General features: G+C 39.5%; 2 protein-coding genes across 4 annotated transcripts; one reads left to right on the forward strand and one right to left on the reverse strand.

Annotated features, from left to right (window-relative positions):
* Nucleotides 1–22226: 22226 nt before the first annotated feature.
* Nucleotides 22227–152188, forward strand: NEK6 (NIMA related kinase 6). 3 transcript variants are annotated; one of them, XM_072631882.1, is made up of 10 exons: nt 22227–22353; nt 67556–67680; nt 86661–86801; nt 90138–90200; nt 96314–96424; nt 112440–112548; nt 113542–113649; nt 129096–129190; nt 147078–147191; nt 150606–152188. In XM_072631882.1, the coding sequence occupies exons 2-10, from the start codon at nt 67588–67590 to the stop codon at nt 150714–150716; spliced, it is 945 nt and encodes a 314-aa protein (XP_072487983.1). In that variant the 5' UTR covers nt 22227–22353; nt 67556–67587; the 3' UTR covers nt 150717–152188. The 3 variants fall into 3 exon arrangements, with proteins under 3 accessions (XP_072487983.1, XP_072487981.1, XP_072487982.1); XM_072631880.1 differs by lacking the exon at nt 22227–22353 and adding an exon at nt 22695–23100; XM_072631881.1 differs by lacking the exon at nt 22227–22353 and adding an exon at nt 53776–53800.
* A 921-nt stretch (nt 152189–153109) lies between these two features.
* On the reverse strand, nt 153110–242208 carry PSMB7 (proteasome 20S subunit beta 7). Its single transcript, XM_072631883.1, has 8 exons — nt 241289–242208; nt 238037–238130; nt 237046–237143; nt 234091–234231; nt 223462–223577; nt 198421–198479; nt 156883–157034; nt 153110–153323 (listed from the first exon to the last, which is right to left on the reverse strand). Exons 1-8 carry the CDS (start codon nt 241348–241350, stop codon nt 153212–153214), a joined length of 834 nt encoding a protein of 277 aa, XP_072487984.1. The 5' UTR covers nt 241351–242208; the 3' UTR covers nt 153110–153211.
* Between the last annotated feature and the right edge of the window lie 22455 nt (nt 242209–264663).

The following is a 264663-nucleotide window of genomic DNA, read 5'->3' on the forward strand; positions in this document are numbered from 1 at the left end:
GAGAGGACCCTGTACAATTGTTCAGTTCAGACTCTTTGTGACTCCATTTGGAATTTTCTTGGCAAAGATACTGGAATGTTTTTGCCATTTCCTTCTCCAGCTCATTTTACAGATGAGGAAACTGAGGCAAACAGGCTTAAGTGACTTATCCAGAGTCACCCAGCTAGTAAGTGTCTGAGGCCAGATTTGAACTCATGAAGATGAATCTTCTTGACTCCAAACCCAGAGCTCTATCCACTGAGCCATCTAGCTGTCCCTTTTTGTATATAGTCTTTTTCAAAAGCAAAGATTTCTTGCTCTACCTTGCCATGTGACCTTAGTTAAATTATATTAATGTCTCTAGACCTCAGTTTCTCCATATGTAAAATGAGGATTTTGTACTAGATGATCTCTGTGGTCCTTCTCAGCTCTAATATTCTTTTCTCTAAGCTCCTCGGCTTTGACATTCTGTTTTAATAGTCTGTGTTTCTAGGTTCTTTCCTTCTCTAACCTATATTCTAAGATAAGTAATTCTATAATTTTTCACAAGGGTAAAGGGAATTATCTAGACTGAGGCTAGGGGAAAACTACCTCCCACACGGTCTTTGAGGGGAAGATCTCTGGGCATTGGGTAAGGGGAAGGAAGCTGGGCTTTTCTCCAACCCACAGTCTTTAAATGTCAAAACAAAATATTTCAGCTGCCACAAATAGGTCATTTTTTTTTTAATCTTAGGGAATTTTTCTTTGGTTTTACTGAGGAAATTATAATGGACAAGAGAAGATATGCTTTGGTGTATGCTGAAAAAGGGCTCCTTGCCTTATGAAAAACAATCCTGAACTGGAGTTTGGGGGCTTATTTTAAATGCCACCATCTTCCATGAAACTTTTGTGATTCCCCATAGCCACATGTTGTATTTCCTCATCTGTAAAATGGGTGGAATTAAACTAGATGCTCTCTAAAGTCTCTTCCAGCTCTAACATTGTATTTCTAAACTAATTTCTGACATTCAGTGTTCCCTGATTTCATGCCTCACCCCGGACCCCCGTGCCCTTTGTCAAAGTACTTTGGCTATACCTCTGTTGTGGGTATGTCTAAGCTTTGTCCTGGGTCTTTGTTCCCCATTAATTTGGACATGTGTTCCTGAAATGATTATGTCTCCTTCACAAGGTAAAATTTCTAGTATTGGTGTGTTCTAGCATTGATATCATATGAATTTTCTACTTTTTTCTGGATCATCGTAACTCCATAGACACCATATAGATGGTGATTAATTGATTATTGATGAATGAAAGCAGCTCTTTACATCTCAGGTATACCCTTGGGAGCCTGAAGAGATAATGAACAATGAAATGAAGAAGAGGGGGATAGTCACAGAGACATAGACTCATTTCACCCTCCAAGGAATCCTGAATCCCTCAGAAGAGGAAGAAGTGTGCCTCCCTTGGGATGGCAGGAGATGAGGTAGCTATCAAGACTCCAGCAGTTCCTAGATCAAGCTGGGAGCTATGAAGTTACAGTGAAAGAGCAACAGAGGAATTCTGGGACAGAAACAGCAGAAGAATTCCAGTTTCTTGGACCCAGCGGAAGAGTTCTTGGACCAAATGGAGAAGTTACTGCACTAAGTGCGAGCCAAAGAGTGGCAAGGGACAGAACCATGATGTGGAAGAGAAAACCTGGACCTTCTACTTCAGTGGTATTGTGAATCACATGGGCTGTACCAGTGTCAAAAAGAGAGTGGACTCTCTAGCACACCCAAGGGCTCTCCGATGTTGACGACATCTAACCCAGGTTAAGGATATGAAAATATAAGACTTTAGCAGTCACTGGAAGATAGGTCTTATAAGAGGAGTGAGTTGCATAAACTTCTAGCAAGTCTGTGGGTTTTTTCTTCCTAGTTGGGGGTAGAAGGGGGCAAGAAAGGACTCATCCAAGAGTAGTACAGTAAGTCTGGAGGACTCTATGAGTCTGTAGGGAGGTTGCACTCAGTGGAGAGGGAAGGAGAGTTATCTTGACTGTTAATGGCCTTGGGTACAAGAATTTTTTGTTTTTTTCTTTTACATAGTCAATGGTTTGTTAGTCTGAATGCTTGCATGAGAACCAGGGTCCCTTTTCCCTTTTTTTTCTTTTTTCATTTAGGTATAGAAACTTAGATGTGAATCAAATTTTGATGCTCCCAAGGGAAACCCTGGGTGGGGGTCAAATCTCTTTGAAAGAAGGAAGGAAACAAGTTTTATTAAGTGCCTATTACATACCCAGCATTGTGCTAAGTATTTCAAGAATATTATCTCATTTGATCCTCACAACAGCCCTGGGAAGTAGGTGCTACCATTGTCCCCATTTTTCAGAGGAAGAGACTTGTTTGGGGTCACATAACTCACAAGTGTTTGAAGCTGAATTTGAACTCAGGTCTTCCTGACTCCAGGCCCAGCATTCTATCCACTGTGCAACCTAACTGCTTTTAGAAGAATCTTTAGGTTTGAACCCAGACCACATAACTGAAAGCGTCAACTTTTGGATCACAGGTTACACTTACATTATGTATTTATCTTAAGAGGGCAAGTGGGCAAAAGGGAAAGGAACACTGAGTTTCCAATTAGAAGACCAAGGCTGAAATCAATTCCATTCTCTGGGCCTTAAATATTTCCAGTAACTTCACATAATTTTTTTATAGGTGTTTTGTAAAATGAAACTAAATATAAATGTGAACTATAATCACATTCCAATTTATATTCTAGTTATTTCTGTATGTATCTGCTGCTGTTATTAGACTACAAGTTTTTTGAAGACAACAACTGCGCCTTGTAAACTTCGGGATTTCTTTCAGGGCCTAACTTGATGACTTATATATGTTGTTCAGTCTTTTTATTCAGTTGTGTCTGGCCCTTTGTGACCCCATTTGGGGTTTTCTTGGCAGAGATACTGGAGTGGGTTGTAATTTCCTTCTCCAGTTCATTTTACAGATGAGGAAGCTGAGGCAAGCAGAGGTAAGTGACTTGCCCAGTTAGTATCTGAGGCCAGATTCTAACTCAGGAAGAAGAATTTTCCTAATTCCAAGTCCAGTACACTATCTGGGCCCATAGACACAAGATCTGAATTTAAGTCCCAACTCTGATGTATTTACCAGCTATGAGAATTTGGGAAAATCAATTCCTTATAAGTTATAGATTATAGGAAAAAAATTTTCAATATTGTAATTATTGCTAATAATTGCCGACATTTTGTAGCACTTTAAGAGTACTTCCTACATCATACTTTAATGGATCAGTAATCTAACTGATGTGGAAATTCCCTCCAACAGTGCCTTGCCTCCTTTTAATGTGTGATTCTTCATCTGTTCCTGTACCTCCTCCAGAATGAGTCTCCTCAGCCTACTGAAAGGCTTCATTTAGGTCTTCTGACTGTTGTCACAGGAAAATTATTATAGCACATGGCTTGTATCTCACTGTTATCCCACTCTTACTATGTGACTGGCCCACCTCATTTTCGGCTCATTCATATCTTTGATGATATCTCATACAAGTCTTTTCACATGCAACTTATCATTGGCAATATCCTGAAAGCCATTTACATACACATTTGTCTCCATTGTCTTTTGAGTGAACCATAATTTTGACTTCTTCATGATTGTGGTTTTCCATGAATTATAGTAATGCATCATTGGAAGAACACTGATATTTCATACAGGTTTTTGTTTCAGGGGAAGTTTGGTGGTAATCTGAAGGACTCTGTAATTCACTTAACTTCAAAGTGCCCTAAGTAACTCCATAAGATGCAAATTATGACTGAGGGGCCAAATATGGCCTGCCTCCTGTTTTTGTACTGCCTGGAGCTAAAAATTATTAAACATGTAAAAATCATTCTTAGCTCTCAGGTTATGTAAAAATGGGCTTTGGGACTGGGTTTGGCCCTCAGGTCATAGTTTGCTGACCCCTGCTCTAAGACCATAAATTACAGAGAGGGCACTTATCTGCATTGGAAAGGGAATTTTCTCATCTGGATTCCTGTGCCAGTAAAATTACTGCCCCTATCCTTATTCCTAATTCATGTAAGCCATCCTGATCTTCCTTCTATTCAATTATGGATCTAGTTCATTATATATCTGCAGTGGCTTTCCAAGTTATATGCACTAATGGACCATGTCTATGGATACCTCCAAGTTTATCTCAGTCTGGATGATAGGCATTCTTCAGTTTGGCTTTTCTTGTATAGTTAGGCTGAACTTTTTTTTTTTTTTTGAGTGACAATGAATCTCATTTAGGAGGTTAAGCAATGTTTTTGAGGCTTGAGGCAATCAGTACAAAGTCATATGCAAACAGGAGCATTTATTGGGACTTTTGCTGGACATACTCTGTCAGAGTGGGGAACACGTCTGGTGTATTTGTCTCTATATTTTATACTTTGTTTCGTAGTATTATTCACAAGCTCACTGAATAAAGCTGTCTCTTTCCAATGCAGGAATTTGCTTTATTTGATTATACATAGTGCAAGAGTTTTGATTTCCTGCCTTTCTGAGTGGGGATTGAGGGTGGGAAGGAGAGAAAGTGCTTTTGTTGTTTTTGTTCTTAGCGGAGAAAATAAAATAAAATTAAATAATTAAGTTGTTTCTGTTTTCTGAAAAGAACCCTCTATGATCCTAACAAATTCATGGGAGATACCATGTTTTGAATTGAACCTTTAAGGCAACATTTTGCTCAACTGAAACAATTTTTGAAAAAAAAAAGAAACAAGCAATAAACATAATGGTATTTTGCATTCTTTGTACTTTACAATCAAGTGTGCTACTTCAAAGATGTGGTCTGCCATAAAATATCTTTGCAAAAACCAGCTTGTTTTTTTCTCATATTTTTATCAAGGTTGACTTTGATATATATGTAAATTATCATAAAAATTTTATAGAGTTGGGAAAGTAGGCATCTGGGTTGATAGTTTTTGACATCCTTTCATTTGCCTTTTTGGGGTAGCAATACCTTAAGTTGTTCATTTTGTTCTCCTCTTTTAAGATAACTTGAGAATACATCTCTCAATTCCCTCCAGATCATTTTATCTCCAGCATGAACCTTCTCTCTATACCCTTGAACTGATTCAGCTGCGCTCCCCATCTTTTTTTTTAATTTACTGTTATTTTTACTATTCTTTGTAACACTTTTGGAACTGTGATGTTAATATCCAGATGTGATATCTCTACTGTCACTGATGGAGAACATAGTTTATTATAGAAATTTTGACAAATATTTGCCATTCTATGTTCATTGTCCTCCAGCCGTTTCATCCTTAAAAATTATGTGATGGTCTTATTTAATTGGTTCTCACACAAAACTTTTCAAACTTATTTTTCCCTACACCACTTCCAATGAGGAAATATTCCTTATAAACTTATACCATACTTCTTCGTGAGGTTTTGGAAATAAATTTGAATTCTGAACTATCCTTGTTCTTCACTGTCACGACTTTTCTTTCAAGTATCATATAACATGACCATTTCTATATTCAATAGAACAGAAAAAGAAAGTTGTACCTGAAACCACAAATCTCTATTACAGACTATTTGCTTTTCTTTTTAAGTATATAATTGCCTCCACATAACTTTCAAAACTGCCCTGTTTGTTTGTGTTTCCTTTTGGCTTTCCTTCTATTCATGTGTATGCATTTTAAAAAATGTTTCAATAACCCTCTTTTTTCCTTTTTGCTTCTTCTTTTTTCGGCCATCCTATGGTTCCTCTTCCTTCCCCTTAACTCCTACCCCATTGAAACGAAAGAAGGAAAACAAGACAAAACTCTTGTAACAAACATGCATAGTAAAATGAAAGAAACTTTCACATTGGTGACATCTGAAAATGTATATACCATTCTGTACCTTCAGGCCATTACCCTTCTCTCCAAAATGGATAGCAAGCTTTATCAGCAGTTATTTAGAATCATGGTTGGTCTTTGCATTGATCAGAGTTTTTACATCTTTCACAGTTGTTTTACTTTATAATGTTGTCATTGTATAAGTTATTTTTTGGGTTCTGCTCACTTCACTCTGCACCAATTCACAGAAATCTTTCCAGGTTTATTGAAATCATTCCATTTACCCTTTCTTACAATACATCAATATTTCATTACATTCAGATAACAAAACTTGTTCAGCTATTCCCCAATTGATGGGCACCCACAAAGTTTCCAGTTCTTTGCCATAATAAAAAGACTTGCTATTAACATTCTTCTACATATTTTCCTTTCTCTTTTATCTCTTGAGGGTCCAGGTCTAATGAAATTGATGGACCAAAAGCAATGCACAGTTTAGTAACTTTGGGGTTATAGCTCTGTATTGTTTTCCAGAAGGACTAAATGACAGACTAGACATATCTCTACCAACTAAGCATTAGGGTGCCTATTTTCCCACAGTCCCTTTAACAATTGTATTTTTCTTTTTTTTTTTATTAGTTTGGCAATTTGAGATGGAACTTCAAGGTTGTTTTAATTTGTATTTCCCTAATTATTTATTTAATGAATTTTTCTCTCTTTTTAAAAATTTTTTAATTAATTTATTTAAGTTTTCAACATTCATTTCCACAAAATTTTGAGTTTCAAATTTTCTCCCCATTTCTCCCCTTCTCCCACCCCGATACATCGAGCATTCTAATTACCCCTATCATCAATTTGCCCTCCCTTCTAACATCCCTCCCTTCCCTTGTCCCCATCTTCTCTTTTGTCCTATAGGGCAAGATAAATTTCTATACCCCATACCTGTATTTTTCATTTCCTAGTTGTATGTAAGAACAATACTCAATAGTTGTTCCTAAAACTTTGGGTTCCAACTTCTCTTCCTCCCTCCCTCCCCACCCATACAGATTGGGAAGGCAAGCAATTCAATATAGGCCATATCTGTGTAGTTTTGCAAATGACTTCCATAATAGTCATGTTGTGTAAGACTAACTATACTTCCCTCCATCCTATCCTTTCCTTCATTTCTTCTATTCTCTCTTTTGACCTTGTCCTTCCCCAAGACTGTTGACTTCTAATTGCTCCCTCCTCTCCTTGCCCTCCCTTTCACCATCCCCCCCACCCTGCTTATCCTCTTCTCCCCCACTTTCCTGTATTATAAGATAGGTTTTCTACCAAAATGAGTGTGCATTTTATTCCTTCTTTGAGTCGAATGTAATGAGAGTAAGCTTCATGTTTTTCTCTCATCTCCCTTCTTTTTCCCTCCACTAAAAAGTCTTTTATTTGCCTCTTTTATGAGAGATAATTTGCCCCATTCCATTTCTCCCTTTCTTCTACCAATATATTCCTCTCTCACCCCTTAATTTCATTTTTTAAGATATGATCCCATCCTATTCAACTCACCCTGTGCTCTCTGTCTCTCTCTCTATGTACATGTGTGTGTGTGTGTGTGTGTGTGTGTGTGTGTGTAATCCCACCAGCAACTCAGATACCAAAAAAAGTTTCAAGAGTTACAAATATTGTCTTTCCATGTAGGAATGTAAACAGTTCAACTTTAGTAAGTCCCTTATGAATTCTCTTTCCTGTTTACCTTTTCATGCTTCTCTTCATTCTTGTGTTTGAAAGTCAAATTTTCTTTTCAGCTCTGATCTTTTCATCAAGAATGCTTGTAAGTCCTCTATTTCATTTAAAGCCCATTTTTTTCCCCTGAAGTATTATACTCACTTTTGCTGGGTAGGTGATACTTGGTTTTAGTCCTAGTTCCTTTGACTTCTGGAATATCATATTCCATGCCCTTCTATCCCTTAATGTAGAAGTTGCTAGATCTTGTGTTATCTTGATTGTATTTCTACAATACTCAAATTGTTTCTTTCTAGCTGCTTGCAATATTTTCTCCTTGACCTGGGAACTCTGGAATTTGGTTACAATGTTCCTAGGAGTTTCTTTTTTTTGGGTCTCTTTCAGGTGGTGATAGGGAGATTCTTTTAATATTTATTTTGCCCCCTGATTCTAGAATGTCAGGGCAGTTTTTCTTGATAATTTCATGAAAGATGATGTCTAGGCTCTTTTTTTGATCATGACTTTCAGTAGTCCCATAATTTTTAAATTGTCTCTTCTGGATCTATTTCCCAGGTCAGTTGTTTTTCCAATGAGATGTTTCACATTCTCTTTCATTTTTTCATTCTTTTGGTTTTGTTTTGTGATTTCTTGGTTTCTCATAAAGTCATTAGCTTCCATCTGTTCCATTCTAATTTTGAAAGAACTGTTTTCTTCAGTGAGCTTTTGAACCTTATTTTCCATTTGGATAATTCTGCTTTTGAAAGCATTCTTCTCCTCATTGGCTTTTTGAACCCCTTTTGCCAATTGAGTTGGCCTATTTTTAAAGGTGTTATTTTCTTCAGCTTTTTTGGGGTCTCCTTTAGCAAGCTGTTGACTCACTTTTCATGCTTTTCTTGCATCTCTCTCATTTCTCTTCCCAATTTTTCCTCCATCTCTCTTATTTGATTTTCAAAATCCTTTTTGAGCTCTTCCATGGCCTGAGACCATTGAATATTTATTTTGGATGTTTGGGAATACAGAAACCTTGACGTTTATGTCTTTCCCTGATGGTAAGCATTGTTCTTCCTCATCTGAAAGGATGGGAGAAGATATCTGTTTACCAAGAAAGTAACCTTCTATAGTCCTATTTTCCCCCCTTTTTTGGGCATTTTCCCAACCAGTTACTTGACTTTTGGGTCCTTTGTCAAGAGTAGGGTATACTCTGAGGATCTGTAAGATCTCAGTTCCTCCAAGGTGGTACAATCAAGCGTGTGCACTGTTCTGGGGGAAAGCAGAAATTTTTGTCCCCAGAATCTGAGGAATAGAGTTTCATCTTCACAACCACCTCGCCTCCAGTTTCGCCAAGCCAGAACAGGGAGCTGAGATTCAGATAAGCTGCAGGGGCAGGGCCACCATTCAGTGTGAGATAAAGATCAGCTGCTCAAATCCCTCAGGAGTATGGGGGAGGGGGAGCAGGGTCTCTATACAGGGCTGAGGTAAGAATTAGCTGCTCAGTGCCCCCAGGGGTTTTATGATCGAACAATGCATGCAGGCTGCTATAGGGGCTACTGTAGAAGCTGCTGCCACCTGCCTGATGCAGCTTCTGGCCGGAGCTATGGGAAGGCCCTTCTCCCTTCTCAGCCAGCTGAAAAAAACCCTCTTACTGACCTTTGGCTACTGTGGGTTGAGGGATCTGCCAACCCAGCTGCTACTGCGTCTGGGGATTCCACCCCCAGACCTGCTCCTATCCTCCCCAAGCCCGCCATGCAGGCAAGGCTGGGCTGGGCTCTGCTCCATGTGAGGTGTGACAGACATTTCCCATTGGCCTTTCAGGTCACCTTGGGCTGGAAATCTCCTCCACTCTGTTGTTCTGTGGCTTTCACGGCTCTAGAATTTGTTGAGAGTCTTTCTTTACAGGTATTTTATGGGCTGTGAGGGAAGAGCTAGCAGTATGTGCATCTTTCTACTCCACCATCTTGGCTCTACTCCCATTTAATGAATTTTTTTTATGATGATTGGTATCTTAGATTTGTTCCTTTGAGAATTACCTGCTCATATCCTTTAACCCTGTCATATCTTTTCATGTGGCAAAGTTATCAAATATTTCCCATATTGTATATGAGAAAACCGAGAGAAAGGAAGTATCTTACCTAAGGTGTTTTGAAAGTGCTATAAAAAATGTGAGTTATTATTGTTGGTGTTTTTGTTGAAGGTATACAAGAAATGCTATGAAATAAATAAAGTAAGGACAATTTGGTTAATGAATTTCCCTAGGAGAAATTTTAAGGAAATTCTAAGAGGAATATTTGGGTAGAGGAAAAATTAACCAAGAAAAATGCTTGAATACAAAAATTTCTCTCAGTCACTTACTGATATGAAACTTGGATGGAGTCATTGTGGGGGAATACATAACATACTTCTCTCTTTTTTATCCTTCACAGAAAGTTCCCACTTCTTATACAGAACTGCTTTCTAGACTTTTTTCTTGAGTTTAAACAACAATAGACATGGCAACAATAAAAATCCAATACTAGATATACTCTCCATCTAATTTTCCATCTCTCAAAGTCGGTTGTAGATGCCACAGTGGATGACACTTGCCACTGAATCATTGGATTTTAAAGTTTGAAGAGACCTTAGGACATGTTATAGAGTATTAGAGTAAGAGATATTAGAGGTCTGCTGACCCAAACTTCCTACTGAAATAGGAACCTCCTCTGTAGCTTCCTGATGAGTATCCTCCAGCCTCTATTTGTATACCTCCAATGACAGAGAATTCCCTGGCCCTCTATCTGACTTTTGACTGGTAGCCATTAGCAAGTGTCCAGGGGTTTTGACTATATCCCACAAATGGATACTCACCTTTCAACTCAGAAATAGAAGGAACATAACTTTCTTTTCTCTTTCCACCAATGTAAATGACTGGCTAAATTTTCAATCAGTAGTTGAACTGTTAGTTATAGTTTAGATTGTTGATGGGCCTGCTTAATGCTTATTGACAATTCAGTCAACCAGAGATAGTGGGTACTAAATGCTAATTCATGTATTTTTCTTGTTAATGATATATATTGTTGGATTCTGCTTCCTAGTCTATTCTGCTGTCATCTGTTTTATGGGTGAGTTAGTCCCATTCACACTCATAGTGATGATTATTAGTTGTACATTTTTTCTGTCCTACACTTTTACTTTTTCCTATATTTGTGCCCCACCTTTTCTTTACAAAGAAGAAGAGGTTCATAGGACACAATTGAGCTCAGCATTTGTGCTCTATGCTTGATGCAATTAGTGTCAATCTTCTGCTCCCCTGCCCTTCACCTCTTCTCACTCAGACCCCAAACACAGATTCTTATCCTTTATTCCTTTTCAATCTTCCCTTCATGATTCCCATTCTAACTTAGGATTCACTCTCCTTATCCCTCCCTGAACCTACCTTTTCTTTTATTCTCCCCTTTCCCCTCTTCCCATTTCCTCCTATTTACCTATAGAGTTGAATGTATTTTTTAATTTTTCAAATAATATTTAATTTTTTTCTCCAGTTACATTTAAAACCAATTTTAACATTCTTTTTTTTCTCTAAGTTTTGAGTTCTGGTAGCAGTGGATAGAGCACCAGCCCTGGAGTCAGGAGGACTGGAGTTCAAATCCAGCCTCAGACACTTGACACTTAGTAGTTGTGTGACCCTGGACAAGTCACTTAACTCCGATTGTTTTGCAAAAAACGTTTCCTGTTCTAAATTCTTTCCTTCCTTCCCTCCCCTTCCCCAAGGTAGTAAACAATCTGATATAGGTCATACATATGTGATCATGTAAAACATTTCTATAGCAGTCATTTTGTGTAAGAAAACTTGAACAAAAACAAAAAGAAAGAAAGTGAAAAATGATATTCTTTGATCTGTATTTAGATGACATCAGTTCTTTTTCTGGAGGCAGATAGCATTTTCCATCATGAGTCCTTTGATATTGTCTTGGATTATTGTATTGCTGAGACTAGTTAAGTCATTCACAGTTGTTCATAGTACAATATTGCTGTTACCATGTACAATGTTCTCCTGGTTTTGCTCACTTCGCTTTGCATCAGCTCGTGTCAATCTTACCAGGTTTTTCTGAAAGAATTCTGCTTATCATTTCTTGTAACACAATAATATTCCATTATAATTATATACGATAACTTGTTCAATCATTCCCTAATTGATGGGCATCCTCTCAATTTCCAATTCTTAGCCACTGCAAAAAGAGCTGCTATAAATATTTTTGTACAAATAGGTTCTTTTTCCTTTTTTTTTTTTTTTTTAAATCTCTTTGGGATACATACAGACCTAGTAGTGGTACTGCTGGATCAAAGAGTATGTACAGTTTTATAGCTCTTTGGGCACAATTCCAAATTACTTTCCAAAATGTTTGGATCAGTTCACAACTCTACTAATGGTGCATTACTGTCCCAATTTTTCCACTATCCCTCCACCATTTATTATTTTCCTTTTCCATCATATTAGCCACCCTGATGCATATGAAATGGTAGTTCAGAGTTGTTTTAATTTGCATTTTTCTAAATGATAGTGATTTAGAATATTTTTACATGAAAACAGGTAGCTTTTATTTCTTTGTCTGAAAATTGCCCTTTCATATCCTTTGACCATTTATCAGTTGATGAATGACTTGTGTTCTTACAAATTTTATTATTTTGTATATATTTGAGAAATGAGGCCTTTATCAAAGATACTTGTAGTAAAATTCCACCACCCCATATAGTTTTCTGTTTTCATTCTAATCTTGGTTGCACTGGTTTTCATTTGTGCAAAAACTTTAATTTTATATAATCAAAATTACCCACTTTACATTTCATAATGTGTTCATATCTTGACTATTCCTAAATTCTTCTTTTCTTCATAGATCTGACAGGTAAACTATTCCATGCTCTTCAAATTTGCTGATGGTATCACACTTATGTCTAAGTCATGTATCCATTTTGACCTTATCTTGGTACACAGTGTGTGATGTTGGTCTATACCTAATTTCTACCATACTGTTTTCTATTTTTCTTAGCAGTTTTCAGCAAGTAATGAGTTTTTATACCAAAAGCTTGGATCTTTGGGTTTATCAAACATTAAATTACAATGGTCATTTACTACAATGTATTGTATACCTAATCTATTCCACTGATGTGCTACTCTATTTCTTAGCCAATACCAGATTGTTTTGATAATTACCACGTTAATAATATAGTTTGAAATCTGGTGGTACCATTAGGTCACCTTCCTTCACATTTTTTTCATTGATCAGTTGAATGTATTCTTACACCAAGCTCTTTATGTATATGTTCTACCCTTCTTTAACCAGTTTATATGAAAGTTAGGTTCAAGTAATACTTGCTCCCCTCTATTCCTTCCTCACTTGTATAGAATTCTATTTATATACCCCAATTATGTGAGATAAGTACCCCAACTCTTCCTCTCCTTTTCTTCTCTACTGTATGTTTCCTCTTCCTTTACTTTCTTCTTCTAAGATAATCAGAACCCAATACTTCTATGCTCTTTGTCTTATTTGACTTCCTCTGTGACCTCTCATAACATTAGGGTTCTAAGGGGACACTTGTATCACTTCTCCCATCAGAACATAAATATTTTATCCTTAAAAAGTCCCTTCAGATTACTCATGTATATTTACTTTTTTATATTTCTCTTAACTTCCATGTTTGTATTTCAATTTTTGTACTCATTTCCAGTTTTTTCTTCATTAGAAATATTTGAACATCCTCTATTTTTTGTAAATTCACTTTTTTCCTCTCTAGGATGATACCTGGTTTCACTGGGCAAGTTATTCTTGGTTTGCCTTTTGGAATATTGTATTCCATACTCTCTGCTTCCTCTTAGTAGTAGTTGCTAAATCTTGTGTGATTTCCACCGTGGTTCTTAAGAATTTGAACTCATTCTTTCTGTCTATTTACAATGTTTTTTCCTTTGACCTGAAAACTCTGAACTTCAACTATGATGTTGCCAAGCATTTTCATGTTAGGGTTTCTTTTAGGAGGTGATTAGTAGATTCCATTTTCATTTTGCCCTTTTGTTCCAATATGTTTGGGCAGTTTTCCTTTATGATTACTTGATATAGCTACCCAGGATCCTTTTTTTGCGCATGGTTATCTGGTAATCCGATAATTCTTAAATTATCTTACCATGATCTGTTTTCTAAGTCGGTTATTTTTTATATGAGATATATTTTCCTCTATTCTGGCTTTGTTTTAATATTTCTTTTTGTCTTATGGAGTCATTAACTTATATTTAGTCTGTTCTGATTTTCAAGAAGTCTATTACTTGGATAAGGATTTGTATTTCTTGTGCTAAGCAAATTAATGAAGCTAAGAGAATTAATAAATTATCTTTCTAAATATTTCTTCCAAAGCTCTCATTTCTTTTCCTTTTTTCCTCTAGCATTATAATTTAATTTAGAATATAATTTTAAACTTTTTTTTTTAAAAAAAGACTTTTATTTCTTCTAGTATTTCTTATTGCTCTTGTGACCAACCTAGGTTGCTTTGCTTATAGGTGGTTTGTAATTACTCTCCTTTTCTGGGTTTGTGTTTTGGGCATTCTTAGCATCATAATGGTTCTTTATCTTTTCTTTTCTTTTTTTTAAATTTATTCTTCCAGTCTTACTTCCTGGATTTGGATTTTGTATTTGAGTCATACTCTGTGTATTTCTGGTGGAACTCTCATGATCTTGTAGGTCCTTGTATGTCTTATCTAGAGTCCTGCTGCTATGTTCTTTGCTCTCAGTCTCGCCCTGAGCTGGTGATCCCCTCTCTGGTTCAGAGGGATAGCACTGAGGTCCTTTTTGATCTGGATGATGAATATGTGATCCCCTCTCCAGGTCAGAATAACAATGCAATGGTTTTGTTCTTATCCACAGGGATGAATCCATAACTTCTCCTCTAGGATCAGAACAATAGTATAGGGGTCTTTTTTTAATTCCATGGCCTGGGTCCATGATGCCAACCCACATTTCCTGCCCTTATCACTTGCTTATGGGTCATATGTGTGAATATGGGTTGGGAAGACTACCTTCTATAGTTTCTCCTTAGATTTCTCTTCTCAGATCTTTGTCAGATTAGATGTTGGAGGATCTAGGTTGGACTGATTTTTCCTACTTGGCCATCTTGGCCGGTCTTCCCATTAAATCATCATAACAAGGTTCTAGGATGCAAGAGCCTGCTCCTATTTGAGAAACATTTAGCATCACAGAATCCTTAATCACTTGTTAAGGTTTTTTCTCACCATCTCACAAATAATTGAGAAGGCTGGGTCCTTAGATAAGGCTAAGGTACATTAGGTGTTTGTTTGAATTGAGTTGTGAATTTATAGAATGTTAGAGTTAAGAGGTTATTTCCTCCTCCATTATTTCTTCCTCTGTTGTTCTGCGATTTGGGACTAACGGATTTTGTTCTTCTGATTCTTCATTTCCTCATCTACAAAAGAGGGGCAGTGAGCCTGAAAGGTACTACTCTAAGAAAGTTACCAGTGAAAATCTTGGCTTACTAGAAAGACCAGAAATCAGGTCCCAGGATTCAGGTCCTCTCTTTGTCACTAATTTGCATAAGCCACTTAGCCTTTTTGAGTCTTGGTCATCTGAAAAATAGGGGGACTGGTTTAGATGATCTCCAAGTCCCCATAAGGAACCGTCTAAGGTCCCTTCCAGGTATGACATACAAAGACTAGACAATCTTTCCCCCCTTTGTACCTCTTCTATATCATTGCCATGTTCGATTTTGCACTGTAATTATTAGCCTATGTCATCTCTCCCTATGGCATCTGCAAATATTTGAACATAGAGACCTTTTTATTAATCTTTTCTCATCACCCTACACTGAACAACAATTTTTTGTACATAGTGGGTCTTCAATATATCTTTCCTTAGAGTTGCACATAGTAGGCAGTTAATAAATATTTAATGAATTAAATTGAATCTATACATGATAGGCTCTCTATAAATGTATATTGAGTTGAATTTAATCTACACAGCATATAAACTCAAAGGTTCAGTGAACCTAAATCAGTCTCCATATAGTGAAGCCACCTGGTTGGCTGCTAAATGGCACTTAGCATTTATTAATCATAAAATCATATTTTAGAGGTAGAAGAGACCTTTGAGGTTATATAGTCTAGCTTTTCATTTCACAGATGAGGAAACCGAGGTCAAGAGAAATTAAGTGACTTGGCCAAGGTCCCACAGATCATATTTGGTGGAGGGAGGATTTGAACCTACACCTTCTGTGTCCAAATCTAATAGGCTTTTCCATTGCAGCAACTGAATGTGCACATAACATACTCTTAACAACTTTTTAATTGGACTGACTTTTCATTTAGTAGGCACTACTTAAACTTATTTTGGATTAAATGGAATTTCTTTTTGTAATGGGGTAAAGATGGGGGAGGGGGCTGGGGACCATTCCACAGAGACTTTTTCCGCCCAGCTTTTGAGACAAGTCACATAGTGGTATGCATTCCTGCAGCATTAATGCCTCCTCGGGGAATCCGACCTTTCAGAAATATGAGAAGGTTGCATGCACACAGCCTATCCTGCTAGGATTGGATTCAGCCTTCACTGGAAACAGCTAACCACAGGCCGGCTGCTTCTGACAAACACATCAGTGCTCAGCTTTCTCCACTACTCCAGCTTAGGGAATAAAGGGCCTGGGTTTTTGCTAAAGGTATTTGGGAGGGCAGGGAGGGCAGCAGAGAGGAAATAAGTCCTTGCCAGTGGGGTTGGGCAAACCCCACCTTTCACCTGATGTACCCACTTTAGGCTATTGTTAACATCATGTCCAAGAAAAATGTAAAGAGATGGACTGGGGTACAAATTTGGAATTGAATTCTGGCTCCACCATTTATTGCCTGTTTGATCTTAGTAGGCAAGTCTGGTCTAAGCCTCAGTTTCCACATCTGGGAAAGAAGGAACTGAATCATGATCTCAAGGATCCACTGCAGCTCTAAAAATGTGATCCTGTGATCAACAAATATTAAATGAAGGCTCTAGGTAGACATTCATTTAGGTTCATTGAACTTTTAAGCTTGTATGATATGCAGATTAAATTCAGTTCAATAAACATTAATCAAGAGCCTAATGTGTACATATTCAATTTATTAAACATTTATTAAATACCTAATTTGTGTAGATCCAAGGCAAGACATATTATAGGACCAGATATGTCCAATGGTATTCTTAAAATCTAGCCCTTAGATCCACTGTGCACAAAGGGCACTGTGCTTGGTGCTAGTTGAAAAGAAAAGATTAATAATGTCTGCCTTCAGGAGCTATTGTTATTCATGTATTATGTATCCATGTATCTATGGGGCATATCGAGTATTCAAGGAGGACTAGCAACTCTGATGTGGGGGCTTTCTGAGACCTTTGCAGGGCTGCTCATCCACTTTTAGTGTCCACCTGGCACTCAATTGTCACCTGTGGCTCCAAGAAAATGTAGTAGGTACAGCAGCTACACCCTGGTGAAACCATCTCGGCAGACAGGCTTAACCAGGTTGAGGGTAACCGACAGACTTCAAACCCATTGGTGAGTTAACGGGGTGTCTACCCCAAGCATGTGAAGACTTCCCCTGGCAGAATGGGTGGATGAGAACAATTTGTTCCAACAGCTATGAAAAGTTAGCTGAAGCAGGCACCATGAAGCTCTAGAGTTTGGTCAGACATTGAAGACACCAAGGTCATTCACTATACCCTGGGTCATCGCCAGTTGTCTTGGCTTTGGTCTTGCCACTGGACTCTGATGACTCTGGAAGAGAGAGTGAGGCTGACAACTTTATACATTTCTGCCTCAGGAAGTCATTGGTCCTCTTTGAAAACAATGTACAAAAAAATGATCCATGTATTCATTCATTCATTCAACAATGTACCAAACTAGGGATTAAGGGATGTGAATTAGGAGATCTGAGTTTGACCCTTATTCCTCAGTTCACTGTGTGTGACTGTGGACAAGTCACCTGTCTTCTAGCATTCTTGAGAAGATCAAGGGATTCCGACCGTACAAACTTTTTGTAACCATGAAGAACGAAAGAAATGCAAGCTATTATTAAGAATAAATACCTAATAATACATGGTTTCATAAATGATGACGCCTGTAGTCTCTGCCACTGTGGAGGCTGAGGCTGGTGGATCAACTGAGTTTGAGAGTTCTGAACTGAAGTGGGGTTAAAGTCTGGCACCAAATAGGGTGAGCATCTGCTAGTGACCTGTAGTACAAGGATGCCAAGGTTGGAAACGGAGCAGATCAAAGTTCCTTTGTGCGTCAGCAGTGGAGTTGGGTCTGTGAGTGCCAATTCACTTCTAGTCTAGAGGAGATAGGAAGATCCAGTCTCAAAAACAAATGATGAAAGTACATTAAGCTATTTGGGGTATTCTCCAATTTGGGGATACCAAAGTCTTATTTGAGCTAGAAGTAATTAAGGTCTAGCATGTAATAAATGTTTATTGAATTGGAAATCATTTTGGTATTATACCCCATTTTTAGATGAGTAAACTGAGGTTCAGAGGTAGTAAATGACTGATCAGTGTTCACACAGGCAGTAAGTGGTAGAACCAGGACTAGAATCCTGGGCCCCTGATTCTTAGATCAGTGCTTTTCCCAACGCCCTCCCCTCTACTGCTAGAAGCTATTTGGGATCTCCTTCTAGAATACTCCCCTGAGTATTCTATGAGGCTGAGGAATGTTTTGTCCTCATGTTAATGGTTCATTTCCAGGCCCCTTCAGCTGTAGAACATGTAGAATTTACCATTTGGAATGAATAAAAAAGAATAGGAGGAAGGCACAAACACTGGGTAAAAAAATCTTAGACTCTAGTCATGTAAGAGCACTCAAATGGTTTCACATCTAGGTTCAAGTTCTAATTGCTTGTAGCACTAACATTATGGATTCTAATATTCTGTGATTCAAGGCCCTTCTGGTTCTATCTAACATTCTGTGTTCTAAAGTCTCTTCCATTTCTAAAATTCCATATTAGGTAAGGATGTTCCTTTTAGCCTTAACATTTTATGTTCTAAGATCTTTTCCAGTTCTAATATTCTATATTTGAAAATCTTTTCTAACTCTAACGTTCTATATTCTAATACTCTATCTTCTAGGGTTCCTGCCAGTCCCCTCAATTTATGTTCAATATCGTAAAATTTTATGTTCTAAAAGTATCTTCCAATTCTAACATTCTATGTTTTAAGGTTCTTGCCAGTTCTAACCTTCAATATTTTAAGATTCTTTCTAGTTTTAACTTTCTATATTTGAACATGCAATATTCTAAGGTCCCTTCTAAGCCTATGGTCTAAGTAAGTTCCTTACCTCATCAGCCATCTATGACTATCTTCTTGGGTATAGTCACTGATTATCCCAACAACTAATCATTCAGATATGGTGGACTGTGGACTTCTTGCTCAATGAGCTTCTCCCAAGGCTCATTTTAACTTTGGGTTTGGAGGAGAGGGAATTGCCTAATGGTGAAATTGACTCCAAACAGGAATTGACTAAAAATCATTTCCCAAAAAAATGTCATCTGATCTGTAAGAAATTTGATTTTCTTTCCAGCTGTGCTCTCTGGGCATTAATCAGCTTCACTCTGATTTGTTCAGAGACAGAGGGGAAGTCCCATGTGTTCACGAGAATCACACCCACCTGTAAAAGCAGTGCCTAGCAGTAGCTGGGACAAAGGAGCCTCCTCTCTTAGGCCCAGAAGTTGTTCGATCTTTGCACTTCCATTATCCGGGTTTCAGAGTCAGCAAGGAAACACTGCAGGTAGAAAGGGGAAAGGAAAGGTAGCATTTCTTACTGATTGACTTAAGACAAGTGACTTCAACTCTAAATCTCATTTTCCTCATCCATTAAATGTTAGGGGGTTGGATTAAATGTTTTCTTTGGCCTCTTCCAACTCTAATATTCTGTATCCTGTGTTTCAACATTTTATGTTCCAGGGTGTCTCTTGACTCTTATATTCTAACATTCTAAGCTCCTTTCTCGTTCTAACATTCTGTGTTCTGTTTTAAAGCCTCTTCCAACTTTAACTTCTAGGTTCTATTGTCCTAACATTCTATGTGCTTCAGTGGTTCCTGTGAGCCCTAACATTCTAACAATAGGCAGCTAGGTAACACAGTGGATAGAGCGATAGACTTGGCATCAGGAAGACCTGATTTCAAATCCAGTTCAGACACTTACTAGCTATGTGAATGTGGGCAAGTCAGCCTTAGTTTCCTTATCGATAAAATGGGGATAATAATCATATCTATCTCTCAGGGTTCTTGTGAGGCTAGAATAAGGTAATATTTGTTAAAGCACTTTGTAAACCTTAAAGCTTAAGTAGAGCTTAAAGCTCTATATAAACGCTAACTATGATGAATAATTATTCTGTAAGATCTGGTGACATTGTTTTTACTATGCTACTACTATGTAGTACAAAGAAAGGTTGCTATACTAATAGCTATGGAATTGTAGGTCTGGTGTCGAAGTCGACAAATCCTCAAGAAGGTCTAGATCTCGGGTTTGGGAAGAAAGAGCCAAACATGCCACTTTGCCAGTGAAAAATCCTCCTGATTCTCTGACAAACCAGAGGAGGGAGGGGAAAAAGGATAAATGGGATTCGCATCGTTTTGTCCTAAGCACTTCCCTTATGTTTTAGATTTTGTATTGATGGACTGATGATATAATTTGCTTTAAAACCAGGTGGCCTCTTAGTTTCCATCTGTTCTGTCGATCACTGTCTCTAGTGAGCTGCCTGGCACAGTCAATGCTGTGCAGGCAACAAGGCCCAAAAGAGAACCCTCTTTAAGCCCTCAGAGACTGAGTGTGGTATGACAGAAATTGCCCCGGGCTTGGAGTCAAAAGGCATGGGTTTGAGTCTTGGCTCTGACCTTTGCTACTCTGTGCCCTTGGACAAGCGACTTTATCTCTCTGATCCTCTGGTCTCTCGTTTGCAACATGGAAATAATAACTCCTCAGAGGGCTGCTGTGGACAAGCAGGCTGGTCCTGATGATGATGATGATGATGATGATGATGATGACGACTGTATCCAATGACTTCTTGTCAACAAGAAGTGACATTCATGCAAATGTTTGTCTTTGGAGGTAAAGAGATGTCGACACCCTACATTTCATTTGAAATTTCTCAAAGACTCATTTTGTGGGTTGACCTGGCCCAAGTACAAAATATGATGCCAAACCCCAAACCTCAAAAGAAAGGACAGAGACCAACTAGGTTTTTCCCCTAAAGACATTTGTTTCTTCTTTTGTCCTCCTTTCTTAGCAGCCCTTTTCTGCAGGGAGCAAGTCAAATGGCCTGATCCCTTGAGCACCTGAAGATTACAAGAGCTGCAGAGAATTGACATCAGGAGACGGGTTCAAGGGCTTACTCCAATGCTTGCTAGCTATAAGATCCCAGACAAGGGGTACAAAAGTATTATTCTCACTTTGCAGATGTGAGGACATTGATGCCCAGAAAGGAGAAAAAACTTACTCGAAGCCACACAACTGGCAAGTAGCAAGGCTGGGATTCAAACCCAAGTCCTTTGATATCAGCCAGATCCTTCCACCACACCATACTACCTACCTAAGCCAATCAATTAATCAATAATTAATCGATCGACATCATTAAGCACCTAGTGTGTGTCAGGCACTGTGGTAAGCACAGGAGCCCTTAATGAGATCCTAGGAATTTTATTAACATATATGATCTTAAGTAAAATCCTATTACCCTGGAGCTTATAGGAAAGACCTCCATCTATTCTTTCAAAGCACGAAATAATAAAATCATAAGAATCCTTCTTTAATCCTTAAACCCTCAGGGGAGGAGAATGTTAGCTCTTTCTCCCTGATACATTCAAACACTTAACACAGAGACTTTCCCGAGCCTCCTATGGTAGTGAGACTGCAGTTCTAATTCTGAGCACCACGTTGCAAAGAGAAGCTCCACCGTTGACTCATCTCATAACTTGGGGGAAAAAACCCACTGAGTTAAAAACAAGAGTAAGAAAGGCCCAAGTTGATCTTTCCTGGTTTCCTCCTAGACGGAGGGGAAGGACAGCCAGAAATCTGAAAATGTATCGTTAGGATTTATTTTTTCTTTTTCTTTTTAGGGAAAATGACACCCTCGTGCAAGTTACTAGCTGACTCACTTCAGAGAATTGCTGGTGCGTGGGGAGGTTCCGAGGGGGTTATGGAAACCCCCTTGCTCACAGCATCATAGAACTTTATCGACCTTTCCTCCCGAAGGACCATAAAGAGTACGAAGGGAGGCCAGAGGACTGGGAGGGATGTTAGCACGTGGAGGGCTGCAGCGGGAAGGGCCCTTCAGTACGGTCCAAATGGCTCCTCTTTACCCTGGACTTAAAACTTCACCTTCCTCACGATCACCCCTGAGCTCATTACCCCCCTTTTAGAGGTCGAGAAGGGGGCTCCACGGAGGCTGGGGGACCTGGGAGCCCAGCTATTCGCAGAGTCGCATTTCCACAGTTCCCAGATCAGGTCACCGGGGCCCCTCCGGGACAACGGAAGGGACCGGCTCAAGGTCGCTGACCTCCCCGGCCGGACAGGCGGACAGGCTCTCGGCCAGAAAAGGATGCAAGGTGGGGCCCCGCTGGAGGCGGAAGGCGGAGCGGAGGGGACAAAGGGCGGCCCGGGGGACCGCCCGGGGAGGGCGGGGCTCGCTTCCCGCCCCCTCGCAGTCCCCGTGGGCCCCGGGACCGCGCTCCCGGGAGGCCTGCGTGGCAGACAGCGCGCGGAGGGGCAGGCGCGGCCCCGGAGGGGAGGCGGGGGCGCGCGTGCGCGGCCCCGGCGGCGGCGGCGGAGTTGGTGGTGGCGGCCGCGCGGAGAAGTTGCGTCCGGGACTCGGGGGCTCCGGCTGCGCCGCGCTTCGCCCCGAGGAGCCGGTAAGGCCCCGGGGGGCTGGGGGAGACTGGCCGGGGCAGAGTGGGGAGGGGCGGTCCTTGGGGTCCTTGGGGGCCGGGCCGGGAGCTGGGGCGGAGGAGGGGAAGCCTCAGGCTTGGGGCAACCGGAGAGCCCCGCGCCCCCTCCCCCCCGGGCTCAGCGCCTGGGACCCCCTCCCCCAAGGGCCCCTCCTCTGAGCTCCCCCTTCCCCATAGCACCCCGAGCCTGGGCGGTCAGCGCCCCCGGGGGCAGAGGGGGGGCTGAACTTGAACTTGGCTGGAGCCTGGGTGTTGTGCGTGTCCGGGTCGGTTGGTGCACGGTCGTGGCGGTGCGTTGGTGGGTCTGTCTGTCTGTCAGTATGTGTCCGTCGGTTGGCGTGCCGTCCCTCTGGGTGTCCGTGTCTCAGTGTGCCTGTCCCTGTCCGGGTCTCCGCGTCCGTGTGTCGCCCCCTCCCTCCGTCCAGGCGGGAAGGGGCTTGGCCCGTGGCCAGCCTCCCTCGGTGCCTGCAGCTCCCAGCTGCTCCGGGCCGAGCAGAGTCCAAGATTCCTCTTCCTGTGCACAGCCCCATTGCTGCGTGCTGGATGGGGGGAGGCTCCCAGAAACAGAAGTCGGGGCTGGGCTTTTGTTTTCCTCCGCAAAGGAGAGGGTAACAGTGAAAAGTCAACTTTGGAGGGGACTGTGGGTCGTGGAGGGAGGGACACGCAGCCCAACGCTACTTACAGACCCATACTACGTTCGGATTCACGCAGGTAGATGTTTGTAATAGGTGGGTCTGTTTTCTCTGGGGCTTTAATGCAATGTGCCTTCCTCACCACAAGTCTGTGAGGTGGGTAGGGCCGGCGTTATTATTCCCATTTTACGGATGTGGAACATTTGATTCAGAGAATTGAAGTATTTTATTCGTTGTCACAACACATCTAGTAGGTGTCAGAGCTAGGATTTGAACCCATGGCTCTTGTCTCCAAGTATATGTCATGATGGTGAATGGGAAGAGACACATTGAGACAGACACAAATAAAGGCACTGGGACATAGAGACGTAGATCAGTTTATGTATGCTCGTGTACCTACCTGTTTCCCTCCCATCTCAATTGACAGTCATCACGTGGGGCCTAGTAGATCTCTTTTCCTTGCCCCTTTGTTGGACACCTCAGGTTCCGGGAAAGGAGACCGTCTCTCCCTGGGTCTTCTTTATTTGGATGGGACTTCAGTCTGACATGTACATAAGCTTCTCTGATCTGCATTTGTATGGTCTGTAAAATAGGTACACACTGCCTGCTAACAGAGCTGTTAGGAAAGTGATTTGTAAACTGCTTTGCTATAGAAATGTGAATTGCCTTAGAATATAGAATATCAGAATTGGAAGGAAATTCAGTAGTCATCTAGTCCAACCAGCTCCCTCTTTTAACAAGATCATACAGTTGGTAAGTGGCTGAGCCAGGACTTGAACCCAGATCTTCTGGCTCCAATCTAGGGCTCTTTTCATTACACAAGAATGCATTACTTGTAGATAGAGCCAGAAAAACTATAACACTTTTCTGTAAGTTAATTGTCCCAACTTTTGGGAAGCTGCACCCATAGTATTGCTTAGGGTTCAAGTCCTAACGCTGTCACTTAACTGACTTTGTTACCTTGGGCAAGTCACTTTGGACACCCGAGTCTTCATCTGTAAAATGGGGAATTAGAATCCTTCTACTAGGTCCCTCATAGCGATGTGAGGATCAAATGAGATAACAGATTAGAAACTCTTCAGAGTGCTGTAGAATTGTCCCCTTCGTTTGGTGGTGGAACCTCCAGAAGGTTGGCCAGCAGGTGATGATGTATTTTGATTCCAACAAGTTTTGAAGTCTATTTCTGAGGGGTAGAAATGTTGGAACTCTATTAGCTGAGGAAGTGCCCACACTGATGAAATCATGGGGCCTCAAATTGTTGAAGTTATATCGTTATTACTCACAGATCTCTTGGTGATTTTGAGATGACCTGTTGTCTGGTTTGCCTGTGTTTTTGTATAGTGGAATGTTTCAGCTTCCTTTAAAAATGAAAAACAACAAAATTGACCTCTTCCAGAATTGGGAATAGGGTCAGAAGGAATGAGAGGCAGAGGGCTTGGTGTGAGAGGGAGGAATGTTTTACGTATGCAAATGTGATACTTGAATTAAAAAACAAATGGGATTGTCTTATAGGGCCACAGTATGCTGAGATGGATGACTGTGGCTTCTTTAAAAAATATTTTCCCAAATGGAAGAATTGTTGTTATAGAGCAACTGTAGTTAGGAAAAGAGGATGAGTGAGGAGTTCTAACTCTGGCTTTGTAACTGTCTGTGTGACCTTGGGTGAGTCAATTCCCCTTTCCAAGGCCTGACTTATCTTTTCTGAAGAATGGGATAATAGGTAGCTTCTAAGGTACCAGCTCTCAGTTCTGGGATCCTCAGGTGGGGAAGAACACATGTGGTCCTGGCTAATTAAGGAAACTGAGGATATGCAGTTCATCCCCTGGTACAACTGGCTATAAGCATGGGGAGAAAGAGACTTGGATTTGTAGTCAGTGTGCTTGGGTTTGCTACTTAATACTGTTGTGACCTTGAACGCAATATAGTATTGTATACCACTTCTCAACCGTCTTGGTCTCAGGACCCCTTTGCACTCTTAAGAATTACTGATGACCACACCTACCTCCACAGAGCTTTTGTGTGGTTTATAGCTATAGATATTTACCATATTAGAAATTGAAACATTTTGGTATTATGAAAATAATTTTGATCTTGTGGACCCCCTGAAAGAGTCTCAGAGGCTCCCAGAGGACAAACCACTGGACTGTAGTAGATAGGGCACTGGAATGAGTCAGGATGAGTTGGATTCAATTGTTACCTCAGGTACTTACTAGCTGTGTGATTCTGGGCATATCACTTAACTTTTCTGTGACTTCGTTTCTTCATCTCTAAAACAAATGACCAGAAGTTTATGATCTCTGAGGTCCCTTCCTGACCTATATCTATGATCCTATGATCAAATTATTTCCCCTTTCTGGTCTTCAGTTGCCCCATGAATCATTTTGAACCAGATGAACCTTAAAGTTCTTCCATCTCTCATATACCATGATCATAGGTCCTGAAAAAGAAAAAAAACTAAACAAAAAGCTCTAACATTCTGTATTCTAAGGGCCCTTCTACTCTAACTTTCTTTGATTCTCTAAATCACAAATGATTGATTCTAAAGAATGTGAAGCAAGTGTTTCATGTCATCTTAAAAAAAAAAATAGCCCAATTCCCTTAAAAAAAAAAAACTACCCTCCACTGCCCTCCCACCCCTTACACACAGCACTTCTGTGTTTGTTGGAAACTCCACCTCCCCCATCATGGCACAGTCTGTCTTCATTCCCCCCAAATAAAATACAACTCTGGAGAGGGGTAGAATGAGTCACTCCCTGGCAAAGATCCTCACTGGCAAAGGTTTGGGAAGGTTCTTGCCCAACTTCCCAGAAGAAAAGGCACAGGAGGTTGGAATGCTCTCTGTGGTTTGTGAAGCTCTGTGGTCCCGTCAGCTTTGGAAATGACTGAAAATGAGAGTTTAAAAAAACAATCCCCAAGGAGCAACCAGGAACAAGGCTGCCCCAAGCCCTTCTCCTCTGCCCCACTCCATTTCTTTATATCTCTCTGAGCTGGGAAATGACTTGAGGATAATACAACAATGCCAGTTTTTAGACCTGGAGCTCTTAGAATTGCCGGCTGATTTGCTTACTAGTTTTGTGGGAGATATAAGATAGATTTCTGGAGAAAGTCTTAGCCAAGACCTGATTGGTAGAGCAGAACAATTAAAGTTTGATCAGGAATCATATTGAGTTAACTACATCTGCTTGGGAAAGTTTCAGATAGATATTTTGAAGATTAGACCAGTGAAGTTATTTGCCTGTAAGAAGACATGAAACATTCTATATTCTTTGCCACCAATCACTTATGATTTTTAGAGTCTAACAATATAGTGGAAGTAACCTTGGAATGCATTCAGTGTTAGAAAGGCACTTTAGAATGTAGGATAAATAAACAGTATACTAGCCATGTCACTCTTTACTCAGCTAACTCCAGTGTCTCCCTGTTACCTCCAGGATAAAATAGACTTTCTTCCATTGGATATTTAAGACTCATTACATCTCACATCTTGGTCTCACCCTACCTTTCCAGACTTCTTAAATATTATCCCCTACCCACCTCTCCACATTCCCCTGTACACTCTGCAATTCAGCCGTACTGGCCTCCTTGCTTATCCTCTCACATGACCCTGGATCTCCTGTTTCCGTTTCTTTGCACTGGCTGTCTTCCTGTAATACTTTCCCTTATTACCTCGGGCTCCTAGAATCCAATGTTGCCTTCAAGCCCCAGCTCTAAGTTCTGCAGGAGGTCTTTCTGTCCTGCCAGTGGCAGCTGCTTTTTCCCTCCGAGGTTATCTTGTATCTACTTTACATGTATTTTGTATGCATCTGTGTAGCAACATGTTGTTTTCCTATTTAAAATGTAAACTTCTTGAGAACAGGGTCCTTCACTTTTGTCTTTGTATCCTAGAAGTTAGAGAGATGCTTAACAAATACTTCGGGCAGCTAGGTGGCCCAGTGGATTGAGTGCTGGGCCTGTAGTCAGGAAGACTCATCTTCTTGAGTTTAAATCCAGCCTCAGACACATTAGCTGTTGTGTGACCCTGGGCAAGTCACGTAACCCTGTTTGCCGGAAATAGCAAGCCACTCCATTGTCTTTGCCAAGAAAATCTCAAATGGGATTACAAAGAGTCAGACACAACCGAACAATAAATTTATAGTTTCAAACTTGATTGATAATATAGTGGAAAGAGACTTGGACTGAGACTCAGAAGGACTAGGTTCAAATTTTCCTGTGCAAATTACTTTCTTCAGCTTCAGTTTGAATGTATGATGAAGCCAGACCAAATAATCTCTTAAGAGTCATTTTGTTCCTAACAGTCTATGTTCTAAGGTCCCTTTAAGTTCTAATATTCTGTATTTCAAAGTTCAAACATTTTGAGTTCTACGTTCATACTTTCAGTATTTTAAGACCTCTTCAAGCATTGACATCTCATATTCCACATCCCAACATTTTATATTTTAAAATTCCTTCTAGCTTAGAAATTGTCTGATTCTATAACATTGTCCCTATATATAAAACCTTTTAGAGGGGATGGAACTGTTAGGGTATCAGTATGTAGTGACAGTGTACTGCGTTTGGGGTCACTCCCTCAGATCAAAGACAACCTCTGCTACATAATACTTAGGTAACCTCAGGCAAGTCACAATCTCTCAGGGCCTCAGGACCCATTTCTCAGCTAAACTTTCTATCTTCTTTTTCTTACCAGAGAGAGAACACTTAAAAAATACTTGTGTCATATCTCTAAGATGAGGTGATTGGAAGAGATGATTTAAGCCCCTTTCCAGTACTAAATGTTATGATCCTATGAGCTAGTATCAGAGCTGGGTTGAGATTCTAGGTCTCTTGAGCACCAGTCCTGGGCTCTTTCCACTATCTCGATATATCTCCTTGTTTGTTCATATCTTAATTCATTACTCTTGTAAGAAGTATGTTTTGCAATTTGTTCTTGAGCCTCTCTTAAATTTTCTTTTGCTGTTAAGTGGAAAAGGTATTTGTCTCCCTCATAAGTATATTCTGCAAATTGACGAACATTTGCAAATTGCTTTGAGATACACTAATTTAAGGTGTGAAATAATAGATCTTGCAGGAAGGCACAGCCACATTTCTGGCATTGATTGATTCTTTCCCGTCTGGCCTGTGATTTGGGGAGGTAAAAATAGTCCTTATTTTCATCTTTTATCTTTTATCCTGATGCCATCCTTTAAAAAGATGCACACACATGCCACAGAACTCTCTTGGGCCATTATCACTGGTGATGTTAAAGGTTCCTTTCAAACCTGATCACATTCTGTGTTTTAAAGGTCCTTCTAACTTTGACATTCTGTGTCCTGAAGAAAACTAGAATGGAGTTGAGACCTGGGTTCTAGTCTGTCTCTGCTGTTCAAATGTCCTCTCTCTGTCACTTTGTTATTTCCCTTCTCTCTGGGCTTCAGTTTCCTTAGCTATAAGTTGAGGAGTTTGGACCATATTTTCTCTAAGACCCTTTTATGTGTGGCATGTTATATCCTCACATTCTGTATTCCAAGGTACCTTTCTGTGATATGTTCCATGTTTTCCGTTCCAGTGTTCTATGTTGTCAGGACCCTTGTGACTTTGAGATTCTGTGACTTCGTGGACTGAAAGCATTTCTGGAATGACTACTGGCCTGCCAGGAGTCATCTGGGCACCGTGTATGCATCTGTGAGTGTCTTAACTGATGAGAAAACTAAACTAGAGGAAACTCACCTATACTGTTAGCATCTGGCTGCCTCCCTTCACTCTGTCATCTTAGAGAACAGTGAGATTTGTACATGGGAAAAAATGTTAGTTTAGAGAAAAGAAAAGAAAACTAAAGGTAGATGACTTCAGCCTTTCCTGGCTGAATTTAGTGACGTAAACACAATCCTATGATTTGGCTGGGTCTGAATTAAGCAGCATTCTTGTGCCTGGCTGCCAGACACAGATTAGCAGGATTTACATGCTACAGTCAGTCATTAGGGTAATTTCCTGTGACATTAAATTTGGAAAAATGAACTTGGGGCATGATCTAGCAATTCGACATCTGTCTCTCTAATGGGGATTCTGGTGTGAAAACAAACACACACACCCACCTCATTCCAGGCTCTGCAGAAGTTGTCATGAGCTTTGCCTTCTTTTTCCACAGATTCTGAGGTATAGCAGAAAACCCTGGACTAGGTCAAGAGATTTGGTTTTTAAGTCTAGCTCTACCAGTTGTGAACTGTGAAGCCTTTTGCACGTTTTTAAACTATCTTCATCATAGTAATAGTAAAATAGGGATAATCAGCAAATGCTTATTAAGCACCTGCCAGACATTATTCTAGGTGCAGGGGATAAAAGGACAAAAACGAAACCAACTCTGCTCTCAAAGAACTCACATTCTGTTGAATTGCCATATTGTCCTACAGGATTGCTATAATAATAATAATTCATGTTACATTTATGTTGTGTTTTACATATATCATCTCATTTAGTCTTTACAGCAACCTTATGAGGATGAAATGAGACAGTAGAATGTAAATTTCTTGAAGGCAGAGGGACTGTTTAGTTTTAGCAGTGCCTGGCACATGATAGAGCATCATTAAATGCCTCTTGTGGCTTTCAGCTTTGAGAGGTTAGGCTAGAAGAAGGGTTTTTAACCTAGGGTCTGTGAATTTGTTTTTGAAATGTTTTGATAACCACATTTCAGCATTACTTTCCTTGGTAATCCTTTGTGCTTTATTGTATGCTTTTAAAGGCATTATTCCCAGAAGTCTTCACCATAGGCTTCATCATACTGCCAGAGGGGTCCATGACACAACAGAAGGTGAAGACTTCTTGGAATAAAGGATGTGTGTTGTCCGGGAGGTCCAGCAAGGAAGGTGTAATACCTAAAGGCAGTTCAAAATAAAAAGGAAAGAGAGATCTGACTTTAGAACCAAAATGCTTGGCTTTGACTTTGAATCTCTTCTCTGCTTTATACTACTTGGGTGACTCTGGAAATGTGACAGAACCTCTATGGGTCTCAGATTCCTTATTATTGAGCCAGGGCCCAGACTGTGTTTGGAAATGAGATGGGTTTCTGAATCCATTGAGTGCTCGATTCCCTGTAACAGCAGAGGTGATGCGCAGCTCCCTGTGGTGTTCCTAAGAGAAGAGCCGGAGGGCCTCTGAGTTGTCCCCTATCATCACTGCCTACAGCCGGCTTATCAGAAATGAATCGTGGGACACTGGGGAGTAGCCTCGTCTGTTCACATCACACCAACGTGGAAATTGGCAGACGTGGCAGACTTCAGTTTGTGTATTTCCAATGCTGAGCCCACATCTAGTCATTCCCTGTACGTCTCTGCAGGGCTTCTTGTGGTTGTTTTCTTCCCAGTGAATCATAATATAGTAAATAACCCTGTCCAGCTCTAAAATTTTTTGGCTAACATTTCATGGTCTAAGGTCCTTTCCAGATAACATTTTGTTAAAATTTTTGGATATTCTATGTTGTAAGGTTCTTTCCAGGTCTGACATTCTATTTTCTAAATTCTTTTGAGCTCTTAACATTCTATGCATTTATTAGAGCTGTAGAGGAACATTAGTTTTGTGCCCTAATATTGTTATGTTCCTTCCATCCTTAACATTCTCCATCCTAAATTCCTTTAAATTCAGTGTATGAATATATTGGGATTATGATGTCAAACCCAAATGGAAATGAGGGCCACTGAGCTGTACAGACTCAGTTTTAAAATGTAATGCTAACTATGTTTTATTGATTTTTGTTTGTTCTGTTAAATATTTCCCAATTACATTTTAATCTGTTTGAGTCTGTACTCAGGAGGCCTTGTATTTGACACATCAGGTATAAGGGGCTTTAGAGCTTATTTTGTACAATCCCTTAGTTTTACAGATTAGGAAATTGAGGCTTAGGGACTTAATTGACTTTCCTAAGGTCACAAAACTAGAGAAGGGCAGAGTCTGAACTTAAATCAAGATCTCCTGATTCCCAGTCCTGTAGACTTTCTGAGCATGGGCTTCATCTTTAAAACTTAAACGAGGCTCTGTCTTACTTGAGGTGTGTGACGGGTGACCAAGGGCATCTGCGCTGAGGCCCCAAACTGGATCCAGATGCCACTAATTCTTCCTAAATTGCCTTCCCCAAAATAGAGAGGAGCAAGACAGCAGCTGCTCAGTAAGAAGCCGAATGTAAATGTCTAGACACTCTCAAAGTCCCCACAGTGTCCTGGGTGGGGGAAAGTATAGAAAAGAACTACTTTGTCTTTGTCCCCTTCACTTCCTTTAAAAAAAAAAGCGGGACTTTAAAATTTGAAGATGAGTGTTCTCAGAGAGAGTGGAGTCCCTGGGTAAACAACTAACCTTAGTAACAGTACTTAATTCAGGAGGCAGATGTTTTGTTAATTATTTACACAGTGTTTGCTGTAGTTCACTGCTCCTTGAAGAGTCTGGCATAATCAGAGGTTGGGACCTGTGAGCAGCTGTCTGTCACAGATGGGGGGGTGTAGGGGAAGTAGGGGGAGCACAACTAGGTGAGAAGTCCTCTCGTCTCCTTTCCAAAGCTTCCTCTGGCTCAGAACTGGCAGAAATAATCTCAAAGACTTTCTCTCACAGAAATACTATATTCACAATGGGCATGAAGAGTGCAGCTGGAATAATTCATTTCTGTTCAGTCATTTAGGAAGTATCTATTATGTGTAGACCTCTCTGCTAGATGATGAATCCCTGGTCCCTGTCCTCATGGAGTTTACAAGTAGGGGGATGTTGACACAAACTCAGATTATGGAAATGCGTGCTCTCTGCATTAGAGAGAGCTACAGAAAAGGAGTGCTCTTTGAGATCTGAGGGAGAATGTTCTTTTTGACTGGGGGATGGGAAATCAGGGAAGACTTCATGGTGACACTTGAGAGTTAATGGGGACACACAAATATCAGAGGTGAAGAGGAGAAAAGTTGTCAGAGCAGGAAGCTACTTTAGAACATGGAATATTAGAACACAGGACATCCTTAAGTACCCAGGAACAACCATACATCCATGTACAAATATTCATATAAAGGACATTCACTTATTCATAGAATTTTAGTTTCTTAAGGGCACATGCTGTTTTGTTTTTATATTACCAATGCCTAGCACATCACTGGCACTTAATAAATTTCATTGATTCATACTATATATACACACAAGACTTTCAATTTTATCATTGTAGGGAATTCTACTTGTGTATTTGGTCAGCTTTGTAATCTATGGATACACCAAGGGAAACACAGAATGTATCAGAAACCTAAATTTGAATTTAGGTTTTCCTGAATCAAGGCTAGCCCTCTATCCACTAAGTCACGTCATCCCATCTGAGTGTGTATGTTTGTATGTACATAGTTACAGTGTATATCTATTTATGTGTATAATTGCAGTTTGTGTGTGTGTACTTCTTTATCTGTAAGCTCATGCTCAGAGGAAACAAATCTTGGGTGAGGGAAGGGGAAACAGAGAGAGCTCAGCAGCTCTTATTGAGTAAATTCTCTTTACCAGTGGTGTAAAAATGAAAAAGAAATGGGAGCAACTAATCAGTATATACGGATCCCTGTGGACTGCATATTGACTTAATTTTAAGAAGTTATCCTATCTCTGTTTCATTGTATTTTTTGCATTGTGTTTCCCCAGTTACATTTTAATCTGGTTCAGAGGCTAGGGGAGTGTGGGGGGCCCCATAAGGCTGTGTGTTTGATACCTTGGCATTTCACCATTCCACTAGATTCTTTGATTTAGAAATGTCCTGCTTCAGGCTGTCACAAAAGATTACAGTTTGTTTGAAGTTTCTGTGAAATATATCCTGGTCTTAGGCCCATGAAGAGTCATTGCCAATCACTGTGTCATGTTGTTTTTAAGCTTGGTGGGACATTGACTTTATCAGATGGAATAGAAGCCACATGGGAGAGTAGAAAGTTCACTACTAGATTTTGGGGATCCAGATCCTAATTCTGGCTCTGCTTCTTAACTTACTTTGTGCTGTTGGCAAGTCACTTAACCTTTCCTTCTCCATCTATAAAATGAGACTGTTGAACTAGATAGTCTCTAGGGTCCCTTAAGAACTAATATTGTATGTTCTCATATTAGCACCTATTTAGCAAGAAGTTGGGTAGCTACATGGCTCAGTGGATAGAGTACTGGGCCTGGAGTAAGGAAGACTTATCTTCCTAAGTTAAAATCTGGCCTCAGACACTTAATAGCTGTGAGACCCTGGGCAAGTCACTTAATCCTGCTTGCCTCTGTTTCCTCATCTGCGAAATGAGCTGGAGAAGGAAATGGCAAACCAGGATAACCCCGACAGAGAGTAGGACACAAAACCGACTAACCAACAACAAAAGCACGAATAGGAGACAATAGAGATCAGACTTGTGATTTCTTTGATACAGGGTACTTGCAGATAAGGAAATTCCGGGTACCAATGCTGGTTGGATAGTCTGACAATGAGAAGTTAAATGACTTGTTCAGCTTCACCTAGGCAGTATATGTTAGAGGTGAAACTTGAACCCAGGTCCTCTTGGCTCCAAGGCTAGTTCTCTATCCATTTTACTATGATGCCTCTTAGCATGAGTAACGTTCTTAGCAAGAGTGATGAACCAGAATGCTTCTTAGCAAGAGGAGTCAGTGAAAATAGAAAGCTACCAGATAGTAATTGATTTTCCAGTACCTCAATCCCCTCGCCTTAAGCTCCAAGAAAGAAAATTTCTTTCTGTTCTTTCCCTACAGTGACAGCCTCCCCAGAGATGATTTCCATAAGGTTGATTGGAGGACGCCTTTGGTACCCCTTGCTTCTACCCTACATTGCTAGATACAGGTCTGCTTATAGTCTGTATTCTGAGGTTCTGTTCTTCTCTCATCTTCTATGATCAGAGATACCTTTCCTTTAATGTCCTGTATTCTAAGGTCCCTCCCAGTTCTAACATGCTGTTTTCCCTTTAGAATCTTCTAGTTCCTTTCCTACTATCACATAAAAGAAAGTTGACTAGAACAGGGAACTGAATCTGGGAATCTGTACAAGGAAAGCTTCACTTTCATGCTTTGGGGGAGATCAGACCAGCCCTTTGCCCTACAGCGGGTCAGCATTTTGCAACAGAATGTGAGACCATTAAACGAAAAAGAAGCTGATGTGTAGAAGCGCTATAATGATATGTTCTAACATCAGATGACATCTGGCTGAAATATTTATGAACTAATGTTACGTGACAATGGGGGAAGAGAAATCTATGAAAGTCATTATGAAAGGTGCTCAGAAGTGAATGAATATGTCAGATTCTGTCTGATAACAGGATTCCTAATCTAAGATTAAAATCAGTAATCACCCTCACACAACCATCTTCTCCACAGCAACATAGTTGTGTGTGAAGACATTGTCCAGAGCAGTTGGGTCAAACTCAGCTGGAAAGATATTTCTTCCTACAGGCTGCAGAAAAAATACAAGTTAATGTTATCTATGTTTTACTGTGTTTTTCTTTATTTTGCTCAATATTTCCCAGTTACTTTTTAATCTGGCCCTGCCGTTTGACCCTCTAGTCTAGAGGATCTCAGAATGATAACCTGCGCCATGAATTAGGAAACCATATCAAATCTCTCCTTCCTCCTCATTTCCCCTTCCTCTTTTTCTTTCTAATAAATGAGTTCTCCCCTGAGTGGTGTCTTGAGAATGTAATATAAGGAGAGCCTCAGTTTCTTCATCTTTAGAATAGAAATAGTAATGCTTATATTTTTCACACTTTACTCACTCTCCTTCACACACACTCACACACACACACATGCTCTCTCTCTCTGTCTCTCTCTCTCTGTCTCTGTCTCTCTTTCTTTCTCTCTCTGTCTCTCTCTCCCTCCCCCCTCTCCCTCCATCCTCTCCCTCCCTCGCTTCCCTTCCTCTTCTCTCCCTCCCCCCTCACATCCTCTCCCTCCCCCCTTCTCTCCCTCTCTTTCCCTCTCTCTCTCTCTCTGTCTTTCTCCCTCCCCGCTCTGTCTCTCTCTCTCTGTCTCTGCCTCTCTCTGTCTCTCTCTCCCTCCCCCCCTCTCTCTCCCTCTCTCTCTGTCTCTTTCTTTCTCTCTCTCTGTCTCTGTCTCTGTGTCTCTCTCTGTCTCTCTGTCTCTGTCTGTCTGTCTCTCTCTCATTTAGCCTCATTGACTTATCCACTGTTCCTGAGCCTTTGTACTGGCCTGTCCCCTAGGCCTGGAAGACTGAGCTTCCTTACCTCTGCCTCTTAGTTTCCCTACTATGAAATCATTGAGGGTAGGAACCCTGTTTTTATTTTTTTAATTAATTAATTTGCTTTCAATCACTTCCATAAGTCTTAAATTTTCCCCCCTTCCCCCTCCCTTCCTGAGATAGCATGCAATCTTACATAGGTTCTACACATAAATTCTTATTAAACACATTTTCAAATTAGTCATGTTGCATGGAAGAATTACAATGAATGGGAGAAACCATGAGAAAAAGTAAACCAAAACAAAACATAACACAAGCAAAAATAGTCTGCTTCATTCTGTGTTCTGATTCCACAGTTTTTTCTCTGGATATGTAAGGCATTTTGCCTTAAGGGTCCTTTGGGAATGTTTTAGGTCCTTACATTGCTGTGAAGGGCTAAGTCTACCAGAAACAGTCCTCACGCACTGTGGTTGTTGTTGTGTACAAAGTTCTCCTGGTTCTGCCCCTTTCACTCAGCATCGGTTCATATAAATCCTTCCAGGCCTCTCTGGAGTCTTCCTGTTCATCGTTTCTTATAGCATAATAGTATTCCATTACATTATATACCACAACTTGTTCAGCCATTCCCCAACTGATGGGCATTCCCTCAATTTCCAGTTCTTGGCCACCACAAAGAGAGCTACTGTAAATATTTGTATACATGTGGGACCCTTTCTCATTTTTGTGAACTCTTTGGGATACAGTCCTAGAAGCAATATCGTTGGATCAAAGGGTATGCACATTTTTGTAGCCCTTTGGGCATAGTTCCAATTGCTCTCCACAATGATTGGATCAGCTCACAGCTCCACCAGCAATGAATTAGTGTTCCAACTCTCCCACATCTTCTCCAGCATTTATCATCTTCCTGTTCTGTCATGTTACCAATCTGATAGGTGTGATGTGGTATCTCAGAGTTGTTTTGATTTGCATTTCTCTAATCAATAGTGATTTAGAGCCTTTTTCCATATGACTACAGATAGTTTTAATTTCTTCCTCTGAAAACTGCCTGCTCATTTCCTTTGACCATTTATCAATTGGGGAATGACTTGTATTCTTGTACATTTGACTCAGTTCTCTATATATTTTAGAAATGAAGCCTTTATCACAGATACTGGTTGCAAAAATTCTTTCCCAGTTTTCTGCTTCCCTCCTAATCTTGGTTGCATTGGATTTATTTGTGCAAAAACTTATCAATTTAATGTAATCAAAATTATCTGTTTTGTGCTTCATAATGTTCTCTATCTCTTGTTTCATCATAAATTTCTCCATTCTCCGTAGATCTTATAGGCACCCTATTTTTAACTTTCTCTGCATTCCCATCAGGGCAGCATACTGGATACAGTGCTGGGCCCAAAGTCAGGAAGACTTAAATTCAAATCCAGCCTTAGATTCTTTCTAGTTTTGTGACCCTGAGCAAGTCACTTAACCCTGCTTGCCTCAGTTTTCTCACATGCAAAATGAGCTATAGAAGAAAATTGCAAACCACTTCAGTATCTTTGCCAAGAAAACCCCAAATGGGGTCGTGGAGAGTTGGACACAACCGAAACATCTCAGTAAGAAGCCTTCCCATTACTGTGTCTAGTAAACACTTAATAGATGTTTGTTAACTGACTGCTTACTTCCCAAAGGTATTGTGAAGAAAGTGCTTTGTAAACTATAAACCTCTGTTGCTATTATAGCATTGTTATCATTATTATTCCAAGTTTCAGAAGCATTTTGTTCTTCTTGATCTCCTTTTGAGAAAATACAGATTATCTTCCATCTATTTAGTATATATCTTGCAGGTAGCTTCTTATTTATATGATATCTCCCACACTCACTGACAGCAGGGACTGGGTTTTTTTGTGTGTGTGTATGTGTATCTTCATACCCCAGTGCTTAGCACCAGCAAATAGTGAGCACTTAATAAATGCTTGTTAACCAATATGCAGAGCAAAGGTTCATGATAACTGGCTAGGAAATGAATGAAAAATTGTCTATAATTGTCCATTTGCGGGTGCCCAGTTGGCTATTGATGTAGGTCTCGGGGTAGCTGTGATGAGGAGAGAAAAGTCTGGGACATGGTGGGCAGGTGAGTGATGCCAGACAACTGGCTTCTCACTCTCTTGCCAGTCAGCAGTAGGAGTTCCTGACTCTGGGCAGATTATGGACGTGTGGTAGTAGTTTTCTTTTCTCTTCCCAATTCTCACAGTCCTGGCCTCAAAGAATGCTGTCCTCGATTTGATTCCCTTAACTCTTTAGCAAAAAGAGACTGCATTGGAAATCATATCTGTTTGGCTCCATACTTTCATAAATTATAAGGGTCAAAGACCAAATAATCAGGTCAGTGACCCTCTCAGGATGAGTGCTGAACAGGTGGCAGGGGAACTTTGGACTTCACCAGCATATTGATACTTTCTGACTCCTCAAGCCTGAAACTTGGAGAGATCATGGAGAATCACCAGAGAACAGGAGTTTGGTGGTCTGGGAAAGCCTCAGAATAATGTTGAAGGAAATGCTAAATTTCAGCTAAAGGTTAGTGAAAATAATGATAAATTTTTTTCCCATCCAGTTGCATATATATTCTAAAATCTATCCACAGACCACTTGGGGTTCTACAGATTAAGAACCCCTACCATAGAATATTAAAGCTGGGAGGGGCCTTAGGATAGAGAATGTCAAAACACGCAGTATTAGAACTGGAAGGGATGTCAGAAATCATCTAGTTAAATCCCCTCATTTATAAGCAGAGAAAATGAGGCCCAAAGAGGAGAAATGATTTGCCCAAGATTACTCAGGGGGCCAGTGGCTAGAACATGGGGTCTCCTCATTCTTAGGCAAGCCTTGCTTCAACTATATGCATCTCTAGGGGACAACTTGCACTGTTACAGGGTCTAGGACGTCTGTCACACATGTCTCATTTGTGAAATGGAGCCTTTCAATCGATGACAAGAAAAACGGATGTAGGATAGTTGGGATAATTCTGTCTGGCTGCCTGACCCGTCTGCTTGCTCATCTCTGCTGGGAGGGGACACGTCAGGGACGGGAACAGAAGCTGCCTTGTTCCTGGCAAAGGCTCCAGTGTTTTCCCCTCTCCAGCTACTGAGCTCAGCCAAGTGTCTTCTTAGGTCTGAGAGAGAGAGACTGAGAAAAGACGAGTAAGAGAAAAATTGAATGAAAGAGACAAGAGACAGCAAAATGGAGATGGAGAGAGAGAGATAGAGACAGAGAGAGAAAGAGTGGGAGAAAGAAGAGAAGAGAAAGGCACTTCCTTAGTCACTTGGAACTTAGATAAAAGTCTATGTTCTGGAGGACTTGGAGCCTGCTGCATATGTGCAGGATCCCAGCTGCACCTATCAGTTGTGCTGCTTGCTCGTCAAATAAAAGTGAACCCCAGGCTAGAGACCAGCTATTGACATAAGGATAGCAAAATAAAAATGACTCACATTTTTGTAATTCATCAATGTTGACACAGTCCTTTAGGTAGAATATTTTGTGAGGTGGGTAGTTCCATTTTATATTTGATAGTAAAACTGAGACTCAGAGAGGTTAAGCTCAGAGAGTATGGCCCAGGGTTTGCATACAGGTCTTCTGATTTCATATTCTTTGGTAGATGATTCCAAGGACCTCTTAGCAGCATGAATCAATGGGGTCCAGAGTGCAGAACACAAGCTTATACACTTTGATGTTACAATTCAAGAGTACATATTAATTGAGCAAATATTTATTAAACTACTACTATGTAAAAAGTCCTGCAGAGATTTCTGGGCTAAGAATAAAAAGATCTGAGACCCAGCCCTGACATTTCTTCATTTTGTGATCTTGTACAAGTCACTTGACTTCTGAGCAATGCTTTCTTCCTCTGTAAAATGAGATGGTCATACTGGCTTGTACTGGGTGAGATCTCTTACAGCTCTTATGCATCATATTCTAATGTTTTAAAGAATAGGGTTTGAACTCTGGTTCTAATATTTAATAGCTGCATGACATCAAGCGAATCACCTCACTTTTCTCAGCCTCTGTTTCACAAAATCCTTCTAGTTGGTCTCCGTGCCTCAAATCTCACCCCACTCCAATCCATTCTCAGCTACCAAAGTAATTTTTCTAGAGCACAGGTCTGACCATGTGGCTTCCCCATTTAATAAATTCCAGTGGCTCCCTATTACCTCCAAAATCAAACATGAGATCCTCTGTTTGGTTCTTAAAACTTGTGATAACCTACTCTCTTCCTCCCGTTCAGTCTTTTTTATATTTTATTCCCCTCTATGCACTATACAGTCCAGATACGTTGGCTTACTTGCTCTTCCTGAAATGTGAAGAATGCCTTTGCCCTGGTTGTCTCCCGTGCCCAGAATGTTCTCCCTCCTTATCACTGCCTCCTGGCTTCCCTGGCTCCTTTCAGGATGGCTAGCTGATGCCTTCAGAGATCATCTTCTGTCTCTCCTGTTTATGTACTAATGTGTACCTAGTTTTTTACATGTTACCTTTCAGTAGACTAAGCTTCTCCAAGGCAGGACCTTTCTGTGTATCCTCAGTACTTAGTATAGTGCCTATAATATAGTAGGTGCTTAATAAATGTTTGTTGAGTCATTAAAATAAAGATATTAATATTTGTGCCACTTCTCTCACAGGTTTCTTGTGGAGTGGTATGTGAAAAATAAAGCGCTATAGAAATGTGAGTAGCTGCTATTATTAGACCCAGTTCTAGCCATTAGATGTATGTAATCCAATAGAGGAGGCAGAACACGTATAATACAAATTAGAATGTGATTAAGGTCACAAGAGAGAGAAATAGAACTCTTTGGATTGGTCAGAGTAGGAAAGAGAGAACTCCTTTAAGAGTAATATTTAGGGAAGGCTTCATGGTGGAGATTGGGTCTGAGCTGGGCCTTGAATGAAGGAAAGAATAAGATTGGGCAAGAGCGAATTTTGTGTGTTGGCGGCAGGGCACAGTACAAGCAAAGGCCAAGACTTGATGTTTCTGGATTCCCATTCCAACAATGTACTATTTGAGTACCTATCATGAGTCTCCTCATCTTTATGGTATTTAGAGGGTAATTTTTAACTTTGACTAAGCTCTTCTCTTCCTTCAAACATCAATCATTCAGTTTATAACATCCTGTTAGTTGTGTAAGGGCTTGGCTGCAGTGAAGGAGCATGGATTCTTAATGAAATCAAGAGAATTATTTCTAACCAAAACCACTGGGGAATTTCTCTTAGTATCTGTTTGAGATTTACTGAGGGACTTTTTGGTATTCCCTGTAATAAGAAAGTAAATTTTTAAAGTCATGTAGTTTATAGAATTCTTACCTCAGAAGCATCATTTCAAGCAAGAAATTAGGACTGCTGTTGGCTCTTGGATTCAGACCCAGGGATTTTGGCATCCAAGTACAGGGCCATCTAGCCTGTTCTAGGCACACATTGTTAGGGCATATAATACCATAGCTGGGAGGACCTCAGAACATAGAATGCTAGAATATAGGGCACACCCAGGGGGAGGGACCTTGGAGCATAGATTGTTAGGACTGGAAGGAATCTTAGAGCATTGGAACTGAATGTTGGTGTCTAGGCCAGTACTCCATATTTGATAGATGAAGAAACTAAGGCCCAGAGAAGATGAGTTAACTTGCTTTAGGCCACAATATAGTCCCAATTAGTGACTGACTTGAAGTCTAGTTCTCTTTTTACTACATCATGTTTGAGCTGTGCAGTGGATTTTCTGAGAAATGTTGTTAATATTTGGTACCTGAATTTTAGGGCAGAGAAAAAAGTAGTTTTCAGATGTCTTAGAGATACTTTTCCTTTTTAAATTAATGATCTGTATTTGGTGTTTGTCTTTGTGATTGAGGCAGGAGAAACTGAGTCAGAAAAGGTTATTTTTAAAAGTCCCCAAGAGGCCTCGTGGCCATCTGTGAGAACGATAATATTTTTTATCATGTCTGGAAAAGGCTTTTTTTTTTAAAGCACTCTCCTGTCCAGCAGCTGGCAAACAATACTTAAAAAAAAAATAAAGAAGGAAGGGTTCTGTATTCACAAATGGTTATAAAGTGCTTAAATACATCTATTAAAATCAGGAGTCATGAAGGCTAAATGCTGCAGCACAGAGCTGTGTTTCTGTCGCTCTTTGCAATGGGGAAACCTAATCTTTGGGGCTTTCTCACCCTTTTATGCTTTTCCTGTTGTATATTTGTAAAATGAAGCTTCTGCTGGCAAAAGCAGGTTTTAGCAACTGCGACGGCTCTTTGAGGATCTAATAAGGCCCCCAAGGAGCCTGTGTTCTAGTTATGCTTTTCTTCCCCCCCAGAGGGAAACTGTGATATTCCTTCTTCTGTAGAAAAGCCGCTTTCCTAACACTTTGGGCTGAGCGCACCATAGATCTTGCGTCCTATTAACGGAATTACAGCCATAACTTCTGGAAGACAAAATTAGCCCTTTGGAATTGGCGGTGGGAGGGGAGTAGAAGAAGCTGTCGTGCCATTTTGTCTCTGGAAGGGAAAACTTTTTTTTTTTTTAAATTGATTACTTAAACCTTAAGGAGTGCAGGCTCACAGATCAAAGAAGAAAAAAAGCAGAGTTGAAGGCTGAGCAGACAGCTTGGATTACCCTGCTCTGACCTCCAAGATATTGGCATCTGGACACCTTTTCAGCACATTGTAGGGCAAAGAGCATGGCGCTAGAGCTGAAGGGGACCTCAGAGGCCATTAGATCCAAACCTCTCATTATACAGCAAACGGACCTGAGGCCCAAGGAAATTAGGTGACTTGCCTAAAGCCATGCAGATGGTGTTGTTAAGAAATTGGGGTTGAAGTCCCATTTCTGATTCTTATTTGTTTGTGGCCTTGCACAAGTCCCATCACCTGCTAAATTCTTCATGTATAAAATGAGGGAAATAATATTTGCATTATTTATCTTACTGGGTCCTTATCATCTTTACCTGAAAAGGACTTTAGAGATCACCTGTTCCAGTGTACCCATTTTACAGAGAAGGAAACAGACTTGCACATGTGATAGATCCGGTATTCAAATTTGAGTCTTCTGACTTCTAATCCTATGTACTTTCCACCAGAGCACTCTGTTGTTAGTGAGAATAGTGTTTGTAAATTGTAAAGTTGTTCATTTTTGTTCAGTTGTTTCAGTTGTGTCCAACTCTTTGTGACTTGGTTCAGAATTTTCTTGGCAAAAAGAGTGAAATGGTTTGCCATTTCCTTCTTTAGCTTGTTCGACAGATGAGGAAACTGAGACAAACAGGTCACACAGCTAGTAAGTGTCTCAGGTCACAAACTCAGGTCTTCCTGACTCCAGATCTGGCACTCTATCCACTTCACCACCTAGCTGCACCATAAATGTGAGTTGCTTTTCCCTTCCTTCGATATTTAATGAGTACCAACTATTTTCAAGGCTCTATGCCAGGTGCCACTGGGTTCTCCCAAATGAGGTAGTAGTTGGAAGAAATCTCCATCTGGGAGTCAGAAGATCTGGATCTTCTGTGAAGAAAATAATGCAAATTTTCATTGTACTGGTGAGAAAACCAGAGCTGACACTGCTACCAACGTGGTGTAGATGCCTACCATCTCACATTTGGACAATTACTACAGTCTAATTGTTGGCCTCCCTTCCTCAGGGCTCTCCTGGCTTTAGTCCATCATTCATTCAACTATCACAGTGATCTTCTTAAAGCACAGTTCTGACCATATCACCTTCCTGTTGAGTAAATTTCAGGGGTTCCATCTTACATCCAGGCTCAGATATAAAATATATAAAAATATAAAGTCCTCTATACCTCGGCCCTTTCCTGCCTTTCCAGCACCCCTCTTGTTCTCTATGATCTGCTAGCTGTTCTTCCCACAAGACATTCCCAACTCTTTGCCGTTTCCGTGTCTGATTTCCAGGCCTGGAATTCCCATCCCCTGGCTTCCTGAGCTTTCTTCAGGTCTAAGAGCCTGCTAAGATCCTACCTTTCACAAGAAGCCTTTCCAGGTGCCCCTTAATGTTTGTGCCTTCCTTATGAAATTATCTCCATTTTATCCTGTTTATATCTTGTTTGTACATAGTTGTTTGCATGCGGTCTCCCCAGTTAGACTGTAAGCTCCTTAAAAGCAGGGATTGCTGTTTTTCTTTCATATCCCCTGTGGTTATTACGGGGCCCACGTACTCCCACCGAAGGTGCTTAATAAACACTTTTTCACTTCAGATCTCACAGCATCTTGGCAGAGCCAGAACTAAAATGACCCCAGCTGAGCGTTCTTTGTACTTGCTTTGTTTACGGTATTGTCATTTTTTCCCTGTAAAGGAATAGGAATAATAGCTCTCAATTCAGTAGCACTTTAAGGTTTGCAACAGTGTGGTGTTGTCAGAACAACCCTTTGAAGCAGATAGTGCAGAGTATTATTGTCCCTATTTTAATAATGAGGAAACTGAGGCACAGAAGAGTGAAATGAGTTTGCCCAAAGTCACTGGGCTAAGTGCCAGAGATGGGACTCAACCCTTAGATTTCCTGCCTCCAGTTTAAGGCTCTGCCTACTTTCCTGAAGGCAAATACTTTGCAATGTGTCTGGAGTGACGTAAGAATAAATTCAAAGATATGTAAAGCTCTTGAAGCTTTTCTTAGGGGTGAGAAGTACTCCCTGTGTTATTTTTCCTAATTCTGGATTTCTTAGTACATTTTTTTTTTTTAGTCAAAGAAACTGGTTTGAGTTCTGAGATGACAGGGTAAAGAAAATGGGGAAAAGTGAACAGAGGCCTTCCTGCCTCCCATTTAAGTTGTCTGCTGCAGAATGCATTTATTTTCAGAAGACTTAAAGGCTGTCTCATTAGTCTGCCAGAGCTTCTATTCCAACTTAATTTCACTTTGCTGATTTTTAGTTTTTAATTTTTGGTCTAAAGTTTGAAGAGTAACTAACAGAGTGACAGAGTTATGTATTTCATAGAATAGTAGATTCTCTGAGATTCAGAAGGAACCTTAGAACCTAGAACATAGGAAAGTTGGAAGAAGCCTGGAACATAGAATAGTAATAGAAAGGGACATTAGCATTTAGAATGTAGAATATTAGTTTCCTTTCTCCCTCCATATCAGTAACAGGCTTTTTCTTCTTATGTCCAGTATCATGTTGTATTCTATATTTTAGTTATCTGAGTTTGTGTCTTATCCTCACTACCCTGAGCTCCATGTGAGCAGGGCTTGCATCTGAACTTTGTCTCTCTCTAGTAGGTAGCATCTGATCTGGACACAGGTGCTTAGTACTATTTGAATGAACGGGTGATTTAGAAGGGTACCTAGAAGACATCTAGGTACCATTTTACAGAGGTGAAAACTGAGGCATAGAGAGGTGAAATTACTTGTCCAAGGTCGAGGTCAAACTCATACAAAGAGTTAGTGCCAGAGCTGCTACCAGAACTTGGGTCTTCTATCTCCATGTCTAGTTTTCTGTCTACTACAATATAGTAGAGCAAATATAAATGACTAAAGCTCATTCTTTGAACCATTACTTGCTCATCAGGGATCAGAAGGCATTCCAAGAATGGGAGTGTTAGCATACAATTGGCACTGTAGTTTATTTCTAAACTCCTAAGGCTGAAAATATGATAGCTCCTTTTCCAGTATATAGAGTGTCTTATGAAAAAGGATTAGTCATATTTGATTACATGAAAAGAATTTTTTTGTGCTCATCATAATATCAATTCTTATGCTGTGCTTGACTGGCCTCATGGTTTCCCTATGCTCCACTAGTTATCCTTAGGGCAAAAATTAAATGTTTTTACACCAGCGAAAAATATCTGCTTCCGTTTGGCTAAGAGGTGCAGGATCCAGATGTTCTCGAACATTCTTCTTGCAGCCCCAGCATCTGGCTGCTTTGCAAGTTTTGTAGGGAGGTTTTATGAGGCAGCTTTGAAGTAAGTTGTGGTCTCCAATCACATGATGGGCTAAAGTTGCATAATTTTGGAACTTGATTTTATTTTTTACAAGAAATATAAGTATAGCTTGAAGAGACAACCCAGTTCAGGGGAAAAAGCCATGGATTGGGAATTAGGAGGCCTAGATTCCAGGCCCATTTTTGCCACTAATTTACTATGGAACCTTTGGATGACTCACTTTCCTATTCTGGGCCTCAGTTTTGCCATCTGAAAAATGGAGATAATGCTACAAGTGCTATTTACCTTCTAGGAAGTGAAGATCAAATGAGATGATGTATAGAAGTGCTTTGTAATACCTTGTCTGATCCTCAGCCTCCCCATCTGCTAGAGGAAGCAGTGGAATGGGAGCTAATACTTTCCCACCAGACTTCTCTTTTAAAAAAATAATTGTTCTATTTATCTTGACCTTCATTTTTTGAAGTTTTGAGTTCTAAATTCTCTCCCTTCCTCCAAGCCCTCCCCTACCCATTGAGAAGGCAAGCAAGGGGAAAGCAGTTATGCATGTGATTTGTGCAAAACTTATTTCCATGTTAGCCATGTTGCTGGAAAAAAAAAAGAAACAAAACCCTCAAAAGCAGAAAACATGAAAGAAGTGAGAAAAGCCCACTGGCCTTTTCTGATACCTCCTCATGGTGTGGAGCTTTTTCCTGCCTTCCTAAATAGTCATGTATATACTCATGTTTATATCTTATATCTCCTCAGTAGAATGTAAGATTCTTGAAGGCAAGAGCTTTTTTTTTTTTGGCTTTTGTATCTCTGTGCTTATGTTAGGCAGCTAATAAATGCTTATTGGATTAGAGGTGATCCAGGTTCTCGAAGAGTATACAGATTAGTGATGCTCTGCTAAGTCAATGGATTGTGCTCATCATGTGAAGATTAGACTAGCCACATGGGGAAGTGCTCATCACCAAAAGGTTGTCCACGAGCTAATGTTGTTCCGATCATAGCAACTTATAGAGTTATCTGTTAAGGTGTGGAGAGGCTGAGATCTGCATCAACCTAGAAAGCACCCACAGTGATGAAATCAAGGATTATTATAAAACTGGAAGTATCAGAATTAGTGCCTGGGAGGCTTGGAAGGGGGTAAGGAGCATCATCAGGGAAGGAAAAGGAGAGTCTAGCTGTGTCCCCAGGAGGCAGAAAACCCCAACTTCTCACCATGGCTATGAAAGCCATCCCTAGTGCACCTGTGGACGCATTAGTCAACATGCCTCATGAGTCACCTCCTCCTGAACTACAGCTAATACCATTAGCTCTTCACAGAGAAAGGTGCTGAGAAGAACTGAGTGTTTGTAAAGCTGTTGAGGATGGAGAGGAACCACCTGTCCTGTCCACCTGTTACTCTTTTCATCATCTGGTTGTTGGTACAGTTCAATTCAAGAAGTGTTTGTTAATTTGGGAATGGCTTAAGTTAATGGATATATGTATATATTCACATATATGAATAAAAGCATGGTCCTTGGGGACAGTATAGTAGGAGACCGTGAGCCATATACCAGTGTTACATGGTAGAATGGAAAACCCACTGGTCTGGGAGCTGAAAAACTGGGCTTCTAATCTTAGTTTCCTTTCTGGGCTTAGCTTCCTTATCTCTTAAGTGAGGATGTTGCACTTCTGAGAGTTCCCTTCCTTCTTAAAGAGTCTGTGATTCTAGCATTCTAATGCTAACAGTCTATGAGTTAGAGTCCTTTCCAACTTTGACATTCCATGCCCCATGTTCAGTGTTCCAAGGACTCTTTCACCTCTAACATTCTTTCCTGTGTGAGAGGGATACAGTGTACTATAGAATAGAGGTCTATGAAGGGATCAGGAATGGCTTTGTGGAGGAAGTAGCTTCAAGGCTGAACTGCAAAGGATGACAGAAATTGGGACACCCTAACTACTCATATAGACCAGAGCCCACAATAGTATGGATACAAATCCTACTTTTGATGCCCAAACAATGATCTTCAGGGCTGGGAAATGCATCTTTGATTGAAGATGAGATAGATGCCCTTTAAACTGAAGTATAGAGATGGGGGAAAAGAATTCCAAGTAGAAAAGGAAATTCTTTATTGATATTATTCAAATATTGGCACATCCTGCTTGTCCAGTTGTCTCAGGGGAGCCTGGAACAACTTTCAGGGTATTGACTTACCCAGGTCTTTTTGCTCCCAGGTATAGAGCAGTGAATCTCACAGGGTCACTATTTGTTTAATGATTATGTAGTGTTGACATAACAATGTGAAAAGAAAACTCTGGGGAACTGGGCTCCTTTTAGTTCAACATTTGCAGTTAATGAATTTTGGTGTCTGGCAGAAGTGGGGCAAGGACTGGGCATCTTCCCAGATCTGTTTTAATTCCTGTTAAGGGTTTGACTTAACTCCATCCACATTTACTTCCTTTTTGTTTTCAGTGTTTCTTTTTCATAATAAATTTAGCAGTTATCACGAACACAAGCATTTCAATATCCAAAAAAGAGAATTGTATAAAAAAACTTATATTTTGTTTTAAAAATAAATTATACTTCTGCTGTAAGAAGGAGGGTGTGAGTGAGTTCAGGGCAGAGTTTTTGAGGGACCTTTATCTTCTGAGAGAAGCTGTTATCTTCTCCATTTGGGTCTTTGGCCTTTTTTCTCAGGAAGGGCATTAGAACTTTCTTGGCCATGTGTACTGAAAGTGGCAACCACCTACCCCACAACAAGGCTGGCAGCAGGTATTTGGGAATGTGTGATTTGCAAGACTTATGGGACTCAAAGGGAGAGCAGCCACAGAGATAGCTGAGAAGCAGAAAATGAGGCATTAGGGATATAGAGCAGAGAGAGGGAATAGAGAGAGGCAGAAAGGGGAGCAGAAAGCAGGGCAGAAATGGAGACCAAGAGAGAAATGGGCAGAGACAGCAGCAAAAATGAGGGATAAAGAAAAAGGCCAGAGAGATAAAGAGAAATAGAAATAAGAGAGAGAAGGGTTAGGGGAAGGGGAACTGAGGAGGAAGAAACAGGAATGGTGAGAGATTGAGAGAGGTAGGGTGTGGGGAACAAGGAGCAAGATAGGAGAGGGAAGGAGGGGATGATGCAGCTATCTGCCAGGATCTGGGGCAAAAAGAGAGCCCAGCACTAAATGTTGACATACTATAGTTCCAGTATGAATCTGACTTTGGACAAACATCCAAGAGGTGGGAGCAGGATCAGATTTCATAAGGAATTTGACTATTGAGAACCTGAAGTTTTTAAGAAACCCAGTGAGTACCCGAGACATTTTGGCCCATTGTGCTTGTCCTGGGAAAAGCTTCACCTGAGCAAATTGCATAAACTTTTGTGTGAAGAGACTTTTCTCTTGGGTTGGCAAGCCTGATGTAGTAGAAGAGACACTAGAGTTGGGAGTCAGGTAGACCTGGTTTGTCCTAACTACTGTACCTTCTACCTCTGTGACCCCAAGTGAGTTAGCTACCCTCTATGCCTTATCTGCAAAATGGAGTGGCAAGGCATGTTATAAAGTACTATAGAAACATAATTGGCTTTATTGTTACTATTAGTCTCTCTTTGATTCCAGAGGCCTCTGTGAAGCTCAAAAAAGTCTAAAAATGGAGCCTGAAATGTTTGGTCAGTGTCCTAATTGTCCGGTGATTCTCACAAGGGCTCCCAGGAATTGCAGACCGTAATCATGAGAATCATGAATGGTTATCACGCTTTCCTAGTGCCTAATTGTGGCATGGCACTGTTGAAGTTTCAACATGATCAGCAGAGGGGGCAGCAGAAGAGTCACTGAACTTGGAGTTTGGAGATCTACTTTTCAGTAGATCTCGGTGATAAATAGCCTCGTGACCCTGAATGAGTCATTTGATCTTGTCAAGTATTTGCTTCCCCGTTTGTCCAGTGGGGTATAACCATTCTTGTACTTCTTAGCACCAAGAAGACTTAGTAGACTTAAAGTATGTGGAAATGAGAATTTCGATAATGACAGTTACTACCAGACCAGACAGGATTTGATTGTGGTGTCCACCACCCAAGGACCCATTTCACTAATAGCAGAGATGCTTATCACTTGAAGGTTTATTACAAGGAGATGATTTTTTTTAGCCGTATAATTTTCTGAGGACCATGTTAGCATTCTGGGACTATTGCAAACTGCGTTGGTCAAGACAACAGTACCCTCATCAAGGGATCTTTTGAAGTGAAGTGAGCACTTCACAATTATAGAGAAGGTGATTTACACTCATTTTTAAAAATTTGAACTTTGCCCCAAACCTGTGAAATTGGAAAGGAAAAAAGTATTGTCCTGATTTTATAAATGATGAACCTGGGGCTCAGACTAATGGAATGACTTGCCCAAGGTCTTACAGAATATACGTGATTTGAAAGATGAGAGGGACTAAGGGGGAGAACAAGGTTATCAGGGCAAAGGTGGAGAGTGAACCATAGTCATCTTATTCTACTGAATAAGATTCTACTGAGTGTCAGTTTCCTTTTCTGTGAAATCAGAATTATGCTTTCTACAGCACTATGCCACCTCAAGGATTTGTCCAAGTGATCCAAGTATGTCCTTTGGTTTTTTAATTTTGTTTTATTTGATTTGTTTTAAAAATAATTTTGGGACAAGCAGGAAAACCAGAGTGCAGCCAAGAAGGCAGTCTTGATTGGAGATGGTCGTTTCACATTCAATACTAATATGTCCAAAGAACAGACAACCCCAGGTGTTTCCAGACCTTTTCCCATTCTGCTCAGAATTTGTCAGTTCTGCATTATGTAAATGGAACCTAATGAATGTTTGTCTTGGGAATAGCCAGACACCCAGACATAGAGGTTTCTGGAACTTCCCTAGGGTGGTTGAATCCTGTGTTGTAATCTGCAATTTTTTTTTGTTTTTTGCCTTATTACTGCTCTTTGTCCTCCTGCCCCTCAGGTTTGTTTTTTTTTTTTCTGAAGGAGAAAGATCATGTCTTATGAACTAGTCTTATATTTTATGCTCCAACATTCTATGACCTAAAGTTCCTCCCAGCTATTACTGTTTTATGTTCAAAGGCCCCTTTCAGTTCTGACATTCCACGTTCTGGTCTAATATTATATGTTATTCAGGTATTTGAAGATAGTTCAGTCTTTGCTAGGTTAAACACCTCTTGTTTCCTCAGCAGATTCTGATGGAACATGGTCCTGAGTCTTAGCTGTTCTGATTGTCTTTCTCTGGACATGTTCCAGCTTTTTAACATCCTTTCTAAAATGTAGCATTTGAAACTGAATATGATATTCTGTGAGCCTTAACTAGGGAAGGGGAATATGAGGCTATCACCTTCAGCATGGATATCCATCAGACTAAGAGCTGAGGGAGACCTTATCAGTTTAGGACTTTTCTCCTGGCACAGTGCTATTCAGTTCTTTTCATATGCCACAATTTGATCAGCCAACTGATGGGCATCTACTTTGTTTCCAGTTTTTTGTTAGCACCAGAATGTTCCTGTGACTATGTTGTTATATGACAGAGTCAGGATTCAAACCCAGGTCCTCTAACTCCATATCCTCTGCTCATTCCATTCCCCACTGCCTCTGTTGTTGAACCCCAAGATTGCATTAGTATTTGGGGCCCCGCTTTATCATCCTGATGGCTCATCCTGAGCTTGTGATCCATTAAAAAACCCCAGGTTGTGGTGTTTGTGTTTGTTCTTTTATGTGAATTACCATTCAGGTACAACTTCCCTGTCCTGAGCTTGTGCTCAGTAGTTGTGTCTCTTCTGCCTCTTCATTCTTGGAATTTCCTTCTTCCTCATACCTGTTCATACTACTTTGTGCTGCTTGACCAGGAAGCACATCATTTGGTAAGGGCTCCAGATGGGCAGCTGCAGATGTGCTGGGGAATCACTAATTACATCTCTGGAAGCATTTCTGGGGACATCTGTGGTCTTTATTTGGAAGGTGGGTGCCTGATGACTTAATACAAGGGAAAGAATACTAGCGTCATGATTCCAGTTTCAGGGTAAAAGTCTGATTGCTGCTTTGGGAAATTGGAGCAATTGGCTGAGGCCATGTTTATGTCCTTTTTCCTAGACTTGTCTGTCTGCTGTTTGAGAAAGCTGAGTAAGAGTTCTTTTCTCATTGTAGGAACATCAGAAAAGTTTATATGCATACATACATATGCATACGTTTTTACATAGATATGTGTGTGTGTTTAAAAGTATCTTGTTGGTTTCTCCGTTCAAACTAATTTAATCAGAAAGGACCTTAAAAGCTATATAGTACATATCACTTTGTTTTATAACTGGGGAAACTGAATCCTAGAGAAGGGAAATGACTTGCCTAAGGTTTTATGATCAGTGAATTTTAGAACATAAAATGTTAGAGCTGGGAAAGCCCTTAGAACATACATGTTAAAGTGTGAAAGATTGACAAGTTAAAAAAAAGAGACCTTTATGAAGCAATGCAAAGGCAAAAAAACCCCAACAAAACCACAAACCCCCAAACAAACCAAACATCCAGAACTTATAGCACAGAGTACACACTAACTATGGCCAAATGAGAAAAAAAATGAATGGACACAGAATCCTGAGAGTGACTTAAAGTGACCAAAATGACATTTTATGGTCAAATTTCACTAATTTAAATACAAATGAGATAATAAATGTAAAGCATTTAGAAACCATAAAGGTTGAAATATCAATTATTACTAAAAGCTGCAAAGTAGGTTTGAATGGTTGTATTGTTTTTTTTTATATTTATCATATACCATTTCTGAGACAGCATTGATTGAATAAATATACCTAAGAAATGGTGTAAAGGAGGCAAGCTTAGGAATAGATAAATTTTTAAGTATTTTAGAACATATCACATAGAATATTATAGCAGGTAGGTACCTTAGAAGATAGAATGTTAGAACTAGAAGGGATTTTTAAAAAAGAACTTAGAATGTTAGAACTGCCAGGAACCTTTGAATAAGAATCTGGCCTAACTCATTTTTCAAATTAGGAAGCTGAGGCCCAAAGTCACATAGAAGATTAGTGACAGAACTTGTTTAGTTTCAACACTACATTGTGCCACTACTTTAAAAATTTATTGAATTGAGTGGAATTGGTCTCTCTTACCAAAGGTGTTTGATCAATTAGGCAAGCCCAAGATCCTTGGACTCTAATTTCTTAATTTGTAAAATAAAGGTCTTAGACTAGGTGATTTCTAAGGTCCCTTCCTTCCAGCTTCAATGTTCTGTGTTCTAACATTCTCTGTTCTGAGGTTGATTCCAACTCTAATAGTCTATGTTTAAGGATTTCTTTTAGTTTTGACTTATTTTCCAAGGTCCCTTTTTTTAACATCCTGTGATTCCACCCATGGCCAGGCCTTATTAATTAAAGTACTATTCTTTAACCAGTGAGATACTCAGCCATGGACACTCTAGAAGGGGGCCCTGGGGCCCTCAGCATCCGGCAGTGATTTAGTTCCACAAAGAGGCTTTCTTTGCCAAAGCCCTTCTGCGTGATGGATGAGATTGAAAGGTTGATCCAACTAAATTGCGATGTGAATACTAACGACAGAGATATTTCTGCTGTGAAATATTCCTACCAGGCATCCTAGTGGTGGTGTAAATGCTGTAAGATAATGGACAATAAAAGTCACTCACAAATAATACTCTCCTAGGACCAGCTTGCCTTTCTTGCCCTGGGTACAGTGAACCAGGGAGGTAATGTAATCATGAGGCAGAGATAGTCATTTAAATATATGGGTTATCTCCCCGAGCATCTTGTCAGATTTATTTTATTGTGGCAGAGCCATGGGGGGAGGAAGAGAAAGCAAGCAGCCGAGACTAAGAAAGTCACATCACTGATCTTGTGGTTACTTGGTAAAATGTTTTGGCATCATTTCACTGTTTCCGAGAGGCTCTGTTGACTTCTCTGGGGTGGGGGGGGGAGGGGGAACCCCAGGGTTGCTTCTTGAGACTGGTGTATGATCCATAACCTTTGGGCCCCTCGTTTGCCCTCTGCTGGGTGAAGAAGGAGTGTTGTGTTCCTCATTTACGTTTTCAGACTCTGTTTTTGCGTATTGTTGCAGGAATTGTCTGGGCTATGTGTGGAGGTAACCCAGCTTGTTGTATAGAATAGTGGGTAAATATGTAGAATTGCACAATGTTAGATCTGGAAAGAAAGAGCCTTGGAATGGAGAATGTTAAGAGCTAGAAAGGGCCTTAGAACAAAGACTTAAGAACACTTAACGTTCCTGTCGTCCTTTAAATTGACAAAGAGCTTTCTTCACAACAGCTGCTAGGCAGGTTGATGCAAATAGTTGTTTACCCATATTACAGATGAGGAAATCTTGGTTCAGAGAAGTGTCTTGCCCAACATTACAAAGCCATCAAATGTCAGATACAAAATTTCAAAATCAGATCTGACTCTGAGTTCAGTGATGTTCCCTTAATACCATTTTAGAACATGTAGCATCACAGATGTGAGAACTAGCAGGACTAACCCTTAGAACATGGAATGTTAGATTACTGATCCACCTCTCCTGGGCAGAAGGGAATACTGGCTAGAAATAGAAAGTACCTCATTTTATATAGTGTGGGGAAATTTAGGCCATAGGAATGTGAGTGACTTGCTTGTGCTCAGATGATGGGGTAGTTGTGGAGTCAGGACTGGAGTCTGAGATCCTCCTGTTGCCCCCTCTAGTGCCCAATGCTATATGCAGGGCACTGTTCCAGGTGGTACAAAGAAGAACTTAAATTCAGCTGGGACAAGAGGGATGTGATATGGATACAGGTAAGTAAATACAGAGCCACGTAAGGTAATTTCAAGAAGGACATCAGGGCGATGAATCTTGTGATGGAAGGTAGCACTTGAACGGGGCTTTGAAAGAAGCTAAGGATTTTGGGAGATGACAGTATGCCACAGGTGTGGAGGATTACCTGTGTCAAGCTAGGGAGGCAAGAGATGAAAGGCCATGGATGAGCCAATTTGGCTGGAACAGAGAGTACATGAAATGGAGTAATATAGCAGTGGCTGGGAGCCGTACTGTGGAGGGCAGGTTGAGGATTTTGTATTTTATTTTAGAACAATAGGAATCTAGCTACTAAAGAGAGAGCAAGGAAACGACATCGTCATGTCTGTTTTAGGAATATAAATTTGACCTCTGGGTGATGGATGGATTGAAGAGCTGGGAGGTCAATTAGGAGGCCTTTGTATTGGTTAATTTAAGAGGTGATGAAGAACTGGATTGGGTGGTGGCTGTTTGCTTAGAGATGTAGAGAGAGAATCCACGGATTTGGTGACTAATTCCATATGGGGATGAAGCAGTGAGCAAAGACAAAGATAATTCTGACATTATAAGCCTGGATCCCTGTAAGGATGGTGGTGGTGCCATGGATATTTGAACTCTTAGTAGAGAACAAAGATCCTGGTCTGAAAACCTGGCTTCTCATCCTAGCTTTCTTTACCAGTGTGTGATGCTTCCCCTTTCCTCCCAGGTTCTCTATCTGTAAAATGAGAGGGTTGGATCAAATGGTCTTTGAGGCTTCCTCCAACTATAATCATCTCCCTTCTTAGCTCTAGTGCTTTGATTTTGTGATCCATGAATTTTAATTCAATTCAGCAAATGTTTATTAAGTAAGTACACTGTTAGGCCTGGGCAGCTCTGTAGTGCAGCAGATAGAGTACCAGGCCTAGAGGCAGAAAGAGTTATCTTCCTGAGTTAAAATCTGGCATTAGACACTTACTGGCTGAGTGACCATGAGCAAGTCACTGTAACTCTGTTTGCCTTACCTTCCTTATCTGTAAAATGAGCTGAAGAAGGAAAATGGCCAAGCACTAGTATCTTTGCTGAGGTAATCCCAAATGGGATCACAAAGAGTGGGACAGGATGGAAAAACACTACAACAAATGCTAGGCCTGAGAATACGAGGAGCAAAACGGTCTAGACCCTCTGAAAGTTTATATCCTAGAGTAGGTACATGTGTAAGTAAGAACCAGATATTTGTAGAGAGAGAGAGAGCCCTTACCGCCAGGGGATAGGGAAAGAAGGAAGTGGCAAAGGAGTCAAATGCAAGAAGTAATTTTGTTTTTAAAGGGAAAGTGGGAATTTCTAAACACCGTAGAAGCTTAATGAGACCTGGGCAGTTAGTAACATTAAAAAGTTCCGGGAACTAGTCTATGATTTTTTTCCACCTTATCCCCATAGCCTAGGTTGAATTAATAGTTGTTACGGCTGCCATTTCAGTCACTCCAGTGATTTAGAACGACTCTCAGCAGTTTTATTTTTTAGGGTGCAATAAATCCTAAGTAAAATGCGGGGTGTAGTAGAAAGAGTGTAGTCTTGGGAATTGGTCAATCTGGATTCTAGTTTTGGCTGCACCCCTCACTCATTTTGTGACCTTGGGCAAATCACCTAGCCTCTCAGCTTTACTTTCTCAGACTATTAAAAAGGAGAGGGCTGGACTATATGACCTCTATAAAGTCCCTTTCAGACTTACCATTCTATATTCTAAGAGTGTATGCTTTATGGTCCCTTCTGGATCTAACATTTCTGTGTTCTACCTTTCTGATGAGATAACATTCCTTTTTAGATATAACATTCCGTAGTCTGTAGTTCTACGTCCTTTGTTCTCTGCTGCCTTCTAACTCTTAACAGGATGCCGTTAAAGGACCCTTCCAGCTCTTACCTTCTAGGTTTTAGCAAACAATAATTATCAATTTTTCATCTGGCTCAGCATAGCTAACTTTGGGAAAATTTTGTAATGTTTATGGGCCAGTCCCTCCCTTCCAGGCCTTATCTAAGTAAACTCCCTTTATCTTTGAGGTAGTGGATTGCAGTCTATTGGAAGCTGACTTGCTGAGGTCATTTCTGGAGGGATTTTTTTGGGGGGATGGAGGGGTGGGGAGCATAGTAGCACCATAACACATCTAGTTCTGAAGGCACACAGGGAGGACATTTTAAAGAGCTACTTTCCAAAGTATGTGGTTGTATGATCCTCCCTAAAGCAGAAACTTTAACTATCTCTCACTAGGCATTTCCTGGCTTTTAGGTAGGTGTATCTTACTGAGGAGTAAACATCTCCAGGAAAGCAAATTTTATTTTCCTTGGCTTCATTTTTGCTTCTTTTCATTGCCTGCTGAGGTCTCTTTAGATGCCACCTTGTGGCCAGCTCAGAACCTGGCCCTTCCAGGTAAGGCCAGATTGTAGAGATCATGCCAATTCTGACCTGGCACTCTTACTGGGTAAGGAATTGGAGGAAGAAGTGCATCTTTTGGATAGGATGGGAAAATAGAGTTCTATGTATGATACATGTCAATACCTTTGACTTTAAATATTAAGGAAAGTAACTTGCTATAGTAGAAGCCCTAGATTTGAAACCAAAAGGATTTGAATTGGAATTCTAGCTATGATTTTTATTAGCTCCGTGACTTTTAAGCAAGTCATTTTCCTTCTTTAGTTTCAGTCTTCTCATCTGTAAAATGAGATTTACTTACCAGGGGTGGGGAGCCTGCAGCCTTGAGATTGTATGTGGCCTCTTAGGTCCTCAAGTGTGGCCTTTGAGTGAATCTAAACTTTACAGAACAAACCCCCTTAGTAAAAGGATTTGTTCTATAAAACTTGGATTCAGTCAATGGATCATACTTGAGGACCTAGAGGGCCACATGTGGCCTCAAGGCCACAGGTTGCCACCCCTGGGTCTTACAGTGTCTGTCTTGACAGGGTTATTCAGAGGAAAGTGATTTATAAACCTTGAAGCACTATAGAAATGTGAGGTACTATTGTTATTACCTACCTGACAGGGATATTGTGAATATGAAATAAAATACTGTCACTATAGCACTTTGTAAACTTCACAGTGTTTCTGGAAAAAATATCCCAGATTATTAGTGTTTGAAGGAATACTAGAGATGATCTGGTCCAGCCAGCTAGGTGGCCTAGTGGATAGAATGCTGGATCTGGAGTCAGGAAGACCTGAATTCAAATTTGGCCTCAAAAATTTACTAAGAGTGTGATCATAGGAGAGTTATTTAATCTCTGTCCACCTCTGTTCTCTCATCTGTAAAATGGGGATAATAATAGCACCTCCTTCCCAGGGTTGTTGCAGGGATCAAATGATTTAGTATTTGTAAAGTGCTTTCCAAACCTTAAAGCTTTATCATCATCATCATCATCAGTCATTGTCGTCATTGTCATCATCATCATCATCAACCCTCTCGTTTTGCTGATTTAGAATTTGCCCAAGGTCACACAGTGAGTGTGACAGATGGAATTTGAATTCAGGTCTATTGACTGTGTCAGCTATATGAATATGGGACCAACTGACAAGGAGGGGACTGAATTGCCAGTTCATGGGATGACGCGGCTTTAAGGATGTTGTAGAACAGTATCCTTTCTCAAGTTTAGATGGTACCAGATGCCCTCAGAAGGCTCTTCCAACTCTGACACCTTTTTGACTAACTTTTCCCTCAAAATCTCAGTTCACCTTAAGTAATCCCCTAGACTTCCCCAGAACCATTTGGCTTTTATTTGTGGTTTCTTATCTTTTCAGTAGTGAGTGGCTGGTAGAGCCATACTGCTTGCTAGGATAGGAGGGTAGGCAGAGATTAGGCCTGCCCCCAGAAGGGAAATGGTTATAGATGGCCCCAGATGCAGGGGGGAGTACGGCTCTCTACCCTGGGACCAGTCTGGCTTAGTTGTACAATTTGCTTTTTCCTTCCTGTGATTTGTGTGATGTGATACTTCCTGTTTCAGGGAATCTGCCAACAGATTCCAAAGAAGGGCATACATTCTAAAAGAGGGGATATAGCCATAGAGCCTCAAGCTTTAGGGAACCATTTTTCCCTGCAGTTCTCCCTCCTGCTTCCTTCTTCCTCTTTTCCTTTCTCTCTTTCCTCATCCTTCCTCCTCTTCCCCTTCTTCCCTCTCCCTCTGTCTTTCTCTCTTCTCAGCCCCTCTTCTCTCTTATATTTCCTTCTTCCTTCTCCCTACTCTTATTCCTTCCCTGTCCCTGCTACTACCCCTTCCTTCAAGCCATGCTTTCCCCAGGGTTGCTTTTCGTGTACTAGTTTTTGCACTGTAGGCCTGTGTGGGGAACATTCACTACAGCATTCTAGTTTTTCCAAAGGCAGGCTGACTTTTAGTAGTTGTAAATGTTTCTGTTCTGTCCTGGTTTGTGTGCTTGAGATAACTTCATATTGTTGTCTTACCAGCACTGTTCTTTGTGATGATTTTGGTGAAGTTTTCCCTATGGAGGAGTTGAGGGGTGAGGCTCTAGATGGAGAGGCTAGCATTCCCCAAATGATAACACCAATCAAATTATGAATTGTCAGTACCAATGAAGTGTTCACTGGTTGATTGAATTTTAGAGCTTCAAAAGAACCTCAAAGATCATCTAGTGACCTAACCCCTTTTTAAAAATTTTATTTTGCTAATTAATTCAAAAAATTCCCCCTTCCTCCCCTCTTTAATTGGGGGACAATTTTAACAAATGTACATAGTTGAGCAAAAGAATTTCCCACACAGATACTGTCTAAAAAGATATCTGCTTCTCTCTGCTAGGAGGTGAGTAGCATAGATGATTATTGGTCTTCTGGAATCACGTTTAGTTATTTCATTAATAAAAATTCTCTTTCTTTTAAAGGTAATTGCCTTTAAAATGTAACCCCCTTATTTTACAGAGGAAGAGACTGAGATACAAAGAAGTGATATGACTACCTGGTGGTCACACAGTCTTCAAGCCAGGACTAGCCTCCAAGTTTCCTCCTCCTAGATCCCTCGGCACTCCCTTTTGGCTACTCTTAAACAATTTGAGCCAACTATATTTTGGTGTTAACACTAATGCACAAAGCCTAAATATTGTTCCTTATACCCTTCCTTAAAAAACACCTCTATCACTTCCCCTTTCCCCCTATTGCAACCTTAGCTCCTCTCATTGCTAGGCCTCCTTCCATAGCACTCCTTAAAAAGAACCCATTCTTCCTCCTTGGATGTGTGCAATTGTGACCTTTGTTGCAGTCTCGTAGGATATTAATGATTTGGCCCCTCTCCAGAGAGGATGGAACTGGTTATGGGCTTTTGTGAGGGAACAGGGAGAACTCCTTCTAGTATAATTTTTCTTATTTCCTGTTGTCACCTTTAGTGGTAAAACCATTGTTGAGGGGAGAAGGGGAAGGGAAACTTCTTTTTTCTGTGCCAATATTTTATTACTAGGAGAAGGAGGCTTTGAAGAGAGTTTTGGATTGTGTTTATTGAGAGTGATTCCAAGATGCACAATCATATAGCCTATGCTTTCTATATTTATATATCTCTGTATATTTCTATATAGCCTATTATATTCTATAATATTAGTACTAGAGGGGACCTCATAACCAAGATTGTAGAAATATTGAATATAGACTATTTCTGTGTTCTAACACTTGTATATTCTCAAGTCCCTTTCTACTTTCTCCGATTCTATAGCACTTTACTTTTTGCAAAGAACATTTAAGAACTCTATGATTCAGGGAGAATTGAGGATATTACTGTCATTTTACAGAGAAGGCAAGACCCAAGGGAGATAAAGTGACTTGCTCACATTCAAGTTAGTTTTCTGATCCAGGGGTGGGGAACCTGTGGCCTTGAGACCACATGTGGCCTTTAGGTCCTTGAATGTGGCCTTTTGACTGAGTTCAGGTTTTATAGAACAAATCCTTTTATTAAGGGGATTTGTTCTGTGAAGTTTGGACTCAGTCAAAAGGCCTCACTTGAGGACCTAGAGGGCCACATGTTCCCCACCCCTGTTAAGAGCTTACAAAGAACCTTAGACATCATCCAGTCCATTGTCTTCCTTTTATAGATAAAACACTTGAGACCTGAATAAAGGATGGAACTTGTTCGAGGTCACACAGCTAGTAAGTGCTGGAGCTGGGACTTAAACCCAAGTCTCCAGACTTCAAAGTCTATTACTTCTTCCCAGTAGAACTTGCTGCCTCATTAACAAGCTGTGTATCTTTCATATCCTTAGCACTTAACACAGTGCCTGGCACATAGGTGCTTAAATAAATGCCTACTGACTGACTAAAAATCTTCCTGGACAGGTTTAAGGAGTTATGTTGTTTTCTTTGTGAACATATATTGGGTCATATCTAGTACTCCCTGGGCCAGATTGTCAAAGCAAGAAGAACCCATTCTTTAGGTTGTGAAAAGAACACCCCATTTGGAACCAAGGGATCTGGGTTTGAATTCCATTTCTGCCACTCACTGCCCATGTGTCCCTGGACTCTGAAACCTATGCATCTGTTGTCAGTGAAACATTTGTCTAACCAATCCTTTCTTTGACATTACCTTCTGCGAAACTGACAGCTCACAGCAGAACAGTTGGGGGAAATCTAATATAATCTTCTCCAAGTTTAATGTCTGGTTTGACCAGGCTGCCTTCGTTTTGGGTCTGAGATCTTGCTCCTTCCTGTCAAGTGATTAAGATATCACACTGGCATCCCCAGAGACTGAGTGAGAGGAGGAGAAAGGACTCTAGCTTCTGAGCCTACTTTGTACATCGCCTTTAAGGACACAATGATAATGAGAGCAACAGTGGAGAATTGGAAGGGATCTGAGAGATCATCTGGTCCAAACCCCTTATTTTATAGAAGGGGAAACTGAGACTCAGAGAAGTGAAGTGATTTACCTAGAGTCCTGTAGATGTAAATAAGTAGTAGAGTTGGGATTCAAACTCAGGTTCTCTGTCTCCAAATCCAGTGTTCTTTCCACAATACCATCAGTCTCTATTGTGGCATCGCAATAATGAGAAAACTCCCTTTTCTGTTGTTCTTTATAGTTTACAAAAGTTCTAATCTCACCACACCATAAAGTAGAGAGTAAAGGGCCTGTTATCTCCAGATTAAAGAGGAGATATGTCTAATTCTAATATTTTGGGTTCTCATTTTCTATGTTCTAAGGCTCTCTCTGGTTCTAACATGCTATGTTCTAAGTTTCCATCCACCCTCAACATTTTATGGTCTTTGTTTGTACATTCCGTGTTCTAAGGTCCATCCCTTCTTGAATATTCTATAACTTTGTCTGTTGAGTGAAATACATCTAGAAAAAAGGCCAAAGTTAGAATAGTAGACCAGTTCTAACAAGTTAACTGATCCTGGTCAATGTGAGTTAGAAATTGCTGCCATATTTCTCTGACACCTGTGTAAAGTCTAACAGAAAGATATTTGTCCAAGAGAATTTTTTTGTATATCTCCTCTCCCTCCCACCTCATTCCCCATTTCCCTTCCAAGAAATATCTTTTTATTAATGGAGGAAAAGGTGGTGGTGGTAGTATTGAAATAAGTAGGGAAGGAGGAGAGTGATTGACAGGGCTCTAAAATTAATTGGAAATCCATAGCATATCTTATTTGTAGGACCCTCCTTGAGACTCCAGTAAATCTTAAGAAACTGAAAAAATATAGAGAGAGATTTCTTAGCCTGGCAGTCAAAGCCCTCCACAATCCACAACCTGCCTTTCCAGAGATCCTTGTACCACTTCACCAACTGTGTTCTAGCCAAACTGGAGTATTTGCTATAAGATCAAAGAGCAGGAGGGAATCTTAGAAGTTATTCAGGCCAAACACTTAATTTTAGAGATACCTAAGAGACTTTGGCCCTGGTCACACACAAGGGAGAGATTTGAGCCCAGGTCCTCTGATCTGTTGTTCTTTGATCTAGCCTTCCTCAGGTATTCCTAGAGCAACCTGTTCTCCTTTGCCTCTGTCACGTAACACCTTGTTTCATGCTTATTTATGTGTATATTTATCTAATAAGCATTGATTGAATGAATCATAGATTTTGAAACTTGGAAGAACCTTAAAGACCATCAACTTTAGTGCCCTTATTTTTTATTGGTTTTTTTAAAATAAAGGCTTACATGTAATAAGAGCAGACTCGTGGGACAGTTGTTCCCTTCTGTTTGCTCTTTTATAATACTGTTTTATTGATGCCTTTTCTTTTTATATCATAGTCATTTCCCGATATATTACTCCACCTCCAGTCCCTACCCAGTGAACCATCCCTTTGAACAAAGAAAAGGTTAAGCAAAAGCAATAGTGATCAGCATTGTTCACTCACTGTGTCTGGCAGGGCATTCAGTATTCCATATCCGTAGTCACCCACCTTTCCAAGGAAAGTCTCAGTGCTCTCATTTTATGGATATGGAAAATCTATTAAAGGGAAAGTGGCTTATCCAAGGTCAAAGAGTAGTAAGTGACAGCAGTTTTGAGCTAGAGTCCTTTGATAACCAATCCTGGATTCTTTCCACTGTAGCAAACTCTTTCTCTGCTTTCCTTCTTACCCTCCCTTGCCTTCCCCATTTGTCAGTTCCGTTAAGGGCAGAGACCATGTTGTTTTTCATCTTTGTTTTTCCAGTCCTCAGCATAGGGCCCTGCTCATAGAATGTGCTTAAGAAATGTTGGTTGAATTGAATTGACTTCTTGAGAATTTAGCCTTTGAGATTAGCCATTTGCAAGAAGGCTGTTCAGTCACAGGCTCCCACATTCCTGACATAGTTGGCCTGTGACTGTGTTTCTGGCAAGGGTTGCTTTATTGTTAACTGACTTGGCAAAAAGCAGTCACTCTGAAATCCTAACTTTCAGTGCCTTTGCTCAAGGCGCCTTGTTGAACAACTCTTTCAATTTCCTTTTTTTTTGGCCAGTTCCACCCAGCACCGGAATCTGGCAGTTTCCCTGGCTGTGCAACCATTGCACCATCTCTTGCAAAATCAACAGTCTTAGAGAATCTAGGAGCTGTGATAGTGAGCATTGGGAGTGTGACATAGTGTGAAAGAATGACGACTGTGGAGTCACAGGGCCTGAGTTCAAATCCCACTCACATGCTTACTACTTGTGTGACCTTGGACAAGTCCCTTTTCCTCCCTGTGCCTTAATTATTTAAAAAAAGGAGTCTAAACTAGATGGTTCTGAAGACATTGCCAGTATCTAGATGTGTTTGAGGTCAGGACCTTGGAGCCCAATACTGCAGTTTGCCTAACTGTTCCCCAAATGATGGGTGAGATGTGTACTTTTACCAGCCAGGCCTAAGGCATGTTGAAAACAAAAGATACTTTAGCAAAAAAAAAAAAAGTAAAAAGAAAATATTCCCTCATGCCCACGTGTGTGTGTGTGTGTGTGTATGTATGACCAATGGGAACGATTCTCATACACAGAACACATGTGGCGCAGAAATATTTAGGGAAGATATATACTGAGGGAGCACACAAGGCTCAAGCAAGCTGTACCTCTGATGCTACAAGCTTGTGGATGTCACCTGGTGATGGAGCCATGCCGTTCTTCATGGCTCTTTGCTAGCTATTGAATCCTGACTCTATTGTATTGCCTCTGGTGGGCATCCCCAAACTGCTCTCTGCTACCATCTGCTGGGCTTCTCTGCTTCTATCTAATGAGGTAGAAAGCTTCTACATAGCTAGAGCAGCCAGTAAAAGGCAGCACAACATCCCAGAGTAAGGGAAATCCAGTCTTTTCACTTTTTTGTCCAGTACTGATTTTGCGGTCCCAGACAACTTTCTGACTTAGGATTAGGAATTTCCTTTATGTCTTATGTTATATCCTTGATTATGAGCCTATGTTCCCTACATCTCTTTTGGGAACTCTGCCCTAGAAAACCCCATAGGAGCTATTCTGTTGTAGAAATGAAGCCTATTTCACTCCCAAAATCCACTTTGATTGGGCATAAAAATGAAGTTAGATGTAGAGTATCTGGGCTAAGTTACCTTCTTTATTATGTGTATTTACTACCAACTAAAGCATTGTATTCTGGCTACACAAAATCTCTTTGTTTTACAAACATTAAGGCACTGTCAAAATAGTTAGTTTTAGCTCACTGACAATAATTAGGAAACCAACTTACCTTAACTTCTTGGAATAATGTTTCAGCGCCTTTCAATATGTCCTCGTTGAAAATATTTTTCATGTCTTTAATTTTCTTTGTTCATCTCTGAACACTTTCCAGTTCCTCCCTTCAGTTCATCAATTTATTAAGTATCTGTTAAATGCAAGGCAGTGGATATTATGATGAAAAATGATGTGGTCCCTGAGATTTCATTGGTTTGGATGCTTTTCCCATTGATGCAAATCACTGACTTTTTCTAAACTTTAATAGGTGGTCGTTGAATGTGTCTGTGGACCAAAAATTCACCTTTGCAGCCAACTTAGTGAGAAACGTCTTTGTCTTCAGCTAGGCTTGTCCTTGAACAACATTCTGTGTCACCTTGCTCATACTTGTAGCTTGGTTAGACCTGCTAGAGCTTGTACTGTGTTGAAAAGCATAGGAACCACAATAAAGCATGGGAAGGGAATTTTGGTGGAGGAGATTAGGTAGAAAATGGGATGGGAGGGGTCAGACAGAAAGGGAACACTTGTTTCGACGAAAGGGAGGAATAACTTCCTAGTTGAAGTAATGGGGGATTGGGGTGGGGAGGGGGACTTCAAGAAAGAGCAGGCATTTATAACCAGGATCATAAAGTTTGAGCTGAGATGGACTTAGTCTGTTTCCCTTAATTTGCACATGAAGAAACTGAAGCCCAAAGAGGGGACATGACCTATCCAAGGCAGTAGGTAAAAGGTCAGAGATTTGAACTCAGTTTTCTAATGCCAAATCAATTTCATTTTCAACTACATAATGCTGCTTTTTATACCAACAAGTGGAGATGAGGAGTGCATTCCAGCCCAGGGTGTAGCTCTGTGTTAATAATACACAGTGTTCAAAAGAAAGTACTCAAAAATATGACTGGAAAAGTAGATTGGAGCTAGGCTAAGGAAGTAGATTTTTATCCTGTAGGTAACTGGGATCCATTGAAGGTGTTGGAGCAGGGGAGTGACATGATTAGACTTGTGCATAAGGAAGATAACTTTGGCAGCTTCTGAAGGATAGATTGAAGGGGGACCAACTAGACCTAATTCATGAGTAGGTTACAATAGTCTAGGTGACAACTAAAGATGAGCTAAACTGTATTGTAACTATATTGGAAGGGGATTCATATTTAACAAATTATGTACAGTAATAATTATTGACTAGTGATTTGACATGTTGATTCTCCTGTTGACCAGCTGTTTTAAAAGGAATTAATAAGATTCATTGCATTCAGCAGATGACATCTGACTGAATTTCAACTCTTGTAGATTTGTGTTCTTGACTTTTTCCCCTTGCACCTAATCAAACATAACCTGCATTTCATGGATATTTCATGTTATTTCCCCAGCAGCCTCCATTTATAGGAAGAAAGGGAGGAGGAAAGGCAGATTGGAGTGGTTGGAATCATCATGGTAGAGTGGAAAGACCCTTCTCTTTGGACCTCAGTTTCTTTGATAAAATAGGGAAGTTGGATTCTGTAATTCTGTGACTAAGTGACCTTTGAGATCCCTATCAGCTCTAATATTCAGGATTCCAGAATCCTTTTTAGCTTGGATATTTAGTTGTGTTTTTTTCTTCACTAAGTGAAGTTATGGCGCTTGTACAAGGCTCACATATAGAAAACTTAAGGAAGAGCAGGTTCTCTTCTGGGTCTCATTCCTGAGAATGAAAGCAGTCAGTCACCTCTTTTAAAACACAGGGAACTAGAGATCACAGTGTTATAGATTTACAGCTGGAAGGGATCTTAGAAGTCATTTAGTCTAATCTCTTCATTTTATGGATGAGTAAACTGAGCCCCAGGGAATGAATGAATGAGTGAGTGAAAAAGCATTTATTAAGTGTTTACTGTGTGCCAGGTATAGCAGTGTGTGCTGTAGAGCTTCCATGACTCACCCATAATCATGAGCAGCAAGTGGCACAGATGGGATTCCTCTGATCCCCATTTGTCACCCCTCCCCCTGGTCATGTTGGCTCAGCTTTGTGTGTCCCCATTTTTGGAGAGAATTAGAACCATGTTCCATTTTACTTTGGTCTAGTTTTATGAGACCCTGCCAGCGAGATAAGAAAAGCAGTCTTTGTGGTAGTATTGTCCTCCTGGGGTTTAATGCACAGCTCCTGGTGCCCTGACATGCAGAGGAATTCAGTCTTTTCCAAAGAGGCCTTTGTTAACCTGTGGTTAAGCCATGAATGCTGAGTGGGTCCTGTGGTGGAGGTGCCCCTGTGTCAGGATTGTTCTCAATAGTGGTGCCAGAACCTCACACTGGAGCTTCAGTGTCTTCCCTCTGTGGCACTGCCAGTGATTTCCAGATACAGGTGACATTTCCATTCAAGAACTGATTGAGCATCTTACTGTTATGAGGGTGAAGAGGCAGCAGGCTTGGGGCTGCATGGGAAGGACCATACCCCTTTTGAAGTCCACCCTGGGGTAAGGGACCCCAGAAGAGGTATGAAGAAGTGGGTAGCAAAGTGAATGCTTTTTCTAATATGAAATATGTAGAAGTGGCAGTGGGGAAGTCATGGGAAAAACTGGAGGTTTGGGGTCAGGAGACCCTTCCACTGACTCATCCTGTGACCCTGGGGCACACTTCCCATTTCTAGGACTCAGTTTCCCAATCCATAAAATCATAGAGTTAGATTTAAATGATATCCTAGGACCCTTACATCTCTTTGCTCCCTTGAAGTCTCACTTCAGATACCATGACCTACAAGAGGCCTTTTCTGATTCTCCCTGCCAAAAAATAAAATTACTTTGTACTAATTTTGGGCATGTTTTATATTTGTTTATGTACATGATATGTCCTGCCAATAGAATATAAGCTCCTTAGGGATAGGGATTTATTTAATTCTTGGTTTTGCACTCACAATACTGGCCACAGTGCCTGACACATAAGACGTGCAGGTCCCTCCTAGCATTGACTTCCTGTGGGCAAAAGGGAAACAAGTGAAGGTCTTTAAGCAAGAGAGCAACATAGTCAGACCTGTTCATTAGGGAGATTCGGGCAGCAGCATGTCCAGGATTAGAGGACTGGCTAGAGGGCAGGATTAGAGGGCTTCCATTAGACTGGAAGCATGGAGGAAGTTACAGTAGGTGATTAGAGAAATAATTAGGTAGGGCTGGCGACTATAGTGAGGAGACGGATATTAATGTAGAGGAGGTAGGATATGACAAGTGACTAGATCTAGGGAGAGGGAAGAATCAGAGACATCACTCCAATGTTGAGCCTGGGGAGGTGAATGGATGAATTTTTCTGACTCCTAGAACTTTGATCATTGCATCAGAGATTTTTAAGTCTTCCCAGGTTCTTGGGTATTTTGGGTTTTTTTACCATGTTGTTAGGGCAGAAATAGTTGTGGTTGTCTTCACTTCATTCTGTATCAGCTCTGAGTTTTCTCAGGATTCTCTGAAACCTCTCCTTGCATTATTTCTAGCAGTACAGTAGTATTCTATCATATTAATATATCATAATCTGTTGAATGATTTTCTAATCGATGGGCTTGACTTTGCCTATTTGTTACAATTTTTTTTTGAGGGAGCAACAGGTTTGGGAAGGCGGGAAAATAAGTGATTGTTAAATGAAAAAATATTAATTAAAAAAAAGAACTTAAACCCATTGCTAATCCCTTGGGGCTTTATTTATCTTCTTTTTCTTTTTCTGTAGCCCACCTGTTTTGTACGGATTGGCATGATACCATGGAAGGACAACACAGCCATGCACATCACCTTGGGGATCAGACCAGCAGTCTGTGCCATATTCCAGGGACAGAATATCAACCTGACCCCCAAGTAAGTATAATGGCCTTTTCTGGGAGGGTTGGTGGGGGAAAGGAGGTTTCCTTTTTAAGGACATCTAAGCCACATTGCTCCTTTCTTAGGAAACCACTTTCTTTTAAGTGAACAGAAAGCAGTATTTTCTCTATCCAGGGCCCCACTCTCTGGACCTCCAGTGATTCACAGATCAGGATAATGAGATGAGTGAAGACTGCCTTTTTGAGGACTTATTGACAGAACTAGGGATATTTGTCCTGGAGAAGACTTAGTAGATACATGATACCTGCCTTCCAATATTTGAAAGTCTGTCATGTGGATGAGAGACTACCTTTGTTTTCCTTGGCCCCAGAGTGGAACTAGGAGCGATCAGAGGATGTTGCAGAGAAGCAGATTTCAGCTTAGTAGAAGGAAACTAACAATTAGAGATGTTCAAAAGTGGAATGGGTTACTTTCAATACAAGTCTTCCATCAGGAGCTAAATGACCACTGGTCAGCAGTGCTGGAGCCAGGATTTTTCTGCCAGGATGGGCTGTGTGAAATGATCTCACCAACCTGCATTAATTACTCCTTCCCCCTCTCCCCCCAATTGTCACAGAGTAAGATGACCCCTGCAGAGGGTTTAGTATGTTTCCTAAGGAATCATATTGGAAAAGAGAAAGCCTGGGAGTAGAGAGCTCAAGTAGTTTAGGTGAAAGGGGATTAGGATCTGGATGAGGGTAGAGATGGTGTGTGTAGAGAGAAGGGAGCAATTTGAGAGATTTTGTTGAAGCTACAAGACTTAGCAGCTGATTGGGTTTGTGGAGTGTTGGAGAGCGAAGAGTCAAGGATGACTCAGGAAGCTAGTGATGAGACATAGGGAAGTTTGGAGGGAGCGAGGAAAGGGGACTGGGGGGAGGGTGGCAAAGATGGTTTTATTTTGGACATGTTGAAGTTGAGATTTTGGTGGGGTATCTGGGAGGCGATAGGCAGGAGGTGATGAACTCAGTGTGAGATGAGAGTTCAGGGCTGAATATATGGACTCGGAGCCATCTGTTTAGTGATGAGCTCATTGAGAGAGAGAGAGTATAAAGAGAGGACATAAGTGTGAGTCTTGGCTTTGTTACTCAAGTAACTAGCTGTGTGAATTTGCACAAGTAACTCCTCTTGCTGAGCCTTCAGTTCCATCATCCCCACCCCCACCCCTCAAATCAGAGAAGGAGAGGCAGTAGTGTTTACCCTAGAATTATTATAACACAGAGATATTATGATGATGGCCCAATGAATTAATGGAGCTGGCTTGATGGCCATAAATTCAGTTCAACAAATGTGTATTAAATGCCTACTATGCAAGGCCTTATGCTCAGGACTGGGAAGACTGGGAAAAAATGACGTATTCTCTCTTCTTGAGGAACTTAAAGCTCTTGGAGGTGGAATAGGACATGAGCATAAATAATTATAATTCAGGGTAGATTGTGATGTGTAGAGGAGAGATAGGGGCAAAATTTGAGGAAGGCTGATAGCACACTTTCAGCTGAAGGATTGAGGAATGGTTTATGTGATGTGGTGCTTGCTCTGAGCCTTGAAGGAAAAGGATTTCAGCAGGCAGAGATGAGGAAGGGGTGCCCAATGTGAGCTACTATTGTCATTCTCACCCTCGTATGGCATGACTCGATAGAGGCAAATCTCATTTTATTATGCTTTGCTTTTTTGTGTTTTGCAAATATTGTAGGTTTCTTTTTTTTTTTTAAAACAAATTGAAGGTTTGTGTCAGTCCTTCATTGAGCAAGTCTATCAATGACATTTACCCAGCAGTATGTGCTTACATCATGTTTCTTCATCATATTTTAGGAACATATTTTGTAGGTCTTCCTGTCATAGATGTTAATTTCCCTTAAATAATTAGTATTAATACGGCTTTTCAAGGTTAATCTTTCATTGGTTTGGTTTCTTTTCCATTCCCTGACCCCTGGATCGCCTTTTCTCCCCCCACGCTATTACGTAGGAGAGCATGTCCTACCTAGTTGCACAGTAATAGTGCTTATCTTTTCTCTGTATTAGAAGAGTCATAGTTTGCTTGCAGTTCGACGAAGATCCCTACTTGATGTACCTATGGACCTCATAAAAAGTGGTGAGTTTTCAAGGCTTAGCTCAGAGATTACTTCCTCTGCGAAGCCTTCCCTGAATTCCTCCAGTTGTTTGTATTCTTTCCCTTTTCATGAATAAATATTTATTCTAAGTATATAAAGTATTTTACTTATTTATAAATAAATCAGTGTAATGTATCTTTGCTGCTGAATCATTTTTCAGTTGTATCTGACTCTTCATGACCCCATTTGAAGTTTTCTTGGCAAAGATACTGGAGTGCTTTGCCATTTTCTTCTCCAGCTCATTTTACGGATGAGGAACTGAGGCAAACAGGGTTAAATGACTTGCCCAGAGTCACATAGCTAGTAAGTATCTGGGGTCAGATTTGAACTCATGAAGATGAGTCTTCCTGATTCTAAGCCTCTCCACACTACCCACCACAATTGTGTCCCTCCCCATCTTGTGTCCCCAGTATTTAACATAGTACATGCACATAGATACTTAATAATTGTTGAATTGCAATGCTGATTTGATCAACAAAGCTATTGAAAGATAATATAGTCATAGATTGTTTGACCTAGAGGAGACCTTCTTATTAATGTCTTAAAAATAAGACTAATAAGAAGGTCTCTTAAGTCCTTGAGAAAATGTTCTTAAGACCTTTTGGTCTCAAGAAATAAGACCATATTCCTCAGGATATGGAATGTAAGAGCTAAATGTAACTTGAGAGGAGAGAATAAAGTCAGAAAGGACTATGGAATGTCAGAACATTGCTTATAGGATATTAGAGGTGAAAGTCACTTTAGAATATAGAATGTTAGGCCTAGGCAGAATTTTATCATATAGAATATTGTAACACAGAACATAGAGTGTTAGAGCTAGAAGAGACCTTAAACTATGCTGGAGTCAGAAGAGACCTAAGGCATCATGGAATCCATCATCTTCATTTCACAGAGTGGGAAACAGGTCCAGAGAGAGGTTGTGTAAGTTGCTCAAGGCCACTTATTTCGTTAGCTGCAGAGCTGGGACCGATACCCTAGTTTCTTGATCTCTTGTTCAAGGTTTCCAGTATGCTTTATTTTGCATTTTCAGCCTTCCTGTCTGAAGGAGGGTGGAAAAGGAATCTTATTTCCAAAGAGGAAGTCAGGTAACCAGAACTCAAGAAGGATGTGACACCCCTCTCTTAGACACCTCTTGAGTAGTCTCCTGCTCACTGACTACTCTGGTGGTTTTCCTGCATTCTCTGCAAATGGTGCCTCCTCCGGTAATGCACCAATTTGTCATATTAAGTCATTCAATAATAATTGAATCCCCTTGATTAATCTCCTAGAATTAGCCAGTTGCATTTTGAGCAATTAGGGTTAATTACTGCCTCATTTGGCAGGAGAGAGCCCCTGTAATTATTTCATGAACAAGATGAGGAAGTGTTCTGCTGCCACAGATACATTCGTGGCATCTTGTAGCACATGTTAGAATCGGTAATGCCATAGTTAAGTGTAATTAGTAACTATTACTCTGTGTTTGCCTATTACCCAGGCTCTGGGCTGCCGTGTTTCTCCATGTGGCTATTATTGGGTGAAAATTTCTCCAGGCCTGCCAGCATCTGTCCAGAGTTTAGTAATGAGTTCTGAGAGCAGGGCATTTTTTTCCTGGGGGCAATCCAGGGTAGGAATGGGAGAGGAAACTAGTTACATGTTTGTTTTCTGCCTTGTATAAAGCCCCACTGTTTAAAAAAGACACCAAAACAAAATTGTTGAGGCATCATGAAGTCAAAGAATGTTAGAACTAGAAGAGATGTAGAATGATAGGTTGTTAGAGCTAGGATGGGACCTTAGAACAAATAACATTAGAAGTCAACCAGTTCAACTGCCTCATTTTGCAGATGAGGAAACTGAATCCTTTCACATTGACTTACCTGAGGTCATTCAGCTAGTAATTGGCAGTGCCAGGATTGGAACATTACACAGTAGAATACTGATGAATTAGGGGAAATGATCTCCATATTGGTAGTTCTGGGGGTGTTCTTTTCACTACACCATACTGCCTTCACAAGATACTGATAGTGCTCAGGGAAATTAATGGGGTCAGAATTTCAAGGACTTTGGTATTTGACAGAACAAGAGGTAGCCTCAATATAATGCAAAGAGCTTGGAACGAATCAGAAGAAATGGGTCCCAACTATGACATTCACTGGTCGTGTTACCATGGGGGAAATTTCTTCAGCTTTCTGAGCCTCAGTTTCCTCATCTGTTAAATAGGGATGATAATTCCTGGAGTAGCTACCCTGTTGTGCTATTATGAGGAAAATGCCCTGTAAACCGTACAGCTCAATGGGCTATTGCTATTTGTAAAGTTGATCTGGAAAGCAAAGAGAGTGTTTTTTTTTTTTTCTGGACACAAACCCATTTACAAAGATAAGACTTTATAATCTGTTAAGGATTTCCTCTTCTATAAAATGTCATATGTCTTTGAAGGTGAAATTAGTTTACAGTAAATGTCATTCTGATGAAATATGCATTTTAAAATCACGGAAACAGTTGCCTTAAGATTAATGATGCATTGCAAATATCAAGGAAAAAGATCTCCATCCAGCGTAAAGATAATTAAAATTCAGGTCAGAAGTCTGACTTAGTCAGGCTAAATTTTTTAATGAGATTTCAGAAAACTAATTGGGCGAGTATATTATTTTCTTTTAAAATTTAATGTTATGCTCCTTCAAAAACTAAAAAAGTATTTATTCATAACTACAGGTTATCATGATTCAAAGATTTTTAACTCTGATGAATCCACTCTAGGGGTGCTTGTGTCTTTCATCCAAGCTGATTGGAGAATGTACTTTTAGCAGTGCAAAATAGTAGGGAATCCTTGGGTCCTTTTATTACCCCAAGGCCAAAGAAGAGGGTCCCCCAGAATCTGTCCTTAATTTGCCCAGGGTAGTCACAGAATGCTAATGCTACAGAAGACCTTTGAACAAATAAAGCTATAACTGGCAGTGACTTTAGAATCCAGAATGTTAGAAAATAGAACATAGAATGTTAGAGTTGGAAGGGAGCCTTAGACTGTAGATAATTAGAGCATAAAACATAGAATGGCAGAGCTGAAAGGATTGTCAGAAGTCATCTACTGTAACCTCCCTTCCAATTCAGGAGCCCCTTCTATGGCATTGTTATAAGATGTAGCTTCCCTGTCTCTGTGTTGACCATGTTGGTCTTCTGGTCAGAAGCCAGAGGGAGGAAATAGTGATTTCTCCCCTTGCTTGAACACATCCATTGAGTCAGACCGTTCCATTGTTGCAAAGTTGTAAATGTTAAGAAGTTCTTCCTTATCCTCAGCTCAAATGTGCCAGTCTAAAGGATGATTTTTCCTCAGTTTGTTTAAAGTTTGATAACTAGAGGCAGATCCCATCAACCACATTGCAGATTCAACCAGAAGTTGCCAATTTTCCTTTTTGCTTTTTTGGAGGTTACCTAGAGCAGCATTGTGGGAGTATAGAAAGTATAAACTACAACATTAATTCAGATTTCTTATCTCTTTTCCCACAAGTCTGGCCATAGTGGACTCAAATACATAGGAAGTTCCATCTCGCAGAAATCTTACAGCTTTAAAAGTGTAAGGGATATTAGGGGTTAATTAGTCCAGTTCTTGACCAGTGGATTAATCCTCTGTATAACATCTTGGTCACCTTTCCTTCAGATCATTGCTTCCTTCTTTCTTTCTGAATCATAATTTCCCTTAGGAAAATGGGTTGTTGACTGTTTGAGTTTCTGCTTTTCCTATCTGTGCTGCTCACTCATCTTCTCCACCTCTGTAGCCCATGCAGCTGTCTGAATAAGAGCCAGGACAAAGGGTTACTTTAGCTACTAATGGAAAATATCGGCCAGCATAAAGTCTTGCAGTTAGGTTTAAAAAAAAAAAACCCACCAAAAACCAAAACTGTCTCAGTAACTGCAAGGAAGGAGCTGTCTTACATTCTTGTAATTGTATCCTTCACAATTATCACATTGCCTAGCATATAGTAAGAGCTTAATAAATACTTTTTTCATTCATTCTTATATAGCGAATTCTCCTTCACTAGAGAGAGTTAGGTAGACTTTGGGTGACATCTAAGGTCCATTTTAGCTATTTGGTCCCATGATTCTGGGATTGTCTGAATGGGGGAAGCCCATGTTTTTAAGGTAAGTATAGTAATTTATGTTCTCTTTTTCACTCTTGAACTTCTGAGTCTCTTTTTTTTATTTTTTTATTTTTTAATTAATTTATTTAACTTTTAACATTCATTTTCACAAAATTTTGGGTTCCAAATTTTCTCCCCATTTGTCCCCCCACCCCAAAACACCGAGCATTCTAATTGCCCCTATTACCAATCTGCCCTCTCTTCTATCATCCCTCCCTTCCCTCGGCCCCATCTTCTCTTTTGTCCTGTAGGGCAAGATAACTTTCTGTATCCTTTTACCTGTATTTCTTATTTCCTAGTAGCAAGAACAGTACTCGACAGTTGTTCCTAAAACTTTGAGTTCCAACTTCTCTTCATCCCTCCCTCCCCATCCATTCCCTTTGGAAGGCAAGCAATTCAATATAGGCCATATCTGTGTAGTTTTGCAAATGACTTCCATAATAGTCGTGTTGTGTAAGACTAACTATATATCCCTCCATCCTATCCTGCCCCCCATTGCTTCTATTCTCTCTTTTGATCCTGTCCCTCCCCAAGAGTGTTGACTTCAAATTACTCCCTCCTCCCATTGCCCTCCCTTCCATCCTCCCCCCTACCCTGCTTATCCCATTCTCCCCCACTTTCCTGTATTGTAAGATAGGTTTTCATACCAAAATGAGTGTGCATTTTATTCCTTCCTTTAGTGGAATGTGATGAGAGTAAACTTCATGTTTTTCTCTCACCTCCCTTCTTTTTCCCTCCACTAAAAAGTCTTTTGCTTGCCTCTTTTACAAGAGATAATTTGCCCCGTTCCATTTCTCCCTTTCTCCTCCCAATATATTTCTCTCTCACCACTTAATTTCATTTTTTTTAGAGATATGATCCCATGCTATTCCATTCACTCTGTGCTGTGTGTGTGTGTGTGTGTGTGTGTGTGTGTGTGTGTGTAATCCCACCAACTACCCAGATACTGAAAAGTTTCAAGAGTTACAAATATTGTCTTTCCATGTAGGAATGTAAACAGTTCAACTTTAGTAAGTCCCTTATGACTTCTCTTTGCTGTTTATCTTTTCATGCTTCTCTTCATTCTTGTGTTTGAAAGTCAGATTTTCTTTTCAGCTCTGGTCTTTTCATCAAGAATGCTTGAAAGTCCCCAATTTCATTGAAAGACCATTTTTTCCCCTGAAGTATTATACTCACTTTTGCTGGGTAAGTGATTCTTGGTTTTAGTCCTAGTTCCTTTGACTTCTGGAATATCCTATTCCATGCCCTTCGATCCCTTAATGTAGAAGCTGCTAGATCTTGTGTTATCCTGATTGTATTTCCACAATACTTGAATTGTTTCTTTCTAGCTGCTTGCAATTTTCTCCTTGACCAGGGAACTCTGTAATTTGGCCACAATGTTCCTAGGAGTTTCTCTTTTTGGATCTCTTTCAGGCGGTGATCTGTGAATTCCTTGAATACTTATTTTGCCCTCTGGTTCTAGAATCTCAGGGCAGTTTTCCTTGATAATTTCATGAAAGATGATGTCTAGTCTCTTTTTTTGATCATGGCTTTCAGATAGGCCCATAATTTTTAAATTGTCTCTCCTGGATCTATTTTCCAGGTCAGTTGTTTTTCCAATGAGATATTTCACATTCTCTTCCATTTTTTCATTCTTTTGGTTTTGTTTTGTGATTTCTTGGTTTCTCATCAAGTCATTAGCCTCCATCTGTTCCATTCTAATTTTGAAAGGACTATTTTCTTCAGTGAGCTTTTGAACCTCCTTTTCCATTTGGCTAATTCTGCTTTTGAAAGCATTCTTCTCCTCATTGGCTTTTTGAACCTCTTTTGCCAATTGAGTTAGCCTATTTTTCAAGGTGTTATTTTCTTCAGCATTTTTGGGGGTCTCCTTTAGCAAGGTGTTGACCTGCTTTTGATGCTTTTCTTTCATCTCTCTCATTTCTCTTCCCAATTTTTCCTCCACCTCTCTTACTTGATTTTCAGAATCCTTTTTGAGCTTTTCCGTGGCCTGAGCCTGTTGAATATTTATTTTGGATGTGTGGGATACAGAAGCCTTGACTTCTGTGTCTTTCCCTGATGATAAGCATTGTTCTTCCTCATCAGAAAGGAAGGGAGGAGATATCTGTTCACCAAGAAAGTAACCTTCTATAGTCTTATTTTTTTCCCTTTTCTGGTCATTTTCCCAGCCAGTGACTTGACTTCTGAGTTTTCTTTCCACACCTACCATGCCTCCAGATCCGCCCAGCCAGCGCTTGGGGTCTGAGATTCAAATGCTGCTTCCCAGCCTCAGGGCTTTGGGCGGGGGCAGGGCTGCTATTCAGTGTGAGATTAAGTTCAGTTGCTCAGGTGGGAGCAGGGCAGCCACAAGGGGCTCAGTTCCCTCAGGGGGTTTATGCAGAGACCTTCAACAATGGATCCAAGCTCCTGCCTGTTTGGGGAGCCCCTGTCCGCTGCTGCCTCCCGACGGGGCCTGAGTTATGGGGACACCCCACTCCCCTCTCAGACCCCCAAAAAGACTCTTTCTCTGACCCTTGTCACCTGTGGGTGAAGGGACCTGTGCGGCCTCTGGAGATTCTGTCCCTGAAGCCTGCTCGGATCTGCTTCCCTCGGCGCTGCATGGCCAAGGCAGAGCTGGCCTCTGCTGTGGGTCCAGTGTGCGATAGACCTTTTGCGTCAGGTTTTCAGGTCTCTCTGGAACAGAAATCTCATCCACTCCGTTGTTCTGTGGCTTCTGCTGCTCCAGAATTTGTTGGGAGTTCTTCTTTACAGATATTTTATGGGCTGTGGGTTGGGAGCTAGCATATGTGTGTCTTTCTACTCCACCATCTTGGCTCCTCCCCCCTCTGAGTCTGTTAAGATCATGAAGCTAGAAGAGACCTCAGAGGTCATCTAGTTCTGTTCTCTCATTTTATGGATAAGGAAGACCTGTCTGAGGTGACACTGAAAGTGGTGGAATTGGAATTCAGACTCAGGTCCTGTAACTCCAGGTTCACTCTCTGGCTAATAATGTCTTTGAACAAACATTTAACATTATGTTCTGTGTAACGGGTACTCCAGGGCTGTGATGTAGCATAATAGATAGAGTGCAGGCCTGGAGTCAGGAAGATGAGTCTTCCTGAGTTCAAAGTTGGCCTCAAACAGTTCCTGGCTGTGTGACCTTGGGCAAGTCACTTAACCTTGTTTGCCTCAGTGTCCTCATCTGTAAAATGAACTGGAGAAGGAAGTAGCAAACTACTCTTGTATCTTTGCTTAGAAAATCCCAAATGGGGTCATGAAAAGTTGGATATGACTGAACAACCACAACAAGGGTACCCCGGTTTTTAGAATGCACTCATTCTTCATTAGCTATTCAAAGGATACTACTCTGGGTTGGGTATTTGGGGACACAGTTGTCTTCCCTTTTTATTTAGTAACTTGAAATCTCTGAGAAGTAGTGTTTAGGTGGCTGAATACCACTGAGTAAACAAATAACTTCGAGGAGAGGTATAAAATTCTTCGGACTTGCAAGTGTATGGACTTTCAGAGAAATTTCTGACTTAGTTTAAAAATGTAAATCCATCAGTATGACTTCTCTAAATTCCAAAATATAATTCTTAACTGTAATAGCAGAGTCTCACAAGCACTTTTGCAAATGTGATAGAATTATATTACAAATCAATATCTGTTTTGTGCCCAGCTGTGGCTGCTGGAGAAAAGCCGAAAGGAACATCTTGCCTCCAGCTGTTGCTTCTTGGCCTACCAAGAAGGGAAAGTGCTCAGGGAAGAGACTGAGCATGACTTGTGCATCCTTAAATCTTTCCCACTCCATCTAGTCTCCTCAGGTCTGGTACCTTCCTTTTTGGCTAATCTCTCTATTATGCGCTCCTCAGCACGCTCTTTGGTAGGCCAGGTCTTTCTCAGAAAAGTCTGGTAATCTAGGTTTGAGACTGGAACAAAATGAGATAGTCATACATCATCTAACAGTTAACAAAAATGTTTACTCAACTTTAGCAGAGAAAGGAATATTCGGCAAGCATGTGGCATTGATTCAGTTGAGCCCGGCTTCCCTCCCACTGTGGTGACCATGTTGGTCTTCTGGTCAGAAGCCTCAGGGAGAAACTAGTGACTTCTCATTCACCAGCTTTTGTACTGAAGTCACCAGGAGCTGTGTCAAAGACCTGAAGGTCCCCTGAACTAATTAAATCCTTTAAGAAAAGAAAATTAGCCTAACCTAAATAATAGATATTGATTTTATCACCCCTCCTGAAGTGATACTATACCTTCTGTATTAGAAACTCTATGGCAGACCTAAAAACCATTGGGGGGTACTTTCTGTTTTAAGGGGAGAAATCAACTTTGCATGAAGGGTATTGTTAATGGCAGAAAGCTGCGTCTTCACTTCAGTTACCTGGCTTACTGCCTTCTTCTTTCCCAAATGTTTCTAGCCAGAATTGAATGGGAGAGAGATGGGTTATTTCTTCCCCCTACTTCTACCACTTTCTAGTGGGTTCTAAAATCTCTTCTCGTTAAAAAAATTTTATATTCTGCATTTTAGCATTCTAAGTTCTAAGCACCCTTCAAATTTTAGAGGGTATATTTTAACTCCAAAGCCTCTGCTGGTCTTCATGCAGGTAATATTGTCCTGAAATCCGTGACTAATTTGGAGACTAGCACTTTTCTTTGTAATGGATTGTGAAAGGTAGCTTTAAAGTTGATGCCTGACAGGGGATCCTATTTTCTGATCCTGTTCTGAATATTATACTCCGCCATTTTTCCTTGTCTGTTAGGAAGCAGGATTGCTTCAATTAGTTCAAATTGGTTGAGATAAGTAATGCAAATCTGGGTCATTGCATATGTAAATGTACAGCTGTAGTCTTGGAGGGTTCCAGAATGTGTCAGCCTCTGAGGTGTCTAGAAACCCTCTGGGGTTAACTCCAGAAAGGGGGTGGCTGCCTGCTGACAATGGGAATCATTGCTCTACACCCTACCAGCCCTATATAATTCCTTAAATTTGTGGACAGTATGATATAGTTGGAAATAACCAAACTCAAAGCCAGAGAGCTTGCAAGGACTTTCATCCTATACTGCTATTTACAGCTTTAGACAGGTCACTTGCCTTTCTGGGCTTTTGTTTAAATGCTTCTTTAATAAAAGGCTCTCTCATATCCTACATAGTCCCAAATCTAATGATCTTTTAACATCTTGAAACAATCCATTAGTAGCCTCACAGTGTTACTCAATTTTTTTGTTTGTGAATCTTTTAGATCAGCAGATCACAGATTTAGGGCTGAAAAGAGACTTTAGAAGCCATCAAATCCAACCCTTTTCTTTTACAGATGAGGAAATGAAGGCCCAGAGAGGTTAACTGTGTCTTGCCCCAGGTCACAAAAGCAGTAAGTGACAGAGCTAAGATCCGCAACACATATTGTCTCCAGATCCCATCCATTTTCTGCTGTGTTCCATACTGTCTCCCAAGCTTAGTACATCCATTGTCTGGAAACCAGGATGGTGTTCAGATGTGGAACAGTCATATCTTATAATGGCCTACAGTAGGAAAGTGATGCTGAATAGTATTCATAGGATTAGATGAGGTTTGGAAGTGTCAGAGGTCTTAAAGATCATCTACTCTAGTTCCTAGAATTTTATAGGGGAAGAAAATGGCACCAAGAAAAGTGACTTACCCCAAGTTTTTAAGCTAATAACATGAAATCCACACCATGTCGATCTTCTCCTGGAGTGCACCTATGCTTTCTGTACGAAGCTGTTGGGTGTGACTGAATAGTACTGGATGCCAGCTTTGCTTTTGCTTTGTATCTTTGAATAAGTCAGAAATTCTAGAGCAGGAAGAGAACTTAAAATCTACCCCCTCCTAAAAATGTGGGGGCGGAGCCAAGATGGTGAAGTAGAAAGATGCACATACACATAGCTCCGAACCCACAAACCACAGAACGGCAGAGGGGACTAACCCAGGGCGAATTCTGCACCCAGAGACCACGGAATATTGGAGCAAGGGAGATTTCTGTTCCGGAGAGACCTGCAAACCTCTCACGGGGGTCCTTCACGCCGTGGACTGGGCGCCAGGGTGGGTAGCAGAGAGCAACCATACCGCGGCAGTGACACCGTGAGAAAAAGATCCGAGAGGGCTACGGGACGGGATCTCCAGCGGCCACGCGGGTCCCCCCACCCACAGAGGGACCAGCAAAACTCTCGCAAAAGGTCCGTCGCGCTGCAGACGCGGTGCCCAGCCCGGACCTGCGGCGGCGGCCGCAGCTCCGAGAGGCACAGATCTGAAAGGGCTCCGGAGGCAGGATCTTCAGCGGCAGCACGGGCCCCCCCCCACCAACAGGTGACTGACGGGGGTAGGTGAGAGAGTCTCTTTGGCGGGTTGAGAGGGGAGTGAGGTGCCCCTAAGGCTTGGGCCCCCCCCTGGGAGGTAGGGGCTGAGAGGCAGCTGCGGACGGGGGCTCCCCAAGCGAGCAGGAGCCTGGATCCATTGTGGAAGGTCTGTGCATAAACCCCCTGAGGGAATTGAGCCAGAGAGGCGGCCCTGCCCCTGATCTCAGCACCTGAGCCTAATTTAACACTGAATAACAGCCCTGCCCCCCCCCCCCCCCCCCCCCCCGCCAAAAATCCTAAGGCGGGAAGCAGCATTTGAATCTCAGTCCCCAAACGCTGGCTGGGAGGCCCAGGAGGCGAGGTGGGTGTGAGGAGAACATTCAGAGGTCAGGCCACTAGGTGGAGAAAATGCCAAGGAAAGGGAAAAGAAATAAAACTATTGAAGGGTACTTTATCGGAGAAAAAACACTTCCTCCCTTCCTTTCTGATGGGGAGGAACAAGGCTTGCCATCAGGCAAAGACACAGAAATCGAGGACTCTGTGTCCCAGCCCACCCAATGGGCTCAGGCCATGGAAGAGCTCAAGAGGAATTTTGAAAATCAAGTTAGAGAAGTGGAGGAAAGACTGGGAAGGGAAATGAGAGGGATAAGGGAGAAGCATGAAAAACAGATCAGCTCCCTGCTAAAGGAGAACCAAAAAAATCTTGAAGAAATTGGCACCTTGAGAACTAGCCTAACTCAGCTTGCAAGGGAGGTGCAAGGGGCCAATGAGGAGAAGAATGCTTTCAAAAGCAGAATTAACCAAATGGAAAAGGAGATTCAAAAGCTCACTGAAGAAAATAGATCTTTCAAATCTGGAATGGTACAGATGGAAGCTTTGGACTTTTCGAGAAAGACAGATATCTCAGAACATACTGCGCAGATTCGAAAAATGGAAGATAATGTGAAATATCTTATTGGAAAAACAACTGACCTGGAAAATAGAATCAGGAGAGACAATGTAAAAATTCTGGGACTACCTGAAAACCATGATCAAAAGAAGAGCCTAGACATCATCTTCCATGAAATTATCAAGGAAAACTGCCCTGAGATTCTAGAACCAGAAGGCAAAATAAATATTCAAGGAATCCGAAGAACACCGCATGAAAGAGATCCAAAAAGAGAAACTCCTAGGAGCATTGTGGCCAAATTCCAGAATTCCCAGGTGAAAGAGAAAATATTGCAAGCAGCTAGAAAGAAACAATTCAAGTATTGTGGAAATACAATCAGGATAGTACAAGACCTGGCACCTTCTACATTGAGGGATAGAAGGGAATGGAATAGGATATTCCGGAAGTCAAAGGAACTAGGACTGAAGCCAAGAATCACCTACCCAGCAAAACTGACTATAATACTTCAGGAGAAAAAATGGTCTTTCAGTGAAATAGAAGACTTTCAAATTTTCCTGATGAAAAGACCAGAGCTAGAAAGAAAATTTGATTTTCTAACACAAGAATGAAGAGAACCATGAAAAGGCGAACAGCAAAGAGAAATCATAAGGGACTTACTAAAGTTGAACTGTTTACATTCCTACATGGAAAGACAATATTTATAACTCTTGAAACATTTCAGTATCTGGGCACTGGGTGGGAGTACACACACACACACACATGCACACACGTACACATACATAGAGACAGAGTGCACAGAGTGAATTGAAGAGGATGGGATCATATACTAAAAAAAAAAAAAAAAAAAAAAAAATCTACCCCCTCCTTAAAGAGGAGCAGCCCTGACAGGTAAGCAACCAGGCTATACTTTATGAACTCTGAACAGTACAGTGAGCAATTGGGATTCCAGAGAACTGATGTTGATTTGGGCCATTTACCTCCTGACTGAGAGGTGGCAGATTCAGGGTGCAGAATGAGACATACTTTTTTTTGGACATGGACAACATGGGTATGTGTTTTGCTTGATTAGACACATTTGTTGCAAGGTTATTGCTTTTCTTTTAAATTGGGAGAGGGGAGGAAAGTCAAGGGGATGGGAGAGGTTGGGGAAAACCTCTAGTGATGAACAAATAGAAGCATAATGTGCTCTAGTGGAAAAATCACTAGCCTGGATTTCAGATGACCTACTTCCAAATCCTAGCTCTGTCACTCATTGCTCTGTGATCTTGGGCAATACTCAGACTCAGAAACATTGGGAGAATTTCGATCTTTGTATACTTTTAAACTCTCACAGTCTCCAGTTTGAGGGGGAACCCCAAATGTTATCTAGTCCAACATATTAACTGAACTGGAACACAGTAGAGAAATAAATATCATAATAAGACCTTGCATTTCCAGAGTGTTGTAAGGTCTATAAATTTAATGGAGGGCAGCGAGATGGCACAGTAGATAGAGTGCTGAGCCTGGAGTCAAGAAGACTCATCTTCCTGAGTTCATGTCACTTAACCCTGTTTGCCTCAGTTTCCTCATATGTGAAATGAGCTGGAGAAGGAAATGGCAAAGCACTCCAGTATCTTTGCCAAGAAACCTCAGAGTCATGAAGAGTCGGACATGACTAAAATGACAGAACAATAACAAAAAACTTCAATCACTGTATGAAAATATGACTTATTATCATGCAGAATCAAATGTAATTAACGTATAAGAGAAGTACAAAGTAATGTGCTGGATCGGAGGAGGGTGAGTAAGAAGTGACATTTAGGTCAGTTATTAATGCCATCAGACTGGACCTTAACAACAGCCCTGTGAGATGAGTACTAGGAGCATTGTTATCCTCATTTTGTAGAGGTGAAAACTGAGGAACTGTGAGAGGTTAAGAATTGCCCAGGGTCACGCAGCTAGTATCTTGGGGTAGATTTTGAACCTAGGTCTTTCTGATTCCAAATCTAGCACTTTATCTACTATGACATCTTTCTTGCCTTTGAGGAAGTCAACAAAAGAGTCTACGCCATTAAACTTTAAAGAAAAATTCAAGACCTAAGTAATTTCCCACTTCCCTTGGACTAACCTTTCCATGTAAATTCCAATTTTAAGTTAACCTGATTCTATAAACCTCTGTGCCAGTTAAAATTCTAATCTTGGGCCTCCTGCCATGAATTATAAAAATCAATTTCATGGATCTGTGTAATCAGTGATGTTTAGGAAGCTGATTCTTTTCTCTCTCCCTCCTAAAGATAAAAGTTGAGCTAACCTTGACTTTGAAGTATTGAAAATAATTACCGGGAGTGTCACTTCATTTGAAGATGCTCTTTGTGGGCACTTCCGCTGAGAGAACTTATGAAGAATAGGATGGCCTAAAGTTAAATTCACAACTCCATGCCTCCCTTCATTACAACACTCTGACAGAATTCTCTGACACAGTGACATTTTTGCTTTGGCTGGAATTGATAATTATCTGTATGCAGATCCCATCAGGGTGCATTTTTTTCTGGTGGCATTTGGACTTTGAACATCCACTTAGAGAATCACACAAAGAGCTAATATGTGGACATACCTTTTTATGGAAAGGGCTGGGGGCAAGGAATTCAGGGGGAAATGATACTGGTGAGCATTTCTCTCTATTATAATGATAATTTTCCTGTATCCTAGGACTCTAGAATTTGGAATAATAGTTTCATCTTCCTTTTACAAGGCTACCAATTAGAATTTCCTAAAAATAATAGAATCATAGAATATGGAAATACAAACTGTTTTTCAAAAGATAGAGGAAACACTGAGGGAAATTTGCTTTTCTGAGCTTGATTCTCATCTGTAAAGAGGAATGGGTTGCTTAAGTAGAAATTATAGGAACCTTGAGGGAAGTGACTTGTGGAGTTTGTGAAAGAGAAGAAAACTCAGTGCAGTCTGAATTGTACCTTCTATTTTGAAAGAGCAGATTTCTAAGAGTTCAGAAAAAGGATAGGTATGATTTCATGAACCGAAATTCTCTAGAAGCCAGCACAAGTGTATGGGAAGTCTCAAGAATGAAATTTTGAAGGAAGAAACAATTCTGTTAAAAAGGGGAAGATGCCTAAAGAGACCAATACAGCTGTACAAGGGCCTTCCTTATTGACCAACTTAGATTTTAAAAGGCTGTGTCTGAAAACATAGAAACAAAGACAGATAACAGTGGATGAAAGCATGCTTATGGCCTTACAGTGGTGGTGTCAGGAATACTACTGCTCAGGATGAATTGAGGCTGGAAAGAAAAACTAAGGACAAAAAAAAAAGGGTTTTTTTTAAAAAGGTATTTGAAGAAAGAAAAGCTAAGATTGCTGCTCAGGGTAGATTGAACAATGATAACTGATGATCAGATAGAAGGCGGCTTTTCAACTCCTTTTTTCTTTTTCTTTTTTTTTCTCCTGTTTTCTCTTCCAAGGAGAATGATCTTTAGACTAGAAAGGACAGAATAAACTTAGTGATTTGAAATCCAAGAGAGGTGGAGAGAGATTGTAGGTGAGCCACCTGCCCTTGATGAGCTCAGGTCATTGAACTCAGTTGAGTTATATCCCCGATTTCTGGAAGGACTGGTGGTTGTGATTGCTTAACCACCATCTTTGAATGATGGAAAATGGAAGAGGTGTGACAGGATTGGAGAAGGGATAATACTGTCTCAATTTTCAAAAAAAGAGAAGAGAATCTAATTTTAAAACTATGTGCTAGTGAGCTTAACTTTGATTCTTGGCAAAATATTAGAATATATCATCAAAGGGATGGTTAGTGAGCGTATAGAAAAGGAAGTTGTGCTAACCAAAAGCCAGCATAGTTTCAAGATAGGTCATATAAAAATAACATAATTTCCTTTTTTTTGGCAAGAATGACTAGATTGATAGGGCCAGTAACACGTAAGTTCTTCAAAGTAAAAACATTATCCATTTTGTCTTTGTATTTCTAGTGCTTTGTACATAATAATTATTTCTTTAACAAATATTTGTTAAATTATATCAAATTCAGCCCCTTAGATATATTTGCCTAGACTTTAGTAAAACATCTGGGCTGGCCATGTTGTTCAAATGCAGAATGTACGCTTGCCAAAAAGACTATTTTATGGAGAACTCGCATTGGGGCAGGCGGTCACATGGTGGTCAGAAGAAGTGATACAAGGACACTCTCACAGTCTCTGTCAAGAACTTTGGATTTGACTGTGCAACATGGGAGACAATGACACAGGACCACTCAGCATGCCATGCCCACATCAGAAAGGGTGCTGTGTTCTATGAGCAAAGCAGAATTGAGACAGCACAAAGGAAACACAGGATGCGCAAATTTGGAGTAACCACCCCATTCGGTGGTAAAGCATTCCAAGCTGGTATTGGTCTGATCAGCCACAGTTGGGCACACTGAAACTTCACTTTATCATGGTGATGTCATTTTGGTCCTCTTTGAGTACGAAAGACAATAACCAAGCAACCAGTAAAATATCTGACAAAGTCTCTTGTTTTCTTGTTGTGGATTCAATGTGGAAATGTGAGCCAAATGACAGCACATTTAAGAGCCTGCTTAATTGGTTGAATGGGCCTAGGGGTGGGGAACCTGTGGCTTCAACATGTAGCCCTCTAGGTCCTCAAGTGTGGCCCCATGTGGCTTCAAGGCCACAGTCGTGTCCGTCCCCCCCCCCCCCCCCCCCCAGTGACTCACAGAGTAGGCATTAATTGCTCGTTCTTGGCTTGGAAGGAGGCCTGTTGTCCAGAATCTCGGGAATCTTTTTGCTGTTGTGCGTTTTAATCAGTGACTTAAAGGAATAGACGGCATTTGTAGATGATGCAGAGCTGGAGGTGATGGCTAGCATATTAAATGACAAAAATTAGGATCCAAAAAGATCTCAACAGGCTAAAATGTTGGGTTGAATCTAATAAGAAGAAATTTAATGCAAATAAATGTAAGGTCTTACATTTGGGTTGAAATTAGCTCTTTATAAGCACAAGGTAGGGGATGCATAGCTAGGCTGCAAAATAGTTATCCAGATGTGGAATGGGTTATTTCAGAAATCTTCCAGCAAAGGCTGGATGACTTCTTGCTGAATATCTTATAGAGGGATTCTTTTTTAGCTGTGGGTTAGACTAGATAGCCCCAGAGGTCCCTCATATCCCTCTGAACCCCTGTGATTCTGTGACCAGAAAACAGTGTCACAGGTGGAAGGGACCTTGGAGCATAGAACGTCGGTACATAAGAATAGGGAATTTTTGAGCTAGGTGAGAACCTCACTACCTTCTTCCCAAGGCTATTGTGATGACCAGATAAAATGTGCTTTGTAGCCCTATGGTGTGATTCCTGTGGTTATGTTTTCTCCACTGAACCCCTCTTCTCCTCCCCCAGTTCCCATAGCCTTTCTCTTTCGACCAAGGGCCCACACCTGTCAGGCTCCTGCGGAGAGTGGCATTGGCCTCCTCCTTAGTGAATGAGTCACCCAGACGAAACGATTTGCCTGATGTGATGGAGCTGGGAATTTCTGTCAGGTTGGCTCACTCTTGTTCTTTTTTTTCCTTTCTCCAATAGAGACACTTGACTTCGTTTCCCTATCGCTGCACCTTAGCTGACTTCCAGATAGAGAAGAAGATAGGCCGCGGGCAGTTCAGTGAAGTTTACAAAGCAACTTGTCTCTTGGACAGGAAAACTGTTGCTCTGAAGAAAGTCCAGGTAAACATTTTTAGGGTGGATGCTTCTTTCTCCTCCTCCTACCCACTGTCTCCCCGTACTTCAGCCAAAAAAAAAAATGAATTTCCCTTTAATATTATTCTGTGCATATTTAAGAACCTTGCAACTTTGATTATGTATCAGCTTAGACAGTAGTGAGTGCCTGTCACTGAAACTGTAAAATCAGAGGCCTGATTACCACCTGTCAAAATGGGAGTTTCTGTATGGTCTTAGAGGTGGACAAGGTGATCTCTGAGGTCCAAATCTGAGATTCCATAATTCTAGAAATTGTCCTCTTCTTCCCCCGAATCCTTTCACTGCATTGTTATCAAGGACATTATTTAAGTTCTCATTTTGAGTTCAGTTTCCCTTCAAAACTGCCCCTTTGGTGTCTTCTTGCTCAGAGCTGTGCCACCATCAGAACTGAGGAAGAGCCTTGAGAATGCAGATTGATTACACAGAGAATATGGAATGTCACGTCTCATACTGTGTGAGCACCTAGAGGGTTAGATGTAATCATGAATGTGAGAAAACAAAACCTACTTTCCTAGAGCAGCTCCTTTCAGCCCAGCACTTCATCAGCAAAGGAAGTTGTGGGATTGTGGGATAGAATGACAAATTCTATCTGAAAGGACCTTTAGAATGTAAGAGCTGAAGGGAACCTTGGAACATAATATGTTACCTAGAGCATAAGAGCTGGGAAAGCTTAGAACATAGAACATTAGCTTAAAGAGCCCATCAAGTTTGAAGCAGAAGGAATGTTGGGCATCTAGGTGGTGCCATAGTGCACAGAATGCCAACCCCTGAGTCAGGAAGATTCATTTTCCTGAGTTCAAAGTTCAAATCTGACCTCAGACACTTAGTAGCTGTGTGACCCTGGGCAAGTCACTCCACCCTGTTTGTTTCAGTTTCCTCATCTGTGAAATGAATTGGTGGAGGAAATGGCAAACCAGTCCAGTGTCTCTGTAGAGAAAACCTCACATGGGGTTACGGAAGGTCAGACACAACTGAAAGCAACAAAACAACAAAAGGAGTGTTAGGGCTAGAATGTTTGCTGCAGAAGGAATGTTAGAACAGTTTTAGTTTAAAATTTTTTTGCTTTTTAATAAACCACAGGTCAAAGAATAAATGTAAGTGAAACAGAGCCACAGTAAATAGCGTCCTAAACAGGGAGTCAGGAAGACCTGAGTTAAATTCAGCCTCAGACACTTACTAGCTGTGTAATCCTGTGTCCGTTTCCTCATCTGTGAAATGGGGATAGCAGTGCCGTCTACTTCCCAGGATTGTGGTGAGGATGAAATGAGATACTTATAAAGTACTTTGCATACCTTCAAATACTATAGAAATGCTAGCTCTCATCATCATTAATATTAATAAAATAATTTTCCATCATACTCCCCTTTAGAAAATGAAAATACTTTTCTGTGCATTTCACAAACATATATTTATATATATATGTATATATATATATATATATATATGAGTCATGAGTGAAAAACAAACTCACTGCACATATGGCATGTTTAAGCATCATTTTGTTCAACTAAATCTCCCTTTAATCCTTCAGCAGAGCTTTGACAATCCCCTGATTTGCTCATACAGAGTTATGGAATGAATATTAATGCTTATTACTCTGGTAATTAAAAGCTCACCTAGAAACATATGACAGAGTTGAAAGACCACTGCATTGGGAGTTGAGGGACAAGTCACTTCCCCTTCATTGGTGGTGTCCTTTAGGAAAAGGGTGTTTGAGTAGAGAGACAATCAGTAAGGGTACCCCAGGGCTCTACCATGCTGTGCGTTAACGTTCAGTAGTCCGAGACCTCTTCCCCCTCTAAACATCCTGTGGTCTTACATTCTGTGTTCTGAGATTCCTTCCAGATCTAAAATTCTGTGAACTAAATCCGGGGAAGAAACAGCCATTTTGAAGTAATTGGGCAAAAGAAAACATAGTCTGGCATTTTTTAAATGACACAGGATGGATGACTTTGGTGTTTTAGTTATAAATTTGATGACAGATTTATCAATACCTACATATAAGGGGCAGCTGGGTGGTTCAGTGGATATAGTGCCAGTCCTGGAGTCAGGAAGACTCATCTTTCTGAGTTCAAATCTGGCTTCAGACACTAGCTGTATGACCCTGGACAAGTCACTTAACCTTGTTTGCCTCAGTTTCCTCATCTGTAAAATGAACTGGAGAAGAAAATGGCAAAACACTTCTGTATCTTTGCCAAGAAAACTCCAAATGGTGTCATGGAGAGTCAAACACAACTGAAAATGACTAAATTGAACTGACTGACATATAGTGTCTGGTCTCCCTGTCATTCTTGAGTATGATGAAATAGATTTTAAGGACTGAGTTGAAAGAATTCTGAACTTTCGTTGTTAGCTATATATAGCACAGATAACTTTGGAAAACAATTCTTGAAGGGCAGCCCAGGGTGGTTGAAATAGCCCTGGACTTGTGGTCAGAATAGCTGGGTTTGAGCCATGGCCACTTAAAAGTCATTTATAAGCCAAAGTCATTTATAAGCCATGTGAACTTGGGCAGGTCCTTGGTTATGCAGTATACTCTATTATACTTTACACTTTGTAAATGTAAGCTCCTACTGCTGTTATTAATACGAGAAAAAAACAGTGACCTGTAAATCAAAAGATTCATTTATTTCTCATGCATTTATTAAGTACCTCCTATGACAAATCTGAGTCACAGGTTCATCTCAGTTTGTTGTTCAGCCACTTCTGACTCTTTATGACCCCATTAGGGATTTTCTTAGCAAGAAAACTGGAGTGGTTTGCCCTTTTTACTCCAATGGATTATGGCAAACAGACATTAAATGATTTGCCCAAAGTCATATAGCTAGTAAGTGTCTGAAGCTGGATTTGAACCCAGGTCTTCCTGACTCCAAGCCCAGCCCTCTATCCACTGAGCCATCTAACTGCCCTCACCTTAGTTTACTAATCTGTAAACCAGAAATAATATTCCCATCACTACCTGCCTCACAGGGATGGAAGGATAGGGATAGGTACTAGACTTTCAATTTCATTGGCATAGGTACCTCCCAAATGAGAAAATTCTCAGTCAGTACCAGTTGCTACCTTCTCTGCAATTTATAATCTTGAAGAGTTGGCTAGAACAATGACTTGCCTGAAAATATGTCAGAGACAGAACTTAAACCCAGGTCTTCCCAGCTTTGAAGCTCCCATTCAGTACCGCACATTGCCTCTCTCGGGATGAAAGGGCTTTGTAAACTCTGAAGTGCTAGCTACCTGTGATCTTTTCTATCTGTCGTTACTCTCTCTGGTTTCTAAAATAGGTATTTTGTGTGTCTTTTAAAGATATTTGAAATGATGGACGCCAAAGCCAGACAAGACTGCATTAAAGAGATTGACCTCTTAAAGGTAAGACTTTTTATGCAAAGTGTTGGGATATTCTAATTTATCCCTGGGAATGTCCCTGAGCCTGTGTTCCTCCCGTATGAGCCTGTGTCTGACATATTTGAGCTGACATTTATAATAGTACTCTCTGAGTACAAAGCACATCCACATCCATGAATTAGCACATTTTATCCTCACAGTGGCCCTGTGTGGTATGTAATACAAATATTATCATCCCCATTTTATCAGTGGAAGAAACTTTTACTCAGAGAAAGAAACTCATGTAGGGTCTCTTAGTTGTAAAAATGACAATCCTGTCAACTAGGGAAGCAGGAAAATGGTGCTGGTGGTAGCTGACTGGACTTTAGTGGAAAAAAAAATCAGTGATAGTGCAAAGCTCACATTTCAGAGGATTGTAGACCTGGAGCCTTGTAGTCCACCCCCTTCTGCCAGTGCCCCCCTCCTTCCTCCCCCACACCCATTTTACAAAAAGGGAAACTGAAGCCCAGGGAAGTTAAGTGCTTATCTAAAGTTAAATAGCATCACAGGTGGGATTTGAATCTAATCCTCTGACTCAGGGCCAGACATTTTTCTACTAAGGTCTGCTGACTCCTTTTATGGAGTTTTGTAGCAACCCTTGAATAAGTAGTGTAAAGAATGAAACTCAGACAGTGAAGTGACTTGCGTAGGGTCACATCATAAAAGTTGTTGCAGAGAAGTGCCAGAAAAGTCAGGTTTGGGCTCAGTACCTGGGAAAATAAACAACCCACTCCTTAATAACCAAAGCTATCCAGAAGTGGGATGAGGTGCTTTGTTAGTCAGCGAGCTCCTGGTCTTTAAACTGAAGCAGAATGATGCTTTGTCTGGCTGGTTGTAGTTGGGACTCATGCTTAGACAGGGTTTAGACTACATGCCCTTTGTGGTTCCTTCCTGCTCAGAGGTTCATGATTTTAAAAATTCTTTGACTCTTTCTGTGACTCTATTATGGTTTAGGTATCATATAATCTACATTGTGGGGGCAGAAAGAATCCCTCATTCCTTTATTTATCTGTAGTGCAGTTACTGATTTGAGGATCCCAATCTCAAATTTCTTGGCTCTAGAACTGAAAAGGACTTTAGAAACCATCTGATCTAACTCCATTTTACAGATGGAAAAACTGAAACTCGGAGAGATTGGGCAACTTACCCGAGGTCTCACAACTAGTAATTAGCAGAATTTAGAATTCAAACCCAAATCCTCTGACTCTGTATCCACTCTTCATTCTACTACCCTGTGCTAACTATTTTGGGCTCTTCCCCAGTTAGAAACAAAAAATCACAATGTCAGTGTAAAACCAAACCATCACTAGTCCTGGTCTAGTCTCCATCCTTGCCTTATACATATGGATTTATTTTCTTTCCCCTCTTGGGTCCTGCATGCAATGTGACAGGTGCTCTGGCTCTGAAATACTGTTTCCCAGAGAACATCAAAAATACATGTTTGGCTCTGCTTAGGCCTGAGGGCAGAGTTTGGCTGCTCTTGGCTCTGAGCAGGGCTTTAGATGTGTGATTGAGGCACTCTCTCCTCATCTTATTTATTTATTTTCCATTGTGGCTGAACACAGATATCTGCATATTCTGTAGGATTTTGTTTTGTTTTATTTTGTGGTTTTTTGCTTTGTTATTCTCCCCTTCCCCCCAACCTTTTCCCATCTTTCACTTCCATGAGGAGTTGAATCTTGCTAATAGGCCAGAAATTTGGCAAAGCTGGCCTAGATAACCTGAGGCCAGGAGGGTCAGAAGAAACAATGCCACAAAGAGGAAAGCAGGGAAAGGACCTGGCCTCGTGGGTTCTACATGACACCCCTCCATGCCTCCAAATTTTGTTCTGGTCCTGGTCCTACTTCCTCCTCCATAAATGGGTGGTAATGGTAATTAGACTGTATGATCTCTGAGGTCTCTTTCCAGTCTAACACTCAGTGCTTCTCCATCATACTTTCCAAGATAGTGATAATAGTTTACCTTTGTATAGCATTCTTAGAGTTTTATTACTCTACTTTTAGCATTGAATTGAGGGCTTTCCTCACAACCACCCTTTGTGGTTGAATAAGGTAGTGCAGTTATTATGATCTCCATTTTACAGAAGAGGAAACTGAGACCTAGAGAGGCTGTGACTTGCTCAGAGTCACACAGCTAGGAAATGTTAGTCCTGGAAGTTGAACCCAGGTCTTCTGATTCTGAGAACACTATGCTCTCTGTTGTTTTGCACACCCTAGCTCTTGGTGACAGCCCTGTGTTAAAGGAATCACAAGATCATGTATGTGGAGCTGGAAGGATCTCAACTGCAATTTAGCCCAATCCCTTCATTTTACACATAAAGGAACTGGTGACTAAAGAGATTAAGTTACTTGCTTGGTCACAGAGATAGCAAATGGTAGATCCAAGATTTGAACCAGTCTCTCTGATTCCAATATCCTTTTAACTGTATCATGCTGGAAATGATTCAGGATATTTCTAAAATCCTTGTGCTCATTATTATTCATATTGAGGTAAATAAAATGGTGCTCAGTGCTCACATTTCTTTGCTTCATTATTGTTTACAAAACCTATAAAATTATAAGCAAACCTATAAGATTGGGAGGGCAAGGATTATTTTTCCCATTTTATAGATGAGGAAACTGAGGTTCAGAGAGAGTCAGTGATTTGGTTGGGGCCATACAGCTAGCAGGAGACAGAACTTGAACCCAGATCTTAGGAATTTGAGTTCCATGTTCTTTCCATTGCTTTCTCCAAGCAGCCACAGCTCAGCCTAGGCTAAGAAGCTAGTTGGGTAAATCAGATTGTATTGCCAATTCACAGGGGATATCTTTGTTAATGCTGCCTATAGGGCATTTCTTTCAAATGTATATTGGTCTTTCTGTGAATGACACAACAAAATATGACAGATCTTCCTGGCGATGGAGAGAATTGGGCTGCTGAGGAGCTGAGCCAATCACAAAGAACGTAGGGAAGTTCTCAGTGTCAACTTGGGAAGCCCCTTTTCGTTGTGCTGGTCAGCATTTCCGATAACTGGATGCAGGTGTGAGCCTGGCCCCAGAGGAGCCGCAGGGCAGAGTTGTTCAAGGTCTTGTTGGGAGACAAGGGAGGAGTTGCAGGGACCAGTTTCCATAGTTCTGTCAGCGTCAGCAGTAGGCTCTCGCTTTCCTTGCTGCCGGGAAGCTAATAACTTGTCAAATCAATACCTGCGACTCATCTCTCTCCTTAATTGATAGCTCCCATGCTGGTGGTAGTTACAGCGATGTCTAAATAACCCAAGGACATTGAGGGAATGTGTGGGGATGGTCCCAGACCAAAGAAATGTCATGCCAAAGAAAGGACTTTTTTTATAAGAGGAGCATCCTCTTTCACACAATAGATATTTTCCTGAAAAGTTTTTTGTAAATTGAATTCTATCTTCCTACTGATGTAGATTATTATTCCTGAGATTCATTACGTTAATTTCTGATGTCTTAGAATCTTAGAACATAGCATGTTAGAGCTGGAAGATCAATGGATGTTAGAAGTTAGAATACAAAGTGTCAGAACTGGAAGAGGCTTTAGAGATTATGTCGTCTAACCCCTTCAGTTTACAAATTAGGAAACTGAAGCAGCTGGAGTGGAGTGGAAAAAGTCCTGGATTTGGAGTCAGAAGAATTGGGGCCTAGAAAGATGAAACATCTCATACAAAGTCAGTTCAGTTTGACACATTTTGATTCCATTCAAATTCACTGCAGTTGGACAGACATTTTATGAAGTGATTGGAAGAGATGAAAAGTTTTAGAATGAAATGGTACCTGCCTTCATGGAACTTACAATCTCACGGAGAGAAAAGAACACATAAGTAGATCCTGGTTAAGCCAACTATAGACAGAAACAGAATGGATGGGAAGAAGATTGTTGTCCTGTAAGTTTAGTCACTGCCATTAATTAGCTTTCTTCCTTGGTCAGATTTGGCACTCTTTGGGGTCTTTGGTTCCTTATCTGTCAAATGAGTGAGCTAGTGGTCTATCTAAAATCCTTTTCAGATGTAAATTTCTCTGGTCCTCATAATGGTGTGGTGTGGTGGGGAGAGGGAAGAGTGGGTAGGAACAGACTGGTGAAAGATTGCTACCAAGGGAGTAGGGAGTATGGAGGCTCAGGTTCCTAAATGTTGCCAAGAGTATGGGGAGATAAGTTACTGACAAGGTTTTTTTCTTCCTCAAACTCTTATGTTTCTCTCCATATACTTGTCCCCCAGTCTTTGGCCTTTCTTGTCAAAGAGTTAACTTGATATATTTGGGGGAAAAAAGCACTGGATTTATATTGGAAGACTTAGACTAAGTAATGGAGGGCAAAGAAATAGAATCAGAACAGTAATATATATAGAGAGAGATATATACATATGCACATATAAATATATACACATGCATATACATATATACAATATACATCCACATATACATATAAAAATGTATGTGTATATGTATCTATCTTTCACAGTGTCATAAAAGCAATAACAATAACATAGCCACAACAAAATTTAAAAGACACAAAATTTAAAATACAAAAAAGAAAAAGTTCAGAAGTGGATGGGGGACAGGATGTTTTTGCTTATTAGCTTATTAAAGTTACTGTATATATTTTTGACAGACTATAAATACTGGAGCTTTTAAAGCTTTATGCATGATAATTTTTGTTTATATTTGTGTTGGGATGTTTATGTTGATAGGTGCTAAGTTGAGAATAAATAAAATTTACCTCAAAAAATTAGGTTGGGGCTTGAGACCTAGCTCTTCAGCTAATTCATTCTGTGACTTCAGTCAAACAGTAAGCTTTTATTAAGTACTTACTATGTGCCAAGCTCTGTTCTGAGTTCTAGGGATATAAAGAAAAAGCAAAAATATTCCCTCCCCTCAAGGAGCTTACTTTTTAATGAAAGAATCAACATATACCTTGTATGGGCATACACACAGAGCAGATACAAGATAACCCTTCGAAGGGGAGACATTAGTAGCTGGGGTGATCAAGAAAGGCCTCTTGCAGAAGGTAATACTTGAGCTGAGTCTTGAAGGAAGTGAGGGATTCTAAGAATAGGAGGTGAGAAGGAAGAGCATTCTAACATGGAGGACATCAGGTACAAAAGCTCACCGCTCAGAGATGGAGGGTTATGTGTGAGAAGCAGCTAGACTGCTGGGTTTATGTGAGAGAGAGGCAGGCCATGAAGCTATTTAAATGGCCAACAGGAATTTATATCTGATCCTAGAGATGATGAGGAGACACTGGGATTTATTGAATGGGGGTGACGTGGTCAGACTTTGGCAGCTGTATGAAGGATAGATTGGAATGCAGAGAGACTTGAGGCGGGGAGAACAACAGGAGGCTAGCGCTATAGGCCAAGCATGACGTGATAAAGTGAAGCTGAACTAAGATGGTGGTATTTGGGTAGAGAAGAGGGAGCAAGTTGCCAGAGGTGTTATGGAAGTAGAAATAGCATGATCTGGCAACTGATTGTATCTGTGAGGTGTGTGAGGATGAGGACCCAGGGCTGTTACTAAGAAAGGGAACTCGGGTAAGTGTGAGTGCCATACTCTTAACTGTAATCGCAAACTCAAAAAGAAGGATGGGGTTGAGGGAAAAGACATTGAATTCAGTTTTGGATGTGTGGAGTGTGAGAACACTAACAACTCAGGCAATGAGCAGGAAAGGCCGAGCCTTGAAGGAAGCTGAAGATTTGAGAGACAGGAGTGAGGAGGGGATGCATTCCGAACCTTGGGAACATTCTGCAAAATCATTCAGGCAGAAGATGGAATGCCAAATTCAAGGCCTTCTTGGCTAGAACACAACAGTACAACCACCATGTGTGAAATAAGACTGGAAAGGTACTCTGGGGTCAGATTTTGAAGGCTTTTGGGTGCCACGCTGCACAGGCAGCAAGGAGGCACTGAAAATTCTTGAGCAGGAGAAATACATGGTCAGATCTGTGCCATAAAAAGATAATTCTAGGTACTGTAGGGAGAATGAATTGGAGAGGGGAGATCAGTTAGCAAGTGATGATGGTAGTTCAGGTAATGGGTGAGGGCCTGAACTAGGGTTAAAAAGATGTCTGAACATTTTCCTGTTTTTCATTTTTTTCTTTGCAGCAACTGAACCACCCAAATATCATTAAATATTTGGACTCTTTCATTGAAGAGAATGAACTGAACATTGTTCTGGAGCTGGCTGATGCAGGTGATCTCTCTCAGATGATCAAGGTAAGCTGCCTTCATGCTGAAGCAAGATCAAGACAAATAGCTATAGTCATCTATAGTTATAATAGTTGCATGTAATGTCAGGGTGCACCATGGTAGAGCTTCAGGGGAGGAAGTTTCCCATAGTATGAGCTGAGGCTTCATGATTCAGGTAGCATAAAAGAACAAAAATCTAGGGTGGTTTTGCTAAAACAAACAAACAAACAGAAAATACCAGGGGTCATATCCCAGGGAAATGGAGTACTTATCACAAGGGCAGGAAGCTAAAGGGGCCAGATTGGAAGCAATTATGAGTCAGTAGCGAAGAGTCAGAAGTGGAGTTGCAAACAAAATCTAGTTCAGGGTTCTTCACGTTTCCCTGCCAGCTTTAGCCCACATTGACTTTCAGAGCTCCTGACCATGCTACTATTTTGTTTTCATCTTCAGTTATCCAGCCTTGCTTTTTTGTTCTATATATGACTTTTTTTTAAAAAAAATCTACTCTTTTGTGGGTGAGTTCACTGGTCCCCCATTTCTGTCTCTAGACAACTAACTTACTTTTAATTTCTTCCTAATCAGAATCTTTTGTATCTATGTTATCAAAACATCCTTCTTAAGAAGTTCTCCACCCTCTTTGGCCATGTTCTTCTGAAGAATTTAAGGCCATGGGATTCCACCTTGTCCTTTCTCTGAATGCTTTGAAATGTCTATTTCCAAATCCAGAGCATACAACCAGACATACTTGACTTTCCTCTCTTTCTCTGTCATAAAGTGGAGTGGTTATTCTTCCTTCAAAAATTCCCAGAATTCCTACTTCAACAACAGGTCCTTCTTGTTGACCAGCATCAAATCAGGCAGAAATTTTGGATCCTGTCATAGTACGGAAGATCCAAGTAGAATAATGGGGCCAGGACTAGTCCTGACTTTCCCAGAGACAATGCCTTTTTCTTTTTGCTGAGGGTGTGAGGCACTGACCCAGTGGAAACCATATAAAACCATCTTTCAGCCACATGACTGTTTTTATTCCTCTGAGTTTGAGCCTGCCCTGCCTTCTGTCTTCCCTTGACCAGCTTCAGCTGAACCTTCATCTGTGGGTAGGGAGGAAAACAGCTGTTGCTGTATAGTAGGAATTGGGAGTCTTGGCTGAGATGTTTGAAGAGTGCCTTACTGTCTCCCAAGTGCCTGTTTCCTGGAACCTCACTAACTTCATAAATGTCTGGGCATGAGCTCTTTAGATTAAAGAGGCTAATTGTCTTCTCCATCACTCTGTTAAAGTACTCCTTTGTCCTTAGCAGAGCTTGGTGGTTGCAGGGGAACATTTTTTGTTTTATAGCATAAAAGGCGTGGGTGCTCAGGGATACAGATGGTAGAAACTGTAAATGACCACACAAGTGGCCCAGCTGTGGCCATGCCCCTGGGTTAACTGCCTCCCCAAACTGGAAGCATTTTGGCTGACACTATATAAACCAAACACAGAGGCTTTTTCAGTGTTTGTGAACTGAACTTCACCATTCCCTGTAATTCATAGCAGATTGAAGATTCTCACATAAACCAGAGCAAGTGTTCTTAGCTTATTTTGAAAATTATTTTGATTATAGTGTTTCAGTATAAGTAGTTTCCTTTGTACTCCTATGTATTGTGTTTTATGCATTTAAAAAATTATTCTGAAAAGGGATTCATAGGATTCATCAGACTGCCATAGGAGTCTATGACATATCAAAAAGCTTAACCCTTGATATATAGAGAAAAGAGAAGTCTCAGAACAGAGTCCTAAGGAATAGGGGACAAGAAATAGCTGTTGATCAGTCAAAGGAGACTGAGAATTGACAGACAGACAGACAGGAGGAGAACCAAGAAGGTGCAATGTCACAAAAACTCAGAGAAAAAAGAGCATCCAAGAAGAGAAGGTGGTCAGTGGTGTCATGCTCCAGAGAGAACAAGAAAGATGAAAATTGAGGAAAAGGCCATCAGATCTGGAGATTAAAAGATCATTGAAAACTTTGAAGAGAGGAGTTTCAGTTGAGTTGATGAGGTTAGAAACAAATTTAAAGGGCCTGGAGTCAGGAAGACTCATTTTCCTGAATTCTCTGGCCAAGTCACTTAGCTGTATTTGCCTCAGTTTCCTCGTCTTTAAAATGAGATGGAGAAGAAAATGGCAGACCACTCCAGTGTCTTTGTCAAGAAAACTCCAGATGGGTTCACAAATGGGAACACACCTGAAAAATGACTGAATGACAACAACAAAAGGGTTGAGAAGTGAATGAGAGGAGAGGGAATGGAGGTAGCAAATATAGAGGCTTTTCTAGGAGTTTAACTATGAAAGATGAGAGATGTAGGATAATCATTCACATGGATGGTAGGGTCAAATGGGGACAAGGGAGACCTGGACTGATTTTAGGTAGTAATGAAGGAACCAAATACAAAGAAAGATATTGAGGATTGGACAAGAGAGGGATGATTGAAGGAAGTAACCTGTTAGAAAAGACTGAAAGGTGATAGTATCAGGGGTACAAGTAGGGGAGTTGGCCTCATTGAAATGAACCACCTTTTCATCAAAAACTAGAATGAAAGAGGAGAAAACAGGCAATGATGTCGGTTTGTGATGTAGAGTAGGTGAAAGCAGGGAGCTCAGGTTGAATGATTCTCTTTTCTCAGTAATATATGGGGTTTTGCTGAGAAGAAAGGGCAGAGGATGGTGGGGGAGGGTTAAGGAGAGAAAGAAAGGTTTAGAATAGCCACTGTGGGCAGTGTGATATGATAGAAAGTCAGTTAGTAAAGAATGAAGGGATAGCCTTGCTTCAATGAAGGCCCAGTTGAGACAAGATAATAGCTTTGTGGGAATCCAGTCAGCAGGGTTGGAGTCTTCCCCTAGCACCATTCAATAACCTGTGAGTAGAATCAGTGGCAGGGAATATTGGGGATGATCTAGGGCTGAGGTTGACAAGGTGTGATGAGCAGGGATAGGGAAAGGGGGCAAGGAATTTGAGAGCAGAGGATGATGTAACGTTGACCTGGTTAGCTGTAAGGCCAAGACTAAGAGGGGAAGCAAATGAAGCCAGAGTAGGGCTGATGGCATGGCAGAGCTCTGAGGGGTGGAATGACTGGAGGTCACAGTGAGAATGAAGAAGAATTTTCAGAGGAGTGAGAAATAGGAGAAGAAACAGAATGAAAGGAGGTTATGGTTGGAGGAATTTTAGAATCCCAAGTCATGGAAGTGGAACATTTATCTTCCTAGTGGTATGGATTTGGAGGGGAATGGTTGATGGGAGATGACTGTCTTTGCCTTGGGCTTTGAGTGGCTTCTCATGCTGGGGGCTCCATGACTTTGGGTAGATTATAATATCAGAATATAGTTTTTACTGAGGGCTGAGAAGCTCTTTGCTATAGAGAGACTTTGTATGACTTCCTCAGTACTTTAGACCCCAGGTGCTTTCTACAGCAGTTGCCACATTGGAAGAGTGGCTTCTAAATTATTATTGTCATTCTGGCCTGCTTATTTATATCAAGCAAAACAGGGAGATGCATGTTCATCACTTTCAGAAAGGGTTTCTCAACACAAACAGAGCCTAGATGGAAGAAGGGTTCTTATATATATAGTGAGATTTTTCAAATCAGTTTTGTCAAGATCAAATAGAAATGGATCCCTGCAGGCTTCATATTGACTTAGAAAACTTTAAATTAACGTTATCTCTGTGGTACTGTATTGTGTTTATTTTGTTAAATATTTCTCAATTACATTTTTATCTAATTCCCCCACACTCGGAGTTTTTGTAGGCCTGTGAGCATCTGGTCTAGACGCTTCTGATTTGCTGATAATACTATGCTGATTATGTCAAACCCAGAACATTGTAAGGACTCCTCAGTAAGATCACATATTATACAAAAGAGATCAACCTGATAATGCATACAAAGTGAGCTAGATGGATGATGAATGCTGGTTGTCCAGATCATATGCTGCTGGATAGAAGTGCATTGAGTTAGTACATCAGTACACATATCTGTGATCTGGAGTAGACACTGAGGATGGACAGTGAGTTGACCCCCAAATTGATTATGAGGAAGGAGAACTTGCTGGATTGTATTTGAGGAGTTGTGTAATGCTTTTAATGATCGCACAATTTCCCCTGGTGCCAAGATCTATTTTTTTAAAATAAATTTTGATATGCTTTTATTTTGTATCATATTTCCAAATGGATCCATCTTCCCCTCAAAGAAGGCTGTTATGGCAAAAGAATAAAGAAGAGAAAATAAACACAATTTAGCAAAACTAATCAACATATTGATAAATACGATTTTCAGTTACCTTCAGTATTCCACACCTTAGTTTTCTACTCTATCCTCTTTCCAAAAAAACAGGGAGAGGTACCTACTAATCCTTTTCTTTTGGGCAAAACTTGATCATTACAGTTTCACACCATTCAGTATTGAATGTTTTGTTATTCTTTTCATGTACATAGCTTTAATCACTGTTTATGGTATTTCCCTGCTTCTGCTTACTTTGCTTTGCATCAGTTCATGTAAGTCTTCTGTGCCTTTCTGTAGTCATCATATTTATCATGTCTTATAGCAGACTAATGTTCCATTACACTCACATATCAGAACTTGTTTAGATATTCCATAGTCAAAGTCCACACAAAGATTTTTCCCCAGTTGACCACTTCTCTTCTTATCCTAGCTGGGTTAATTTTATTCATACAAATGCTTTTCAATTTCATGTAATTTAAATGATCTATTTTATCTTTTGCAATGGCTCCTATCCTTTTTTTTTGGTTAAGAACTCACCCTAAATATTGCATCTGTTTTTCTTCTCAGTTTTTAAGAGTATTTTCTTTAATATTCTTTAATATTCAGGTCATTTAAACCTTTCAAATTTATATTTGTATATAACAGAAGGTGTTGATCTAAATCTAATTTCTGTCAAAAAAATCTCTTCCAGTTTTCCTCAGAATGTTTTATAAATGTAGGGTTCTTCTCCAAGTAATTTATGTTAGCCTGTTCTAATAGTCAGCTTATCGTATATATATCTTTGTTTTTTAACAAATGTTGTCCTGGCAATGCTGTATGGTTGCAAATTTTGTAAAACCTTAATTTCTGAGGAATCAAAGTTGCAGGTGACTCAAAGGGAAACAGAGAGGCATATCCCTTCTGATAGGGCATTTCTTCCTCTCTGCCTCTGCACTGGTCGTCCCCCTGCCTAGAATATCCCCTTTCTTACCCTAACCTCTTAGAAACCCTACTTTGCTTCAAGGCCCAGCTTCAGTGCCACATTCCTACAGCACATAAAACCTCCCCTGATTTTTCCCTAGCTACTTCCCAGTAACTTCTCCCCTTCCAAATGACCTTGTGTCTATCATCTATTATAAGGGGATCCCCAAAATCTTGGTGCACTTTTAAGATATCAAAACTGTGTCTTTAATTTTCCTGTATCTCCAGTGATAACCCCTGGACCATAAATCACTTAAGGGATATTATCAAAGAAATGTATGATTGGAAAAGGAAGTAGGCTGGTCACGTGGATAGAGCAAGGTATAAATAAGAGGATAACCCAAGTATTCTATTGGTGTTTACAAGATATGAAAATAAAATCCTAGGGCAGAAGTGTCCAGCAGGTAAGCTGCATGCGGTTCACAGTGCTCCCATGTGCAACTCGAACCAAGTTAAAGTATAGTTCCTGTCAGATTTTAATGTGTTGTTGTACTAATAAAAAAAGGAAATATATAAACATATGCTTTCTAAGTCAATATGTGACTTGCAGGGATCCTTATATATAGTTCAGTGGTCCCTCTTCCCATTTGAGTTTGACTTCATGGCCCTTAAAGAGAGTCTCTAGGATGTTAGGTGGATCCTCTGTAGCAGATCTGTGGAAGAACATGGACAGGAATCCCAGGGGATGAGAAGGTATTTTGGAGTCGTAGTCTGGTCTGATAGAGGGCATACCTACAGCCATTGGGAGCTGCTAATGGATTGGCAACATTCAGGCTGTGGTAGCCTCTTCCTCTTCCCTGTGTGAGGGCTGGGAAGTTGACCTTGGACATGGTACCCAAGGGCAGAATAAATTGAAACAATATCAGAACTGGAAAGGGCCTTAGAGAATAGAATGTTAAAACAAAGTATGTTCACATTGGAAGGGATTTCATAATATATAATATTACAATAGAATCAGAGAATGTAAGAGCTTGAAAGGACCTTGGAACAGAATGTTAGAACAGAGACCATAGAATGTTAGAGTTGGAAGGGATGTGAGAACATAAAATATAAGCATTTAGAAAACACATAAAACATAGAATGTTAGACCTGATTTAGCCCCATGAGGAAACTGAGACCCAGGGAGAAGTGACATGCTCAAGGGTATACAGCCAGTTAGTGGAAGAGCTGGGACTGGGACCCTGGGTTCTCAGCTGCACTAGGCTTCCTCTTTTTAAAGACTGATAAAGGAACAAAGACGAGAAAAGTGAGGTGGGGAGGAAGATGATATTTCTCTTCTGTAATCACTTCTGTGTGTGTGGACCTCCTCCCCTCTATCTCCTTCCTTCCCGTTGGGGCCCTAGTAGGATTATGAATGAACAGAAGTCTTTGCCCAGGGTTTCCTGGTCTCCATCGTCGCAGTCAGCTGGTGCTGGGCCTCACTCTAGGTTAGTTCTGCAATCCCAGCTACACTGCTCTCCATCAGACTCAAGAAACATTTTTTTTAAGTTTACTGACTTTCTTCCCCACAGGGACCAGGGCTTGTGAAAATGTTCACTGCTTTGCTCTTCTGTTATTTTGCTCGGAGGAATACTTGTATTGCAGAAAAGCAGCTTTAGTTGAACCATCATCACCTGCTTCTATATTTTCGTTGACATATTAATGCATTCTCAGAGATGTTAATCTTCAGACGCATCCCCGGTGAGAACAGATGTGGTATATCATGTTTGTTCGCACTTGCAGCCCGCTCTCTGCATTTTACCTGTTTCCCTCCATCATTATTCAATGATTATTATAAATGAACACTTTCGAAAAGTTCACCTCCCTGCTTTGGTCATGTACTAAATCATCATCATGTCACAGCAGTTTGTCTTTCTCAGTGTGTGCCTGATCTTGCCTGTTGTACTCCAGAGCAAATCGTCCAGTCACTCACATTCCCTAGCAGGGACTAGGGCATATTTATCTTTGTTTCTTCCCCAGCACAGTGCTCCACACACCATACACACTTGGTCAATGTTTGTTCAATGAATGGTAGGATCCAGAATCCGAAGAGAACTCAGGACATAGGTGTTTAGAGCAGGGAGGAACCTTAGAACATTGAATGTTAAAATCTAGAAAATGCAGTGTCAGAGCAAGAAGAGACTGCAAAACAAAGATATTGGACACAGCATATGGCCCATGGTACACCCAGGTGCAGCCCAAACCAGATTAAAATGTGATGGGAAACACTTAAGATAAATAGAAGTACAATGGCACATTAATAGTAATACATTTTTAAACTGTCAGTATGGAGGCTGCAGGATCCTTATGTGTGTGGGTTAGTGGTCCCCCTCTTTCTCTTTGAGTGTAACATCACTGCTGTAGAACATGGAATGTTGGGCTATAGGCTGTCAGAGCTAGAAGATCACTATAGAACATCGAATATCAGTGCTAACACAGAAAGTGAGAACATACAATTGTAGTGTCCCGGTGTGTGGCTTAGAGGGAAAATCCCATGAATTAGGAATGTGCTTTATGTGAGATTTTTAGTCACAAAGTTTTTCCCTAATTAGCTAGCACATATGAACACCAGCAATAGGCCACAAGGGCCTAACCACCTGTCCACCTATATAATTGTGTAACCTGCCTGTCACCAGGTATGATGCTAGCAGGTTGGGAATCAGTTAGTAACTATAACTGTAAGAAATGTACGCAGCGTGTAGACATATGTATTTATGATCATGTTTCCCACTATTGGAAATTCTTTGACATAATTGGGATAAAAAAGAATAGTGGAGCTGGAAGGGATCTTAGAATATAGAATTTTACAACGGAAAAGTCAGCTTAGGGCTGTACAACCTAGCGTACTTCTCTCCTCTCACCCTCTTTACTCAACATTTCTTTTTGAGAAGGTTGAAGTTTCACTTAGGCACCTTTCATCACCCCTGCAGATGCTGTCTGTAGAGACAATTGCTTTTTCTCTTGCGTGCCTAGAATTATTAAAGTATGTAGTACTGGTGTACCTTACTGTCTACAGTAAGCATGCCCCTGAAAAATTACAAATTATATTTTGGTAAATTGAATTATTTCTCCTTCTCTCTTCATCCTTCTATTTTTTACCTTGCTTCATATTTTTCCTCCTGTACCCCTAAGCCCTAAGTAGTTTTCCATTCTTATTCTCAATCTTTCTTCTTCCCTTCCTATCTCAGAGGAAGAGATAGCTTTCCTTCTTTCAGAAGCTAAATAAACCATCTAAAGAGTCAGAGGATCTGGGTTCAAGTCCTCCTTCTGATGCTTATTACCTGTGTGTCCTTGGGTAGTCCCTTAACTTTCCTGACTCTCAAGTACCTCATCTGTAAAATAAGGGGTTTAAACTAAATCATCTTGGAGGCTCTCCTATCACCTCCTTCCCATAATTACCCTGACTCGTCTCTTCCTCTATAAGTATTGGGGTCCCCCCCACCTTGCCACAGTAGGATGTAGGATTTCTGTAAGGTCAGAGACTGCTTTTTACCTCCAAGAGCTGTCTTTTCTCTCATGGCTTTTAAACATGTTACAAATTAAAAATTACCTGACTCTCCACTTTAGCTCTTATTGTCATGCAGATTTCCCAAGTGAATGTGCTACACCTGTGGCCCCCCTTCTCCTTTCTCCTCACTCCCTCCTTAATCTCCTGCAGTGTCTGCTTTGAGACCAAAACTCTTCTCCACAAGGACACCAAAAACATCAGAATCACCAAGTCCAGTGAGCTTTATTGGTCCTCCTCTGTGGACCCCCTCCTATTTCTACATACTGTCTCCTTACTGTGACTTCTGTGACCCTGTCCTCCTTATAAAGTGCTTTGCAAACCTTAAAGCACTGTATTATTAATTATTTATGCCCTCTTTCCATTTCTCTGACTGCTCCTTCTGTCTCTTTTTCTTTTTTTTTTCTCACCCCCTAAATGTAAATATCCCCAGGTACGTTAGACTGCCTCAGCTCCAGTGCTCTACCACAGTAGGATGTGTGTTGCAATTGATTCATTCCTTTTCCCAAGAAAATTGTCTGTCTGCTACAGTTGCTTATAGTCTCGCTGTAGCATCATCTGGCCTGTGAAAGACTTGGCTGTGCCTTCAATGTCACATCGGAGCTAAGAACCTTGATATTAGCTACAGCTAGCTTCCTGTACTCAGCTCAGGGGATCAGTGAAGGGCTTATGTAGAACTTTGATGAGAACTGAGGCTTCTAAGAGACAGAGAGGAGGTCCCAGGCAGGGGAGCAGCCTGGGCAAAGGCATGGAGCATTGTGTGTAAGGCACAGCAAGGAGGGCATTTGGCTGGATAGTAGAATGTATGAAGGTGTGTGGAATAAGGTTAAAAAGGTAGATTGAGGCCAAATTGTGAAGGATGTTAAATGCCAAACTGAGGAGTTTGTAGCTGTTTGTATTTGATATTAGAGGTAACAGGGAGCCACTGTAGTTGGAGTAGGAGAGTGTCATGGTCAGACCATACTCTAGGAAAATCACTTTGAAAATTGTGTGGAGGGTGGGTTGGAGAGGGGAAGAGATCTGAGACAGGGGTAGAAAGCTTTTGCAGATATCCACCTGAGAGAAACTGAGGGCCTGAACAAGGGTGAAAATTTGTTGTGTTGGTCTCAACATACATAGTATGTTCTCTCCAAATCTGTCTGGAATTGTGTTTTTGCTCATAGCAACTTATGACATGGAGGGGCTTTCATCTGCATCTCTGAAAAAGTTACCCACCACAAAAGCTCCACCCCAGACATCCTTGAAGTATTTAGTACAGACTGTGTCCTTCTTCCTTGTTCCTCATTTCTGAGGTCCTATCCAGACATCCGATGTAGATGAACCCAAAACCAGAACTGGGGTAGGGTGACCTGGGGTTTTGCCCAGTGTGATTGTAAACATAGAAGGCACAAAATGTTTTCTCTTCTAAGATGGAAAGCCAAGAATGACTAAAGAAGAGGTAGAGGGAGCCTGTGGCAGAGTGTTGAGAGGTAGGCAGAGATTGGAGAATTTCTGCTTGCTTGTTTTCTCTCTTGAGGTGGAGAAAAGAGGAAAGAGGCCTCAGCTAATTGGAGCCAAGCTTTAGCCCAGCCTAGAAGTGGGCAAAGAGGCCTTATCCCTAGTGAAAGGTGGTCCCTTCAGTACTCTCAGTTGTGGCTCAGGAGCCAAGAGATAAGAATGAGAAGGCCTGTGAACTGCCTACTATCAATATCCCAACCTGTTCCAAGCTGGGGAAGGCCCAGGTCCTTACTTCCTCTGGAAGAGGCTGCTGGGCCACGCTCTCTAGGGTAGGTGAGCATGGGTCTAGTATTGCGCCCTATCTTTCTGTTCAACTGCTGGCCCCAGTGCTTTGGAAAGACCAGTGAGTGCCTGTAGGAGAGCCTTGGCCATATCTCAGAGACCCTGTTTCAGCCATTTGGCTAAAAAAAGCATTGGAGAGGGATTTAGGAGATCTGGGTCCTTGTCTCTTATCTGATGCTTGACCTTGGGTCTTTGTTTTCTCCTCTGTAAAATGGGTATGTTGGACAAAGTGATCTCTAAGGTCCTTTCCAGCTTTATGAGATTTGGACTCCATTTGACTTTACCTTACCTCAGCCTCAGATGTAAGAGGTGAATGAGATTTCCCCTGTGACCTTGGGCAAGGCTCTTTCCTCACTGGAAAGTCTTCTCCTTTGTAAAGTGAATGATCCCTAAGGTTCCTTTCAGATCTTATATTTTTGTCATGATACATTGAGAATTTTAGAGGAGGTTTGAGGGAAGGAGGGTCGGAGGGACTTGCTTCAGTCCTTTTTGTTGTAGGAGTTACCACTCCATCCTCATCCTCCAGTAAATATGTTTCTCCAATGCGATGAATGAAGCAATAGCTCACCTGAGTACTGAATTATCAAAAATAATATTTTAAAGTGGGAAGATACCAGATGGGGTGTTTCCTCCCCCTGGCGGCAGCCCACTTCTGCATAGTCTTTGTTCTAGATTGTCCTAGGGTCTCTGCCACTGGGACCAATATCTGCCCCTTCCTCTCTCAAGAGGTACAGGGACTTCCATATCTCTTTTCCTAGGCATAGTTTAAGGGAGTTAGCCCAGGCACAAAAATTCCTAGTTGTAACTCTGCATCTGTCCCCTTCCTCAACTCCCCTCCCCCCAGCATGTACCAGCAGATAAGCTTAATCCCCATCTTGCTTGCCCCTCTCATCTCTGCTAACCCAAGACAAGACTAGCAGATCCCAAGAAGCAGCAGAAATGTGCATATCTTTGTTCAGAAGGTGAGGGGCTGATAAAACCAGGCAACTCCATGGGGCCAGGGCTGCAGGGGGGAGGTGGTGTGCGGCCTGTGCCTACATTATTTATGAGTGACTGTAAAGGCAGTACGGTAGCTATGCGGCTGGTGCAGGAATCCACTGGAGAGTTTGTGGCTTCCTGGTAAATGTCAGGCAAGGCTTATTGGACATGACATTTAGAAAATTACCACTTGCAGTCTAGGATCTCCTTTCTTAAATACTTTAATGAGAATTAAACCAATATTATGGCATAAATAACACTTTCTACCTTCCCTTGCAGTCTGGCTGTATGTGTGTTTTCCATTTTGGGCTTAAAGCTGTTGACTCCCTATCAGATTTGTTGCCAATGGTCTAGGATTCCTAGGAGTGTGGCCCATCCAGATGGGCCATGATGATGTAGGAAGTTGGAATCAAAAGACCTGGGTTCGAATTCTGGTTCTGTGACTTATTAGTGTGACCTTGGGCAAATTGTTTCCCTTTTCTGTGCCTCAGTTTCCTCATTTGTAAATGAGGGGGTTGAATTAGGTGACTTCTGCAACCCCTCTTGGTTTCCAGTTCTATGTCCCACAGTAGCCAGAAGAAAGGAAGTGGGCTTCTTTCTTGGTGTGGAGGGTTTTCTTCCCATTTGTTATTTTTGTTATTATTTGGTTATTTTTCAGTTTCATTGGTACCCTTTAAAAATAGGAGGGAAGAAGGGAGAAAATTTTAAACTCAGACTTATGAAAAATGAATGTTAAAAATTGCCTCTTCATGTAATTGGAAAAAATAAAATACTTCAAAAAAAACAAAACAAAACAAATACCGCAATTACTTCCTCAGGTATTCCTGCTCCACCTTGAGCCTTTTCTTGTAACGACAACAAAAAAAGACTGAACCAAAACCTATTGACAGCGTGACTGCATCTTAGAGTGGATACAACATTCTCCTTTCTTTCGGTCCCTTATTTATGATACTTTGATACTTTGTACACCATGCAGCATGGTGTAATAGAAAGACTGCTGCACTGGAGGGTCAGAGCTGGAAGGGCTCAGTGGTCCTCTTGTCCAGCCTCCTTCCTCAAGCAGTACATCCCCTCTTACAAGTGCTTATCCAGCCTCCACTGACCTAGTCCATTCTCTCTTGGAAATGCTCTGATCTATAATTTTTCTATCGTGAAGGGTGCTAATGGATGGAGCATCAGGCCTTCAGTCAGGAAGACCTGCATTCAAATATGGCCTCAGATATTTCCTAGCCCAGATCCTGGGCTAGTCCCTTAACCCTGTTTGCCTCAGTTGCCTCATCTATAAAATGAGCTGGAGAAGGAAATGGCCAAGTACTCCAGTATATTTGCCAAGAAAACCCCAAATAGGATCACAAAGTGTCCGATACAACTGAACAAGAACAACTTCTTTATCAAGCCCAAATCTGCTGCTGCAACTTCTAGCTCTGTTTCTGGTTCTGTCCTTTGAAGTCAGGCAGACCAGGTCTAATCATCTGTTCAGATGAAAGCCCTCAGGGTCACCAGATCATAGATTTAGAGCTCAGAAGGACCTCCAATGCCATCTTGGTCTACCCCCTCATTTTACTGCAGAGGAGAGTGGGGCCCAAGGAGGTTAGATGACTCCTCCAAAGTCCCATAGGTGGGAACTATCAGACAGAAGATTCATGTTTCTTGATTCTAAAACCAGTGCTCCTTCCTCCCAAGAATAGAAGCAGAGATCATGCTTCTATCCTGAGTCTTTGTTTTTCCAGGATAACTATTCTCTTTTCTGTCAGTGATCTTTGACTTTAGCAGATTTACACCAGGAACCATGCAGCTATTGGCTAGGTATATCCTGGTCTGCAGTTGCCTCACCATCCTCATCTTCTGAGTCCTTTGGTTCTCTGAAGTCTTGGGGTTATCAGTGTATATCCCCTAGACTGTTTACCCATTGTCTTTCATTTTTGTTTCACTAGAACACAAAGCTGTGCTTTGAATAAAATAGTGTATGGTAAGGCCTCTGCCCAAGTCCTCTTCCATTCCTGTCTTGTGGAGGTGACCCCACACCCTTGAAAGTTCTTCCAGTGGAGTGGGGCCTCCAGCAGGACTTACCAAGCCAGAAACACATCATATATAAGCCAGGTCACAGATTTGATATCTGAGGTTCATCACTAAAAATGAAACCAGGTTTCACAGCAAGGATTCTTAACCTTTTGTCATCATGGATCCCTTTGGTAGTCTGGTGAAGCCTAGAGATCTTTTCTTAGAGTAAAATTTTTAAATAAGTAAAATAAAATATATAGGATTTCAAAATAAATTATTTATATTGAGACATAACTATTAATTTTTTTAAAAAGGCAAGTTCATGGACCCCCAGATTAAAAGCCCCTGTCTAAGTCATTGGAGGGGTTTTGATCTGCCTAATGGAGGAAGTGGAGGTAGCCATGCAGAATGAAGTCATGGATCCTGGGGTAGTCTCGATTGAGTGGTCCTTTACATTAGAGCATTAAGTGTAGAGTACTTGGAGTGTTCCAGACAAAGCACTAAGAAGGACTCAAGGAGGGGAGAGATCATTTCCAAATGGAAAGGCTATCAGGGAAGTCTTCAGCCTTGAAGGAGAGTGAAGATTTCAGCAGCTGGAGTTGGATGGAACATCTATTGAATCAGATAAAGAGCCTGGCAGTGACATTGTTCATGAAACCCAGGCCAGAGGCAGGCAGTTGGCATCCATATAGAGCTGGAAAAAGAAGAGATTGGAACTGCTGTTGACACTGCGTGAGCTGTAACCACTCAGTTCCTGCACACACTGTTCCTTGATGAACTTCTGCCAATGGGGTCCCCATTTACAGTGTGAGGATTAGAAGCAGCTTCCTGCCAGGGCTGGCCAGTGCCTGAGAATGCCACATCTCATCTTACTGCTCCCAAGCACTTCCCTGGCAGCCATTCTCATCAGAGAAGGCCAAGCCTGCATTCCAGGGTGTCCGAATGTCCTTTGCCAGGCTAGCTTGTGAGTTCTGTTTTGTTTACTTTTAATCCCTGAGCTGTTGAAATTCAGGATACTTGCTGGTGCCTTATAACTTAGGGCGTACTTAGTCATAGCAAGTTAGAACAGGAAGCGATCTTAGAACATTGACAAGGAGAGCTGGATGGGACTTTAGGGATCACCTAGTCTGAACCCTCATTTTATAAATGAGGAAAGTGATCAGGGCGGTGGGGAGGGGGTCACACCACTTATAAATGCAAAACCAAGACTTGAACCCAGATCATCTAGTGTCTAGTCAGTGTTCTTTCCATTGTATTCTGCTTCTTAGTCTCTGATTCCTTTGGGAAGAAATATTTGATGGGGGTGGAGGGGTGGAGGGATAGAGAATCTTGAATTTGTTAATTGACCATTACATAGAAACTAATATTATCAGAAAACCTATCTATATATGTACTGTGTATACATACACTTATTTTTCCTTTTCCCCCAAACTCCTCAACATTTGTTGTTTTGAGGCATTAAATATGTTTCACAAGGTAATTAAGGAGATTAATGCTAATTATAATTGGTGTCCATTCAAGAATGTCAAGCCTATTTAAGTGTGTTTTTCGTAATGGTTGTTAATTAGTGGATTGTAGGAGGCTCACACACACATACACACACATACACACACACACACACACACGGAGTAACATGGTAATGGCCGGGTAGATCTGGCTTTTCTGTACAGTTGATAGGGATAGGAGAGGAGTTATTAGCAGATGACTCAACCTGAATAGTTAAAACAAAAAAAACCAAAAAGCCTCTAGCAGTCACATGCTACTTTCCAGTATATAATATGTTCTCATCATTTGCCTCATATAACAAAAAAACAAAACCAGGGTTCGAGTCATAGCCCTGCTACCAACTGGCCGTGTCACATTGTGCCCCTACTTTTCTGGGCTTCTGTTTCCTCATCCATAAAATGAGGAGTTTAGACTTGCTCATCTCAGAGTTCCCATCAAGCTTATACATCATGTCATGTAAAAGAATATGAAAATATTCTCCATTTTACAACACAGGGAAGTAGAGCTAAGAGACATTAAGATTCTGTGCATTGGCTAAAGTCACACTGATATTGAATGACAGAACCGAGACTTCACCCCGGGTCTTTTGACTCCAAATTCAGTGCTCTTTTCCATTGTACCTGATGAATTTGGGGGAGGGTTGGACTGGTGGTATTTTTTCCTAATTGGTATATGTATCTCATTTTCCTTCTGTCTCTCTTCTCCCCCCATCCTTTCTTTCTCTCCTGAACATCTTCTACTTCTCTTTCCTACCTTCTGCTTCTCTTTTCTCTACACCTTCTTTTCCATCCTTCTCTCTCCACCCTCTCCTCTTTTCCTGTCTCTCTCTCTTCTCTTCTCTTATCTTTCTCCTCTATCCCTCTCTCTCATCTCTTGCTTTTCTCTTTCTTCTCTCTTTCTCTCTCTTGTCCTTATCTCTCTTTCCTGCCTCCTGCCTCTTCGACCTCCCCTTTGTACTCTATCTCTTTTTCTCTCTCCTTCTCTTTCCTCTTGTCTTCCTTTGTCCCTCTACCTCCTTTCTCCTTTCTCCTCCCCTCCCCCTCCCCTCTGTCCTCCTCTCTCTGGGTGTTGCTTTTCCTTCCACAGTTTTTTAAAAAGCAGAAACGGTTGATCCCCGAGAGGACAGTCTGGAAGTACTTTGTGCAGTTGTGCAGCGCCGTGGAGCACATGCACTCCCGCAGGGTGATGCACAGAGGTAACATTAATCCGCTCTCTCTTTTCACTGAATAATAATATAATGTTCCAATTAGTAAGTGGCTACATTCAAAAACAATTATGCTGATGTGCAGCCAACGCATGTTTGGAGAGATGGCAGCACTGGCGAGATGGATTTCTCCTGGTGGTTTGTGTTTTTTTTTTTGCTTTGTTTTGTTTTGTTTTTGCCTTCTTGTTAAAGGAGTCAGTCCAGAGTGAGAGGAGCGTTATGAAGAAGAGCTGCTTGGTATTCCAGACACTGATATTAAGTCAAGTGTCAAACCTGCCATTAGCAGAGTGTCAGAAGTAGAAGGCTGGAGTTTGGGGGATGCAGTGAACTCTACACATCTTCTTCATTGTGTTAAGAGTGATGTGATGATGGATGAATTGGTGGGAGTTTCTTGGTTCCCCTACAGCATACACTAACATACTAGACATTTCCCCCAGTTTGTCAGCCTGCCTGTTATAACTGGAAAGGACCTTAGAGCTCAGGACGTTCCAGAGAATATAGACCATTAGAGCAAGAAGAAACCTTAGAACCTAAAGTGTTAGAACATGTAACACCACCCCATTTAGTGCCCCCCCTCACTTTACAAATGAGGAAGCTGAGACCTGGGAGGTTAAAGTTATACAGTTTGTGGACGTGGGATTTGAACCCATGTTTCTCTGACTCTAGAGCCAATGCTACACAGAACCTTCCACCTTGTAGTCCAACTTATTATTCTACAAATGAGGAAACTGAGACTTAGCAAAGTAAAATGACTAGTCCTGGGTCATATAGTAAGTCAGTGGCATAGCCAGTACTGCAGCTCAGGTTTTCTGCCTCTCTGCCCAGGGCTTTCTACTTCTCTGCACTACCTTCGCTTGCCGTGGGTGCTCTGTGGTCTCTCAAGACCGTGGTGGGGGTGTTGGATGTGTAGATTTTTGTTAAGATTGAACCCTAAGACCACACGATGCCTCTTGAGTTTGACTTCTAGCCTTCTTTTTCTCCCAGACATAAAACCTGCCAACGTGTTTATAACAGCCACAGGTATAGTGAAGCTGGGAGACCTTGGACTGGGCCGCTTCTTCAGCTCCAAGACGACGGCAGCGCATTCCTTAGGTAAGCCCCTGCCCCCCAGAGGCCTCAGCAAGATTTAGAATTAGGCTGTATTGCCACTGTGTTTTCTTTTATTTAAAAGCTATTACTAGTAAGCCTTTCTTTAAGAAATTTCCCCCTTACCCTCTCCCCTCCCTTCCCTGCCTCTCAGAGTCTTCGTCCATCTCTCCCTCTCCCTCTCTCCCTCTCTCCCTCTCTCCCTCTCTCCCTCTCTCTCTCTCTCTCTCTCTCTCTGCCTTCCCTCCCTCTCTCCTCCTTCCCTCCTTCCCTTCCTCCCTTTTTCTCTCACCTTCTCTCATACACATTCACACTCCAATATATAAATTCTGAATATATAAAGCAGAGAAATTAGAAGATGACTGCTAACCTTCTTAAAATTTCCTTTATTTTAGGAAAAGATTCACTCCAATACAGGTATACTGCACAATGGTATTTCCCAACAACATTAGTAATTCAAGATAACCAATTATGTCCTTCAGAAGTTGTTCATTTCCAAGATTCTTCTTTTGGAACATTTTGTAAATGTTTCTTTACTTCCTAGTGAATTTTCTCAAAATCAACGTATGTAATATGGAGTAGGTGTATTTTTAATATAAAATAGGTTTGGACTTAGAGGAATTCAGTTGAGGGTAGCTCACCAGGCCTGAAGTCAGGAGGAGCTGGACTTAGGTCTGGCCTCAAACACTTACTAGCTGTGTGACTCTGGGCAAGTCACTTAAACCAGTTTGTCTTAGTTTCCTCATCTCTAAAATGAGCTGGAGAAGGAAACGGAAAAACTGCTCCAGTGTCTGTGCCAAGAAAACCCCAAATGGGGTCATGGAGAATCAGGCACGACTGAAACAACTAAACAATTTAATTTGTACACTACTTTGGGGGATATAATTTTCTATGGAAAATTAGTTGGAATTGGGTTGGAATCATAGACCTCAGCAAGGTTTTGTTGCTTAAAGACCAGTGATCAGGGATGCCTGATGGGACCTGATATGAAGGCATCTCTGCTAAAGTTTGTTTTGGAGTAGGTAATACAAGGAAACCAAAGAACTCTGTTCTCTCCTCTACTACTTGTTTAAGACTCTTCTGTATACTTCTCTATACTCTCTAGTAGCTGCCACAAGGGCTTTTACCTTTCTTCAGGTTTTAGTAAAAGTTATGTGTTTGAAGCTTAGCCTACCGGGGCTCGTAAGCCCACAAAATGTAGAGCTTGAAGAACCTTCGAACACAGAGTCTTATGAAACACAGAACATAGACTGTTAGAGCTGGAATAGACCTTGGATGTAATCTGTTCCAGTACCCCTATTTTACAGATGAGAAAACTTAAGGCCCAGAGAGAGGAAGTGACTTGTCTATTGTAGCCAAGTGGGAACCAGAAATACAAGGCAGTGTTTTAATCACTTTTACTTGTATTAAAATTTTGTTACTGAGGAAAGGAAAGGAGAATTGTGAATTACAGCAAAGTTCTTCCCTTCCTCTTTCTCTCCCCAACCTCTTAAAAATGGTTTTGGGCCCAATTCATTTCTGTCTCACCCCAAACTTACAAGCTGGTCTGTCTCTCATGTTCCGACACCTTTGTGCAAGTGACACACATTGAGTGTAAACAGAATGATAATATGGGAGCGTCTTTTGGTTCACGCGAAGGAGCTCTCTGAAAAATATGATTTCTTCATGTAAACTGTTAGTGTGCATTATTCATATAGCTCCAGATGGCTCTGAGACTTGTAGCGGATAGCATATGATTTGGTGAAATTTATTAATTCTGGTGATCAAACAGTAGTAGCTGTTTAAAGTGCTTTAAAAAAAACAACTGTGTCATACCCCTCTGATTCAGAAGGTTTGAATACTAGGAAGCTGGCTTTGCTCTCATTCACTATTTTGTTGGTTATTATCTCATTCAGAAATGATACTAGCCTTGACTGTTACATCTCAAGTAATATTGGGCTATTCCAGTTTTGGGGGTCTCAAGAGATAATGTTTGCTTCACCCAATTTATCCTTTCTTCTTCTTCTTTTTATACTCATGGTGAAATCTAAGTGTAAATCAAATTCCCTCTGCTTTTCTGATATTTACATAGAGGCTCAAAGAATCTTAAGAGATATTAGAGCATGAAGTTTGACAGTTGGAAGGAACATTGGAATACAGAATGTTCGAGCTGGAAGGGACCTTGGAGAATATCATGTTAGAAATAGAAAGGATCTTAGAACATAGTGTGTAGGGTTTTGATTTGGCATCAGGACCTCAATTCAAATCCTAGCCCTGGTTCTTCTCTTTGCTAATCTTCGGTAAATTGCCTAACCACTCTGAGCCTCAGTTTCCTTATCTGTAAAATGAAGGTGCTGGATTAGATTCCAAACCATCTGATTCTCTGAATATCAGAGCATAATGTGGAGCTGCAGAGGACAGTAGAACACAATATTAGAGCCCCCTATTGAGGCATTCATTGCCTTTCTTTTGGACTATTGTAATAGCCTCTTAATCAGTCTCCCTGTATTCACTTCAATCCATCCCACACAGCTGCCAAATTGATATTCTTAAAGTGCAGCTCTGAGATGTCTGCTTTCTACTCAAGAAGTGTCAGTAGCTCCCTGTTACCTTTAGGATAAAACCCAAACTGCCCTGGTATTTAAAACCTCTCACATTCTGGCTCCAGCCTAACTTACTAGACTGATAACAGACTAATCCCTCTTCACACACTCCATGCTGTAGCCCAACTTTACTATTTTTTCTGTACAATGTTTCATCTTCTTCCATGCCTTTGCACAGGCTGTCTATCCTCCATGCCTAGAATGCATTTCTTTCTCATTGGTGCCTCTTGGAACCCCTGATTCCTTTCAAAACTCAGCTCAAGTTCCACGTGAGGCTTTCCCTGAATAGTTACATTCCGCCCCCTTCCAATTATTGGGTATTTATTTGGTATATATGCTATACAGGGTGTCCGCAAAGTCTTAAGTGTACAGTTTTAAGCTATTAAAGCTTAATTTTATTTACTTATCTGTGATCATGTATCTCCTCAGCAGAATATAAACTCCAAGAGGGCAAAGAGTGTCTTCCTTTTGTATTTTATCTCCAGAGTCTAATGTGTATTGGCATATAGTAGGCACTTAATACATGCTCTTGGTTGATATATCATCTAGTCCTACTCCCTTACTTAACAGATGTGGAAACTCAGGCCCAAAGAATTATTAGTTGCTCTACTTCACAAAATGAGTCAGTAGTAGTGCTACAGGTCAAACCCAGGCATCCTGACACTCCACCAGCTGAGAGCTCTTTTCCCTCCACCAATCTCATGATTCCTTTTCTCTTGATTCCACTGAGACATGCAACTCTACTTATAAAAAAATTAGCTAAAATACTTTAAAAAACTGTATCATCACAATGCCTGCGTTCACACATACATGCAAACACATGGCAAGTGAAACTTTGTTTTGTATCCTGTTATCACATCAGGAGTAGGAGAGGTGTGGGGAGAAGAGAGAAAACAGGAGAAACTGAGAGAAACCAGCCTGTTCTCCTGAGCAGTTGAAATATCCCTAGTTCTAATCTGTCAGATTTGAGCCCCTTCTCTGCATGCATATGCATACACACGTGTGCACACACACACACACACAATCATCAGAGCCAGTTAAGATCACAAAATTAGGATCAGGCAGAAACATGATCTTTTCCAATGGTATGATTTTATCTAGTTTGGGTGCTGTACTTATTATAAGAATAAGAATAAATTGGGAGTTAGAAATGGACTATGTCTGAGCATCTGACCCTTATCCTTAGACTAATTGAAGATTCCTCTGTAGTTATCAGGAGAGCACCATTTGGTGAGCCGCTGTCCCTCTTCCAAATGTAGATATTTTGTGTAAGAGCAGAGTGGGAAGGGGATGGAGTGAAGGAGAATTTGAACTTGGAGCTGAAGGGCACCAAGTTCCATGCTAGCCCTGGCCCTTTGCTGCATAGTCTTGGGACAAGTCCCTGAGCCTTAGTTTACTGCTATAATAACAATACACTAACTCTGCCTATTGAGATTTTGAAGATCAAACAGGGTCAGCATTTTTAAGTCCCAAAGCTTCATATAAATGTCAGTTCATATTTGTATTGCTGAATTTCCAGCTGAAGGATGTAAAGGGAAACAAAGAAACTTGCTCATTACAATGAAACTTACCAAAACAATGAGCTAATTCTTCCTTCCCCAACTTTGTAAAGTCATCGAATTAGTTGTCATTCAGTGAGCAGATCTGAGTTTTAATCTCTGCCCTTGGCATTAACTTGTTGCATGATGCTGAGGTCAGTTGCTTGAGCTATCTGAGCCTCATTTTCCTCATCTGTAAAATGCGGAATTTGGATCAACTCAGCTCCAAGATTGCCTTTCTGCACTAACCTTTCCAGTGCTGTCTAGAGCTGGAAGGGACCCTGGAGATCTAGTCTAACCCTTTCCTTTTATAGACAAAGAAACTCAGTCTTAGGGGAAGTGATTTGTTTGTGTTCTGTATTCTGTCTTCCAGCATTCTGTGTTGTTTCCAACTAGTTTTGATCCTGTGATCCTTTGATTCTGTTTCTAGCATTGATGAGACTAGGGGAAGAGTTGTGCATCTATTTAAATATGCATTCCCTCATTTTAATGTGGACCTACTATGTGTCATAGTAGTGTCTGTAAGGGCATTGCCATAGCAACTCAACTGAACTCTGATCTCTCAAGCAACTGACCCATGAATTGAACATGGGGCTTATGCAGATATATTTATCTATTTCTCTTCTCCCCCACCTCTGCCTCCCTTAGATTTTGTGTTTGCTCCCATCAGCCTGGCATTAAAGGGCATTAGGCAGTACCATAGCCAGTGTGACAGGTGTACTAGCCAGCGGTGGCAGCGCGGCTGCCTTCGTGTCAGGGACCGGAGCCATAATTAGAGCAAGGAACAGAATAAGCGTCAGATGAATTACCAGGCAGCAGATCATATTTGTCAGGCAGGATTGCATACAGGAAAAAATAAGTGACAGAACACGCCGGGGTAATGAAAGAGAAATGAAGGATTTGCCCGTACACAGCTCCCAAGATCCAAGTGTGCGTCTTGCTTGGAGCAAGGCATCCATGTCTGGGACAAGGGCAGGTGGGACCCACTTAGGCCAATACCTGATGGACAGAGAGCCCTGTCAAGGAGGGGAGCGGCAGCCTCACTAAGACCACTGGGGAAAGATATCGTGAAGAAGAGAAGACTGAGGGGAGAACATCGTCCCTGGGCTTCAAGTATATGAAAGGCTGTCACAGAGAAGAGGGATTAGATTTGTTCTACTTGGCCCCAGAGGGCAGAACTGAGACGAGGTTGAGAAAGTCACAGGAAAGGTAATTTTAGCTCACTCTGAAGGAGGACGGCGGTCAGAGGCAAGGGATAGTGGAAGCAGTATTGGATGGGGAAAGAGATGACTTGGGTCCAGCTCTGATACTTCTTAACTATAGCATAACTATAGGGCAAATCACCTAACTTCCTTTGGCCTCAGTTTCCTCCTTTGTAAAATGAATGGTTTAGATTAGATGATCTTTAAGGACCCTTCTTGCTCTAAATCATATGATTCCGATAATTAGGGCTGCCTAATGATGAGATGGGCTACTTTGGGAGCCCATTATTAGTAGTAGTAGTCAAGCAGCTGGACAGATGTAATGGCTATGATAAAAGTCGTAGGATTGAGTGGTAGCTTGGACCAAATGGTCTGTCCAACCCAGATTCTGTAGCATTCAGGCTGAAAACATCAACAAAGTGAAGAACAGTTTCTACCTTTGCAAAATGAAGGGTGTGGTCTGTTTGCTCTCTGGAGTCCCTTCTAACAGCTAATTAGCAGATTAATGGAATTTGTGTGTTCTAATAATGGAATAGACTGCCACCAGAGGTGAGAGCAACAGTGGTTCATAGTGGAAGGAACACTGAATTGGGAATCAAAGAATCTGGGATTCTTTATGCCTGTTATTTAACCACTCTTGTAACCTTAAGGTGCAGGCCACTTTACAGTCCTTGGTCCTATTTAGTCATCTGTAAAATGAGGATAATTATACCATCACAGCCTCGTGGGATTGTGATGACCAAATGAGATCATGTGTGCACAAATATAAACGCAAAGTGCTACATAAATTCCCGGGTTGATCATTACTGAGGCTGATTATTGAAGTGCCATAAAGGGTAGTTCTCTCTCTCCCAGGTTCCTAGTATCTCTAGAAGAAACAGAATGGAATAAAGATTAGACTTTTTCTTGTCCCCTTAGGGTAAAACTAGAAGTAGTTGTAGAAATTATAAGGAGAGGCAAATTTTGAGTCAGTATGAGGACAAACTTTCTAATAGCTACATTTTTCCAACAGTGTGCTTAAAAAATTGCTGAAGTCCCTTGAAACCCCAAGGTCTACAGAATCTGATTTGGAAGGGACCTTAGTGGCCTCTTAGCCCAACGCATGCCTGAACAGGAATCCAACAAATGGTCATCCAGTAGTTAACTTGATGATCTCTAGGGGTAGACCTCCAGGGGCATTCCTTCCTGGGCTTTGTGTGAAATCCCTTAATAGAATTTTGGTGAGAAGGGGAAACCCTTCCCTTGGATGTCATAGATTTGTCAGAGATGGGGGTGAAACTTGAGGAGAAGACTTGGGGGGTGGCGGAATACAGTCACTCTTAAAGTATCTGAGTGGCAGTGAAGAGACCTAGGCTTCCTCTAAACCAACATATCACCAAGGAAGGATTCCTATGCTAATATGTCTCAGGGATTTGGGAATAGGAGGCCATGGCCCTATTTTCCTTTAGTGTTGGTACATAGTTGTTTGCATGTTGTGTCCCCATGAGCTCCTTGAACACAGGTATTGTCTTTTGCCTTATTTATTTATTTATTTTTGCTTAGCATTCAGCTCTAAATTAGTGAAATACACATTTCCTATCGTTGTTCAGCCATTTCAGTTGATCCCATTTGGGGTTTTCTTGGCGACACTGGAGTGGTTTTGCCATTTCCTTCTTCAGCCCATTTTACAGATGAGGAAACTGAGGCATACAGGGTTAAGTGACTTTCCTAGGGTCACACAGGTAGTAGATGCCTACGATCAGATTTGAACTCAGGTCCTCCTGACTCCAGGCCTGGCACTCTGTCTACTGTACCACCTAGCTGCCCCATTCTCCATTTTAGAATTCTTCATTGTGGGTGTTCCCACAATAGACATAACTCTCAACTCCAACATACCACATTGCAGGCACTTAATAAATGCTTATTGTCTATGACTAAATTCACAGAAATCGGGGAATCTAGATAAGAGCATTTATTGTTGAAACATTCCATATATCTGCTCTCCCATATCTTGTTTCCCATATCTCTTATATCTTATTTTCATCTTAGGAACCAACATAGAGGTTCTGAGCCGAGGAGAGGTCATGGACAGGGATTAGTCCCCTCAGTTACAAAGATAATGGGGCTGTGTTGGAGAGATTCTGTGATGTAAGGGAAGAGGACTGCATGGAGATACAGTCAGGCTGCTTTGCAGGATGAAGAGGTTCCCAAACTCTTGCCCTATTTTGGCATCCAGTGAGGGTTGTCAAGTCTCTAACCTTCTTGGTTTTCCTTAAATGTATATAGAATGAAGCAGTTTCTCTCTTCTTATACCCAATTCATTAAACCTTTATAAAATTTGGAACTGAGAGTCATTTTAGAGATCATCTCCAGGAGTACTTCACCTAGGGTCTATGAACTTGTGTGTGTGTGTGCATACATACATGTATATAGGTAGCTTTATGTTTGTGTCTGTGTATGTACATGTGCATATCTGTGTGTGTACATATAAATACATACACACATGTACACATATACATGTGTACATATAATTGTATTTCACTATAATTGATTTCCTTTGTAACTGTGTTTTATTTTATGCATTTAAAAACATTATTCTGAGATGTGGCCTGTTAAGTTTCATCAGACTGTCAGAAGTGTCTGTGACTCAAAAAAGGATAAGCGCCTTTGCTGTAGGCTAACCCCCTCGGTTTATAGATGAAGTGTTTAGACTTTCTGAGGGAAAATAACAATAATGTCTAGTACTAACATCTAGTACTTTATTCACAGTACTTTAGAAAGATTATTTCATTTTATCCTCACAACAGCCTTGGAGGTGGGTACTTATATCAGCCCCATTTTACAGATGAGGAAAGTAAGGGTCAGACAGAGATTAAGTGGCTTGTCCAGGGTACCACAGCTTGTGTTTGAGTTCATATTTGAACTCAGGTCTTCCTGACTCCAAAACCAGTGCTCCATCTATTGTACCACCTAGCTGTCTTCCCTTTAAATCATCCCTTTAGATCATGAGCTTTTTAAGGGTCGATACTAGGTTTCTTTGTATCCCCAGTGCTTAGCACAGTGCCTGGCACACAGTAAGCATCTCATAAATGCTTATAGAGTGACTGAAAATGCCTTTCCCAAGGACTCAAAGGGAGTAGAGCTGAAACAAGGCTCTTGGTAAGTTGTGTTTCCTTCTAACAAGGTTAATGCCACCAACCTTCTGTTTTCTTACTGAAGCTGAGAAATTCATTTGGACAATAAAATCCTGCTTTATTGGTGCATAGGGGATATACTTGCTCTTAACTCTGAAAATAAGAATGTCTTTGAAAGGCAAAAGGACAAAACCCAAAGAATCCAAATCAAAAACCAAACACATCAAAACCAATCAGATTAACACCAGAAGTGTCAGGAAGAAATAGAAGAATCTTACTGAGAGATTATTTTAATCAAATCAGTTGTATATGTGTCCCACAGAGGCCTCTTCTACCATGAGTAGGACTGGAAAGAAGACATTGGGGGAAAAAACAGTGCAAGCCAAGTGTTAATCCATTTATCATTCATTTGAAAAATAATTATTAAATTATTAACAGTAACAAATAGTGTAAAAGACGTCATCAAAAAGACATGGGCCTGGAAAAAGGGAGAGGTCCATCATGTAGTGAGAATGAGAGCTAACAGATGAATAGCCTCCATGCTGTATATCTTCTGTTTTTAAATTTTATTTTATTTTTAATTCAGAGAACAAAAGCATTTCCATAACATAATATAATAAAAAGAGGATTGATTGCATGTGAAACTGCAAAGCTAGCACATGCAACTTGCCATTCCCTCCAAAAATACATGTTATGTAAAGTTTTTTTTCCTTTTTTCTTCCATCCCTTCTCCCTGCCATAGAGATGTCTACAATTAGACACAGATAGGTGTGTGTGTGTGTGTGTGTGTGTGTGTGTATGGGTGTTTTGTACACACTTTATTTTATTTTTATTTTTATTTATTTTATACACACTTCTCTCACCCTTCTTCTGTTCTTTCCCTGCATTTAGATAGCATTTCTCTTCACATGTCCTTTATTTTTAATTTGTGTATTTGTAGTAGTCAAAATTACTTAATCATTCAAAGTTGTCCTTAAAATAATATGGCTGTTACTATATACGATGCTCTCCTTTCCTTCTCACTTCATCTTCATCATTTCATGCAAGTCTTTCCATGCTTTTCTAAGACTAATGCGCTCATCCTTTCTTCTAGTATAGTAGCACTCCATCACAGGCAGGCATCACAACTTGCTCTGCCATTCTCCAGTTGATGGGAATCCAGTTTCCATTTCTTGATCAGCACAAAGAGAACTGCCATAAACATCCCATTCACATTCAAAGTTATAATTACTATTTGTGAATTTCCCTCCCTCCTATTTTTATTCACTCTCTTCTTTCTCAGTCTGTCTTTTTGCCTTATCCCTGTCTTCTCCCCCTTTCCTCCGACCCCCAATCCCAATCCACACACCCCTTCCAAAAGTCCTGCCATCCTCTCCTCCCACCCCTGCTGACCCATGGTGCCCCTCTGATGGTACCATCTCTGAGAAGAGAACATGAATTTAGACAACTTTAAAATCATGGATGGAGAGATTTCAGAGTATCTGTATTGCTCTGACATCTGTATGCTGGTCTAGTGTACTGTAAGTTTTGAAAACTAGCAGTTGGCCTGGTGTGTGTGTGTGTGTGTGTGTGTGTGTGTGTGTATTTGCACATGTGCATGTATGCATTACTTATCTCTTTTACTCTTAACATCTTGAAGTCAGGGACCTAGAATTCTCTCTGGAAAGAATCTTAGAACATAAAATGTTCAAAACATGGTTTTTCCAGCTCAGAGTGATTTTTGAGATGATATGGTCAGTGTAACCTCCTCATTTTACGGAAGAGGAAACTAAGGCTCTGAGAAGTCACCTTAAATTGTTTTTCATAGATTTTCCCTGGGAGATTAGAATCCATCATCTTTCTCTTGTTTTCCCTTCCTCTTTAGGAGTTCACAGACCATAGCAGCACTGAGTACACTAATCCCCCCAAAACAGACCCTGTCTCTCTCATTCTCTGTGTCTCTGTCTCCTCGCTCTCTCTTCCTCTCTTTCTCTTTAGACTTTCATGTGCCACAGCCCCCTCAGAGTCCTGAGAGGTTTTTGACCTTAAGTGCTCTCAAATCCAGTTTGTCTGGGTCACCAAGTGGCCACCTCCTGGCATAAAAGTTAAGATGGGGGAGGGCAAACAATATAATGGCTTTGCTTTCTGAGTCAAAATTGTCCCTTTATATATATCCCAGTGTCTAGCCTCAGATCACAGCAGCGTGAATGGCCATGTGATCCAGATGAGCGAGTCTTCTTTCTCATTTGAAGCTGGGGTCTTTGGGTTGTACCATTACATTAAATGAGTTTGGGACACAGTCCTCCCCAGCATGCCCATTGTTGTTTCTGTGGGGTTGTCAGAAAATGCACAGTACAACCTCCCCTCCCCCTATCAGTTTCCTTGTTTAAAAAATTGATGCAGTATTTTCTATATAACCGTTGGGGGAATAGAGACAGGCCCAGTTCTCTTCCTGGTCTGGCCAGCAGTCTGAAGGAATTCCCCTGTAATGATCTGCTTCCGCTAAACCACACAGGACTTTCAACTGAATCATCTGGGCACACCATTGTATTGCTTTGGCCAATTTGACAAGGATGGCCTAATCGGAGACTATTAATGAGAAACTTTCTTTGGTATCTGCCCGACTGGGAGTTGAAATATTCCTGCACGTGTGAAATTATCTGGTCTTCAAATGACTTTGTAAGTGACCCAAGTTCCCAGAAGAGGCAAGAGTCTGCTGTGAGCGAGTGTGTGCTGTTCCTATAACTTCTAGTCTTCTCTCCCTGAGCTCCCTGCATGTAGCTATTTACTTCTTTGTAGGGAAAATCTGGTTTTGTAGAAAGATCTTGGCCATGACCTATTCTATGAAAACAAAACATGGGATTGTTGCCATTCTGAGGAGCACAGTGGATTAGAGTGCTGGACCTAGAGTCAGAAAAACTCATCTTCCTGAGTTCAAATCCGGCCTCAGATACTTACTAGCTGTGTGACCCTGGGCTAGTCACTTAACCCTGTTTGCCTCAGTTCCCCATCTGTAAAATGAACTGGAGAAGGAAATAACAAACCACTGTAGTATATTTGCCAAGAAAACCCCAAATGGGGGCATGGAGAGTTGGAGGTGACGGAAATGATTGAACAACACAGCATTCTGATATGTCTCTTACTTTGGTAACTAGGAGCATATGATTCCAGAGTTCACAATTTTATCTGTAGAGGATAAAATGCCAGAACTGGAAGACTTTAGAATGAAAGTTCTAACAATCTGTGGCTCTAACATTCATTCCATGCTCTAAGTCTCTCTTGTTTCTACTGTTCTAGGCACTGTGGTGCTTCCCAGTGCTAATACTTTGATCTAAGGTGCCTTCCAGCTCTGACACTGTATAAATGGTACTTTTTTCAAAAGTCACCGACTTTGTCACAGGCTCTCATTGTCTAGATCCTGTCCTGTCCATTTGTGTCTCCCTACACTTCATTTCCTCCTCTTCTGTTCTTCCAGAGTGGGGTTAGATTTGTCCTTTCAAAACCATGTGGATCTGCTTGACCCGGTAACCAGGTACCTACAGGTACCCATAGAACTCTCAGAAAAGCACCTTAGTTAGGGATTCCAAATAAGCAACAACATATATTCTTCATCTGTTTCATTTTTATTCTCAAAAAAAGAAAAAAGTTGAACGGAACTAAAAAAAAAAACTTAGGTGAAAGCTTTGCCTTTTTCATATACAAAACCACAAGTATTTCAAAACATTTCGAAGTTTGTTTTGACAGGAAGGGAATGTCTCAGGAATGAAGGGATGCTTTAATCAGCTTCTCCTTTGAGGTCCCTGTTTTGCTCTGATATTTCTCTGTTTGAAACTCAGATTTCTCTGTAAAGATACAAGAAAGGTCAGAATTTGTTAGGTCCCTCTTTCATATTCAGAGCTCTGTCCCCCACTGTGAAAAGAGAAGTGAGAGATTGGGAAGCCATGTTTGGGCGCTGGATTAGAGATTTGCTGGAAGGTGCTGTTGAAACAGAAACAATAAAAGAATCGCTTATCAAATTGTCTGTTTCAAGATCAGTCAGGAATAACTCCTGAGTTTTGTTGGCTCGGGTTTAGTCGTTCTGTCAGGCAGTCTTTATTGAATTCCCTCAGGTGAGTGGACTAGCTCATGTCTAAGATTTCTCCCAGCACCAACATTCTCTGATCTCACATTCAACACTCACAGGTTCCTTCCATCCCTAACCTTCTTTGTTTTCAAGTCCCTTCTAATTTTGACATTCTGTGTTCTGTGTTCTGTATCCGAGCATGCTGTATTCTCAGGTCCCTTTCAGCTCTAATGTTCTGTGGGTCAGATCTCTTCTCATTTTGACATTCGGCATTCCATAGTCTCAGGGCCCTTCTAGATCTAACATTCTGTTTTTCTAGGTCCCTTCTGGTTTTGATATTCCATGTTTTCTGTTCTGCATTCTAAAACACAGCATTCTCAGCCCTTCCAGCCCTACTACACCATGACTTCAACATAGCTCTGACTAACTAGCTGTGCCAATTATTCACATCAGGCCTCATGTGTGACAGTACTGTAAGCTGCACAGTCTTATAGCAGAACTCTAAAATGGAGAATGAGGACCAAATGCATGCCAATCTTGGAAAATTATCGTCAAGTTTTTAATACTAGGAAGCCCTCAGACAAGAATTGTAGTAGCTTGCACATATGTTGTTCTTTTATGGTTACAAGTTGCTTTACAGCTATTACTGCCTTTGAATCTGAATAACCCTGCAAGTTTTATAAGACAGAAGTGTCCAGAAAGTGGACATTACGTTCTTTGTAACTGTAAAGTACTACGTGAAGGTAAATTATTATTGTTAGGAAGTCCCCTTAGCCCTCACGCAATACAAGCGCATTTATTTATCGTGTGTCTGGCTTACCTGTTTGTGTGTTTTAATTCTGTTATCAGAATGCAGGGTCCATGAGGACAGCAGTTTGTGTCCTGTCTGAACTTTGTATCAGTCCTAGTGATGAACCTTAGGGCTTTTGGACCCTCAGCCAATAGGAACTTAATACATTTTTGTTGAATTGAAATGAATCAACTTTATTTTACAAATGAGGAAACTGAGTCCCAGAGAAAGTGACCTTGCCAGGGTTTCATGAGTACTAAGTTGTAGAGCTAGGTTTTGAACCCAGGTTTTAAGATTTCCGATTCATTCTGCTTCTGCGGTGATGTCACTGCAGGGTCAGGGGAGTGGGGAAGGGGTGCTAAACCTCTTTGGATCTGGTAATGACTATGTCTGGTGTATCGCCAGCACTGACATAAAGATGCCATTAGGTTGAGAACAGAAATACCAACAGAGGAACAGTCTCCTAATTTACTGGCCATTGATGGACAAGTTCCCATGACTGCACAGTTTCCTTCTTTCCCATCATACCTGTGGTGTTCTCTGCTCTCTCACAGCATCTCTGCACACTAATGAAACCCATCTGGAATTGATGGGGGAATTTGTAGCACTGGATGCTGGTTCTTTCCACTACTAGTGCATGGAACACAAAGCAACTGAGATGATGCTGATGTCCCAGGACGAGTCTCTGACCTCATTCACACTTGTAACTGTGGCTCAGAGTTGCATGTGGCAGAGGATAAACTTAGGCTTGAATAAACCACTTTCCTTCATATAATGAATCACCCTCTGACTTCCTCTATAGGATGGCTGTACCTTCTCTGCCCCTGCTCCAATGGGCCTTTGTCTTATTAATTGTTTTGGCTGTTTGGAGGTAGAAATTCACTTCACACAAATGAAGTATTTCCTAAAAATTCTCTATAAAAATTCTTTATTATTCATAAATCTTAAATGTATAAGGGGGAACATGCCTTGGAAAAGAACTGTGCTGCAAATCCTTTCATAAAGTGATCCCTCTTGATTTACAGATCCTTGTTTGGGTGATCACAGAGGAGGTTTAAGGCAGGTACTTTATCTTATATAAACTGTATATCTCTTCCCAAGTGTAAAGCAAATATTCTACACATAGTAGGCACTTAATGAATGTCTGCAGAATTGAAAAACTGTATGTCTGCTTGAGGTTTCTTTTTCTGTGTGTATGTATATATATATATATGCATATATACACAAAAATATGATATTCCATGATATACATATGTATGTATATATATACATGTATCTATACATCATACAAATCATTAGTCTCTCTCTTTCTCTTTCTATACATCTATATATGTGTACATATATATGTAAAATATAGAATACTGGGAGGAAGGATAGAGCTATTTTGGAGTAGATAAATATAGATATGTATGTATATGTATATATACACATAGAGAGTAATGATATTTTTTATGATTTAACAAATGAACACACCAGTGGCCAGAAAGGTGAAGATTTGCCCAGATGAATTGTAAAGAGGGAGGAAGGAAGGAAGGAAGGACAGGAGAGAAGCCAGGAGGGAGGGAGGAATAGAAAAGCAAAGAGAGCTCACTTCTATGTCATTAATTTTTCGGAAGTAGATTGGCAGTACAGGCATGCTCATACTTTCTGCAGGTTTTGCATTTTCTTCTCTCTCTTTGTATCTCCACCCCACCCTCCTGCTTATTTTAGGATCTGATCTAGTATCTCAGCAAAACTCCATAAACTCTCAGGCTGATGGGGAGAACAAGCATCATTTGATGCATATTGTCCATTAGAAAGGCTGTTTTTAATAATTCATTGATGTTCCTTGGGGAAAAGGAAGAGAGAAATATAGAAATGTAGAATGTTAGGGCAGGGAGGGATCTGAGAACCTAAATTATAAGAATTGGAAGTAACCTTAGAACAGCAATAATTTTAATGTAGAATGTTTGGAAAAAGTTAACGCTGGGTAGAACCTTGGAGTATGTCTCGTCCAGTGCCTGTATTTCACGGATAAAGACGCTGAGGTGAGAAAGATGATTACTCACCCAGCCCAAGATTAGAACACATCTTTCTCCCAGTCCTAGTTTTCATCTATTACACTGCTACCTCCCTAGGTTTTGCTGACTTTTTCTTTCTCTAGCTAAAAAAAAATAGTGAATCTCTTTTCCTTGCTTCATTTCAGTTGGAACACCTTACTACATGTCCCCGGAGAGAATTCATGAAAATGGCTATAACTTTAAGTCTGATATCTGGTCTTTGGGCTGTTTATTGTATGAGGTAAGAAATTTCAGTGATTTAATTTAATATTGCGGGGAAGAGTATTTATTTAAGGTAAAGGCATGGGGCAAGACTGATTATTGCCCCAAAAAACTATTAAGGCTCAGAATGTTCAAGCTATAACCATGGGTCAAGAACCAGCTACCCAGCACCAAAGAATTAAGTTCCAATCCTCGAACTTAGGATCTGTTCTTTATTATCTGTATGACTTTAAGTAGTGACGTAACATTTTGAGCATTATTTTCCCCATCTCCAAAGTGAGAAGATTGGACCAGATGCTGTTTAAGGTCCTTCCTAGCTGGAAGATCTCAATTCAGGACCATAGAGTATAGAATAATGGAAGGAGGGAAGGGAGCATGGGGTTGTTCAGAAGGTGGTGATCAGACTAGTCTGTGTGGAACGCAGGACTCATGATGGGAAGTAGTTGGAAATAGGGCTGGAGAGGTAGGGTGGAGGGCTTTGAATGCCAGTTTAAGGTTTTTAGATTCAGCTCTACCATGAGTCACTCAATGAGTTGAATGTTCTCATTTGATTAATAAGGAAATCAAGGCACAGAGTAAGGTTACTTGCCCAGATGACATGGAGCCTTTTGCTTTCATAGGAATAAGGAGCCACTGAATTTTTTTTTACTAGTATAATTCCATAATGGGAGCTGTTCTTTAAGAAGATTAATCAGACAGCTATTAGGGTGGATTAGAAGGAGAAAGGTTGAAGTCAGGAAGACTAATGAAGAGGTTATTGCAAAAGTCTAGTTAGAAGTAAGCGACACGGTGAACTGAAGAGATTGTCTTTGGGCATAGGGAGATATTGCAGAGGTAGAGTCTGTAGGATAGGAAGCCGATTAGATGTTTGAAATAAGAGTCAAAAATAATCCTGACATTTTGAGCCTGAGTGACTGATGAATGGTGACATCATTAGTATGTTGAACGAAATTTGGCTAGGTAGCAACTGTGAGGGAGGGCAGTGACGTCAGAGCCCAGTGTTGGTCCCATTGGAGGCATCAGTGTCCAGGAGGAAATCTGAGATGTGGGTGTGGAGTTTAGAAGAGAGAACACCAGTAAAGGTGCAGCTCTGGGAGACCTGCAGCAAGGTGATTTATCTCTACTCTTCTGCCCTGGATAAAGTTGCAAAGAGGCAGATCTGGAATTGGAATTAGGGGAAAACTTCCAAACAATGAGAAGGGTCCCCAAGTGGAATGGACTGTCTGTTGAGATGCTGAATTTCCCAGTATGAGAGGTCTTCCAATAAGGGCTGGATGGTGCTTATCAGAGATCTTAGTGATGCATGTGGAAGATTCTTGATCAAGTAAAAGTTGAAAGAGAAGGAGTGATGAAGTCCTTCCAAATTTCAGATTCTTTGAAAAGGGCCAAAGATAGAGCTTTGGAGGACATCTACATTTAGGGAGGAGAAAGAGGATCCAGCAAATGAGACATCACCATCATAATCATAGCTAACATTTATATGACACTTTTAGTTAGCAAAACATTTTATATAGTTTATTTTACTTGCTCCTCATAACAGCCTACAAAGTGGGTACCATTATTATCCCTTTTATAACTAAGGAAGCTGAGGCAAACAAAGGTTAAATGATACTCTGGTTCACACAGCTAGTAAGCACCTGAGACAGGATTTGAACTCAGGTCTTCCTGACTCCAAATCTAAGCTCAGGGGAAATCAGGCATAAGGAGAGCCAGGACAAAGCAAGGTCATAGAGACTTGAGGGGGAAGAAGAGAGCAGCCACACAAGAGGGGATGGATAACAGTATTAAGTATTGCTATAGGTCAGAGAAGATGATGGAGTCACTAGTGATGTGGATGGCAGTTTCAGTAGTGATGGGGATGACAGCAAGGTTGCAGAGGGTTCAAGAGTGAGTAGGAGGAAAGAAAGCAAAGCCAACATAAAAGGGAAAAAATAGATCAGGGAGTAGAAGGGTCAAGAGAAGGTTTTAGAATATGAAGATGAGCATATTTATAGGCAGAGAAGCCTCTGGAGAGGGATAGATGGACCTAGAAATTGAAAATGAGAAAAGGTAATTATCAAGTCCTTAAAACCTGAGTTTCTCACAGCTATTTTGTAATAAGCTGATTGTTTTGTCCCACTTAGGTCAGGTGCTTTAACTTTTCTATTTCTAATAGCCTTAATTTGAAGCATGTTGACTTCAGTTGATTTTAAATGGTCCTAAGTGATTCTCTGCAGTGATTCAGGATCCCTGATTTCATTCTGATGGATTCTGTCTCACCCCAGGAGAACCGTAATTGCTTTTTTAATTTTAGATTTTATTCTGAACTTAACAAACACTAAATAAAACGAACATTTCCATAAATTATACACAAAACTGAAAATCTCTATTACATAGCTTGCTTTTTCTTTTTAAGTACATAATAAATTTTAAAATGTAACTTTCAAAACTGTTCTGCTTTTCTCTTTTTTCTTTCTGGCCTTCTTTTGTTCTCTTCTATTCATTTTAAAAATATATATATTCAGTGACCTCCATTCTTTTTCTACTTTTTGACAACTCTATCTTCCTTCTCAACTGAAAACAAAACAAAACCCTAGTAGCAAATCTGCATAATCAAATAAAATAAATTCCCATGTTGGTTTGTCCATAAATTCATGTCTGTTCTTCATCCTGAGCTCATCACTGTACTTTTGTTGTTTTTGTTGAGTCATTTCAGTTACGTCCAACTCTTCATAACTCCATTTGGGGTTTTTTGGTTTTTTTTAGCAAAGATACTGGAATGGTTTGTCATTTCCTTCTCCAGGTCATTTTACAGATGAGGAAACTGAGGCAAACAGAGTTAAAGTCACTTCCCAGGGTCACATATCTAATGTCTGAAGCCAGATTTGTTTTTAGGTCTTCCAACTCCAGGCCTGATACTCTTTTTGTTTGTTTGTTTTTCATTTATTTATTTATTTATTGATTAATATTCTATAATCATTACCATAAAATTAAGATTTTAAACCCCCCCCATGCCTACCCCCCACTACCCCTCTCCCTCTCCAAGACAGCATGCAATTCTGTATAGGTTCTACATATACTTTCCTATTGAATATGTTTTCACTATAGTCATGCTGTATAGACGAACTAAAATAAATGGAAGAAATCATATAACAAATCAAAACATAATACGCACACACACACACACAGACATGATCTGCTGCACTCTGTGAATGAATTCCATATTTCTTTCTCGGAGTGTGGAAGGCATTTTGCCTTAGAAAACCATTGGGATTTTTATTTTTTAAGTTCTTGCATTATTACGAAGTTCCAAGTCTACCAGAAAAAAATCTCGCACACTGTGGTCGTTGCTGTGCACAAAGTTCTCCTGGTTCTGCTCCTTTCGCTCAGCATCAGGTCATATAAGTCCTTCCAGGCCTCCCTGAAGTCTTCCTGTTCATCATTTCTTATAGCACAATAATATTCCATTACATTCATAAACCATAATTTATTCATCCATTCCCCAATTGATGGGCATCCCCTTGATTTCCAGTTTTTGGCAACTACATAGAGAGCTGCTATAAATATTTTTGTACATGTGGGACCCTTTCCCATTTTTATGATCTCTTGGGGATACAGTCCTAGTAGCAATATTGCTGGGTCAAAGGGTATGCACATTTTTGTAGCCCTTTGGGCATAGTTCCAAACCGCTCTCCAGAATGGTTGGATGCGCTCGCAGCTCCACCAACAATGAATTAGTGTTCCAACTCTCCCACATCCTCTCCAGCATTTATCATTTTCTTGTTCTGTCATGTTTGCTAATCTTACAGGTGTGATATGGTACCTCAGAGTTGTTTTGATTTGCATCTCTCTAATCAATAGTGATTTAGAGCATTTTTTCATATGATTATAGATATCTTTAATTTCTTCCTCTGAAAATTGCCTGTTCATATCCTTTGATCATTTATCAGCTGGGGAACAGGCTTGATACTCTTATCTACTGCACCATATATCTGCCCCATTTTTAATTTTGGAGGACCATAAGTTCTTCCTTGTGGGTGTTCCCACAACAGACAGAGCTTTTAACCCCAACACACCTCAGTTGATTGTTTTATGAGTTGCTATGGCCAAAAAAATTATTCCCCCATAGCCAGTCTGCAATCAGCAATCTATATGTATGTAGCAGTTAACAAAATCAATTATCTCTTCCTCTTGGATGCTCTCTGTATTCTAGATATTCATGATAAGATTACTCCCTCCTCATTCTCCCTATAATTTACATAATTTAATTTTCCTCAAACTTACCTTACCTGACCACTCTTTCTGAGTCTCCTTTACTAGAGCTTCATCCAAGTTTTACCTACTAAACCATCAGTTTCCCCCATGACTCTGTCCTGGCCCCTCTTCCCTCTAAATAAACTGTTTCACTTGGTGAGGTCATAGCGCCCATAGGTTAAATTATCATCTCTATACAGATAATTCCCAGATCTATATCTCTAGCCCTAATCTCTTCTGGGCACTAGTCTTGTTTTACCAACTGCCTTTTGGGTATTTCAAACCAGGTGTCCCTTAGGCATCTCAAATTCAACGCATTTGAAACAAAAGTCGTCATCTTTCTCCCAAACCTTCTCCTCTTCCCAATTCCTATTACTATTGAGGACACTACCATTCTCCTAGTCAATCAGGCTCACAAGCTTGGTGTCATCCTCAACTCCTCACTCACACTCTCCCTGCACACCCAGTTTGTTGTCAGATCTTTCTGTTTTTTTTACATTCGCAACATGTCTTGTATACATCCCCTTCTCTGTTCTGACATAGCCGCTATGGTTTGTACAGGCCCTTAGAGCCTGATGCCTGGACTATTGCATTAACCTTCTGAGTGGTTTCCCATCTTTCAGTCTTTCCTGACCCCAATCCATCCTTTACTAAGCTGCCAGAGTGATTTTCCAGGATCCCAGTTCTGACCATGTCACCCCTTGCTCAAGCTCAACTGGCTCCCTGTTGTCTGCAGGATCAGATTGGCATTTAAAGCCCTTCACAACCTGGTCCCCCCTACCTTTCTGGTTCTGCTTTATCCCTCTCTGTACTCTGGCTGCATGGGCCTGCTTACTGTTCCTTACTCCCATCTCGACTACACCTTTTCAGACCCACCTCCCACACCTGGAATGCTCTCCTTTCTCTTCTCCTTGACTTTTTTCAAGACTCCATTGAAAATCCAATACAAGAGGCCTTTCCCAGTGCCCTGCCCCCACTTACAGTGCCTTACTTCTGTGCTTACCTTGCACTTACACTGTATGTTTCATTCATGAACAGTCATTTGCCACTAGAATGGGAACTTCTCAAGGGCAGGGACCATATTTTTGTCTCTACCACAGTACCTGACACATAGTAGGTGCTTAATAAAGGCATACATGTATATATTACACACATATATGTACTTCAGGATTCCAAAAGTTGGAAGGAATGTTAATAATAACAGTTATTGTTATTCAGTTGCTTCAGTCACGTCCAACACTTTGTGAGCCTATTTGAAGTTTTCTTGGCAAAGATACTGGCGTGGTCTGCCATTCCTTCTCCACTTCATTGTACAGATGAGGAAGTAAGGCAGTCATGGTTAGGTGACTCACCCAGGGTCACACAGCTAGTAAATGTTTGAGGCCTGATTTGAACTCATGAAGATAAGTCCTCCTGACTCCAGGCTCAGAACATTATCTATGGTACAGCATAGCTGTCATGATGATAATTATAGCTGACAATGCTCACACACACACGTGTGGTATGTGTGTGTGTGTATATATATGTATATGTGTATGTGTGTCTTTTTAAGTTTATTAAGTACTCTGTCATTAATGTCAAACTCAAATAGAAACGGATCTCTATTGGCCACATGCTGACTTCAGACCCCACAAATTTACATTATGTTGTATTTTTGTTTATTTTGTTACACATTTCTTAGTTACATTTTAATCTGGTTTTGGTCACACGGGGAATTTGGTGGGCTATGACTTGATACTTGTGCTCAGAATATTATCTCATTGGCTCTCATTTGTCCTTAGAACATAGAGCATAGAACGTCAGCTGGAATAACCCTTTGAACACAAAATAAATACAGAATGTTACAGCTGTTAGGACCCTTAGAAGTTAGAACAAGTCAAGTCCAAAAGCATTTATTAAATGCTCACTGTGTTGCCAGGCACTCTGCTAAGTGCTGGAGATACAGAGAAAGGCAAAAGAACACAGTCTATCTTCAAGAGGCTTACATTCTAATGGGGGAAACCACTTGTTAACAAGATAGATGAAACACCTTGGGAAGGGAAGGCTCTGGGTTTGGGGGTGGGGTGGAGAGTGGTGCAGAAAAGGTCTGCTGCAGTAGGTGAGGTGTAAGTTGAGTCTTGAAGGAAATCAGGGAAAGTAAGTGGTAGAGGTGAGCAGGTAGCACAGTCCAGGTGTGGGAGTCCAGTAGTGCAAAGGCAGAGAAAGGAGATGGAAGACCATGTTGGAGAAACTGCATGTGGATCATTGGCTAAGTTATAAAGAGCTTCACTATTTAGAATGGAATGTTAAAGCCGGAAGGCACCATTAGGCATCTAATTCAGTTCTAGTTTTATAAAAGGAGAGAACTGAAGCTGAGACGTGGAAGTGCCTTGGTCAAAACCATACAGGTAATAACGGAGCCAAGATTTGGGCCCGAGCCTTCTCTTTCCAAACTCTGTCCTATTGCCCCTCAAGTCTGAGGACACAAACATTTTTGCCATTGAATCTTTCTGATCAGCCACTGAGGCTCGCAAGGCACAGGTGGCTTGACCTCTGTGGCCTTAATGCTAATCAGACTGATGGGGTTGCCACCAATGCCAGGCTCTGATTACACAAATCAGCACTTTGTCTTTCTTGGCACATGTGGCTCCCATTTATCACGTTTCACCCTGAAAGTGAAGGTAGCATTGGATTTTCACTCAGCCAGTTCTTCCTTTCCAATCTTCTTCTGAGATAACCAACCGTATGCTTAACAAGGTAATCTCCCATCGTTAGTGTATTGTGTCATGAGCTCCTCAGTTCAGTAGGGGCTGATTTATTTGTTTGGAGCATGGGAGGAAGGGAGGACTTGCTGCTGTGGTTTGCAGGTAGGGAGGGAACTATTGGTGCTGGGAAGTCAATGAAATAGATCAATACAATCCAACTAGAGGGATTAAACAGCCCTGGGAATATCCCAGAGCTGCTCAGAGCTGAACAGCACTTTGCCTTCTTCAGAAGAGAATTTAACACAGACCCAGCTGGGAATGAGATCTGTCCAGGGAATCCAACCTGCCTATGGCATAAAATGAGGAAAATTGGATTGTTTCATGGAATGGAAAGCTACTGGTCTTGGAATAAGGAGGGTCTCAGTTTGAATCCTAGCTCCACAGAGACGGTGCAAAAGTTGGAGTCAGAGGTCCTAGCTGTGGGCAATCTCTACATCTCTACAGTTTTCAATGTCCTTGACTGTAGAAGGAAGTGTTTGTATCATGTGTGCCCTAAGGTCCCTTCTGTGACTTGCCAGTTGTGTGATTATGGACACTGCCTCACACAGTTACCCCTGTACCGGTGGCTTCACAGGGTGGTAAGGAGAGCATTGGGCAAAGCTCGAAGAATCTAGAAATGGTAGCTGCTGTTCTGCCTAGCTCCTCTGCCTCTGCATTTCTTTCCTCCATGCCTATCAAATCTTGTTTGGGATGAGGAAGAATCTGGATGTTTCCCTCACATTCAAGCTCTATGGCAGCGCCTCCCCACCCCTAACATGGCGCATTGTGGTCATTTCTGGGTCTCACATCTCAGACTTGTTGAGGAAGGGGCTTAAAACCATTGAAGTGCAGTGATCATAGGAAGAAACTGAGGATGTGTAGCTAAGAGAAGACTCAGGAGGTGACCCTCTATGACCTTTAAGTATTTGAGAAGTCTTCTGGAAGAAGGATTGAACTGGTGTGTTGCTCAGCCCAAGAGAACAGTAGGTGGAATGACAGGAAAGTAGATATTGGCTCATTCCCCCTTAAAGACAAATCTCCCAATAATCAGTTACTGTGAGCAGAGTAAGCTGCTGCAGAAGGTAGTGGGGTCCCCACCCCTAAAGATGGATAAATTAATAAGAGCAACAACAGCTGTGGCATTTATTTAGCGCCTCCTCTGTGCCAGGCACTGTGCTGAGCACTTTACAAATCCCATCTCATTTGATCCTCACAGTAACATAGAGAGGTGTTATTATCCTCATTTTACAGTGGAGGAAACTGACACAAGCAGAAGTCAGTTGACTTGCCCAGGGTCTCATAACTGGTAAGTGTCTGAGAATTTGAACTCAGCTCTTCCTGACTCCCAAGCACAGGGCTCTATCCAATGTTACACGAATCTCCTCTAACATCCCGAACCAGTATAGCATAGTAGAAAGAATGTTGGGCCTGGACAGGTTCAAAGCACAGAATGTCAAAATCTCAGTGGTGGAAAGGGCCTTGGAAATAATCTAATTCAAGAGAAACCCTCTCTACAATATCCTCAACAAGTGGCAATCCGTCTTGGAAGATTTTTAGTCTAGTTGACTGGATGATTAATTGAGTTGTACTAATAGTTAGGTGGCCCAGTGGATAGAGGGCCAATGTGAGTTCAAATTCAGCCTCAGACACTTACTAGCCATGTGACCCTGGGCAAGTCATTAACCTATATTTGTCCCACTTTCTCCATCTGTAAAACGGGGATAACAATAGAACCTACTTCCCAGTGTTGTTGTGAGGATCAAATGAGATAATATTTTTAAAGCAATTAGTACAGTATCTGGCACATAATAAACACTATATAGTTGTTAGCCATAAATAAATGTTAGCTATAACTGTCACTTCTCTATTCCTGGAAGTTATGACCCTTTTCATGCAGCACAATATCCCACAAACTTTTCTGGCTAACACTGCTGAACTCATATTGAACTTACAGTACAGTGAAACCTCTCAGTATTTTTTTCAAAACAACTCTAATCATAATCCTCTCTTTTGTACCTGATTGTAAAGACTAAACACTCACCCCTGTTGAATTTCATCTTCTTAAGATCAGCCCAGTGCTCTAGCCTGTCAAGATCCTTTTTGGATACTGAATTGTGCTAGCTATTAGCTGTTCCTTCCAGCTCTGCTTCATTTGCAGGTCTGGTGAGCATACATACCATCTATGTTTTTATCCAAGTTATTTGATAAAAATCTTAAACAGCATAGGTCCAAGCACAGATCCCTGGGGCACTCCACTGGAGACCTCTGCCATGTTGACATGGAACCTTTAATAACCGCTCTGAGTCTAGACATCCATCCACTTCTGAATCTTATCTGATTTTATGATCCAATCCATATCTCTCCATGTTCTCCACAGGGGCACTGTGAGATACTTTACCAAAAGACTTGCTGAAATCTATATAAATTATATCTACTCATTCTACTCATCTATGAGTTTAGGAATCTTGTTAAAAATAAAAGGAGAAATTTTCTCTTTGTCTCAGTAACTTTATAATCATATCTTATTTCTTTTCCCTTTAGCACTGTATATTTTTAAATAGTATTTTTCCAATTACATGTAAAGACAATTTTTAACATTCATTTTTTTTTAAAATAAAATTTTGAGTTCCAATTTCTCTTTCTCCACTCCCTAAGACGGTAAGCAATTTGATAACATTCTGTGTTTTCAGGTCTTTCTAGTTTTGATATTATATGTTCTATGTCCTGTATTGTGACATCTGGCCTCAGACATTTGCTTTATATCCCTTGGCAAGTCACTTGACTTTTCTTTGCCTCAGTTTCCTCAGCTGTAAAATGGCGAGTCACTGAGAAGGTCAGAAGAGACAATATCTGTAAAGCACTTAGCACAGAGGAAGCTCTCGGTAAATGTCAGCTATTGCTGTTACTATTTATTTGTTGTATCAGATTCCCTCCAGGGTAACTTTCAGTTCTGGCATTCTGTGACAGTTGACATGAAGTGCCTACTATGTGCCAGGCATTTTGCTGAGCAGGGATACAAGTAAAAAGAAAAATCATTCCTGCTCTCAAGGAGCTTACAGTCCTATGGGAGAAGACAGTGCCTAAAAGGAAGCTGAGAGGAAGGGACAGGGTTGGGAGAAAGAGCTTCAGAGGGTGCTCAGTACAGGGGCCTGATGCTTTTTGGCCTCAAAACCAAGCAGAAAAGCTGGTGGAAAATGGAAGAAATGGTTAGAAAATTTTGAGCCCTCTATAAATGAGGGCTTTGGGGAGGAAGTTTTTGCTTCACTGATTCCTAAGGTAATGCAGAGCATTTAAAACAATGACATTTTAGTAGCATGATGTTGTGCTGGTGTTCTCAGGGCACATGCTGTGCTCTGTGGAGCCTTGGATCCCTAAGAGAGAATCATGCTGATCCTTATTTTAAGGAGAAGACTGACAGCCAAAGAAGCAGATCCAAATATGAGAGCCCTCATAGGTGCTGAGACACTGCAGTACCTTTTCGACCCTTCCTTTGCCTGATCTCTGTCCCTCTCCCTCTGAGTCCCCTATCAGCTCTCTGTCCCTGCCTATCAGACTCTCCTACTCATTTTCTGCCTCTCATAAAATCACACATTTCAAGAATTGGGAGCAGGGGAAGGAGAGAGAGAGAGAGAGAGAGAGAGAGAGAGAGAGAGAGTATGTGTGTGTGTGTGTGTGTGTGTGTGTGTGTGTGTGTGTGTGTGTGTGTGTGTGTGTTTTGGGAGGGAGGGTGGGAAATTAAGGACAGCTGGGTGGTATAGTGGATAAAGTGCTGGGCCTGGAGTCAGGAAGATTTACTATCATGAGTTCAAATCTGACCTGACACTTACTAGTTGTGTGACCCTGGGCAAGTTACTTTTTGCCTCAGTTTCCTCATCTGCAAAATGAATTGGAGAAGGAAATGGCAAACTACTCTAGTATCTTTGCCAAGAAAACCTGAAATGGGGCCACGAAGAGTCGGATATGACGGGAAAAAATGACTGAAAAACAACTGGGGGGTGGGGGGAGGACTTAAAACCACATGACTAGAAGACAGATGAGGAATGTTAGACCTGTAAGTGTGAGTCTAGAAGAAATGATATAACATTGGCTGTGGAGTGGCAGAGATGAGAGGGGCCTTTTCATAGTCTAGAATGTTAAAACATAAAATGTTCATGGACTTTAGAGATCCTCTAGATCAGCCCCCTCATTTTAAAGAGAAGGCAAGGAATTTGCCCAGTACAGACAAGGAGCCTGGAATCTTGGCCCATGTATTGTAGGAGTTGACCCTGATGGTGAGGAAGGAGTCTTGGGGCATGAGGCGAAAGGATAGGAAATGTGTCTTTGGCTGGCTTGGAAGATAAGAAGGCAATAACTTTTTTAAGGGGAGAAGTGAGTGAGGAATGGGGCAGGAAGGGAGAGGGAGTGGAGGAGGAGAGGAAGAGGCAGCCTCAGACCTTTGTCCCTAATTTGAGGATGAACAGCCTGAGCCAAAGCCCCAGAGGACCCTTGGGTCCTGATTGAGTAAGTCCTGCCCACACCAACCTTGCTTGGAATCCGTGGGCAGCTTTCTCAGCTCCAGAGGCTCTGGGCTAAACTGAGGAGCCTGGCGGTTACTGGAAGAACTCGTGCTTTATTTTCATTATGCTTGGCCCCCTGTGGAGGCTCCCAGCGGGCAGCCAGGGCTCCTCAGAATTTATTTATTTACACGGAAGCTCATCTCCGAGATCAGTGCTGTTGGATCCGGGACTTTAGCGCTGGCATCCCAGTGAGGGGTCTGCTTGCGGCGCACATCCAGCGGTGCCCTCCAGAATTAGTGCTCGAACTCCGCACAGCAGCCACTGAGTCTGTGCCCATGATTAAGACCAAACAAGGGAAACAGGGAAAAATATCCAATAACTCTGGGTTTGCCAGCCCTGTATATCTTAGTAGCTCAGCATTGTCTTAAAAACCTTCTTAGGAATGCTTGTGGAATTGGGGAAGCTTTCGAACCCCCAGACTACCATGAGGAAGGGGCTTTGTAAACTTGTGTAGGCTGAGATTTTTGGTTTCAGTTTAATGAGCCATTCATGAGGCACCTACTATGTGCAAGGCGAATCGGTTCAGTGAATAGCAACTGGGGCACTTGTGCCTCTGTGGGGGCTTAAGAATTTTGTCAAAGGGATGGGGGGAATAGTAAATAACTACATTGTTGAAAATAATTCATCTGTTTTGGTTCTTATTTGTATGTGCATGATAAATTTTAGAATGCATTTTTCATACTTGATAGGGAATACGAAGGTTTACGAAAAGCCTAGGGACATAGGGGACTGAAAAAGGTTGAGAACCCCTGCTTTGGGTTTTACAAAGCTCTTTTCTCACCATAATGCTTTGAGGTAAGGATTGTGCAGGCGTTACTATCCAGCGTGGTGTGATGAGGAAAGCAGTTGATTTAGAAGGCAGTGAGGTAGCTCAGTGAACAGAGCCTGGGCTGGGAGTCAGGGAGACCTGCCCTGGGCAAGTCACTAAATCCTGTTTGCCTCAGTTTCCTCATTTTTAAAATGGGGACAATAATAGCACCTACTCCCCAGGATATTGTGAAAATCAAATGAAATATTTGTAAAGCACTTAGCACAGTGTGTGGCACAGAGTAAGCTCTTTATAAATATTGGACATTTAATATTGTTATCATCATCAATACAAGGGGAACACCAGCATTTAAATCCTGGTCTTGATACTTACTGCCTGTGTGTCCTTGGAACCTCCACTTCTCTCAGCCTCAGTTTTCTCATCTGTAAAATGAGGGAGCTGGAGTAAATCCTTTCTGAAGGGCCTTTCTAGCATGGAACCCTGTGGTCCTCCTGCTGCAGATGAGCAAACTGAGGCTCAGAAAAAGGGACTTGCTCTGCCCGCCCCCCCAGTTAAGTATGTCACAATTGGACTTAAACTCACATCTAATTCCGGTTCCAGTGCTCTTTTTGTATAGTTTCAGTATAGCATGAGCTCAGTGCTGCCGTTTGGTTTGCCTTGATGTGCACGATGACCTCGTGCTGACTCCTTCATGGGGTTCCACACATTCAGAGACTGAGTGCTAGGCCTTGGCTCTTATCAGGAAGAGACGTGGAGATAATGGCCCAAATAAAGCTTCTTGGGAAGAAGACATTCAGGTTAGGTTTGGGGGTTCAAGAGGAAGGAAACAGGCAGTATGACAGAGAGCATGTGTGTGTACCACAGCCTAAACATAATTAGATAAAAATGATGTCAGATTCTCCCTCCACTCAGAGCCTCAATTTCCTTATCTGTAAAATGGGAATAGTACCCTTCATGCTACTTGCCACACAGGGCTGTGGTGAGGAAAGGCCTTTGCAAACTATAATTTTTTTTTTACTTTTATTTATTTTAATTAATTAATTTGTTTTCAGTATCCTACAGTCACTTCCATGTATCTTAGATTTTTCCTCCTCCTTTCTCCACTTTCCCCCATCTTCTCAAGATGGCATACAATCTTATATAGGTTCTACACATACATTCTTATTAAATACATTTTCACCGTAGTCATGTTGCACAGAAGAATTAAAATGAATGGGAGAAACCATGAGAACAAAACAAAATGCAAACTGTAATTTTTAAAAATAATGCTTTCAGGCATTGCAAAGCACTTTCTTCATAGCAATTCTGTGGGAGACGTAGTGCTTTCATCCTCATGTTACAGATGAGAAACTGAGGCTCCAAGAGGTTAATCTGTCCGGTTTTGCACAGCTAGCTAAGCGGTGAAGCCAAGACTCAGATCTGGGCCTCTCTGTATTCCAAAGTCAGCGTTCTGTCTACTCCATCCCCACCGAGGATTTCCTCTTGCCAGGTCACAACCGTGCACAGTGAAGGGACTCCTAAGGTCTTGTGTGTTCCTGTTTTTACCACTGCATCCTCCTCTGAACAGGAGTAACTAGCACATAAGAATTCAGCTTAACCCTTTTTTCTAGCTCAGTGACATATTCAGATGACTTAGATTGACTCCTCTGGTCTCCCAGCTGCTCTCTGCCAGGGCAACAGATGTACTTTTGTAACTGTCCAATTAACCCGTGCACCTTTGGTTACCATTTTGATTATTTGAATTGTATCCCCCAAGTGTTGCCACTTTGCAGAATGCCAGAAGCCTTTCTATTGTGTCTGCTCCCTGTCCCTGCACAGCACAAATGTCCTTCGTTGCCAAAGACCATGCCATCAGAGATATGATGATCTGACTTGCACTTGACTTTGTTTTGAGTGAGGGAGGGCTGTGCAGGTCACCAGCCTCACTTCTCCTCCAGAGCCATCTGAATCCAGTGACCAGATGTTCATCAGGATGACTGGAGATGACCCAGATGAGGCAGTTGGGGTTAAGTGACTTGCCCAAGGTCACACAGCTAGTGAGTGTCAAGTGTTTGAGATGAGATCTGAACTCAGGTCCTCCTGACTCCTGCACTGGTGCTCCATCCACTGCACCACCTATGACTTCAGCAACAACAAAAAGTCCAATAGGTATTTATTAAGCACCTAATATGTGCTGGGCACCATGTATAAGGGTGCAAATCAGCCCAGTTCCTGCCCTCAAGGAGTGTCTCCCACTGATGACTAGAGAAGAGAACATTTATACAGGGAGCTCTGATAGAAATGATAAAAGTATTTAAGTACATGAGAAAGGTTACATAGCATCCCAAGAGCTCTGAGTAAGGAGTGGTCTCTCCTATTTAGGAGGAACAAGGGGCCATCATAGCTGTTTGAAGGAAGGGAGCTGGAGGAAAAGGGGGCATTTCTAGGAAGGCGAGAGATGATGTGAGCAAAGACCTGCAGGTAGCAAGGCCCAGGGCACAACTGGGAGTAGTTGGTGGTCCAGTGTGGCCATCGGGTAGTGACTAGAACTCATGGTACTTCCTCAGTAGGGACGTAGTCTGTGTGGGTAGTCTGCCACCTTCAAACCCTTGTATCTTTCAACAGTTCCTGGGGCAGCTTATCTCAGACCCTGTATTGTGCAAGGGGACACAAGTAAAGGGGTTGATAACTGTTGAAACAAAAAAAAAAATTCCACAGACAAAAAATCACCGCTCTGCTGGAAGCTTGCTGTGTGTTTCTGCAACAAGACAGTGTTCTTTGGACAGTCTCCCTGGTGCATGATAATGAGCAAAGGCTTAACAATTATCAAATGGTTCCCTTATTAAAACCAGAGTGTAGCCTATCCCCCTCAGCCGAGGCTAATGTGAAGAGCTGGGTGATTTGATGCAGCTTGCAAAAAAATGGTTTGAAAACACTCCTCCAAACGGAGGAGGTATCAGGCACAATTAGCCAACAGTGCTTCATTAGGATGAGGCATTGCCCCATTGTTTGGCGTTGGAGGTAACAGTGAGCGAGAGTGACAAGAAACACTTGAATCCCATTACAGATTAATAAGCAGATGGGGCACAGCCCAGGCCGCATGCTGGGCCAGCATGCCACTCGCTTTGCGGAGCCTCTCCATAGCTCCCTGCTCTCTCTTTGAAGACAAACCTGATTAGTGCTGTTCGTTCCTTCGTATGTAAATGGTTGGCTGGGGTAGGGATGGTTCCTGGGCAGCAGTTGTAAAGGTGCCAGGCTCTGGTTGCTTTCTGACGTCATAGCAAAATCCTGGAGGGCCTGGCCCGGCTTGGCTTATCCTGAACAGAGTTTGGGGGTGAGGGAGGGAGGCCTAGCACAAAACAAGACTCCAAACATTACATTTTCATATAATTTTAGAGGTAGAAGGAACCTTAAAATATAGTTGTCAGAGCTAGAACAGAACTTGTAAGTTATCCAAATGGGCCAGTGGTAGGTTGGGCACCTGTCCCAAGGAGGTCAATGATTTAAAAAAAAAAAAAAAAAAAGGCCTCATACGAACCAAAATATTTTTAGTAGCCCTTTTGTGGTAGCAATGAACTAGGAACAAAAGTGGCCGAACAAACTGTGGGAGCAGTACGTGAATGTAATGAAACGTTGCTGTGCTCCAAGAAATGATGAGAATGAGCACCAGAGAGAAACATAGGAAGACCCAGGAACCAGGATCCAAAGTGAAGGAAGCTGAGTAAGGAAAAGAGTCTGTATGACCGCAGCAATACAACAGTGAGAGCACTGCCAAAAACACTGACACTGGACAAAGAAAAGAAAGGAGTGTGTGAGTGTGAGAAGGGGAGAACTCTGGGTGTGGAACACGGTCTACCAAGGGAGACTTCCTTGATGTGTTGCTTACTTTTGCTGCATTATTTTTTTCTTCCTCTTAGCTATAAAGGGATATTTCTCTGAGAGGAAGAGGAAGGGGGAATACAAACACACACACACATGCATATGTGAATATACATAAATATATGCACATTTGTGAATATATATCCTATAGACACGTGTATATATGTGGAAATGTAGGCAATGTAAAAACAAATAAAAATTGGAAAAAAAAATCTGATCTGACCACATTTTGCAAACAAATAAATTGAGGCTATTATAGAAATGGGCTATTTTTTTTTTTATCACTTTGCAGTTTGCCAAGTGTTTTCCCTCACAACAACAGTATGAGTAGGTAGCATGAGTAGTGCTACCTGTTTTACAGATGAGGAAACTGAGACCAAAAGTGGCAGCCTTCTGCCTAAGGAAGGCGAATTGACTTGTGCTACTCTTGGAAAGATTTGAGAACTTAGGTTCAAGTTTCAGCGCAGCCATTCCTGTCCTTCTCTGAGCCTCAGTTTACCCATCCATCAAATGGTAATAATAATTGCACTTTTCCCTCAGAGGATAGTTGTAATGGAAGTACTTTGAAAGCTGAGAGCAGTATTGCTGTGAATTGCTGCTGCTATCAGACTTTCCACTTTTGTGGAACCAGGCCCCTGTGTAATTTGGATTATCCACTTGTGTCTCAGCCCTTCTCCATTGTTGCGCTCTCTTAAAGAGCCTCTTCTCAGAGAGGCAGGGGACAATCTTAGCTTCTCCCAAGTAAGTGGTGCTAATTCTTCTAGCCAGGGAGCAAATGACCCTTTCTCTGGCCTCGTGTGATCACAGACCACGGGTCTCCCACTGTGATAATTTCTGTGATGGATGGACACACGTTTTCCTTTTCCTAGGTCTACTTTATAAATCCAGGTATTTGGATCTTGCTGAAGAAATATCATTCCCTCCCATTCATCCCCCTACTCCCCTTCCCCACGATGATTTAAGGAAGTCTGATGTCTCAGTGGGATTCCACAGAACAGAATGGGTGGTTTCTAATAAAGTCTAATTGGGAAATTTTTTCCCCTTTCTTCTATTTTTTTGTGAAAACAAAAAAAAAAAAAAACCAAATAGGAACCATTTTCCTTATCAGGTGACCTGATGGGGAGGGAAGATGACAGATGAAGAGAAATAGCAGTCACTGATAACCCTCCACTGATGTGGTGCCTCCTCCTGACATGAGGGTGACCCAGGATTCTTGCACATCCTACTAGTGGAGCAGGAGCTCTGGCAGGCCCTCTCATGCTTGAAAGGTTTTGACCTTGTGCCAGACAACAGAGCCATGACTGTTGTCTGGGAACCAGCTTAGCTAAGTATAGAGGAGATTGTCACTGGTTGGCCACAAGATAATAAATGTGTTTTGGCCCAGCAACTGAAAGGAAAAAAAACCACCCCAAATCTCCTTTAAGGCATAAAGGGCTTCCAGTACGTGTTGGTGGAAAGCATTACTTTTATCAGTGAAATTAATAGATCTTTAGAGTATTGAACACAAATGTCTTTAACGCTTTAAGGTTTATAAGCACTTTACTCAAAGCTAGAAGGCAGATGGTAAAACACATTTTCATCCCCATTCTACAGATGAGGAAACATGAAACTCAAGAGTTTATGTGACTTGCCCAGGAAGGGGGGTGGGACAGTGGTCTCTTGATAGGGGTCCCAGTTGGTGGCCAAATATCAGTCATTTGTCAGAATCAAGAAGCAGCTTTGTGCAACTGCTAGACTGAAAATTCATTTTGTGTTTCCTTCCTACAGATGGCGGCTCTTCAAAGTCCCTTCTATGGAGATAAAATGAATCTTTTTTCTCTTTGTCAGAAGATAGAGCAATGTGACTACCCTCCTCTTCCAGGAGAACATTACTCTGAGAAGGTAAGTTAAAACTGGGACTACCTGGAGTCACCAATTCATCTTTCTTTCAGTCAAAATTTTAGGGACCATGCCAGCTAGCGTCTTGATGGCCAAAACTGGCAATGGTACTGCCACCACCTTCAGATACAAAAGGCAATTAATCTTGTCCACCCCTTGACCTTTTAAACCCCAATTAATTTTACACACACTCTTTTACGCAGAATTACATAAGTAGAAGGAATCCTAACTTGGTCATTTTAGGTAAGGAATTTAGGCTCAAGGTGACTTGTTCAAGGTCACATGGCACATAAATGCCTGGAAGAGCTGGGACTCCAACCTTGGTCTTTTTTACTTCAATTCCAGTCTTTTCTCTTTACACACTGTCCCTGTCTCCCTTTTTATGTGTGGACTTTGCTAGAAAGGTCCATGTATGGTTGGTCACACTTGGTAACATAGCAAACACTTGAGGATGTACCTGCTGGCAGCCAGAATTAGTGTAAGCTGACAGATGTGTTTCCTGTCTGCACAATTACTGTCTGCGTGCCTCCCTCTGGCTATGCTAAAGAGTATGTGTAGTGCACTGATGTAGTCCAGGGTGAGCAGAATGGTTTCCAAGACTGGGTCCCAGAGAAGGACTCCAGATGGCGTTATACGCTATTAACAGAACGCTGGAGAAGGCAAGAGACCTCTTACTCTCTCATCCTGCTGTTTGCTATTCCTAGCAACCAGATTCCTTTTTTCCCCCTTTTTATAAATTGAATAAATAGAATATTATCCCTTTTTGTCCTTAGCTTCATGGTTTTTTCATCAAAAGTAGATGAATAGCCCTGTTTCTGAGGAGCTTGGCCCTTCCCAAGGCATTAGTTATACTGAGAGTGATGAAGAACAGCCAGGTAAAGGAAGGTCTATACGGCTGCTGTGACTGAGATCTACATCTACTAGCAACCTAGAATGCTTTGAAGGCAGCAGCAGCAGCAAATTCCTTTCCCAAGGAGGGAATTATCTTTGCTAGAGATGTACGTGTGCTCTGTGATAGCAAGTCCATCAAACCTGGGACCCAAGGATGCATTATGAAATAATTTTTCTCTCTTCTCACCTCACTAACACCCCCCAGGTATTAGAAGTTTTAGTTCCCCAAATTAAAAATGAGTGATAGCTAAATACTGTTATCACCATTTTAGTTGGGAAATCTTGCTGTGGCCACCTGTGATAAGGTTCTTATCTGCAGGAAATATTTTTACCTGTTGTTTCACAGAAGTGAAGTCAGACAAAATGTGACCAACTCGAGTTTCTTGGTTCCTTAGGAACCAGAAATACAAACTTACCTAACGCCATGTGTACACATAAAGGAAAGGCATTGGAGTATATTGATAAACTCTAACTTGATGAGTTTTTCTTGGTTTTTCAAGTTTGCCAACCCCCAAAGTAGATAGTGCTGATTCCACAATTAAATTTACACTAATAGGTTCAGAAAATTTTAGAGCTGAAATCTAAGACTGTTGAGAATGTCATAACTGAAATTGTATGTTAGAACACAGGATGTTCACCTATAGTCAGGTAGCATCAAACTCATATAGAAATGGGGACCAATAAACTTACATAAGGATCCCTGAAGGCCGCATATCGACTTCGTTTTACAATATGGTATCTGTTTTATTCTAAGCCAGTTTGGGCCTTACTCAGGAGTATGATGGGGAGATGCAAATCCCGTTCTCTAGTTTAGCCCTCTTAATTTACAGATGAGGAGAATGGGGCAGAGAAAGGAAGCCGAAAGCTATTATTGGCAGTTAAGTTAATCCGTTTAAAAATGTTTTCCTGTCAGTCTTTACATGTAGCTAGCTAAGCTTCCAAAATGATCCTTTATAGTTATGCCATGTATCTGAAACCTCTAAAGATGCCACAGTCAGTGGTAAATGATTCTGTTTGGCCTCAGAAGACAGAATTAGGAACAATGGGTGGAAGTTACAAAGAAGCTAACAATTTGGACTAGATGTTAGGAGGGAAAAAAAACCTTCCCAACTGCTGGAATTCTCAAAAAGTGAGCTGAGCTGCCAGTTATAGGTTCCTCCTTCCCAGAGGTCTCTAAGTAGAGGCTGGATGATCACCTGACAGGCATATGACAGTGGAAGTCCCCTTTTAGGCATGAGTTGGACTAGATAGCACAAAACATATACCATGCAAGGCTCTATTTGCACCTCCATCTTCCTGTATTGTTGCTATCCTGAACCTGGTTCAGTAACTGAGTACATTCATGGGATGCAGCTTGTGAAATGCTGAGCCCACAGGACAATCGATGCATTCACTTTGTGTATAGCCCTTTTGGCGGCCCAAAAACTGCGTTCACTGGGCAGTGGTTAGATATTTAAATGAGAAAACTATAGTGAGCTCAGTGATGCAATATAAGATGTGTGCTTTATAAGGTCATTATTTTAATTACCATTAAAATAATTGGTACTGTGGCTATCAGAAGAATGTGAGAAGATCAGAGGCTCAAGGCTGTTCCTCCCCCAGCCTTGGAGGTATGAGCAGCTTTTAGTCTGTGTAATTAAAAGCTCCCGTCTTTCATGTGCACAATAAAGGGGGCTGGGAGGTGGGCAGTCTGACTGTAACCCTTTTGCATTTTAATACATTTATGATGATCAATAAGCCCTATCCTTGAGTTGTGTCCTCTGGTCTTAGCATCTTCCTGATTGCCATTTTACATCCACACTCTAGGTTCTGTGGTGTACCTTATCTAGTATTAAAGCCCAGTGCTTCATTGCAATGTGAAGAGAGGGTCTGTGAGAAAATGTCAATGCTCTCCCCTCTAAAATACTACTTTCTCCTGAAGTTCTTTGCTGAAACCTCATCCTTGTGTGCAGGTGACCCTGGGTTCTCAATGGTTCTGCTAACTAAGATGGAAAGTCTTTGAATCATTAGGGGCCCAGCAATGGACTATGCATGCTGTCTGGACTCCATTCTAACTAAAAGCAGATGAGAAACCTTCTTCTGGTTATGAACCTAACCAGTGATGGGTTTTGGTTTTTTTTTTTAGTGGTGATTGGCAAAGATGGACAGTGTTCCACACTGTGAGAAAGTCATGAACCTTTTGAAATTAAAAATATAAAATATGGAAATATATACTATGCCAGAATGTGTAGTCTTTTCTTCTATATGGAAATGGGCTTAATAGCTTCACTTACCTCCCTTTATCTTGGGGGTATATATAACACCAGCTTTTATGAGTTCTTTCCCTCTATCTCAAACCTCAAATTGTCTGAATTTAATTGTAGCTAGATCTCAACCCAGTGAAGCTTCCCTTGTTCAGCAGCTGAGTAAATAGGAATACAGTGAAGGTCTTGGCTCAGACTTTTGGAATGCCAGTCTCCATTCTAATTACTTCAAAGGAAACTTCCTTCCATGGTAATGGATGCAGTTTTCTCTCTTCTCTTTTAGTTGCGGGAACTGGTCAGTATGTGCATATATCCAGACCCTGACCAGAGACCTGACATTGGCTATGTACACCAGCTAGCCAAACAGATGCACATCTGGAATGCCAGCACTTGAATCCAGAAGAGATGCACACAACAAAGCCATCATCACTTAATCTTACTTGAATTTTCTTTCTCCAAAGAAGCTGACTGGTGGCCCATGAGTGGAACAACTGAGAAAAGAGGCCCAGATAGTTCTGCAGGTTTTTGATCCTGGCTTTAAAGTGAAGAGGCAGTGCAACCTTGAGGGAGGGTAGGGGTGTGGGGGGAAGGGGGGGAAGCTCAGGACAGTTACCATTCCTCTTCAGAGAGTCCTTTCTTTTAACAGTTGTGCATAATATAGGCTAGTTCTGTTAACAAGGGTGTCTCAGGGAAATTTCCAGTGAAGCACTCTTTGTATCTCAGTTGTAATGTGAAATGCCAAAAAAGAATTCCTTCATTGAATTTTTTCATCAGTGTTTATACAAATGTAAGATTTGTCATGGCCTGGTAATTTGTATAACTGCTAATAACCCTCTTTTGCAAATGGTTAATAGTACATTTAATTAAGTCCTTCATATCCTTTTGAAATGATCAAACTCTGTGTTTGGTGTTCTCTGTTGCAAAGTGAAAACGTGGGGAGTAGTACTATTGGTTTTGGTTTGGTGGTTTTAAATTTTAATGGAAAAGTGGAGATTTTACTAATATTTTATCTGTTTATAACTCACTAAATAAGAAGTAGGAAAGAGTTAGAATTATAGCGTTAGAGCTGGAAGGGACCTAAAGGATTGTCTAATCCAACGATTCATGTTACAGAGAAGGAAACTGAGGCCTGTATAGGGGAAGAGGCTCAAGGTCACACTGCAAATTAGTTGGTAAAGCCGGGATTAAAATCCTCATCTCCTGGCTCCCAGCCCTGGGCTCTTCCTCTTTACCAGGAACTCAAGAAGCAAATTTTCATTAGAGGTCATTTATTTTTCTCTCCAAAAGTCATCTGCTTGAATGTAACCAAGGTTTCCTCTTGATATTTTTTGTTTCACCATTGTCAGCCTTAACAAGTTCAAACATTTGTGCTGTTTTTACTCATATACAAATGTCAACTAAGACTATGGATAGCACCATTCAAGAGAAGCGTCCAACTCAGTTATGTACAGAAATGTTCTGCTTATCTTGTTTTCCCCAACAGGATTAGTCCAGGTCTAATTAACTGTGAAAATGAACTTATAAATGTGAACTCATGGTAAACTTAACCTTTTGAAGGATGTGGATGGAATGTGTTTTTATACAGACAAAACTGTCATTCCTGGGAGTTGGTGATGCTCCAGTGGGTCAGAATGAAAAGGACTCCCTGGTTGGTGGGATTCCTGTTTGTCTGAAATAGAGCTATGGGGAGGCACTCGAGCAGGACTTTGTGCTGTTTGGTATACTGCCTCACACCCACCCCCCAACGTGTGAAATTATTTCTGTGGCCACAGCATAGGGTTTTGAGATTTTCTTCAAATGCAGTGTCTGCTTTGTTCTTAATATGTGTTCTCCAATACTGAAATAAAACTGGGGTAAGAAGGGTTACACTTGTGTGTGTTTGAATAGAATGACCTCTATAATGTCATTTAATCTAATTTCCTTCAATGTCTGACAAAAGAAGAAATTGTGTCTCAGAGACTTGGAGAGCAGAAGATATAGAATACTGGAACCTGAAGGGCATGGAGGATCTAGTCCAACTCTTCTATTTTACAGATTAGGAAGGCCAGAAATGCATTTGTGGGGCACGAGGCAAGATAAATGGTAGAGCCTAAATAAGTTCAAAGCATTATCTCAAACTTGGGCAATTGCAAAGGTCTATTTGGTTACCTTTAAGAATGACAATAGTAAGCATATTCTGAGCCAAGGTCAGCCTCAAGTGGATGTTTTTTAAATACTACTGATGAAAACCAGGGAAATGGCTTAACCACAGGGGTTTGTGTTCACCTAGCTTAGCTATCTATCAAAAGAGAAAGGGACCAATACATACCTGCTATAAAATAACACAGGAACTAATTGTGAAAAAGTATTTAAGGACCAGCTAGGTGGTACAGTGGATAGAGCATAGGACCTGGAGTCAGGAAAACCTGAGCTCAAATGTGGCCTCAGGCACTTACTAGCCATGTGACCCTACACAAGTCACTTAACCCCTATTGCCTCCCTCTGCTTCCCTCTCAAAGAAAAAATATTTAAAAGCCCTACACCCTTATTTTATAATTTTAGCCATATAGCTGCACTATGACTTTGAATTGATTGTCACTCAGACACTTTAATAGGTATTACAGGACTTTGAGAACTATCAGCCTCAGCTGCCTCATCTATAAAATGAGGATACTACCTCCCTAACAGGGAAAACCTGTAAACATTAAAGAACTATAGAAATGTAAGCTGCTTTGAGAATATTCAACATCCTGGACGGCAACTGAGATAATTTTAAAAACCCCACCATAAAATGACCTCTGCCTTAGCTACATAATTATCATTTGTTTATTAGTGATGCATCTGTCTTACATCAGGTGACCTAGCGGCAACCCCAAATATTCTGCTCAATAGAGTTGATGAGCAAGCCCTTTAGGAAGTGTCCATTGTCTGTACTGTTTCATCCAGCACTTCAATTTCCAGGTTAGTGACTTTCTCAGTAAGAATAGCAGTTGTCCCTTTTTCACACTTGTACCTGCCAAACCTATGGAGGACAAAAGAGAAACGGGTAAAGGTGAGGCTTCATTGAACTCGGTTTTCAAATACAAGAGCTGAAAAGGACATATGAAATAGAATATTAGAAAAGAGAATGTTAGAGCTAGAAGAGTCCTTAGAACAGAACTGGAAATTGGGCCAGAGAGATGCAGGGATTTTTTTCCAAGATAAGATATAGTAAACTAGTTAAGTAACAGGTCTGGGACTCAAACCCATATTGAACTCCCAGCCCACAATGATCTTTCTACCTTGTAGCCTTATCTTCTTCATGCAAGAAACTGAAAATGCTGATATACTCTTTAGGTTGGCAAGGCATAAACTCACACATGGCACTTTTGGGGGGGAGGGGGAAGGCGGAAGGCGAAGGAGAGGTAGCTGGAATCAATAGGTGAAAAGTTATAGGGACACAGATTTCAGGTCAATATAATCACTGGCAAAGCATGGGATGGGCTGCTTTGTGTGAGTTCTGCACTGCTGGAGACATTGGACCTAACTATTCTGACTTGGGAAACAAGGCATCTGAGGAGCCCTGTGCAGACTGTAAGGTACATATTTGTACAGTTAATCCTCACACTGGGGCTGGGAATTAAAGACACTGTCAAATGCCAATGCAAGCCCAACTGCTCCTCCCATCTGTCCCCAATTGGGAGGTTCATTTCCATAAATATCAAGCCTCATTTGGGCTCACATAAAGCTGTTGGCTGAAACAGGACATGCGCACCTCCAATATCTACCCTCCTTCTAAGAGAAGATTTGTCTTGGAAGGAGGCAGAGAAAAGAGCACTCTCTTTAATCATCTCCAGGTGTCTGCAGGGACCAAAGAAAGAATGCAAACTGCAAAAGAAGCTTTTTCTAAATTGTAAGCAAGCACTACAACTAAATCATTTTGGTCTTATAGGCTGCCCTTTTGTCCAAAAGCTGGTTGGTACAAAACCTGGGGATACTCTAGAATCCCGTTACCTACAATTATTTGGGGGGCATATATGTATATGAAGGAGATTTAGTCAATGTGAAAACGATAATTTAAGTCATCTGTACAATCACTCATTTGACAAGTGGAAAAGTGGGGCTAGATGATCTATACCTAGTCACAGAGTTTGTATTAGGCAGGATTTGAACTCTGGTCCTGATTCCAAATTTAGGGGCCTTGACTATCCTCTGCACTGGTGCTCAGAGTACCTGCACAGATGAAATCACAATAGATTCTTGTTTTCCTCTGCAGCATGGTGTATTGAAAAACTTATTAGGGCTTAAGAGTCAGGGGATCGGGTTAAAATTCTTACACTAGTGAGAATTTGAGCAAGTCAAGTTTCTATGAACCTTAGGTTTCCTCATTTACAAAATGGAGGTGGTAATGATACTTGTGCTAGGTAAAACTTTAAAACATTACAGAAATATGTCTAGTAACTATAATTCTCTTTTCAGAGAGGAAAAATGAGGAAGCTAGATCTGATTTTTCTCTAAAGGCCTTAACAGCTCTGAATCTTGATGATCAGCGCATGCACCTACCATGTACCTAACAAAGTGCTCTACATGCAATAGGCAATAAATGTTTGCTGTTATTATTATACTCATACTAGGAATTTATATTCTCAAATCATTAGAGTACAAGGTAACCCCACCACCAGGCTTGTTATTGGGGGCCTGAATGGGGAAATATCCTGGTACAATTTTCTAATAGTGACAATATGACCACTTTGGAACAAAATCTTCACCACTGTGTGAGGTGTTCACTGTTGGCTTAGAAACTGGAAATAGGGGCAGGGGAGGAGAGAGGAGAAAAGACTTTTTCCCTTGAGTTACAAAGCCCTTATTTTCAGTAACATACATATAGTGGTTTGGTTTTTTTTCACCTTGTGTAAATAAGCCTCAGACCATTTAAAAACCACAGACTGCAGAAATCAATAGCTGAGGGAACTCTTAAGACTCAGATTAACCAATGAACATTTCTTCAGTCAGTGTCAACACTCATGAAGAGGGGAAGACAAAGAAATGTGAAAGTTGGACCCACTTAGCCTTGTACCCTGAAAGTGTCTAGACTAGGAGCATGAGTCCAGCCCAGACCTGTGACAAGCCCCTGGAAAGTCAGGATCTATACATTTCAACCTGTCGCCAAGTTCATATCCTCAAGTCACATATGTTAGAGATGGCATCCTGGGAGAAGTGTTCTGCTTTCCATTCTCGCTGCTCTTCTGCATGGGACCAACTGTATTCCCTCTAGCTTTGAGTACAAGTAATGAAACCCAAGTCAAGTCCAGGCTCTGCCACAAAGAGCTGAATGATTTTGGATAAGTATTTTCTTCCTACAGATCTATTTTCTCATTGGTAAAATGAGAATGTCAGCTTAGATGATTTCTAAGATACTAAGGTCCCTTCCAGCTCTAATATTTCATTATTCTCCTACTTCCCGTTCTGATAATTTATGGGTCTAGGAGAACACTAAAGCTCAAAGATCTCAGAAACCATCTAGTCCAATTCCTTTATGGAGCCCAAAGAGATAAAGCACTCTGCCAAAGTCAAACAATGATTTAGTGACCAAACTAGGTCCAGAATCTGGTTTTCTTGACTGAGTGGTCTATTATTCTCACTGCTTCTTCAAATAAATATTCTTTTCTTTCTTCCTGGATACACAATTTAGTAACTGCCATTTCTAAACATGTTTTCACATAAACCATCTTCAGAAAAGGGTAGGGGGGCACCAAACCAGTACATGGTCAGGGGATAACAGTGCACAGGATTGCCATCAACTGTTATATGACAACATGAGGTACTTCCTGCCTTTAGCGATTCTACAACTAAGTATAAATTAAACGATTTCTTTCTCAATGACCACTGGAGAAGTTCAGCACCTTGTTGAGTGCTCCTCCCCCAAGACCACTATGTTCATCCATTTAGCCTTAAGCTGGGTTCACAAAACTGTCAATATCCAGAAAGAACATCTATCTCTCAGAAGCTAAGGATTCTGTTCAGTCTGGTCATACGACAACTTCAAGGAGGCCACCAGAGCTAGAAAGGATGTAGGAACATGGGCAACTTAAGTATAAAACACAGAATATTAACACTATGAGGACCCTAGACTAACCTTTTTTATTTTAAAAAAAGGCCTTGAGAAGTCAAGTTATAATGTCAGAGTCATTTAACAATAGAAACTGGGTCTCTTGGTGCTCTTTTCACTGAACTGTAACATCTCCCACACTGGTCCTGGAAAATCAAGTCAGTGAGCCGGCTAAAGCCAGCATAACTTAACAGAAAGAGCCCTGTACTTAGAGCCAGAAGATGTGAGGTTTAAATTCCAGATCCCTCTTACTAGTTATGTATTAATGAACAAGTCATTCTCTCTGGCTCTATTTATTTTTCTGTAAAATGAGGGAGCTGGACTAGATGATGCGAGATCTTTCTAGCTCTTTATAGTCAGTGTTCTGTGCTCTAACATTCTGCACTTGGAGAACCTTTTCAGCTTGAACATCATACATTTTTACAATCAATGGCCTCACATTTCTTCCAGCTCATTCTGTGCTTAAGCAAGCAAAAAAATCAAATTTGCTCACCGGCTTCCCTTCTTGTTGGGAATATCAAATGGACGGAGGAAGTCCAACTTGGACTTGCTGATAACACAGAGATCGATATTGCTCCCAGATCCCAAGTCATTGAAGATCCCAGCTGAGATGGCCTCACTAACTAGCTTCTTGGCTTCTTCCTCCTAAAAAAAAGAAATGCTTGCCATCATTGAATGTGGTCTTGTGTTTTGATAACTAGAACAAGAAACCATAACATAAACGTGCCTTATGGCCAATAAAAACTGATGCAAAATCGAAAGATAAACATAATAACAAGGACCAACAGAAGAGGTGCTCTAAACTTTTATAATAGAAATTGCTGACAAAATCAGTCATATACATATTTAGTGGCTCCCTATGTACTGAGTAAAATGCAAACCTGTCATTCAAGGCTCACCAAGATCTGGTGCTATCTACATTCCACTATCTAATAAAACTCTTTCACATTCTCTATGCTCCAGTCAAATTGGATTACTCACCATAACACAATTATACCTGGTGCTTTCTTGCCTCTCTGTCTTTCCTATGTCAGGAACATCCTTCTACCCTCCCCTTCCCCCCCCTTTGCCTAAATTCCTTTCCATCTTTCAAAATTCAACTCAAAAGGCACATTATCATGAAACATCCTTCCCTCAGATATCAGAGTATTTTGTTTTATACCTAATATGCTTATTATGTAATATTATATATAACAGTTATCTATGTATATAGCTTATCCCCCAATTGGCTCTAAGTTCCATGAGAACAAATATTATATTTTATTTAAACTTTATTTTCTCCAGTGCCTAGCAATAATGCTGTGCACATAACAGATACTTAATGTCAGCTGAACTGAATTATGCTGAGTTGCAAGTAGACCATTTGAAGGAAACCAGAAATACTTCCATGTCCAACCCTCTCCCCTCAACATCTCATACAGATGCTTGCTTGATCATTATTGTCTTTTTTTTTCCAAGCCAGGTATTCCTCCTTTTCAAGACAAAATCTAGTGCCACAAATTAAAAAGAACACCATAGGGTAGTGGGAAGAACAGTGGACATGGAGCCAGAAGACCTGAGTCTGAATCCCAGCTTAGATACTATCTGTGTAACTACAGGCAAGTCCCTTAACCTCTCTGGGCCTCAGTTTCCTCACTAATAAAATAAGGCAGTTAGGTAAGATAATCTTTAAGGTTACTTCCAGCTCTAATTCCTATAATCCTGTATCCAGAATAGTAAGAGAATTTCAAACCACATCACATGAAAAATGGCTGAAAAGCATTTTAGCACGGAGGAGAGACACTCAGAAAGAGCATAATCACCTTCATCACATAGCTAGAGGGCTGTCATGGTTTGGTCTCAGAGAACAAGGCTCAATGGGTGGAAGCTGCAAGAAGTAAAGCGGGGAGGGGCTATCCCAGCAGTTCAAGTCCAATGAAATAGGCCACTTTTAAATGAGTTTTATGTCACTAAGGTGTTCAGGCAGAGGCTGAATGATCAACCGTCTGTCACAGATATTGTAGAGGGATACTTGGTTCAAGTAGATTTTCAGTGTCCAGAAAGGGATTTGATTTACCCTGGATGACACAGCTAGTAAGTGACAAAGCTGGGCCATAAACTCAGGTTTTTTCTGACTCCAGTTATGTTACAGCAATATGGCATAGCAAAATACAGCACACTGCATTTTGGAATCAGAGGTCTGGAGGGAGGTCTCAAATTCTGACTCAGCTGTGTGGCCTTAGGCAAGTCACTTTACCCTCACATACCTCAATTTATTTCCCTATTAAAAGAAGGGATTGGGTTAATCTCTAAAGGTACTTCTAACTTCTAAGGCTTTGATCCTATGACTGTAAGTCAATTGTCATTTTTACAGTACAAGTTTGTTTTTTTTTTTCATTTCAGTGCTGCTAAACATTTTAGAAAGATATGCTATCAATTTTTTCAATGTTCAAAAGAAAAATGTGATGTATCTTTAGAAAGAGTACCATCTCTCAAATAAAACTTTCTGTGGGGTGGGAGGCTGAGAGAAGAGGTATAACAGCTTTAGGGAGGAGAGAAAGCAGGTACCAATAGAGTGGGAATTAGTGCCTTATACAAAGGCACCATGTGTAGCTTAAACTTGTTTTGAAATTCAGCCATTGCTTCTAAGTCTCTTCCAATTCTATAATTATAATTTTTAATGAAGTAAGTTCTTTGTCATTATATACTGTATAATGATATAGAACCAAGCCTCAAAACCAAGAAGACCTGGGTTCCAGTCCTGCATCTGATACACTCATCCTTGGCAATTCACTAACCACACTAAGTCTATAAATTGCAGACTAGCTGCCAAACTGTACTTGTAGGAGTTTCCTTATCCATGAGTTCCCTGTACCAGCAAAGTCCTAGGCCCAGAGTCTATCCTCAACATCTCCCTGCAGGACAAGGCAAACAGGAAAGAGGAAAAATACCAAGAATGAGTGCCTAGGAGGGAAGTTGATGATGAAATGCAGTGAGAGAATATAGAAGTAAGGGCAGGCATGTATCTGAAGCCAGGTTTGACAAGTCTGCTAAGTTATGTTAGTTCAGAATCTGGGCAAGAAACTAGGAAACACAGTTTGGGACATGTCCCCCAAAACTAAGCTAAGTCATACAGCTAAATACATAAATCCTGATCATGTCACACCTCCAAACAAGGAAACCTAGTTTAGTTTGTTTCATCCTTGAGCAGAAATAGAACATCCCTTTCAGCTCCAACATTTTCTGTTCCATGTTGCAACATTCTATGTTGTAAAAGTCCTTCTAATTTCAATATGTTATGTTCTACAGTCTCTTGGCTCTCAGTCTAAGTTCAAAGAAGGTCTCTTCCATAGTCCTGAGGGAAGCAGAAAATTCCCAGATCCAAATGCCAGTCCCATCATTTGAACTCACCTACCACATGAGATATGAAGCTGTTAGAAGGCAGTCAGAACTACTATGCAGACACGAACATTTTGAAGAACCTCCCCCTATAACTTTCTGTATCGGTTGCACCAGGCAATGACAACTTATTCCAGCAACATTAGCTCCCTCTACAGACTCAATGAAAGAGACACACTAGAATTTAGTTGCCTCAGTGGCCTGAGCCCTGCAGCTAACTCTGTGGCAGTACAAGCCTCTCTCAAGCTCAGAAATATTTGACCACATTTATAAATGCTGGTGACTTCCACAATTTGTACTTCACAAAATGATGTCAAATTCTTAATACCGCCTAATCATGACAAACAAGAAGACTGGTTACACCCAACTCAGGCAGAGAAGAGTAGAAAAGGGCTTTGATGCATAATGTAGGGTCAAAGTTTCTTATCCACAGCATTTCCAAATTTCTTTTGAAAAATAAACTGTAAGCAAATGGTAAGTTAATGAATGACAGAATTCTTTGGAGCTACAGTATGATATAGCCCAAAGAACAGTAGGCCAGATGTACTGACAGCTGGATTCCCATCTTAGCTCTGCTACCCAGTAGTGGCAGAAGCTTAGAAAACTCATATAACCCCTCTGGGCCTCAGTTTCCATTCTAAAAAAATGAAACAGGTTGGACTAGATAAGATGTTTATGAAGCAATATGGTAGGCATTGGTAACAGAAAGCAAATTTGAAGACCCGACTTTATTAACTATGTCACTGTAGAGAAGTCAATGAACCTCTTTAACCTTTGTTTCATCTATAAAAATAGTGATACTGTTAGATATAGTACCGGGAGTACTTACCCCACTGTGTTGTTGGAAGGTTCAAAGGAGATAATTTATTTTAATTTTACATACAAAAACAAAAATTATATACATTTTAAAGATATTTGGGTATGGATGTCTACACCTACATCTATATGTATGGAGGTAGGTCAGTTACCATCATTATTATTATTGCGTATGCTTCTCAATCTAAAATTCTAGGTTTGAGGTCTCTTTCAATTTTAGTATTCTGTATTTGCTTCCAGCATTTTAACAATCGGATTCTATGACCTTCTGACACTACTTTAGTGGTAAAGGACACAAAGGGCACTAAAAACTGCAGTCATTTCAATCCTCTACCAATATTTTCTGTAGAGATGATAGGATTTTCCTGAAAGTGATGGTACTAAGGTACCTTGAAGGGGTCAAATTGGGTCATGATTATGATAGGGAAGAAACTAGAAAGAGAGCCACTCAAAAATAAAGAGCTATATGAAATAACCTCTATTTGGGGAGTATAGTATAAACATGTTATTTCTTTTAAAAATGATTTAAAGAATTTAGGTTAAAGTAAGTTAAACTAAAGGTTAAAATGCAAACCTCAAGCAATCTGGAGAGCTAGGTAAGTACTTGTGGCCTCAAACAACCACAATGATTAGTGGTAGAGACCTACCTGCCCAAGGCTGAAGAAGTTGCTGACAACCTGCACTACTGAGTCCAAATGAAATGCCCCAAAGTAATTAACTGTGTGAACTTGAACAAGTCACTTTTCACTCACAGCAGCTGTAAAATGAGTAGGGCTACTAGCCCGTATCAGATGATCTCTTAGGTCCCATGTAGCTGACACAATGATTCAAATTCAATAATATATGTGAAAATACTTTTTTAAAACAACAAAGCAGTTGTAGGTGTAACAATTATTATAATAATTCTGCCAAGAGTCTCAATGTGACAAAGTCCTCCCAGAACTGCTTCTGCTTCAATCAGCTACTCTACATGTCCCTGAAGTCAAGTCCTAAGGAAGAGGAATCATTTCTCCTCCTACCCACTCCTTGATAAAATGACAACTATTCTAAAGATGATCTCAGCATTCTCTAGACACAGAAAAGCATGTGACTAATAGGCTTCCTATTGTCACAGCCTAATTATGAAAGTGACCAAGAGATGGAGGACAAGACACAATGTATGCTTTTATTTTAATTCTACTATTTCTTAGAGAAAACTCTAGCAGCGAGAGAATGGTAGATAGTTCCTCAACACATTGCTGACTAAAGACCATCTGTCTTTATAAGTATCTATCTTGCGTATGACATCAATGATAATTTGCATACTGTTGTTCTTATTAGTACTATTTAACAAGTCTTCAATATATCAATGTGTAAAATAGGGATATTTTCAGTTCTTCAATAAGGATTGTTTTAATAATAATGGTCATTTTAAATCATTTAAAGCTTAACATAGTACTTTCTTCATAAAAATTCTGTGACATAAGGGGAATAGATATTATCCCCATTTTTAAAAGAAGGAAAACTAAAGCTCAAAGAGGCAAAGTGACTTGCCCATGACCCCACAAGTAGTCATTGTTGGTGCTAGGATTTCAATCCAAATGTCCTGACTTGATGTCCAGCACTCTTTCCAATATACCACAGTGCTACCCTTTGGTTAATGCTCAATAAGTACATGCTTATACCAAGAAACATATGTTCTTGAGGATGGGCAAAATACATTTTCTTTAGGGATCAACAAAACATCTATTACATTTAGCCTATATTACCAAGGTTTTGGCAAACTCATCAAGAAAAAAACCAAGGACTATGATCTACAGAAGAAATCAATTGCACCCATAATATCATAGAAAGAAGGCATCCCCATTGCTTTCAGAATTAATCCCTTGTGGCAAAATATGCAGGTGCCACTTGTTCAAAGAATCAGATGGTACCCATGTCACAAGGGATATTTACCTGGGAGAAAGGCTGGCTCAGTAAAGGTTTAAATTTTTAACTATGACCAACTAATTTTGGTTGGAACATAATGCTAATGATGCCAGGGTCAAGGGTTCAAGTCCCATGTGGGCCGGAAAGCCTGGATCAGTTTAGCTGCCACAGACAAGGCACCCCTAACTCTGGCCAGCTGTCACACAAATTTATCCTGTTGGTCACAAGGGAGATTAGATGACAGAGTGAGGATGGATCAGAGTAGCCTAACCCCACTACTGGAAAAACAATGAAAAAAGATGTCCAACTGCTCAGATAGCCTTTTTCTATGTAAAGAATGGCACATATTTTGATATATGACAAAAAAATTCTAGGACATATGAATCAGAACTGTGCAAGTGCTCCAAGTCTAGTGTCTTCATATACAAAATATAATCACAGAATGTTAGCAAAGGAAGGACCTTAAAACAACATTTTTTTCAAGTTAAAAACAAGTGCTAGAAAAAAAAGGATGGACTAGTGGAGTTGGACAGGACTTTAGAAACTAGAACATTAAAGCACAGGACAGAGAATACATAGCTGGAAGGGATATTACAACTTAGTGTGTTATGATATGGAAGCCATGACATGGAAGGACTCCCTAGAACACAGAATATTAAGACTTGCTGAAAGGGCTCGAAAGATAACCTGGCATGACCCCCTCATTTTACACAAGAGGAAAGGAAGACCCAGACAAGTAAAATGACTTGCCCTTTATCATACAGTCAGTAAATAGCAGAAAAGAGACTAGAACTCAGGTCCTCTGGCTTCCTTCCTACCCTCAATCTAAAGTATTATTCATTACCTCCCTTCCCCCATGTCAAAAGCATGACGCTAAAACCAGCACTGAGTTAACACTGCCTCAAAAACAAATTTTTTTTGTCAAAGCCATGAGTTTCCTTTAATAAACAAGCCAAGCATTCTTCTGAAAACTTTAATAATTTTAAAAGAGTCAACACCAGGCATAAAGGAATGCAAAATTGCAACAGGCCAAGAAAAGGAGGTTATAACAAATGTGCTGACGAATCTTCATTACAGTGTTATAAAGGAGTTGCTGTAATAATTAATCCTAACCAAAAGCACACCCTCCCCTCAAAAGTTCAGAGAATATAAAAGGAGTACTTCCTGCTTTACAGCTACAAAGACCAAGCTAACTGGGAATATCAGTCCCCCAGGTCTATACTGCTTCTTAAATGAGATTACAATAAGAGTGATGTACTATAATACAAGTCAGCTGTGACAGGCAGCACTTTATAGAGCTATCTGTTTGTCTCCATCACTACATCACACAATGTGTCCCTGGACTCCAATGTGCAACTCCATTTACCACTACATGACAAATGGGCGGCACTTGTAAAAGGCATCGAGAGGTCCAGATCAGCCATGTAATGGTCACCACAGCTGTACCAGAGTGCTTGAGGGGACAAAACAGACCCCCAAGTTCATTAAACTGACCAGTAATGGATCTTTCAAAAAGTGCCTTAGGAATAGTACAGTAAAGGCTAAAATAAATAACTCAGCATGGAAGGCTAATCTGAAATGGTGTTTGATAAATTATTTATAACACAGACGATTGTCTGCATTTAATATTGGAGCTACTAGTAGCATCTTTAAAAGATGATTTATGTGTTGCAATGCTATTAAACTTTATATTGGCCCACTGCTAGCTATAAAGTCTGCTGAGATTTAGAGAATGAGTTTTAAACTGTCACGGCAACATCATAGTAGATGGAGACTGTATTAAATCTTTACTTTAAACCTGTTATCTAGAGAGTTGCATTTTGTAGACACTCACAAACTGATAGATTACCTCTCCACATCTGCTATGGTGCAGGTCCAAAATAGTAGAGCTAAGGAACTTTTCCACATTTTTCTTGTATATGGCTTCAATCGAATTTCTCTTCCCACATAAGTGATTTTCAGATGTGGAATGGCAGCAAAGTAAAATTTAAGAGCCTGTACTACTGGATGCACTGGCTACTTCGGTAGCAAATTAATATTTTTCTATGTTTAAGTGGTCATTCCATATACTTAACAGTATATTACTTAGTTCTTGAGAAAAATTATACATATACTTGATAGAGTACTTGACAGGCTACTCACGAATAGCCTTGGGAATATAAAACTGAAATCTTATCTACAATCACATGAGACAATAAATTTCAAAATAATAAAGGTTAAAGAAAAATAGAATTGATTATTTACATGACATCTGTCCTCTGGATCATCATGAACTAGTTGGCAAAGGCTTTAAGGAAGAGGCAGCAGGATATATGGCAAAGAAATGGCCTGGAGTCAGAAGACCTAGATTCTAATCCTTATTCTTCTACAAACTTGCTATGTGACCGGGGGTGGGCAATCGCAAACTATTCTGAACCCTATTTCCTTCTCTACAGAACGGCCAGGAGTACTGAATTAAATCACTTGTGAGATCCTTTCTGACTCTAACACTGGATGGTATAACATTCTACGTTCTAAAGACTGTTTCCACTCTGAAACATGTCCTGAGGTCCGGTCCAGCTTTGGTATTCTACATTCTAAGGTCTCTTCTAGCCCTGACATTCTATATACTGTATTCCAATATGTTCCCAAGTCCTGTTAAGCCCTTATACACAGATTTCACAGTTCTAAAGAGTAACAGAACAATAACCATGAGATGAAAAGAGCTACCTAGTCCATGGTTCATGGCTCACTATAACTCTCCTAAGAAACTGGAGAAGCATCTTGACCTTGGAAAATCACTTAACCTCTTTGCACCTCACTTCCCTTATCTGTAAAAAGTGGGAGGAAGGGGACTAATGATCTTCAAGGTCCCTCTGACTTTTGATACCTCAATTATAAGTTAGCATAGTATAGTGGAAGGAACACTAGACTTGCTGTTGAAAGACCAAGTTCAAAACCTACCTATAAGACTTATTAAGCTGTTTGACCTTTGCTAAATTATCACCCACTCTCAATTAGTTTCATCTGTGAAATAAGGACAACACATGTTCCCACTTCACAGGATGTTATAAGAATCAGATGAGATACACAAAGCACTTTGTAATCTTAAAGCACCCCATAAGTGTGGGCTATTTTTATTATTGCTACCCAACCATATGGGCAGAGCAGAGACCACCATCCCAATTTTACAAACAAGAAATGAATGATTTTCTCAAGGTCACAGTTAGGAGATGTATTTGAACCCAAGTCTATGCCACTGACAGATCTCATCATATCTGTTTGTCTGTGTGTGAGTATATAAATAAAAAACACATTTATGCTAATTATGCTTCCAAGCTGGGTCTGACATTCTCCTCTGATGACTCACTGTGGTATGGATACTCTCTTCTTTGTCACATTGGAAAAGCTCTGAAGATTGATCCAGCCATGAACTGTCAGTCTATCACACTGGATTTAGAATCAGAAGACCTAATTTTGAACACGAGTATGGACAATGAATTACCTGTGTGACCTTGAAGTCAAGCCACTTAAACTTACATGAGTCTCAAATTAATTTTTGAATATTTGTGCTGTAAAATGTATTTGGAGGGGTGGGGAAAGAATGATTCTGAAAATCCCTTCCAGCACTGAATTTGGTAAGCAGTAAGGTTCCATAGTGGAGAGAACACTAAGCCTGGAGCCAGGAAGACCTGAGTTCAGATCCTGCTTCAGATGCTTAATAGCTGTGTGAACCAGGGAAGTCATTTAGCTGCTTTCTGCCTCAGTTTCCTTAACTGTAAAATAGGGATGATAATAATAACACCTACCTCCTAGGGTTGCTGTGAAAATGTAAAGCCTTTAGCACAGTGTTTGGTACTTACTTGAGAGTAAAGGGAAGGCTATGACAACCTAAAGGTGAAACTAGGATAGAGTAATTTCAAAATAAGATTAATAAACAACAGAGAAGTAAAGTATCAGAAAGAGAAAAGAGGCTTACAGACATCTATCTTATTGATTTGAAGTTCTGACTATACTATTAATGTGACATAAAGGAATCACTTATGAGTTGCTGAATAAAATTTAGAGCTCAAAAAAGTGTTTAAAATAACCATCCAAAGCAGTGTGTTTCCTCTGTTCTGCAATATAGCTCATGTATCCCATATGTAGGTAAATATTTTAGGGCAAAAAAGTTGATCTAATTTTTTTGAAAACCAGTACTGTGTGGCAGTCATAAGTCAAATTCATAAGAATTTGGGTTTTGTTTTCTGTGAGAGTTGTTTGGGTAAATGCAGTATTCCTATGGAAACACCTGGGAATTGTTAAGTATAATTGAACTGCATCTGGTGCTGATTGTATCTGTCGAATAGGGAATTAGGGGTTGAGTATGTGGTTGTGTTTTCTTGTGTCGCTATTCCTACTCTTCCCTTTCCTGCCAATGGGCTTTTGAGAACAGATTCTATGAAGTGAACAGACAGAAGAAAAGTCTTATCACTTATGAGAACACAAGGTGACGGACAGCAGGAGTAGAGACTTTACAGGTTGACAGGGTATGCCTATTTACAAAAACAAGTGATTCCAAGCCAGAGGGTATCATCAGAGGTACAGTACTACACCTCAGCACACAGGACCTAATGGTGAGGGTCTGGACTTCATCAATTTATCCAGCAGAAGGCAACATATTACTAATACCCTGGAGACATAAAAATAGTATTTTAAAGAATTTAAAGAGTTCTTAAAGGTGATTTAGTTCAACCTCTAACATCTGACAAGTGGTCATCCAGCCTTTAATTGAATATTTTCAGTGACTGGGAATTTACCACCTAAAAAGAGAGCATTTTCTGAAAGCTCAAATTGTAACAAAGTCCTTTTTTCTACTGAGGTAAAATATAAGTCTGTGATTTTCAAGAAACACTTCTAGTTCTATTATCTGAAATTACAATAAGTCTAATCCCTCTTCACATAATAGAGATATTTAAAATTAATTATCTTATCGTCCTCTCCTTCCCTTTATCATCACGTCTCCGCCCCCCCCCCCCCCACCCCTACCCCAAGTCTGTTCTTCTCCAGGCTAAATATTCTCAGTTTCATAACTAATTATCATGACATAGTTTGGAATCCTCTTAGTATCCTGGTTTTTCTCCTGTGACTGCTGTCTACCTTGTCAAGGCCCCTCTTAAAGTGTTAGCCTGTGCAGATAATATAACTACTCTAGACATAAAAATGAGAATGAAAACTTCTAGAGGGATAAGCAGACAAGCACCACACTGCAAAAGAAAACATATACTGCAACATTCACAATAAAGAGAAATCACTACCCATAGCATATGTCTGAAGGAAAGCAGCCAGAGCTGGTCCTTCAGACTGGTAATACATATTAAGCCTAAGACATAGGTAATGGGTCTGAAAACCAGACTAAAGAAATATGTTTTTGCTCATCATAATTCACAGTTTGTCAACACAAAGTACAGAAACTGCCGTACAGATTTGAGGTTAAGAGAAAAAAGACAGGCCAAAGCTCCTGAACTCCAGCTTTTATCATCTTTTTGCTCAGTATTTTTCCCTACAGCCCCTCAAGCACCTATCCCTGTATGTTAAATGCTCCAAAAGAATTCAAGTCTGTTCTTTAGTTCCTGAAACGCTAGGTATAAAAACTATCTTGGCTCAAATCAACCCCCATGTTTTATCCCTGTTCTTGGAGACTAGTATAGAGATGACTGGGGAGAAGGAAACCCAAGTAAGCACAAAGTAGGGGAGGGAGAAGAAAGGAAAGAGAAACAGGTAGCCTTTTCCCTATAAAATGTGTAAATGTACAGATTTTAAAGTCTATGCTAAATGAATTGTAATTATAGGAGAGGAACAAAAGAAAGACTAGGTAAGACAAAGAAAGTAACCTCAAAATGAAAAGCAAAGCACCTCCAATCCTTCTAAAAATTTCCTCTCTCCACAAAACATACCTGGTCACTGACAAAGAGCTCTGCCAATAAATTAGCCCCTACAGGCTGAAATAGCTAACATCAGAGAGGAGTGAAATGAATTTGTTTTTTGGTTCACAACATGGGAAGAGAGAGACCAGAAATATGACTTCCCAGAGTAAAAAGAAATAATGAGAAATCCTGTCATCTAAACTAGAGTACTCTGAAAGGGAGCCAGGTATACTGGAAAGAACACTGGCCTTGGAAAGAGTCAGAAGACCTGAGCTTGAATCTCTGTTGTCACTGAGTCATTTTCTCTATATAGGCCTCAGCTTCCTCATCTGTAAAATGGAAAACAAGATTAGATGGTCCCTAAAGTCCTATTCACCTCCAAGAGTAATAATAATTCTATTACAGAAAAATCAGACTTGGAGCTGGAAGGCACTTTACAGATCGTCTAGTCCAATCACCACATCATTTTATAAATGAGGATTCTGAGAACCAAAGAGGGAAAGAAAGCATGGGCAAATCCAAGGACAAATGGGCAAGTAGGTAGCAGAGCTGAGAGATGAGCCTGGGTGCTCTGACTCCAGACACAGTGCTCCCTTCCACCATATGACACTAGTATTACCCTCTCAGCATGGTTGTGAGAAAAGGACTTCACCAATGGAATGACAAAATTAATGTTTCTTATTTATGCAGATCTAGACATGTCATTCATGTATTCAAACTTATGAAGTAACTCCCTACTACCTCTAATGCTTGAAGCAAAATTCCGATTCCACTGCCTGAGGCCAAAAGCCCCCCATAATCTGAGCTAAACTCACCTCCACCACTCTCTACTTCAGGCAAACTACTGCTCTCTGCCTCCTGAGCAGGTCCTCAATTCTCCAGCCTTCAGACCTCTCCTTGCACTGTCCACTATGCTTGGAATGCTGTTTCACCCACTGAATTCCTAGCAAATGTACTAAAGCATTCCTGGAACCCTGCATCTGCACCTGTCTGTCCTGCACAGGGAGGGCCTCTCAACACTAATATTGCCTCAGAGCTCTTTTAAGGCTGTGAGTGGCAGAGCACTACAGTCTGAAAAACTGAACTGAGGATCATCCAAAGGACACTGGAGTGGCACTTGGTGGGCATGAGCAGAATCTAAAGAATGCCATCAAAGAAAAAAAATGACCAGGAAAGAGATTAGCCAGTCATGGAATAACCAATAAATAAATGGTTCATATGTTCTAAGGCTATCCGTTCAATGGTTAACAGATAACTAAGAAGGACACCAACACAGTGGGTGACACTTCTACCCCCACGGGGGTTGGGGGTAGAGAATTCATGGACAAGTCACATAGAATGTGCAAAGCTGGGTTGCAATAAGCATCAAATGTGAGAATAAACAAAATGATGAGATCACAGATCCATTTCAGTTTTGGAAAATATTGGTATTTTGATATCTAAATCCTCTAATACCCCAAACACAAATACTGATGATTTATATAGTGAGAGAGAAATTAGAAATACTTTGGTACTACTACTGAGAGATAGGCATACAGAAAAGGGCACTGGAATTGGAGTTGGACTGGGTTAAAGTTCTGCCAGTCTTAATATTTATATGACTTTAAGCAAATTAGTTCACCTTTCTAATTATTTCACCCTCAGATTCCAGAGCTAAAAACAAAGGAGTTAGGCTAGAATACAGAATTTTAGTCCTTTTCTGTATGTCTCTGGTATTCTAGTCATGTCTAGGAACAACTGAAGGAAATATTAAATTTCTTTCCCATCCAAGTTCATGAATCTCAGGGTCTCCACATGTAAATTCTATTATATAAGCCAAGTGATAAAATCTCATACTATCCTAACAGCCAGTAGCCTAAAATGAAAATTCTCTGAAGTTAAAAAAAACTATTAGTACACCCTGAAAAATAATGCCAGTTACAGGGTGTACTCAAGTTTACATGCTGAACTGGTTCTTAAAATCTCTTTTTAAAAACTCTTTCATGAAAGGTATAACTCTCTGTGATGGGGAGGCGAGAAAGATATATTCAGAATTGTGTAAAAATAACTGTTTTCATTTTTTAAAAATAGAAAAAAATCAGAAGATTGAACTAAATGATCTCTAAGGTCCATTCCAGCTCTAAATCTATAATTACTATGATCTAATCCAACCCCTTCACTTCACTTATTTACTTTTGAAAATTGGGACTCCTTAGAGGCAGCCAGGGGACACACTGGACAGAACACTGGGCCTAGAGTCACAATGACCTGAGTTCAAATCTGGCCTCAGACAGTAGTAGAGGTAAGTCACAAACTGTCTGCCTCAGTTTTCTCATCTGGAAAATGAGGATAATAATGGCACCTACTTCCCAGGGTTGTTCTAAGGATCAAATGAAATATTTTTAAAGCACTTAGCACAGTGCCTGGTATATAAATGCTTGTTCCATCCCTTCCTTGGCCTGATCCTAATACTGATCAGCATGGAACTTTTAATGGCCTCTGTTTTTATGACCTGGGCTAGTATGCCCCTCCTCAGGTGGTCTGCTGGCACTCTGTTCATGGGAACTTGCCACATTGGTGCCTGATTTAATGCAGATAGCCAATTATCTTTAGCTCTGCTGCAGCTTAGTACTCCTGAACTCAGGTGATCCACCAGCTTCAGCATCAGTAAGCACAAGGATGTGCTGCCACATCCAGCCCCTCCAGTTTAAGAAACCTAAGGAAGTTGAGGTACTTACCCAAGATCACATAGTTACTAAAACTGCTAAAATATCAACTCACATACTTTCGAGTTTTTCCTCCATCAGGCCTCACAAGCTTGTTTGACATCTGTAAACCACAAAAGGCTCTACAGATGTGAATCATTAGTTACTATACTCAAAAACTTAAATGTATCCGTGATCTCCATCAATGTGGGTGTTCCCTTCAGTAATACAGACCAAAACCCACTCATGCCTTCTACTCCTTTGAGACTCTTGACCATGACCTCTGACTGGCTTGCCGCTGATATGCCACTCAATGATCTGGGGGCCATTCTTGCTTTGTCTACATATAGTTCATATCCCCTACTCTGGTCAAGCATCCAGTCCATGTTCCTTTTTTTAAAAAAAAAAAAATCTATTTCTTGATAATACCTTTTATTCTAGTTCCTTACTTATAACGTGTTATTGCTTATTTTCATACCCATCACACCCCTTGCCATTGACCTCTGGGTGACTGATAGTCATTTTTAATTCCTTGGAGGTAATACTGTGCTGTGATGCAGCCAAAGAACATGTTATTATTTTTACTACTTTACAATGACCTCCTGACTCTTCATCATTCATTTACCTTGCCAAATTTGATACAACATTTTAGATTCTTCAGTTGAACTTCTATAGTGTAAATAAAATATGGTCATTAGCCTCATGGAGTTTACAACCTACTAAAAGGATGCCACATATACAAATAACCTGAATGCAAAATTCAACATGAGAAACACATAGGATAAAAATATTCATGGGGTTGCAGTTGAAGAAGGTACAAAGAATTTCCAATGAGGAAAATCAGAGAAGCTTTTAAGGAAGAAATAACATTTGAATGTGGTATTAAAGACTGGAAGTGGAAATAAGGACAGGAAGGAGAGCATTAGTCATAAAAACCAGAACAAGCAAACGTATAGAAGTGGGAAAGTGAAGCAACTAGATCCTATGAACACCAGATTAACAAATTACAACACACGTTTCATTTTGCTAAATATCTTCCTCTACTAGTCTACATAGCCTATTTGTTGTACAGATATGGACCACAGATTCTTTAAACACCCAGTAGGAAGTCAGGTCATTTGGAGGGCAGCCTAGTTGAGTATAAGGGTTGGCTCTGTTTTGTTTTTTAAGTGGCCATCCATTGACTCACTTCTTAAACAGGCCTATTCACTAAATGGGCATTTGTCTAACTCAAAGTGAGAACCTGAAAAGACCTTAGTTTAAAAAGGTCAAGGACTCCCACTGCATCCTGGGCCATCTCCAGTCACCCTAATCCATATCTCCTCACTGCACCCAGATGGCTGTGGAAGAGTAAGTGAGGCTGGTGACTGCACAGCTCTCCCTCCTTCAAATCCAATTCAACTGCAAGTCATGTCATCATCTCCCTGCTGTCATTATCCTCTTCAAGAAGGAAGGAAAAACCACAAGGGGTGGGTGAGGTGGGAATAAGCATTTATATAATGCCTACTAAGTGCCAGGCACTGTGCCAAAGTACTTTACAAATCCTATCTGATGATCACAACAACCCTGAGCTGTAGGTGCTGCTATGATAGTCATTTTACAAAAGAGGAAACTGAAGCAAACACAGATGAAGTGGCAGGCCCAGGGTCACACAGCTAGTGTCTAAACCTAGATTTAAACTCAGATTTTCCTGACTTGCCAAAAAGTTGGACTTTCTGAGCAACAAAAATTCACAAAAATTGTCTGTGGAGGTATAAAAGAGTTGCTTAAAATCTCACTCCATTCAAATGTATCACCTGACCCAGACTGAAGGCAGTAATTTACCTGCCTCCCAGGCCATTCTCTCTCCTCTTTCAAATAGCTGTTACTCTTGATCCCAACTCCCCACCCTTATACCTAACCTCCTAATTCCTCTATTTCCATACAGTGAGGGTCACTTTCTTGGGCTTTCTGTCACTCACAAATGTTTTGTTTCAATGATCAAAAACTCTAAAATTCCTGTATCAGATTACATAGCCTCCTATTAATCCACCTATTTATCCTTCCATTCTTGAACTTTTTGTTTCATCTGCAGCTCCTCCATCCCTCAGTACTCTACCAGGACAACACTCCAGCTCAAATTTCACTTCCCTCCCTTCAATTCTATACTGTCAAATACATGGAAATCCTCTGTCCCCTGACCGGTAAGGCTCACCTTGCCAAACCCCAACCCTAGACCTCTGTGATAATTTCACCTCCTCTCCACCCCTTTTCACATGGTCACAATAATGCTCATCTGATCCACTACAAATTTATGTTATCTGACAAAGTTCTACCCAGAGCTCACAGAACTAAGGTTAATTCTTTAACTCCTCCCTAAATGATTTCCTATCCCACTACCCCTAGGGCAGTTGTTCCAAACTCTTCCCTCTTCAAGCCTCCCACACCCACACCTATCACCACTATCTCAGTTGAGCTGCTTTTAGAACTTCTGGGAAAAGAGACCATCATCATGACCCTACTACTGAAAGAGCAAACACAAAATCCTATTTGGTACTGAAAGTCCTTCACAATCTAGACTGCTTACAGTCTTCTTGCACTTTCCTTCCTTCTATGACCCAAGTATACTGACCTACTAGCTGTTTCTTATATATAATATTTTCCAAATCTGTACATTTACACCAGTTGTCTCCCGTAACTGGAATGCTCTCTCTACTCACCTTGGCTACTGGCTTCCTGGCCTCCTTCAAGACTGAGCTCAAATCCTATCTTTTTCAGAACTTTCCTGCCCTACTTCGTCTCCTTCGCCCTAGGACTTACACTATTCATCTTTTATTTGTACACTGTCCCTCTCACATTAGAATGTGAGCTCTGGGAAGTCAGGAACCATGTTTTTGCCTTTCTTCATATTTCCTGTATTTAGCACAGCCTCCATACCCGGCCTACACTGTGTAAAACCTAGGTACCTGTTATGCCTCCCCTCCCCCTATTAAGAATGTAGACCCCTTGACAGCAGGGATTATTTCACTTTGGTTTTTTAATCGCCCAGCATCTACAGCAGTGTATGACACATACTAAGGGCTTCATAAATGCCTGAAGATTGATTAACTACATGGATTATCCACCCTGATGAAATCACATTAGTACTGCAGTGAAAGAAGTACATACAATTTAGACCTGGGAAGAAGCCTTAGAAATTTCGATCAACCCCTTATTTTAAGAGTCGAGGAAACTGAGGCACAGAGAAGTTAAGCAACTAGCCTGAGGTCACACAATGTCAGACCTAGGATTTAAAGTCAGGTCCTCTGACTCCAATTCTACCACATCATGCTGTTAATATAAACATTTCGGTTGAAGACAGTTTCTTTCTGTACATGAGTTACAATGGCATTTTGTAGAACACCATGTGGCAAGAATATGACCTACATGATGGTTTAGACCAGGAAATAAAGAGGAATCCAAATACAATTTAAAACTATTGGCCCAATACACATAGGGATGATTAACTAACTGAAATATTGCTTGAGCAGCCAAGAGCCCTTCCTCATTTGTGCAGGTAGTGAGTTAAGCTTAACTCTTAAATGATCTGTTAGGAAGTTCAATACTCATTATTATATTAATTTACCTGCACAATATAAAGACACAATGACCACACAATTACTTAAGTCTGAATGCTATTTTATGCTTATTTTCTACACAATTATGTATAAACACACACACACTCCTTTGTTACAATGACCACACAATTACTTAAGTCTGAATGCTATTTTATACTTATTTTCTACAAAATTATGTATAAACACACACATACTCCTTTGCTAGTGTCCTTAATTATATTTCACTGTATATTAGATTCTAGTGTTTGGTATTTTGTACCACTCACAAGGCCCAGGCTTACTTTCACCTCCCCCTTTCTAATACAGTATCCCACACAAGTGTAATAAACCATGTTAATATTTCATACCACTGTGAAATGTGCTGGAGTATCAATTCAACATCTGCTGTCTTTAGGGTCCTGGAGTCCCGCAGAGACACTTTCAATTTGTAATTGAGTTCTATACTGAATTAATCAGCAGTTTATCTTTTTTACTAAAATAACGTCTTCCCCACTAACCTGAATTTACATTAACAATTTATGCCAAATTACCTGCCAAGACAAAACTTATATTATTCTAAGCTACCACCCAGTAATGTTCCTTCTTATATTTCATTCTTGATACTCCTCTAAGCACTTATACATAGAAAAGTACAAATACATTGTTCTACACCAGTCTCCAAGTCAGATAATGTCTTAAGTTTGCAGTTTAGTTAATGATTCTGGGGATTAAACTTAGGGTTCCTCTTCTAACTTTCTCTATAGCAGTGACAGCTATCACTTATTAAAGTAAGCTACGATGAAAATTTTGTAAAAACAGATTTGCACAACAGAAACATTCTACATAATAAAATGGCTTATAAATCCTTTTACTCTACTTCTCTTAAAGCTTTTGACCTTGGAATTTTCAGCCTCTGTACTAACTCATCTTTTTCAAAACATTATGTGTTCCAGATAGTGACTAGAACAATGGGAAACATAGTCTAGGCAAAGGGGAGAATTTTATTTGCTCTAAATTGTGCACTTTTTTTAGACCAAATCAGCAATGGCAATTCAGTCACTTACAAGTAAAACATATGTGAACGTACGATTACAAATAAAACAAGGATAAAAAGAGAAGTGGCTGAATGGGGGTTGGGGGTGATCTCCATATCAAATTTCTGAAAGGAGTTTGGTATCTAAGATATATAAACAATGAACAGATATGTATAAAACCAAAAGTCATTGCCCAATAGATAAATAGTCAAAGGATGTGAACAAACTTCTCAAAGGAAGAATTGTAAGCTATTACCAACCATTTGAAAGCATACTCCATATTATTAAGAATAAGATCCAATCAAAACCTTGAGGTTTCACCCCATACTCTGCAATTAGCAAAAGTGACAAAAGATGAGAAGTCAAATTTGGAGAGATTGTGGAAAGATAGACACACTAGTGCATTACTGGTGAAGCTGTGAATCAGAACAACCATTTTAGAAAGTAAATTTGGAATTATGCAAATAAAGTTACTAAAATGGCCAAAATTTTTGATTCAGAGATTCTAGGCTAAGCTTATGAGGTCAATGATAAGAAGAAGGTCCCCATATACACTAAAATACTGTAGCAGTACTTTTTATGATAAAGAATTAGAAACAAAGTAGATTCCCACTGATTAGTGGCTAAAAAAGAACTGTAGCACATAATTATTTTAATGGAGCTGTAAGAAATGACAAGTGAAAACAGAGAAGCATGGCCAGTTCTATATGAATTGATGTAGAATGAAGTTAAGTAGAGCCAAGAGAATAATATGCTCAATAACTACAATATAAACAGAAAGAACCATAACACAAAAAAAAATTAGAAGTAAATGTTGCAAAATTATAAATAAGTATGGCTTGAAAGAAGAGACATAAGACATTCTCATACATTTGCAAAGGTGAAGTTCACAAGTGTTATACACTGCATATATTTTCAAACATTTGCAAATCAGTAATGCTGATTTTTTTCCCCCTCATCTTTTTCCTTTTTTTGCTTTAAAAAATATTAGTTATATAAGAGGGCTCTCTAGGATAAGGGAGGTCAGGAATCTTGGGAGGAAATTAATGGTGATGTTAAGAAACAGACATTAATAAAATGTATTTTTAAAAAGAAACTATGATTTATACTATAGAGTGAGCAAAGAACAGTAGAAGTGGAAGGAAACTGGAGATCAGCCACCACAACACTTTACAGACGAAGCAATTGAGGCCCAGAGAGGTCAAACAGCTTGACCAAGGTGTCATAGTAGTAGCAAAACTGAGACTTTAATACAGCTCTCTGACTCCCAATTCAATGCTCTTTCTACTACATTTATGGTAATGTTTCCCAAATGCCTGTGTGAAATTTCCCCTAACATTCTCTTCAATGAGTCTTCTCATTCTCCTAACTCCAACTCTTGAATATTTTGATGAAATATTCCTTGTTCATACAGAAGTTACTTTTTGTCTTCTGGATTTCTGAGACAGGCACTAGAGAGAGGCCATGAAATATTCACCTACATGGTATATTTCTCCCATGTTCCACAGTTACTAGAAACATACAAACTGGAAACATTTAGGATGTAACAGCTGCTCCAGAGGAATGCATCAAAAATAATTACCTGTCCTACATCTACCTATTGTGTAAGAAAATAACTCCTTTTTTGGTATGTTTTACATACTTTTACATTACTTTTTGCATAAGTAATCTCCACTGTAACCTGCAAAATCTTTCAATAGTACATTCCATGATAATAATGCCTATTAACAAGTACATAGTAGATACTTGAAAGTCCAACAAAAAGTTTCCCAAAGGCAATAACTATACAAGTTAACCATTTGTGGTCACACTTCATAATATCTTTTGAAAAAGAATTAAGAACTTCAAAGGTTAGGTAGGATATCTCCACAGATGGATTACATAACCTCTGTGGTCCTTTCCAGCAAAAACCTCCTATAATAGTCTAAAATTCTCTGTACCTTTCAAACTTTAGCATTTTTGCTTAAGGTTCCTTCTAACTCTAATGTTTAGCTCTAACATTTCATGTTCTCAGGTTCCTTTCAGCTGTGACACTCTGTGGTTCTAATTTTTATTTCCAGAATTCCCAAGGCCCTGCCCTATGACAAAGAGTTCACCATCAAACCCATTCCACTCTGGTAATTTTATTAAAAAGTAGTTTTCCATGTAACCTATTCTACTTCCTGACACTGAAAAGCAAGGACATACATTTCTCAACACCCACTCCTGGGGAAAATCCAACTTTTGACTTCCAAAAGAGATTCTCTCAACAGCAGTTGGATTTAAAGGATTTGATTTTAGAAGCCTTCCTCCCAGAGACACCTGAGATACCACACTACCTTTTTTTTAAATCTCCAGATGAACATCAAAACAAGTGATGTGGATACTTAAACTATGAAATATGAAAATGTAGACAGGAGAGCTACAAAGAAAGTACTAAACTCAGTAAGTCCTTTCCCTTTCCTGCCTTCTCAATCTTACAACACCAGAAGGTTCAAACTAAAAAAAGGGTTAATTTGACTTTTAAAGCATGAAGAGCTGTGACACAAAAGATTAAAATGAAAAAGATTAACCATTAACAACCTCATTGTCAGTTTAATCTAATGGATAATTCTCCAAATATCTTACTGAATTATAAAAATCTAAAATTAGCTAATCAATGCTTGCTAAGAATAGTTCTGTACTGCGCCCCAGGGATATCTTAAATTTGTGACAATTCAAAAGGCTATTTTTTTCCATATTAAGCAAAATTAAATAATCTTGAGTTTGTAAGTTGGAAGAAACTATTGAAAAGAGGTCAGAGCTCACAGAGGCCTTAGAATGCAGAACTTAAAAGAGCTGAGAGGTCTTAGAACATAGAATATTAAAGTTGAAAAGGACCTGTTAGGTCATCAGATTCCAGTCCCTAATTTTACAGGTTAAGAAACTAAATTCATAGAAAAACTCTTACCGTAAATGGAAATATTTTGGCCCACTAAAAGTCCATAATCAGCATTCAAGAAAAAAATGCTTTTTAACATAATAATATTAACAAACTACTGACATTTACAGAGTTTTAAAGTTTAGAAGGTACTTTGTGTTGCTTTCATTGAAGCCTCACAACACTGAGGTAGTACACATATCATTCCCATTTTACAGATGAGGAAACCTGGGGTGAAAAGTTAAGTGATTTCTCCATGGTCACAAAGATTAGCAAATGTTACTAGATCTGAATTTGTGGCTTTCTTAACACCAAGGCCAGAATTTTTCCCACTATATCACACTACTCTAAAATACACAATTGCCCAGACTGATAATTCAAGTTTCAGGTCAAGACACATACCCAACATGATATAATCATAACCAAAAGCAAAAAATCAAAACTACCCTAGGAAAAGTAGAAAAATGACCATCAAAAACCTCATTATTGTCCAGATCTACCATATCAACAGCATTTAACATTAGGGAAATGTAGTAGGAATAAATGACCTCGGAGGTCCCCTCTGATTTGCAGATTCTACAGGAACATCAAGAACTGCCAACATCAGTTTCCCCTGAACAGCTCCAGTGCTGCCTTAGGCCTGCTAAAGAAAAACCAAATCTACGTAAGAATTGATATCATCAGAAGGCAGATCACTGTAAAGAGCTGTCAAAATAGCTAGTGACACCTGTCAAAATTAGTTAATCAAAGAACTCATTCTAAAAATAGTCAAATACAGATAAAAAAGATGGGCAAGAAAACAAATTAATATGCCCACATTAGTCCTCTGCACTCATATACAGAAAGATTCTTGGCTCTCTGTAGACATATGCAATACCTAAACAGATGAAATTGCACAAACATAACCTTAAAATATAAAAACTTGGAAAACAGTCTAAAGATCACCTCATTAAGCTGGCACCTATTAAAGTGTTACTGAACAACAAAACATCAACAGACAGACGACAGAAATGGAGAATATGAAAACAGTTGTTTACTTCAGGTACTGAAGGTCAGCTTTTTCTTTTTAATTTTACATTTGCTTAAGCTCTGTGTTTGAAGCCAACGTGGGTTCAAGTTTCTCGGAAAGGCGCTTCGGCTTAACACTGATAGTCTTCCTTGATTTTCATTGTCTGCTGTCTGAGTTTAGCCAGCAAACCTCCCAGCAAGTGGTCACCTTCCTACAGAGTCATTAAACCGCTGAATGTCAGCTGGTGGGATTAGCCAGCAGCTTCCACACCTGAGCCCCCATGGCAGGGACAGAGACATTTGGATCAAGATCACTAATGAATACAGAATTCATATGCAGCCTGTCATTGCCGTGGAGCTCCCAGGCACACAGAGACAGCCGAAATACGACAGAGAACAGAACAATTGTCGACAAAGATTAAAAAGTTTTGGCAGTTGGAGGGGAAAAACCCCACAAACACGAGTCTTCTCATCATTCAAATAACATGTTTGGTTTTTCCCTTATTTTTTGTCCAGGATCTTAAAGATATATGTACAGTCCTTTATGCCTCAAATAGAAAAATGTCTTCAATATTTAAAGATTTTTCAGTAATTTAATTTTATGATTAATTTTGGTAAATCATGCTTTCTCAATGCCCTACACTATCAACATAAAGGAAAACAACATTCCTATGTAAAATGTTCTATAAATGCTGAACAGAATAAGCATTTAGAGAACATGCTGGTAGGGGGAAGTAGTTAAAAGCAACAACAAAATATCTAGAATTTAAACAAAATTCTCACTCACTAACAAAATAATCTAGCATTTACCAGTCAGGAATGTAGCATGGGGGAAAGCATACGAGACTTAGGAGTCTCAGAGGTTCTGGGTTCAAGTCCTTGGACCAATATTTAATGTGTGACCCTAGCTAGGTGACTAGTACCTTACTGAGCCTCAAAGGAAGAAGAGAAGGGGGAGCGGAGGGAACCATGGGAAAGGAAGGGGAAGAGAATCCTTCCAAATGATCTTTCCACCACCAATTTCAAAGAGTTGTTGTGAGGACATTTCTTTGAGAGTATTATATAAAAATTATATAAAAAGTTGATATTATTACTGTCTGAATTTAAAAAGAATACGAGGAAAGGCCTCCAAAATACCAGGCAGGATCCTCTAAAGACAATTTATGATAAAACATGGAAAAAAGTCACACAGGAAAAGAAGGTGGGAGGGAGATGTCATTGGAGAGGCAGGTTAGAGTAAAGGAAAGTGCTGTACTTAAGAGTGAGTAAGGCCTAAGTACAAATCTTGCTTTCAACAATGACTACCTATACGAAAAGGGGCAAGTCATGTGATTATAGATCTAGCACTGGAAATAACTTTAAATGTCATCTGATCCAATTTTACAGAAAGAAAGCTCTCGATCAAGAAGTTAACTTGCCCAAGGTCACACAGGTGATAGAACTAGTACTGCCAAATCCATCAGTATCTTTTCACTATATCAAACTCTTTGAACTTCGGATTTTTCATCTGTAAAATAGGAATAATACCTACAGTAATGACCTCACAGGGTTGTTTTAAGAATCAAATGTGATAACATATACAAAGAGTTTTGTAAACTTAAATGTTTGAAATCATTATGTACATCAGTGAAAAAAGTACCTACATCACAAAAATTAATGCATGATGTCCTAAAAAAAATCCCCTTTCTTTACAACTTATTAACTGTTTTACTTTCAATTCTATACTGCCTTCAATCCTCTCAAAGCACCTTCATGGACCAGCTCAGTCTATGAAGTAAGCCGCTTTTAAAACCTGGCCTTAATACAGAAATAAGGAGTAGCTTGGCCAATCCCTAGCACTGCTGAGGAGGAAGTACTTGCCAATCTTGTTTTTGGAGAAATACAAGTAGAATCATATTTTTTTTTACATTTCACTCTCAATAAAAATGCACTTGCCCTTGACTTGTATAGGAGTATTTTCACTGCTTGCTTATTATCTGTTTCTGTGTAACTGAACTGTAATATAAAACAGCTTCCCTCAGACTGCATTACAAAGATCAACCATGTCCATCTATATGTAATATCTGCTCAATAGCTAAGCACAATGCCCTATATAAATGAGCACTCTGGCAAATGCTTTGTGATGGCACTTTCACATATTCTTACAAGTGCAAAAACCTAATGCATTCCTTGATGAGTGGCCAACTCAACAACAGTTTGTGTATTACAAAGGGAAAGTGCTTCGGAATCTCTTTGAGGCAATGATCCTATAAACAGTTTTCCACAAAACTCCAAAGTAGAAAAGGACCTCAAAGGTCAACCTTAGGACAACTAGGTGGTACAGTGGATAAAGTGCCAGGTCTGGAGTCAGGAAGACCGAAGTTCAAATCCAGCCTGAGACACTCACTGCTTGTGTGACCCCAGGCAAACCACTTAACCCCACTTGCCTCAGTTTCTTCATCTGTAAACTGATATGGAGAAGGAAATGGCAAATCATTCCAGTATCTCTCCAAGAAAACCCCAAATGGAGTCACCGAGAGTTGGACGTAAAAGAAACAAATGAATAAGTCCAATCCTTACCTGCAGCATGAATCCTGCCTACAACATCCTCAATCATATAATAACCAACCTTTAAGAGACTCCTGGGGCAAGGAAGGAATTCACCAGGTGAAGTCTGAGGTCTCTTCCAGCTCCTAAATATTGTGATTTCTTGAGGACATAAAAGCTTGGCCAACAGAGGAAATCTCTAGACCCAATGCTGAATAAATTATCTTTCACACACACACACACAACCCAGAAAGATGAGGACAGCAGAAACCTCTCTATTAAATAAGTTTGTAATTTCCACACTGTGTGTTTTCAATTCAAGGTGCTACTACTCCTCCTTTAGAAAAATTAAGTTAAAATAATAATCCACAGTATTCTTATGACTTGAAGTCCTAACACTGTTGTTTTCCATCTGCACGCTTCTCCCATTTCTATTCTACAACTGACCACATGACAAATTAATTCCATTCCACCATAGCTAGATGTTTGGCACTGCCTTTCTGAGGCAACTACAGGGCTTTAGGGCTGAAACTACTAACATCTTTAGCAATCTATAAGGTCTTCTCTCTCAAGAGGCCAGGCCTTGCCTCATGATGAAATATGACTCCATAAATCAGACAGCTGAAGCAGCACTTGTGTACGTCACCATCTATCTTTTGTGGTTTCTCTCTGAAGGGCGCAGGCTAAGAACTCATCTCTCCGGCAATGCAACCAGGGAAAGGACCATCACGGCTGGCATTGACAAAGCATGTGCTACTTAAAACTGAAGACACACTAAGACTGGGGAGGTGGGGGGGAGGTGGGGAGAGAACATCCTGCTGGTGTTAGCATGCCTCAGGCAGTGGTAGAAGCTTCAGCAACTCATCTTCAAAAGGCAGAGAGCCAGGGCTCTAGAAACCTGCAAAAATTGGCTAAGCCTGCAGTCTTCATTTCTTTAAGTCGAGCATCTTCAAAGTCTAGAATTCTAACTGTAGGGCACAGCAGCTGCCGGTGCAGATTTGATTCTCTCTGCTTTTGGCAGCTCTCAACTTGAAATTCTAGCAAAAGAATTTTTCAAGTTGCTATTATTGCCTGTCATGGATTTATAAATATTGTGCACTCTCTGCTGTGGCATGGCTCTCGTGGGACGCCGGCGCATGCCAAAAGCATAACAGAATGAGAAACAGTTCCTCTTCTTCAAATAAATGCTAATTTTTTCTTAACTGTGCTCACACGATGTGTTTGGTGATCAACTTCAATAGTACAGAATATATATCAGAGACGAAAAAAAAGCTGATTGTCTTTTCCGGCATCATTCAGCTGCTACTTTCATTAAGCTTGTTTAATTAGATTCCAGATGCTAATTTGCAAGTCGATACCAGAGGGTGCAGGACAGTTTGCCTTTGAATCCTCTCTCTGTGATGTGGTGGTCTTGTAGCACACACCACTACCCTTCAGTAGCCTGAGCAAGATTTTCTGACAATTAGTGCAAGGGGAAACAGTATTGATCTTGACAGACTAAATATTAATCTGCTACCGATTTGAATGAATTATAATCTTCAAGAGTTTGTTTCTCACCATACCAAATGAAAATGTCCTTACCTTACATAGAAATTTAATTGCAGCAAAACTAGCTACATTTTAAGTGATTCTGATTAGTATTCCTAATACGACTACCATCAATATTTCAATTAAGCTATTCTATGGATCTGCATTTCCCAACAGTAGCTTTAGCATAAGGGCTAGAAGAGATCTCAGAACACAGAATGATAGAATATGGAACAAAGAATGCTAGTTACCAGGGACCATAGAAAGTTGGCATCAGAATGCTAGAGCTAGAAAAAAACCTTAAGAGAACGAGTTCTCTACCATCCAGGAAAACTTAGACCCAAGTTTCACAACCAATATAACTGAGAGTAGAACCCCAATCTCCAGGCTTAGTATAATCTTATTTTCACTATATAAGACTACTTTTAATTCCTTGTCTTTACCACCTCACTTTTTAGCAGGCACCAAGATATACAAGTAACGGACAGGACCTTAGACTAACTAGTCCAACTTCCTCATTTAACAAATGAGTAATCTTGTTTTATATTCACATACAATAGTCAAATCTGGGTGTGTGACTCACACTAGAAAGTGGTTTACAAATACCAAGACATTATCTTTATCACTACTGCCTGAACTACATATAGTTAATACATGGAACTACAAAGAAAAACTATGCAAATGGTTCCATGAAACCCATGATCACTATCAAAAAACCTAATACTCCATTTAGAGAGATGTCAGTAATATATACTTTGAAAAGAATGAAGCATTAGATAAATAGGAGCTACTGTTATTGCTACAGACAACAAACACATTTCGCCACATGTTGATATTTTCAGGTTTTATTCACTCATTTAGAAAGCATTTGTTAAGCAACATGCATGGCCCTATACTAGCCATCAGGAGTTACACAAACTTAAATTATATTCAGTCATTACCCTAAAGGCACTTTGACAAAAAATGAATATAAATATCACATAGATTATGTGAAATGAGAGTGAGAGGTCCCAATGAGATGCTCTCAGAGAAGCTGGGAGATATAGCAGAAAGAGTACTGGGCATGGTCAGGGTATCTATATGCCAAATTAGCTCCAAATTCTGGAAAGAATATGATGATAAGAAAGCTACTTAACCTCTCTGAGCTTCACTTTCCTTATCTATAAAATGGAGATAATATTTATACTGCATATGGGTAGAATTTCAACAGGCTTAGTTAAGGAAGGTTTTTATTCCCTGGGGGAATGCCATGTATGAATCAGGTATAACACATCTCTGAAGCCAGAAAGTCAAGTAAGACCAAGGGACAAGGAAGGTCGAGTATCACACTGAATTTGGAGTCCCAGGTTTCACTAGTTACTGTCATTTAGTGAACAAGACCCTCAATTTCCTGATTTCTAGTGTGGTCATACTTCTAGAGAATCCTGGACCTGGAATCACAAAGACCATGAGTTTAAATCTAGTTTCAGACACTTGCTAGATATGTTACCCCAGGCTAGTCACTTAACCTGTCTTCCTGTTTCCTCATCTGGAAAATGGAGGTGATAATAATAGCACCTTCTTCCTAGGGTTCTGGTGAGAATGAAATTAGATATTTATAAAGGGTTTTTGCAAACTTAAAAGTGTTTCTAGCTAGCAAAATGGCATTATTGTTATTATTTCTTCCACTCTAATAGACTTGTTTTCCCTCTTGTTTTTTGTTTGCTTGTTTTTTGGAGGGGAAAAGGCAAGGTAACGGTGGTTAAGTGACTTGTCCAAGGTCACACAGCTAGAAAGTGTCAAGTGTCTGAGGCTGATCCCATTTTTCTTAACCAGTACCAAGTACCATAACACAGTACCAAGACACATAAGAATCAGAAAAACCTGAGGGCTGACTACATCCCAAAGACACAACTAATAAAAAGGAAGGTCCCATATATACCAGATACTAATTTGCTGAACTCTTTGTTATAGCAAAGAACTAGAATAGTTCTTCTTTAATAGCAAAAACCTGTAAACAAAGAAGATGCCCACTTATTGGATAATGTGATATATGAATATATCAGAATATTATTCTGTTGTAACAGATGGTAGAAATGATGAATATAAAACATGAAAAGATTTACATGAGCTGATGAAGAGTGAAGTAAGCAGTCAGGAAAACAATATACAATAAGACATTGTATACTGCATGTAACAATACACAATAAAAACATAATTATATCAATGTAAAATGAAAGGATCACCCCAAACTTCTAAAAACCAATGCTACCAAGGAGAAGCATGACCCCAAAGAGGGGACATAAGATAACTCCCCTCACTCCATAGCAGAAGCAGAGGGTCACACAAGTGTGAAACATTACATATATTGTGAGATTTTTCCAATGCATTGATCAGTTTTACTTCCTCCCCTTTTCCTTTTTTTCTTTTTCTCTTAATAAAAAATTATTTGTTATACTGGATGCCTCTAAGAAGAGGAACAAGGACCTAGGAAATTTAAGTGATGCAAAAACAGAAGATATCATTAAAAGTTTATTTTAAATGGGGCACAGTAGCACACACCTATCATCCTAGCTCCAAGAGGTGAGACAGTGTATCATTTGAGCTCAGGAGTTCTGATTTGCAGTGGGCTAAGTCAACTGGGTGTCCAAACTATACCCAGGACCAACAGAGTGGGGCCTCCAAGAGCAAGAGGCTATCAAGTTGTCTAAGGAGGGACAAACCAGCACAGGCTGGAAATGGAGTATGGTCTTCCTCTTACACACGTCCCTCCCCCCTTTTTTTAACATAATCTAAGGGCTGAAAGAGATCTCAGCAAAAATCTGGTTTCAAATCCTGTTCTGCTCCTCACTACTTGTCTTTAAACACATAAGAATCAGAAAAACCTCAGTTTTTTCCTTTGTAAATTGAAGAGGATCACTGAACTAGATGACTTCTAAGGCTCACTCTTGCTCTAAATCCTATGATTCTTGAGGATAAAGGCCCACAAGTTCAACCTCTTTATTTTAGAGATGAGGAAAGTGAGATTCAAAGAGGTGCAATTTTGTACATATTAAGGAGTTACCATCAGGTCTGAGAAAGACCCTATTATTTAATTGTGGGAGAACGAGAGAAAAGAATCAGGAAGACACTTTTTTTTTTGTAATCAGAAAGTCCTATATATTCAAATATTATCTTCACCACCATCATTATTTGATCATGTAATTATTCTGCAAGTCCTCCAACATACCATCTTCATAACAATGTAGGCACAGAGCAGAGATGCAGCCTTGACTCAATTCTCTCTATAAAAAGATAAATAAGAGTCTTTGTATCTAATTTAAGGAATCTTAGGCTTTACCTATATATTCTAAACACTGAACTTTTGAAATGTCATTAGACAGCATCTACAGTAAAACAGCTTTGCAAGCATGCTTGGTCTTGTTCTTCATCATCAGAATTTTAAAACTCCTAAATATATTTCATACTTATTAGCCCAGAAAAATCTCTCCAACTTTTTTTCTAAGCACTACATGTCTATTGTTGATAATATTAATTGCCTATTGTTTACTTTAAACTGCCTTAATTAGAAAAGGCACTCTACACACACGTTAACAATTGATTTTTTGCTGGTCTGTCAATTTACACTAACTTGTAAAAAGGCTTGCTTAACTGAATAAAAAAACTCACTTAAAACTGCAAATTTAAATAATCAATCCTATATAGGAATTTGGTAAATGAGCAAACACACAGAACAAGCAAAAAAAAAATTCAGAGCCAGTAGAGACCTGAAAGACTATGTAACATAATACCTTAATATTTTTTTTACAGAGGGGCAGGGCAGGGAAGCAATATGCTCAAGGTCATCCTGTGGATTAGTGGTACATCTGGGATTACAATTCAAGTCTTTTATGATATTTCATAGTAGAAACTGTGCACTAAGTATACCCAATTATAAAATAACATTAGCTTGTATGTGCATACCTAACAGTTTGTGGGTACAAATGCAAAATATTTTCTATATATAATCTCATTTTATCCTTCCACTAGCCCTGTGATGTAGCTAACAGTCATTATTATCCCCATTTTACAGACAAGGAAACTAAAATTAAAAAAGTCAATAACTTGGTCAAAGTTAAACAGTAACTGCTAGTAATCACATAATATGATTTCAAGTCCAGTGCTCTTTTTATCACACTTCAACGGTCTATAATCTCACTGATATGAGTATTCCCTGTAGATCACAACCTATTCATGCCTATTTATTCTGTACAACTCTCATCCATGTCCTCCCACAAATGTAAGGGGGGGGGAGGATTGCCTACTTAATGTTTTGGACGTATTCCTTGTATTCTCTTGACATTGCATGGATATCAACAGAGCACCCTTCATCTCACTATGAGACTACTCTAACTTTTATTCCCCAGTCAAACATTTATCTGATGACAGTCTTTATCTCTTCATTTTTATTCTACTACTTTTCTGAAACACATTTACAGAAGAAATGCTCATAATGACAGCTAGCATTTATACTGCATTTTAAATTATATAAGTTAAGTATAACATAAGTTATACAACAATGGAAACTTCTATAGCACATTTCTACAGCTTACAAAGTACTTTCTCACTACCTGTGAAGAAAGTAGAGCAAACATTTTTACAGAAAAGGTAAGCTGAGGCTCAGAAAGGTTTACGTGAAGTATCTAAGCTCAAAAAGTAGTAGGACCAGGAATCAAACTCATATATTTTGACTTCCAAAATTGAAAACCCTATCCTAAGCCATGCGGCCTTACAGAGTATTTTTATTGAAAAGAATCCAAAGTATCTCTAGTGCCAGCTAGTAGTACAAGTTGACAAGAAGTTACTCATCTCTGATTTCCAAACTCAGAAATATCACACAATATAGTAGATGGAACACTGGAATGGGGTCAAGTGACCTGGGTTCAAGGTCTGTTTGCCCCTGATCTATTGTGTGGTCTTGGACAAGTCACTTGCCTTCTCCATAGACATGGTCTTTCCCACTTTAATACTGTGTATTTTGGCAACTGTGTTCCAAAGTCCCTTCCAGTTCTCTTAGGCTCCGTCTAGGTCTGTCCATCTATATCCTAGGCAGTCTATTCCAAGCATCTTTCAGTTCTCACATTCCAAAGTTTTATGGCCAAAAGTTCTTCACAGATGTGACATTTTACAATTTTATAAACACTTCTCAAACTTTGTTTTTAGTGACAGCATATGAATCACACTGCTTAAGAATACTAAACAGAAAAGTATGGCATGAGAATATAGTCTCACAATGAGAAATTATGTCTACGCAATAACCTTATTTACAAAGGATACTTGGATCTATTTACTATTAGATTAGAGCAAGATACTATTGCTTTTAATATAAAACAGCTAACTAGAACTCTACTTAGCCATATTTTGTTAAACACCTACATATGTGTAACAAGAAAAAATTTGAGTGTAATAACTAAATTACTTATTTGTAATGCCAATTCACTAAAAGGGTACATAGTTTCCAACCAAAAGGGTAACTAAGGGATGAAATCACATAAACACCATATATTTTATGAGTACTTGAACCAGGCACAAAAAGCAGTTTCAGCTGAAGAACTTCAATATCACTCATTCAAATAAGAATTACCAGAGGAAGAAAATCTCCATTCATAGAAACATTTAAAAACAAAGGATAAAAAAAAATTCTCATTTCTACAACACTTTAAGAATTAAAATGCACTTCCTTCATTACTATCCTAAGGGGTCTGAAGAATTAAAAATTCCCATTTGACAGAAGAAGATAATGAGTTTTCAGTGAGACTTGCACAGTCACCAAGGTCCTGAGGTATTTTGTGCTCTTCCCATTGACACGTTGCCTTTCTAGGTACAACAAAGTTACCTTCATGGATCATGTTATAATCTAGTATAGGGACATGGCACACAAGTAGGTAACTATAATACATAAGCGCATTAAAGAGGTGCAAGGTGGACATGGTTGTAGTTTCAGGTGAAGTTTATTGCAATGATAAACATGACCAATAGAAAACTGTACAGCCACTGAGTCACCCAAGGTAAGAGAATTTCTAAATCTGGTGTATACTATAAGAAAGGCATTTAGTTCTTCTTCAGATCCAAGAGATTTCATACAAAACGGTACTCAGAAAACAATACAATCTGGGAATTTCCTAGCTTGGTCTGGTAATTTCACACCTGCAGGAAGCTTTCCTTCAGCATCAAACTGTTCTACTCTATCAGCACATTCTTTTTTCAAGTTAAAACAATAAGAATTTATTAAGTGCCCACTAAGTTCTGTGCTGAGTGCTGTAGGTATGCACAATTATATAGGGCAGTAATGGTTAATACAGCCAAGATCCTGCATTTCCCAAGACAGTCTTACAAGGCTATTAATACACAAATGTCCACCACAGTCCACTTGGCTATTATGTATACTTATAACTGAACAGTTAGATGGAGCACTGGATAGATGATATCCAGTATTAGGCCTGGAGTCAAAGAGATTCCTATTCCTGAGTTTAAATCTGGCCTCCAACACTAACTGGCTGTGTAACCCTGGCTTAGCCACTTAACCCTTCTTGCCTCAGTTTCCTCTCATATATAAAATGAGCTGGAGAAGGAAATGGCAAACCAGTATCTTTGTCAAGAAAACCCCAAATAGGGCCACAAAGAGTCAGATACAACTGAAAAGGACTGAACAACAATATACTTATAACTACATCCTAGTATGTTTTTCTCTTGTGTTCGTCCTTCGTTGCCAAAGAAGACCAGGCCATCAGAGAATGATGACATGACTCGCACTTGACTTTGTTTTGAGTGAGGGAGGGCTGTGCAAAGTCCTCTGCCTCACTACTCCTCCAGAGCCATCCTGTGAGTAGACTCAGCTCCTCCTCTCCTGTCTGTCTCCCCCTCCCCTTCCTTCTCTCCAAAGGAAGGCAAATTGAGATGGCCAAATGATGCCCAGTTGACTTGGGTTTTACTGACTACTGTCCCTTCCCTTCTCTTTCCTGAACCTTGAGTCTACTGCTTTTCTCTTATGCTACAGAGCAAGGTAGTGAGATCATCAACTCTGAGAACAGCAAGTGATGGACAAAAAGAAATAAAACAAGTATTAATAAGAATCTTAAAATTATCTAGTTGAATCAAAAATGCTCAAAGAACTCTTTTCTGGAGTTAATCATGAGGACATGACTAACACTGTCTATCACTCCCCATTATAAGTTCTCCCTTATTACACCAGCGGATCACACTCCACATCCAACACTCAGAACATTCCCTATAGTTGAGAAGGGTATAAACAAAAACATGTTGAACTGAATACCAGAACTGAAAATTCTCTGCGAGCAGACCATGTGATTACCCAATACTACCCCATTCTCCTTAAACTGTTCTTGCCCCTGACTTGTCAGAAGCAAGATGACAGTTCTGTCCTTTGTAGTTATTCTTTCAAGTAATGTCAAGAATTGCGCTCCACAGAGGTAAAGAATAATCTCCAGGTTTAGGGAAAACAGGATTGTATCTCCTAGGGAAAGGCTTTCTGTCTATGGGGCTATGGAATTAAGTACTATAACAAAGGGAACAGCGGGGAAAAAATAAATTGTGGGAATGTCTCATTCTGTCAATACTTTAGATAGGAAATTGAGGTTCAGTGAAGTTAAATGACTTGCCCACCATCATGAGACTAATAAATCAAAATGACTGAGCTTAAAATGCTTAAAGTAGTCAATCTCAGGTAACAATCTAGCCATCTGGACACAAAAGAATGTTTCGTTCAACCACAGATAAGAGTGTGTGCACCTTCATAAAACTTCTAGGAAAGCCTTTGAGTGAAGAATTATATGATGACACACACATGTGCTTACTTGGGCGACCATGCCAGCACAGCAGAGTGGCATCAATATTGGTGCACTGCTCAATGGAGCTGTTGAGCACCTTGCACCTTCCATTTCCTATTGGGCACAATGTATCGGAGCATCTTCTATCTGCCCAAAAGAGCTTCCCACTGCACAGGGAGTCTATCACTTCCCGCTATGGCTCATTGCCAGCCTCTCCAGGTTGAAAAGAGGAACTATAACTCCTTAGACTGATCAAATACCTTGTGTCTTCCTTCTGCTGGGCACAGCATGTCCTCTGAGGGAAGACTGCAAGGGGCTGGGCATTTTCCATCTACCCCAAAGCAACGACTTTCATCTGTGCCAGATGAAAGGCAACCTCTACTTCCTTTTGTCAGCCCAGTCTCCTAACTGAAACTTGTAGAACCACAGGTGCAAAGACAAGCAATCTACCCTCTGACTTCAAGCCTTCCATCTCTTGCTATACCTGTCCTTTGAGGAAATGAGAAGAAGAAAGCCAGTGGGAAATGGAACTGCTTTTTCCTGCTGTACAAGTTTAACTTCCATCTCCTCCTGCATCCTTTTCCTGCCTAATCTCTTTGGAAGTAAAAGGAGCTGTGTGACCTGTGTGACTTCTGACCATATGCTTCCCATCTCATATGGCACTTGCCTCCAGAGCTCATTCTTCAACCTCCATTGGGAAGAGGAATGGTACCCTCCATTCAATGAACATTCTCACACCTGGTCATACCAGGTGCCAAATCCCAATCATATCAGTTATATCCCAGGGATTCTGAACTCTTGTGGGACATCACCTCCCAACTCCCAATTCCTCATTCCTATCCCCCTCAAAACTCTCACCCCAAATTTTCAACCAAACACCACCCAGCCCTTCTACAATGCCCTATGGAATGCTTGTTACATAGGCAACAAACTTCTCTTCACCTTAAATCTTTCCTTCTCCTTCTCCTACCTACAAGCTCTTACTGAAATCTCCTCCCTCTCTCCTGCCCTGTTCTTCCTTCCTCCACCAAGATACACACTCCCTGGTCACCCTTTCCAGTACCAGCTACATCTTCACTCATTCTCCTTGGCTCACTGGTTGAGGCAGGGGAATTGGAATACTCCTTGCTCCTCAGTGCCACTTACAGAGTCTCCTCCTTTCTCCATCACTGAGATTTATGCTATTCATTTTTGCCACCTAATCAGAATCACGGTAGCTCTTGTCTATAGACACTCATGCCACTTCCCTTCCTTCCTCAATGAGTTCAGGACATGGCTCACAATTTTTCTCTCTTCCCCAATTCACTGCCCTCATAACTAGGAGACTTAAACATACATACTGACTCTACCTCAAATACCTTAACCACACAGTCCTTCAACTGCTCACTTCCAAGAAGATACTGTTTCACCCCACCTCAGCCACATACAAAGATAGTCATACCCTTGATGTTGCCATAACCCACAAATGTACCATCTCTATGTTCAAGAATTCTTAAGTGCCCATATCTGATTATAATCTACTGACTTTTTATCTCTCCTTGTGCCTTCTCTTACAAAATCTTACTGTGACCTCTAATCTCTTGATCCCTCAATTCTCTGCTAGATCATCTCCCTATAATAGCCATTCTCTCCCTTTCCTCAATTTGACTCCTTGGTGAACCAATTCAACTCTATACTGTCATCCTCTCTTGAATCCCTAACTCCCTGTCCCAGCCTTAAAACACTCTCATCATTCACTGCCCTTGCTTCTACATACATGCTGCTAAAGGAAGATAGATTAAGGTATGCAACCATTCTGAGTTCACTACAAATTTATGTTCCACAACTTGAACTTCATTATCCCACTCTCCACAGTGGCTCTTCCAAACCTCTCATGATTCCCCTTCCCCCCACTTTCCCAGCTGAGAATCTTGCCTCATATTTTACAGAAAACATTGAGATCATTCCCCATGAGCTCTCTCTTCTCCCCTCTTCTTGTTCTATCACTCAGATGCTTTCAGTTACTATCTTTCTATCCTACTAGCTTTCTATCCTGCATTCCTCACCCACACAGTGAGGTGGTCATACTCTTTACTAAGGATCACCCTTTTATTTGTTCAAATGATCCCATTCTATCCCATCTCCTTCAACAGATCAGCCCCTCTTGTCATTCCCACTCTATCATTCATTTTCAATCTCTGACTACCAGTTCATTCCCTATTGCCTACAAATATGCTTATGTCACCAGCACCCTGACAAAATCTTCACTTGATCCTTTTATACCTGCTAACCATTGCACCTTATATGTCTTCTGCCCTTTGCTGCTCAATTCCTCAAAAAGGCCATCTAAAATAGGTGCTTCCACTTTCTTTCCTCCCACTCTCTTAACTCCTTACAATATGGTTTCCAACCTCTTCATTCCAGTGAAAAAGTTGCTAATTATCTCTTAATTGCCAAATCAATCACCTTTCTCTATTACCCTTCTTCTCCTTGACCTGACACTCTTGATTACCCTCTCCTCCTTGATATTCTGTTCTCTTTAGGTTTGGGGACACCACTATCTCCTGGTTTTCCTCATACGTGACTGCTTCTTTGCTTCATCCCAGTCACTGCCTCTAACCACAGGTGTCCCTCAGGTTCTGCCCTGGGCCCTCTTTTCTTTTCCTTCTAAATTACTTTACTTAGTATTCTCATCAGCTACCACAGATTTAACTACTATCACTATGCTACTGATTCTCAAATCTACCTATCCACATACAAACTCTCTATTGACTTGCAATTTAGCATCTCTTAACTGTCCTTCAAATATATCTCAAACTGAATGTCCAATTTTAAACTTAACATTTCCAAAATCAAACTCATCTTTCCCCCTAAATCCTGCCCTCCTTCTACCTTCTTTATTACTATAGAGGTTAAATCATGCTCCCAATCCCTCAGGCTTACAAACCAGGAATCAACCTCAATTCTCTCTTAACCACTGTTATTCAATCTGCTGCCAAGGCCAATCTATTTCACCTTTTCAACATCTCTCAAATATTTCCCCTCCTCTACCATGACACTGCCAACACTGTGGTAAAGGTCTTTATTATCCGACTCCAGGACTAATGTGATAACCTGCTGGTGAGTATGCCTGTCCAAGTTTCTCCCCACTCCAATCCAACCTCCACTCAAGTGATTTTTCTTAAGGACAGATCCAACCATGTCCCTATGTTCCTCCCCCAAAAAGTTCCAGAGGTTCCCCATTGTCTCCAGGATCAAATATAAAATACACAGTTTGGCAGTCAAAGCTCTTCATATCTAGCCCCCTCCTACCTTTTCAGTCTTCTTATATCTCACTTCCCAAGATAAATGCTTTGATCTAGACTACTGACCTCCTTACCGTTACTTGAATAAGACACTCTCCGGCTTCTTTTAAGTCCCAACTAAAATCCACTTTCTACAGGAAACCTTTCCCAACCCCTCTTCATTCCAGTGCTTTTCCCTTTTAAAAAAATTATTTCCTATTTCTCTTGTATATAGCTTTCTTAGTACATATTTGTTTACATGTTGTCTCTCCTATTAGCCTGTAAGCTCTCTGAGGGCAATGCTATCTTTTGCCCCTTTGTGTACCTCCAGTGCTTAGCACTACGTCTAGTGCATAGTAAACACTTAATAAATGTTTAATGATTGATTGGTGGGGGCAGAACCAAAACCAGAGAGGGGTTGAAGAGAATCACAAAATGTCAGAAATAAGGAGAACCTTAAAGATGCTCTAGTTCAATGCTTTCATTTTATGAACTGAGAAACAAAACTCCTGCCAGATTAAATTACTTGGCCAAGGTTATATGGCTAGGAAATTGCATGGTGGAACTTAAAACAGGTGCTCTGACTTAAAAGTCCAAGAAGGGAAAACCTGAGGAAATCTGGTGGCAATGGGTGATGGTGCCTACACATGCTGGTTAGTTCTAGGTTCAGTTCTAACGGCATGAGAGGGAAACAAAAAGAGTTGTTAATTCTTCATATCCCAAACTCTTAACTCTTTGGACTTTATAGCCTTTAGTTTTGGTGGAGATGGCTAAATTTTTTAAAATCTAGATCACTGAATCTTAAGTAGATTTTAATAAGCTTTTATTAATTTTTCTTTATCAATTTTTTTAATCTTTTAAAATAAGATTTTAATAAGCAGTTATACACTATTAGGTTTAATAAGCAGTTATATACTGTTAGATTAAGATTATATTAAATTCCACTGTCAAATGAATATGTGGGTCGCAACAATAATTACTGTGAACACAAAATGCTAGGCTACCAACAAGCATATTCCTCTCAGACTTCTACAAAACCTACAAAATGAGATTCCTGCTCAAAAGATTCACAAAGATAAATAATATCAAACTAAAAAGTGTGCAGGTATCCTGCAATGTCATCATGAAAACTATTATGGAAAGGACTCTTTGAACTATGGAAGATGCATTTGATTTACAATATGGTCAAAGAGGACCAAGCTAAGACTAATAGAGAAATTGAAAGCAGAGGACTTAACAATTAAAACTCTCCAAAAATGGAACCAGTTGCCTCTAAAAGTAATTGATTTTGCATCATACAGTGTCCAAAGCTGCAGACTTCAGAAATAAGTTCTTCATTCATGTACAAGGAGGAAAATAGTTTTAAGTAGAGTCCGCATGACCACTTGGTATGGATATTTTAGAGAGGATTTCTGCTAAGGTAGCAATTGGACCAGATGACCTCTAAGATCCTTTCCAACTCTGACTTCCTATATGCGATGCCCTAGATGCATAAGATCACAGGTGTCAGAGATAGGAGAGAACTTAGAGGTCACTAATCTATTCTAACCTCTTCATTGTACAGATAGGGAAAATGAAGTCCCAAGAAGTTTACTGACTTCTCCATGGTGATATGGTTATAGTTTCAACAGAAACTGAACCTAGGTCTTACTCCAAACCCAATAGCTTTTACCACATCGTGACTACATCCTACCCGTTCTAATGTTCTGTGTTCTAAGATTCTTTCCAGTTTTATTATATTATGTTCAAAAGTCCCTTTCAGTTCTAAAATTTCTGTATTCCAAACTTCTTTATTCTAAAGCCCCTTCAAGCCTCTTCTGATTTTATATGTCCTAAGGTCCCTTCCACTTCCAAAATTCTAAAAGTCAATGACAATTTTCATTTCTCATTTTGGAAGTATGATTACAAAAACAATGAAAGACCTATGGGTTTGATCTTGTTTTCTGGCTATTAAAGAATGCAAACAAGGTCTTGAAAATAGGAAAGGCACTGATCATTAAAGGAGATTTAGTGGTGTGTCACTCAGAAGATAATCCTTATTTCTCATCCTATCTGAAAAAAGAAATAAAAATATCTATGTAAGGTACTATCCCTTTGAAGCCAGTATTCCAATTCCTTTACGGAAAAGCCTAGTCCATTAATGACTACATCCTCCTCATATACCAACATATGGAGCAAGTCATATGGACTTAAAAGCTGTGCAATTTCACTCCAGGATTTTGTGATATTATAAAAGCATGTGTGTGCAGTTGTGCACACTTGTACCCCAATGTGAAAGAAGAAAAACCAGCTACCATTTTGACATGGCCTATCATCTGTCAGAGTGTTCTCCTAGTGTGGCTGCAACAATGACATCTGAGTCATCCTGGTGTTTGGTGGAACTTGCCAGAAGAATAGCACTCATCCCATCTAGTCATGTTCATTATCAAACTTTCAAATCTCCTACCATTAAATAAAGATATAATGCAAACACTTTGCAAAATTCAACATGCTACTCCTTTAAAGAAGTGGTAAGTCTACAGGTGTGGATTATTGCATACAATTTTTAAACTTTTTTGATGCAGTCATTGGTTTTATGGCTTTTCCTTTTCTTTCTCTTTTTCTTAAAAAAAAAGTATATGTTATATAAGTTGGCTTTCTTGAAAGGAAAAGGAAGAGGGATATCAGGAGAAATGTATGTAGTATAGAAAAAAAGATATTAATAAAAATTTATTTTAAAAAATATAAGTGCTAAATAAATGTCAGATACTACTACTATTTCCAAACAGAAGGATAGAGGAGTAGACTAGCCAATCATTAAACTGAACAAGTACACCTCAAACCCCAGAGAAATAACATGCTAGATTTCTATACCTTAAAGGATGATGAGGATCAACAGCCCATAAGAGGTTGCAAACTACTAACTGCTTAAGACACACGGCAGTAACAGTAAAATGTTGGGCAAATATAAAATTAATCATTCTAGTAGTCTGTGTATACTAGCATGAATGAGACAAATTATTCATAACAAATAATAACACATTTATTTAGTATTTTAATATTTACTTTAACATTTTAATATGCAAGAAGTTCAAGGATTGTCCATTTCACAAATGAGAAAAATAAGGGTAAGGCAAAGTAATGTATCCATAACCAATTCTCTCATGTCAAGTAATAATGGGCCCAGATAAAATGGAATATGGGGGGAAAAGATACACAAATGGGCTTGGACCCAGAAAATTTTTGTTTGAACTCTAACTCTGCTGTATTACCATTGATAAGTCAGGGAACTACACTATGTCTCAGTCTCTTCATTCATAAATCAGAAAAAATCCTGCCCTACTTAACTTCACATTTGTTTTGAATTCCCAATTAGAGAATGTCAAATAACATTTCCAGAAAGGTACAGCTGAACTGTTTAGTGCTGAAAAGACCGAAGAGTTCATCTCATTCAACCCATGCATTTTTATAAACACACACAAGGTGTGTGACTTACACAAAATTATAAATCTTATAAGTGGTAGAGTCTGGATTCAAACCTAGGCCACCTGACTCTAAGGCCAATATTCTTTCTACTATACCATGCTTCTTTTAATACATTTTTTTAGGAATGTTATCAATTTTTAACATGAAAATGTGACAGATGGATATACAGATAGACAGACTGACAGAAAGAACACTGCTTTTGAAATAACTGAACTTAAGTTTCTCTAGAGGATAAGGAGACACAGCAACTTTACATACCTCCATGTCTGGTTTAAATTTATCTTCAAATACAGTCATTGCTGCCAAAGACCCAGAACCTGAAAGAAATAAGATTCAGCTTATTAGAATTGAAGGGTATTTTAGATACTATCTAATCTAACCCTCTTGTTAGAAAGATGAGGAAGCTAAAGTCCAGAGAAGGAAATATACTTTCCAGAGAAGGAAGTAATATGTCCATGGTCACACAGCAAATTGGAGGCAGAAGTGAGTCTTAAACATAGGTTTCCTAATTTCTCAAACAGTGCTCAAAAAGAAGATTTATTTACTTTCTTTGCCTAAAAGATGCCCAATTTCTCCACATCTATTCCATTTTCAGGGGAAATGTTGACAGAGGGCAAAATACCACAAAGTTGCATTCAAATATGAAAAATCAATCCTAATTGGATCATATATTCCCAGTATATTCTTCCTGAAATGATATGCACACTTATAAAACTCACAAAAGCCTGCTACCAACCCTGCTTTAACTACTAGCCCTGCTTTAACTACCAGCATGAGTGAGAATAAATTATTCATAACAAAATAACTTCTTTACTTAGAATTTTAACATTTACTTTAACATTTAACATTATGATGTAGGAAGTACAAGTATTATTATTCCATTTTACAGATAAGAAAAATAAGAATAAGCAAGGCTAAGTGACATGTGTCCATAATCAATGTTAATAAGAGCTAGGACTCAAATCCAGTTCTTCCAACTCTACAGCCAGTGCTCTTTCAACTATTCTACACTGCTAAAGCATGAAAATGAGGTTAGAGAGAATGTGTAAAAGAAATACACACAAAAAAAGAGAGAATGCCACCTCACTTTATATATTCTGCTCTACTTTGATTCCTATGGCCCACATTTCTGCTTTGGCAGGTTGTTGGGTATATTGTTAAATACCATGCCAGAAGACTAGATTGTTTTAATGAGCTGTCCTGGTAACAGCCACCTTGACATACGGGGAGGACACCAGCACACCAGCAATGACACATTGGGAGGAAAGTAGTGTCCTGGCAACAGTAATGGGACCTCAAGTTGCTGCCATGACACTCTTTCACTACTCCTGTAGAGCATGGCTTTGGGACAATTATTTTCAGCCTTTGCTCTGAAAGTAACAACTGAGTAGCCCCAAAATGACAGACAAGAAAACATAAATATATTATCTCAACTGTGATTGGTTCAAAGGTTATGATTACATTGATGTAACTGGCTACCAAATTCATCTCAAGTAAAGTACTGCAGAGATCCCAGTATTATAAATAAGTACATGCTTCCAACTCACACATATACAAAAAAAAAAGAAGCAGCAGCAGCTCAGCACTATTTGAAATTTTAAACTTGCTTTGTTCAGAAAAGAGTGACTCTTTAGAAAACCATCATCTTGTCTTTACTGGATCCTGGCAATATTTCAGGATGTTCTACTTTGGGAGCAAGAATAAAGTTGGTCACAATTTTTTACTCCAATTAGAAGATTTTTTTGGCATTTATGACTTTTTAACTTGTTTTGCATACCACTATCTATTTAGCTGGGTCACAGAGAAAACCATATTTTCTATTTAAAATGATTTGTGTACATCGCTTGACCACCTCAATGGTTTTAGCAAAGGAAAAAGGCAGCGATTAAACAGTTTCAAATGAGGTGTCCTGCTGATTTTATCAAGTCGGCTGAATGTATAATGAAAAAGGAGCCGCTGACAGTGACACCACATTGAGAAAATACAGACTGCCTTATCTGAACCATTTAAGGAGGTCCAATTATAGATCAAATTTAAAGGGTAGAAACAGCAGATTTACAGACACAAATCAATGAACATGGTAATCCCGATGAATATGACAGATACTCCTGTTATGGAATATTGCTGTGGTTGAGGATCATTACCTTTACAGTACCAAATACATCACATCTAAAAGCAGTAGGAAGCAGGGAGTGTGGACCTGTATTACAAGCAATGACTATTCTTTTAGGCAATGGAGCAATAGGCAACTCCAATTTCTTTTCTTATCCCTCCTTCTTTAAGAAAATTAAAAATGAAAATTAAAGAACTCTTAAAAGGCTTTCAAAGCGGGTGGAGATAAACTAGATATATAAATCAGGGCTATCACAACAAATTAGCATAAAATCACCTAATGTCAGGGTTAGAAGAGACCTTGGAAAACAATGTTAGAATCCAGGACATTAGAGCCAGAAAGACCTTAAAATAGAGAATGGATGGAAGAAACTTTGGAATATAAAATAGGAGAACCAAAAGGAACCTTAGAACAGAATTTCACAACTGAAAGAAGACTTTTTAAGATCAGTAGTTCAAATTGTAGATGAATAAAATGAGTCCCAGTTGGAGCTCAACTAGGGAAACTGAAAAGTGAAGTAAGTGCCCAAAGTCACAAATTCAGTAAACTTTCCACTATAAGTTGCCTCCTAGCAAATCTACTAAATCACAATCTCCTCTGTCCTCAAGAGCCTGAAATTCAATCCAATAAGACAAACATGAATTAAGCAACTACTATGTGCAAGACACTCTGGTAGCTGCAGCTTTACAGAAACAAAAAAAGGAAAGAGTTCAGAACCTCCAAGGGCTTACACTCTCCTGGAAAGAGACATGTATGCAGTTATTTTAAGGTCTGCAAAATGTTTTATACAATACAGTATTTTATCATTTACACACTTCAAGTGGTAGAAAATAAAGAACATATATTTGCTCCATCCATCTTCTTGTGAGATACACCTTCAGTCTGGGATCTCTGGAACAAAGGGAACTAGTAAACAAAGCTACTATTTAAGACAATCTGCACATAGCTTCAGACTTCAGCGATAAGTTATCCAGCTGGACATAAAGAGAAAAAGAAAAAGGACTATGCTTATGAACAAACCACTAATGTTTTATAGCAATAAAAATTATTATTGCCAGAGACACACATAGTAAATGTGTCTTATTTTTAAAAATCTGCTCCATGAGTTTAAAGCCAAGAGGATCCAGAATACTACGTCTAGAGATCAAAAACTATCAAGCAAAAATAAACATGGAAAGGGTACAGAGTAAATGCTGCAAAAATCTGTAATAAATTACATTTAAAACAAATTGAATTACTTATTATCTTACATCTGAATAGTGTTTTAGAGTTTTCACATGTATTATCTCATTTCATCTCCAAAACAGTACTGAGTTAGCTAGTAATTGAACATTTACCAAGGGCTTGCTATATGTATGAGAGGGAGAATGCCAAGCTAAGTATTAGAAGGAAGAAGGAAAGGGCAGAGATCTCATTTTCTTTATTTTACCTATAAGAAAAAACGGGGTCCAGACCAGAGCAAGCACTTTGCCTGAGGTGAAAAAGCTGGTGATTATTAAGGACAAAAACTTGAGTCCAGGTTTTTGAACATGAATTCTTTCCATTAGCAAAAACATCTAAGACAGGGCTTACAAGAATCACCAAGTCTAAAGAAGACTGACAAAAAATAGGGTTAGAACAGCATGTTATGCCATATATTCCAACCTAAGTTCCAAATGGATACTTGACCTAAATATAAATGGTCCCATTCAAAAATTTAAAGGGTGGGGGGGTAACAGATGGCAATAACAAATTCACAACTATCATAGCTACAGGGAGAATTCTGAATCAAAAGACAGAGGTCATCACAAAATGTAAAATAGATAATTTTTTATCATATGAAATTCAAGTTTTTGCATAAAAAAATCAATGCAGCTAGGATAAGAAATGAGAAAAAAAATTTGAATCAACTATCTCTGATACAAGCCTGATACTCAAGTAACAGGAAAGTAATACACACACACACACACAACAAAATATATCTCACCAAGAGGCAACAGATAAGTAGCTAAAGGATATAAACAGTAATCAAAAAATTTTTAACAACCACAAGAAAAGATTGCTCTAGAACACTAAAAATAGAAATGCAAATCTCCCTCATTAGAATGCAAGCTCTTTGCCATTAGGGGTTTCATTCTTTGTACTTGAATCCCCAGGGCCTAGACCAAAGCCTGGCACAAAAGCACTTAATAAACACTTGTTGATTGCTGATTTTTTTTTTTTAAATCAAAACAACTATGAGGTTTCACCACCTTATACCTAAGAAATTGATAAAGCTGGCAAAAAAGATGGGAATAGTAAATCCTAAAGGGGCTGCGGAAAGAAAAGCAACAAATGAGCTAAGAGTAGACCTGTGAACTGGTCCCATCATTCTGAAAAGCAATTTGGAACTATTCTAAGAAAATGACTAACATGTACATACTCTTTGACTGAGAGATTCCACTGCTTGGTATGTATGCCTCCAAGAGGTCAAATGGGGGAAAAAGCCACATGTGTATTATATCTCTAGTACCACTTTTTGTGATAACAAAATAAGACAAATAAAGAAAATGCTCACTGACTGAAGGATAGCTAACGTGGTACAAGAATGTAACAATATTACTGTGCTGTAAAAAGTGAATAACATAGAGAATAAAAAGACCTACATGAAATGATGCAAAGAGAAGTAAAACCAGGAAAACTATGCAATTACAAAAATATAGAAAAAATAAAAATAAACTGAATGCTGTATAATTGAAATGATCAAACTGAGCCCCAGAGAGAAGATGAGAAAATCACTTTCCTCCCTTCATTAGAGAGGTGGGGCACTATGGATATGGAATACTACAGATTCTATAGGAACTTCTTTGATGTTTTGGCTGTTTTTTCTTCCTGAATCTTTCATAGAAGGGAAGGCTCAAAGGCAGTTAGAGAGAAGATGAGATAATATTCAGAAATGATTTTTTTACAAAGGCAACAATTTTTTTAAACTTCTAGGTTTCAGTTTTCACCTCAAACCTAACCACTCACAGATCAGGTAATTTATATCTGGAAGGATGTTGTAGGCAAGTCATCTAGTCAAGCAGTGACAAACTCCAAAAGAAACAAATTCTTGTAGGCCACATACTGACACAGCAAACAACAAATTTACAATTATATTCTATTTTTTGAAAATTCTGCCAAACATTTCCCAAATTACATTTTAATTTGGATTGGGCTGTACCTGAAGCCTGAGCTTGACACTTCTGATCTACCCCAACGTTCTAATTTACAAATGAGTAAAATGATCTGAAAAGAGGGCTCTACAGCAGCAGTGGATAGAGTACTAAGACTTGAGTCAGGAGAAACTGAATTCAAGTTCAGTTTAGGACACTTAATAGTTGTGTGACCCTGGGCAAGTCACTTAACATCTCTTCACTCAGTTTTCTCATTTATAAAAATGGGGATAATACTATCACCTACCCTCCTAGGATTGTTGTGAAGATCAAATGAAATAACTGTAAAGTAATTAGAATGATGCCTGGCACACAGTAAGGATTACATAAATGTTGGCTATTATCACAGGGATTTGACCACGATGACAAATATAGAAAGCAGCAAATCCAAATCAGGTGTTGATTTCAAATCCTTTCCCACTGTATTATGGTGCTTGGTCTCAGGAATCATCCAATAATTATCATAAAAATTTTCCTAATCCTCCCCACTATACATGTTTCTTCAAGGTTCATGCTCCCTAAGAAAATAAAATGACTTTCCCATATAAAGCTTTCTCCCAAACAAAATACATTTTTCCCCTCTGAAAAACAAGCAGCATATTGTCAAAGCACCTAACCCTCTCCCTCCTCTCCTTCCCAAGCACTAGAAAACACTCTGCCACCCCACTCCCACTCCCAGTGTAACTGGGCAAATGATTTTCTTTCCAAGTATCAGTCCACTTAATAAAATAGAGATTGTGTTTGATGATCTCCGAGGTTCTTTTCCAGCTCTAATACTCTATTGTTCTCTGTTCCAACAAGATACATTCCTGCTCCAAAGTTCTATGCCCTCAGGTTTCTTCTAGGACTAACATTCTGTGTTCTAAGGTTCCTTTAAGGTTTAATATTCTAAGGTCCTTCCAATTCTTTAACATTTTAGGACTCTAGGAATGACCTTGCCAGAAGCAAATGGAGGAAAGAGAAAGCGAGTCAGCAGTCACTCTCTACAGCTAGCTGTCCAACTCTTCATCACTAGGTATTTCTGCCTTCATTCTACCAGTTCTGGTTTAATGATGCACTTGAAGCAGGATGCGGCTAGGCTAGCATATAGTTCCCAGCTTTAGAACAGAGGTTCTTAATTTTTTGCATGTCACAGACCCCTTTTTGCAGTCTGATGAAATTCTTGGACTCCTCAAAATAATGTTTCTAAATGCATAAAATAAAATAAATTTGAAGGGAAGTAAATTATATTAAAATACAGTTATCAAAAAATTTTTTTTAACAGTTTACTGACTCCAGTTTCAGAAACCCTACTCTAGAATAAAATGAGGAAAGTGAAGTCTTTAAAATGCAAGTAAATTCTAAATAAACACTACATTTCGATAAATTGCAAATCAGTGCCCTCTCTTAAGAGATTCAAAAAAGCCTAATTCGGGACCCTTTCTCACAGAAACACAGAGAATCACAGAAAAAAACAAAAGTGTGTGTGGGGGTGATTTTGAGTCCAAATAAATTTGTCACTGATTTCAGAACCACTTTAAGTGGCTATTCTTCAGAAAATTGCATTAAAAATCTCAAAAATAAATTAAAGTTACTATAAGTGGCAAAAGATCCAGATGTTCATATAATTCTACAGAAATGTCAAGGAAAAGAGGGCAGAAGGCCAGATTATAAAAGCAAATATGGTAAAATTCTATGAAAGCAATATTCTGTATTATGTGTATTAAAAGATGCCTGGATACTTTACTAAATAACTAACAAGGACAAGATAACACATAGAATCCTAATAAAATATTAAGAGTCACGCTCTAAACTAAGAAGGATGAAATTTTTTGCCAGATATAACTGAGATTATAAAAATTGTCAAATATCAATTTTGTTCCTACTCAAATTTCAATTTTTAAAAAAGCTTATTTAGCAAGCAAGTAACCAAACACCAACATGAATATACATTTTTGCTTTTATAGTCTTACGATGGTCCAAACCATCAAGTTATTATGTCATTAGATAACAAATCAAGATGACCACAACATCACAGAGCTGAATTAAAAGGAACGTAAAAGGTAATCAGTCCCAAGCCCCTGCTGAATGGATGAATCCTCTTTACAGCATCTCTAACACATAATCATCCAGCTTCTATTTGAAGACCTTCAGTGAGGAGGATTTCTTCCAGAGGCAGCCCACTCCACTGAAGAAAGCTCCTAAATGTTAGATAATTCTTCCTTTTATAAAAAACCTCCCTATATATCTCTAGAAATCTGTCTCTTTGCAGCTTCCTTCCACTGCACCTTCTGCCTTCCAGCACAAAGCAAAATAAAGAGCAGCCTATCTTCTACATGGCAATCCTTCAAACATGTGAAGGCTACTATCTTTTCAGGATCTAATCATCCTTAGTTCCTTCAACTTAAAAAAAATTTCTGAAGCTATTCGTTCTATTAAATGTTAGACTTCAGCAGCGCGTTGAAACTTTAGCATACAAATATAACAAGGCGAACCACTTAAAGGATTAATAAATACCCATTTACCTCTATCTAGTTCTCTTACATACAACTACTAAAACCATATATAATGTAGTATTAGAGAATATATGCAGGTAAATATACAAGGCCAGTGGTATGACTTTATATAAGTTATATGCTTGCATTAAAGTTACAGGGTCACAGATTGAGAGCTGGAAGAGTCTTGAAACCCTCTCATTTTATAGTTGAGAAAATCAAGGCCCCAAACAGGCAAAGTGACTTAGTTGTTGCAACATCAGGAGCAGCAGAAAAAAAAAAAAGGATTTGAACTCAGGTCCTCTGACTTCAAAACTAGTATTCTTTCCATTACACCAATGTGGAAAAGTGAAACCTACTTTTCTTCTAAAAGACTATGCCAACAAGATCACAAGGTCTGGCAAGTCTTACTAAACTGAAAAGGCTTTGAGTACCAGTACAATGGAAGATCACCAGGATGGTCAACAGGTAATGATTTTTGGCCATGGCATTCAATGAAGATTATGGGGCAAGGGAGGAGGGACTGCAATTTGCACTGGCAAAGGGATAGATTGGAGGAGGGTCTTCTGAAGTACAGTCAAAAGGGTGCATTGGAAGGAAATTGCAAAGACACTGATTTCTGGATATATGTTAGGAGATTTCATTAAAAAAAAAAAAACCTATCTGCCATTTAGGAGTTTTCCTGCAATGGTGCAGACTGCCTCTAGACAAAAGTCCCCATCACTGAAAGTCTTCAAAGTGAAGGTGGATGACTACGTGAGGGAGAAACTGTAGGGAGGATTCATCCATTCAAGCAAGGGCTTGGGGATAATGGCTTCTCAGGTTTCTTCTAATTCAGTTCCATGTCATCTTGATTTGTTATCTAATGGCAAAATAACTTGATGGTTGAGACCATCATAAGTATATGAAAGTAGGATATTTTTGCATATTCATGTTGGTGCTTGATTACTTGTATACTAACCTGTTTTAAAATTTAGAAATTGAAATATGAGTAGGAACATGTGTGTGCATGTGCGTGTGTGTCCTCTCCCCTCCCTGGATCATTGCCTTGTTGCAGGGAAAGGGCTTGCATAGCTCAATGAAAGTATGAGCTATGGCATGCAAGATTACTCAAGATGGACATAATGCAAAGTTCTCACAAAAGGTGATCCACTGGAAAAAAAAATTACAAACCACTCAGGATCTTTGCCAAGAAAACCCCAAGGACAATACTGACAGAAGGGTCTGGTGTGATAGGGTCTTTGGGATTACAAAGACCAGAAAACAACTGAACAATTATAAATGTACACATACACAAGTTCATATGTGTACATATAAACACATTCACAGGTGCATGTAAATGAAAAAATCCCTTTCAAACTCAATAAAAAAGGTATTGTAACTTTTACATCACAAAATTGAAGCTCAGAGAGGAAAAATGATTGTCCAATGCCATACTTTAAGAGAACTCAGGGAATCCAGTCACCTTTCAACAAGAAACAAAAAGTTCATGACACTCTGTACTTTGCCCAGAAACAGTAGATGTGAAGCAATTTCCTTCCTCCAGATCCAAAGCCTTTCACTTCCAAAAGTGGAACCAGACTTGCTCTATAGCAACTCCTTCAGTCTTTCATTTACAAAGTACTAAGCTCTTCAAAATGGTTTTTGTCCTTCCAGGAAGAAAGAAATGAAACAAAACAAACAAATAAAACTCATTGTGTTCTCCCCCCACTTCCAGCACACAACACCCTCCCCAAGCAGGGTATGTTAAGCAAAGCTTCCAAGAGATTTCTTCGTACCTAGCCTTCAGTCACCTAATCTGCAGAATTAGAGGACTGGACTAAGGCTCTCTAAAACTACTTTTCATTTTGAAATTCTATGTTACAGGTTCCCTTCTAGATCTAGAATGCTATAGTTTAAAGTCCCTTTCACTTCTAGTACCCTATGTTCTAAGTAAACTTCTATTCTCTCCTCTTTCATTTGCTCTCTCCACTTTGGTATCTGCCCTCTCCCTTCTAGGCCCTTCTCTTCAATCCACAGACTGAGTGTAGTTGACTCTAATTACATAGGACCTGCTGCTAAGGACACAGCTATAAGGGGTAAGTACCTGCAGTTTCCCATCCAAATCAGGGATTGAGGAAATCACTGTGTTCCATATCTAACAAAATAAGCAAATCATATACCACAGTGGTCCATCTTAGATGTCACCTCCCTGAATTTGGCCTACATTATCTGTTACCTTTTTGGATCTACCTATACTTTTTTTGCTTTCAGAGAAATTTCATTCAGGAGTCTGGTCTATCTTCAGCAGGCAGCCTATTAATATAATCTATGCCTGACATATTTTTGCCTTTTTTCTTAAATGAAAGAAATTAATAGCCAACATGTCAAATTTTAACTAAAATGAGAAACAGATTGAAAAGAATTTCATTATGATGTGTGACAGTTTATAAGGTAGATTTTTTTTGAACAAACATGCCAGAGTTTATGCATAAATGTAGTCCCTTTCAAAGCAGCCACCCTGGGAAGCTAGATATTTACTAGAATTAGAGAATCACAGAATCTAGTCTACTTCTGACCTGAAATATATGTCCCATCTACTACATTCCCAAGTAGTCACTCATATTCTGCTAAAAAACTTACAGTGGCAAGGATTTTATTAATAATACTAGGGCATTCCACACAATTTAAAACATCTCCAATTATCAGGAAGTTTTTCCTTATATCAAACAAAATCTACTTCCATGTAATTTTTTCTCATTGCTCACAGTCTACCCCTGAGGTCAAACAGACTTATTAAAGCATCAGTTTCCCATCCATAAGACAGCCCATTTTAAAGATAGCATATCTCTGTCTCCCACTTTCCCCTCCAAGTATTCTCCTCTGGGCTAAACTGCTTCAGTTCTTTAAACAGTTTCATGTATAGCATGAGTGGGTATACTCTAATTCCAGTTATCCTTTTGTACAGCTCAACTTTGTCAATGTCCTTCATGAAATGTGATACTCAGAACTGTGCCAGGCACATAGGAAGCATTTAATAAGTGCTTGTTGACTGACAATCATACAGAGCAAATCAGGAGTCCTTCTTTTGGGGTTACTTTCAGCATATTCTATTTAAATATTAGCAACAGTGGTGATTTTCTAGGCTTTGAAGATATATGTAATTTTTGATAACCACAAATCATTCACAATTATAATTAGGGAGCAAAGGGGAGTGTTCAATATCAAATATGAAGCCAGATACAGAACCCTGGTCATTAGCATTATGAAGTTAATTTTAATTCAATTTTATAAAAATAACATACAGTATAGCAATAACTGATATGCACCAAGAAAATGATATGTATTTATTGCTCTGAATATCCAGAAATATTATACCTTTTGTTTCAGGGGTTTTTCCTTTTGTTTTCAGGAAATGCTATTATTTTAATCAAGAACCTACTTATAAAAGACCCAGTAAATTACTAATGTCAAATTGGAAAATTCTGCAACATACAAGAATTAAACTTAAAAATCATTTCCCTAGCTCAGTTTTCTTCATCTTATGTTCACCAAGAACGTCAGAACATTCTGGGAAACAAAATAGGATCATAAATACTCTTAATTCTAAGTATCTTTTAATTTTATAATTTTATAATAGTCTATATTCTAAAAGTCTAGGTACTAACATTTCCTTGGTGCCAACGTTCTACATTGTAACATTCTGTATTCCAGCATTCCTTCTGGTGCTACAATTCTTGGATTCTATGATTTTAGGAGTAGACTATGTTCCTAGTATTGCTCACCTAGCACAGGGACAAGTAGTCTATGATATACTCATGTGAGCCAGCATAAGTTAGAAAATTAACACAATTAAAACACATTTAAGACCTTGATTAAAATTAGTTTCCTCCATATGACTTCCAGGGAATAATTCTTCAATTAGATATGAATTTGGCCAATGAACCACACATGACATTATGCCAGCCAGCAGCGTCCCTTTCTGAGAAAAACAAAAATATCTCTCTCTCAATAATGCCCCAGAATTCTGGAGCAAAAAACAAACAAAAAAACAAAACAAAACAAAAAACCATCTACAAGGAAACTGAGTTCAATTCCTCTTCCTCCAAGTCAATTTTGCCAGATTTTTCACTAATTCTGAAATGTCTTGTGCTAAGGAGCAGTCCATTTTAGACATCCAAGGACCTGTTTGCCACCACTGACTGCCACAGTGCAAGATGTATGCAGCGGTAAAAGAGTAACATTTAGAACTTTCCAATCCATCAGTGTCAGCCCTCCCTGACAGGGCGCTTACTCACCCTCCCTCATTGTTAGTCAATTTGCTTCTCGTTCTGGGTAAAATTTGGTGCTCTCCACAGCCCCATCGATTGGGATCATTTTTCACTCTGGTTCCTGGCTGAGAGGCCCAGTCTCTCGGTGTTTCTGCGGGCTCCGAAGGCCGACATTGCCAATGCGTGAAGAGCTGATTTATGAATATGAAACAACGTGGGTACCAGGGGACCCCGTTCAGCCACTAGAGAGCGATGGAACATCTCGCTGCTTCCTAAAGCTGAAATACTGCCTTTCCATGGTTTAATTTTATGCATGCATTTCATTATGTCTTGGCCAGAAGCTTTATTCTTAGACAAGCCAGGCAATCAGACAATCCTGCATCGTTTGCTGAAATCCAGATTTGTCCTTTGTCAGCATAAACAGTTTAATTTGATGTTTTCACTCCTGAGTAAGCACTGAGTATCACATTTAAACCCCTCGTGAGGGGGAAAAAATGCTTTCTTTTCATCAGCAAATGTACCTCGATGTCAGATATTTTGCTATTTATTTACAACAAACATACAAAAAAACAATTCTTCCATTTAACATGTATTTTAAAGTATTTTTCAAATGTAAAGGGACATTTTCTCTAGAAAAACTAATTACCCCAATGAGTTTAATTCAATTTGTACTAGTAATGGGATAGAGGCACAACTGAGTCCAGTTTTATTGAGAATAAATAACTTAAAACACTATTTTAATGGATGTGGGATTTTTTATATAATTACTGCTGTGCAGTCTCACTGACCTGACAGGTTATATAAATACCTCTTCTCTGTGAAAGGGACTAAATATCAGGGCCACTAATACCTAAGGAGTGAAAGGTTTTTATTTTACTAATGCAGCATTTCCCAAACTAATTTGGTCAGGAATCACTTTTGAAATACACCAAGAGAATTCATAAGTTGAGGGGTAAGAGGGAAGAAGACAATAGCATAGAAAACATGAAATAGCCTCAGAAATAAAAAGCGTCAAAAAAATTTTTAAATATGGTAGAGGTAATTAAGCCTATTTCAATGCTACAGCATAAAAATATGTATTTTTAACCCACAATTTTATATTTAATATTTAAAAAGGAAAATAATACCAACACTGAAATTTTCTCAAAATCTTTCACTCAGTACAAAACACAGTTTGGAAAAAGCTGGATTAAATACAGGGAATACAAACACAGAAGAGGTCACAAGGTGAAAGTAGGATATTATGTAGAAGAGGTTTAAATCTTGGTTCTCTGCAACTATAATCATTTTAAGAAACCTAAAATGTTAGACCTGGATGAGATAGTAGAGAACATCTATTTCAATGTCTTCGTTTTACCTACAAGGGTGAGGCAAACAAAGCAAGGTTAAATTACTTGCTCAATTCATGTAGTCACAAAATAACAGAATCTATGTTCCCTGGCTCCCAATTCAGTCTTAAAAAAAAAAATATATCAAAAGAAATAAAGGCTCTACAAATAGCTACCAAAAGCTAGAGTTAAGCTAGAGAATGGCACAGGAAAAAATGCTTTAATATTTGCCTCTCTTAATCACATCCATATGTCATTAGACTATACCAGCAAACAGAAGCTCTAACTCAGCATTCTGCAACCATATCTAGTTATCAGCTCTTCAAGAAAGAGTCTTTGCTTCTGCTGGAAGCTCATTCTAGGTAGATCTGACAGGTTTCACAAATGCATCTCTAGCCCTGGTCCACTTTTTAAAATAACTTCTGTGGCAGGTTATACTACTTTTCAGTTCTTTTACACCACTCAGACTCCTCACAGTTGAAAGGACCACAAAACTTAATAATTATTTAAATGTACTTAAGTTTAAAAGTTCATATTATCCTTATAACTAACGAGATCTACCTGCAAAGAACTAAGAGCAATTCTTCATGTCCCAGATTAAAATGCAAGTTCACTAATGTCTAAAAAGGCTTTCAAGTCAGGCTACACAACACAGAGACTAGACATTAGGAAAGCACCAAGTGACAGCAGAGTATAAAGGCTTTCTTCAGGGGGGATAATTCCAGTCCAACTCTGAAACAAGAGCAGGTAATGCTGCCCAAGTTAACCTCTCTCTCTGAAGTACAGTTTAAAGCAAAGGAGTTAGAACAGAAAGCAGAACTAACCCTTCTGAAAGGAGGGCACTGACAAGGGCTTTTATTTAGTTGTACGTTGAGAACTAAACTCAAAATGGACTGAAAAGACTTTGTGGCAAAAATGCCAAGGCATGAAGAAGGTAAAAAGTATTTCTCTGGGCCTACTCTTTGGCCATTCCAGTTACTGGAAGGACCTGATGTTTTAAAACAGAAAAAAGAAGAAAAATTTGGTCATCTGTATTAATTAAAATTCATTAAGAAGTGGTGAAGTATAGGACATCCTATATATCATGTAATCATATTAGGGAATTTTACAGGCAAAGATTTCTAAGCTAATGGCACCATCTATTGGCCTTGTGCCACTTTTGCAATAGACCGTGATTCTGATTCTTAAATTCAAGTCCACAGCTTATCTGTTCTTCAATTATTTCATCCTGGTTTTCTCTATACTTTAAAATAGAGATTCGACACTCTGTACCTTTGATAGTTCAAATATATTTTCCTGTAAAAGACAAACTTATAAAAGCAAAAGCTAGCAAAGAAATCAGAATAATTTAGAACTATGCACAAAAAATACATTAAAACATTACAAAACCTTGAGATACAACACAGAAACCATCTATCTAGTCCAACTTTGTTTCCTTTTACAGATAAAGAAACAGGCCTACTAGAAGCAAGCTGGCCAAATTCAACAGATGAGAAGTGGTAGGACTACAATGCTCAGGAGGGAGCACGAGGGGGTGTCACACTACTTTCCTTAATTTCTAGATTTAATCCTTACAAAAGAGTAGGTGCTATCTTCCCATATGAAATCAAAAGGAATAATGGTAATGAAAATTTGCTGCTTTGGGTCTTGAAATAAACATCTCACTAGAGATTGCTTCTTCAGAGTTTCCTGTTTCTCGGAGGAGGACAACTGTAGGGAAGGTATCAGTCTATTGCTGCACTCAAACAGAAATACACTATTATCCAAACACTAATGTACAATCAGTCTTCCAGTCAATCAATCAATCAATCAACTTAATACATACCAGGCAATGGGTTTAAGCACTGGTGATACAAAAAAAAGCAAAAATAGTACTGACCCTCAAGAAGCTTACATTCTAATAAAGGAAAAATATATAATTCAGGAGAGGGTTCTTAGAGAAGCTGGTGTTTGGTATGAGTACTAAAGTATGAGGTTGGAAGGACAAAATTCAGGCCTAGGGAACAGCCAGTGCAAAGTAAAATGGGAGACAGAGAATTGTGTTCAAGAAACAACAAGTACACCAGTCTGTCTGGAATAAAGAGTGCAGGGAGGTCAGCAGAATCTAAGAAGATTGGAAAGGTATGGCTTTTATATTTGATTCTGTTAGTAAATGGAACTCACTGTTGTTCACTGAGTATGGGAGTGACATGGTAAGACACTTTAGGAAAACACTTTGGATGGGTAGGAGATGTATTCTTAACACAACAGAGGCAATTAAAAAGATAAAATAATTTTAATGCATGAAGCTGAAAAACATCTGCACAAAGAAAATTATCTTATCTAGAATAAGAAGAGAAGTTGTGAAATACAGTGGAAAAAATTCTTTGTATCACCTGGATAAGAATTTAGTATTCAACATATGTAGAAAACTAATAGAAATATATCAGACTAAAAACCATTCCCAAAAGGGAAATAGCCAAAGACTATGAATAAGCAATTCTCAAAAGAAAAATTGCAAACTATTAACGACCATATGAAAACAATGCTCAAATCCCTAATAATAAGAATGTAAATCTACTTTCAGGTTTCACTTTACACCTAGCAAATTGGTAAAGATAACAAAAGACAGGAATAGTCAACATTAGAGGATCTGTGGCAAGAAAGGTACTATAATGCAGTGTTATGAAATTTTGGATTAATATAACCATTTTGGAAAGCAATTTGGAATTATTCAGATAAACTGGCTAAAATGTACAAACTCTGTGGCCTACAGTTTCTATTGTAGGGATCTACTCAAAGGAGGTCATTAACAAAAAGGACGGAACCACATATACATCAAAATATTTATAGCAATATTTTTTTGGTAGTAAAGAACTGGGGAAAAATAAGTGAATGCCCATTGACAAAGGAATAGCTAAACAAAATATTGTATATGCAAATAACGAAATATTACTGTGCTACAAAAATGACAAAATATGATGAACACAGAGAAGCATGACTTTACATGCATGCACTGATACCGAGTGAAATAAGGAAAGCCAAGAACACAAGATACATAATGAATACAACAAAATAATATAAAGAATCACCACCAAATAATCTAAAATGAATATTGCAAAATTACAAAGAACAAACATGACTTCAAAGAAGAGATACAAGACAGCTTCTCTCACCTCTCTGCAGAGACAAGAGGTCCACAAGTGAGAAACAATACACATAGTTTCATATTTTTCTAACGTATAGATCAGCTTTGCTGATTATTTTTCCCCCTATTTTTCTTTAATTTTGAATTCTTGTTGATTTAAGAAAGAAAATTAACACTGAAAAATTACAAAGAACAAATTACAAAGATGACCCTAATGAAGAAAAAAAGAACATATTAATACCTTCTTCCTCACTTCTTTGCAGCAGTGGGAGTTCTAATGGTATGAAACATTATATAGATCATCAGTTTTTTTTTCAATTTCTTAATCGGTTTTGCTAACTTTTTTCTCTTTTTTTCAGGTGACATAAAATAAAAGACAAAATTTATTTTTGTAAAAGAAAATCACATGGGTAACTGTGTGTGGAAGATGGACTAGAATGGGGAAAGACTTGCAGTAAAGAGAATAATTAGAAGGTGACTGCATTAATCCAGTTAAGAGAAGATCAGGTCCTGAACTAAAGTGATGGCAGAGGAAAAAGGAACAGACACGATAGATATTGTAGAGGTAAAAACATCAAGATTTAGAAAAGATTATATATGCAGGGTAAGAGAAAATGAAGAATTGAGAATAACTCCAATGTTTAGAACCTGGATGGCTGAAAGGTTGATGATACCCTGAACACTTGAACTGAAATAGGGAAGTTCAGAAAAGGGCTAGGTTTGTGGGGAAACTTCTGATTCATATGTGGTGAATTACAAGTTCATACAAGATATCCAGTTCAAAATATCCAACAGGCAGTTTGTGATATATGATTGGCTTTCAAGAGAGGAGAATAGGACTATGAAAATATAGATCTGATAGAGATGTATATTGTATAGAGATGATATTTGAAACCATGGGAGATGATAAGATCACCAACTTAGAGAGTACAGAGTGAAGAGGGTCTGAGAGTCTTGGGTACACCTAATCTGTAGGTATCACATATGTGAAAATCCAGCAAGAGACTGAGAAGGTACGCTCAAACAAGAGGAAATTCAAGAAAGAGAAGTCATAAATATCCAGTGGGAGAATATCCAGGAGAAGGTATTCAAATAGTGTCAAAAATGCTACAGAGAGATCAAGAATAAGAATGAAGAGGGCATTAGATATGTTGATTAAGAGACTTGTAACTTTGATGACAGCAATTTCAGTTAACTATGAAGTTGAAATCCATATTGCTGAGCATTTAGAAGGAAAGTGAAAACATTTACTGTAGATGTATTTTAGATGACTTTTTTCAAGAAATTTCACTGAAAAGGGGAGAAGGATATATCAAAGGGGAGGAGAGAATATTTGTATTTATCAATTTATATTTATCAATTACAGAATCTATATAACTTGCCTTTCCTCCAAGGACTCCCAAAAAGCCAGAATATCATATACCTCCCTTTTAAAGTCTTACTTAATTTAACAGTTGAAGATATATAGAAAATAATTAGCACATCAAAAATTCCATTTCTACATCAAATATCATTACAAAATCATCATTTAACATCAAAAATCTCACTGATACTAGCCAACAAAAGATGAATTTTAGGATTAACCTTACATGAAAAAAAGAAATAAGGCTAGATATGTTTAGCATTTTCCCTGCAAAAATATATTTGAAAAACTACTGATTTAAATTCTCCACTTAATTCTAACATTTTCTTGCTCACAAAGTATGACATTCCACATGGTTTACCTAAGAACTGCTGAGCTTTTAAATTGCAACTGTATTCTACAGACACTTTCCAAACAATCAGAAAACTATAATCTACTAGCCACTAGCAAGGCTAGAGTTAACACTTTACCCAAATGGCTCCTCCAACTTTTCCCAATGGCACAAACACTATCAATATTTATTCTTTAGGAGGGCAACATCAAGAAGGCAGAGTAAGAGGACGTATTTCTACCTAGCCCACCTAGCTCACACTCACAGCTCATCAATAGCCTAGAAAACACACCAGACTGAATTCTGATTAGAAAAGTCACAACGAGGTATTTTCTAGTTCAGGGCAGCTTAAGAAGACAGACAGAAAGAAAGGTCTTTGGACACTAAGGGAGGGGCTGGCCAGGAGCATGCACAGTGTAGGAAGTATTCCATGGATCAGGAATGGAAAGGGGGCTAAGAGAGAGTACCAGGGCAGAAAAAGTTCCTAGGAGACCCCTGAACTAATGCTGGGAGCAGGAAAGGGTGCCATCTGGCAACTCTGTTGCCCATCACCCAGGGTTCCTGGGTGAAGAGGAGCTGCCAAGGCCAAGTGAAGCCTCAATTGAATACTCTTTATACTTTAGGTTAGTTTTCTGAAAATGTACAAGGGACCTTGTTTTCCAGAAATGTTCTGGTCTGAAATTTTAGTCATATAGCTCCTCTGGGAATAAGCTAGCAAATCAAACTTTTTTGATGGGGGGGAGAACGGGGTTTGCAGTGCTGGCACAAAAAAAGGGTTGCCAAGATATTGTCTAGCAATAGCCTTCAAGTTTTTCCTGATCCTAGTTGGGTCTGCCTAAGTTGAGTAAGTTGGCAAGATAAAAGAATCATATAATCAATCAAAGAATTATAAGAGTGCCCCTTTTGTCCACAAGAGAGATGTCTAAGTTACCACTTTCCTTTCCTTTCAGTGGTTAGGCCCAAATATTTTACTCAGTCAGCCACTTCAAAAATTACTCTTAATTAAAAACCACTTACTACATGGAAATAAAGAAAGAAAGAGAAAAGGAAAGGAAAGGGGAAAAAAAAGGATGCAACTTATTTCTTTGGATGGCCACAGACTTACTTCACAGACATTTTACACAGCATTACACCAGGAAAAAACACTTTTAAAACACAGATTTACTAAAAAAAAAAAAAAAAAAAAAAAAAAAAAAAAGCTTTCACTGGTACATAGTTCATCCAAGTTCATCCATAGTTCATCCTTCTCATCAAAGGAAACCCTTATAGAGAGGTTTTTGCATTCAATACTCAGTCCTGCTCAGATATACCATCATTTTAAAGATGAGCAAGACAGCAATAGTCTATTCAATGTAAATTAGGAGTAGTCTTCAGGCTTCTGGCTAGTTGCCAACATAGCCCCATGAGTAGACAAAATATAGGCACCTTCGTCTTTCAGGTAATTTGTAGCTTCTAGCTCTTCCTGTCAAATCTCTCAAAAATTTAATTAACAAGTTTGACTTTAGTTTTGTTTCTTGTAAATGAAGTATTCTAATTTGAGTAAGTTATAAAAATCTGCATTAAAACCCTATTTTCACATTAAAACCCTATTCTACATTAGTAGTAACCCAAATTTCACTGTGAATTTCAATGTTCCACAAAAAAAAATTACTTCAATAAAAACATTCCAATTTGAAGATCCTGAGGGATTTGTTTGTTTTCTAATCTGTAGTTTTTGGTTATGAATTACAGGATCACAGAATGTGTTAAGTTGGATAAGACCATAGAAAATAAATGTTTGAACACACAATGCTACGAAATAAAATACAGAGGCTGTTAAGAAGCTCACAACAGGCTATTAAAACTGCAAGTATAAAATATTAGAACACAGAACAGGATGTTAGAAATGGAAGGGTGAACTTTAGAACATTGAACATACAATAGGAGTTGCAGTTTGGTACCTTGACCTTGAATAAATAAATTACATCATCTCTCAACTAGACTCAGTTCCTAATGTCTAAAAGAGGAATAAGCTCAAAAGGTTATTAGTAATGATTAACATCACTGTATTTTTTATTAAGATTACTGCAATTATGTATTACCATTTCCTAAAGTCCAGATATTACCTTATCATTCATCTAAATGAATATCTTAAGTGATCTAGCATCTCAGTTTTGTTTTGTTTTTTTAATTTTTCAAATGAAAGTAAAGCAATAATAGTTGGGGCAGAAGATGCTCTAATATCTAGTTCTACACAGTGATGAAATCATAGGTCCACAACCCTCCAAAAGAAAACAAAACAAAAACAAACGGAACAATCAGTAACTACTCCTCATACAGCAATATCACCACCTGGTGGTCAGAGTATCCAAAAGAAAAAAATTAATCAAAACAGCAGCATATCTTCAAAGGCTCACTCACAAATTCTGAATGAATCAGACAATGCCATGTTCTTCTAAAGAATCTACTGCTTGGAGCCAAGATGGAGGAGTAGAAAGATACACATATGCTAGCTCCCAACCCACAGCCCATAAAATACCTGTAAAGAAGAACTCCCAACAAATTCTGGAGCAGCAGAAGCCACAGAACAACGGAGTGGAGGAGATTTCTGTCCCAGAGAGACCTGAAAAACTGACCCAAAAGGTCCGTCGCGCACCAGGGACCCGGACCTGGAGCAGAGCCCAGCCCTGCTTTGACCACGTGGCACCAAGAGGAGCAGATCTAAACAGGCTTCAGGGACAGAATCTCCAGCGGCAGAGCAGGTCCCTCCACCCACAGGTGCCAAAGGTCAGTGAGAGGGTTTTTTCGGCTAGTGGAGAGGGGAGCTGGGTATCTCCATAATTCAGGCCCCCTCAGACCCCCTGGGGAGGCAGCAGCAGAGGCAGCAGCAGACAGGGGCTCCCAGGGCAGGCAGGAGCTTGGATCCATTGTTGAAGGTCTCTGCATAAACCCCCTGAGGGAACTGAGCCCCTTGTGGCTGCCCTGCCCCCACCTGAGCCCCTGAACTTAATCTCACACTGAATAGCAGCCCTGCCCCCGCCCAAAGCCCTGAGGCTGGGAAGCAGCATTTGAATCTCAGACCCCAAGCTGGCTGGGCAGATCTGGAGGCGAGGTGGGTGTGGAGAGGACACTCAGAAGTCAAGGAACTGGCTGGGAAACTGCCCAGAAAAGGGGGAAAACAAAAATAAGACTATAGAAGGTTACTTTCTTGAGGAACAGGTATCTCCTCCCTTCCTTTCTGAGGAGGAAGAACAATACTTACCATCAGGGAAAGACATAAAAGTCAAGGCTTCTGTATCCCAATCATCCAAAATAGATATTCAAAAGGCTCAGGCCATAGAAGAGCTCAAAAAGGATTTTGAAAATCAAGTTACAGAAGTGGAGGAAAAATTGGGAAGAGAAATGAGAGAGATGCAAGAAAAGCATCAAAAGCAGGTCAACACCTTGCTAAAGGAGACCCAAAAAAATGCTGAAGAAAATAACACCTTGAAAAATAGGCTAACTCAATTGGCAAAAGAGGTTCAAAAAGCCAATGAGGAGAAGAATGCTTGAAAAAGCAGAATTAGCCAAATGGAAAAGGAGATTGAAAAGCTCACTGAAGAAAATAGTTCTTTCAAAATTAGAATGGAACAGATGGAGGCTAATGACTCGATGAGAAACCAAGAAATCACAAAACAAAACCAAAAGAATGAAAAAATGGAAGATAATGTGAAATATCTCATTGGAAAAACAACTGACCTGGAAAATAGATCCAGGAGAGACAATTTAAAAATTATGGGCCTACCTGAAAGCCATGATCAAAAAAAGAGACTAGACATCATCTTTCATGAAATTATCAAGAAAAACTGCCCTGACATTCTAGAACCAGAGGGCAAAATAAGTATTCAAGGAATCCACAGATCACCGCCTGAAAGAGATCCAAAAAGAGAAACTCCTAGGAACATTGTGGCCAAATTACAGAGTTCCCTGGTCAAGGAGAAAATATTGCAAGCAGCTAGAAAGAAACAATTCAAGTATTGTGGAAATACAATCAGGATAACACAAGATCTAGCAGCTTCTACATTAAGGGATCGAAGGGAATGGAATATGATATTCCAGAAGTCAAAGGAACTAGGACTAAAACCAAGAAATCACCTACCCAGCCAAACTGAGTATAATACTTCAGGGGAAAAAAAATGATCTTTCAATGAAATCAAGGACTTTCAAGCATTCTTGATGAAAAGACCAGAGCTGAAAAGAAAATTTGACTTTCAAACACAAGAATGAAGAGAAGCATGAAAAGGTAAACAGCAAAGAGAAGTCATAAGGGACTTACTAAAGTTGAACTGTTTACATTCCTACATGGAAAGACAATATTTGTAACTCCTGAAACTTTTCAGTATCTGGGTAGTTGGTGGGATTACACACACACACAGCACAGAGTGAATGGAATAGCATGGGATCATATCTTAAAAAAATGAAATTAAGCAGTGAGAGAGAAATATACTGGGAGGAGAAAGGGAGAAATGGAATGGGGCAAATTATCTCTCATAAAAGAGGCAGGTAAAAGACTTTTTAGTGGAGGGAAAAAGAGGGGAGGTGAGAGAAAAACATGAAGTTTACTCTCATCACATTCCACTAAAGGAAGGAATAAAATGCACACTCATTTTGGTATGAAAACCTATCTTACAATACAGGAAAGTGGGGGAGAAGGGGATAAGCAGGGTGGGGGGGATGATGAAAGGGAGGGCAATGGGAGGAGGGAGCAATTTGAAGTCAGCATTCTTGGGGAGAGACAGGATCAAAAGAGAGAATAGAAGCAAGGGGGCAGGATAGGATGGAGGGAAATATAGTTAGTCTTACACAACACGACTATCATGGAAGTCATTTGCAAAATTACACAGATATGGCCTATTTTGAATTGCTTGCCTTCCCAAAGGGAATGGGTGGGGAGAGAGGGATGAAGAGAAGTTGGAACTCAAAGTTTTAGGAACAACTGTCAAATACTGTTCTTGCTACTAGGAAATAAGAAATACACGTAATGGAGTATAGAAAGTTATCTTGTCCTACAGGACAAAAGAGAAGATTGGGATAAGGGAAGGGAGGGTATTAGAAGAGAGGGCAGATTGGTGATAGTGGCAATTAGAATGCTCAGCGTTTTGGGGTGGGGGGAGTGGAGAAACGGGGAGAAAATTTGGAACCCAATATTTTGTAGAAATGAATGTTAAAAGTTAAATAAATTAATTTAAAAAAATAAAGAATCTACTGCTTTAGACTATTTTCTTTTTTGTTATTTTTGGTTTTATTTAGTTTTACTCATGGTTTCTCCCATTTATTTTAATTCTTCTATACAACATGACTAACTGAAAATGTGTTTAATAAGAATGTACATGTAGAGACCATGTAAGATTGTATGCCATTTTGGGAAGAGAAGGGAAGAAAACTTAAAACTTATGGAAGTGATTGTTGAAAACTGAAAATAAGTAAATAAATGAACGAATCTGGAGGGGAAAACATTAAAAAAAAAATCTATTGCTTTAAAAAAAATAACAACCAAGAAGTTACATACAGGGGGCATATCTGACCTACTAAAGCGGTCTGTAAACTGGAAATGATGTTGAATTACCTATAGCCCTATGCTCACAATGTAATCTATACATGAGAACTATTTTCAATAATCAGGTAAATACAACATACATGTATATTTGAGGGGTGTGGGGGAACTATGAAAGTAAATCTTTATTTCATTCATTACTCGTTGATACTCAATAATCTTATTATTTGTGTGATTTGGGCCAAGTGATTTCATCTCTCTAATCTTAAGTTTTTCAACCTATAAAATGGGCATAATAGCACCTACACTATACCTCTCTTACAGTCTTGTTATAAGGAAAGCATTATGTAAACTGTAAAATGATAGAGAAAAGTGACTTGTCATCACTCTTGCTAATTAGTGGTATGCACACTTGTAAAATGGAAGTAGTGGTTGCATTATCTTACTGTACTTGTGTAAGGAAAATGCTCCGTAAAATATAAAACACTAGGTTAATTGTGAGTGATTATTAATATCGGTCCAATTAGCACCATGCCAAAGCTTCAGAAAATCTGATGTTCTCCTTATGTAGACTAAAAGAATCTTTTTTTTTTTTTAATAAATGCTATCCTACTTCTATCTCTCAATTTAAAGGAATCAGAAAAGGAAAGAGTACATAAGGTTGAAACTGACAACAGAGAATACATTTTAAGGGAACAGTTCTGAATGCAATTCTAAATTTACTATAAGCACCTTCATTTAAAAATAATTACAAAGATTCATCTGTACAGTATCTAGAGGGCACACCATTCTCCCCACCAAAGAGAGAACAGCTGTCGTATAAAAATCTTATAAAAGGACAGATAACACAATGGGATTGCAGAGTCTCTAAATGGCAATTTCCAAATGACTCAAGGTACTAGTTTCCTAGCTTCTGTGGTACCAAGATACCAATTACTAAAATTTTAAGATGCAGAAAACATCCAGTTTTGTAGACCTTACTGAAGAACACACACACACACACACACACACACACACACACACACACACACACACACACACTCTCACTCTCTCTCTCTCTCTCTCTCTCTCTCTGTTTGTATCTCTGTTTCTTGGTCAATTTACCCCAGAAATTTCAGAAACAAAAATGACCACCTGTAATTTCATGTAATTTCATTCTTTTAAATTCAGGTAAGGAAAAACTCTCTTTAAAATGGACTGCTTTTGTTTCAATAGCAAATCTGTTTATCAGTGGAAATTTTTAAGCTGAGACTAGAAGGCAGGACCGTTTGTCCTGGATGTTGTTGATGGGACTCACAATTCAGGATAGTGTTGGACTATATAACTTCAAACTGACCAGCTTTTCTAAAACTGTATCACCTACCATTCTATAATCTAAAGCCTCTTCTAATGATAACATTCCATGTTCCAACATTCTATACCCAAAAGTCCCTGCTAGTTCTAACCAACTAGGTTTTGATTTCAAATTATGAATTTTTAAAAGCAATTTTTTGGTAGCAGCCAAAATACAAGTCAAGAAATATTAGAAGGCTATGAAAGAAGATAGCTGTTGAAGAAAAAAGAACATCTATTTCAAAGGCCAAAAAGAAATAACACCATTCTAAACATGTGGGAGAAGTTCAACTCACCCATAGTGACATAAGGCAATTTATCAGTCGATCCATGAGGATAGATGCTGTAGAGGTGAGGTCCAGTAACATCTACTCCTCCTAAAACCAAGGCTGCACCAATGTAACCTTGATACCTAGTGGACAGAGTATGCATAAGGAAAAAATGAAGCAAAAAAAAAAAAGCATCATTTAAACCAAGTTTAACCACACAAATGCTAAATGAGATGTCTGCTTTTCTTGATTTTGTTTGGTTTTTTCAGTTACTTTTCTTAGTTACTTGTTTTGAATGGGGAAAAGCCAGGAATTGTCACTAAGTCACCTTTAAATCTCAAAAACAGGGAGCTGATGAATCCAGATCTATTGATAGCAATCAATCAAAAAACATTTTATTAAGTATCTACTATGTGCCAAGCACTGTGCTGAACACTGGGAATACAAAAGGAAGCAAAAAACAGTCCCTGCCCTCAAGGAGGTTAGGGTCAAATGGCGGAGAAACATAACAAATAAATTCAAAGCAAGTTATAGACAGGAAAAATAGGAAATAATTAACAGAAGGAAGGTACTGACATTCACTGAAGTTGTTTATAAAATAAAAATGGCAAAATTGTTCTCTTGCTTTTTACCTGGCTCTTTAACGGACGAGTTCTCCAAAACTAGGTCACAAGAATAAGCCAAATTTCTGGAACATTTTCAAGGTGCATCCTAAAAGATTACTCACTTTTGGACAATGCTAAAATTTTGTATTAACTCTTGCTGTCGTTCAGTTACTTCAGTCATGTCTGACTCTTCATGACTCCATTTTTGGGGGGGTTTTCTTGGCAAAGAGACTGGAATGGTTTACCATTTCCTGAGGCAAACAGGGCAACTCCCACAGAGAGTAAGTGATTGAGGGTGGATTTGAACTTGAACTCCTGATGGTGAGACTTCCTGATTCCAAGCCCAGTACTCTATCCACTGTACCACCTAGCTCCTTTCCACAAAACCACCATTATACATGGTTCAACTGAGAGCAAACCAGGCCTACAGAAGGAAAATGGGTTGCACTAGGTCACACAGCTAATGACAGAATGGAGATTCAAACCAAAATCTCCTATCAGGCCAATGCTCTTTTCCCCTATGTCACAGTGCCTCTCTCCTCTTCCACCAAGCTGCCAAAACAGAGGCCAACCACGGAACCTCACACATCGAAGGCATTGCTGAATGAACAAAGTAAACTGCTAAAAAGAGTCCCTGAAAGAGATAAACCATATTCTCTGCACTGACTCTCACAATAATATGGGAAACCTATTTTTTTGTGTTAAATAATGTAGAGTCACCAGGGCAAAAGGAAAGAGAGCTAGCCAAACCTTGTTATGAGTAATCATGTGTTCCTGAATAGGAAGCAAATGAATGGCCCATACAAGTACCCTTCTACTGTCCCCTGAGGGAATGACTACACCCCATCCAACTCAGAGGTGTGCTACGTAAAATGATGCATGTGCTTTATAAATTAGAACATCATATACAAATGCCAGGTTCTGAAATGCAGAGATCATTAAGAATACTTCAATGGATCCGTGAACTCTTCAAAGCAAGTATTCCCTTCAATGGTACAAATCACAACCCATCCATGCCTTTTCATCTAGTGTGTTGGGTTTTTTTGGTCCACTTTGTCCATAGTATACCACAGAGGATTCACTCAACATAATGAAGGGCTTCCCAATAGTGCTCTTTCTTACATTTTGTCAAAACCAGAAGAACATTCAGACTGTCCATCTGTTACACCTTGCTCTCATCTTTACATTTTGATGGTATTTCTTAGACCTCTTGAAAATGTTCCATTACTGGAGATATAATCTCATCTATAAGTACTCACCATATATCTCACCATTGACTGTCCATTGCCTTCTGTGTAATGCCCATCTTTGGTTCTTCAGAGAATGTGGTGTTCTAGGTCTCACTATCATACAAAAGCCCTGGTAAAAATGCTTATTAAAAAGATGGGTTTTTGCTCTTATAGAAAACTTGGAGGTCAAAGTGCTTTGCAATTTCTTGCAGCAACATAGCCCAATCTCTATCTTTTCAACTCTGGGGCCAGCTAATTGTCTATTCCAGATACACATGGTATCAAGAGGGCAGCCATTTAGAGGCACAAAGAAATCTAAGCAACAAACATTCTTCATTCTTTTGGTGTTTCCTGTGTAGATAAACAGACCAAACTGTGTTGTGTGATTACTGATCTCTTCCAGAAGGTACTGCCACTAGGGGTAATCAATAAAATGTTTTGCGTAAATAGGAGTAACCAGAAGGAATTTTGATCTGAACTCTAACCTCCAGATATATGCCACCATAATGGCATAATTTTTGGTGAGCAATAATTTCCATTATCATGTCTCACCTGAATCTTAAAAATCTTGATACATGGAAGGGAAACACCTTGTCTAGAAGGTGGCATTTTATTTTACCAAGTTGAATGCTTTTTTCCAAAATGAGCAAATAAACACAAAAAATTATGAAGTGGCAAAGATTTGGTGCATTGTTGAATAGCATATGCAAAAGCCCAGTCTGCTTATTCTCAACTATTATCATCAAAGATACCCTTAATTTATGCATAGCTGACCTTCATAAAAAATTTTAAAGACAGGAGAGTAGGCATACAGATCTATAACTGTTGTTGTTCTCTTTTTTGCATATCAATAATGTATGAAACTTTTTCAAGGCATTGGTATTTTTCTTTCTTTTAGATTATCTTGTACATTGTTCACTCAATGCTCTCACAATTTTATCACTTCCAGCATGAATCTCTACTCTATGTTTGGTCTAACCAAAATGATTTTCCCATCTCTGTGCTCTTTAGTGCCAATTCTATTTTGAAACTCTTTATGACCCTCAGGAACTGTGATGTTGCAGTTCAAGTCTTGTGGATCCTTCTCCATCCTTGATGGAGAAAAGTTTACTGTAATAATTTTTGCAAATCTTTTCCATTTTTCTTGTTTGTAATTTACTTTCTCGTTTCATCCTTAATGTCCTTGGGATGACTGCTTACCTAGGTATCTTGCCAACTTCCTTCTTCCTGTTGGCCACTCTCAGTTTTATAAAAATAATACTATTCAAATCGTCCATTATTCTTCATGATTTTACAAATTTACATTCTAATTCAGAGTTGCTTTTGGCAGCCATCTCTGTCCATTTGGCAAGTACAGCAAATGCTAGCTAACTAGCACTCTCTAGGTTCCTTTGGTGTCTGTTGCAGCAATTAATTTATACTAGTGTAACTTGTAGATGGGAGAGATATTATTTCTACTGTCCATTTCCAATTATTAATGTTTAGAAACTTAAATAATTCAGGTTTAAATCTTAACTGCATACTGAACCTTTTTTTAATTGCTATTTTTTCCTTTGATTTATTTTAATTCTGATCTTAACTGTGACAAGTCAATGGCCTGACTATGCACAGAGAACAAAGAAGCATATTTACCACCTCTGTAAGTATTTTCCTGTCTGGTAAAATGTAGTCAATTTTATGTTCTTTATATTATCTTTTTTTTTGGAATTATCACTTTTGCAATTTTTTTCTTTTTTTAATCTTTCCTCCTTGAAATATCTTGTGAATCAACTTAAGCTTTACTTGATCTGGTCCAGTCACATTCTTTTCAACTTTGTCTTCCTAAATGCCACTGCTACTACTTTATACACTAGGATCCAAATATGATGGTTTCTGTCACTGATTATAAAAATAGGTCATTAAAGGAATGCTGATAAGTGTGTTCCATTTTATGTACATCTGCCAACCTTCCAGTTTCATCTATGAATTCTCTTAAGATGGTCTGGTTCATTTAACTCTCACACCACACTTTTATAAACTAATTTTTACATACACTGCTTTTCACTGTTTTATAAAGCAATACTGGCTTCATAATTTTCCTCCATGCTACTACATTGTTTACTAAGTGAGCTTGCATTCCAAACTTACATTATTATCCTTGACAGCCATCTCTCTTCATTTAGGAAGGAAAGCAAGTATTTGTTAGTTAAATCAATTTCCAGGAATCTTTGGTCTCCTCACTGACAAGAGGAGACATATTAAGCTTTTGCAGGAAAGGTTGAGAATGAAGGTCAATATCTTTCCCTTTTTTGTATTTCCAACTTTTCCATCACTAGGACAAATCTAAATCAAAGAAAAGCTATTGCAACTATTACCCTAACTTCTCATATATATCCTATTTTAACGGTAATTTTGACCTTTGCTCTTATCAGCTGATAGTTTACCTGAAAAAAAAAACAAACCAGCTGATTCTGATGTCCCCATATAACTTTTCTTCCTAAAGAAAGTATTCATGACATATGGCACTGAGGTTTGTGAGCAGTTTACATGGTTTTAGCCTCTATCAATTCTCAACCTCTGAGTCATGTTTTGTCACACATTCTTCCCATTTCTCCCCTCCACTCACTGTCACACTGATGTCACTGAGGATCCAACCACACAATGACTCAATCTGAAAGACCTTATCAAGCTCCCCATAGAATTTAATTTCTCTACCTCTTCATTCTCTAAAAGAGATGTTGGACCATCCATAAAAAATAACCAAATGGACAGATTCAGAAAAACCTTGGAAGATTTGTATGAACTAGCAATGAGTAAAGTGAGCAAATCCAGGAGAACAAAAATAGTAATAACAGTATTGATTAGCACCTACTACGTTCTAGGCAGAGTGATAACTGCTTTACAAAATATTATCTCATTTGATTCTTACAACAATTCTGGGAGGTGGGTACTTTTATGAGCCTGTTTTACAACTGAGGAACCTGAGGCAAGTAGAAGTTAAGTGATTTGCCCAAGGTCACACAGTGAGTATCTGAGGCCACATTTGAACTTGGATGTTCTTGATCCCAGGCCCAGTACTCTAGCCACTGCACCAAAAGTTGCTTCAACATGTACAGTGACTATGGCATTGTAAAAAAATAAATAAACCAAAAGACTTAAGAACTCTGCCCAGTGCGTAATGACCAACCAAGATTCCTGAGAATCCAAGAAGATGCTTCCCACCTCTTGACAAAGAATTATGGACAAGAGGTAAAGAATGAGACATACATTTTCCAGTGTAACTCCAAATGTAGATTTGTTTAGTTTGACGATACTTAAGAATTTAAAGAAGTGGGTTTGCTTTGCTGGGAAGGGGAGAACCAGTGAAGAAAGTTTAGGAAGATTTAGGACAATAAGGCAGAAAAAAGAATAACATGAATGAAACCCTTTTAAAAAGTGCACAAAACATGAGTTTTAGTAGGAAACATAGTTTTAGAACTAATATGCTGAATGTATTACATTTTAAAAATACATATACATATATACACATAAAGTATAGTCCCAATTTCATGTATAGTCCTTTTTCTGTTCTTTATACATGAAAATGCTCATATTTGTTGGTTTGTCAAGTTCAGAATAACAAAAAATAAAAAATTTACTTTAAAAAAGTTGGTAGATAATAATTGTATATATTACAATCACTTTTCATAGTAGTTTTTTTGCTTATGCTCATAATGAGCACTGTAACATAAAATGACCAACTGTCCCAAGAAACGATATTTCTGTTCAAATTCCCTACTTATCAGAGAAACCTTAAAGCACCATCTAATTCCCACTGGAATGACAAAAGTAGCAAAAAAAAATTATAAAACTGAAGTTAGCACTGCTGTAAAGAAACAGGAATTCTAATATTTTGTTGGTGGGTGACTGCAGACTACTGCAAACATTTTAGAGAGCAACACAGCAATATGTAATAAAAGTAACAAAACACAGCTTTTAAAGCTGTAATTCTGTTGCTAGCACTTTATCTCAAAAACACAAAAAGGAAAAAAAAGACCTGTGTGCACAAAAATATTCATAGCTACTACTCTATTTGTAATAGCAGAAAATGGATGAGCAACCTGTATGTTAAAAAACTTAAGAATTGCTGAATAAATTGCTGTATAATAATGTGATACAATACTGTGATATAAAAAAAAATGACTCATACAAGGAAGTGGAAAGACCTACATTCATGAGGATAAATGTACAATCAGCAGAACCAGAAGTGCAAATATGTTGACTACAAGTAGGCTGGGAGGGGGAGGAAGAAGAAACAAGGCCAGAAGTAGTAGAACTTCAGTTATATCTAGAAGGAGGCAGAGAACAAAAGCATTTTTGTTTGTTTCTTAATTCATTTTTTCTATCTTATTTAAATAGAAAGGGTTTCACATTTTTATTTCTTGCTTTGTATGTCTGTTTTAGTTGACAAATTAAAACATAATTCTTTTAGACAAATGTGTCTTGTTGCCTTTAGGGATGAAACCAATTCCTTGGCCTCCCTATGGAGAATCTGTGGGCTACTGTTTCATTTTAACTGCAGCTTCTTTCTGTCTTCTGTTGTTTATTGTGAGAGAATTACTAATATTGACATAGTTAAGGTCTTTCAATGTTACCAACTGGACAAAGAGCTCATATTTAGAGGACCTAAGATTAAATTAATGTTTATAAACAGTCTAGAAACTCTGACTCTTAGCACTCCCTCTAGCCTTTTTCCTACCATCACACTATAGTCACACTGAAAACAGAATGGGTGAAAGAGTGAAACTGAAAATGGTGAAAACAAATAAGACTAAAGGACATTTTTTCTTTTTCTTTGTTTCAACAGTTGCCATGGCCTTTTTTAACTCATCACCAAGCAAATAACCTTCTTAAGACAAGTCAGTTCGCTCTTAGCTAAGCTGTTACTGGCACAATACCTGAAGTTTTTCCAATATGGTAATTTACCTAAGCTTGTATTTCCCGGACAGCCTTTGACAAGCTAGGGCCACTCTCACCTCCATAAGGCTTTTTAAATCGCAACACAGTATACAAATATAAGCTGATATGACTGTTTTCAAATGATATAAAGAGATCATCAGGAAAAATCACTGTACTTTTTCTCTACTTAATAGTTCTAAATAATATCTAGCAATTTAGTTGACTTTTATATATGCTTTAAGATTTACAAAGCTCTTTATACATGAAGTAACTCTGATAACATTCTAGTTGTCTTAGAATACGTAGCACATTAAATTAGAAGATGAGAAATGAGAATTTAGATCTGGTCTTTTGAGCCTTGGCAAATCGCTTTACCTTTTAGAGCCTAAGCTTCCTTAACTATAAATGGAAACTGAACTGAACAGCCTCTATGGTCCCCTTCCAGATCTAATGGTTTAGTACCATGGAAAGGGCACTCAATTTAGAGCTGGGATTTTTGGATTTAAATCCCCATTAGGAAAATTATCTATGGGGGCTTAGGTAAGTCATTTCCCTTCTTTTGAAAAGAGGTCAGACATGATAATGTCTAAGTTTCTTGTCAGTTCTAAATGCTTTGACTATCCCCTACCTAAAAAGAATTCAATTTTAAATTTTATGATGTATTTAATATGCCACCAGAGGGAGCTCACACAGTCTTGTTAATTTAAAATAAAAATTGGCACTTTTTAAAATTTCCATCTACTTGTTTTGCCAAATTTTGTGATATTTTTAATTGAACAAGATTTATCAGACATATATTCATTCAGAGATATATTCATTCACTCAGAGAAGCAAAGTATTTCTGAGCTCGAAAAGACTTCAAAGGTCAATCAATCCATAGCTGAAAAAAATTTCCTCTATCACCAAGTGTTCATGCAGTCTCTATTTGAAACATTACAATAAGGAGATCTCAATAACTTCTGAACTAATTCACTCCAAATTTGGACAGCTCTAAGGCTTGGGAAGACTTTCCTTACACCAAATCAAAATCTGCCTCTCTTAAAAATTCTATTCACTATTCCTGTTATGCCCTCTACAGGAGCAAAATAAGTCTAATCTATTTTCCAATTGAAAAGAATTATCAGATTCCCCAGTTTTCTTTTCCCCTATGCTAAACATCCTCAGCTCCTTCAACCCATCAACAAACAGTACTGCCTTCCACTCCACTATCCTGCTGGTCACCCTTCTCTAGATGAGTTCTAATTTGCTAGCATCCTTTCTAAAATTTGTTTAGTGGCTTCTCAGCACCTCTAGGATAAAATATAAATTCCTCTGGCATTTAAAGCCCTTCATAATTAGAGCTTCAGTCGATCTTTTCAGGTTATTATAATACATTATTCTCCTTTATATACTCTATGTTCCAGTCACAATTCCCCGTATGTAACATTCCATCTCCTACCTCCCACACTGGTTATGCTCCATTCCAGAAATGCTTACCCTTTTCACCTCCCCTTTTAAGAACCACTGCTTTAAACAGTCAGGTCAAGTGCTACCTTCATCTGTGAACATATTGTATCAGTAGAATGCGGTGTATCAGCACATCACCAGGCACATAGTAGGCACTTAATGAATGCTTACCAATTCATTGGCTTTGCCCACGCAGTTCAATTCCATTCAATTCAAAAAACCTTTGTTAAGCATTTTACTTAGAGCAAGGTGTTTCTTATGCTAGATACTGCAAACAGACATGAAGATAATAATGAGAATGCCTGCCCTCAAGGAGTTTTTATTCTTCTGGTGACAGAATACATACACAGATAAATAAATATATATCAATCTAAAAAGAGAAAGAACAATCACAACTGGATGATTGAGGAGAAGCTTCACAGAGGGGTTGGAACTTAAGACAAAAGCTAGACAGAAGATTGTAAGTGAGGGAAGAAACAGAAGTACCACTTAGAAATCAGACATCTAGGTGGAAGTAGGTAATAACTATCATATTAATAGGTAACAGTTACATTAGACTTTAAGGTTATGAAACACTTTATGTACATTCTCTCTTCTGAGCCTCCCAACTATCCTGTGAGGAGGGTACTACAAGTAGAATAACCCCTACTTCACAAATGAGGAAGCTGAGGCTCAAAGAAGTTGTTACTTGTCTGTGCTCATACAAGTTACTAGGCATCGCAGGCAAGATCCCAAGCCAGGTCTTCTCAGCTTGGGAGTCCAGCAGTCTCTCCATAATGCTTTTCCAAGGTATAACAAACAACAAACTATGTATTCGCTGTTTATGAACTCAATGAATTCTATATTCATGAACTGACAAACAGGGCAATATGTTATAGCAAAAAAGAATGGGGACTGGAAAACAGGAGACCTAGCTCTGTTATTAACTCACTATGAGAATCTGGCTAAGTCAACAGGCTTCAGATACCTCTAAGTAAAATCAGGGCTTCTAAACCAAGGGTCCATGAACTTGGGTTTTTTGATATTTTGGTAACTGTATGTCAATATAATTGGCTTATTTTGTAGTGTTATGCATTTTTACGCACTTAAAAAATAATAATCTGAAAAGGGGTTCACAGGCTCTATCAAAATATCAAGGGAGTTCATAACACAAAAATGATTAAGAACCCTTGGACTAAATGATCTCTAGAGCATATTGCAGTTTCAATTGTGTATATTTTGAGGTCCCTTCCAGTCCTAAAATTCTATATTCTGAAGCACATGCCGGCCTTCTAATTCCATGATTCCATTCAAGTAGAATGCTTTTTCAAGTTTAACAACCCCTTTAAGAAAAGAAAGTGAATATAAATCAAATAGATCGCAGGTGACATACATATTTCAACATAATGAAGAAACACACACACAAAAAAACTTATCAGAGCCAACTCAGTCATACTGTTTTAGATTTTCTGGTTCACAATGTGAAACTAGGCTTACAGAGTAGGCTAAGCTCTTCTTGGGCAAGAACCATGTTATTTGAATTTCCCCCAAGTGTCTCATGTCTCCCACTGAACCTTATACATAGTAGGTGCTCAAAGGTTTGCTTCCTCTGCCTCCAACTTTACATGGCATTTTTAAACTTCTAAGGTACGACTATATGCTCTAATACAATGTATTATTGTGTATTACAGTTATCAATGTATCAAACCGTAAGGTTCAGGAGGGCAGGGACAATGTCTTAACTAAACTGTGTATTTCTATGAGTACCTAGTACTATAGCGCTCAATACACAATAGATTCTTACTGTTAGTGGAAATGAATAAACAAAACAACTCACAGAATCAAATGTGTTACCAAAACGGTCAACTGTATACTTTTTGTTTCTGAATTTAAACTACTCCAACCTATTATATAACAGATAAGACAACATGGTATCACAAAAAGAGCACTGGTCTAGTCATTAAAAGACCTAGATTCTAATCTTGGCTCTATTAATTAGCTTTGTCCACCTCAGGCAAACTCTTGGGCAAGTCATGCTTTACATTTATTAAACATATTTCATAAAAGATGACTTAAGAAACTTGCTGGCTATATGACGTAGGGCACATGAGGTCTCGACTTCAGTTTTCTTATCTGTTAAATGAGAGGCTTGGCTAGACTAATGTCCCTTCTAACCCTAAATCTATAAATCTAAGAGGCAAAGTGATATCGTGAAAAGAGTACTGGATTTGGAATTAAAAGACCTGGGCTGGAATTCTAACTCTACTAACTACTACTTATGCTACCTTGGGCAAGTCACAACCTCTCAGAGTTCAATTAGCATCATCTGCAAAATGTTACATTTGGACCAGATGATTTCAAACATTCCTTCCAACTCTAAACGCTTCTAAGCACAAGGTCCATTACTTACTACAAGATTTTTTTAAAATCCTAGTGAGTAGTCTAGTACTACAATGAAAATAAGTAAGTCATTAAGTTACCTAAAAAGCATCTGTTTAAGCATTCGATTAGCTGTAACAACTCTGGGTAGGCGTCCAGTAGAAAGGGAATGGAGCTCCAGGTTGGAAGAGATCAGCTGAGTTGTCATGTCAGTGTCTGCTGCAGTTCCAGCACCACAGCAACTGGAAAATATGTTAGCAATTTAGAAATTTCAAAGGTTCAATCATCTAAACATTGAGTCAGAAACTTCTCAGGTATTTTGATTCCATTAAATTGAAAAGTTTTTGCACAACCAAACCCAATGCAACCAAGATTAGGAGGGAAGCAGAAAACTGAGAATTTTTGCAACTAGTGTCTGTGATAAAGGCCTCATCTCCAACATACATAGAGAACTAAGTCAAATGTACAAGAGTACAAGTCATTCCCCAATTGATAAATGGTCAAAGGATATGAACAGGCAGTTTTCAGAGGAAGAAATTAAAGACATCTATAGCCATATGAAAAAATGCTCTAAATCACTATTGATGAGAGAGATGCAAATCAAAACAACTCTGAGATACCACATCAAACCTATCAGATTGGCTAACATGACAAAACAGGAAAATGATAAATGTTGGGGAAGATGTGAAAGAGCTGGAACCCTAATTCATTGTTGGTGGAGCTGTGAGCTGATCCAGCCATTCTGGAGAGCAATTTGGAACTATGCCCAAAGGGCTACAAAAATGTGCATACCGCTTGACCCAGCAATAACGCTTTTAGGATTGTATCCCCAAGAGATCATAAAAATGGGAAAGGGTCCCACATGTACAAAAATATTTATAGCAGCTCTCTTTGTGGTGGCCAAAAACTGAAAATTAAGGGGATGCCCATCAATTGGGGAATGGCTGAATAATTGTGGTATATGAATGTCATGGAATGCTACTGTGCTATAAGAAATGATAAACAGGAAGACTTCAGAGAGGCCTGGAAAGACTTATATGAACTGATGCTGAGTGAAAGAAGCAGAATCAGGAGAATTTTGTACACAGCAATAACTACACTGTGCGATGAATTTTTCTGGTAGACTTAGCACTTCATTACAATGCAAGGACTTAAAAAATTCCCAATGGTCTCTTGAGACAAAATGCCTTCCATATCCAGAGAAAGAACTATAGAATTCAATCACAGAATAAAGTAGACCATTTTCTTTTGAATTGTGATGTTTTGTTTTATGATTTCTCCCATTCATTTTAATTCTTCTATGCACCATGACGAAGATGAAACTATATTTAATAGGTATGTATGTGTAGAATTTATATAAAATTGTATGTCGTCTCAGAGAGGGAGCGGGGAGGAAGCGGGAAAGGAGGTGGAGGGAGGGAAAAAAAATCTAAGATATATGGAAGTGATGGTAGAACACTGAAAACAAATAAAATTTTTTAAAAATCCAAAAAACTTCTCATGTAACTTTCATAAAAACAGAAAAAGAAAAGTGGGGCTTTGACATAAAGACCATCAAGCCCAATTCATCCAATCTATCCTTTGCTTCAATTTAAAATCCAGACTGTTAAAGGGAACAATAAAATACTAAAATTCTCTGTGTAACAAGAAAAGTACTACCTTAGGAAAGAAATGAGGAGGTTTTCATTTTGGTTCCACCACTAACTTTTCATGTGGTCTTGGGCAAGTGCACCTATATAGGCATCAGCTTTTGCAAAAGAAAAAGCAAGAAATGACTAGATTCCAAGAATTCAACAAAGAGTCTGCAATCCAAATGTAGCTTATCTGACCCTTGAGTACAGTTTGCCAAATATTTTTAGCCAAAAAAAAAAAGTTTACCTCATTAACTAGAAGGTAGGCTTAGTAGGTAAGGCTTCACCATTTCCTCTATGTAACTAAATGCCTCCACATATCATATTAGCAGTTTTGGATCAATTATTAGTAACTATCATTGAAGATAAATGTAATAAATTCATGCAGTCTGGACATGTGGTTCATTATTGAAAAACTTGGGACATCTCTGGATCATTTTTACTGTCCCTTCCAGAAGACATTTATGATCTCCATTCAAACATTCTAAGTCCTGAGATCCCTGTCAGCATTAACATTCTATGTTCTAAGGTCCAGCTCTGTCATTTTACATTCTCTCTTCTAACATCCTATTTCTAAGGTCTCTTCCAATTCTAATATTCTATAGTCTAACACAGTTCCCAACTTCTTCAAATATGAAGAACCTTCCTAAACATCAAAATATTTCACTGGCTCCACAGGATAGCAGTATTTGTCCTATTAGTATCCGCTGACTGAGAAAAATACATAACAAAAAAGCTATTATGAATTCAGTAACACTGAATGAATGTCTTTTATTAACCACAGAATTTATATCCTTATGCAAGAGTGATACATATGGTTGAAACATATTAGTTACCTAATCCAGAGAAAACAAGATTTCCTTATTTATTATACTGAGGCTATATGAAGTGTCCAGTGCCATTTTACAGCTCTCAGAAACTACAAGTCTGATGAAAGGAAATCTTCAATCTAGGTTCCATATTAGAATTCCAAGACTCCTTGCAATAACTCTATGGGACACAGACTAGGAACTACTGTTCTGACATTCTATGTTCCAGGGTTCCTTTGAATACTAATGTTCTTAAAGGGATAAGATCTTTAAAACAGAACATCTTCTGATATATTCTAATTCGTGGGATCATGGATCATAGATTGAGAGCTGAAGTGAGAACTTCAGAAAAGTATTATATTTGAAAGACTTTATACATGGTGGAAATAGCTCTGGACTTGACGAAAAAGACTTCAGCTTAATACAATTTGTGTGACTAGTCTCTTAACCAAAATCCTCATCTATAAAATAAGAAGAATGGAACTAGAGGATCTCTCCAGTCTATTCTGGTTCTAAATCTCATGATCCAAAAATATCTTCATACTTACAGAGTTTAAAATCACTAAAACCAAACACCAGAGCATTAAAATTGTAAATATAAACAATCAATACTTACTAAATATTAGGAGATATGAAATGTATTTTTGAACAGTTCTTGTCAGCAACAACCATTCCTTCTGTTGCTCTTGTATCTGCCCCAAGAACTATGCCATCCTATTAAAAAAAAAAAAAGCAAGTATATTTAATAAACACACAGATATACCACAAAATGTCTGTCTTAAGTCAGTGTGGCATAGTAGAAATTATACTGGACTTGTGTCAAAAAACATGTATATGAATCACAGCTCTGTCAATTAGTACCTATGTCACCATGTCACTTTAGCTCTATATACTTCAATTTATTCATCTGTAAAAGAGGGATAATAAATCTATCAAGAATTTAAAACAAAAACATTTTAAATTCATAATGGACACACGCAATGTGCACATTAAGAGAATGGTTAAAAGAATGAATCATGGATGAAAGACACAAAAACGACTGGCAATTACCATTCTTTTCAATTAGCATTCATGCAATTAGCATGAAAGATCTACCATCATGCTCAAAAAATATATTCCACCAGGCTACACTCTTAATGGACTCATGTCAAAAATTTACAGTAGAAATAGCAACAGAATTAGAATCAGAGGACCTGGGTTCAAATCCAAGTTCTGTGACAACTATGACACAGACATGGTAGCCATCTCTCTAGAGCTTAATTTTCTCTTCTATAAAAATGAGAAGGTTAAATTATACAATTTACCAAGTCCACTCCCACTCTAAAATCCTATGATTATAATAAGGGATTCAAATATCAATTGACCCAAATGACTTCCCAAGATGCTGTTATTACATTGTTTCAATTCCATAAGTGTTCACTTAAGTCCTAGCATGTACACAATAATGTGACAAGTACTAGAGAAGACAGCAAAGACACTAAAATGTAGTTAAGCTCCCTACAACACCTTTTTTTCACCAGAATCACAGTCTCTGAAGTGTAAAGTCTTACAATTCTAAGATTCTAGTCTATCAACAAAAGTGATGTTCTCAGGAATTCTTTCTGTACCTTGTATACCACTCCAGCGATGGTTGTGCCTGTTTTCCGAGCTGTTGGAAGTTTGTAGCCCTTTTTCGCAAACTCAGCTTCAAGGACAGCATTTCTGAAATTGAGAAGAAAAATCTGACTAAATTGCAACCTACTTCTCTGTGTGAGATTGGCTCAAAGGAGGGAGTCTATGTTAAAAAAAAAAACAACAAAAAACTTGAAAAAGGAGGCACCAGTCTGTTAGAGTGGGAAGAGCACAAGATTAAAAATCAGGAGACATGAACTCTGAGTGGAATAGCAGAAAGCTTTCTTTCTGCAAGTTCTCTTGAAGTCATAGACCTGAGGTTGAATTCAGGTTTTGATACCTGCTAGCTCATGTGACCCGGGGAAAGTCACTTCACCAGTTTCCTCAAGTCTAAAACAATGATCTCTTAAGTACCTTGCAATTCTATTCTTTATCAGAAGCAAACTGGAAATGGGCTGTAAGGGGAGCAGTAAGGACTTGTATGACACCCAGACCAGGGTCTAGGATCTACTCTACCCTAGGCAAGGTGGAAAATACAACTAGACTTTTTTTTAGGTAGCAGAGTATTGGGATCAAACCTATGATTTCATTGATATAGGGAACCCCTAGATGAGAAAACTCCCTAAACCAATATAGGTCAGCACCTCTCCAACTGAAGTTGCCTCCAGCATCAAAAAGTTAAGGGTCCTGCCCTGGGTCAAATGGCCAGTACCTAACAGAAATGGGACTACAACATGGGTCTTCTTGGTTCTAAGACCAGCTCTTTATTCACTATTCCACATACACTCCATTTCAAAACTAGTCCTTATAAAATGAATTTACTGCTAATGCAATCTCCACAGTTCATGACTACAGTTAAGAAAGATTTCTTCCCCAAAATGGAGTAAGGTAAAATACTGTATTAGTGGGTTCAGAACCAGAGTAACAGTTACTAATTATTCTTTTAAGAGGTATTTTACCAAACTGTGTTCAAATCTTGTCCATGATATATAATATTTTGATGAAGTCCAGCTCTTCAGATTCTCAGAACTGAACCCCTGGGAGCTGTGCCTAAAAAACCTATTATGGTGAGACAAGAGGTAAATTCCCCATATATATCAGTATAGGGTTGGACTAGATAAAGTCTCTTCTATTCTGTATGAAGAGAAAGGAGGTGGCTGGAGATACTCATCATCATGCTTCAGAACAGGATGGGGACAGACTTTCTGGCAAAGTGACCCTAGTACATAAGAAAAGGAGAAAATGGAAAAGGAAGAGAAGGTAAAAAAAAAAAAAAAAGAATGAAAAGAGGATTTAATATAATCAGTCAAATATTTATTAAAGACATTAAAGCTGCAGCGGAGACTCAAAGCCCAAAGAAAAAGCCCCTGCCTAAAGAAGTCTAGCAGGAAGCGAGGATAAGTCAACTGTACCAAGAAAAGCAAACAAGAGGTCTCAGTTAGGAGATGAGTAGGGAATGCTTTTTCTAAATGTTAAAGTCCAAGAAGATAACATTTGAATATATAATGGAATTTTAACGTACCATAAGAAATGAGAAACATGAAAAAATCAGAAATATACGGGAAGATTTATAAGATACAGAATGAGGTACAACTGGCAAAAAAATATACATAATAACTACGCTGTAAATGAAAAAAAGTTTTTAAGGAAATTGAATGCTGTGTAACTGAAATGACCAAACTTGGAACTAAGAAGAATTGGGAAAATAGAGCTCACTTTCATTGACAAAGTGAGGGACTTCGTGTGTGCAATGGTAAATATGTTCCCAGAACTGGTGGGTGCATCACTTGATTTTGCTGATTTTAAACTTCTTTTAGGGGGAAGGACATACCTGGAAATTAATACGATATAAAAACAAAAATCATCAGTGAAACAAAAAAAGGACAAAAAATACAAGAGCAAAATTCAAAGCAGATGAAAGAACACCGAGAGAGGTAGTAGCAAAGAAGCAAAGGGGAAGAGGTAAAAAAGAAGGAAGAGAATGATGAGGGAATGGGACAACAGGAAACTGGGAAGAGATGAAGAGAAAAAGGAAGACAGGATAGAGAACAAGGAAAAATAGTACAGTAGGGGAAAGAGCACCGCCTCCTGGGTTTAAGTGTTACCTCCGATGCTTACTATATCCGAACCCTTGGGCAAGTCACTTCACTTCTTTGGGCCTCAGTTTCCTTATCAATAAAAAAACTGAAAGCCTGTGGGATTCTTTTGCTCTGGAGGGGAAAATGTACAGACAGCCTTCTACATATGCACACGTCCAACACTTAGAAGTCCAAAATTGAACTCATAATCTTTCTCCCCAAACCCTCCCCTCTTTCTAATTTCTGTCTTACTGGCAAAGGGACTGCCACTCTCCCAGTCTCAAAATCTCGGAAATCATTTTCCACCCCTCCCACTCCTCGCTCCTCACCAACCCGCCCTCCTCCATATCTAATCTGTCGCCAAGGTCTGTCGATTTAACGTCTCCCCAGTACACACTCTCCCCCACTTCTCTCCTCTGATACTGCCACCAAACTGGAATACCCCGCGCTGGTGGGGAGACCCGGCACAGGTCTCTGTCACTCCCGTCCACACCCATCATCATCAAAAGCGATCTCCCTAAGGCAAGTCTGCCCGTGTCTGTCCGTCTGTCCCTGTGTATCACACACACACACACACTTTCCAACACACCTCAGTGGCTCTATCACTTGCAGGTTCCAATACAACTACACCACCCACAGGGGACTGCGTCTCCCAACTCCGGGCACTTTCTCGGCCGGCAATGTCCTTCCTCCTCACCTCTGCCTCCCTCAAGTCTGCACTAAAACCTCACTTTCCATAGTAAGCCTTTCCCTCTCCCGTCCTCCCTTCCTCCCGGCCGTGCCCTGTCTGTGTATCCCCGCTCGCAGGCCGTCTCCTCGTAGGACGGAGAGCTCCGAGGGCAGGGCCGGCCTTTTGTCTCTCTCAGTACTCTCGGCGCAGGGCGCACAGTAGGCGCTCGGCCAATGTTAACTCGCTCACACACAGATCCCCCTTCTCAGGCCTCAGCAGAGGAGGGGCGCGGGGCAGGGCGGCAGAGGGGCCTCCCCGGCCACCGCGGGCCCCGCGCTCCACACCGCGAATCCCTGAGTCACGAGCGCTCCCGGGCCGCCTCCGCCAACCCCTCTCCATCCCTCTCCAGCCCCGGCTCGAGCCTCGTTCCCGGGGCACCCGCACCGCATCCGGCTCCGCCTCCCCGGCCCAGCTGCGCCCTAGCCCAAACCTCTCCCCACCTGCGGCAGTTATCGAAAGAGAAACCGCCGACCGGAGGCTGGCAGACAGACACGGCCGCCATCTTTCCCTGGGGAACACTTCCGGGGCCGGGGCGGGACCTCGAGAGCAGTCAGCACTTCCGGCGCGGCGCTGCCGTGGGCGCCGCCAGAAGGGGGCGGGGCGGAAGGCGGGGCCTCGGATTTCGTCCTGGAGGCGGGGTTCGCTCTTTCTTCCCAAGAAGCAAGTCCCGGTAGGGTATTCCTTCCCTGGCCCCACTTAGCGCCCGGCCTCCTCCAGCTCCAACGTTCTTTAGTAATTGTTAAGGCTTAATATTGTAAGCGCCAGGGGCGAGTGACCTCAAAGACAAGAGCTCGCCACCGAGTCAGGGAGACCTGGGTTCGAGTGCTGCCTGACTCATCCTGGCCCTTTGGCCTGAGCGAGTCCCCTAACCCTCCAGGCTTACGCTAGGGACGGTCCTGGCCCTGTGCTTTCGTCGTGCGGGTCCTCAGGATGGGGTTCGGACTCCGGGAGCCCCTGGAACCCTCCTTGATCGTCCCACTTAATCCGGCTTTTCAGGCCCAAAACTCCTAGCGTGGCCCTCCACGGTCTTGTCTCTGGACCGTCCCCCCCTGTCATGATGGGTCCCCCCTGTCCCACCCAGACCACTGGGCCGCCTCTGGATCCAGGTCTTTCTGTGTATAAGTGCCCTCTCGCCTGCACGAAGGCGCTCAGATCGATCCACCTCCGACTCAGTCGAGCTGAGCTTCTGTCTGGGCGGCTTGTCAGTCAAGCCTCTTTAGAGTCGGTCTGGAGTAGCCTTGTTTGACTTGGGCGGATTCAGCGTGGTGGTTCCCCGAGCTCATCTCCGCCAGTGTAACCCTTGTTACACCTTGTTCTGATGTCCCAGGTCTGGCACTCTTTTACATCAAACAGTATCGCTGCATTCAGAGTTGAAAGAAGGGCAAGGAAGGAAGGAAACAAGCCTCTATTAAGCATGTACTGTGCGCCAGGAATGGCTAAGTGCTTTGCAGATAAATTACTTGATCCTCACAACAACCCTTGCGGGTAGGTGCTCTTATTGTTCCCATTTTACATTTGGAGAAACTGAGGCAGGCGGGTTAAGTGACTTGTCCAGGAGCACATAACTAGTAATCAGAAGGAAGGGGACCTCTCCCGTTTGTATTCCTGCTTCTCATTGATACCTCATCTCCGACAGCCTTGGTATAGAGATTGTCCCGTTAACAGAAGTCACTTATCCAGCAACTTCAAATATCCTGGATTCAGTCAAGAGTTAGAAAGTAAGTCACTCCAAATTCCTCTCTGAGCACCTAAAAGAGACCATGTCCACAGTGATATTCTCACTCCCATCCTATTCCAGATTCTTCCACCTTAGTTCCTTGGGCTTCTGACTAATGAACCTTTCTGACTAGACGCAGACTCTCACAGTTGTTCCTAGACCATCTTTGTGGCATGCAGCCACAAATACCTTTTACCCCTTTCTATCTCCACCTTTCAGAACTATAATCAATAAACACTGCTGTTCCTGAAAAGAGAGTGTGACTTAATTGCCTTGTGGTTTCACTCACCATCCCAGTGACTTATCTGACCAAAACATGCCACTCCAATTATATGTGTGTGCATGCACACAATATATACTTCTATATATGTATATATATATATATATATATATATATACACACACATACACACATATCTACACATACATATATGCATGAGTATTAGTTATTTTCCTTCAGTCTTGAAGAGGACCAAAATGACATCACTGTGCTAGAGTCAAGTTTCAGTGTGTCCAACTGTGGCTCATCAGAATGCTCTACCATAGGTCAGGCACAAATAGACTGTGTGAACTTTTGGGGTGGATACTCTAAATTTATGCATCATGTGTTTCCTTTGAGCTGTTTCCATTCTACTTTGCTTATGGAGCTCAACACCTTTTCTGATATGGGCACACCATGTGGAGTGGTCCTGTGCCAGTGTTTCCCATGTCACACAATTCCAAAGTTCTTAAGCAAGACCTTGAGAGTGTCCTTGTATTGCTTCTTCTGACTACCATGTGAACGCTTGCCCTGTGTGAGTTCTCCATAAAATAGTCTTTTTGGCAAGCATACATTTTGCATACAAACAACATGGCCAGCCCATCGGAATTGTACTCTCTAAAGAAGAATGTGAATGCTTGGCAGTTTAGTTCAAGTAAGGGCCTCAGTGTCTGGTACCTTATCCTGTCAGGTGATCTTCAGAATCTTCCTAAGACAATTGAAATGGAAGCCATTGAGTTTCCTGGAATGCCACTGTTACACTATCCAGGTTTCACAGGCATACAAGAATGAGGTCAGCACAACGGCTCTGTAGACCTTCAGTTTGGTAGTCAGTCTAATACTTCTTCTCTCCCAGACTTTCCTTCGGAGCCTCTCAAACAGTGAGCTAGCTCTGGCAATGTGTGTCAACCTCATTATCAATGTGTACATCCCTGGAAATACAGTACCAAGATAAGTGAACTTATCCACATCATTCAAAACTTCTCCATTTGCTGAAACTGATGGTTCCACATATGGATGGTATGGTGGTGGCTGATGGAGCACCTGTGTTTTCTTGGTGTTAATTGTTAGGCCAAAATTAGCACAGGCAGCAGAGGATTAATCCATACCTTGTTGCATCTCAGCTTCAGAGGCTGCATTGAGTGCACAATCATCTGCAAACAGAAAAATCATGCATCAACACTCCCTCCACTTTGGTCTTGGCTTGTAACCTTTTCAAGTTGAAGAATTTGCCATAAGTATGATTGAGCTTGATGCTGTGTTCATCTTCTTTGAAGACTTCTAGAGGTGCCAGTGAAGACAGGAGTGTGGAACTGACACTCAAAACAAGCTAGATTCTGAATTAATTATTGATTTTCAGAGAGGCCCTGGGAAATAAATAACAACACATGGGTATTCTAAGACATACATTAGTAATCCTGAACCCCAAACAGCAGTCAGGGCCTTCGAATAGGGAGAGAAGAAAAGACATTTAGTTCAGTGTTGGGACTGGATAGCTCAATTCCGTGTGGACAGTCTCGGGCAGGTAAAAGTGGGACTTCTAAATCTTAGAGTCTTACGAGGCCCTCCATGAACAGCGGGGGTTCGAGAAGGTCAGACCGAGCTAGCTCGGCTAGCTCGGGTATTTCCGCCTCTCCCCCGGAGATACCTGATGGGTGGAGTCTCCCTGCCCTCGAGGTCGTCCCGGATTGGAGCACACCTAGTTACCTAACAGCACGGTATTGAGATGCAAACTGTGTGGCTGAAGATTAAGTAGGATTGAGGAAGCCTAAAAGCTCTCTTAGCACGTGTGGAGCCAAAGAGGATAGTAGGGCTCCGCTTCTTTTCTTTCCTCTCTCCCCTCCCCCTCTCTCCCCGCTTGTACTTCTACTTCCAATCCCTTAAGCTTAGCCTCCTTAGGAAATCTCCCCCTCTTCCTCCTAAGAAAGAAGACTCCCCTGCACTTGTAACCGAAACCCTGTAATAAAGCTCAACCCCTGTTTGACTCTGGAACGTCCTTTCTCTCATACATGCATCCGGCGTGGCCAGCTGAAGACCTCGGGAGGTGAGGTAAGAAAGACTCGGGTAGCCCAATACAGGCCTCTAGGCTTGGCAGTTCAGATAGAGCTTTGTTCACAGTGGTGGTGGTGGTAGTGGTCTTTGTTATGTTGTGTTTGTTTTGGAGGAGGACTCTGGCTAGAATCTAAGAGAGAGACACCACCCCCCACCTCCCCATCAAACACCCCTCCCCCTGCCCCAGGATATGCATATATGAATATACATACAGATATTTGTCTTCCACCATTAGAATATAAGCTCCTTGAAGGGAGCTTTTACAATGTGTATCCCCAGCATAGTAAGTGCTTAATAAAATTTTTTAAATGATTTAAAAATCATTCACTAGGGCTCATAACACTGCTGATCATATAGACCAATCCATATCTTTAACAAGTTATTTGCTTTTGTGGAACTGCTCATTCCTGAAAAATACTAAATAAACAAAGTACAACTGTGTTAATTGGTATAAATGAATAAAAAAAATTTATTAAGTGATTACTGTGTGCACTGGGCTAATGGTATGAATCTAAATACAGAAGCAGCAGTCCCACCCTTAAAGTGCTGGCAAGGTGCCTTCTAAAAGAGAAAAGACACACCTAGAAGGCTGTGTGGTCAGCCAGGGAGTATTTTTATTTGAACAGTCACAGGGATGGTGAAGAGAGACATAAAAGAGTCAAAGGACCCATATTCTCCAGAAGCAATGGTAGTAATGATTTATTTCAACATTCCCAGAGCAAGAAGTGAAAAGGCAATAGAGATGGAAGAATTTTAAGAGTTGGGTGGTAGGGCCAATGGCCAGTCTGGTCTGTGAGGCATGGTTTGGGTTCTGGGGTTGGTTACATGTGCCTTTACACTAGTTGATTTACCAATCTGGAAAACTCAGTCATAAACCAATGGTTCCAAAGCTGGTGGATTAAGGCATGGTTTCAGGAGATCCTGTGGTCCAGAAAAGGTTCTTAGATCTTGTTGTTGTCATTGTTTTAAAATATTTTGATAAGCTATATTTCCCTTTTTAATTTTTTTAATGTTTATCTTTTCTTTGTCAGACAGCATGAAATCCATGCCTTCTTTTTTTGGATTCACTTGATGCATAGTAAATTTATTTCTCACCCACTCCCTCAGTTTTACTCTGCGTATGTCTTTGTTTTTTAAATGGGTTTCTTGTAAGCAACAGATTGTGGGGTTTTGTTTTCTTATCCAATCTGTCATTCTTTTTTCATTTTATTGGATTGTTTAATCCATTCATATTTAAAGTTATGGGAGTCAGGTTTATATTTTCCTCCATTTGTCTCTAATATTGTTTTTTTCCGAGTTGTGATTTTTTTTTTCCCTCTTCCAGTGCAAACAAAGTACTATGTCTCTTTGGTTACTTTAGCTTATTCTTTTTTAAGGTGTCATTCTATCTGGCTTTCTAATTCTCATTCCTGATCCCTCTGTCCCATTTGGTACTCCTTTTCCTTTGGAGTTTTGCTTTATTTCCTATTTCTTTCCTTCTTTGATCTGATTTTTTCATTCTTATCCTCTGTTTTTCCTCTCAGTAAGTCAAGTAGATTTTCCCTTCCTCTCTTCCTTTTAAACTAGTTCTGTTCATTAATTTTTATTTCATTTTTGCATCCTTTTCCGGAGAACATCTCACTCCCTCACTTCCCTTCCTCTGTATCCTTTCCTTCTGTCTACTCTAGACCTTCATTCTCTTTTTCATGACCTCTGTACTTACCTAGTTACTCTCTATGCTCCGCATTCCTCAAGCAATCAGAATTTCTGAGGTACCCGTTCTGGGATCTCTTCTCTAAGTAATTTCAGCTATTGCCACATGGAGCTTCTCCCCTGACGTCCCTTTTTCCATTATGACTTACTTCCAGGAAAATGTCAATTCCTAGAGGTGATGGAGAGGATACTTCCCTATGGTAGGACCTCTCCCCAGACCCCACATCCACAATTATGCTGTCCACCACAGTTTTATAACCTGCCCTGCTCATCTTCCTTCCCAATTTGTGTCCGAATCTCCTCCCTGGATCCATGTCCTCCCATTCCCCTAGACTTCAGTTGCCAGAGGAGTTGTCTCCCTTCCCCAGCCCATCTCCAGGCCAGGAAAAGTTATCTCTTCAGCCCCAAATCTGCACTGACAAAGCCTGGCACAAGGCCCCTATCTCCCTACATAGAACATCTCATAGCCCCCCCCCCCCCAACCACTAAAACAAGACCTCACCATTCCTCACGGTTTTTGTTCTCTTCCCCCACCACTCACTCTCCTATAGACCAGAGGAATCACCTTCCCCTCATTACTAGTTCTTGACATGACCAGGGAACATTATACACTCTCCTCATCCTCCTCATACCATGCACCCTCCCAGTTTATAAGGTAGTCCCACAAAAAACACAGATTTGCCTATAGGTGATGTCCCATGAAGTTCTGTCTGGTGCCCCAGGCCTGCCTCTTCACTGTCAGCTCCAATTAACTTTCAACCCTGTTTTTTTGTGTGTTTTTAAGAAGAAGTTTCTCACTGGTGTCTGCTGTCACTCTGTTGCTTTGGCTCTTATCCTTTAGCTGTTTGTCCTTGACTGTTGCATTCCCCTCCTGCATTTTTGTTGTCTGAGGTATTTGAGAAGTAAATAGTCTTTTTCAGGTTTCATTTTCTTTCTAAGACTGTTTCTAATGCTACTTTATTGAATATTCATCAAAATGAGACCTGGGAAAGACCCTGGCTTAAAAAAGCCAAGGCTTCCCACTGCATCAGGGGCCATTTCTAATTGTCTTACACTGGACTCTGATGACTGTGGAGGAGACAGTGAGGTTGATGACTTTGCAAGGCTCTGCCTCACTTAAATCCAATTCACTTCCAAGGCAAGGTATCATCCTCTTGATGTCATTGGTCATCTTCAAGAATGAAGGACAAACAACAACAATTGAATGTCCATATTTTTTAAATATATGATTAAGCTCAGATTTGTGTAGTAGGCCAACTTGGGTTACATCTGTTTTCTGATGGGTGCAGAACCATCTTATGTTATTCAAATTTCCTTTCCTCTGTGTTTGAAAATCTTTCTCTTAAACACTTGCAGAATTTGTTGTTTCTTAATGGAACTGTTCAATTTAACTACTGTGTATTTTGGAGTGTGCAGACTTCCATTTTTCCTCCTGGATTGTTTCGATTGGCACTTTGTTTTCTGTGTTCAGAAATTCAGGGCAGTTTTCTTGCATTGTACATGTGGAGAGCTGTGCAGGACTCCACCAACCGCTAGGGAAAGAACACAGCAATCTAGCTGGGGCCAGTTCTGACTACCCAAAAGTCAACTGGGACAAAAACCTAGCTGCATGAACCATGAATTGTGGAAGGAGGCTGAGATGTTTTGAGATCTAGTCCACAAGGAAACCGCAATCAGAGGGGATAGAGTCAGGTAGTGAGTGATAAGGAAAATGGGGGGGGGGGGTGAGAGGCAGAAAGACTAAAAGTACCAGAGATTTCAGAAGAATAAAACTCAAAGACCTTGAATATAAATAGATAAGTCAGCAGGAAAAACAGTAAAAACAGAAGGAAATATGGCCTCCAAATATGGCCTGCAAAATAAAGGAAAATGATCTAACACTTGATGAGGCAGAGGACCCTGTAGAATTTGAGGAGAACATGGAACCACACATGCTGTTCCTGAGTTGTTCAAAAGAGAGAAAGGTGGAGCTTGCAAAACAGAGACTCACCTCAACTCTCCCAACATTCTCCCTCCAAATAGCTTTAAAATAAAGACTCTAATCAAATTCTGGAGTGGCAGAGTCAACAAAAGGTACTGGGTACAAGAACCCCCTGAATTGCCCATAGGTAGCCCGGGGTTGTGGTTCCAGAACAAAGAAAAACTAGGACTTATGGTCACAGGGGAGCAAAAGACCTGAGGCAGAGATGAGGACTAGCACTTGAGGCCACAAGAAAACAGTGGACCTGGTTAAATTCTAGGGCCAGAAGGAACATTAGTACTTGTGACTACAGGGGATTAGGGGCTCTGGTCACAGTTCCAAGAAGGAGAAGATTGCTTGGGGTCACTCACAAGGGAGTAGGGGTCCTGGTCTCAGTTCTAAGGCAGAAAGGAGCATTAATGCTTGTGACTGCAGGAGAGTAGGGGGGACATGGTCATAGTTATAGGGCCAAGAGGAGTGCTAGCACTTGTTGACTTCAGGGAATCAAGTTCCTTTCCTGGGTAAAAAACAGAGCACAAGCCAGCAGAGAAGTAATCACCTCTCTCCTTGGATCATAGCATCTTGGAAGCACTAAACCTTACAAAATGCAGAACTAGCTCTGAAAACAACAGCACAAAAAACCTGAAGCTTGGGTCAGTGCCCCAACCTCCAAGGGAGCAGAGCCCAACTTTAACATAAAGTTATAAGACAAGAAATAGGTAGGAAAAATGAGCAAACAACAACAAAAAAAGAACCTGACCATAAAATACTGCTATGGTGACAGGGAAGATCAAGACACAAACTCAGAAGAAAACAATGATGTCAAAACAGCTACAAGCAAAACCTCAAAGGGTAAAATGTGAATTGGACATAAGCCCAACAAAAATTCCTGAAAGAGCCTTAAAAATATTTTAGAAATCAAATAAGACAGGTAGAGGAAAAATTGGGAAAATAGAATGAGAGTGATGCAAGAAAATTGTGAAAAGAAAGTCAATAGATTGGTAAAAGAGGCACAAAAAGAACTGAAGACAATACACCTTAAAATAACAAAATTGATCAAATATAAAATAGGTACAATTATGTTTTATTTAAAATTTTTGAATCAATATTCATTAGAAAAAATGATCTATAATTTTCTTTCTCTTTTATGACACAAATATGGTTTTGATGCCTAAAGCAGGAAGAACAAAAATAGAGAAAGAAAACTATAGACCAATTTCTTTAATGACTCTTGATGCAAAAAATTTAAATAAAACACTAGCAAGGAAATTACAGTAATATATTACAAAGATCACACAACTATGACTATGTGGGGTTTATACAAGAAACATAGGGTTGATTCGGTATTAGGAAAACTATCAGCATAATTGACCATATCAATAACAAAAAAGAACAGAAATCATATTATCTCAATAGATACAGAAAAAGCCTTTGACAAAGTATGACACTCATTCCTATTAAACACACTAGAAAGCAAAAGAATAAATGTGGAGCTTTCCTTAAAATAAGCAGTATCTATCTTAAACCATCAGCAAGCAATTATTTTTTTTGTAATGGGGATAAGCTTGAAAACTTCCCAGTAAGATCAGGGGTAAAAACAAAGATATTCATTATCAACACTATTATTCAATATTGTACTAGAAATGATACTCATAGTAGTAAGACAGGAAAAAGAAGTTGGAGGAATTATAGTAGGCAATGAGGAAATATTGCCCTTTGCAGAAAATATGATGGTATATTTAAAGAATCCTAAAGAATCAATTAAAAAACTAATAGAAAAAAATAACTTCAGCAAAGTTACAGGTTATGAAATAAACCCACACAGAATATCAACAATTCTATATATTACCAACAAAACCCAGCAAGAAAACGTAGAAAGAGAAATGCCATTTAAAATACCTGCAGATGAAATAAAATACTTGGGACTCACCTGCCAAGACAAACCCATAAACTATGTTAACACAATTGAAAAACACTTTTTATATAAAGAAAGATCTAAATAATTGGAGAAATATTCATGGCCCATGGATAGACAGAGACAGTGTATTAAAATGGGCAATTCTACCTAAATTTATTTGTTCGATGACATAACAAACCACCAAAGAATTATTTTATAGTGCTAATAAAGTAGTAACAAAATTCATCTGAAAAACAAAAGGTTAAGAATATCATGGGAATCATTTTTTTCAATTTTTTACCAGACTTCAAACTATATTACAAAGCAGTGATCATCAAAGTAATCTAGTATTATTTAAGAAATAGAGGGATGGATCAGTAGAATAGATTAGGTACACAATACAAAGTAATAAATGACTATAGTAATCTAGTATTTGATAAACTCAAAGATGCAAGCTTTTGGGGCAAGAATTCACCATTTGACAAAAATTGCTAGAAAAGCCGGAAAGCAATTTGGCAGAAATTAGGTACAAACCAACATTTCACACTATACCAAGAAAAAGTCAAAATGGATATATGATTTACACATAAAGGGTGATAAGATAAGCAAATTAGGGGAGCATGGAAAAATGTACCTGTCAGATCTATGGTTAAGGGATGAATTTATGACCAAATAAGAGATAGGGATGACCAGAGGAAGTAAAATAGATAATTTTGATTACATGAACTTAAAAAAGGTTTGTATAAATAAAACTAATTCAGCCAAGATTAGAAGGAAAGCAGGAACCTGGGGGAAAAATTTATAGAAAGTTTCTCTAATAAAGGCCTCATTTCTCAGATATATAAGGAACCGAATCAAATTATAAAAATAGGAGTCATTACCCAAATGATAAATGATCAAAGAATATGAACAGACTGTTTTCAGAAGAAAAAATAAAAACTATTAATAGTCATATGAAAAAGATGCTCTAAATCACTACTAATTAGAGAAATGCGAATTAAAACAACTCACACAAATTATACCATCTCACACCTGTCAGATTGACTAACATGACAGAAAAGGAAAATGACAAATGTAGGAGAAGATGTGGAAAATTGGGACACTAATGCACTGTTGGTGGAATTGTGAACTAGTCCAACCATTCTGGAGAATAATTTGGAATTATGCCTAAAGGGCTATAAAACTATGCAGACCCTTTGACCCAGCAATGCCACTATTAGATCTGTATTTCAAAGAGATCAAAGAAAAAGGAAAATGACCTTTATGTATAAAAATATTTATAAAAGCTCTTTTTGTAATGGCAAAGAATTGGAAAATGAGGGGATGTCCATCAATTGGGGAATCAAGTTGTGGTATAAGATTGTAAAGGAATGGTATTGTGCTATAAGAAATGATGACCAGTTTTTTTTAGAAAAACCGGGGAAGACATATGAAATGATGCAAAATGAAGGGAGTAGAACTGGGAGAACATAGTACACAACAATAACAATATTGTATTTGAAGATCAGATTTTCCATTGAGCTCTGGTCTCTTCATCAGGAAGGTCTGGAAGTCCCCTATTTCATTGAATGTCCATCTCCTTGCCTGAAAGATTATGCTCATTTTTTGGTGGGTAGTTGATCCTTGGTTGTTATCCTTTGCCTTATGGAATATCATATTCCAAGCCCTCTGATCTTTTAACATAGAAGCTGCAAGGTCATGTGTGATCCTGACTGTAGTTCCACAACGTTTGAATTGTTTCTTTCTGGCTGCTTCCTGTATTTCCTCTTGACTTGATAATTCTGAAATTTGGCTACAATATTCCTTGGTGTTTTCAATTTAGGATCTCTTTTCAGGAGGTGATCAGTGAATTCTTCCTATGACTATTTTACCCTCTGGTTCTAGAACCTCAGGGCAGTTTTCCTTGATGATTTCTTAGAAAATGCTATGCAGGTTCTTTCTTTTCATCATGGCTTCCAGGTAGGTCAATAATTCTTAAGTTATCTCTCCTGGATCTATTGGTCAGTTGCTTTTCTGATGAAGTATTTTATGTTTTCTTCTATTTTTTCATTCTTTTGATTTTGTTAAACTGATTCTTGATGTCTCACAGAGTCATTAGTTTCCAGTTGCCCAATTTTAATTTTTAATGAATGATTTTCTTCAGTTACTTTTTGTACCAACTTTTCCATTTGGCCAATTCTACTTTTTAAGGAGATGTTTTCTTCAGAGTACTTCCCCCCACCCCCAATTCTGTCAATTGTATTTTTAAAGGAAATGTTCAGTTTTTCTTCTGCCTCTCTAATTTGACATTTAAAATCCTTCTTGAGCTCTTCCAAGAAGGCTTTTTGGGTTTGAGACCAGTTTATATTCCCTTTTGAGATTTCAGAGGTGGGTATAGTGACAATGCTGTCCTCTTCTGAATTTGTCTTTTAATTTTCCCTGTCTCCATAATAGGAACCTATGGTCTTTTATTCTCTGCATTGCTTCTTGCTCATGATGTTTGCCTTTTTTCCTGGCTTTTGAAGTTGATCTCTGCTTCTGGGGCACAAGGAGTACTGTCCACACTTCTTGTGCTGGGACTAGGGGCCTGGTTATTTTCTTTCTGTGCTGGGGCCTCAGGTTCTGCCAGCTGGAAGTTATAGAGGCTGTAGATTACCTGGTGCTGAGCTGGAGCTGCTGGTGATAGCTAGTTTGTGCCAGTGTTAGGTGACATTTTACTGCATTTCCTGCAGGTTGCCTTGAAGTTCAAAGGTTGAGGTGTGAGGATGGAGGTGGTCTGACCACTAGAGGTCACCTTCTCACTGTGGGCTACACAAGAGCATGGGTAGGCTCAGCTACTGATGGATGCCTGTCCACCACGCAAGTGGTGGTTCTCTACTCTGGTGTGTGCTGGTTCCCTTGCTGCTTACTCCACCATCTTGGCTCGTGGAAGTAACATCAATATTGTAAAGATGATCAGCTGTGAATGACAGCTATAGTAATCAAGACAATGATCCAACACAGTTCTGAAGGTCTTATGATGAAAAATGCTATCCAAAAAGAACTGATGGAGTTGGAGTGCAGATTGAAGCATTATTTTTTTCACTTTCTTTATTTTTCTTACTTTTTTTGCAACATCACTGATATGTAAATATGTTCTATATAATTAAAATTACATTTTTTGCCTTCTCAATGGGTGAGGGAAGGACCAAAGGGAAAGGTAGAATCTAGAACTCAATTTTTTAAAAAATGAGTATTAAAAATAAACAAATGATAATTTTATTTTTAAAAAATTATAGAGAAATGAGAGTTGTGAGAGCAGAATTTGTGTCCTGCATAGCAAAAAGAATGAGCATGAGGGAACTGAGGGGATAAAGACAGCAAGTGGTGATGAGAATTGAGTGAACTACACTGACTCCTTCTTGCAACTCAATTCTGGAACTAGTTCAGTTTTATTTCTCTTCAGTTATGGTTCTAGTACAATTCTGCCCTGTGAGAAAACTTTATTCAATTGTGGGAATTGGGAGAAAGCCTTATTGTGCTGTTTGAACCTAGCCTTGCATAGTTAAGAAGCTAGACCACTTCTACATGCTCTTTAAACATCTTTAACTAAGGACCTAGATTATGATGACCAGAAACCCAGTCAGATCCAAAAATTGATGCAAGGAATTTTCTCACAGCTATACATTTCAAGCAACCCATATGTATTATCTGAAAATTGTCCCCATCCTGATAATTATTCTTTTCTTGTTCCTTTGATTGTTCACAGATACTTGGGGGGAGTGGGATATCTCTTTTTCTGATTTCAGGAAATTGCACTATTTACTTTCTCCTTCCCTACTTGAAAAGTCCCTAATCTTTCCTCCAATTAGAAATCAGATTACTTAATGTTATATCCTGGTTAATTGTTCTATTTTAATTAATTAATCTTATTTGATTGTTTTTAATGTATAAAAGTTTGTCTCCCTCTGTATTCCGGTTCCAGTGCCAAAGCTGAGGAAGGAGACTGGTTCAGATTTGGACAATTAGCATGCATTGCTTAATAAATCAATATGCTCAAGAGCATAGACTTTTGTTTCATTAGTCATTTCATCTTTCATCTGCTATAATAGAAAAACTTGAATCACAAAGGCAAGTCTCACTAAAAAGACAAAAGTGAGAACAACAGATTGAGAATTCAACTACACAAAAGTGAAAGACAACCTAGAAAAGAAACAAAAACCAATAACATTAAAAGAAAATATGTTCACTATGCAAGGAAGACATGATAATCTTAAAAACAGCATGCATTGAGACAACATAAGAATCATAAGTTTCACAGAAGAACATGAAAAGTAGGATTCCATTGATGAATGCTTCTATGGATGAAAAGAGATGGTCAGCGAAGGGAGATGAGTGACTTACACTGGATGAGGCCTAGGGGATTTGGTTCTTGAAAAGTCTACTTGTCCTGCAAGTGGGGGAATTTGGAACCCTTTGGGACAATTGGTACCTGCAGGAGCGGGAGGGCATGGACAAGGGAGGAAATTTCCAGGCAAATATAAAGAAAAAGGTCAATAAGGGTATAGATCAGTCCTCTTTGACACCTGCAATGATAGGCATTACTATGAGAGGGGAATCCATGAAGTAAGTCCTACAAGACAGTGGCAGAAAACCCCTAGAAGGAGGAGCCTATAATGGATACCTTGAAAACTTTGAGTTAAAAATACAGAAAAAAGAGAGAGACTAAATAATAATAAGGGTCATGAATCAAAGAATGAGGGTCTACAGCAAAATGAAAGAGAAGATGGAGAATGAAGAGAGGGACAAATTTTTTTTTGGAAAGGGGCACAAAAAATGAAGTTTAAAAGAATTAATGAATAGAGCTAGTCAAAATGTAGGAGAGAGGAAATCTGCTTGACTGAGAGGGAAAAAGAGGGAAAATAAATATATATCTAGATAAAAGCAGGAGAGAAAAAGGAACTAATGAACAAAACCCTAAAGGGAAAGGAGTAATACACAAGAAAAGGGGATGGGGGGGAAGAAAAACAATGGGAACAATGGCACCTTAAACCTCTTGTCACTTTAAATGTGAATGAATTAAATATCCAATAAAATGAAAAAGAGTGACATATTGCATAAGAAAACAAAACCCTACAATCTGTTGCTTACAAGCAATACATTTTAAAAGCAGGCATACACAAAATAAAACTGAGAAAATAGGGGAAAAAATTGCTATGCATCAAGTGAATCAAAAAAAGCAAGAGTTGCCATCACACTATCAGACAAAGCAAAAACAGATATTAAAAAATGGAAAGGGATAAACAAGGAAATTATTATACCAAAAGGAATCATAAACAACAAACTGACACCAGTAATAAACTTATATAATCCAATGCCTTAGCATCCAAATTCATAAGAGAAACATTATCTGAATTTTAAGAAAACAGAGGGAGTAGAAGGGTGGCCCTGTAGAAGTTCCTCCCATAGCCCATAAAATACCTGTAAAAATGACTCTAAAAAAATTCCGGAGCAGCAGAAGTCACAAAACGACAGAGTAAAAGAGATTTCCAGCCCAAGACAGCCTGGAAGGCTGACAGGAAAGGTCTATCGCACCAGGCTCAGAGCAGAGTGCAACCCAGCCTTAGATGCAATGCAGCAGAGACAGGACTGGAACAGGCTTCATGGGGCAGAATCCCTGGCAGCAGCTGCTGTTCTCAGATTGCTAAACCCACAATCGCCAAAGACAGCTTCAAGGGTCAGTAAGAAAGCTCTTTCACCTATGTGAGAAGGGAATGGTGTCTGGCCCCACCAGCAGCAGCAACTGAATCCATTTTTGGAGCCCTTGGCCTAAAGCCCCTGGGGGAATTGAGTGGCTGATCTGGATCTCAGCTTTGAGTGACTCTCCTGGGTTGAGGAAGAGTGCTGGCATGGTGGAGCTGGAAGCAGTTGTGGAGAGGGAATTGTGATCTGGGCAGAATAGAGTCCTTGTGGTTGCTCACCAACAAGGATACAAGCCAGGAGAGGAGTAAACTCCTCTCCCTTGATTGTGCCACCTTGGAGGAACTGAGAACTTATAGGTCCCCAGAGTATACCCTCCTCTTCACAAAGGACTCAAAAGTCAAGTAATTGACTGAGAAAATGCCCAAAAAAGGGGAAAAAATAAGACTATAGAAGGTTACTTTCTTGGTGAACAGGTATTTTCTTCCATCCTTTCTGATAAGGAAGAACAATGCATACCATCAAAGGAAGACCTAAAAGTCAAGGCTTCTGCATTCAAAACCTCTAAAATAAATATGCAATGGTCTCAGATCATGGAAGAGCTCCAAAAGGATATTGAAAATCAAGTAAGAGAGGTGGAATAAAAATTGGAAAGAGAAATGAGAGTGATGCAAGAAAATCATGAAAAGTGAGTCAACAACTTGCTAAAGGAGACCCAAAAACATGCTGAAGAAAATAACACCTTGAAAAATAGGCTAATTTAATTGGCAAAAAAAAAAAAGCCAATGGGGAGAAGAATGCTTTAAAAAGCAGAATTAACCAAATGGAAAAGGAGGTTCAAAAGCTCACTGAAGAAAATAGTTCTTTAAAAATTAGAATAGAGCAGATGGAAGGTAATGACTTTATGAGAAGCCAAGAAATTACAAAACAAAACCAAAAGAATGAAAAAATAGAAGACAATGTGAAATATCTCATTGGAAAAACAACTGACCTGGAAAATAGATCCAGGACGACAATTTAAAAATTATGGGACTACCTGAAAGCCATGATCAAAAAAAGAGCCTAGACATTATCTTCCATGAAATTATTAAGGAAAACTGCCCTGGTAGTCTAGAGGGTAAAATAAATATTGAAAGAATTCACTGATCACCTCCTGAAAGTGATCCAAAAAGAGAAACTCCTAAGAATATTGTAGCCAACTTCCAGAGTTCCCAGGTCAAGGAGAAAATATTACAAGCAGCTATAAAGAAATAATTCGAGTATTGTGGAATTACAATCAGGATAACACAATATCTAGCAGTTTCTACATTAAGGGATTGAAGAACTTGGAATATGATATTCCAGAAGTCAAAAGAACCAGGATTAAAACCAAGAACCACCTACCCAGCAAAACTGAGTATAATACTTCAGGGAAAAAATAATCATTCAATAAAATAGAGGACTTTCAAGAATTCTTGATGAAAAGACCAGAGCTGAATAGAAAATTTGACTTTCAAACACAAGAATCAAGAGAAGCATGAAAAGGTAAACAGGAAAGAGAAATCATAAGGGACTTACTAAAGTTGAATTGTTTACATTCCTACATGGAAAGATCATATTTGTAACTCTTGAAACTTTTCTCAGTATTGTGGGGAGGGATTATATATGCACATTTATAATATATATACACATATAATATATATACACATATATAATAGACAGAGAGTACCAGATGAGTTGAATAGGAAGGGATGATATCCAAAAAAATAAAATCAAGGGGTGAGAGAGAAATATATTGGGAGGAAAAAGGGAGAAATGGAATGGGGCAGATTATCTCCCATGAAAGAGGCAAAAGAAAGCTTTTTCAATGGAGGGGCAAAGGGGGAAGGTGAGAGGGGAAAAGTGAAGCTTAATCTCATCACATTTGGCTTAAGGAGGAAATAACATGCACACTCAATTTGTTATGAAAAATCTATCTTACACTACAGGAAAGTAGGGGAGAAGGGGATAAGTGAGGTGGGGGGGATGATAGAGGGGAGGGCAAATGGGAGGAGGGAGTAATTAGAAGTAAACACTTTGGGGAAGGGACAAGGTCAAAAGAGAGAATAAAATAAATGGGGGGAAGATAGGATGGAGGGAAATATAGTTAGTCTTATACAAAATGACTATTACGGAAGTCTTTTGCAAAACTACATATGTATAACATATATTGAATTGCTTAGCTTCTCAGTGGGAATGGGTAGGGAGAGAGAAAGGGAGAGAAGTTGGAACTCAAAGTTTTAGGAACAAAGGTTGAGAATTGTTTTTGCATGCAACCTGGAAATAAGAAATACAGGCAATGGGGTATAGAAATCTATCTTGCCCTACAAGAAAAGAGAGAACATGGGGATAAGGGAAAGGAGGAGCGTGAAAGAAGGGAGGGTGGATTGGGGGAAGGGGTAATCAGAATACATGGTGTTTTGGGGTGGAGGGAGGGGAGAGATGGGGAGAAAACTTGTAAGTCATAATTTAGTGGAAATGAATGCTGAAAACTAAAAATAAATAAACATAAAAAAAGAAAATGCAAATAGTAACACAATAGTGACAATATCTCTATCAGTTTTAGATAAGTCTAAGAGAAAGACAAAAGGGAGAATATGGAACTGAACAAATTTCTGCAGAAGTTAGAATTAAAAGACATATGGCATCTTCTAAGTGGGAGAGCAAAGTAACATACAGATTTCTCTCCACCACATCAAACTCTTACAAAAATTAACGTTTTACTCGGGCACAGAAACATTGTAAATAAATATTTTAAAAGTCAGATATCATAGTATATCTTTTATCTAACATAATTCATAAAATAGAAATTGGTTCAGGGACCCCAAACAAAAAATATAAAGCCAATTGGAGAACAATGAAATCTTAAATAATGAATGAATCAAAGAGCAAATCATGGAAATGATCAATAAGTGTGTAAAATAAAAGTATAATGATGAAACAACATACAAACATTTCTGAGATGCAACTAATGCATTTCTCAGGGAGGAAATCATATCCTTATAATTTTACTTTAACAAAATAGAAAAGGAGAGGGCTCATGAACTGAATATACACTTTTCAAAATTAGAAATTCAACAAATAAATGTAAAATAAGCACAATAGGGGGAGATATTAAAAACTAAAGGGAAAATAGATAAATTAGAAATTTAAAAAAATAGACATGGTAAAACTAAAAGCTGGTTCTTTGAAAAGACTAACAAAATTGATAAAACTTTAGCTAATCTAATTAAAAAGAAAAGAGCAGAAAATCAAATCAATAAAACAATAAATCAACAAGGTGAAATTACAACAAAACTAGAAGAAATAAAAAAGAATAATCAGAACATATTGTCCAGAGCTACATGCTGACAAAACTGAGAACACAAAATAGAGAAATATGTTTGAAAATATAAACTACCCCAAATTTCAGAAGACCAGATCGAGATCTTAAATAACCTGCATCCAAGAAAAAAAGATGTAGATCTAACTTTAAAGAAAGTACTAAAGGAAAAAAAACTCGTTTTCTAATAGGAGAATACTATCAAACTCTTAAAGAACAATTATTGCTCATTCTTCACAAAATATTCTCAAAAATTGAGAAAAGACCCTAACAGAATCCTTTTATAAGACCTTATAAATTATTTTATAAGTTTATACCTAAACTAAATCCTAATGAAGTTTATACCTAAACTAAATCCTAACTAATACCTAAACCTAAATCCTTTTATAACTTTATACCTAAACTAGGAAAAGATAAAACACAGAAAGAAAACTATAAGTCAATATAATTAATGAATATTGACTCAAAAATTTAAATGAAATCCCATTAAATAGACTACAGGAATTTATCCAATAAATTGTTCATTATGATCAAGTGGGATTTATACCAGGGATGCAAGGATAGTTTAACATTAGAAAAACAATCAACAGAATTAATCATATTAAAAACCCAAAACATCAAAACCACATAATCATCTCAATAGATGCAGAAAAGGCATTTGACAAAGTACAACATATTTTTATGCTAAAAATTCTACAAAGTATAAGCATAGAGGGACATTTTTTAAAATATGAAATGCATCTAAAGCAGGCATCATATGCAATGAGAATAAACTGGAACCTTTTCCAATAAATATGGGAGTGAAGCAAAGATGCTCACTCTCCCCTCTATTATTATATATACTTCTGGAAATACTAGCAATAGCAATATGACAAGAAAAAGGAATTAAAGGAATAAAGATAGGTAAAAAGAAGATAAGACTTTCCCTGTTTGCAGATGATATGATAGTTCATTTGGAAAACCCCAGGGAATCAGCAAATATATTAAGACTAATAGCTTCAGCAAAGTTGTGAGTTACAAAATAAATCCTCAAAACCCAGCAACATTTCTATATAATAACAACAAAGCACAAGAAGCAATAATAGACAAGGAAGTCCCATTTTAAATAGCTTCAAAAATGCATAGACTTTTCAAGAATCCATCTCCCAAGAAAAACCTAAATAGCTGAAGGAATATTCCATGCTCATTGCTAGGCTATACCAATAAAATAAACATGACAATATTGTCAAAATTAACTTAAACATTTAATGATATACCAATCAAATTACCAAGGATATACTTTACAGAAATTGATAAAATAATAAGAAAATTCATTTGGAAAAACAAAAGATCTAGAATATCAATGGAAATAATGAAAAGTAAGAACAAAGATGGAACAGCACCTTCAGACCTCATACTATACTATAAAACAGCAGTCATCAAAACCATCTGATATTGGTTAAAGAATGATGAGATAGATTAATGGAATAGATTAGACAAGGGAGTTTCAGAAACAACAGATCTCAGTAACCCAGTAAAGAAGAAAACATAGATTACAGCGGGGGGAAAAGTCGCTATTGGATTAAAAAGTGTTGGGAAAACTGGAAAGCAGATTGGCAGAAATTAGGCTTAGACCAACACCTTAAATCATACTTCTCAATACATTCTAAATAGATACTTGGCTTAATATTAAAAATCACACTATAAAAAATTAGAGGAGAAAAAAATCATATACTTCTTGCTGCTATGGGTAGGAGAAAAATTCTTAACCAAACAAGAGATTAAGGCAATTGTAAAACACAAAATATTTAACTTTGATCACTTGAAACTTAAGAGCTTCTGCACAAACAGCAGTTCTTCTAGGATAGGAAGTCAAGTGATTGAATGGGGGGAAAACCCTTTGTATCACATTTCTGTGATAAGAGTTTGGAATCTAGATATGTGATATGTATATATATGCACATATATGTATGTATGTATGCACACATATGTATATACATACTTGCATGTAAATGTATATACCTATATATGATTAATACTCAATAGTTATTCCCCAATAGGTCAAAGGATATGAATAAATAGTTCTCAAAAGAACTGAAAAATATTCACAACCACATAAAAACATGCCCCAAATTACTAATAACAAGAGAAATGCAAATAAAAAACCTTGAGGCTTCATTTCACACCCTGCAAATTGGCAAAAATGACCCCAAAATGGCAACAATCAATGTTTCAGGATTGTGGAAAGATAAGCATATTAATACATTATTGTGGAGCTGTGAAATGGTACAACCATTTTGGGAAGCAATTTGGAATTATGCAAATAAAGTGCCTAAAATATCCACACTCTATGAACCAGAGATTCCGTTACTGGAATTATACCCCAAGGAAGCCATTGATAAGAAAAGAAGTTCCCATAGACTCCAAAATATTTATAGCAGCACTTTTGTGATACCTTAGAAATGGAAATAAAGTAGATGCCCATCAATTGGGGAATAGCTAGACAAATTGTGGTACAAGAATGTAATGGAATATTACAGTGCTATAAGAAATAATGTATGTGATGCATTCAGAGAAGCATAGAAAAATCTACCAAACCAGAGTAAAGTAATCAGTCAAGAAACAACATACATATTAACTATAACAATTAAATGGAAAGAATAATGATATACCAAAAAACCAAAGTAAATGAAACAAAATTATAAAGATCAAGTGGGACTTGAGAAGACACCCCCAACCTAGCCCTTCATGGAGATGAGAGGTCTATAGGCATTACACATTGCACATGTTTTTGGACTCTTTCAATGTATCAATCAATTATGCTGCCTTTTTCTTTCCTTGCTAAAAAATACTCCTTGTTATATGGGATGGCTTTCTAGGAGGGGAGGGAGAGAGATGTGATGGTAATGTAAGAAACAGAAATGGCTCCTAGGCTGAATCTTAAAGGATTTTAAGGATTCTAAGAAGTGGAGGCAAAGAGAGAGAGTATTCCAGGCCTGAGGAAATAGGCTATGCAAAATACAGAAGAGGGAGATGGCCATAGAAAGCATTAAGAAGAAAATATGGCAGAGGTGAAAGATGTCCATCCTAGTGTTCTCCTATGAGGAGGGCATTTTAAAAGAATAACACTGTGCTTTATGAAGAGGATATCAATGTGACCAGGCAGTTCTCAAAGGAATAAATTCAAGCTATCAACAAGCACATGAAAAACTATTGCAAGTCAATAATAACTAGAGAAAAGAAGAAGAAGATGATGATGCCAACAACAATTTCTCCAGGAAGACAAATACACTAATTCACTGTGGTGGAACCATGAATTAATTCAGTCATTTTGGAAAGTATTTGGCTCTATACTCCCCCCAAATAACTAAATTATGCATTCTTTTTTACTCAGAAATAGCACTAGTAGACCTGTACCGCAAAGTGATTGAAGAAAGGGGAGAAAGATATATATATTCAAACATATTTGTTGTAGCAAAGAATTGGAAGTTAAGGAATGCCCACAAATTGGGGAATAGTTGAACAAATTGTGTCATATGAATATAATGGAATATTAGTTAGCCATAAATATGATGAAAGGAATAGTTTCAGAGAAATTTGGGAATTTATATATGAACTGATGCACGGTGTAGTGAGCAGAACCAGGAAAACTATTTACACAATTATCAACAATATTATAAAGGAAAACAACTCTGAAAGACTTAAGATATTTAATCAATGAAGTGACCAGCCATGTTTCCAGAGGGTTGATGATGAAGCATGCTATCCACTTCCTTACACAGAGAGAGAGAGAAATGATGATCTTAGGTTTCAGATACATTTTTGGACATGATCAATATGTTTTGCTTGACTATGCATATTAATTTAAATGGCTTGACTTTTCTCTTGTTTCAAGTATGGTGGTAGGGGGAGGTTGTTATAAGATAGAGGGGGAATTGTAATGGTATTTTCTACCCCCAAAAAAGAAGAAAAAATAGGGTCATTGGAACTTTTATTTCATGCACAGAAACTAACAGAAGGAAACACAAAAGAAGTTTTTATGGAACATATTGAATTTACTACATACTTGAAAATAAAAGCAAGCTATGCATAATAGGAATTCACAGTTACAGATACAATCCTTATTATCTGCTCTGTTTTTTGTGTAGAAATGTTCATTTTGTCTTGTGGATAAGTGTAAAATAATGTTTTAAAAGAAAAGGCACAGAGGCTGAATGTTAAATTTAGAGGACAGTAGTTAGTTCAGTTTGGCTAGAATGTAGAACATATGATATAGAGAAATATGAAATCAATCAGGAAAGGTAGGAGGAAGTAAGCAGACTTGTAAAGGAAAGGCAACACGGTACAGTGAAAAATCGCACATTGAATTTGGAGTCAGAACACCTAGATTCAAATTTGTACTCTGCTATTGATTATCTGTTTGACTGTGGGAAAGTCACTTAACTATTTGCTCCCCATCTGTTTAAGATATTAACTATTGTTTTTCCCTCTTTGGTGTCCTGGATATTTTAGGAACCATAAAGAACAGGAAATGTGGGACTGGGATGACTTTAAATCAGGTAACATAAATGGTATGCCAGAAGCCATTCTAGTGTCCTGCTATGAGTGGAGCCTTTTAAAAGAGAATCACAATGCTTTTTGAAGAGAATAGTGAAGAGAAACCCTGGAGACCTGTGGGAGAAGATGAAAAAAATGGTATCTGACCAATAGACCTGTAGTGAACAGTCGTTGAGGTGTCCAGAAGTAGCATCATCATACTAGGGGCTAAAATAAAACTATAGAGCTCATAAAGGCACTGAGCATTCAGTAAAGGAGCAGCATGGTGGTAGAAAGAGAACGTGTTGAACCAAGAAAGAGACTATCCACTGACTGTTTCTCTTTGAGACAGAAATGCTTATGAAACATAAAGGAATTGATCAAGACACTCTTGATCAATTGATTTTCTCTGGACCAGTTAATGAAATACCAGAAGGCAATGGGTAGGTAACAGAGACAATAAGGTGTCATGGTCTTCAACAAAGTGCAGAGAAGTAGCTATACGTTGTTATTCCTTTATAAGATATAAAGAGGATCTGTATAGGGACTGAGCAATGAGAGATTTATGAGTTATTATTTTATCTCTTTCTGTTCTTATAAATAAAACCCAGATATGCCCTGAGAAAAACCAAGGATAGCAAAACTAAAATTTCACACATGTACCAGGAGTGATTTGGTGCACTTCAAGCTTTGAACAGTATCATGATTAGATATAGCAAACAATG

Source organism: Notamacropus eugenii, chromosome 1, assembly GCF_028372415.1.
Source record: "Notamacropus eugenii isolate mMacEug1 chromosome 1, mMacEug1.pri_v2, whole genome shotgun sequence".
Lineage (NCBI taxonomy): Eukaryota > Metazoa > Chordata > Mammalia > Diprotodontia > Macropodidae > Notamacropus > Notamacropus eugenii.

What these genes read in the sequence shown, in the direction of transcription:
- NEK6 (XM_072631880.1), top strand. Translation starts at nt 22,710, where the DNA reads ATGTGTCCGTCGGTTGGCGTGCCGTCCCTCTGGGTGTCCGTGTCTCAG. An exon ending in CCGCAGGGTGATGCACAGAG is followed by an intron (nt 112,549 to 113,541) that starts GTAACATTAATC and finishes TTTTTCTCCCAG; the next exon opens with ACATAAAACCTGCCAACGTG. An exon ending in GACGGCAGCGCATTCCTTAG is followed by an intron (nt 113,650 to 129,095) that starts GTAAGCCCCTGC and finishes GCTTCATTTCAG; the next exon opens with TTGGAACACCTTACTACATG.
- PSMB7 (XM_072631883.1), bottom strand. Translation starts at nt 241,350, where the DNA reads ATGGCGGCCGTGTCTGTCTGCCAGCCTCCGGTCGGCGGTTTCTCTTTC. An exon ending in TTCATATCTCCTAATATTTA is followed by an intron (nt 234,232 to 237,045) that starts GTAAGTATTGAT and finishes CATATTTTCCAG; the next exon opens with TTGCTGTGGTGCTGGAACTG. An exon ending in ATTGCCTTATGTCACTATGG is followed by an intron (nt 198,480 to 223,461) that starts GTGAGTTGAACT and finishes TATTTCTTTCAG; the next exon opens with GTTCTGGGTCTTTGGCAGCA.